Source organism: Lynx canadensis, chromosome A1, assembly GCF_007474595.2.
Source record: "Lynx canadensis isolate LIC74 chromosome A1, mLynCan4.pri.v2, whole genome shotgun sequence".
Taxonomy (NCBI): Eukaryota; Metazoa; Chordata; class Mammalia; order Carnivora; family Felidae; genus Lynx; species Lynx canadensis.
Window position 1 is genome coordinate 20,685,460 of NC_044303.2, and position 288,358 is coordinate 20,973,817.

A 288,358-nucleotide genomic window follows, 5' to 3' on the forward strand; every position below is an offset into this window, starting at 1 on the left:
AATACCATAGAGCTAGAAATAAATTAAAATATAGTTTCTGCGCTAAATAATCTCCAATATATACTAAATTAAAAAAAAAAGACATAACCCTTTGGGTACAAAAGGGGGGAAATATTAAGGAATATATGTACATGCTCATGTAGGCCAAAGATGGGTCTGAAAAGAGTACATCTGCTTCTGGAGAGAGGAGTAGGAGGAGTCTAGGAACTATGGTAGGAGCCAGACTTTCCACTGTATATGCTTGCATAGCTGTCCTATGTAAATATATTACCTATTCAGAAAAAATAATACACAATTACAGGTTTAATTGCTAAACAAAATGTGTGTATGGATTACCAGCCGTTGATCAGGCTTTATCCTCACATGTATGTTCTGAGAAACTCAGAGCACCTTTCAATGAATACCATCTACGGGCCAGGCGCTAAGCTGGGTGCACTGCTCAGATTATAGCTAGTCATGTGAGGTAGGCATTAGTATCCCCATTAAAATTTCTTTTTAATATTTATTTATTTTTGAAGGAGAGAGAGAAGAGTGTGAGTGGGGGCAGGGGATGCAGAGAGAGAGAGGGAGATACAGAATCCGAAGCAGGCTCCAGGCTCTGAGTTGTCAGCACAGAGACCCACGCGGGTCTCGAACCCACAAACTGCGAGATCATGACCTCAGTCAACTGACTGAGCCACCCAGGCACCCCAGTATCCCCATTTTAGAGATGAGGAAACCAAGGTTCAAGTCAAACCACACAGTAGTAAGTGGTAGATCTAGATTCATACCCAAGGTGCATGACCCTGAGTTCTACAGCACAAAAGAACATTGGAAAATGAGAATTAGGTGATTACCTACTGAGAACACGTGTGGAAGTTATGACCAGATGATGATTCTTTTCTTGAACACAATTCCTGGAACATTTAAGATTCTTCTCTGTTCTGATTCCTCTGAGCGTTGCTCATGATATAAAAACAACAAAGCCTGCAGACAAGGAGTCTGTGCCCTGATTAAGGGCTGGGGAGGTGAACTCTTCCATCATAAAGAGCTGAAGCCCTGTGGGGCCCATTATGGACATGTCTGCCCACAACAGACAAGCAGTCTGGTCCAAGAATGCTTTGTCTTCTTCCCCAGATTGCTCATGAGCACTGACTGGGGAGGGAGAGGCAGGAAAGTGTATTTTTGACTGAGTATTTTTGTCTCCTCAAAACTCACATGTTGGAATCCAAATCCCCAATGTGATGATATATGGAGAGGGAGTCTTTGAAAGGTAATTAGGTTTAGATTAGGTCATGAGGGTGAACCCCTCATGACGTGATTAGTGCCTTCTTAAGAAAAGACATGAGAGGGGCGCCTGGGTGGCTCAGTTGGTTAAGCGTCCAACTTCGGCTCAGGTCATGATCTCGCGGTCCGTGAGTTCAAGCCCCGCGTCGGGCTCTGTGCTGACAGCTCAGAGCCTGGAGCCTGTTTCCGATTCTATGTCTCCCTCTTTCTCTGACCCTCCCCTGTTCATGCTCTCTCTCTCTCTGTCTCAAAAATAAATAAACGTTAAAAAAAAAAAAGACAAAACATGAGAAAGCCTGGTTCCTCTCCCCGCTTTCCATCATGTGAGGATGTAAGTAGATGGCCTTCTGAAAACCAGGAAGCAGATCTCACCAGACACCAGTCCTCTGGGCACCTTGGTTTTGGACGTCCCAGCTTCCAGAACTGGGAGAAATAAATACGTGTTCGTTAAGCCACTCAGTCTACAGTAATTTGTTATGATAGCTTCATCTATCTCTAGCTCTGGAAAGACTCACCTTTTGGTCTCAAGTACTGTATATTTGAAAGTACAGTTTGAAATTCATCAAAATTGACAAATACTAATTAGATTTATCTTTTCAGTCATTAGTCCCTTTGTTCCATCGTTGAGAAAAACAAAGTAGGACAGTGCATACTGTTCTCAGGAGCAAACACACCAAACCCACTGATGTGGGACAGACTGATGGATTTGGGGTTGGCTCCAAAACATACAGAGTCTCTCCCTTCCCAGAACCCCCACAAGCTACACATCTCCCAGTCTTACGTCCCCACCTACCAGGGACAGGAGCTAGAGGGGAATCTCTGAATTAAGCTGACCTTTAGCCAAAGACTCCAGAAGAATTCAGAAAGAAGTGGTGGGTTCTAACAACTGACATGGACTTTGAAGCTGAACTTGTAGAGTGACCAACCGCCAGTGTTTTTGCCCTGGGACTGTCTTGTTTTTGCACTGAAGGTTCCACAGCCCATCAGGACTGGACGAATCGGGATGATTTGTCCCCCTGCCTAGGTTTCAAACCCAGCTCCACCGCTTTTTAGCTGTGAGACCTTGAGCAAATATCTGAACGACTCTTTGTGAGTTTCTCCATGCGTAAGACGGGGAGAATAATAGCACCCGATCCACAGGTTAGATGAGTATTTATAAGTGCTGGGAACAGTACTTGGTAAGAGCTGTATGAGTATTTGTCAAACAAAAGAAATTACGTCAAGCTTCATGGAGTCTTATTGTGGCTTTTTACAACCAATGTGCGCAGCAGGGCACTGAGTGCTCTTAAGCTGCATGACTACATTGGTGGAGACGGAAGCGTGAGGCTACAAGTATCTTTCACCAGGATAGCTATTCAGTGAGTCAACAGGCTACAAAACCAAAGCAAGAGACCAGCATTTCCTTTATCTCCACATCCTCTCCCGCCCTTGTCATTTCTCCGTTTTTCATGTCAGCCATTCTGACAGGTGTAAAGTGGTGTCCCATACGTCGTTGAGGCAAAGCTGGTGCCACGACTGTGAGAGACAGTATGGAGATTCCTCAAAAGTTCGAAAATAGGATTACCCTATGATCTAGTAATTCCACTACTGGGTATTTACCCAAAGAAAATAAAAAACGCTAATTCGAAAAGATATATGCACCCCTATGTTTACTTCAGCATTATTTATAATAGCCCAGATATGAAAGCAACCCAAGTGTCCATCAATAGATGAATAGGTAAAGATGTGGTATATATATATATATATATATATATATATATATATATATATACAATGGAATACTACTTGGCCATAAAAAAGAGAATGACATCTTGCCATTTGCAACAATATGGATGTATCTACAGGATATAATGTTATGTGAAATAAGCCAGACAGAGAAAGACAAACACCATGTGATTTCACTCACAAGCAGAATTTAAGAAACAAACAAACAAATGAAGAAAAAGAGACAAGCAAAAAAAAAATAAGACTCCTAAATACAGAGAATAAACTAGTGGTTGCTAGAGGAAAGATGGGGGAGGGGACCGGTGAAGGGGATTGATTATGTGATGAGCTCTGAGTAATAGATAGAATTGTTGAATCATTATATTGTACCCCTGAAACTAATGCAACACTGTTAAATATCAAACAGTGTTGCATTAGTTTCAGGTGTACAATATAATGATATATATATATATGTATATACATATGTATATATATGTATATATACGTATATATATATATATATATATATAGAGAGAGAGAGAGAGAGAGAGAGATAAAGATAGATAGATAGATAGATAGATAGATAGATAGATAGATACCAGCATTTCATTTGTCCCACCTCAGCCCACCCTTCTGATCCTTGCTGGTTCAAACCTCTTGCCCTAACTGATGGGCACACAATCAGCTCACGATAAATATTAAATGAAGGTGTAAATGTTTCTTACACAGGCCTATCCAGGGTGGCTCCAAGGAGTTTGTATCTTTGCTTTCTCCTGCTTATTTGCAAAGGAGTATAGCTAATGCTAAGGTTTCGGGCATACGGCTTACCTATGATGAGATTTCCTGATACTGTAAAATGAAGTAACTGCAGAGAAGAGAGAAGGGCCCTCTTCTTTGGCAGTTATTTACGGTTCTGATCTGTGGGTAGCCTGAACACAGAAATGCACGCATCAGTCATAAATCGGTCAGCGCTCCGGACACCTGAAGCCTTGAGAGCCTGTGGCGCGGCTTGGCAGGCTGCTTCTGCAGAGAAGTTTGCACAGTCGTCCACATGCACACACTCAGCCACTTCCATGCCCGCCTGGGCAAAACCGTCTGCATTCTGGAGACCCGCCAGGACACGTGGGTCTGCCTGCCTGCTGGGTTCCACCCCAGCTGAGTCCTGAGTCAATGGTGGGGCCGGTGGCAGAACCACAGACCTCAAGATGTGCAGGCAAGCTTTGCAGACGTCTCCACTCCTGCACTGCTTAACCAGCAGCATATGTTTTTTTGGCTAAAAGGTGTTTAAATGAAATCATTTTTTCCATATTACTTTGAAAAGTTTATTTCATCAGCATGAAAATGTTTAATAATATTATTGGGGGGGGTTAAAAAAATAAATCATCATTTTGAAGATGTTTCTTTTTTATTCACTCAGGGAAAAGAACACAGTGATATTTAATCCTTTCCTTAAATGATGCAAGTGACTCCGACTTTAGATGAACAGTACTTTGGGAATCAAACAGCACAAATGTCTGTGCCAAAACAGAGAAGGAAGATTTGTTCCCTACAGACCGGTACTGGTGTAAGGTGACTGCTTGGGTTTGGTTTGAGTGATGATTGTAATAAAATAGAGCAGGCCCCCTACCCAGTCAGCTTTGCAAGGTCACTCGTGTGTCACTAGGAGAGTACGTGCCAAGGCCAGTATCCCAAGGCTGGAAGATTCTGGAACTGTAACAGCTGTTTCCCCAGAGAGCCACATTCCATCGAGGGGGCAAACACTTCAATGGAGAAGCTCCAGGGATCTCTAGAAGGCTGGGCTGGGGGATTCAGCACCTAGCCTCCCCTTTCATTCAGCAGAAAGCACTCCTCTCTGATCATTCTCACCCTGAGCAATAAAATCAGACTGCCCCAAGCTGCTATCCCAAGCAGAATTACTCCTAGCATGTGCCCTAGTAAGCTGAGCACAAAGAATGCAAAGGAAGGCCTGCCTAGTATAATAGGTCTAGACACTTCAGTTATATAGCATGCTAACAAACGATTAAACGGGTCTACTCCTCTATCTTAATAGATAAACCTGGAAGGCTTCCCGCACATTTAGAATTTACTCCTCAGAGCTCAGCACTGGAACTTGGAGGCTTAGGGAAAGCTGGACCCTATCACCCAGCTCCTGGCCTGTGACACATCTTCCTGCCCTTTCCTCCCCTGGTTCTGTCCAACAACACAGAGGGCTGACATCCCAGCCCTAACCTCTAAGCTCTGTCCTCACTGCCCACACAGCCCCCCATTGGCCACTGCTCAATGCCAGACACGTTTGCACACAGACCCTGGAAGGAGGCTTGGGCTATTGAGTAGTAGTCATCCAGGGTCCTGGGTCGCAACTATCTAGAGCAACCTAGAAGAGGCAGTGTAAGTTCTGAGTGGTCATAGGGGCAGGGGCAGGCAGAGGGGAGCTGAGAGGAAGTCTCTAAAAAGCAGGACCCACATCTGGCCTCAAACCCAGGTAATCAGCACTGAAGAGAAAGAAGACAGACAGAAAACACCAGCAAAGGACACAACAGGGCGATGCCCGGTCAGGACTGCTGAGCTCTCAGATTCAGGGGCAACTTGTGTTTCCCTGAGCTGGAGGGAGGTAGCGAGAGGAGAGGAAAGGACACCAAAAGGTCTCAGTGATGCTTTGCTCAAGGGGTGTGAATGAAAGAAGACAAGCATTTAACTTTAACAGGATGAATCAGGGTCGACTATTTGGGACTTGGCATGGGCTGAAAATGGTGGATCAAATTTTTATCTCTGGAGATATGCCCTGTCTCTCACAAACGCGATGTCAAAGAAAGGTCAGACATTAAAGTAACCACAAGGAACCTAAAAATATGTTCTTCATAGCTGTAGAACTTTGAAGAGCTTTTCTTTTTAAATGAAGGGGAGGGGGGCGGGTCTTAATCAAGTCTCCTTTCGAAGTCCTAATGGTTTTCAGGTTTTCTCAAGACCTTTCTATAAAACCAAAAGACACAGATGAATTTAAAAAACAATTTTTTAAGCACATATGGGAGAAAAATAGGATCCAAAGCCTGAGGTTTGGTGAAAGAAAGAAATCAAGAACAGAGTAGCAGAACAGAAGTCTGTGTGTTGATGAGAGCAAATGAGGCACCGAATGAACATAAGGCAGAGAGGTGATCTCATGCATAGCCTTTTGAGACTGTATGTATGATGCAAGCACTGTATTTAGTCAACACTTTGTTCTAAGAGATTCAATCTTCCTCTACCTACATTAAATCCTATCCATATTCTATAAGGCAACTTGTATTTCTTCACACCCCTTCCCTTTCTGTGAGAATCACAAAACCCTATCTTCTCTTCTCTGTACCCTTAATCTTGTCCCCACAGCCCAAAGGGCCACATGGTGGGGACAGATTACTATGAGAATGAGGTACCTCCAGACTTGGGCGTAGGGATTACAGACTATGAAAAGAAACTCAATGGCCAAGAATTGAGAGAAGAGGCCAAAATTACTTTTGCCACCAGTGAGAAATTTTAGATTTCAAAAGATTTAATAACTTGTCCTAAAGCAAGAGTGGAAGGCAGAAGGAGACTGCAGACTCCCAGGTACTGATCCGTGCTCCAGGCATCGGGGTCCAAGCACAGCCCCATTACCATTATCCCTGCACAGGGTAGAGCCCCAAAGCATAAGAAGATGATAATACACAGAGGAAATTTGAAGAGCAGCATGAAAATAATTATGGGTTGGAAGGATTTACTCCAAAGGCTTAAATGTATATAACCTGGCCAAGCGATCACATCGCTATAAGGAAATACGATAGTGGTGGATAAAGAAACAAGCATCCAAAGGGCATAAACAAAGCCTTAGACTACTCCATGGGAGACATAAATTCAGTGATGTGATGGAAAATATAGGCTCACTATGGGAGGGGGGGGTAGAATTACTATATTGGGAAGATCTATTAATCTGTTGACAGTTTCTCAAAGAAAGTGATGGCAGCCTGCTAATTTGCCTCATTTGAAACCAGTCTGTATGAGGAACTGGAAAATCTATCTCAGGGAGCAGTACTGAGCAGTAGGCGAGGGATGAGTTGCCCTCATAAATCTTGTTCATTTTTCATCTTGACGATTTTTCTCTCCTGTTTCCTCTCATTCTCTTTTCCATTCTCTTGCCAAGCCCCCCTCAGATCTGCGAAATCCTCTTCTATGGAAAACTTTCTGGGCGAAGGGAAGCGGGGGCGGGGGGGGGGGTGTGCTAACCAATGGCTTGGGATTATGAGCAGGGTCAGCAGATGGTCTGCATAACCCAGACCCTTCAAAGCTAACAAAGGGGTTTTCATCTCAGGTTACCCTCTTCTGCAGACCTGAGTTGTCTGCACCTCTGCTGTTTGGTACCCCAGGAATAGACCTTAAAAATGTCGACTTTTAAATCAGGAGTTCAGATCCCAGTTCAAACGGCTGACACGTTCTGGGTGAGCTAAGAGACTTTTTCAGCTCTGGTCAGAAGACTGAGCAACAGTCTCTCACACCTTTACAGCAGGAGTGTGGCAATGTCCCTAATGCTTTTTCAAGGGCTTTCATTTTTATCCAAATAGCCTCCAGTGTTGCCAAGTCAAAGGAAAGGTGTCGCTATCGTCCAAACTATAAGTGAGCAGTATAGTCTTATGTGAATCCAATTGAAAGAGAATTTTGCTGGAAGGTCCAAATAGCAAACCACTTTTTTCCAGATGTCAGAAAGCTTGAGGTCTGTGTGAAGAGAAATGCAGCATTCTGGACTTTTTATCTGGTGTGTCTATGGAAGGACATGGATGAAAGGCTGGTAAAGCAAATGTGTGCTTCAACGGCTGCCGCTTTGTGCTGTGAGGGCGCCCCAACGGCCCCTGAGTTAGTATTTCAGAAATACATTCTGTGAGAGGCAAAACTGTCCTGGGAAAAACAGAACTTGGCCCCTCGCTTTTATTTACTAAAATAAAGATTGCAGAAATAGATAGGGATGGAGAAAATGGTCTTGAAATATGTTCCTTGTTATAACCCTGTTGCCAGCACTTAAATAAAAGGGGGGTTTCAAGAAGAAAAATCCCTTCTCAGAGTCCCAGGGGAGCAATCCGGTCTTTGGGATCCCTGCCGACGCAGCTGATGCAGACTCAAAACGTCGGCCGGGATGAAATGCTCTGTGGCTAAAAGGAGAACCAAATCCTTCAAGTGAGAAGGAGTCCCACTACGTGAAAGCAAACCACATGAGGCTCTGCTGGTGACGCCTCCCCAAGAACCTAGCCTAGCTCCCTACACTCAGGAAGCACCTAACAAATAATAAAACCCAAAGAATGAATTCGAGTTTTTAGAGCATAAAATATTAACCTACAAAAGCCACAAGCTGACACAAGGTTTGTTCTCTGGAGCACGTAAAGGGCGCAGCTGGCCTCCCCACCCTCCTTCACCTGCGTTCCTTACTCACTGCTCTTTCTTGAGTCCGTGTTCTCGGCTTGTCTCCTGTAATTCCTCCCCAACCTGTTTAGCAGGCCCAATGGGTGCCCTCCATCAGAGAGTAAGTTCTGCTCTGTTCCTTCCAAGTAGGCAGATGTGTTTGCCATCCTTCTGGGGTTCTAAGTCCTCTAACACCCGAGGGGTATGTTGTTCTTTGGTAAGTATACCGGCCTCCAGGAGACCCGGCGTACTCTGTGATTTGTCTGGAGTTTCATGGGGAGCTTGGGTGCTCAGTACCCCTTCTGGCTCTAAATTCTGCTCCTGAACTCCCTCTCTTTCTCAGCTGTTTCTCACCTCTGGAGTGGCTGCCCCTTTTCTGCATACATGACCCTATGCCGGGCATCCTCCCGATTCCATCTATCCTTGAAGCAGCAGACTTCTACCGAAGGCTGGGGTTTGTGAAGTCAGGCGAGCAATTACATATGCAGAACAGCACAGAGAACAATTTAAAATTAGACACCAGATTGCCTAGGTTGAAATTCCAGCACTGTTGTTTAACAGCTGTCTGACCTTGGGCACGTCACTTAACCTCTTCATGCCTCCGTTTCTCATTTGGAAATTGGGAATAAAAATAGTACCTATTTCAGAGGGCTGTGGTGAGGATTAAGCAGGTAAATACATGTAAAGTACTAGAATAGTGTCTGGCATATGGTTAATTTTCTATAAGTGTTGCTGTCATTTCGTTTATTTCACCTGGTACCTTCCTGACCACACGCCTACTGTTTAACTATTGAAGGGTCTGAACAAAAATAAAAGTTTATCCTCTGCGGAGAATTTGTCCACTAATCTTGAGACACATTTCTGCTTTCTAGATGGTTAGCCACAAACTTCTAGGAACTGGAAGAAGTGCACACTACTGGCAGAACGATCATGCTCGTTCAATATCCACTATTCAACAGGCATTTATTATGCACCATATTAATTTTCTAGGGCTGCTGTAATGAAGGACCTCAAACTAGGTGGTTTAGAATGACATAAATTTATTGTTCCACCGGTCAAGAAGCCAAAGTCTGAAATCAAGATGTAGACAAGGCCATGCTCCCTGTTGAAGATGCTAGGGAAGGATGTGTTCCAGGCCTTTCTCTCTGCTTCTGTCAGTTGCAAGCACTCGTTGGCTTGCAGATAGCTGTCTTTTTCCTGTGTCTCTTCACATCTTCCCTCTGTGCATGTCTCTTTGTGTCTAAATTTCCCCTTCGTGTACAGGCACATCTTGGATTAGGGCCCACCCTAGTGACCTCATCTTAACGTGATCATCTGAAAAGATCCTATCTCCAGATTAGGCCATGTTCATAGGTACTGAGGGTGAATACTCCAGCATCCATAGGGGGGACACAATTTAAGCCAGAACATGCATCTAGTATTTTCCAGAACATCTAGGTACTGCAAACATAACCATGAAAAAAAAAAAAAAAGAGTTTCTGCTCTCATGGAGTTTATACTCTGCTTGGAGGAAATAAGAAATATAAAAAGTGTCAGGTAATGAATGGTACCATGAAGAAGAATCAACAATGCTGAGGGACTGAGCATCATGGAGAGTGTGGTGTTGCTGTTTTATATTTGTGATCAGGAAAGACCACTCTGGTAAGCTGACCTCCAACAAGAACCTGAAAAGTGAGGGATGAGTTATGGGGACACATCAGGAAGAAAGCTCCAGGCAGAAGGACAAGAGGTTCAATGCCCTGAGGAAACAATGCCTGGCTTCTCAAGACATAGCCTGGAGGCTAGTGTGGCAGAAGAGAAGGTAGTGGGGACAGTGGCCAGAGGAAATGGGGTCAGGATAGGATGGGGGCTGAGGGCATGGCACACAGGGTCTGATCAAGAGCCATGGTAAGTTTCCCCTGGCTACTACACTGAGTTCTACAGTGTCGGAGTCCATTCGAGGTGGCATCATAAAATGCCACTGAGTAGGTGGCTTATAAACAACAGAAATTTATTTGTCACAGTTCTGGAAGGGTAATGTCCGAGATCAGGGCACCACTGTGGCTAGGTGAGGGTCCTCTTGTGGGTCACAGAACTGCTCATTGTGTCCTCACATTGTGGAAGGGGAGAGGAGCTCTCTATAGCTTCTTTTTTTTTTATGTTTATTAATTTCGGAGAGAGAGACAGAGCATGAGTGGAGGAGAAGCAGAGAGAGATGGAGACACAGAATCTGAAGCAGGCTTCAGGCTCTGAGCTCATGACCTGAGCCAAAGTCAGACACTTAACTGAATGAGCCACCCACGTGCCCCTCGATAGCTTCTTTTATAAGGGAATTAATCCCATACATGAGGGCTTCACCCTCATGACCTCATCACTTCCCAAAGACCCCACCCTCTTAACACTATCACTTTGGGGGTTAGGATTTCAACATAAGGATTTGGGGGTTGGACACACATATTCAGACCCAGCAGATGGGAAGTCTCGGGAGTGCTTAAGGCAGAGGAAGCAAATCTGACCTACATTTTAGAAGGCATCCTTCGAGCTTCTCAGTGAAGAGACTGGTAGCTGGTCAGGGGTAGGGGCAAGTGTACCAGCCATGACCTTTACACAGAGAACTGGGTATTCTTCAACCCCTCAGGCTCATGCAGGGAGGTAAGAACAGTTAAGCATCCCTTGCCTCTTCTAGAAACAGAATCCCTACTTCTTGTGGGACACCTACTCATGTGGGACACCTACTTCTTGTGGGACACCTGCTCCCCCCCACCCAGCCACATGGGTAGCCATGTTTCTAATCCTGACCAGTTAGAGGACTGCTTGGCCAGGGCTCCAATGTCCACAGATGAGTGAGTCTGGACCAAGGAGAAGCTGGACCAACCCCTACCTAGGATGATTGTCTGATCCATGGGCTTGCTGAGCTATAGGCAGAGAGCCTGGGGCATGTTTACCAGTTATAGCTGTCTAAGAGATAAGGAATCAAATAAGCCCTTCCCTTGAGCCTTCACTGTGAGCACCTTCTAAAAGCTACGTATAGAGAAATCATTAAACCCTCACAACCACTGTATGAAGTGTCTGATATTATTACATCATTTTAGAGATGAGGAATGAGGCATGAAGAAGTTATAAAAACCTCCCTAAGACTGTAATGCTAGGAAGTAGGACAGCCTCGATTCAAACCAATGACCTTTGGTTCTAAGAGCCTGAATTCCTAAACCCCACTCTAGATTAGGGAGGATCTCAGGACTGCAAGGGGAGAAAGGGCCTTAAAGATGATTTAGTCCAGTGGTTTTCAACTCTAGCAAACTCAATGTTCTTTTTGATGACAAATATTTCCTCACATCTCATCTAGTATTCTAAAATGAACTCCATAGACAATATAGTTTACCTGCACAAATAATTGTTAGAAAATTAACACCCTTCTGTAATTATAATATAGAGTAAAACTAAAAGAAAATAGTTTATAATTTAAAAAGACATGTATGGGGCGCCTGGGTGGCTGAGTCATATATACATATATACAGTCGTATGTAGGAATTGGTCACATGCACATGGAGGCCAAGAAATCCCACAATCTGCCAACCACAAGGTGGAGAATCAGAAAAGCTGGTGGTTAATTCAGTCCTGATTCAAAGGCCTGTGAATCCAGGACCGGGGTGTAAGTCACAGCCTGTGTCCAAAAGCCTAAGAACCAGTTGCACCAACATCCCAGGGCAGGAGAAAATGGATGTCTCAGCTCCAGCAGAGAAAGTGAACTTGCCCTCCTTCCACCTTCTGTTCAGGCCCTCAAGGTAAGATGATGCTCAGTAGCATTGGTGAGAGTGGTTTTCTTTACTCAGTTTACTCAATAAACTTTACTCAGGTTACTCAATTCAAATGCTAATCTCTCCCAGAAACATGTCTTACAAATGCATCCAGGAATAATGTTTCACCAGATATCCGGGCATCCTTTAGCCCAGTCAAGTTAACACATAAAACTAACCGTCACACAGGCTCACATTACAGCTGAATGAAAGCCATAATTGCAAGCACTTTCAAAAATTAGCTTTCAATATGTTATATGCAGAATTACTGCAAAATCAAACTAATGAAGACTTAAACACCAGGTTCATTATTACCATTGGTGATGCCATTTTCCAAAACAATGAACAATTCTTGGTAAAGGGCTGAATGAAACAAGGCACTATCTTCTCTCAGTATGCACAGTAGGACCAGTCTTGGTAAAGTCTTACATTTACTAAAACTCAAGGAAGTATTTGTGTGTGTTTGTGTACATACAGTCAGGTTTAGGTTCTACGTTTAGATAATTTAACATATTTGAGTTTGATTCTAAGCTTGGATAACTATAAACAGGGTTTTCCACCCACATGAATGTCCAAGCTATTAGCAAGTTGTGTGGGTATGAGATCATTCTTCGTCGTGCAGGACATCTCAGGGAATAGCAGGTCACTTAACATTGCCGGCCTCCACCGCAAGCCACTAGTTCACCCCAACTGCTGCAACAACCAAAAACACCCCCTAAACTTCCAAAACCCACCACAGAGGGTACTGCCCCATTTGGGAACCAATGGTCTAGTCCAAACACACACTTCTGGTTCTTAAACCTCCCCTATAACATCCTAAGCACACACTCAATATACTTGTTGAATGAATAAAAATATGAATGAAGGAAAGTGTGGAACTGTTGAATACTAAAAACTCTGGAGAGTAATTAATTATCAGTAAACAAATTCTTTTTATAGGCATAGAAAGTTTCCTTGAGGCAACCATGCACATATGATATTTGTTTGTCTGTCTTTTTATGGATTCTTAAACTACTCAACTATTTCTTGAATTTGGAGAAGTTTTAAGTTGCTTAGAGAACTACTAATGAGTTATAGTTACATAACTAAACTCTGAGGGAACCTTATATATTCTTGTCTTCTGCCTCTTTATTTTCAATCTTAAGGGCAAAGCCTTAAGTCCGTACCTTATATTATAGAAACGTGCTGGTCTCCAGAATTCACATCGTCCAACAGTAATGAAAATCACCTGTCCCTCTTCTAATGCTCTACAAGAGCTCTCAATTGCCTTCTGCACAATATTAAAACTCTAGTTAAAGGCTTTGATGCCTTCCACGGATGAATTCTTCTCACTATAAGCCCCGGCTTCTACTCTCTGCCCTACTCCAGCAACATTGGCCACTCCTCTGCGTCTCTGTCCTCATGGAAAAGTCTTACTCCTTCCCACTTGCAAATCACTGCTTTGAGAATAGCTCAGCTAATGCTATTCACACAGACAGTTCTCAAAACTGATCATGCATTAGAATCACCTGAAGATTTTCAAAAATCTTCTTAGCAGGATCCACCCAGGACCTACTACACCATAATCTTTCAGGGGTTGGAACCAAGACACGAATATTTTAAAACTTTCAGAGGTTCCCAGTATTCATCCAGGCTTGAGAACCACTACCCTGAGGTCGCACACTACACCTGTATTTTATTAAGCTTGGATTCTATCTGTTGCACCTGCAAATGGTTTCCTGGCATGGACTTATTCTCTCCCTCTTCAGAAAGACAGAAAGCTCTCAAGACCTCTGAACCTTAAATCACTTGGGTATCTTGTCCAAATGTGAATTTTGATTCAGGGGTCTGGTGTGGGTGCCTAAGATTCTGCATTCCCAATAAGCTCTGAAGTGTCCCAAAATATGCTCCCAGAATACAACCATATATGTGTAATATATGTGTCATTACATGTATGTGTGATAGGTGTGCAATTACCATATATATGTGGAATTACATATATGTGTTGTAGTCCTATCTATGTTATGTAACATAAGAATTACTCTCAAGATAAGAATTTTAAGGCATGAAGAAAGGGAGGCCTATTCCTTAATTGGTTCTCTGAGAAGATGATTGGAGCTGTTACTAGGGTAGGTGGCACCCGGGACAAATATTTTTTACTGTGCCTATATCTAAAAAAATAATTTGATTAAAAATACATTACACCAAACAGAAACCACAGTGAGATACCACTTCACACCCATTAGGATGGCTATAATCAGAATTAATGTAAAATAACAAGTGTTGGTGAGGGTATAAAAGAAGTTCGAACCCTCATACTCTGCTGGTATGAATACAAAATGATGCAGCTGCTTTGGAAAACTCCCCTCAAGTGATTCTACATCCAGTTACTATATGAGCCAGCAATTCCACTCCTAGGTATATACCCAAAAGAACTGAAAACAAAACCTATACACAAGTGTTTGTAGCAGCACTATTCACAGCAGCCAAAAGGTGGAAACGACCCAAATGTCAACTGATGAATGGATAAACCAAATGTGCTATAGCCATACCACAAAGTATTATTCAGCCACATGAAGGAATGAAGCACCGATCCATGATACAACATGGTGGAACCTCAAAAACATGCTAAGTAAAAGAAGCCAAATGCAAAAGACCATATATTGTATGCTTCCATTTATACGAAGTATCAAGAATAGGGAATCCATATAGAGAAAGAGTAATGGTTGCTAGAAACTGGGGGAAAAAAAAGCAAATGGGAGTCATTTCTTAGTGGATACAGGGCTTCCTTTCGGTGTGATAAAAGTATCTTGTAAGTAGATAGAGGTGGTGGTTGTACAACATTGTGAAAGTACTAAATGCCGCTGAATTGTACAGTTTATTCTCTTAATTTTTTATTTGAGTATAGTTGACACACAACATTACATTAGTTTCAGGTGCACAACTAGTGATTCAACAACTCTATATGTGATGCTGTGCTCACCACCAGTGCAACTACTGTCTGTCACCATCCATCACTATTACTCTGTCATTGACTGTGTTCCCTGTGCCGTGTCTTTCATCCCTGTGACTTACTCCTTCTGTAACTGAAAGCCTGTATCTCCCACTCGCCTTCACCCATTTTGCCCATCCTCCCACCCCTGAACTGTATACTTGAAAAGGATTAATTTTATGTTACATGAGTTTAACTTCAAAAAAATATTTACAAAATCAGAGATCGCATGTGAGATATAGTGATTTCTCAGTAAAGATTTAGAGTACTAGGTAGAGATGAGCTACTTACCTACTCTTTGTCTAATTGTCCAATCGGCACGTGTGCTTTCTGGGCACCACCGCTTCCAGCTGAGGTCCAGGAACTCTCTCTTTAGGCTCTTTATTGTCGATTGTGCCCTTGCTGGTCAATTTCATATCTGCCATCATGAAGCAAAAGTAGCCACACTGTTATTAGCCACGGTATCATGGCTCTTCAGAGCCTGTGTATATTAAAACATTTCAGATCTTGCCCCTGAATTTACTTGATAATGATTACATCATAACCATGTGAATATTGGCTTCTAATAACTCACTCCAAGGTTGTTACCGTGCCTGATTCACGAATGAGGACCACAAATACAAGTCATATCCAGAGAATGTAGGCAAAATTAGACAATAATTTCTTTTCTGATCATGTTAAGTTTACCGTTCAGAATTTTGTACAATAAACATAGAACAACACATCTTCCAACCGTGTCTGCTCCTGTACTTTTTAGGATGTAATCTCTGCATTCCTGCAACGTGACTTTTTCAGTGTTGGCCGCACCTCTGCTATTTTTAGACTGCCACCAAAAAAGACGACAAGAAGGGCCTGTAGGCAGACTGATAAAGGGTGGTCTCATTCACATAAGAAATGTCATTCCTGGGGCGCCTGGGTGGCGCAGTCGGTTAAGCGTCCGACTTCAGCCAGGTCACGATCTCGCGGTCCGTGAGTTCGAGCCCCGCGTCGGGCTCTGGGCTGATGGCTCAGAGCCTGGAGCCTGTTTCCCATTCTGTGTCTCCCTCTCTCTCTGCCCCTCCCCCGTTCATGCTCTGTCTCTCTCTGTCCCAAAAATAAATAAAAAACGTAGAAAAAAAAAACAAAAAAAAAAAAAAAAAAAAAAAAAAAAAAGAAATGTCATTCCTGTACCCTGGGTAGCTTAAGATTGACCTGGGAGAGTGTGATATCACCACGTCAAGTGGGCACTACAAGAGAGAACATATATTGGTAGGGCCATTTGTCACTGAGGAGTGATACTATCGAAAGCTCTTGGAGGAAAAGGGCACAGGTGTTTGCTTGGGTCTGAAAGTGGTACCAGTTCAGAGGCAAGTATGGCCCTCCTGCTCTGTGAAGCACAGTTGTCTGTTTGGTGTATAAAAGAAGGTATCTTCATACATCCACCTCTCTTGACTTAGGATTTAATAGCTTTCTTTCTCTCTCTTTAAATTGTAAGTCTACCAAGCAAGATCAAGTCATGAGTCTTCAAAAACACAATCTTGGGGCTCAACCAAATTTGAGTTTTGATTTTCAAATGAATGCAAATTGTTGCAAATAACAAAATGGATTATCACCAAAATGCAAGATCTTGATGGCTAAAATTCTGTCCCCCCACCTTTCACCAATATAACATCAGTATTTGCCTGTTGTTTTTCAAATAAAAAAAAAACACTATAACTTTCTGGACACTCCAGTGGGATGAATCCTATGGACAAAATGAACTTCAAAACATTCTAAAACTGGGGTGCCTGGGTGGCTCAGTCAGTTAAGTGGCAGACTTCAACTCAGGTCATGTTCTCGCACCCCGTGAGTTCGAGCCCCACGTCGGGCTCTGTGCTGACAGCTCAGAACCTAGAGCCTGCTTTGGATTCTGTGTCTCCTTTTCTCTGTGCCCCTCCACCTCTTGCACTCTCTCTCTCACTCTCAAAAATAAATAAACATTAAAACATTAAAAAAAAATAAAGCATTCTAAAACTATTTGTTGTTATCACAGTGTTAGTAGTAGAGTTTATATTGTAATTTAGAAACTGTTGTGTGCAAATGAATACTTCTTTTAAAAATCTAATAGAAAATATAGGCTAAGAGAAAATAGATTGGATATTGGAAAATATGTTTAAATGGTGAAATGTCTAGAATTATCAAAGTTGCTGAGAAGTGGTTAAATTGTCCAAGTAGTATAAAGCAGTACTATTTGAGGCACTCTAGCACAGACTATAAAAGGCAAATGTAAACACGCTGTACGCAATTTTGCATCCCCCAAATTTTTCCTCTCTTTATTTTTTGTCAATGTATAGTAAGAATGGGAACAGAGTGGGATAGAAGGTGAAAGGCCCTGACAACACACTAAACTCACCAGGCCTGGGCATGGGTAACCTCACATTCTTACCACATTAAGTAGGAACTTAATCATCCACTCACCTGACTATCATAGACTCACACAATGTAAGACTTCCACAGATCAGACGAGATGATCTATTCAGTCCACCCATTTCCCAGATAAGTAAACTAAGGCTTAACCAGATGATACTCAAACTCAGAAACAAGGAAGCCTGAGATGAAGTAGTGTCAAAACCAAAACAAGGACATGGGCCTAGTCCCTGGGCCAGTCTACTGTACCAAACCTCGCTCCATTACATCAACCACAAGGCATTTCAGTGCTGCGTGGAAGGAACCTGCACCCCTCCACCACGGGAGAGTGCAAGAACAACTTTCTATCTGGACAACTGGCATTTTAAAGTCAACCAGATAGAAACAGAAGTGAAAATATTGACTTTTTTTCACAGTAACATTCTGCTGTCGTCTCTGGTGTGGAAAAACACTTCACTGGAGTCTACATGGGATGAACATCGCCCTCCACAGTAGCACAGTGTGAGGCGACACAAGGCAAATGCTTCCACTTTGTGCAGTCCTAAGCATTTTCCTCTTGCCTACATTGGTTCCATGGAGTTCGAAATGCTTTTTGAGAAAACACAGACCTAGACTCAGACCAGATATGGAAGGTCCAAGTTTGCACCCACACCTGATTTTAACAACTTGCCTTCAAAACCTTGTTTTCAATGTCCTGAAAGAGAGCAGGGAGGGAAATCACATTTTTCTTCCCTTTATCAATTTATGACTTTCTTCTTTGTTGACTTATGGCTCTTTGATATTTATTTTGCAAATTTCCCCTAAATCAGTAGGGAAAAAAAGTCCAAAAGATTCCAAGAAAACTCTTCACTTGTATAGGTCTGGTATCCACATTAAGAACCAATAGCTTTGCTTACAAGCAGCCAGGGCCATGGAAATGACCTAACCCTTGAACTGCAGTGAAGGCTTTTTAGTCATGGCCCATAAGAGAGGCTCAATGACCATCATTATTTGGTTTCCATGACTCTGATAACCCTTCCCAATAGGATGTTCACAAATCTTGATTATAAGGAAATGATGAAGCTTGTCGACAAGTGAGAGATGAGCAATCTCATTTTGACATGGTAATTCCCCTTCAAAAATATAAACCCAATATAACTGAGTTGTTCTGTGTCAGTAGCTCTGTGTCAACTTATAGCTATAAATAAGCACTATCATCTGGAAACTGAGAATTTACTTCAGAAAAACATATCCTTAGTTTCAGCAGCCCGTCTAAAGAAATTTCTAGCTTTTGAAAGATAACTGAATTCATCAGACCAGTATCTCTCTGAACGCTTCCAACAAACTTAATGTACAAAGAATGCAGTTCTAACAACAAATTTAGTAGCCATTATGAAAGAGCTATTCATTCATTTATTCATTCACTCATTCATTCTACATTTTTATTAAGTTTCTACTTTGTGCCCAATAGGAGTTGGAAATATGTAGGTAAAGACAATAGACACCACCCCTGCCTTCATGATATCAAGAAAGATACTAAACAAAAACACAAGAGATTGTAGAATTACAGTTGCGATTAATATTGCAAAGAAAAATCCAGGGAGCTATGAAATTTTATAAGAGCAGGAACTAACATCTTATACAAGTCAAGGAAGTTCTGTTGGCAAGGAGAGTTGTAATTTATAGTTACTTAAGCTGAACCCTTGAAAGACGAGAAGGAGGTCACTGCTGTCCCCTTAGATATCTGTTGTTTTTTTTATTTTCTGAAAAATCTTCAGCATTTATTTTAGCGCTATTTTTCGTTATTCTCACCAAATAGTCACTCAATAAAAAAAAGGAGAGGGGGCTAAATTGGCACATAGATGAAGAAGGGGCACAACTCTTATTCAGGGCTACATTATCATCATTCTAAATTACCCAGATCCTAATTTAACGTCCTAAATCTAAGCTAGTCTCCATTCCTTGCTCATTAGCATCAAGGAAAAGAAATTGAACTCAGAACTCCCGCCTCTACTGTTGACTCTTGCATGCTCATTAATCACATAAAGTCGCTGGACTGTTTAGACACCTTTCCAGGCAACTTAGAGCAACACGTCCCTTATGTCTGTCAGTAATTTTTCAGCTCCACAGTAATTGCAGTGTTCTCTGTGAGACACAGTGTGAGAAATAATTTACTTGAGTGTGATTATTTTATTTGGATAGAGATCAACAGGGAATAGAAAGGGAAAGTATTTTAAAAGTCAATGATGCAGGTCTCAAGCTCCAGAGATGGCTCTCCTTTGGAATATTTTTAGCAGAAATGGATTTATTTTATTTTATTTTTTATTTTTAAAAATTTATATCCAAATTAGTTAGCATATACTGCAACAATGATTTCAGGAGTAGATTCCTTAGGGCCCCTTACCCATTTAGCCCATCCTCCCTCCCACAACCCCTCCAGTAACCCTCAGTTTGTTCTCCATATTTATGAGTCTCTTCTGTTTTGTCCCCCTCCCTGTTTTTATATTCTTTTTGTTTCCCTTACCTTATGTTCATCTGTTTTGTCTCCTAAAGTCCTCATGTGAGTGAAGTCATATGAGTTTTGTCTTTCTCTGACTAATTTCACTTAGCATAATACCCTCCAGTTCCATCCACGTAGTTGCAAATGGCAAGATTTCATTCTTTTTGATTGCCGAGTAATACTCCATTGTGTGTGTGTGTGTGTGTGTGTGTGTGTGTGTGTGTATCACATTTTCTTTATCCATCCCACCAATGGACATTTGGGCTCTTTCCATACTTTGGCTATTGTCTATAGTGCTTCTATAAATGTGGGGGTGCATGTGTCCCTTCAAAACAGCACACCTGTATCCTGTGGATAAATGCCTAGTAGTGCAATTGCTGGGTCGTAGCATAGTTGTATTTTTCGTTTTTTGAGGAACCTCCGTACTGTTTTCCAGAGTGGCTGTACCAGCTTGCATTCCCACCAACAATGCAAAAAGCTGAAATGGATTTCTATATACCAATCATAGATGGTCTTATCTTCGTTGTCTCTTGCTCTTCTTTCGTCTTCTTTGAAGACATACTGGCACTTGATTACCTTCAATCGCCAAATGCCTCATTCAATCAGACAAAGAAAAACTGATTTTATACACTCAAGAACACTCACTTTATCAAAGACATTTTTCTAGGTTAGTTTTTGGATCTCCTGTGAGTTTTCATATGTGTATAGATTAGATCTTTCTACGGACTAATGAAAAAATACTACAAAACAGTCCCTGATGTTCACACTCCAGCTTTAGAGTGAGTAATTCACAGCAGAGCATCCCCAACGTCCTCCATGTAACAGGCTGTCTTGGCACATTGGGAACACTCTGCCCACGTGTCTCCAACGTCCATGCAGCAGCATTCACAATCACCTGCCAGCTCCCACTATCCTGCACTTATCTCGGGCTCGTGGTCATGGCTTAATTGAATTAAACCTTTGTGAGATCCAAGTCAGAGCCAGGCAATGGACCCACAGCATCAACTCCCAAAGCCTCTATTCCAGTCTCTGAGGTGATAAAAGGAAACAACTCCGCTAATGGGCCAGTTCCAAGGGCTTCTGAGAATAGAAAACAAAGTGTTTCTTTAATCTGTGCCCAGCGTTGTGCATCCCTATCATTCTCCCAGGTATGAGGTTGTGAAGCAGCCTCTTCCATTTTGGCTGCCTTTAGTTTATTTTGTCCAGCATTTCAGAGGCGTCTCCTGCCTCTGTCCTCAGCCTGGAGAAGAGAAACTCAGCAGAAATAACAGGATTTGTTTGTCCTCAGTTGACCTCCAAGGAAACTAGGACAGTGAGAGGCTAAGAAGACAAGGTCTCTCAATAGCGCACCAGTGGTCGAAGCTGGCTCTCAGTGGCGCCTCTCCAAACAGTCCAGATCGGTGTCAAACCACCAGTCCATGCAGCCTTTCCAAGATGCTCTGAGTGTTTATTCAGCCACTAAGTGTTCTGCCCAAAGTGGACTCCACCCAATGGTGAGCTAAGGCAAATCAAACACTCATTCACACGGTTGGGAGGGGCGTGCCCACCCAGCCCCGCCTCTGAGGCCTGCAAAGTCTAGCTGCAGCTGGCTCCAAGATCACAGGTGCCAGGAATCTGGCCAAGCACGGCAGTGATCTCGGGGGCCGGGGAAGGAGATGTTTAACAGGGCACCACCCCCCCTCCCCCACCAGGAGCAACAGTGAAGGACACACCAGGTTGTAGAGAGAAGATATGTTCAAACCCCACCGACCAAGATTTGGATCCCAGCTCGGTCTCTTTCTACCTGTGCATCCTTGAGCAAGTTCCTTAATGGGGCTGGAACTCAATTTGCCCATCTGTATAGTGAGCACAATGATCATACTACCTCATGGTGTTGCTGTGAGGATGAAAGAAGAACCTGGAAGAGAGTATGGTCACAGTAGGGGGTCAAATAAATGATAGCTATGAGCAAAAGGGCTTACCCAAAGGAGTGACCAGGTTCCCAACTGGCAGGGGATCCCCTTTGTCCCAAGTCTGCTGATGAGACCCCTGTGGGCTGTGCAGGCAGTCAGGTATGGTAGAAAGACTCTCCTGGGAGACAGAGGCCTGGCCTCTCTCTCCTTTTAACCTGTTCTGTGGCTTTGCTCTGAATGATTTACCTCACTTCTCCCAGTCTCACCTTATTCACTTACAGGATGGGATTGTTTTGAGTTGTTAATCTTTAGGCTTGGGGTTTTATTAATTCCCTTGTCAATCATTATGTAGCTTTTACAAATGAATTCTCCATCTTTCTTCTCAAAATGCTTGTGGCTGAGCGTCCACAGAATAGGCACATACAGCTACCCAGAATCTTAACTATTAGCTCTCAAAAAGGCAGGATGTAAGCCTTTATGAGGGATTTAGTCCAAAATTCACCACCTATGGACAGTCCTGTGCTATATATTTAGGCCACAGTTAATGATCTCCACTGTACAAGTGCAGGGAATTTATGTCCAATGATGCAAGATTTTCAAACATGAGCAAAGGTTCCATTACAGCTTCTAAATAGTATTTACCGATAAAGGTAAGCAGACTTCTCAGAAATATTTTCAACTCCAAATATGGGAATAAATAAGTTTTCCTATTAGTGAAGTTCATCAGAAAATCAAATGTCCGAACTTCCCTTTCCCCAACCATTCCAGTTGTCCAGGGCCTCAATTGCATGGGTAGAAAGGGCCACCTAACCCTGTGCTCCCAGGAACTTTTCCAACAGCCCAAATGGGTAGCACAACCTATCAACGCATTTTATAACTTCCACATTCACAACTCTCATGAAATACACCAACAGAGTCCACTCTTGGAACTAATGGAGAGGCAAAGAAATCTCTTCCAAAAAAACAAGTATTCCTGCTTCTGGAACTGCTGCTCTAATCTTGGTTTCAAAGAATCTGGGAAATAGTGAATGCCATTAATTTTCCAAAGTACTATGGCTTCTTCCTACCCACTTTCTACCACAGAATTCAGCTAACAACAATACATGATGTCATCTCAATAATTTGCTGATTAAAACGTGCCTAAAAAAAGACACCCTTCATACCCAGGGGGCCACCGACTCAGCTAGTCTCTGAAACAGTGTTTATATTTCTATCTTTAGGCATGAAGCGAGGCTGAGAATTTTCTATACAATATTGGCATAACCTTCCCTGTATCTCTGGGTTAGGCATTTCAGCCCGATGAAAAAAGGATAATAAAATACATAAGCATGTTCCTGTGTGCTGTTTATGCATATGTCATGAAACATCTGGTCCTGGCTTCTTCTGAGACATTCTTCTCGAGTGTTAGAATTTGTAGTTATTTTGATAGAGAACCATTGGCATACATAACCTCCCTACACATCTTACAGTAAAGTTTTCCACCGAACACCAGGATTAAGTGTCTATCTTTTGCAAGAGAAAGGAACATCATTTGTTTACTTTTTCTCAACATATTTCTTGGATGGATCTTTCGACTGGTATCTTTAAAAGTTCTCTGAGAGCTTACTCAGATCATAGAAAGTGTTCAAAAGGCTTTATGGGTTGTTTTGCTAGTGCTTGGAACTAGTGGGCACTCAATAAAAATTTTCTGGATAAATGAAAATGCCTTACAATTATTTACTATAAAACAGAAAATAGCACAGCTGGGAAGCCATTAAGTTATAGATGGAGAAGAAATCGTGGACAGTGAGATTATGCTTTTGCTTTGAGTTGTAAGAAAAGAAGAAAGAAGAAGTGGTAACAAATGGGAATGAGGCAGAGCTGCGAAGGAACAAAATGAAATATCTCTTAATTGTTTCTGGAATACACTTGCCTGTGTGTGAATGTACACACACACACACACACACACACACACACACACACACCCCACAGGTCAGGCTGGTGAAAAGCCAAATTCACAGTCAGGGTTTCCCAGCGACACTCCCTCTCTCCAATATTTCTTCCTAACAGTGTGAAACCCACTGAATTACATAAATCTTTCCATGTCTGTGTCATTTGCTTGGGGCACAGTGAGGACCAGGGGCTTATGGGAGCTTATTTTTACATTGTGGTAAAATTTAACTGGACTCAAAATGTTGCCTCTCCCATTTTCTTCTCAGCTATCCTGTCAAAAGTTTCTTCAATTATTTCCCCTAATACTCTTGACAAAATTTTACTTCCAATGCAGAGCGCTGCAGGAAGTATGAGAATTCAGAAACAAAAAGCCATGAGATGTGTTATTTTCTACCTCTTCTTCCCCACACCCATAACTTTGTGGTTTTAGTATGACGTGAAATAAAAGTGCACAGTATACTAGTAGGGGAACTATATTGTCAGGTGTTAACGGAAAAACCACAAAACGCAGAATTTCAGCTGATCCAATTGAACTGTACGTCCTGAATCATGTGCATGCCACGGCTTCTTGAACTTGTAGAGATCATAGCCCATCAGGGTTCTTTATCCAATGTTCAGGTAATCAGACCCCGAGAACAGCTTCTCATGGCCAGGATACATCATGCAGATTTAAAACTTTATATTTACTTTAGGTGTAATGCACAATATATACAAGTCATACATGCAAAATTTCAGATAACATTTGAATATTCAAATTATATTACATTTTGGTTTTGGTTTGAGGAGGCAGGGCATGCCAGAGGCCCATTTACCCTGATCCCCATCCCTAGCACGCTCAGAAACCACAGGAACAGCTTTCTTCAACACATATTTGTTGAGTGCTGTTCTGGGCCAGGCACCATGGTGGGTGGTAGAGAAACCATGGTGAACAAAACAGACAGGGATCCTGCTCTCGTGAAGCATATGGTCCATCACGGGGGCATATATAATAAATAAGCAAACACATGGAGAATACGTAATGTTTCACATGGCAGTAAGTGCCACAAAGAATAGTAAAGGACCATAAAGGGATGAAATGAGTATGTCCTGTCGGGGAGGAAGGTCAGGAAGAACCTCTATTATGAGATGACCTTTAACCACAGGCTTCAGTGAATTGTGAGACTGAGCCAACAGGTACACAGAGGAAGAAGTTTCCAGACTAGAGGAGGAGGTTGGGAAGACGGTGGAATTAGAGGACCCTCAGCTCACCTCGTCTCATGAATACATCCTGATAAGACTCACATCCGCAGAAATACCCCCAGAACACAACCTGAAGACTGGCAGAATAAACTCCACAACCACAGGTGGAGAAGATGCCACACTGTAGAGGGCAGGAAGGGGGAAGATGCAGTGGGAAGAGAGAGGAACCGTGACTGCTGGAGGTGGTGGGGGCAGGTGGTGGAGGGGAGCCACAGACATGAAGAAGAGTGAGAAACAGACTGTCACACTGGGAGTCCATGGAGGGAAGGTGAATCCCCATAAAATTTGGCTTTGAAAGAGAGGGGCTGAATTTTGTGAGCTCTTATAGCCACAGGAACTTAACGCCTGGAATTTTAAAAATCAGCTACTTAGTTCTGGGGAACGCCAAGGGTGAAGGAAACTGAGTTCTGCCCTTAAAGAGACTGCACGACAAACAGCCCATAGAGATACACTGTAGAAGCTGTAGTTTGAAAAACCTCTGGGACATATAGAGGGAGAGCTATTTATTCATCTCAGAGCGTGTCTAGGAGGGAAAAGAGATCACAGGAAGACCCTTCCAGGAACAAAGGAGCTGGTAGGTATCATTTCCCCCTCCCACCCCTCAGTATAAACACATGGCCACCTGCAGGAACCAGCATGGCACCTACATTCACCACCTAACTTGCTTAACCAACTCCCCCAGACACCACCCTCCATGCTTTGGCCCATCCACTCTCCCCAGTCAAACTTGCCTAAGTCCCAGCTCTGTGAGTCTCCTCCCCCAGAAGACCAGCACAAACCTTCCAACGCCGCATCTCCTGACTAGCGCACCTTGTGGGACCTTGGTCATAGCGGTGGTGGCAGTGGCAGCAGGCCTGTGGAAGCCCAGGGCGCACCTTGTTAAAATTTCATGCTCCACCCACGCAGCCCCAGTCCCTGCACCTGCAACTGTAGTCTCATTTCACAAACAGGCTGGTATGCACACACCTTCTTAACCTGCATGCCGCACCCCACCAAATACTGCCCACAACAGGGAAACAGGATGACTGGATGGAAGGAAAAAGCAGCTAAGCGAAAACAGTAGGGCGCATGCAACACACATAGAAGACACCCCCTGAGACACCAGGTTCTGGGGAACGGAGGACACTGCCCTGCAGGGCACCACAGGACCTCTTCTTCATAAGGTCATTACTTTCAAGAGCAGGAGATGTAGCTGACTTTCCCAACACACAAAACAGACACAGAGAGTTTGACAAAATGAAGAGAGGGATATGTCCCAAATGAAAGAAGAGGACAAAATCACGGCAACAGGCGAAAGTAACACTGATATAAATTATATGCCTGTTAGAGAATTAAAAGTAGTGATCACAAAGATACTGTAACTGGACTTGAGAAAAGAGAGGAGGACATTAGTGAGACTCTTAACAAAGAGATAAAAAGAACCAATCAGAGGTGAAGAACACAAAAAATAAAATTTAAAAATTATCTAGTTGGAATAAATAGAGGCTAGAGGAAGTAGAGAAGCAAATTAGGAACCTGAAAGACAGGGTAATGGAAATTAATCCCCCTGAGCCCATGAGAGAAAATAAAATTCTGCAAAATGGGTGTAACTTAGAACTCAGTGACTCCATCAAGCATAATAACATCTGCATTATAAGGATGCCAAAAGAAGGAGAGGAAGGGGGGAAGAAAATTTATTTGAAGAAATAATAGCTGAAAACTTCCCAAATCTGGGGAAGGAAACAGATATGCAGATCCAGGAGGCACAGATATCCCCCCAACAAAATAACAACCCAAGGAAGCCCACACATAGTAATCAAAATGGCAAAAAGTAGTGATAAAGAATTTTCAAAGTAGCAAGAGAAAAGAAGACAGTTATATAAAAGGGAAACCCCATAAAGCTATCAGTGGAGTTTTCAGCAGAAACTTTGCAGGCCAGAAGAGAGTGGCATGATATAATCAAAGTGCTGAAAGGGAAAATTTTGCAGCCAAGAATACTCTATCCAATAAGGCAATCATACAGAGAAGAAGAGATAAAGACTTTCTTAGACAAACAAAGCCAAAGGTCATGACCACTGAACCAACCCTACAAGAAATATTAAAGAGTATAAAATATAGGAAACACAAGAGAAGTAAAAATAAGTGTATCTGCAAAAATCAGTCAGGGGATTCACAAACTAAAAGGATGTAAAAATATGACAATATATGCCTAAAACGTGGGGGGGAGAGGAGTAAGAATGGGTTCAATCTTAAGCAACCATCAACTTCATATAAACTGCTATATGCTGAAGATGTTATACACAATCCTAAATCAAAACTCAAAAACCAGTCATAGACTTGCAAAAAATAAAGAGAAAGCAATCCAAGTGTATCACCAAGGAAAGCCAGCAGACCATGAAAGAGAGCAAGAGAAGAAAGGATCAGAGAAAAACTACAAAACAATCACAAAACACATACCAAATGGCAACAAATACATATCTATCAATAATTATTTTGAATGTAAATGGACTAAATGCTCCAATCAAGACACATGGTGATGAAATGGATAAAAAAAACAAGACCCATCTATATGCAGCCTGGAAGAGACTCATTTCAGACCTAAAGATACATGCAGATTGAAAGTGAGGAGATGAATAAACACGTATTGTGCAAAAGGATGTCAAAAGAAAGTCAGAGTGGCAATACTTACATTGGACAAAACAGACTTTACAACAAAGTCTGTAACAATACACATAGAAGGACACTACCTAATCATAAAGGGAACGATCCAACAAGAAGATGTAACACATGTAAATATTTATGAACCCAACGTGGGTTCATCGCAAACATAAATGAACTAATTGATCATAATGCAACAACAGTAGGGGACTTTAACACCCCGTGTACATCAATGGACAAATCATCCAAATGGAAAATCAACAAGGAAACAGTGGATTTGAATGACACACTGGACCAGATGGATTTAACAAATATATTCAGGACATTCCACCCTAAAACAGCAGAATACACATTCTTTTCAAGCGTACATGGAATCTTCTCTAGAATAGATCCCATATTGGTCCACAAAATAAGTATCAACAATTTCAAAAAGATCTAAGTCATACCATGCAACTTTTCTGACCACCACGCTATGAAACTAGAAATAAAACACAAGAAAAAATCTGGAAAGAGCACAAATACATTCAGGTTAAGTAACATGCTACTAAACAATGAGTGGGTCAACCAAGAAATCAAAGAAGAAATACAATATTACAAGGAAACAAATGCAAATGAAAACATAGTCGTCCAATTTGGGATGCAGCAAAAGTGGTTCTAAGAAAGTTTATTGTAATACAAGTCTACATCAAAAAGCAAGAAAAATCTTGCAAATAAACAATCTAATACAAGTCTACATCAAAAAGCAAGAAAAATCTTGCAAACAATCTAACCTTATATCTAAAGGAGCTAGAAAAAGGAAAACAAAGAAAATCACAAAGCATCAGAAGGAAGCAAATACTAAAGATTAGGGCAGAAATAAATGATATATAACCTAAAAAAAAAAAATAGAACAGATCAATGAAACTAGGAGCTGTTTCTTTAAAAAAAATCAACAAAGCACACCTGGTGGCTCAGTCAGTTAAGCATCTGACTCTTGATTTTGCCTCAGGTCATGATCTTATGGTTTGTGAGTTTGAGCCTGCCATTGGGCTCTGTGCTGACAGCTCTGTCAGCACAGAGCCTGCTTAGGATCCTCTCTGTCTCTCTGTCTCTCTGTCTCTCTCTGTCTCTCTGTCTCTCTCTCTGTCTCTCTCTGTCTCTCTCTGTCTCTCTCTGTCTCTCTCTCTCCCCCTCCCCTGCTCATGCTTTCTCTCTCTCAAAATAAATAAATAATAAAAAACTTTTTAAAAAATCCATAAAACTGATAAACCTCTAGCCAGACTCATCAAAAAAAAAAAAAAAAAACAGAGAGAGACAGAGAAAGAGAGAGAAAGACAGAGAGAGAGGAAAAGAGAAAGATAGGACTTAAATAAACAAAATAACAAATGGAAGAAGAAAAAAACCCAACACCCCAGAAATACAAACAATTGTCAGAGGATGTTATGAAAAATTATATGCCAACAAACTGGACAACTTAGCAGGAATGGATACATTCTTAGAACATATAACCCACCAAAACTGATGCAGGAAGAAATAGAAAATTTCAATAGATCATTACTAGCAATTAAATTTAGTCAGTAATCAACTCCCAACGAACAAAAGTCCAGGACCAGACAGCTTCATAGGTGAATTCTACCAAATATGTATAGAAGAGTTAATACCTATTCTTTTCAAATATTCCAAAGAAATAGAAAAGGAAGGAAAACTTCCAAATTCATTCTATGAGGCCAACATTACCCTGATGCCAAAACCAGATAAAGATACCACCAAAAAAGAATCACAAGCCAATATCTCTGATGGGCATGGATGCAAAAATCCTCAACAAAGTATTAGCAAACCAAATCCAACAATACATTATAAAAATCATTCACCACGATCAAGTATCATTTATTCCCAGGATGCATGGGTGATACAATATTCACAAATCAACGTGATACATCACATCAATAAGAGGAAGGGTAAAAACTATATGATCATTTCAATAGATACAGAAAAAGCATTTGACAAAGTACAACATCCATTCATGATAAAAACCCTCAATAAAGTAGGGTTAGAGGGAACATACCTTAACACAATAAAAACCTTATATAAAAAGCCACAGCTAACATTGTACTCAATGGTGAAGAACTGAGAGCTTTTCCCGTAAAGTCAGGAACAAGACAAAGGTGTCCACTCTCACCACTTTTTTTTCAACATAGTACTGGAAGTTCTAGCCACAGCAATAAGAGAACAAAAAGAAATAAACGGTATCCAAGTTGGTAAGGAAAAAGTAAAACTTTCACTATTTGTAGATGACATATTATATAGAGAAAACCCTAAAGATTTCACCAAAACACTCTAGAACTGAAAAATGAATTCAGAAAGGTCATAGGATACAAATCAACACAGTAAAATCTTGGATTGTGAGTAACTTGTTTTACGAGTGTTCTGCAAGAAAAGCAAACATTTCTAATAAATTTTAACTTGATGAACGAGCGATGTCTTGCAATACAAGTAGTAGGTGATGCCAAACGTCACAGAATCAAAGCTGAGCCAAAGGTTCTTCTCTCTCTCTTTCACTGCGGGACTGTGTGTAATCATCAATGAAATGTCATATTTCCACAAAATTCCTAAAAGTAACCAAAAGCAAGTGACATTGGATAGATTCCTTGTGAAAGGTGCACAAAAAGAAATATTCCATTGCTCCAATAGATAGCAGTGATTGTGTTAGTGATAGAGAAAGTTGTCCTACACAGTAATCCTCCTGTCTCTTGTCTCCCTCACACCAGCCACGAAGGCTTTCAAAGGGAAGTGCAAGTTAATTTATTTATTTTTCTTTGTAATTTGTATTTTATTTTTTATTTTGCATTATACTACAGTATTATAATCATTTTTATATGAATATTTTTGGGTTGTGGAATAAGTCGTCTGAGTTTCCATTATTTATTATGGGGAAATTCACTTTGATATACAAGTGCTTTGGATTATAAACATGTTTCCAGAACGAATTATGCTCGCAAACCAAAGTTTTACTGCATACAGAAATCTGTTGCATTTCTATATACTGATATTGAAGCAACAGAAAGAGAAATTAAGAAAAAAAATCCCATTTACAATTGCACCAAAAATTATTAGAGACCTAGGAATAAACTTAACCAAAGAGGTGAAAGACCTGTGTTCTGAAAACTATAAAACATTGATGAAAGAAATTGAAGATGACACAAAGAACTGGAAAGATATTCCATGGTCATGACTGGAAGAATAAATATTGTTAAAATGCCTCTAATACCCAAAATAATCTACATATTTAATGCAATCCCTATCAAAATACCAACAACATTTTTCCCAGAACTAGAACAAACAATACTGAAATTTGTAGAGAACCACAAAAGACCCAAACAGCCAAAACAATCTCAAAAAGGAAAAACAAAACTGGGCATATCACAGTTCCAGACATCAGGTTATATTACAAAGATGTAGTAATCGAAACAGTATGATACTGGCACAAAAATAGACACATAGACCAATAACAGGATAGAAAACCAGAAATATACCCACAATTATATGGTCAATTAATCTTTGACAAAGGAGGAAAGAATATGCAATGGGAAAAAGACACTGTCTTGAACAAATGATACCAGGGAAACTGGATATCTACATGCAAAAGAATGAAATTGGACAACTTCCTTACACAAAAATAAATTCAAAATGTATTGATGACCTAAATTTGAGACCAGAAACCATAAAAGTCCTAGAAGAAAATACAGCAGTAATTTCTCTGACATTGGTTGTGGCAACATCCTTCTAGATATGTCTCCCGAGGCAAGGGAAACAGAAGCAAAAATAAACTTACGGGTCTACATCAAAATCAAAGTTTCTACACAGCAGATAACCAACAAAACCAAAAGGCAACCTTCTGAATGGGAGAAGACACTCACAAATGACATATCTGATAAATGGTTAGTATCCAAAATATAAATAACTTATATACCAGAACACCAAAAAATCTCCAAAGAACCCAATTTAAAAAATGGCGGAAGGGGTACCTGGTGGCTCAGTTGGTTAAGCATCTGACTTTTGATTTTGGCTCAGGTCATGACCTCATAGTTTTGTGAATTCGAGCCCTGCATTAGGCTCTGCATTGTCAGTGCTTGAGATTCTCCCTCTCTGCCTCTGCCCCTCCCCCACTCACACACTCTCTGGCTCTCTCAAGATAAATAAACTTAAAAAAATAGGTGGAATATATGAACAGATATTTACTCAAAGAAGAAATACAGAATGCCAAAAGACACATGAAAAGATGATCAACATCACTCATTATCAGAGAAATGCAATCAAAACCCCAATGAAATACCACCTCACACCTGTCAGAATGGCTAAAATCAAAAACTCAAGAAGCAAGTGTTGGTGAGGATGTGAAGGAAAAGGAACCCTTATGCACTGTTGGTTGGAATGCAAACTGGTGCAACTACTATGGAAAACAGTATGTAGGTTCCTCAAAAAATTAAAAATAGAACTACCCTAAGATCCAGGAATTACACTACTGGGTATTTACCCAAAGAATATGAAGACACTAATTTAAATGGATACATGCATCCCTTTGTTTATTGCAGCATTATTTTTTTTAATGTTTATTTATTTATATATTTATTGAGAGAGAGGGGCAAGGCAGAGAGAGAGAGAGAGAGAGAGAGAGAGAGAGTGAATCCCAAATAGGCTCCTTGCTCAGCATGGAGCCCAATATGGGGCTTGATCTCATGACTGCGAGATCACGACCTAAGCCAAAATCAAGAGTTGGATGCTTAACCAACTGAGCCACCAAGGTGCCCCTACTGCAGCATTATTTACAATAACCAAACTATGGAAGCAGCCAAAGTGTCCATCAATAGATGAAGAAGTTTGGGTGTATATATATATATATATATAGGAATATTATTCAGCCATAGAAAATAATCAAATCTTGCCATTTGCAACAACATGGATGGCGCTAGAGAGTATAATGCTAAGTCAAATAATCCACTAAGAAAGACAAATACAATATGATTTCACTCATGTGGAATTTAAGAAACAAAGCAAATGAAGAAAAGGGAAAAAAGAGAAAGGCAAATCAAGAAACAGACTCTTAATTATAGAGAACACACAGGTTGTTACTGAGGGAAGATGGCTGGGGAGGGTGGGGAACGAGTGAAACAGATAAAGCAATTTAAGAGCACACTTATCTTGATGAGTATTGAGTATTATATGGAACTGCTGAATCACTATATTATACACCTGAAATTATTATAATACTCTATGTTAACTACACTGGAATTAAAATGATTAAAAAAAAAAAAGGTTTCCAGACTACAGTTCAGTAGATGCAGAGGTTCTGAGGTAAGAACCAACCTGGGTGTTTCAGAAATGACAACCTGAATGGCTCAGTCAGTTAAGCATCTTTGACTCGACTTTGGCTCAGGTCATGATCTCACAGTTCCTGAGTTTGAGCCCCATGTCAGGGTCTACACGGACAGTGCAGAGCCTGCTTGAAATTCTCTTTCCCTCTCTCTGCCCCTCCCCCCCCAAAATACATAAGCTTTAAAAAGAAAAAATAAATGACAAGCAGAAGGGTGTGTGAAGTAGCACAGCCAATAGTCAACTTGAAAGCACTTGGCCTTTAGGGCAGGTAGGTTCCGTTCATCTCCAAATGACTGTCATGTACAAAAGCAGAACTGATGTTGGCAAATCTATAAATTTTTTCAAAACAAACTGGGAAATGTGGATGTTTGTATAAAATACAATGTTTACATGTTGGCTCAAAGTTTTAAAATATTCTGTGAGCCAAAACAAAAATGTATGCAAGCCAAATCCTGCCTACAGCCGCCAATTCATAAACTCTTCTCTAGATAAATAGAAGAATTATTGATGTGTTAAAATGTTAGGTGTGTTCATCCTTCTTTTGGTTACCAAATTAAAAAAAAAATACATTGATGTCCAATCCAAGCTAGAGCACTCTATTCTTTATATCACTGCAGTTAGCTCTTATCACATTCTATTCGAGCTGTGTGAACCTCCATTTTCCTGATTTGAATATAAAGTTGCCCGAAGACTACCTTATTTGACTTAGTATTATCAGTACCCACTGCTTACCTGTGCCTAAGTGCCACATAACCCATCTCCACAATAAAGTTATTAAGATAATTAATCTGAATGAATCTTCTGAATGATGACATTTGACTGAAATAATTGATATACTCATTGGCATTAATGACACATACAAAAATAAAATCAGAGAAGGAAAGATATTTTAAATGCTTTAAAAAAATTAGCATAAGAAATTGTGTTGTATTTGTAACAATTACAATTAAAATATAAAGAAGATGCACTACTATTTGAAAGAAAGTCAGAATCATGAGTAAGCATTTGGGAATCTAAAATATCACACTCTATGGAAACAAAAGTGAAAATCCAGAAAATGAACATGATGTAGCCATGATGATGCTATTCTCCACAGTATAAAAATAGGGCATGTCTCAACCTACCCAAATTAGACATCAGATGAAAAGCATTTCTTTAAAGAAAGGGGCCTATCTTTCACGAATTCTTTCCCTTCTCCCTTCTTAAACGGCCTGGTGGAGCTTTGCTTACACTCGGGCCTGAAGCACAGATGTATACACAAAGCTAACACAGTCACCACTTGGCATTGCTTTTGGCAGTTCCCAAAGCATCTTGCGTGTGTACTATCTCATATGATTCTCTCAATTACTCTTTAAGGTCAGGCAGATATTATTATTCCCATAAATACATGGGAAAACAAGCTCAGAGAATCAAGTGTCCAACCAAATATTTCACAGCTACATCATGCTAGAGCCCAGGCGAGAGCTAGAATCTTCTAAATCCAAAGCCAGTGATCTTTCTACTATACCATGTTGCTCTTTTCATACATATAAAGCTGAAGAAATATACATCTCTTCTAATAAAATAAAAATATAGAGTATGAAACAACTCTACATTACAGTTTTTATAAGTTTGTGACATTCCAAACATCAATCTTATGAGCCAGATAAAATGAAATACATTCTGATATTTCTGAGAAGAAAAATATCAGGACTTGTATAATAAAAAAGGAACTATTTCCAAGATTTGTTTTCATTAGGCTAAGGACCCTTTAAATAGAAAGCTAAATAATTATGGTCATGGTGTTAGACTAAAACATGAGCATCAAACCATGAATTTTTGTTTGTATGAATGGTTTGTACTTTTATGCCAACTGCAAAACACAGTTTCTCAAGCTACTCCACAGTATAAATTCCAACTACTATATATAACAATGTATCCAACCTCAGGAAATGAAATTAAGGCCAAAGAACAGAGTTAAAGCATCTATTCCCTAATGAAAAATTTCCTTATCACTGTAACATCAAAGTAAAAAAAATCAAGCATGTAACTTGCTTGAAAGTTTCAACTAAAAAAAAAAAACCTTGCCCCCACTTCATAGTGGACCTCTAGGGAGTCATAATTTTAAAGAATGAATACTGTTACCAGATTGTGAAATTACAGAAAGCACTGTTTTAGTAAACATGAATACAATCTTTATAACCTGGTTAAAAAGATAATAAAATTTTAAATCACTTAACCTAAAAATAGAGAAAAACACAAAATGAAATCTATAAACAATGCAAGAGAATTTTCAAATATGGTATTAAAAAGGACATCATATTATTTACTGACATCAGCCTAACCAGAATTATGAGGTTAAGACTATATGTAATTTACCCCTAAGAAAAAAGTAATCATAAGTGAAAATGATAGGGTTTTTTAGTAGCAATTCAAAATAGGGTAATTGGCACCAAAAATTATATGGCAATTTTAAAATGAGAAAAACTTGTTGGAGTATAGGTAAAGAAGACATATGGTGTTTGGTTGAATTTGCAGCTGGAAAGTGTGCCGCCTTGTCTAGTCCAAGGAAACGAAGTGCAGAACAACAGAGAAGTTATTCTATTTTTATAAGCCTCAGTTACCAATTCTGAAGCATAAGAAGAGTGATATAAATCTTAACTATTTCAAATGGACAGTACTAGGAAAAACTGAGTTTTAAAACTGAGTTAAAAGGCAAATATAAGATTGTGATTTTGTTCTTGATTTCTATGTCATTAGTAGGGTTTGCAAAGATAATGCAGCAGCCATTAACTTTTCATTATGATGTTCATAATAAAATAAGGAAGGAAAATGGATGTCTACTCTAGTGGGTATTTTTGGTTGTCATCTAGAATCCATTCCTCTTTTTCCCCATTCAAGCAACACTCTAGTCTATAGTATTTGGGGAACCACTTGTCCCCCATTATTAGTCACCTGTTTTATTTAAGGCCAGATTGCCTCATTTATCAACACCCTGACCATAATAATTAGCACAAATATGAGTACATAACTTGATACATAGATGAGCACAAACATAATCTGAATTAATGATATATGACAAGATATTTGCTGAGACTTCCAGAAAGAAAAACAAAAGCTTTTTAAAACCTTAGTAATTAGAAATTACAAAGCCTTCCCATTTTCTCTTTGACTTAAGAGTCAAACTATCATAACAAATAATTCAGAAGATAATTTAAGAAATAAGTTTATAAACTAAACTTGTGAGATACAGCCAAAACAGAAATAGAAGGCAAAGTAATCATTTCAATTTTTATTAAATGAAATAGAGTGAAAATTTAAAAATTAAGCAAACAAATAAATCAGTAAAATAAAAAGCAGAAAATAACAACTATAGAAGTTGGTTATTTGAAATCAACAACATGGGATATTAAATTATGGCAAGATTTACTACGAAAACAGAAAATTAACCAAATAAATATGAAGAAGATATACCACAGGAGAGATTCAAGTATTTATCGTGAAATGATAGAGAAAAAAATTTTTAAAATCTTAATAACCACTCTAGAACACAAGAAAATTTGGTCGGTAGAATAAACTTGTTCAGAAGCCCTTTACTGATAGATAGATAGATAGATGATAGATAGATAGATAGATAGATAGATAGATAGATAGATAGATAGAAACAAAACATTAATGAAGTATAAACCACTATGTAATGATACATGAGAACATTTTGCCTAAGTTGAAAGTGTATATAGGACACTCCAAACGCAGAAGTGATGTGTGTGAAAGGTAGAGTTTAGAGAATGAGTTAGCTGATTCCTACACCTGAAGCATTCAGGACAGTGGTTTTCTCTATGTACTCATTCATCCCTAATTTGGGACAAGATAAGTGGCTGACTTTTGCTTCTAAGAAGTATGAATGTGTAGGTCCAAAAGATAGGGAAGTTCCACAGAAGTTTAGCTATATTTTGGAGTAAGATATAACCCTACTCACCCAGAAGATGAGCTACCGTCACGTACTGCCCAGCTGAACAATTTACCTCTCCCCTACAATAACTCAAAGTAACTACAATATATAACAGCATCTGTATAAAAATAATAAGGCAATTTGAAAGAAGTATAAGCCCAGAATCAACCAACACCTGGAGAAAAGTACCAAACCCAACAAAAAAAGAGCTAACATTTGAGGATACACAGTTAATAGAATAAATAAAAAATTTTTACAAAAGGGTAATAATATTCTCAAAGGAATAAGAGAAGATATCATATCTATGGTATAAGAAAAAGCTATTATGTAAAATAACTAGTTAGAGATCTTAAAATGAAAAATGTACAATCTTTGAAGCAAACTCAAAAGATTAGCTGAATAGCAAAATAAGTACTGATGAACAGCAAATTAGTAACCTCACATTAAGCTAAGGAAATCTCCCAGAACTTAATGTAAACAAAAATGTCATGGAAAGTATGAAATAAAGGTTTAGAGCATGAAGACAAGATTTAAAGTTTCAACATTTTTCTAATAACAGTTGAAGAAAGAGAACAGAGAAAATAAGAGGGCTGGAAAATCAAAATTAACTTAAAAATAATAGAAGACAATTTTACAGTTTACTCAATATCTGCCTAAGCGAAGTTTAAAAACAGATTTCAACAGAAGCACATTGATCTGCAGCAGCTTTAAGTGCTTGCTAAAACAAAGCTCAACACTCTCTAGAGGAGGACAACAAAATCCACTTAATATGCACCACAATGTTCAACATTCAATAAAAAATTAGTAAACATGCCAAGAGGTAGGAAATGTGACAGATAATCAGGAGAGAAATCTGTGAATTGATATCAACCCAGAGATAACAAAGACGATGGAACTAGTAGATAAGAATCCTAAAGGAACTATTATGATTATGTGCAAATATTTACAGGAAAACATGAACAGAATAAGGAGAGAAAAGGAAGCTATTTAAATGAACCTAAGGAAATGGTTAGAGATAAAAAATATATATGAAATTTGAAATGAAATTTTACCGAATGAGTTGAACACCAGATTAGACACTGCAAAAGAAAAGGTAAGTAAACTTGAAAGCATAATAATAGAATTTATACAATACAAAACACTAAGAGATATGAGGCGAAAATAAAATTACCGTAGTGTCCTCTAGGGTGATATCAAGAAGTCTAATATTTATGTAATTACAGTCTTAGAAAAAAAGGAGAGTAATAATGGCTGATTTTTTCAAAATTTTACTAAAGCTCTAAACCTACTGACTGAAGAAACACAATAAATCCCAAGCATAATAAACACACACACACACACACACACACACACACTCCCACAAACACGGAGTCATATAATAATAAAATTGTTAAAAATCCCTGATAAAGAGAATATCTTAAATGCAGCCAATTCTCACAAGAAAGTATGCAAGCCAGAAGACAATGGAATTATGTTTTTAAAATGATTTTAAAAATCCTTAAGTCCCATAATGCAATGTGCAATTAAAAATAGCTTTCAAAATGAGGGTGATGTAAGAACTTCTGAGACCAAAAAGTTCAGAAAATTCATGAACAGTAGACGTACATTACAAAAAAAAATGTAAAAGGATATTCTTTAGGCAAAAGCCAAGTAATAACAAATGACAACAATAACAACAACAAAATGACAAAAGAGTTGATCCACCATGAAGTCATTACAATCCCAAATGTATGTGCACCCAAGAAAAGAATTTCAGTATATATGAGTCAAAAACTAACAGAACTGAAAGGAAAAATGGACAAAATGATGACTATAGTTACAAATTTCAACAATGCTCTCTTACTAATAGAAAAACAAGACTAAAAATTGGTAAGCACATGGAGGACTTGAGCAACACTAAAAATTTGACATGATTGACATTTTTGGAAGACTTTTCCCAATCACAGCAGAATACACATTTGTTTTTAAAAAAATTTTTTTAATGTGTATTTTTGAGAGAGAGAGAGAGAGAGAGAGAGTGCGAGTGGGGGAGGGGCAGAGAGAGGGGGAGACACAGAATCTCAAGTAGGCTCCAGGCTCTGAGCTGTCAGCACAGACCAGGACACGGGGGCTCGAACCCACGAACTGTGAGATCATGACCTGAGCCGAAGTCGGACGCTCAGTCGACTGAGCCACCCAAGCGCCCCTATACACATTTGTTTTTTAAAGACACATGGAAGGGTGCCTGGGTGGCTCAGTCGGTTAAGCATCTGACTTCAGCTTAGGTCACGATCCCACCGTTCGTGGGTTTGAGCCCTGCATCAGGCTCTGTGCTGACAGCTCAGAGCCTAGGGCCTGCTTGGATTCTGTGTCTCCCTCTCTCTCTGCCCCTCCCTGACTTTCTCTCTCTCTCTCTCAAAAATAAATAAGCATTTAAAATTTTAAAAAATCAAAGATAACAAAAGCAAAAATAAACAAGTGGGACTACACCAAACTAAAAGGCTTCTGGGAGCACCTGGGTGGCTCAATTGGTTAAGTGTCCAACTTAGGCTCAGGTCATGATCTCATAGTTTGTGAGTTTGAGCCCCACATTTGGCTCTCTGCTGTCAGCATGGAGCCAGCCTCAGAACCTCTGTCTCCCTTTCTTTCCCCTCTGCCACTTTCATGCATGCTCGCTCTCTCTCTCTCTCTCTCTCACTCAAAAATAAACATTAAAAACTTTTTAAGGCTTCTGTACAACAAAGGTAACTATCAACAAAAAGAAAAGACAAACTACAGAATGAGAGAAAATGTTGGCAAATTATATATCTAATAAAGGACTAACAGCTCAAATATATAAAGAACATACAACTCAATAGCAAAAATAAATAATCAAACTATAAATGGGCAGAGGATCCAAATAGACATTTTTCCAAAGAAGATGCACAGATAGCCAAAAGGTACATGAAAATGTGCTTAACATCACTAATCAAGAAGGAACTGCAAATCAAAACCATAGTGAGATACAATCTCACACTTGTTAGAATGGCTATTATCAAAAATTATAAGAAATAATGAGAAAATGGAACCCTTGTGCATTGTTGGTGGGAATGTAAATTTGAGCAACAACAATGAAAAACGGCATGAAGTTTCTTTTAAAAAATTAAAAAGAGAACTACCATATACTTCTGTGTAGTTGTCCAAAGAAAATGAAAACACTAACTTGAAAAGATATGTGCACCCTATGTTCACTGCAGAATTATTTACAATAACCAAGACATGGAAGAAACCTAATTGTTCATCACTGAATGAATGGATAAAGAAAATGTGGTGTGTATACACACATACACACACACACACACACAGGACATATATTTGAGATACATAAAATTTGAGATACGTTAATATTGTTCATCCAAAGGAAATTTGCCATTTTCAGCAACATGGATGGACCTTGAGAGCAGTATACTAAGTAAAATAAGTCAGAGAAAGACAAATACCATATGCTCTCACTTATATGTGAAATCTGAAAAACAAAACAAAATCAGACTCATAGATACAGAGGACAGATTGGCGGTTGCCAGAGGCAAGGGATGGGAAGTGGGTAAAATGGTTGAAGGTGACCAAAAAGTATAAACTTCCAAGTATAAAATAAGTAAGTCACGGAAATGTAATGTGCAGCATGGTTACTATGCTTAATAACTCGGAATCCTATATCTGAAAGTTGCCAAGAGTAAATCTTAAAAGTTTCTCATTGGAAGAAAAAAATTATAACTGTGTATGGTAATGAATGTTAACTAGACTTACTATGGTGATCATTTACCAACACATACAAATAATGAACCATGTTGTACACCCAAAACCAATATAATACTCCAATTAATAAATCTCAATTTTAAAAAAAAGTTGGTTCTTTGAAAACGGCAAATTTGATAAGATTCTAGTTAAAGTAGTCATCATCAGTAACAACAAAAACGATTGAAGTTACAAAATACCAATATCACAAATGAAACTAAAGGTGCTACTACAGACCATACAGACGTTAAAAGGGAAGTAAGCAAATATCACGACGAACATTAGAACAATAAATTGGACAGCTCTGGTGAAGTGGACAAATTCCTTGCAAATTCCATATTGCCAAAACAGCCTTATGAAGAAATTTAACATCATGAGACACCCACTACTAGTTAAAATTAAAAAGACTGGTTATACCAAATGTTGTCAGAATTTGCAACAACTGTAAATCTTATATACTGCTGGTAGGAAAATTGTACAGTCACTTCAGAAAACAAATGCACAGTTTCTTATAAAGTTGTACAGACTCCATTTCACCCAGAAACTCCATGTCTAAAGTATTTATACAGTAGAAATGAAAACACAGGTCCACACAAAGACTTACACACAAATATTCATAGCATCTACATTCATAATAGCCCCAAACTGGAACAAATATAAATATCCATCATAAAGTGAATGGACAAATTGTGGTATAGAAATACAAAAGAATACCACTTAGAAATAAAAAGAGTGAACTATGACAAGCTCAACAACATGGATGAATCTAAAAAAGATTATTATTGACTGAAAAAAATCCAGACACAAAAAACATATACTGTATGATTCCATTTAAATGAAACTCTATAGAAGGCAACTATAATCTATAGTGACAGAAAGCAAATTAGTGGTTGCCTGGGTCGGCAGTAGAGGGATTAACTGGAAAGGGGCACAGGGGAACTTTAGGGGATGACATAAATGTTGTCTATCCCAGTTATGGTGTGGTTTCATGGGCATATGAGTTTGTCAAAACTCATCAAAATGAACATTCAAAATGGGTACATTTTATTACATACAATTATACCTTAGTGGAGTTGATTTTTATGAAGGATTTTAGGATACCCTCTCTGGACTCCATTTCCCCTTTCAGCTACTTTTCTATTTCTTTAGCTAAACTTTTTGAAAGAATTATTCATACTCGCTTTCTCTAATTTCCCTCCTCTTCTCTCTTAAGCCTGCTCCAGTCTTTTGCTTTCACCTATCCCACCCTAATAAAATGACTCTGGTCAAAGTCACTAATGACTTGCTTTTTGCTAAATTCTTTTGCAGAACCCATTCTCATAGGACCTGTCTGTTGCACTCTATATCGTTGATTATTCTATCTTCTTGAGACACTTTATTTGTCTTCTAGTTTGTTACACTCCATGGTTTTCCTCCTATTACAAGCATTGCTTCTTCTTGTCTACTGGCTCTTCATCTTTCCCCCAAGCTTTAAATGTTGGAGTGCACCAGCACTCAGTCTTTGGACCTTTCCTCTACTCTGCTTATACTCATTCCTTTTGTGCAATTATCTATTGCCCTGGCTTACCACATGTTAACAACATCCATATTCATATCTTTAGGGCGACACTTTCCCGTGAACTCCAGATTCAAATCGAATTGTCTGTTCAGCATCTCTATTTGGATGCCTGTTAGATCATCTCAAGCTCAGTATCCCTCACATCCCCCCATAAATTTTTCCTCCCTCAGTGCCATATTCATAACGGCAATTCTGCTTGTTCAGGTTTTCGAACCAAAAACCATGAAGTCGCCGATTCTTTTCTCTATCTTACCCCCCACACACAATGTGGCCCTGTCTTTAACACATACTCAGAATCTGTTTATTTCCCACCACCTCTGTCGTCCTATTCCACGTTACCATGTCTTCTCGGTGTGATTGCAATAGTCCAACTACTCTGCCTGATTCCTTCCTTCTTTATAACCGGTTCTCAACACAGAGTGATTCTGTCAAGATACAATGGATCCTGCCAGGTCTCTGCTCAAAATTTTTTCCAGGGCTCATCATTTCACGTAGAAGAAAAGTCAATGGCCTGTGAGACTTTACACACCCTTTGTTTTCTCTCTGACATCATCTCCTGTCACAACTGCAACATTGGGGTCTTTGCCTTTTCCTCAAACATATCGGGCATGTTTCCACCCTAGGGCCTTTTCACTTGCTGTTCCCCCTGCCTCTGACACTTACTCCTCGATTTTCCACTTGTACTCAGTGTCACCATAGCCTTCCCTCGTCACTCACTGCAGTTTCAACCTACCTCAGCACTTCTTTTTTCCATTCTCTGCTTTTCCAACTCTGCAGCACTTAGCACCCTCTAACATACTATATGTCTTCCTTATTAATGTTTAGTGTCTATCTCTCCCAACTGAAATGAAAGCTCCATACAGGCCAGAATTTTTGTCCATTTTATTCATCTTGGTATCTTCAGCACCTACAGCAATACGTGAAATGTAATAGGAGTTCAATAAAGATTTGTTAAATTAATATTAATGGGGGGCTGCTAACATTAAAATCAGTTTTAAAATAAGATTCCCCCCCCCATGACCATTATTTATCATTGTTCTGAAAGCTCTGGCCAACATAAACAAAGTTTTGATTAAAGAGAAAATTTTCCCACTTTTTCAGATGGCATGACTTTATACCCAGAAAACTCAAAAGGAAAATAATTATATTATTTTAGAATTAGGAAGAGACTCAGTAAAGTAGCTGAATACTCCTTAAATATATACAAATAAATAGGTTTCCTATTTACAAGTGTTATGGGCTGAATTGTATCCCCACTCCAAGATTCATTTGAGTCCTAACCCCTAATACCTCAGAATGTGACAGTATTTGGAAATAGGGCCTATGAAGAAGTGGTTAAGTCAAACTGAAGCCATTAGGGTATGTCCTAATCCAATCTGATTGGTGTCCTTATTAAAGAGGAAATTTGGAAACAGGAGAGACACCTGACATGCATGTGTGCAAAGGAAAGACTATGTAAGGACAGCACAAGAAGATCATCAAGGAGAGAGGAGAGAGGTCAAGGAGAGAGGTCCCAAGAAACCAAACCCGCTGATACCTTGATCTTGGACTTCTAGCCTCCGAAATTATGAGAAAATAAACTGCTGTTGTTTAAGCCAGACAGTCTGTGCCATTTTGTTATGGTAGCCCTCGCAAACTATTACAACTAGCAAAAACCGATTAAAATATAAAACGGCAGAAGTAATTTCATTCACCTAAGCTACACAAGAACAAAATACCTAGGAATAATTCTAACCAGGAAAAATCAATGTCTTCTTTAATTATTATTAGCATCTATCATCCCCATAAGACTCTTGGCTACGGCAGGGACCAAGTTTGCCTTCTCCACCTTTGTATCCCAAGTGCCGAGCCCACACGGTAGTAGGATTGTCTGCTATTGGCCACTAGAGAGGTCTCTGTCCAATACCACCATCATAGCTGTTAGGGGTGTTAAAAGGTTAGACTGTGGTCTCAGTTTTGATTCATTCCCAGCCCTCCAGATCAAGTGGGTTTGTTTTTCTTCATAAGAATGTATGCAGAGCAAAAGTAATAATTTCAATCACATGTCCTTTAAACAAGTAAAGATTTGAGGCACCAATGCTTGTTATAGTGGAAATGCCATGCCAAATTGCAGTGCAACCTGGTCTCTGAGTGCCATGGTGACCGGTCAGAGACCTCTGTGCCACGGTGGCTGGTTCACAAGAACACAAGGTGTAGGTTCAGGGACTCTTTGAAGCTATTCCTGCCTTGGGGACTGAGATGCCGCCTCTTGCAGCCGCCTTCTCCTTCCAGGTCTTCGCCGTGCTGATTCTTTCGCCTCATCGTTGGAGCCTCAGCTCAACGTGACCTCCTCAGAGACTCATCCAAACTCAAGAACCACCCCCAATCCCTCATCCCTTCCCATCGTCCTGTTCTACTTTTAATGGCTTCTCACCACTTAACAGTTATCTTTATTTTGTTTGTGATCTGCATTTCCTCCTGCAGATAGCAAATTCCAAGAAAGCGGGGACTTTCTGTTTTGTCTTCAGTCTCCAGGGCTGATCCCCCGTTGCCTAGAACTATGCCTGCGGCAGGGTGGGCACAGAAGTATTTGCTGAGAAAATAAGTGATGAGACCAATAAAGAGAAGTCAAGCCTCTTTCTCTAGCTGAGATTACACAGAAATAAAGTCCCTGCCCTTGTCCTTGAGTTTTGAGAGGGAATGCCTCTTTTCCCTCCCGGTTTTCACAAGGATAGATTGTGCCTCTTTTCTCATCCCACCAAAGGGGAAGAGAGTTACTTGGGTTGAGAGTGATAGCCATTCTCCTACTTTGGAGTTGAGATAACCTATCAGAATTCTCAGAATAACAGACCTTCTTCCTCCTTCCTTCTGTAGCTCAACCAGTGGGAAGCTGTGGCTGAGGGGTTCATTTGGGCTCTCATGCTGAGCTCTACCCTCAAGCTAGTCTCTATCAGTAATAAAGTGCTCCACCTGCTGACTCATGTTTTATTTATCATTTGGCTCATAAATCAGGCGGAGAGCGGTATCGGGTACCTTCAAAGATCCCAGCAATGAATGCTTGTTCATTGTTCAGTCCATTATATGGTTTCTACTGAGTTAAAAGGCTGCCACTCATAAAATGGACACCTGACCATTTATTCCTTAGCTGAAAAGGTTGAAGTCAGCCCTTAGGAAAGTTTGAGATTCACTGTTGCCACTGCAAATGGTCAAGGATGTTGAGATTAAAATATCATCTACAAAGAGATACTAGAGGAATGTTCTCTGTAATTAGAGGGGAGTCATTTACAAAGGCCAAATCTTAAAAAGAGCGGCAGTTTATGCCAGATGCTGAGCTCCCTCTGTGTGATTGTGTGTGTGCACTCGCACACGTGCTTACACGTGCACCAAAGTGAAATAGTTTTGCAGGATCTTACAGTGGACAATGGTGAAATACTGGTGGACTGATGGTTCTCAAAATGTGCATGACCCATACAAAGAAAACAATAATAATATGTATCAGAAAGGATCGTGTCTTTATGTGAGAGATTTAATACTTTTAAAGTATTTCTTTTGTTCTAGTAGAAATTTCCTTAAGAAGAAAATGACCTAAAGTCAATTTATCAATATCAATGAGAGAAAAAAACAGGTAAGAAGATTTTGAGAAGATAAAGTAATCCAGCAGACTTACTAAAATATAGTACTACTGTAGTTAAAGTGGTATCGACAAGAATCATGAGGCTAAAAACAAACTACACTATATACTAATTTAACATCTGCTAAAGCAACAATAAATTATTCAACAAATAGTTTTGAGAAAATCAGCTGAACCATCAGATTAAAAAAAATCTACCTAGAACTTCACTTCATGTATAAAAATAGCTTTTAAGTGGATTACAAACTTCAATATAAGATGATACCATGAAGTTTACGTACAGGTGTGTCTGTTGGGATGAGAAAAGCTTTCTAAGCCAAAGCAATTTTATGAATCGAAAAGTAAAACGGGATTCACCTGGCCATACAAAGAATTAAAATGCCTATGTGTCAAAAATATCATTAGTAAATAACAAAATGACAGAAAATCCTGAAAAAGTATTTGCAGTCTTTCTGGAAGACAATATATTAGTAATCTTAACATACAAAAAATTTTCCCAAGTCAACTGGAAATAATCCAAAACCTATAAACGCATGCACACTCACATGCATATACACACGCACACACCCTTCAGCACAGGCAGTTGTGAAGAGAAGGAAACTGAGACCCAGAAAAGCTAATTAACTTACACAGGTCACACAGTTAATAAGTAGCAGACTCTAGGCAGTCTGTTCCAGAATCCATGCCATGCCATGCCATGCCTTCATAGACAAAAGATAGGTTATAACGGCAGGGAAACAGCAAAATGCCAACGGTGTTTCTTTCTCTCTGGCTTACAGACCTGTGGGTATTAACTTCCTTGGATGAGTTGGAGGTAGGTCTCTGACCACAAGAGATCGAATGCTGGCATCTATGCTCTTATAGACAAAGACATTCTATGATGAATCCAGAATGATGTTCTAAGCTAAGCATCCCAGGCCCAAGTCAATTCAGTCCTCGATTGGACAATTGTCCAAAACACAGGTATGGACACCACAAAGGCCCCACCGGAGCCCTATCTCCTTTTGAAATTATGCTCTGAATCTCTGTCTTTCCTAGAGAAATTGATTCATATGAGATATTCCTCTAAGAAACAGATCTCTTCACCTATTATTTTTGCAAGGGCGGAGAGTCCCAGAATGTCACATTTTTCTTGGGAAATGAGACTGTTCTGGAACTGTTATATTGGCACATTTAACTGCATTTTCTTCCCTTTCTTCCAACCCCCCGGCCCCCCAACCACTATGCAGATCTGGAGAGTTCCCTCTTCCCTAAGCAAGCAGGGTGACATCCTAGCATATGAAGTAAAACAGATGTCCACCTTTTATCATCTCTTCCTCCACCATTCCCCCGCGGCTTTCATTTACTGCAAACTTTCAGATAAATCACCTCCTGAATTAGTATCCCAGCCCCTGTATAGATGCTCTGTTTTTTCTATATTGGGCTTCTCATACCACATACCAATTACCCAGATTCATCCCATAATAGGCTACAAATGTCAGTGCTCTTTTTTTCTTCTTTGTTCCCTGTTGCATCTGCAACATCCCACACCAAGAAAAGCAAATACCAGAGAGAGATATGGCCAGATGATTTCATAATTACTCAGACTACGCCAAGATGTCCCAAAGTCATAGATCTGCTTGAGTTTTCAGTGTTTGTTCCATATTTTAACCTTGACCTCTCTCAGTGTCTTTCTGCGCTTCCATTGCACAAAGCACCATCTCCTTCCCAGAAGAAGAATTCTCTAGCTGTGACCAAGTCTCTCCTATGTTGGAGGCCTTCAACACCTACCTGTTGATTCCCCTGGGGGCCAGGCCTCCATCCATGCTACTGGGTGGTCTTGAAAGTTCTCACAACTCCACCTCACTGCTTCTCCGTTTTCTGCTCCCAGATCCTGGGAAAGCCCACACAATCTTGTGAGTGAGAAGGGGTTTAAAGCAGCCACATGGCAACCCCGAAGTTCCCAGTTGGAACTTTGTGGAGAGGACCCTTTTCCTCCCAAGGCTGCACTAGACCCCCATTTTGACCACCATGTCAGCACACAGCAGTCTTCCCTTTACCTAGAATATCATCTCTGTCCTCTCCAACTTTGTCCTCTTAACAATCTGCCATTCCTTCTTCAGGGTTCATTCGAGGATTTCCTTCTCTAAAGAAACTTTTCTGCCTCCCTGCCACAATGAGGTCCCTCTGCTCTGGACTCCCATATTACTTTATAGAAACCCCCCACTATATCCTGTATCTGTTAGCTTTTTAATTGGCTGCATAAATAGAAAACTCCAGAATAATAGTGGCTTTAACAAGATAGAAACTTATTTCTCATGTTAAAAATAAAACAAAACAAATGAGAAGTAAGCAGTCCAGGGTTGATAAAACTGCTTTGTGGTATCATCAGAGACCTGGGCTATATCTCCCACCACTCTAGCACTTGACCTCCACAGTCAAGTTCCCTTCATGTTTTAAGATAGCTGCTTGAGTTTCCGGCTAGAAAAAGGAGTAAAGGCAACTGTGAAAAAAAGCAGTCCTTTGTCCTAAGTTAGCTTCCTTTCAGCAATCCTCTTGGAAAATCCATTATGTCTCTATTTACATCTCCCCAGACCATACCTAAAGGCAGAGCAAGCTGGGAAATATAACTGGTTGTTCTTGGTGATCACGTAACCAGATATAAACTGGGATGCATTTCTAAGGAGAAATAGGTAAGCAGATATTGGGGTAGGTAACTGTAGCCTCTGACACACAGCCCGTATTATGAACTACAATTACTTGTTTCTATTTATCTACCTTCCCTCTACATTATAAGCTTCTTGAGGTCCAGGATGTACTTCATTATCTCTAAGTCCACAGCAGCTTAAACAACGATCAGCATAAAAACAGGAGCTTTTCTATATCATGCATCACGTCACCAGAACAGATACTCAAAAAATACAAGAATAAATGAGGTACATCATTCCAAAGTAAAAGTATGCCCTAATTATATGAAATCAATTCAATTCAACAAGCATTTATTAAGTACCATCTATTTTCAAGACTCTGGAAGAAAATAAGATCTAGCTTTAAGCAAAAGGCTCTGCACATACCTTATAAATTAAGTCAAAGTATTAACAGAAATTTAATCAAGCCAAGGTACTGTTAGAGAATCCAAACCAACATGAAAACTCTAGGAAGAACTTTATCTTGCCAGTGTCTGAGGCCCATGTCAAGTTGCCTCTTTTCTCTCTATTCTCCAGAACTTCATAGGGCATCCACAGATGAGGAGAAAAAAGCTAAATAATTTGCTCGCCACTGACATAGTTGGAGAGAAAATCAAAATCTTCTAGCTTTAAGCCCATCAAATTAGTCACCATCAAATTGCCAGCCACATTGCCAGCTCACAGCAAGTTTCAGTCAACAGGTTCTTACTGATAAGTGAATGTCTTTCAATGGACATGTCCTGCCTTTTGGTTTCCATTTAAACTTTACCACTGGTGAGTCAGAAACCCATCTCACTCTGGCGACTGGATTTATAAATGTCAACCAGAAGACATCCATACTGGTTAAACAGGAGCTTGTAAAGACAATGCCAGGGCAGCAAAATTTGATTAATAAGCACTAATCAACCCAGTTTGGTGGGAACCTCCTATGAATATAACCAAATCTAAGTTCTACAAATTATCTTGATGACTCATTTTACAGGAAAATATGTTGCAGTCCCAGAGCTCTCTGAGAACCTAAATATTCTCATAACTCTCCTGAAATAATTTCCCCCTTGTAAAGATAGACTCAGTTAAAAGTAACTGCAAAAATAAATTATTTGACAAGTTATTCCACTTTGACACTATGAAAAGTCTACTTTCTAAGATGTTTTCATTATTTGAATAATTTCTATGAAAATTCTACTTCATAAGATGTTCCCATTATTTAAATAATTTTTTAAGACTGTAAATGGTTTTGAAAATGTGTCATATAAAAAATTAGGACAGGCTTTTTCAGCTTTTGGTTACCAAATTTGAGACCCTGTGAAATGGAACGCAATATGATCCTTGTTTAAAATGTCCATATTTATTGTGTATTTTATCCTGGGAACAAGGCCTAATCCAGAGACATTTTGAGCTCATCAGATATGTAAATTGTTTTTCAAACACTTTGGGGTTACCACAAAACCTAAATTGCTTTTAGCCAACCAAGCACTTTCTCCCTTTAGTTGAAAAGCCAATTGTATTTTTTCTAGGAAAATCTAATTCAGATGTTACTGATTCACTTGCACTTAAATAATTAAAATACTGTTTTGTAAAAACTGATCAGTGTGCAAGAAAGCTCTTATGTCTCTGGTCTAAGCCTCTTCAAGTCTGTTTTCTGAAAAACAGGAAGCCTTGCTTTGCCAAGAGTAAGCCAACTGCAATGGCACACTTGGGTTGAAAGTCTAATTTCGGTGCAAATCCAAAACCATCATTTGAAGAGGGGTGAATCGTGTTAAGGCATCTCCTTCTGCCCTTTCCATCTCTACAGGATTGGCTATAAACCTGCTCCTGAGTGCAGGTAAATTCCCAGCTCAGGATGCTGAAAGGACCCACAGGCCTTTATCATGAACACATTTGGAAACTTCTGAGGCTTGCAATATTTCTTTCTAACAACAATCTTGCTCTGGTTGATTTCTAAGCATCAGTAAGATTGTTTTTCAAGCCTGGATCAATTAAATTATGGAAATGCACGTGCATATTCCCAGGAGTCTACAGTGCTCTATCAGGATTTACTTTTTTTGTGGGGCAGTGGAGGGGTGGGTAGAAGAGGGAGGAAGGGATTACGCCTATCAAAATCTTCTGAAAAGTAATATAAGGATATTCTGGATCAACTGGGAGATAATAATGGAGCAAATAACTTTCGTACACACATACTTTTGTTTGGGATCTCCTTCTGATTGCAGCAATTAATTCTATTTCAACCACCCCCTATTAATGAGTAAGGCACCGGCTGCCTCTTCCCCTGCACTGCACCTTCCAATCCTATACTCACATTGTGAGGATTCGCTGGAATAAACATGTAATGAAAACCTGACACATTGGAAGCACTCCATAAAAAGTAGGTAATATTACTTTGCAGACTTTCATACAACACATGAACACTCAACAGAGTATATTTGTTGCCACTTCTTAAAGCAAATCCATTAAAAATAGTCTGTATCAAGTTATTGCAGTTAAGTGCAACACAATAAGCCCAGACCATATCAGTTTCCTGAACTGCATTGACTATGGAATTCAGAAGGTATCCTGTGGCCCTTAGCAAATTCTCACCTCCATCCAGACATACAGCTGGTTTAAGGGAAATCCAAACCCAGCTGCTGGCAATGAATATTCTTGGTGTCCATGTGGAAGGGTTGTCATGACACATGTGTCATGATCCAGAATTCTTCACGTTAACAAAAGCCCTTCTTAAATTTCGGAAGTTGATAATGGGAGTTTCCCTGTCTTCGAGGAAAAAACAATCTTCCATCCTGTGAAAGGTTTCCTTCTGGCTGTTAGCTGAATACCTTAGCTTCAAAAAAGTCTGGGGACACCGCTGACAGAGGGCAGCTGGACACAGACAAGAAAAGGCCATTAATTAGGATTGTGGCAGTTGATGTGATCGCACAAATATGTAATTAGCGCCTACTGTATTAGTCACTGTGCTTGATGCCATTAGAGACAGAAAACAGTAAGATCCAATTCAGTACCTGTCTTCAAGTTTAAGGAGCTTGAAAAAAAAAAAAGGACATTAGATTGGAATACAATTAATAATGAAAAGAATACGAAAAAGACTATGAGTGATACATGAAACAGTCCAGCGTAGCATTAAAAAAAAACTGGAGGCATTTGGAGGAGATGACATTTAAAATGTGTCTAGAGGGGTGCCTGGGTGGCTCAGTCGTTTATGCGGCCGACTTCAGCTCAGGTCACGATCTCGTGGTTCACGAGTTCGAACCCCACATTGGGCTCTATGCTGACAGCTCAGAGTCTAGAGCCTGTTTCGGATTCTGTCTCCCTCTCTGTCCCTCCTCCACTCATGTTCTGTGTCAAAAATAATAAATAAATAAATAAATAAATAAATAAATAAATAAATAAATAAATAAATAAATAAAATGTGTCTAGAAATAGTGGTGATATTTAACAGGTAACTATGAAAGATAATACCATAAGTGAGAAATTCGTCTATACCAGTTTCTTCATTAGGGAAGTATTTTTATCTCCTTATATCTCAGTGCCTGGAGCATAATAAACACTGATTAATGTTGAAGTAAGTAATGGAGTGATTAACAGAGTGTTTACACTTAATTGATATTTGGAAGATGACAATAAATATTGAATCACTGAATGAGTCAATGGGTACAATACTCCAAATTAAGTAATTCTGGCGCAAAATCATACGATCTACTCTTATTCATTAGGTAGGAAAACTGAAGCCCGGAGAGCAGATTGATGGCATTAGCCTAGCTCACAGGACTAGAACTCGGACTGGAACCCATGTGTTTTCAATGTCAGTGATCTTTCCTCTCTTTCCAGCAGCTATTATTATTTATTTTAATTCAAATGCATTTCTGCTACATAATCTCTAATTCAGATTTCTGTGGTTCTCTCTGGAAAAATGGAGCTCACCTGTGTCAATCCCTTTATGCCCACAGTTGAAACCAGGTTGCTTTCTCCTCATCACCATGGCCATAACAACTACTCCCTTACAGAAACCCAAATCCAGACTTCCTAACCAGCTGTGGGTCCCACTGGATCAGGGCTGATTGAGAGAGGCTGGCATTCAGTTCCTGGGCATTGCCCTGCCCCCAAGCAGAGCCACAGCAGCAAGAGCTCAGAGATGGGGTAGTCAGGGAGCAGAGACTAAGCTTGGGTCACTGAAAGGATTGTTTTGTTTTCTTGTGTTGTATTTCATTTTTTAGAAGTGATACCCACTTTTCAAAACACAAGAATAGGACTTCTGGTAGATTTCCTCAAAGGCAACTACTGAGAGATTTGCCAAAGCCATTGCCCTAGGGGTTGGTTTAGATAAACAAGGGCACAGGGAAGCCGTGTAATCTAAACTTTCCCCTCTGGCCTATGCCAGCATTTAGCTGCCAATAAGTAGACATGCCTTCTGCTTCCAAAAATATAAAGTGATTATACTCTTGCTACCCAAACCTACCCCTGGCCACTGCACAGACCATCACAAAGAGATGATGAAGGACGCACTTTGTGGTATTGTTTTTGGAAAACTCTTGTTCAAAAAACTTTTGAGGGTGTGCTGTCATGAAGGGGCTGACTGCTGTGGCCAAGCCGTGGCCGCCTAATGGAGCCCGTGGAAGTGGCTCTCCCACCGGGACACATGGCTTCCATTAGTCAAGAGCCCACTGGTTTTGTGACCTCGAGTCCTCTCTCATTGCTGTATGTGTCTGATGCTTCTCTAGGCTGGACATAAAGGTAAGAAGGAAAAACTGGAAAACTGGGTAACTATGAGAGAGAAAGAACATCTTAGGTTACTATTATAAAGGACTTCGAAATGTCATCTCTCTTCCGAAAGCGCAGTAAATATAGAAAGATCTGCAATCCCATCTCATACCGTTATTCTTCACTCTTCACAGAAGTCCACAGCCTCCCTTACACTCAGGGTGACTAGGTCATCCCAGTTTGCCTGCAACTTCCCTGGTTTTAGTACTGGAAGTTCCTCAAAGGCCCACTACTAGTAATGACCTTGTGCTAGTGATACACATAGCAAGAACAGAATGGAAGAAAGAGGAATATTAGGCCACCCTCTACTGCTGCAGGCATTGTCCAAAATTCTCCAAGGAATAAAGGAAATCTTCTTCAAGACTATGCAGGGTAGAGGGGTGCCTGGGTGGCTTAGTCAGTTAAATATCTGACTTTGGCTCAGGTCATAATCTTGTGGTTCAAGAGTTCAATCCCTGTGTCAATGAAAATCCCTGTGTCTGTAGAGCCTGCTACAGATTGTGTGTGTGTGTGTGTGTGTGTGTGTGTGTGTGTGTCTGACCCTCCCCTGCTCATGCTCAGACTCTCTCAATAAATAAATATGTAAATAAACAAACACACAAACACACATACATTTTTTTTTAATTTTTAAAGACTATGCAGGGTAGAAAATAAGCATAGCATCAGGGGTCCTAAATAATAGCCTATTTTGAAAGATTTTGGGAATCTTGCACTTGACATGATGTGCAATAAATTATTAAATACTTGATTCTTTCTTCTCTTTTCATCATTACTTTCACATTTCCAAAGTTTATTTTCTTCTAAATTAGCAATACCGGTGAAATGCTACCTAGTCCAACATCAATTATCTGTTTTTTTTAAAAAATGTATTGGAATGAATAGATTATGTTCTGTTCTGGACCTCGTCTGTGGGCTCACAACTCTATCTTCTGTATGCCTCAGTGCAAGAGGTAGAAAACATTCAATAAATGTCTATTGAAGGGATGAATGGGTGAATAGATTAATGCACCAATAAAATGCTTTTGATATCCTTAAGGAACACATATTTATGAGAAGTCTTGAGGAAAAATGGCATATGCAATATGGAGTCTATTTTTTAATCAAAACACATTTTTAAAGGATTTACTATAAATGCTGGAAGCATATATTGTAGACCCCAAAGCATAAAAGCTGGGTTCCAAATACAATCAAATTTATCTCTTTATCATCATATACAATAATACAGGCTACATTAAAAAAGCTATTTATCTTTCTAACAACAGAAGCACCTTTATTATTGTGATTTCCATCAAAGAAAACTCATTGTGAAAATTCAAATGACAATGCAAGTAAAAAAGTAGAAAATAAAAGTATTTCCTTAATCCCACCCATTAGTGGTAACAACCGTTAACAGCTTTCATGTATTCACTGATTTCTCTGTGAACATATGAACATAATGTATATAAATCTATGCATTTGTTTAATATGAATGTCATAGACTATTATGTACATCTTCCCATGTCAAAACATAGATCTAACATATTCTTATTAATTGTTGCATGATATTCCATTGTAAAAAAGTGATTTTAATATACAGATCTTATTAAGAATGAAAATTTGCATAATTTGACCTCTAGGGAAATTACTAGCAACTTTAGATGATGATTTCTCAGCAAATGAGCTAAAACCTCATCACCTGTGATCAACAACATCACTCATTTCCAGAAGCCTAGTAAGGGTTGGGGAAAGTACTCTGAAAAGCTCAGCTTGTCACCTGTCCAACAGTATCCTGCTGGTTCTAGAATACTGAAAAGATCTCTTGGTCACGAGCCACACCCCACTAATGAGAGCTAGGGCCATATGAGCCTCCATACTGGTCATCTGCCGGGTAAGATCCCAGCACTCTCCCAGATCCTGCTTGCTAGATCTGTGGAATGAATCTACCTGGAAAACAAGCAACGGCTTTAGATTCGAATCATCTTTGTTAATAGGTATTTATTTAGTTATCACCTAATTATATTTCTGGGCATCAGCACAGTAAAAATAAACTGAACAAGCCAGGTCCTTCTCTTTTCAATTCAATGCAACTGCTATCTAGGGATTTAAAATGTTGCCATCAAGAATGACTCCGTTAATCGTGAATCAAAAATATATTTCATAGATGTTCATTGCAATGTTATTTAATACCCATCAGGAAAAACAGAATGGAAACAACCTAACTATTCAATAATATAGAATTGGTTAAGACCCCATCATGGAGTCATTAAAGAAAATATAGTTGCAAAAGAATACTTAGTACATCAGAGTTGTCCAAAACATATCAAGTAAGAAGAAGCAATTTTTACAAAACTGCATTTTCAAAGACCACTTGGAAGCAGAACATAATGAGTAAAAAATACGGAGCATAAAAGCATTATTTAGAAAATATCAAGTAAAAAAGCATTAGGAATAATATTAATACCAAAAGATTAACAGCAATTATCTTCTAAAATTATTAGTGATTTTAAAATTTTTCTTATGTTTCCTTACATTCTTTTCTAAAATCAGTACATATTACTTTTGTTATAAGAAAAAAAATTTTGTAATAAGAAAACAATTCAAGAAATAAAAACTAAACTCAGCACGGTTTATCAAAAGGCAGAACATAATCCTTTTCTTCAAAGTAAGCAGATGTCCACTACAGTCATGATTCCCCCAAAACACGTTGGTGAGAGGGTCACTTAGGTCGGAGAGGTGGGTATATCAACAGACTGGCAATCACAGGATAGGATTCTGACACCAAGTATTCAAATCACAATTTTCCGATGAGAGAACAGAAGTTGGGAGAGACTAAGAGACTTGCCCAAGGTCACAGGAGGGAGCCTAGGTCCAAACCCAAATCTACCTGACTCCAAGCTCATCCTTTTTCCACTTATGAATATTATGGCTTGAGAAAAGGGTATGTGGGGTCAGTCTGCCTGGATTCAAAGCCCTGTGCTGCCATTAATGAGCCACACAACTTCAGGTGCATTTTTAACCTCCTCATGCCTCAGGATTTCACATAAAGTTGTTGTGAAGCTTAAAGGAGTTAACATGTGTGGAGCGCTCAGAGCATTGTGTAACACAGAGTAAATACTACATAAATGTTAGCTAATTTTACTACCGTATAGGTGACCCATGCCCCAGTCAGTGCTAACTGCTCTAGAGGGGGGGACACTTGGCTCTAGGTAGACCAGTGGACTCAGGGACTGGGAAGGTTGTGCTGAGTGGGAGGTTCTCATAGATTCTATCTTCTCCAGACCACATCTTTAAAGAGTTTGCACAGTCACTGTTCAGGCCATTGGCTAGCAAATCCCCTGGGTCTGTGGATTTAAGGCCCCTGGCCACTGCATATCTATGATATATGAGTCAGATCTATCCGTGTGAGTTTCAAATACATATTCCAAGAAGCCAGGTGGGAAACTGCCACAGATACACAGGGCCTATTGGATTCGTTGATTTTATTGCACCTCTCATCTAATCCAGGACAAGTCCACAGAGCCCAACACCTGGTGGCTGAAAGCTGGCTTCCCTGTCACATCCAGAGGCCAAACGGGCATTTGCTTCAGGGCACAGGAGAAGGATATCAGTATCTCAAAGACCCCAGGTATATCCCATAGCAGCTTTTCCCCGAGCTGGTTCCCTGGAACACCACTTCTGAGATATGTTCACATCTGTTTTACAGGAAAAAAAAAAAAAAAAAGTGTTCTGTGGCCAAATAACTTTGGAAAACATTACATTAAACAAGATTATAGAGTTTCTCAGGATCATCAACATGCTAATACGGACTGTGAGTCTCCAAGAGGGGGATATGAAACACAGGGTGTGTCATCACTGTATACCCTTTGTTCACATATTCCTAGTCAAGGACCTTATGTGCCATGAAACACATTTTGGGAATGTTACTCTGGCTCTGTAACCGCAGGTCCTCTTTGAAGGGCAAAACTGGCAAATTTCTTGGCCATGCAAGTATCCTGGTTTGGAGGACGGTTAGTTTAAGGAAGGGTAGGCAAATCCGTGGCCAAAAGGATGGAGGCAGGAATAAGAAATGTGAGCGAAGGCAAAAATGAAGATGCAGACAAAGTCAGAGATTTTGAACAGAAGGTGAGAAGGGGATGGAAAGGTATGTTAATTTCCTAGGGCTGCTGTAACCAATTATCACAAACTCAGTGGCTGTATCCTACACAAATGCATTCTCTTACAATTCTGGAGGTCAGAAGTTCAGAATAAGTTCTAAGGGGCCAAAATCAAAGTGTCAGCAGGGCTGATTCCTTCTGGAGGCTCCAGGGAAGAATCTATTCATTGCCTCTTTCAGTTTCGGGAAATGGCCATGGTTTATGTCCCCATCATTCCAATCTCTGCTTCTACAGTCACACTGCCTTCTTCTGTCTCTTACCTTGCTGCCTTCCTCTTATAAGGACCCTGTGATTACGATGGACTGCCTGGAAAATCTAGCATAATATTCCCATCTCAAAATCCTTAACTAGGGCTGCCTGGGTGGCTCAGTCAGTTGAGTGTCTGACTCTTAATTTTGGCTCAGGTCACAATCTCATAGCTCATGAGTTTGAGCCCCACTGTTAGTGCAGAGCCTGCTTAGGATTCTCTTTCTCCCTCTGTCTCTGCCCCTCCCCCCATAAACATAAATAAATAAACTTTTTAAAAAAGATCCTTAATTAAATTACATCAGCAAAGCTGTTTTTGCCATGTTACGGGTTACAGGTTCATAGGTTTTGGGGACAGATTTTGCCATGCCAGGTTACAGACTCATAGGTTCTGGGGACTATTCTGGACATATGCAGGAGACCACTATTCAGCCTGCTATAAGGAAGAAGAGACTAGAGGTGGGAAGGGAGGTGGAGAATCAATCGATAAACCGTGGTAAATCAGGATGGCTTAGTATCCTCACCAGAAGCAGCCAAGATCTCCCCCTGCCACTCTCCTTTTATAACAGGAGGGATTACTGTTCCCCACAGGTACATTTCAGCACAGAATGCAAGACAACCCCTCCGTGCATTACAGGCGGGGTCAAAAGTTTCACCCAAACTGCCGCAGATGGCTACATTTTCTTTCTAATTTGGGTGCTAGAAACAAAACTACAAAATAAACTTGTGTAGGAAAGAGGAGAGTTAATTCAGGGGTTTAAAACCTGAGTTGCTGTTTCTCTCATTCACCAGTTGTTATACGTATGCTATGCATAGAATTTTAAAGCACATCTTTTATTCTGCTAAGGATACACCCTGAAGAAGAAAACACACATACATGTACACACAAATTATATAGTGAGATTGAACCAAGGGTGTGTTGAATGACATGGATAAATTTATACAGAGCTAGGTTATATCTTGGACAAATATTTTAAGGCGCAGGTTACTCAAAGCTGCCAGTGTGGGGGCTTTGTCCATGTCTTGCCAGGAAACTCAAGGATGCACTTAACCAGCCAGCCGGTTACAGTCTGCGGCTTCCTTACCCTCCACAATCCCCCATTACCTAAGCAAGAATGGACAACGTCTTCATTGGAGGAACACTATTCCCATTCTCACAAAGCTACAGCCTTCCCCGGGAAGCAAGGGATGCTCCAGGTCCTGTCTATAAAGATCTCCACACAGGACACGCGGTATGGAGACAAACGTAAGCCACACTTTCGTGTGACAGCATTGTTTTCCCTAATGTTACATTTTAGATCTCTTAAAAATCCAATTCCTGCAGCTCATGTGTCAACGTGAGAAGAGCTAGGCTGTCTATTTTCAATCTGCCAATTTCCCAAGGAGAAACAAAGATTTTTTTCATGTGTGCAAGAATTCCCAACTTTAGTCAAGACTGGAATTTCACTGTTTTTAGTTTTTATAGCAGCTGTGTTTTGCCCATAGAGGGGAAAAATAAAGAAACTGGGAAAAGAGACAATTTGCCATTGACCAGGAGACAGGACTGGGGCTGAGAGGTGGAAATCACAACAAATTTTCCATTTTCCTCCTGAGGGATTTGGTCAGTTATTTGGTCAAACCCATAGGAGGATGTCAAATAATGCTGATACAAGGACCTTGAAAAATCACCTTTTGTTTTTGTGGGGAAAAGGAGAAAGGAAATTGAGGTGAAACTGCAAAATGTTTCATTTTTTTTTTCATGAGGCCAGCAAAAGAGAAGGTCCTCTTTAGCCGCCAGTGCAAATGTTTTTGCAAAGTTCAACTGCCAAGTGTCCTTTCATGCCTGCCAGTTTTCATAATTGAAAGATACCTTTTTAAATGAACTTGTTGGTCTTCTATTGGGTGAGAGGAAGCCTTCCCACGTGTGAATCGCTCTCTTCCGTCAAGGACTTTGTTGAAGATCGGTGATGCTAGAAGGCACATCACCACAAGAACATACATAATACTCAGTGGCACTATTTTGGGCCAAACGGATGGCTTGAGACCTTATGCAACAAACGACATGATGACATGCAAATCAGTAATCTCTGAGCAGTGTCAGACAATCACTTTCCACAGGAGAGTCTTATTGGTCAATAGAGACAAATCTCATCTTCCTGTTGGAAAGCTTTGCAGAAAACTTTCCCTGGGAGAATAACCGACTAGAGTGAAGGCGAACACTAACGTCTATAAGAAGACTATTATTTTTGTAGAGGGAAAGCCTGCATGAAGACACCAAAAGCGTGTTTTCATTGCACTCCATCAAGACATTTAATAAAACTGCCATCCCTAACACACTACTAGCTACTTCAGGATTGTTTTCACAGTTACTCAGCAGGAAACTAACATTTGAACCCACCAATCTTTTGAGTTGCAAATTCAATTTTAAACTTTTTATTTAAAAGGCCTCGAGAATATCTATCACTCCAGGCCGAGGGATGATAATAACATTAAGCTTTATGAGTGATTACTTTCCGATCAAGGGTGACAGACTTGCTTATATGAACAGGGTGAGACTTTTCATAAGCAGCAGAGTCCCATCCAAGTTCTCCCTGATTCTATTTGCCAAAGAAAGGAAAAGGATATTACATTTTAAAATAAAATTCCTCCAAATAAAATCCTACCAAAGCTTAATGTCGGAGAGATCTTGCGGTGCCTTTATGTTGTAAATGCTGAGGTTTTATATTACTTATATAAGCTTTAGTCTCCAATAGAGCTGGCACACAAACCCCAAGAATGCTGAAGCAGCTGAAGTCCTGCATCTGAGTCACTTGGGCCAAAACAGGCACGGACGGGGACATGAAACAGAAGTGTTCTCTCAGCTCACTGCAACTCTTTGCTCTCCATTGCAGCTTTCACACAAAGAGCTAGTGATAGCTTCTAATCGCACGAAAACTCAGTGAGGCATACAAGTTGCATATTAAGGCTGATACTTGCTAATATTTTTAAAGGGTCGCTTCAAAGGAGGACTTCAGGTTCTTAGAACTAAATCCAATTCCTTAGAGGCTTTGACCGTATTACCATTACAAAGAACGAATCTCACAGATATCCAAACAGCCAGTCCCAGTCAACAAGACATGTATTTTAAATCAGAAAACCAAACAAGGATGGCTACAAATCCTCTACACAAAACTGCATTAGTCCATGCTCCCATTAATTTGGGCAGTTACTGGACGGGCCTGAAGTTTGCTAAGTAAATCAGGGATGTGAAGAATTACAATTTAAATAGCTTAAGACAAACTGTTTCTTAAAATCCTTTTAAAATAATCTACAAGTATTTCTTCAACTATAAATAACTGACATGTTAATTATAAATAATGCCTTAAGAATGACATGATAATTATACATAATGCTCATCTGTAGGTCCTCTAACAACCCCTAGGAGGCAAGGGTTCTCTTTCCTTACGTAGTTTAAGTTACTCAGTGTCTGAGAAGGTGGTAAACGCTTTACCTTTAAACATAGTTTATTAAAGCATGTGTCTCACAAATTCAGGTCGGAAATAGCACATTTGTACTGCAATTCCTTAGTGCACCTTTGTTCCTAGACCATTAACTCACTGAAGGACCTTAGACAAGTTACTTAACCTCTCTGAGCCTCAGTCTATTCCTCCAGGAAAATAATACAGTAGTACCTATTTGATCACTGGGTTAACGTACATAAAATGCTTAGAAAATACATGGAACAACGTAGCCACTCGGTAAAGAACAGCCGTTATTCATATTGGTTGTAGTCATATACACTATGGAAGGCTCACTTGCCATTTGAAGATACCAATTTATAATTTCTCAGATTTGGGGGCCAAAATCTGTAATAATTAAAGTGACTTTCACAAGAGCCCAAGAGGGAGTGCATAACCCATGTCGAGGGAGGAAGGGAAGTTCAGGACCCATTCAACAAGCATCATATCCAAATAATCCATCACTGTAACTAGTCAAGCAGGGTCCTTTAAGGTCAAGGAGACTTAGTAAATACTGGTTGGGTATCAGGAAGAGAAGCCACGTGAATGAAGACATCCACACACATAGACTCAGACTGATTACTGAGATTACATTACATTCCACTACGTCCCAGTCCACCTTCTTCTTCTCTGTAGGCTAAGTGTCAGTATCTTGACTTTAATATGATTGCTTTGAGAGGCCTCTACCCACTCACCTCAATTTTCTGGAAACCCTCATTTTCTCAACTCTCCAAGGCAGTTTTGCAGCCAAAGCATCTGTGAGCTCACTGGGGACTTAATCTACAACAATGTCAGGTTCTTCTGGTGGCATGGCAAAGAGGGAATTTGTGGTTGTTCTTATATGCAGAGCTGTCTTTCATATGGAAAAAGAAAGCTTTGGTGGTGGCAGAATGCAAGTGTGGCCCTGACTGAAAGGATCAGTGAATGTCCTTGACCCCTTCTTATACCCATAAATACTCCCTTTCATTCCCATTCAACTCAACACATCTTTCTACTTCCAGGTACTGTGCTGCAGTGTGTGGATGAAAGAGGAATAACAATAAGTGGCTTCTGTCCTCCAAGTGCAGGTACCATTTTAAGCCCTATTGCTATTTGCTGCTCCAAGTCTTACAAGTGCAGTGGTGCCCTTTCACATAGAAAGAGACACCCCCACAGCACAGATCTTTCTCTCTCTCTCTTTTTTTAATGTCTTTCTTTGTTTATGAGGAGCTGTATTATGTGAATTTCCTTTTGTAATAAAGGTATTTACCTGTCCCTTGAAAGTTAGAAGTGAATTCATTCCAGCTTCATTCAAGCCAGAGTATCTATATCACTCCTTTATAATGAATGGAGATCATCTTTGAAATATGACGCAATATAATTCTCCTTTTCTAGAAGTTCCTTTCTTTCTCGGCTCTGCCACTTGCTGGGAGAGATTGAATGAGCTGCCTAACCTCCTGCACCTAGTTTGCTCATCTGTAACATGGGATGGGCTTAGGCCTTGCCTCATAGGGCTGTGGTAAGGCTTAAATAACACGAGATAGAATCCTCAAGGAACAATGCCTGGTACGCAGTAAGCAACTAATAAAGGTTGGCCATCATTATCATTATCACTTTTCAAATACAGTAGTACTAATTGTAGTATTATCCTGCTAGCATGTCAGTGGACCCTTTCAAGGAGTATCACAGGAGCGTGAAATGGTTCAGTATATACCAAAGTATCTCAACGTACCAAAGTATATCAGAATGCCATTAAACCATCAACCATACCATGTACCTTAGAGAATAAAAGAACTGAATCGGAGTATGGAAACTTCAGTTCTCCTACTGAACTGCTAACAATTTTTTTAGTGTACAGTTAAATACTGTTATTTACATTGTTGTGCAACAGATCTCTAGAACTTTTTCATCTTGCAAATTGAAACTCTACACCCACTAAATGCTAATTCCCCTCCCCCCTCTCCCACTCTTGGTGACCACCTTTCTACTTTTTGTTGAAATGATTTTGACTATTTTAAGTACTTCACATTAGTATAATCATACGGTATTTGTCATTCTGTGTTTGGCTTATTTCACTCAGCGTAATGTCCTCAAGGTTTACAGATGTTGGAGCACGTGACAGAATGCCCTTCTTTTTTAAGGCTGCATAATATTCCACTATATGTGTATACCACATTTTCTTTATCCATCTACCTTTCAGCGGACATTTGAGTTGCTTCTAGCTCTTAGCTATTGTGAGTAATGCTGCCGTGAATATGGATGTGCAAATAGCTCTTTGAGATCCTGCTTTGAATTATTTTGTATATGTACCCAGAAGTGGGATTGCTGAATCGTTTGATAATTTTATGTTTAATTTCTTTGAAGACACTCCATACTGTTTTACATAGTGGCTACATAATTTTATATGCCCACCGATAGTGTAGAAGTGTTCCAATTTCTCCATATCCTTGTCAACACTTGTTATTTTCTGTTCTTTTGATAGTGGCCATCCTAACAGGTGTGAGGTGATATCTCATTTTGGTTTTGATTATGGTTAGTGATGTTAGCATCTTTTCACATACTTGTTGGCTGACAATCACAATCTTTTCTACTCCATCTATTCAGTGCCAGAACCTCCACTTAAAGACGCCCTTACTGGCTCCCTGGGGAATACTGTTTTGTTTCAACCTCACATTGTGCAAAAGTGAAGTAAAATATATCAAGCTTACATATTATTGAGCATTTTTTAACTGCAGTGTCCCAGTGATAATGCATTCAGTTAGTATCGTTTAGGGAATGACTAAGGCCTCAGATGACTGCTTTTTTTACCACTTTTGCCAGGAGAGTTAAACCAAACTCTACCTTTGTTAAGACAACAAAAGTTTAAAAAAAAAAATCTGTGGTCCATGTAGGCATGGTGAACAGAAATTTTGAGAATTCTCCAAAAAATTTATTAACATCTAGAATGTAAGGTGTCATCAACAAAAATGGGAGAGTAAAGGACTCCCCAAATCCTCTCCTATATAAAAGCAATGAGAAAACTGGCAAAAAGTGTCAATGGTAACTATAAGACTCTGGAAATGAACCAAAAGCTTGCAGTGATCTGAGGAATGTTTGTCCATAAAATGGTTGAATCTCAGTAAGATGGAGAGCTTTGTAGCATTTTTAACAGGTCCTCTTCCCATTATTCTCCCACTCAATCTTCGTCAGATCCACAGTAGCCTTGAAAACTAACAGCCCATGTTGAAACAGCAGCATTGTAGCCACTGGAAGGGGCAGAAAGAGGTTACGCTTTCTTCAAATATCCATTTCCAGAGAATTGTAACTATTTGTCTAGGGATACCCTGGAAAACCCCACTTGCAAGACTGCCTTTATTTGATCTGACTCACAGGTCGCCTAAACAAACAGACTTTTTCTCAGGGCTATTGGTTAAAAACCATCAGAAGTAAATGATGAATATTGCAGCTGTCTGAAGCAATGGAAAATGGTTGTTACAAACCACAGACTAACCAAAAGACTTGAAAGGAAAAGTTGAGATGCCCATAGATAACTTTGAAAAACTCCAACCTATTCCTGGAAATCAAAAGGTCATATGCATATGTGGAGTCCTGCACAAGTCCATGGCTATGCACATGCTCAGAGAATACCAGCGAACATGGTAACTTCTCAACTCCTGCTAAACTTGAGTTTCTGTACAAACAGGAAATGATGGCTAAGGCAGAGTTGTCAAGTTCTTGGCTGAGTGTAGAAGATGTAAATCAATATGTACACAGAGTCCCTCAGCAAAGATGGGGACATTTGCTGGTTCTAGACATCGAAAAAATCTCTTTCTGATCATTAACTGACCAGGGAAGAGGCTTCAGTAGCTACACCCAACAAAAAGGTGATGTTAGCAGAATGGACAAAAAATATGACTTAATATATGCTATCTACCCCAGGCACACTTTAGATTCAAAGACACACACACACACACACACACACACACACACACACGTTGAAGCTAAATAAGCTAAATACAGAGAGGGAGGCAAATATAAGAGACTCTTAAATACAGAGAACAAACTGAGGGTTGCTGGAGGGGAGGGGAGTGGGGGGGGCGCTAAATGGGTGATGGGCATTAAGGAGGGCATTTGTTGGGATGAGCACTGGGTGTTATATGGAAGTGATGAATCACTGGGTTCTACTCCTGTAACCAGTACTACACTGTATGTTAACTAACTTGAATTTAAATAAGTAACTTTTAAAAAAAGAAAAGGATGGAAAAATATGTACCACATGAATGTTAAACAAAAGGGGGCAGGACTGTCTATACCAATAGCAGACAAAATAGATTTTTAAGACAAAAATAGTTATTAGAGTGAAAGACCAATCCCTACAGTAAATACAGCATTTATAAGCAAGTATGCACCCACAAAGAGAGTCCTAAAATACATGAACCAAAAATCAAATGGAGGAATAAATGGACAGTTCAACATTAATAGTTGGAGGTTTCAGTACCCACTTTCAGTAATGCACAGATCAACTATACATAAGATAAAAAAGGAAATAGAAACTTGAACAACATTATAAACTAACTAAAACTAACAGTTGTCTACTGAACACTGCACACAACAACAGTAGAATACACATTCTTCTGAAATGCACATAGAAGGTTTTTCAAGATATACCATATGTTAGACCATAAAACAAGTCGCACTAAATTTACAAGGACTGAAATCATAGTGTGTTTTTCAATCATAATGGAATAAAGTTAGACATCAATTACTGAAAGATATGTAGGAAATTCACAAATATATGGAAATTAAGCAACATGTTCTTAAGTAATAAATAAATTAAATAAGACATCACAGGAGAAATTGGAAAACACTCTGACATGAATTAAAATGAAAAGATAATATATCAAAACTTATGTGATGCAGCTAAAGCAGCACTAAGAGGGAAACGTATAGCTATAAATATCTATTATGAAAAAGAAGAAAGATTTCAAATCAACAATCTTATACTTTAAGAAACCAAAAAAATAAGAGATAAATAACCATCCCTCCCCAAAAAAGGAAGGAAATAAATAAATATATTTGAGTGGAAATCAGTGAAATAGAAAAGAGAAAAATAGAGGAAATCAATGAAACTAAATGTCGTTCTTTGAAAAGATCAACAAAATTGAGAAACCTTTAGCTTAGAGTTACCTCAAAAAAAGAGAGAACTTTAATTTCAAAATCAGGAATGAAAAAGAAATCTTGCAGAAATAAAATAAGTGATTTTTATTTACATAAAAAATAAAAAGGGTTAAAATGAACTATTTTAGTAATTTTATTCCAACAAATTATACACAAGTTATTGTGTCCTAAGATACAAACTACTGAAACTGACTCAGGAAGAAATAGAAAACATAAATAAACATAAAGAAGCCAAAAAAAAAAAAATGTAGTAATAAAAAAACTTTCCATGAAAGTAAAGCCCAGGAACAGAGAGCTTCAGTGGTAAATTCCACCAAATGTTTAAAGAAAAATTAACACAAATACTTCACAAACTCTTCCAAAAACATAGAAGAAAAGGTAATATTTCCTAATTCATTCAATGAAATCAGTGTTACCCTGACACCAAATCCAAAGACATCACAAGGAAAGAAAAAACTATAAACCAGTATCCCTAATGAATATATATGCAAAAGTTCTCAACAAAGTACTGGCACAGATGATTTAGCAATATAAAAAGAAAAGGGGGCAATTACACAAAATAATGAACTGGAGTTTATCCCTGAAGTGCAAAGTTGGTTCAACATACCAAAATCAATCAATGTCATACTCTGCATTAATAAGAAGAAAAAACGATCACATGATCAATAGACACAGAAAAATCATTTGAACAAATCCAGGATGAAAAAAAATCACATAAAAATCGTATTAAAGGGGCGCCTGGGTGGCGCAGTCGGTTAAGCGTCCGACTTCAGCCAGGTCACGATCTCGCGGTCCGGGAGTTCGAGCCCCGCGTCGGGCTCTGGGCTGATGGCTCAGAGCCTGGAGCCTGTTTCCGATTCTGTGTCTCCCTCTCTCTCTGCCCCTCCCCCGTTCATGCTCTGTCTCTCTCTGTCCCAAAAAAAAATAAATAAACGTTGGAAAAAAAAATCGTATTAAAACACTCAATAAACTGGGATGGAAAGGAGTTTCCTCAACCTGATAAACAGCATCTAAGAAAAGCCCACAGTTAACATCATACTTAATGCTGAAAGTGTGAAAGCTTTCCTACTAAGACCAGGAAAAAGATGTTCTTTCTAACCACTTCTATTCAACATCAAACTGGGACGTTATCACCAGGTTGATTAGTGAAGAAAGAGAAATAAAAGGCATCCAGAGAGGAGAGGAAGAAGTAAATCTATCTCTATTTGCTGATGATATGATCTTGTAAACAAAAACTTCTAAGGAATCCATTAATATCTATTAGAGCTAATAAACCAGTTCATCAAGTTTGCAGGATAAAAGATCAATATAGAAAAATCAATGGTATTTCCATGCCCTAGTAATGAGCAATCAGGAAATAGAATTAAGAAAATTTCACCTACAATAGCATTAAAAAGAATAAAATTCTTAGGAATAAATTTAACAAAATAAGTGTAAGACTTGTACAGTAAAAAATACAAAACATCATTGAAACAAATTAAAGAAGACCTTAATTTCTGGAAAGACATCTAGGGGTCATGGATTAAAAAACTTAAAACTATTAAGATGGCAATACTCTCTGTTTTAATCTATAGATTTCAAAATCCCTATCTCTATCAAAATCCCAGCAACTTCTATTTGCAAAAATTAACAAGATAATCCTAAAGTTCATATGGAAATTCAAGGGACTCAGAATAACCAAAATAACCGGGAAAAGAACAAAGTTGGAAGACTCACATCCCAATTTTGAAAGCTTCATACTCTAGCCAGAAAACACGTGAAAAGATATTCAACATGGTTAGTCATGAGAGAAACGCAGATGTAAACCATAACACGGTAAAACTGAACACCCGCTAGGACAGCTTTAATTAGAAATACAGTATATATGTATTGGTGAGGATAAGGACAGATTGGGACCCTCATACAATGCTAGTGAAAATATAAAATGATAGTCCCTTCTAAAATGAGTTGGCAGTTCCCCAAAAAGTTTAGAGTTATAATATGACTCAGCAATTTCACATCTAGCTATATACCCAAGAGAACTGAAGAATACGTCCACAAAAATGTTTGTGTATATTCATAAAAGCATTAATTATGATAGCCAAAAAGTAGAAACAACCAAATGTCCATTACTGAGGAGTAGCTAAATGAAATGTGGAATATTCAAACAATGGAATATTATTCAGTCATATAAGGAATGAAGTTCTGACACATGCTACAACACGGATTGTAACCTTGTAAAAACATCATGCTAAGTGAAAGAAGCCAGACACAAAAGGCCATACATGATATGGCTCCATTTATATGAAAAATCCAAAATATGTAAATCCATAGACACAGAAAGGAGCTTAGTGATTACCAGGCACTGGACAAGGGGGTGACAGGAAGTCACTGCTAATGGGTATGAGGTTTCTTTTAGGAATGATGGAAATTTTCTGGAATTATATATTAATGACAGTTGCACAATTTTGTGACTATACTAAAAAACACTGAATCATGAATGACTTTAAATGAATGACTAGTGTATGTGAATTACATTGCAATTTTTACAAAAAGACTAGAACTTGACATATCATTCCAAGTATTCAAATTAGATTAGTTTGCTCCTAAGACAAGTAACAAGTAGACAGTAGTCATCAAGATCCAGCATGGAGCTTTTTAGAAGATGAGGAAAATCAGAAATAAGTGATAGGAGGCCAACCCACCATAATTTTTTAGGTGAGCAGCAGGGGGAGCCCTTGATAGCAAAGAAAACTGCAAAAAATAATATTTATATTTCTGATCATAAAGCTAATACATTCTTTCTGCAGAAAGTGTGGAAAAATAGCAAATAAAGATAATTTTTAAAACCGCTGTTAATCCCACTATCCTGATAACCACTATTAACACTTCATTTGTGCAAATCCTTCCAGTCTTTTTTCTGTTTGTACATATGTATACATATGTGTATATATATATATATATACACATATAACCAAACCCACCATTTTTTACAAAAGATAAAAAGCATGTTGTATGTGAAGCTTTGTATCCAATTTTGTCACTTCACATTAATTTTTTACTTTTTTTCCAAAGTCTTAAATATTTTTGAGAATATAATTCTTACTGCCTACAGATGTACTGTAATTATAAACTCATTTGTAGAATGTTTCCCTTTACAGTCAACATTGCAATAAACTTCCTTGTACCTAGATCTTTATATCCCTTGAAAATATTTTCTAAGGATAGATCCCTAGAAGAGGAATTATCAGGTAAAATATTACTCACAGCTTTAAGTCTTTGGATACATATTGCCACATTTCCAGCCAGAAACATTCAAAAATCTTCACACTTCCCTCGACCGTGTATGATACTTTTCTTTTCCTGAACTTTCTCCAAAATATGTAATCATCTGTTTCATTGTTCAAAACATTCATCAATTTAATAGACAAAAATGACTGTCTCCCTTCAATTGTTTTTAAATAGTTATCATTTACATTGGTAGAATTCCGTCTTTTTCGGACACAGGTCTACGAGTTTTGACAAACAGACACAGTCAAATAACCACCCTTCTACCAAACAGATGTTTCTGACACCCTGAGAAGTTCTGTAGCTCTCGTGATCAATCTCCTTCCTCTTACCCTCACCCCCTGGAAACCTCTGCTCTGTTTTCTGTCCCTATATATTCTCTGTAGTATTTTTATTTCTCAGGCTTCCAATTGGAACCAAAGCCAGCCATCAGCAACTAGCACAAAGTCCTCTGCTGCTCGTTTAACAGCCATGTTTTCTTTGCTGACGACCAACAGGTCAGTTCCCAAGTCAGCAAACCTGAACTCCAGCTCCAGACCCAGGCAGATTCCTCCCCTGAGACTTGGCCTGCCTTCAGTTGGGCCATCATGTGCAGACAAGCCTGACAAGGCGAGGAGCCGGCAGGAAGGGTGGCCCTCGTGGCATGAGTGCCAATGGCACATGCGTGTGCATGTACGTGCGCACGTATGCACGCGGCAGAGTCCCAGTATATTTTTACAGGTTTTGTACATCTCCAGTGTGAGTAACATACTGGAGAGGAGATGAGCCAGCGGGTTCTGAGAAATAACCCTCTTTGAACTTTTCCTCTCTGTCATCTGATTGCTGAATGGTGTGAGCGTGCGGTCTGTGGGTGAGGGCTGGACGGTCTGGGGAGGGTTGGCTTCTACTGAGTCAAAACGCAACATCAACACCTTGGGGTGATCCAAGGCCTGAGAACCAATTTCAGAAACATGTAAGTTGCCAAAGAAATGCGCCTTTAAGCATAACGTCTGGAGCAGTTAAGAAGGTTTCTCATTTTTGTCATTTAACGTCCATGGCCTCCCTTGATACCTCTTTTCCTGGTTCCACACACATGGCTTGGGCTGCTTTCCTAGTTCGCTTAAACACCATTGTAAAGAAACCTATCTGTGGTTTTATGTTACCCCATTGGAGTGTTGTCTGTGAATACAGGGCATAAAAGAGGATAAATTGCCTAACTCAATCTACCCTTGAGGCCTGCCACATTAAAAAGATATACCGTGGAACTTTAGTCTGCCCTGGAACTGCTGGGAAACGAAGAGATCGTGGTGTTTAAGGAAAACTCTGAGTCCCACTTGATGAAGCTAACTCTCTGATCTACTGTTGTGCCTATATATAACATTTTATATTTGTCAAGGCCTTTCAACATTTACAGTTAATAACTAGTCCTGGAAGAATATTTGTAGCTTATATTAACTCTTACCCTGGAGACACATGAGGACAAGAAACGTGGGAGAATAAGGCATTTGGTAGGCTTACATTCAAACCCACAGACACACAGACTTCATCATCCACCTAGGTCTGGAGTTGACCACTTAGGGCTACTTTACCTCAAGCACAAAATATCTGAATTATATGTCACACTAAGAAGGTGCCTTATTGATTTCATCTGTTTTCTTTTTCCTCTTACTATGTCCCGGTTAATTGTTTATATATTAGGCATTCATTTAGCAGTACGTACAGAGAGGGGCCATACATGTTTGTCTGTTTGTAGTTAATCGTGTGAGGGAAGTTAGAGAACCTTCTATTTGCTAACTTGGTCCTTTATTGAGAAGGACTCTTGCCACCTCGCTAAGTTCAGCTCACCCGAGGTCTGTGCCATGAGGACTCCTGGTTTGAGAATCACTGGTTTAAATGGTGTTTCACTGTACCCATGGCCAGTTCTGCTGCTCTGCTCGGCAGAGATGCTGATTGGCAGGGTCTATGGATGGCCACGCAGACTCTGGTGCATCAGTTGCCCTGCTTGTGGGAAGGAGCTGTAGTCTTGGAAGGCAAAGGTGAACATTTTCATCACCAGCCTTCTTTCAGGTACTTCACTGAGCCCTGGGCTACAAATTTTCACCAGCAGGAGAGAAAGGCTCTGGTTCATGGTGCCATGGGCGTCTAGTGATGCCTTGGGCATCACCTGCCAGTCCCGTCTGACCGTCTCCTGTGTGCAAAGTGACAACCCGGTGATGCCTGTGGTGAATAACCAAGTCCCCTCCCACGAGAGCTCTGTGGCCCTTGCTACTCTACCTTCTCCTGGGCTCCAGCTGAGGATGGCTCATGTGAAGGCAGCAGGGCAAGTTCTGGGCTGCCTTGGGCTGATGATGGTGATACGAGAGTTAAATGTGGCATTTGCTTCAAAGAGGCTCCCCTCTCTGCATTCTCCAAATCATCAGACCTCCCTCCCTACATACATAAACAGGTGTGCGCTAAGATCGGCTACGTTTTGGAGAAAACAAGGAAATGATAACAAATAGCAAAACTTGTATTAAAATAACATTTTCCCCTGTATCAGGCACTGTGCTAAGAACCTCACATTCATGATCTCATGCAAGTCTCACAAGAGCCCCGTACAGACTGATGTTGCTGCTTCCCCATTTTGTAGATGGGAAAACTGAGGCATAGAGGTTAAAAAAACTGACCCGTAGGAGCACATACTCAGTAAGTGACTGCATCAGAGTTCACACCTAGTTTTGACCCCCAAGTGTGTCCTCTGAACTAGCATCCTTCTGTGCACATTTCACGTCTAGGAGCCCCATCAAGCCTTGCGACTACCAAAACAGTCGCGCAAATGAGGGCATCTAGAGTTCTGACTAGGAGAAGACTCAAAGCGAGAGCCCAGCTCAGCAGGGATGGAGAACGTGGGTGTATCCCCGTGGCCTGCTGGGACCTTGTCTAGGTCCATTTGTTTTTATAACCACGGGTACTGCACAGTCATTTAAAAACATGTGCTGGCCAGGGCGGAACATCTGATGGTGGTAACCCGCCTGGTGCTGGCAGCGGGCGAGGAGGGAACAGATCGGGTGAATATGGGTCAGCCCTTCCAGGGCAGAAAGGAAGGGAACGTTAATTTTTAGTAGGAACGATGAGGAAAGCAGTCCTGAAATGTTTTTTTACAGAAATAGAAACCAGTGAAACAGAAGCCAGCACTCTACTACTTTAGAAAAAGAAAGAGCCCTGCAACAGACAGGCAAGCGATCGGCAGCTACTGCCAAGCTCAGAAACTTGTCATATTTAGTTTGTTCCCCCAAAGTAGCGCCTACCCAAACCACCAGAGGAAGGTAAGCGATAACAAACAGATCCAAAGTCGGGGCCCCAGTCACAGCAACAATCACCGCTGTAGCTCACAAATGCCACCCAAGTGCCAGGTCAGGGCTCACGGCGCACGTATAAACGACCCCTGCTCCATCCAGCCGACGGAGACCATCCCAGCTGCAGGCAATAACCAGGCACGCAGCTTCTAACCTGGCCTCCAGGACCCAGTAAGTATAGATAATGCTTGACTTTGCTCTAAAGCCCTCCTAATTCTCCAAGGATCTGTCCCAGAGGGAAGACGATGCTTTATGAGAAGCAGAACCTATCTCTGGCCCCAGTGTCTGTGCCCAGAGCTGGGGAGCCAGGCCTTATACGCAGAATAATTGCTACATCTCATGCTGTACTGCACAGACTTCCTTACCAGCTGTAACTTTCTATTTGCCTGACCCTGTTATTACTGGCTCCTGCTTGATTTTAGGGACATTAACCTGCCCATATGCGTCTGCTGGTGCCTTGCCTGTCAACTCCAGCTTAAAGCCTTCTTAAAAAGGTGCTTTGTGAGCTTTCCTTTCACACGTCTTTTGGGTTAGGGTTTCTTTCCAGGTTCCTCGCTTTTCTTCCGCTCACTCCTTCCCTCCACCTGGTTGAAGCAGAGGATTTGAGCTTTCCTTAGGATCACTTTACAAGCTGGCCAGTCACATTACTTGAGGATATGTGGTAAAAGCCTGTTTCCAGGTCACAGATTCAGATCTGTGGAAACTTCCCAGACAGTTCTGAAATTCTGAGCTGGGGTTCTGGTATCCAGACTCTAGCTAAGCTAGATCCTTGTGGGCTGCAAGCAGTCCTGATGACGTAGGCCATCTATCTAAGCCTCCCTGGGCTCCCAAACCCCAGGGAGTGGAGGAGAAGGGGGAGTATGGGAGACCTGCCCCCACTCACTATCAACAGGTCTTGTTAATTTCTCTGCTCTAAGAAGAAACAACATTTCTGTGCGGAAGCCAGAGTCCAGCTTATTTTAGTCATTCTTCTCTGTGCGGTTGGTTGTCCTTGCTGCCCTGCCGGGGGGGGGGGCTCCAGCTCCAACCTGAGCTCTTAAACATAACTAGTTCTGATATCCTCATCTGTTGCTATAAGGTGTCCGCCATGACAGGTGGATCCGAGCACAGAATACAGCATGAGCACGTGACTGGTCTTCAGCCAGTTCCCGTGGCCGGTCGGACCGCTGCATACAGACCCGCTGTAAGAAAAAGGGGTCACAATCTACCACAGAAACTGCAACATGACAGGGAAACTTGTTCTTAGATGTTGTCTCTACCGGAGACAGAATCAGGGATATGGTTTAAACGTGTTTTGGCTTAGAATCAAAAAACCAGGTTTTGTGTCCCGCCCTTTTGGTTCACAATTCTTGAAGACGGTTCTTGCACAATCACACCCCCACAGAACCTTGGTGAGACTCCTATCACATGAGGAAATGCGTGCGAGATTGCTTTGGAAAACACCACAAATAAAAGAGGCCATTGTTGTCAGGCCTTGGTTCTGAGGCAAGAGAACCAGGGCATAGAGAAGTAAGAGTTAGAAATCACCGAGTCTCAGCTGCTGGGGGGTAACTCAGGCCTTCGCAGACCCTCCCTCTGGGGTCCGTCCTGGAATGTGCTGCTGTAACAGCAGAGGGAACACAGACAGTGCTGCTCACAGTAGTGACGAAACGGCCAATTCCACTATCAGCTGTGATAGAACTCAGCCCAAATTATTTTCTTGAAGCTTGAATCTCATTGAATAGTCCTCAGCTCACTGGAGACAGAGATAAGTAGTGTCAAGACCATGGGCCATGGGACCAGACTGCCTGGGTGTGCGTCTATCTCTGCATCCCCTTAACTAGGCAACTTTAAACGAGTGACATGACCTATCTTTGCTTCAGTTTGCTCATCTGTAAAATGGTGATAAAAATACTATCCACTTCATACAGTTGAGAATAAAATGAATAATAAATGTAAAGTACTTTGAATAATTTCTGATGTGTGGTAAGCTCAGTGTGGCTATTATGCTTTTCCAATAAAATAATCTATTCTTTTTTTAAAGTTTATGAATTTATTTTGAGAGAGTGAGAGAGAGCACAAGCAGGAGAGGGGCAGAGAAAGGGGGAGAGAGACAATCCCAAGCAGGCTCCACACTATCAGCATGGAGCTCGGTCCCACGAACAATGAGATCAGAACCTGCGCGGAAATCAAGAGTTGGGCACTGAACCAACTGAGTCACCCAAGCACCCCTCAAATAATCTGTTCTTAAAAACTGAAGTGTGTGTTCTAAATTGCAAAAAGAGATGGGAAGAGATGGATTTTTTTTTTTTTAAGGCATAATAGAGACTGGGGTTTGACGTGGCTTCAAGAAATCCAATCTCTCTCCCCCGACTCCAATGTGTGGTGTCTAATGTGTCTGGGTGCCCGGGAAGGCAGTGATGACTTCTCCTCCCCCTGGTGGAGCCCAAGACTGGATGAAGACAGCTATGGCTAAACCCAGCCTCCTCCTCCACCAACCGCTGGACGACCATGGACACTTGGCTTATCTTCCCGTGCGTCACTTCCTAAACTTCGCAGTGAGAGAACAACAGTACCTTCCTCACGGGGTTGTTGCTCAGAGCAGTGCGCAGAGTAGATTCACAATAAATTTCAGCTATTTCTGTTATTACCGTACCATTTGCCACTCCCCAGCTTTGCGATTCAGAGTTTCAAGAAATTACAGCAGTTTCCCTTTTCAGGTTCAAGTAGAAGAGCTAAAACAGCAGACAACTGCAACCTGACATCGGATCGTCTACTGAAGACAAGGACAGGAAATGCCACATCATTACAATCAGGCTGTTTGTTCACACAATGTGACAATATCTACAGTCACTGACTCATGGCAAACTTTTTATGAATTACAGTGAGTTAGCTGTTCACATTTCAAAACCTCTCCATACGTGAAAACCCACCCCCCCCCCCTTAGACATTCCTTAAGGTTGCGTAACAAACTGGCCCAGAAGACATGGGAGACCCCTCGTCTCTGGTTTTAACATCAGGTATGGTGGATACCAGCTACCACACCAGTGTCGACTGATTCCAGGCACTTGAAGTGCCACTTTCAGTTTTGCTGTGGTTTGGCCCACCTTCCTATTTGGAGGCGATACATTTTTGAGAACTGCTCATCAGAATGTTCGAAAAAACTCGCAAATGGCAAGAACTGAAAATGCCAAGTGATTTCAATTTTTTTAAATAGCTGTGTGGGGCTGGTGACCTTAGTCAGGTCGGCCATCAAGTTTTGGATCTGGCAATAAAAGTCACAGAGTGAGTCAACTAACAGTGCGGAAGGGATGAGACAGCATGATTTTTTTTTTTCTTCTAGCTTCTCTAGCATCGGGGCTGACCCTGCAGACAGGGTGCTTGGTTTCTGACATGCTGGGAGGGTCCCCGGAGAATGCTAGAAATCAGAATAGGCTGCCAGAGTGAAAAGGCTGGTATCAGTAAGTTCACACAACATTCAATAGCACTGGAACATAGCCACCCATTCCATTTCTCCAGCCTGATAATCCAGGACCATCAAGGGAAAGAGCAGAAATTTTGGTGGCTTTTAGGATTTTTAAAGTTTCATCTGGGCAAACCCAGAAACATCAATGTTATCCAGACCTTTCCACTGTTCATTTTTGAGACTCCAAGACTAAACTTAAGACTGGCCTAGCACAGCAGATGTTTTGCCTTTGCCTGAGAGAAGACAAAAACTTGAGAAGAAAGAGGGTCTTTGGAAACACTGGCTTTCCTTGAGGATCCCCTGAAGGTTGTCAAGCACCAGACAAGAGGACCTGATCCCCGACATGCTAAACAGAGTTACCTCCTTCACAATGACATGCAAATTTGCAAACGTTTTATGCCTTATTAAGAAAATTATTCAAGCCCAGGAAATGTGAGGGTTAAATGCCTTGCTTTCATAAACACACTGCAATGAGAAAGAAGATTTCAGATATTATGTGGAAAAATGCAATAAAAAGTGCTGACTTAGCCCATTCCACTCCATTGAATTGTTCAGCAATTATGGTCATCCCCAATGCCCTAGAAAATTAAAGTGCATGATGAAATCCCAATCTAAGGATATCAACTGCTATGTTACTAAATAAACGACACATCCCATTTTAAAAGCATTTAAAACTGTATCAAAAGAGGTCGTGCTGAAGAGGGACTATAATTTTAACATCATCTGCTGCACACTTAAATTTTATCTTGAAGCTAAACGTTGCAAAGTTAAATCAATTTTATTTGATCTCACGGGGGAATTTACGCTCCTTCATTTGGGATGGATGGAACCCTTGGCACAGTCCAGAATTTATTAAGACTCCTGTCCCACAGGAACAGTTAACTCTTTGATCCTAGCACACTCCCTCCTCCTAGAAGAGTTATTTAAAAGTTACACGTCCCCCCCCCCTTTTTTTTAAACCCAAGCCCAGCAGGCACAGACATACAATTCCCCTTTCTCTCTTTTTCTGTCTCTCCTTCCCTGGAGTCTCTAAAGCAGTTCCTTCAGCTCTAGTTTTCTTTTTCTTTTTCCAAATTTAAAAATGTGGCTTGTGGCTATAAAAGTCTCCCGCACCTTGAGCAGCGCACCCCCCCACACACAGTCCCCTGGGGCTGTTATTGGCATGATGTGTAAATTAACTGGAGTCACTTAGAGCCCTCAGTTAGCTTTTAGTCAAACATTAGCAGCAGTGTTTACTCTTGTGTAATCTTCAGTTGTTACTTAATTTAATGCCCGTCAGCATTAAAAAAAAAAAAAATGTTCAGCAAATCCTTGGCACAGGCTGTTGAGTTTCGTTCCTCTTCCCCTCCCCCACCTTGACCCAAATCAAGCTCAACTGAATCTGAGTAAAGGCTTTCTAATATTTTTAATTCACTAATGCAGCTTGCTCTCTTTAAGACTTTGCTTTCTGAGGCAATCCAACCACATTCTACTCAGAACCCTTTGCTTGGCACCCCCCACCCCACCTTACATCAAAGCGGGGGAACTGTAAATTGTATAGTTTTTGTTTCTGGTTCCTCTAGCAGTTATTTGTGAGTGATGTAAGATGGGAAGCATCCTCAAACTCACATTTGGAAGAGGATGGTGTGGCCCCCTGAGAAAAGCCCATTGAAAACTAACTTTGAAGGTCTGCCCAGTGGCGAGCTAAAAGCTGAACATATCACATCATAATTCATGCACAACTTTGTCTCTTTTGAACCTTCTTCCTCAGCTGCCACCACCTCTAAAGTAAATAAATAGAGCCCTGGCCATTCTGTGGCCTTCTGGAGCGCTCTTTTCATAATGTGAAATGCATCTATGTCCAGCAGGAGAACTTCTCCAAGGCTATCATCAAGGCAAAAGGAATTAATGACTTCAAATGCAGCAGGGAGGCTCAGCTTCGAGAGCAAAGCACATTCTTAAGGGGAAAAGAATGCAGGGGAAATTACGAGACTACCTTTCAAAGACACAAAGTACAGTTCCTCCTCTGTTGCCCCTCTCGGTCTCGTTGGGCTCTGTGCAGGAGAATGCTTTCCTCAGTCCAGGGGCTCTGGTTAGTAGCACCATACTCTGTATTCTGGGCCAAGAAGAGAAATGTCACCTGGAAAGTCTCATGCTTGTTCGGGAGATGTGATCAAAAGAATGTGTTCACCTAAGAAGGAAAAAAAGATCCTGAGTCAGCCAGGTCTCAACTCAATGTTCCATCCTCTTCCTCAAAACCTTGACTTTCAAGTGTCACCATGTCTCAGCTGTACCTCTGTTTCTTGGTGACTAGAAATGGGGCTCTCTTCCATACATCACAAGGGAAAGTCCTACTGCTGAGAATCCTAACTATGGAAGGGTAGCCCCACTACGTCTCACAACCCTCTAAGAAGACCCTGGAGGGGTACGTGGGACAGGGAGAAAAAGAAAAGCAGAGACATGGGTCACTGAGGTTTCATCCAACGGCTGCAAATGAACAAATGCCAGAGGACGCACTTTTGCTCTCTCAGATAGGAAGGGAATTCCTGGACTGAATCCACGGAGAATTCGTTGTTGGATTTCTAGGAAAGCATCGCTGAGGGGCTGAATTATGTTCTATTAACTCGAGCTGCAGCTGTCCTGGGGGTCAACAGATCTGTCTGAGCTCATGTTACAAGTGCACACTGGTGGCCCACGGCCGGGGGCGGGTGGCACGGTGGGTGATCTTCAAAGCAGCCCAGGAGACACATGCGTCCCTGTCACCGACCACCGCCTCTCTCTTCTCCCTCATGCCCACCTCTGGGACATTGCCGACTAGGCTCCCAAATGCAGCTGTTAGGCTACACAAATGATGCAACTTCTACAATTTTCTTGAATTACCTGGACCGGGCTCATAGCACAGGGCTACACTGATAAGGGCTTTTAAGGCATAAGCACTTACTCCCAGATGACAGCTCCTCTCCTCTCAGCAAGGAGACTTGCCCAGGTCCCTCGGGGGTCCAAACCGGGAGCTCTCCTATAGAGAGAGCTCTCCTGTTGTTTTTCCTGCTGCTAAGCGACCCTATCGCTGGCACACAGGGTTCATTCTTCCATTTGCTTTCCACCACTTTTCTCAGCTCCCTCTTCAATATCTCTTTCTTGCCAATCCTTAACCCAACTTACTCATTTGATGACGAATTGCTCAGTTCTCATGGACTGGTATGTGCCTTTAAAGCTCCTCAGAGGAGATCACTTGACAAATATAAAAAGGAAGCTTTTTATTTATTTTTTATTTTTTTAATGTGTATTTATTTTTGACAGAGAGACAGAGCACTAGCAGGGGAGGGGCAGAGAGAGAGGGAGACGGTGAATCTGAAGCAGGCTCCAGGCTCCGAGCTGTCAGCAAAGAGCCAGACGCGGGGCTCGAAGTCACGAACCATGAGATCGTGACCTGAGCTGAAGTCGGATGCTTCACCGACTGAACCACCCAGGCGCCCTGAATGGAAGCTTTTTAGACAAATGTTCCATTAATTGAGGCGTCAGCCATAATGATCAACAACAATAAATCCATTTCTTTTCTAGCTAATCCTGTGTGTGTGTGTATGTGTGTGTGTGTGTGTGAGAGAGAGAGAGAGAGAGAGAGAGAGAGGGAGAGAGAAATAGAGAAGTGCTGTGTTGTGTGACACACTCTTCCTCTCTCTCTGCAGCATGGGCATGTGCATGTGTTTGTTTTGTTCACTGTGCAACGCCCAGCTTTCTAGGTTCCCCCAGGTCTGCTGCTCTAGTCAATGAGAAATCCAACAAATTGGCTGGGTTAAGCTGTTTCCACCAGTTCATAAAGGGAAAGCTTTGGGCGCATTCCCAAAAGGCCGGGCATGTGACTTAAGGCAGCAAAAGGAGGCTGGCTTGCAACGCCCCCACCCCCCATGCTCAGGGTTTACTCTGTTTATTCTGTCGACCCTGTTTATCCTTTCAAGTCTGGTTTCTCAGCAGGGCAACTCATCACACTACACCCAGATTGTGGGGACACATAGACAACATCCCAAAAGAACCATAGAGCACAGTCCTGCTGATTCATTCACTAAGCCATTTGTTAGCAAGCTGATTTGGGGTTTCTCTTTTCCAAATGTTCCAACGCTTAAGGAATTAAAACTGCTGGCTGTTCTCATCTTTAAACAAAATATCCTAGATAATTGGGAATTTCAAATAAGTTTCACTATTAAAGTCTCTGTCAGAAACATGTCTGACGGTTAATGAAATATTTGGAAATCCACACCACGCAAAAGGACATGTAAAATGTTAAGGATAGAGTTAGTCAACACTCGGCAAACATTCGCCGATGCAGGGCTGGTTTCCTCAGGTTTAAAATGTATAACCAAGTGATGCGTAAGTCCTGAAATATCATGGCACTGAATGAGAACTGGCAAGAGGCAATCAAAAAACAAAGGACATGATATAGCAGTGAGGCCATGGAATCAGACAGAACCGGACTCGGATTCGTTTCCGAGCTTGTTATGCGGCCTGGAACAAATGGCATGTTCTCACTGAGACTCAGTGTTCTCATCTCTAAAATGGGGATCATGAGGGTCGTCCCTCAACTCAGTGGGTTGGTGTGGGGATTAAAATTCGGAAATGCTTGTGAAACACTTGACTAACCACAGTTTCTAGCTCATGGTAAGCAGTTAATAAATGAAAACTGCTAAGTACTCAGGTCTTACAGAGAATGTCTTTAAAAATTGGGAATTAGGGCGCCTGGGTGGCGCAGTCGGTTAAGCGTCCGACTTCAGCCAGGTCACGATCTCACGGTCCGTGAGTTCGAGCCCCGCGTCAGGCTCTGGGCTGATGGCTCGGAGCCTGGAGCCTGTTTCCGATTCTGTGTCTCCCTCTCTCTCTGCCCCTCCCCCGTTCATGCTCTGTCTCTGTCTGTCCCAAAAATAAATAAAAACGTTGAAAAAAAATTTAAAAAAAATTGGGAATTTAATTTTAAAACTTAGGAAACAACGCAGATCTCTTTGGAAATCTCAGACTCCCAACCCAGGTAACGGAACATCTTGGAAATCCAAACCACTTGAAACAGACTTGTTCAGATGCCAGAGACAAGGCTCCTACCCAGCTGACACTCAATAAACATTTATTGATACTGACCATGGTTTGTTCAGGTTTAAACTAAAACGTCTGGAAGAATTACAGAATCACTTGTGGTTATTCCTGAAATATTATGATATCAGAGTAAGAATTAAAAACACCACCACCAAAAAACAAAACAAAACAAAACAAAACCCTAGGTCCTAATTTTGCTTAAAGACTGAAATGACCCTAAACACACGTTATCACAAGGAAAGTGGAGGTTCATAAAATTCTAAAACCAGGATTAAGAAAGAGTTCCCAGAAACAGACATTAGCCTCATGTGCTTCAGCAGAGAAATTTCTTCATTTGTCATCCCTTTGACTCCACAGAGTAAAGTCACAATGCAAGGGAGTTATCTTCGTAGTCCTTGGGTGAGACCATCAACCCTTTCCATCTAACCAAAGGGCCACCGAATTAGAGTGGAACACCAGCTGACTGAATAATTTAGAGTCACATTCAAACAGACCATCTCCCAGAGGGTAGCTCCCACACATAGACAGAGAAAACTGAGGAAGGCAGTAGTTTAAAGTTTTTCTTTTTGTCAAAGAAGAGTTTGCAATGTGACAATGATTAAGCTATATGGGAGACTTTTAACAAAGTTTACTATAGCCTTGAAAATACTCACTAAAAAGACCTAATTTGCTTTTCTAATCCTCCTTTTAGTCTCGAAATTACCACTTCGTATTCTCTCTTGCGTGGCGCAAAAGAAGAAACAAAACCTACAGAATTCAATAAAGCTCTGATTAATTCAGGCTGGTCTCTCTTCTAGGTATCAGATATTACAAAGGAAGTCAACTAAGATATTACCTCCGTCCTTGAGAGTAAGTCCCTGATCTTTAGGGACACATTCTTAAAATGAGCCACTTAATCCTCACTAAATGCCAAATAAACTGATCTCTGGAATACTTAAAATCCCACGCTCTGTGGCTATACCGTGCAACAATAACAACAACAACAACAACAACACACACACACACAGGTAGAAAGCAAAAGGGGTCGGTTGTGTCTCTGGCTTGCTTTCCACAGTGACTAGCACTTTGCCAGTGCAGAGTAAAGCCACAATAGTAAACCCTTTGCAAGAAAGGGGCACATCTCCAAAGGAGGGAGGTTTGGCTGCAGGTGGCTATGGGAATGCAGAGTTTATGGAAACTTAGCTTGTTATTTATTTTATAATCTTTCCTGCAACCTGTGAGCTTAGCCAGCCTTCCCACTCTGACTTTTGGGAAACCCACCTTGAGGCCTTCCCAGACTCGTGGCTCAGGTTACAGACTTCAGTTGTGATGGACAGAAGCCTAGCCGTTCTACATGTGTCAACATGGAAATGTACCTTGCCCTCATAGTAGATTAAAATGCTCGGACACACTTACAGGGTAAATGCATTGTTGCATTGTTGACCAGTTTTCTTAAAAAAAAAAAAAAGACGGAAGAGAAGCAAAGAAAAGAAAATCATGCTATACGTATATTTAGCAGGAAGCAGGATTTATTTAATTCATTAACGTGAAAGCAAGCAGAATGGTGGGGTTGATGCAAAGGGCATTTGAGGAACTGAATATATAAGAAAACTGAAGAAGACACATCCAAATGAGATTACTAGATTACATAGAACACTGGTTAATGTCACACACGGCAATAAAAGTACAACCTGTAGGGTCATCTCTTCAATTAGATCAAAAGCACCTGCATTGCATCACTACCCAACAAAGTTCTACCAATAAACACGTCACTTCACAGAGTCTGAGCCTTTATCAATAGCAAAGAGTTTGTTGGATAAGGCACCTTCCCTCCATGAATCTGTTGATCCTTGGGTGGGCCTGTTAGAAAATGTTCCAGTAAGACAGTGAAAGAACATACAGTTACGCTTTTGCCTTATTTCAAGTTGATACTTTCTTAATATCAGCAAAGGGCTTTGGGGGAAAAGATGTCTCATGTAGTAAGACAACTAAGGCCTTGGGACAGAGTTTTGTAGAAATTTAAATAGACCAGCATTGCCACTCAAACTGTTGAATCCTAAGAAATACAGAGTTGGAGGTGAAAGCAAGCCAAGTGTCCACTGAGAAACGAATGGAATAAAATGTGGCATACACACACAATGAAATATTATTCAGCCTTTAAAAGGAAAGAAATTCTGGGGCGCCTGGGTACCTCCGTTGGTTGAGCGTCCAACTTCAGCTCAGGTCATGATCTCACAGTTCGTGAGTTCAGGCCCCATGTCGGGCTCTGTGCTGACAGCTCAGAGCCTGGAGCCTGCTTCAGATTCTGTGTCTCCCTCTCTCTCTCTCTGCCCCTCCCCGCCCCTGCTCATGCTCTGCTTTCCCTGTCTCTCAAACATAAATAAACATTTGGGGCACCTGGGTGGCTCAGTTGGTTGAGCATCTGACTTCAGCTCAGGTCATGACCTCACCGCTTAGAGCTTGGAGTCTGCTTCGAATTCTGTGTCTCCCTCCCTTTCTCTTCCCCTCCTCCACTCATGCTGTCTTTCTCTGTCTCAAAAATAGGTAAACACTAAAAATCTAAAAAAAATTTAAAAAGGAAGGAAATTCTGACATATGCTATAGAATGGATGAACCTTGAGGATATGCTCCATGAAATAAGTCAGTCACAAAAGATAAATATTTTATGACTCCACTTGTATGAGTTATCTAGAATAGTCAAATTCCTAGAAATAGAAAGTAGAATGGTGGTTACCAGGGGCTGGAAGAAGGGGGGGATGGGGAGTTTAATGGGTATAGAGTTTTAGTTTTGCAAGATGGAAAAGTTCTGGCGATTGGTTATGCAACAATGAGAAGGTGCTTGACGTTACTGAACTATATACACTTAGAAATGGTCAGGAGGGTAAATTTTATGTTATGCGGTGTTTTTTTTACCACAATACAAAATAATTTTTAAACATTCCAGAGTTGGTCTCACCAAAAAAGATGTGTGTTATACGGCAAGGGATTGACTCCCACCAGAGCAAAGCCAAAAGGTGGAGTCTAGGGGACCATCAGACGTGCTAGACTGTGACTTAACCTACAATATGACACCAACCAGCAACCTAGCTATGCTGGACATAAGCCCACATCGTGGAAACAATCAAGTAACGGGGCAGAGGTGGCTGCCTGAGCGGCCCATCCTGTCATGCCCGGAAAACCCAGCAGGAGCTGAGGCTGCGGTGTGCTGGCCAAAGCCCAATGTAGAGAAACCCCCCACAGCTACAAAGAACTATCTGCCCTTTTTTTAAGGATTTGTCCTTCATTTAAAATCACACGTCTTCCCCCCCCCCCCCACATTTTATAAAAATGTATTCAAATGGATCATAGGCTTTAATGCAAGATGAAACAGTAGGACATTTTTAGAAGACAATATACGAGGAAATCTATGCAATTTTTAGGTCGGCAATGAGTTTTTTGTTTTTGTTTTGTTATATAAAATTTGTCTCTTGCTAAGGTGTACAACTTGATGTTCTGATATACGTGACACATTATGAAATGATCACCCTAATCTAGCTGGTAAATATTCCATCACCCTACATCGTGACCTTTCTTTTTCTTTTTCTTTTTTTTTTATGGTGAGGACACTTACATTCTGCCCTCTTAGCAAGTTTCAAGTGATAATACAGTATTATTAACCAGAGCCACCACGCTGCATGTGGTGAGAAGTTATTGAGTCTGCACAACTGAAATTTTTGAATAAAAACTAAGAGGGCTCCCTACCACCACCCCTTTTAACTTCCCTTACCCCCTACTTAAGAGTTAAATGAGAAAAGGTTCAACAATGTTCACTCAACACTGGAGCTAGCTTTCTGACGGCTGAATTTGCTGCTTTTCTCAACTGTCCAGTGTCAGGCCCTTGGAAAACTAGGCCTCCTGCAAAAAGTATGAAGACTCTTTTTCTTGTGACTTCCTCATGGCTGGTCTACACCCTCCAGCAGAACACGAGAGCCCTCGTGTAGCTTTGCCCCATACATACAACACATTTTTGCTCCCTCAAACTTGATTTAACTTCTCAGTAGAGCAATTCTGTCTTTACTTTTTTTCTTTCTTCCATTTTTCCTAACAGATACTTCTAATTTTTATGGTGGATTGACATGAGGCCACAGAAGGACGATTAAGACAGAATATGAAATCCAACTGCATTTTAAAATCCAAGTCTTGGGACGCCTGGGTGGCTCAGTCAGTTAAGCGACTGACTCTTGATTGTGGCTCAGTTCATGAACTCACGTTCCTGAGTTTGAGCCCTACATCGGGGCCTGGGATTCTCTGTCTCCCACTCTCTCTGCCCCTCCCCTGCTCATTCTCTCTCTTCCTCTCAAAATAAATAAACTTTTAAAAATCTCTACAAATAAATAAAATAAAATAAAATAAAGTCCAAGTCCTTCATCAAGTCAGAGGACAATGGTGCCTGCCTCTGGCGGGCAGTGTCCTTCAATGTCTTACCTAATGCCCACAGCCAGAGCACTGTACCATCTGCTCATTCAGTTTTCAGCATTATAAAAACTGAGAAAATTCATTCATTTGCAAAAAAACATTTGCCTAGCCCTAACACTCAACCCAATACTAAAACCAAAAACCAACAATGCCTAGAAACATTTTTTTTTTCTTCCATCATACCTTCCACTGTTAAAATGAGCATTTCCTTGGGGGAAAAAAAAGAGAGCACCCCCTTGAAACAAACTGCTGTTAAAATCAAATGCTCCTTAGAGTCAAAAGAGATCATTCTCTCTGACTTAGGAGCCCTTCTTGGTATGATTTGTTTCACCATAAACTAATTCATTGAGGATTATGGAGGCTGTAAATTGAGGTATCACTTCTAAAACCCAGACAAATCAAACACACACAAAAATGACAACTGTAGAGAGAAGGAGGCATGCAGCTTAGCAAGGCTGGCTGTTTACTATCTTGTATTTTATTTGTTTTTGTTTCTGTGTTCACAAAGACTGGCTTTTTAATAGCAGGTATAACCCAACTCAACCCACACAAAAATTCCTGTCTTTCCAGTTCCAACTGTCCCATGGCATGGAATGACTCTAGATGGTCAGCCAAGAAAATGATTATGGCAAGCTCAGAGAATTCTATAAAATGTTTAACAGTTACCTAACAAATTAACTATTGGAGGAAGCAGTCAGAATTAAATGCAAAAAGTTAATTTTGAGTGAGAGGGAAAAAAAAAAAAAAAAAAACATGGCAGAAAGAAAGCAAGCCAAAGGAACGGGAAGGGAGAGGAGAAGGGAGCCGGAGAGAGAAGGGCAGTTATCTGTTCAAGCAGTTACAATCTAAAACTGTGGGTGCTGTAAAATATTTACTCGTCCTGAGTGCTTTCTCCTCTCCTGCCACATTGTGCCAGCTCACGGCATCTTGTAAACTCTTCCAGTTTTTATGGTCCTTTAAGTACAGATGCTCATCAGCCCAACTGCAGTAAACTGCAACTATTTCACAGGAAATAAACTCGGGGTATTTTTATGTGATCATTGCTCTGAGACAGCAAGGGAAGAAAAAGAAAGATCAGGACACTGACCATTTTTAAGTTTTGATCCCGGCCAAACCTCAGACCAAATCTGAGTCTGAGACTGGTCACCTTAGACCCCTTTTGATTTCCTCTCCACCAGAACATAATAACCTGACACTTCGACAAGTCACGAGTCCAGAAGTCACTATTGGTGCAGCTTGGTGGGCTGCCTGAGATTCTCGACACCGCCCTGGGTCCCATCCAGGGAGCACAGGGGTCACTGAAAGGATTGTATTCAAACGTTATTTTGGACCTTTGGGTGTTGCAGCTATGAAGAAAAGTTTCAAAACCACACATGTACTGGGGTCCAAAAATCCCTTATGGGATACCTGAAAATAACTTTTGGAATAATGCAAATGTTGAAAGTAGCCCGAAGTGAAACTTCCATGTTTAATCAGCGGCCCAGCTGCCTGTGAAGCTGGCGCTGGGGCTGGGGGAGGAAGTAGTGGTTTCTCTTTGAAGCCTGGCTGCTCCCAGGACAGGAGTGGCCAAGTCCGGCGATGGCGGTGGAGGGTGCGGGGTGGGAGGCTGCCTCCCCAGTCCACCCAGCCTTCTCTGGAGTGATGGAGACAAGCGAGTTGTCCTCTTGCTTCTTTCCTGAAGGCAGAAAAGAAGCAGGAAAACACGAAACACAAAAGGATGCGTGGGAAAATGCAGGGCTCTGGACTGAAACATTTTGTGGCAATTAAGTCGTAAAGAAACCAAGCTGCCTGCAGCAGAAGGAACTATGTTAACACCCAGCACACAGAGGTGGTTGAGAGTGGGTCTTTTATTTTCTGCTTTGATAAAAAGAAATTGAGATCCAAGAAATAAAAGGGAGAAGATGACCAAGAGGGACAAGCTGTCCAGTGGGTTATTTCATTTATGTCTTTGGTAATGAAATACCAGTGAACCCAGAAAGTACACCATAATGTCCCTTCCTTCTCTTCTAAGCTAGTCTACAGCCAGGCACCTTGTGTCAAACTCTGCGGTCTATAGTGTGATTATAAAAGAGAACCTCCTCCCCCAAGCTGTTTCTCAGCCGAGGATTGGCTTCCTATGTCACTAAGAATGCAGAAGAGAAACTTCCATAAATACCCACCTCTCTGCTTCCAGACCATCACTTCCCTCCAGTTACTCTGTATGAATAATCCACTCCCCCCATGGTGTGGATTCCTCTTAACCCCACTTCACCAGCAACTACTACCCATTTATCTGTTTCCCCTTTACAATAAAACTACTTGAAAACATTGTCCATACCAGTGCTGTCCAGTAGAAATATAATGAGCCACATCTGTAACCTTGATTTCTCTAGTAGCTACCTTAAATTCTTTTACTAAAAAGGAACAAGTGAAATTAATTTTAATAATGTATTTTATTTAGGGGCACCTGGGTGGCTCAGTCGGTTAAGCATCTGACTTCAGCTCAGGTCATGATCTCGTGGTTCATGAGTTCGAGCCCTACGTCAGGCTCTGTGCTGACAGCTCAGAGCCTGGAGTCTGCTTCGGATTCTGTATCTCCCTCTCTCTCTCTGACCCTCCCCTGCTTGCACGCTGTCTCTCTCTCTCTCTCAAAAATAAATAAACACTAAAAAAATAATATATTTTATTTCACCCAACATATCCAAAAATAGTATCTTTTCAACATGTGATTGTTATCAAATTATTGAGATATTTTATATTCTCTTTGTAATTCTACTCTGATGCCTATGTTACCCTTATAGCACATTTCAACCCAGAGTACTCACGTTTCAAGTGCTCAATAGCCCCCTGTGTGTGCGGTGGCTCATACTGGACAGTGCAATTCTACTCTGTCCCAGTTTCTCCTCCCATCTTCCCTTGAACCCACTCCATTTAGGCTTTTGCCTTCACCACTCTTCTGAAATTGCTCTTGTCAAAGGCCCTAGTAATCCCCATTTTGCTCTACCTACAGATCAGCTCTTAGCTCCTATCTTGCCTGACCTGCCAGTGACATTCAACCCAGTCAATCACTCTTTCCTGCCTGATGAACTTCCTTCACTTGACTTCTAAGACACCAACTGTCCTGGCTTTCCTCTTGTTTCTCTGGTTGCTGCCCTCAGTCTCCTTTGTTAGTTTATCCTCATCTCTCTGCCCTCTAAATAACATCCCGGTGGCAGGTCCCAAGGCTCAGTCCTTCATCTTGTTCACTCTTCTAGATACCCTGACCTCTTGGTGATCTCACATATCTGTTTGTTAACAAGTCTCTAGCCTGTATCTCTTCTGAGGTGCAGCCCCATAATCTCCATTTGGACCTGTACATTTCTATTTGATATGTCTCACGGCATATCAAATTTAACACATCCAAAACCTGATCTCTTGATCTCTATCTCCGGAAACTTCTTTTTCTGCTGTTCATCCCATCTTAGTATATGGCAACTCCTTGCTCCAGGGGCTCCTGGCAAAAGTTTTGGGGCCTCTTTGCTTCTCTTTTGCTCATGGCCTACATCCAGTCCTTCAACAAATCCTGTCAGCTACACCTTTGAAACATACCCTGAATCTATGTCCTTCCACCTTTTTTGTTTTGCCCCTCATAGTACATAACGTGGTAGTCAATAATAAGTAAGTGACTGCTTCTTAAACCTATGAGAAACAGAAAGAGTCTGGTGTTCTTAGTGGCTTATTCCCAACCAGTGTTACAGACCCTACAGCAATACGACACAACTGAGGGTAGGAGCAAGACAGGCTCAGAGACATCCCTGGGTGAGAAAGAGAGACAAAATAGAATGGCCGAATTGTGATCACTTACAGCGTAACCAGGTGGAGTGCCATGGCTCAGTCACTGCACTTTGTCCACTCCTTATCCACCCAAAGCCACCAGCCTAGGTGTGCTCATCATTACCCCCCGAGCCTTCTAGGAATCACCATCACTCTCTCCTGCTCGGGTTGCTCTGATTGTAAAGGCCCCTATGCGAGTCCCGTGTGTCATCTTTCTTTCTCCCTCAACATGGTACAAGAGAAGGAAGACCTTCGTAGGCTCCTATTTTATCAATCAGCTTTTTACCCTAAGAATTTTTCCATGTCATTGAATCTAAAATACTTAAATCAGGGGGTAGAAATCACAAAGTAGGAAATTTGCAGATTTTACATATTAAAATGAAAATGTTCTGTATACATAAAAAAACTAATCGATACTAAAAATTACCCAACAAACCATGAAAAAATGTCACAGACACTAAGTTAAATGATTAATTTTTATACGACGCAGGACAGGAAACAAATAAATGTGTAAAAACTACAAATAGTCCTTGAGACCCAATACAGGTGGTTAGCAAACATGTTGAAAAATGTATTTGGGTATCCCTAAGAAAACAATTTGAAAAATGAAACCTGTATTCAAAAGGCTTCACATCAAACATTATTTTTCCAATAATGATAGAATAATTAAACTGTGATATATACATTTGGTATTACAGTCATTAAAAAAGATGTTTTGCAAGAATCTATAACGATATGAAAAAATTCTAACTTACATTAAGAGTGGGATATTAAATTATATATCTGACGGGATCACAAACTGTAAAATAAGTGATAACTATGCATTGAAAAGATTAGAAAAAAGTTGCCAAAATATAAGCTTCTTTGTCTAGTGACCCTTTGGACATGACTGATATTTCTTCTACAATGAACATATGTTATCTTTATAGTGAAAAGAACTGCCTTATTTTTGTAAATAAAATGGCAAAAATAAACTCATTCCACTGATCAAATTCTCACCTAAGCCCCCCCTTATTCATTAATAGGTTTGCATGGATGTAGTAAACACAAATCCTTTGTATTTATTTAATAACATCATTTTACTGTCTTTGTAGAATCTAAATTATTTGCAAACATGTTTCTAAAAAATGTGACATAGAATTCTGGTGAACAATAAGCAATCATAGTTTCTTGCTGACTTAAAAAAATAAGAAAGAATTTAAAAGAATATGCCCCCCATTCCTCTCTGTTCCCCAAGAGGCAAAACAAAACAAAGTTTTGGATCCCTGAGGTCTCTCTTCTCTTCAAGGGGATAGTTGAAACACAGAATCTCCTTCTTGAAATTCCAGAAGGAATTTCAGCAATCAAATTTTTGAGAAGATATGGGTCAGAGGCTTAACAAACAGAAACGTTGATGTGCCCCTTGATCCAACAAAGCCAATATAAAACAAAATAAAACTAATACTATTTTTTAAATCATTAAATGCCCAGTCCATATTAAAAATGTCCAAGTTATCTTATAAAAATCTTTTTACTTCTTGTTTCTTCCAATCAGATGTAAATAATATCTACTTACTGGATCCAGTTATGTTCTCTTAAATCTAAAATCAAAATATTCAAAGCAATATAAATTCCCAATTACAGAAGAATGTCTAAATATATCATGTCATAGTTATGAAAAGAAATAATACACAATCAGTAAAAAATAATTGTTTCAAAGACTCTTTACTGGTATGGGGAAATGTTCCTGAGATCAAATTAAGTGATGGAAAAAAGTCACCCTCTTTTTTCTATAAGTTCTTAGATGTGGGATTTCCGTGTCAGAGTAATATATTTAATCCCAGCAACAGTGTATGAAAGAACTCATTTCCCCTCATTCTCACCAGCTCTGGAGATTATAGGTTTCTGAACAAATTGATGAGCAGAAAATTTTATCAGCCCACGGAAACTGGGATGTTAAGTTGGGGTAAAGGTAAAAATTCTACATATATTTATTGGTCATTTTCATTTCTTCGTTGATGAAATACTTATTTCTAGACTTTATTACTCTGCCTCCTTTTTCTATATAAAAATATGTCTATGAATATAGAAGCTTTATGTGTGTGTTAAGAATATTAATTTCTTGTGTGTTACAAATATTTTCTTCACTCTGTTGTTTGCATTATAATGATAAAAATTTTAAAGTTAATGTAATATCATTTGGAAAACAGAAGTTTTAAATCTTTATGTAATCATATGCAGCTTTCTTTTGCCCCATGTCTTTCCTATTCTGAGCTTACTCTTAAAAAGTGTTTTTAAGTGTCTTCTATCTTTCTCTGTATGACTTATTTCACTCAGCATAACACTCTCCAGTTCCATCCATGTTGCTACAAAGGGCCATATTTCATTCTTTCTCATTGCCACGTAGTATTCCATTGTGTATATAAACCACAATATCTTTATCCATTCATCAGTTGGTGGACATTTAGGCTCTTTCCATAATTTGGCTACTGTTGAAAGTGATGCTATAAACATTGGGGTACAAGTGCCCCTATGCATCAGCACTCCTGCATCCCTTGGGTAAATTCCTAGCAGTGTTATTGCTGGGTCATAGGGTAGATCTATTTTTAATGTTTTGAGGAACCTCCACACTGTTTTCCAGAGTGGCTGCACCAGTTTGCATTCCCACCAACAGTGCAAGAGGGTTCCTGTTTCTCCACATCCTCTCCAGCATCTATAGTCTCCTGATTTGTTCACTTTGGTTACTCTGACTGGTGTGAGGTGGTATCTCAGTGTGGTTTTGATTTGAATTTCCCTGATGAGGAGTGACATTGATACCATATGTTTTCACTCTTATGTGGATCCTGAGAAACTTAACAGAAGACCATTGTCGGGGCGGGGAAGGAAAAAAAAAGTTAGAGAGGGAGAGAGCCAAACCATAAGAGACTCTTAAAAACTGAGAATAAACTGAGGGTTGATGGGGGGTGGGAGGGAGGGGAAAGTGGATGATGGGCATTGAGGAGGACACCTGTTGGGAGAAGCACTGGGTGTTGTATGGAAACCAATTGGACAATAAATTTCATATTAAAAAATAAAAATAAAAATAACTTTCATCTAATATTATACCTAGGCCTTTAGTTTATCTACAATGTGGTTTTATATGTGTTAGGAGAGGAAATCTAGTAATATTTTCTTCTAAAATATCAATATATTAATATATATTTCTCAATAATACATTATTATCCCACTGATTTGAAATACCATCAATATCAAATCTTAGACTTAAATATATATTTAGTCTGTTCTTAGGCTCTTCTCTGTTCCACTGATTTACTGGTCTTTTCCTCTGCAAGTTCTGTATGATTCTTATTATAGCAGCTATAGAGTACTCTGAAATGTTTGGACAAATGTCTTTTCACTATTCTTTTCCAAAAATCTATTGCCAAGTTTTATACACTTTCTCTTTCATAAATCTATAGAGTTCCTTCAAAATCTTCCTTTATTTTCAGTTAAAAAGTATTACATTTACATATGCATTTGAGAAGGACTGACAAAATCACATGAAAAGGAGGTTCTCTGCAGCAAAGTTAATAATAGCAACAAATTTAAGTAAACCATACTTATCATAATCAATAGAGGAATGGCTAAAGAAGTTATGGTTTATCTACATATAGTAACTATTCTACAAGGAAGACCCTCCAATGAACCACACCGCCTAGGATTCATGTTGCTGTCCAGGCCCTCCCCACATTGAATCAAGGCTGGCATGTGTGTCCAACAAAATGTGGCAAAAGTTGGTCTTAAGAAGTTTTAAGATATCACCTTGGTCCTTGGGAACACATACTCTGGGGAAAGCGAGCTGCCATGTAAGAAGTTCAGTCACCATTGAGACCTTCCTGCTATAAGGTATCCTAAGCCCTACATGAAGAGGCCAAATGGAAGCAATAGCATGCCCAGCCAGTCTCAGCTGTTCCAATTATCGTAGTTGAGGCATCAAAACAATGTTAATGAAGAAATCATCTTAGATATTCAATTCGGTCAAGCCTTGGATTCCTATCCCAGCTACTTTCTGACTATAATCTCATGAGTAACTTCAAATGACAGCCTCATAGCCAAATTTAGTCAACCCATAAAACTGTGAGGCACAAAATAATTGTGTTAAGTCACTAAGTTTTGGAGTGAATGCATTTTCAGCCACAGATAGCCACAACAGAGATTGGTACCTGGGACTGGAGTGTTACCATAACAAAATCTAAAACAGGTGACTTTGGCTTTGAATCAGGCAGTGGGCAGAGGCCAGAAGGTCTTGAGAAACTGTAAATGAAGGCTAAAAAGACATTGAGGATAATGTTATTGGAGACTGAAAGAAAGGACTGGTGTTATGTAGGGGTGACAAGTTTGCAATTTGTCATGCATGGTAACGTGAAAAACAAAAAATATTCCTAATGAATTGGTGACTTTGGCTAGAGAATTCCAGACATAGCATTAAAATTGTTAAATAGTTTCTTTTAGTAACATATAAGGTACAGATTTAAAAAAAATTAGTTATGAACAGAACTGCTCAGTTTTTTAATAGAATTTAAAGAAACTTCAAGATACCTAAGATCATCTTTCCTTACAGAAAAAGGGTCTCAAAGAAAGAAATGGCCTCAGGATAAAAATAAAAGATGTAGCTGTTAGACATTTTGTGACATGCAACACATATACATGTTTTATGTTTGCATATATCAAACATAGATGAAGCATGAATGTGTGTTACATTTGTATACATTCACGATAGTTTTAAAATTTAAATTTTAGGGGGAGAGGGAAGATGGCGGCGTAGGAGGACGCTGGGCTCACCGCGCGTCCTGCTGATCACTTAGATTCCACCTACACCTGCCTAAATAACCCAGAAAACCGCCAGAGGATTAGCAGAACGGAGTCTCCGGAGCCAAGCGCAGACGAGAGGCCCACGGAAGAGGGTGGGAAGGGCGGCGAGGGGGTGCGCGATCCACGGACTGGCGGGAGGGAGCCAGGGTGAAGGGGCGGCTCACCGGCCAAGCAGAGCCCCTGAGTCTGGCTTGCAAAAGCGGAGGGGCCGGACGGACAGAGTGTGTTCGGACAGCAAGCGCGACTTAGCGTCTGGGAGGTCATAAGTTAACAGCTCTGCTCAGAAAGTGGGAAGGCTGGAGGACAAAGGGAGGGAGAGCTGCTGAGCCCCAGGACGACAGAGCTCAGTTTGGTGGGGAACAAAGGCGCTCGCCAGCGCCATCTCCCCCGCCCATCCCCCAGCCAAAATCCCAAAGAGAACCAGTTCCTGCCAGGGAACTTGCTCGCTCCGCGCAAACACCCAACTCTGTGCTTCTGCGGAGCCAAACCTCCGGCAGCGGATCTGACTCCCTCCCGCTGCCACAGGGCCCCTCCTGAAGTGGATCACCTAAGGAGAAGCGAGCTAAGCCTGCCCCTCCTGCCCCCGTGAACCTTGCCTACCCACCCCAGCTAATACGCCAGATCCCCAGCACCACAAGCCTGGCAGTGTGCAAGTAGCCCAGACGGGCCACGCCACCCCACAGTGAATCCCGCCCCTAGGAGAGGGGAAGAGAAGGCACACACCAGTCTGACTGTGGCCCCAGTGGTGGGCTGGGGGCAGACATCAGGTCGGACTGCGGCCCCGCCCACCAACTCCAGTTATACACCACAGCACAGGGGAAGTGCCCTGCAGGTCCTCACCACTCCAGGGACTATCCAAAATGACCAAGCGGAAGAATTCCCCTCAGAAGAATCTCCAGGAAATAACAACAGCTAATGAGCTGATCAAAAAGGATTTAAATAATATAACAGAAAGTGAATTTAGAATAATAATCATAAAATTAATCGCTGGGCTTGAAAACAGTATAGAGGACAGCAGAGAATCTCTTGCTACAGAGATCAAGGGACTAAGGAACAGTCACGAGGAGCTGAAAAACGCTTTAAGTGAAATGCAAAACAAAATGGAAACCACCACGGCTCGGATGGAAGAGGCAGAGGAGAGAATAGGTGAACTAGAAGATAAAGTTATGGAAAAAGAGGAAGCTGAGAGAAAGAGAGATAAAAAAAATCCAGGAGTATGAGGGGAAAATTAGAGAACTAAGTGATACACTAAAAAGAAATAATATACGCATAATTGGTATCCCAGAGGAGGAAGAGAGAGGGAAAGGTGCTGAAGGGATACTTGAAGAAATAATAGCTGAGAACTTCCCTGAACTGGGGAAGGAAAAAGGCATTGAAATCCAAGAGGCACAGAGAACTCCCTTCAGATGTAACTTGATTTGATCTTCTGCACGACATATCATAGTGAAACTGGCAAAATACAAGGATAAAGAGAAAATTCTGAAAGCAGCAAGGGATAAACGTGCCCTCACATATAAAGGGAGACCTATAAGACTCGTGACTGATCTCTCTTTTGAAACTTGGCAGGCCAGAAAGAATTGGCACGATATCTTCAGTGTGCTAGACAGAAAAAAATATGCAGCCGAGAATCCTTTATCCAGCAAGTCTGTCATTTAGAATAGAAGGAGAGATAAAGGTCTTCCCAAACAAACAAAAACTGAAGGAATTTGTCACCACTAAACCAGCCCTACAAGAGATCCTAGGGGGGACCCTGTGAGACAAAGTACCAGAGACATCACTACAAGCATAAAACACACAGACATCACAATGACTCTAAACCCGTATCTTTCTATAATAACACTGAATGTAAACGGATTAAATGCACCAACCAAAAGACATAGGGTATCAGAATGGATAAAAAAACAAGACCCATCTATTTGCTGTCTACAAGAGGCTCATTTTAGATCTGAGGACACCTTTAGATTCAGAGTGAGGGGATGGAGAACTATTTATCATGCTACTGGAAGCCAAAAGAAAGCTGGAGTAGCCATACTTATATCAGACAAACTAGACTTTAAATTAAAGGCTGTAACAAGAGATGAAGAAGGGCATTATATAATAATTACAGGGTCTATCCATCAGGAAGAGCTAACAATTATAAATGTCTATGTGCTGAATACTGGAGCCCCCAAATATATAAAACAATTACTCATAAACATAAGCAACCTTATTGATAAGAATGTGGTAATTGCAGGGGACTTTAACACCCCACTTACAGAAATGGATAGATCATCTAGACACACAGTCAATAAAGAAACAAGGGCCCTGAATGAGACATTGGATCAGATGGACTTGACAGATATATTTAGAACTCTGCATCCCAAAGCAACAGAATATACTTTCTTCTCGAGTGCACATGGAACATTCTCCAAGATAGATCATATACTGGGTCACAAAACAGCCCTTCATAAGTTTACAAGAATTGAAATTATACCATGCATACTTTCAGACCACAATGCTATGAAGCTTGAAATCAACCACAGGAAAAACTCTGGAAAACCTCCAAAAGCATGGAGGTTAAAGAACACCCTACTAACGAATGAGTGGGTCAACCAGGCAATTAGAGAAGAAATTAAAAAATATATGGAAACAAATGAAAATGAAAATACAACAATCCAAAAGCTTTGGGACGCAGCGAAGGCAGTCCTGAGAGGAAAATACATTGCAATCCAGGCCTATCTCAAGAAACAAGAAAAATCCCAAATACAAAATCTAACAGCACACCTAAAGGAAATAGAAGCAGAACAGCAAAGGCAGCCTAAACCCAGCAGAAGAAGAGAAATAATAAAGATCAGAGCAGAAATAAACAATATAGAATCTAAAAAAACTGTAGAGCAGATCAACGAAACCAAGAGTTGGTTTTTTGAAAAAATAAACAAAATTGACAAACCTCTAGCCAGGCTTCTCAAAAAGAAAAGGGAGATGACCCAAATAGATAAAATCATGAATGAAAATGGAATTATTACAACCAATCCCTCAGAGATACAAACAATTATCAGGGAATACTATGAAAAATTATATGCCAACAAATTGGACAACCTGGAAGAAATGGACAAATTCCTGAACACCCACACTCTTCCAAAACTCAATCAGGAGGAAATAGAAAGGTTGAACAGACCCATAACCAGCGAAGAAATTGAATCGGTTATCAAAAATCTCCCAACAAATAAGAGTCCAGGACCAGATGGCTTCCCAGGGGAGTTCTACCAGACGTTTAAAGCAGAGATAATACCTATCCTTCTCAAGCTATTCCAAGAAATAGAAAGGGAAGGAAAAGTTCCAGACTCATTCTATGGAGCCAGTATTACTTTGATTCCTAAACCAGACAGAGACCCAGTAAAAAAAGAGAACTACAGGCCAATATCCCTGATGAATATGGATGCAAAAATTCTCAATAAGATACTAGCAAATCGAATTCAACAGCATATAAAAAGAATTATTCACCATGATCAAGTGGGATTCCTTCCTGGGATGCAGGGCTGGTTCAACATTCGCAAATCAATCAACGTGATACGTCACATTAACAAAAAAAAAAAGAGAAGAACCATATGATCCTGTCAATCGATGCAGAAAAGGCCTTTGACAAAATCCAGCACCCTTTCTTAATAAAAACCCTTGAGAAAGTCGGGATAGAAGGAAAATACTTAAAGATCATAAAAGCCATTTATGAAAAGCCCACAGCTAACATCATCCTCAATGGGGAAAAACTGAGAGCTTTTTCCCTGAGATCAGGAACACGACAGGGATGCCCACTCTCACCGCTGTTGTTTAACATAGTGCTGGAAGTTCTAGCATCAGCAATCAGACAACAAAAGGAAATCAAAGGCATCAAAATTGGCAAAGACGAAGTCAAGCTTTCACTTTTTGCAGATGACATGATATTATACATGGAAAATCCGATAGACTCCACCAAAAGACTGCTAGAACTGATACATGAATTCAGCAAAGTTGCAGGATACAAAATCAATGCACAGAAATCAGTTGCATTCTTATACACTAACAATGAAGCAACAGAAAGACAAATAAAGAAACTGATCCCATTCACAATTGCACCAAGAAGCATAAAATACCTAGGAATAAATCTAGCCAAAGATGTAAAAGATCTGTATGCTGAAAACTATAGAAAACTTATGAAGGTAATTGAAGAAGATTTAAAGAAATGGAAAGACATTCCCTGCTCATGGATTGGAAGAATAAATATTGTCAAAATGTCAATACTACCCAAAGCTATCTACACATTCAATGCAATCCCAATCAAAATTGCACCAGCATTCTTCTCGAAACTAGAACAAGCAATCCTAAAATTCATATGGAACCACAAAAGGCCCCGAATAGCCAAAGGAATTTTGAAGAAGAAGACCAAAGCGGGAGGCATCACAATCCCAGACTTTAGCCTCTACTACAAAGATGTAATCATCAAGACAGCATGGTACTGGCACAAAAACAGACACATAGACCAATGGAATAGAATAGAAACCCCAGAACTAGACCCACAAACATATGGCCAACTCATCTTTGACAAAGCAGGAAAGAATATCCAATGGAAAAAAGACAGTCTCTTTAACAAATGGTGCTGGGAGAACTGGACAGCAACATGCAGAAGGTTGAAACTAGACCACTTTCTCACACCATTTACAAAAATGAACTCAAAATGGATAAAGGACCTAAATGTGAGACAGGAAACCATCAAAACCTTAGAGGAGAAAGCAGGAAAAGACCTCTCTGACCTAAGCCGTAGGAATCTCTTACTCGACACATCCCCAAAGGCAAGGGAATTAAAAGCAAAAGTAAATTACTGGGACCTTATGAAGATAAAAAGCTTCTGCACAGCAAAGGAAACAACCAACAAAACTAAAAGGCAACCAACGGAATGGGAAAAGATATTTGCAAATGACATAGCGGACAAAGGGCTAGTATCCAAAATCTATAAAGAGCTCACCAAACTCCACACCCGAAAAACAAATAACCCAGTGAAGAAATGGGCAGAAAACATGAATAGACACTTCTCTAAAGAAGACATCCATGGGGCGCCTGGGTGGCGCAGTCGGTTAAGCGTCCGACTTCAGCCAGGTCACGATCTCGCGGTCCGTGAGTTCTAGCCCCGCGTCGGGCTCTGGGCTGATGGCTCAGAGCCTGGAGCCTGTTTCCGATTCTGTGTCTCCCTCTCTCTCTGCCCCTCCCCCATTCATGCTCTGTCTCTCGCTGTCCCAAAAATAAATAAACGTTGAAAAAAAAAATTTTAAAAAGAAGACATCCAGATGGCCAACAGGCACATGAAAAGATGTTCAGCATCGCTCCTTATCAGGGAAATACAAATCAAAACCACACTCAGGTATCACCTCACGCCAGTCAGAGTGGCCAAAATGAACAAATTAGGAGACTATAGATGCTGGAGAGGATGTGGAGAAACAGCAACCCTCTTGCACTGTTGGTGGGAATGCAAATTGGTGCAGCCGCTCTGGAAAGCAGTGTGGAGGTTCCTCAGAAAATTAAAAATAGACCTACCCTATGACCCAGCAATAGCACTGCTAGGAATTTATCCAAGGGATACAGGAGTACTGATGCATAGGGACACTTGTACCCCAATGTTTATAGCAGCACTCTCAACAATAGCCAAATTATGGAAAGAGCCTAAATGTCCATCAACTGATGAATGGATAAAGAAATTGTGGTTTATATACACAATGGAATACTACGTGGCAATGAGAAAAAATGAAATATAGCCTTTTGTAGCAACGTGGATGGAACTGGAGAGTGTGATGCTAAGTGAAATAAGCCATACAGAGAAAGACAGATACCATATGGTTTCACTCTTATGTGGATCCTGAGAAACTTAACAGAAACCCATGGGGGAGGGGAAGGAAAAAAAAAAAAAAGAGGTTAGAATGGGAGAGAGCCAAAGCATAGGAGACTGTTAAAAACTGAGAACAAACTGAGGGTTGATGGGGGGTGGGAGGGAGGGGAGGGTGGATGATGGGTATTGAGGAGGGCACCTTTTGGGATGAGCACTGGGTGTTGTATGGAAACCAATTTGACAATAAATTTCATATATTAAAAAAAAATCATAACATAGGCCTGAATAAATGGAGAGATTACTACAAAAAAAAAAAAATAAATAAAAATAAATAAAATTTAAATTTTATTTAATTTTTAAGACATTTATGAATGTTGCTTTCATCGAATTAAATGAACCCCAATAAGATTCATAGGCAATGCACAAAATTGTTAAGAGAATAGTACTCAGAGAAAACAGCTTTGATCAAAAGGAACAAAAACAGTTCAAAATGAAAAGAGATCCCAAAGCCCCGACATTCTACAGACTGAGATGGCCACTCAGTTGCAAATAAGGACTATTTCCAACAGATAAGGAAAAATGACTCAGAAAGCAGAGAAAAGAGTCATGGAGACTTAAATATATATTTAGTCTGTTCTTAGACTCTTCTCTTTACCAGTCTTTTCCTCTGCAAGTTCCATATGATTCTTATTAAAGTAGCTATAGAGTATGCTGAAATATCTGGACAAACGTCCAGGTAATAAGATTTGCCCCTAATATAGCAATTGGCATTATGTGCCTGACTGAGATGGAGACTTGCTATGGAACAGTAACTATATGCCTCCAGTACTCATCTTTTTCATGTCATCCTATGTCTGTTTTATTATTGTAGCTTAAGTATGGGGTACGCATAGCTTGTCTCACACAATGGAATACTATGACAAATTGAAAAGAATGTGATAGATCTGGAATAACGCTTGTAATACGACATGAAATGAGAAAGACTTTAATCTACTTGTTATTTAAATATTTAATATAGCGTGATTTCATTTTGATTAAAGTAAATATGTATTCATACATGTATCTTCTATGTGTATCAACAGAGAAATAGATCCATAGACAGGTATAGGGCAGGTACATGTATAAATATATCTCTATAAGCATAAGAAAAATTACTCAAGAGTACATACTACAAACTGCTAATAATGGTTATTTCTAAGGATTGAAATGGATGGAAGTGAGACTTTGTTTCTTTATATAAATTCAAAACATGTGCTGGGATTGTAGGTAATTTTTGCTTTTGGATATTTTAGAGGTAATTTTAACTACAATAAAAGTTTAAAACTATATATGTATATATATGTATATATACATATATATATATGCATATATATATGCATATGCATATATATGCATATATATGCATATATATACACATATACACACATACAAATGTGTGTGTTTAAATTTTAAAACCTACTCTATTTACATATAAACATGTATATACATAATACTTATATACATTATACTTATATACACTTATATGTGTATATATACATACACACTTATGTATACTTATACATGTATATATACATACATACATATGTATGTTATACTGAAAAGAGTACTGTTATGTGGAAGGCAGTATATTCCTTGTTACTTAGTTACAATACCAACCATACTTTAAAAGAAAAAAATCATTTAAAAAAATGACGTTTTTATGATCAAAAGAAAACTATGTATTCAATTAAAAAGACTGGAAGATACACAGGCAATATGCTATAAAGCTATAAACCCCCAAAATCCCAGAGTTTGGAAAAATCAAGCTCTGGCAATAATAAGGCTCAGTAAAAATAAAATCCAGGCAGCCCCCTCAAAACCTATAGAACTTTGTAATGAAAATAATCAAAACAATAGCACAGGTGAGTCTTCTCAGGCAATTGACCCAGCATCACAAACAGATGTGATGCTATTTTCAGCTTTCAATACTGGGACTCATGATTCCTACTTCAATGGTTAAGTCCTTTAGGGTATTTGCTCAAAATAGATACCAGTCTCATCAAAACTTAAAAATAAACTGCAGAAATTCATTAAAGAATGTATTCGCAGTGTGAATAATTTTTATTCTACTTCAGTTTTTTTTCCTTGAAGTATATTGATAAGGCCTTTTTATTATTTTAAGAAAGCTCACCCCGAATATCTTCAAAATGTTAAAATTCTGGGGGAAAAAAATCTCATATGAAGCTGCACGATTTCCACCTTACATGGACACATTTCCCTACTTATCAATCGCACATCAGTTAATTGGCATTAAAGTAACTCATGTTATTGTAGCACACACTGTGCAACAAAATGTTAACATTAGTTATTCCTGGAATGTGAAACTATAATTATAATTTCTTTTGATAAGTTACATTTATCTTTTAATTTTTAATAATATGTATTATTTTCATAATTAGGACAAAAAGGTTGTGTTGGGTTTTTTTTTTTTTTTAATTGGAACTGTCTCCTTCCTTTGTAGCTTCTCACACTTGTGGAATGAAGACCTTAGTTCTGTGGCCAGTTTCTCTCAAACAGTACCTTCAAATGGTTGGCCACTTTGGCCTCAGCGAACTTCTTGGTTTTTTTACAGAATTTAGAATTTGTTTGAATTTAGGAAATGGTGGGAAAATATTGATCTATATTAGCTATGAGATACAAAGTGAAGAACTAAGGGGCAGTCCCAGGTTTTCTGAGATTATTTTTACTACAGAAAACCACTGCTGATGGTCCAAGGAAATTTCATTTTTTGTGAGGGTGCCTAGCTACTCTAGAAGCATCAAAGTGTTTTGGCCAATTTACTCTTCTGAAGTTGGCTTCATTGATCAAAGTCTGGAAAATCAGGCCCTCTAGAAATGAAAACCTTCAATAAGCAAATGTACTCTGCTCCTTTTCCAGCTTTAACCTGGCCTTTTATGACTCCATAAGCAAAGCATAGAATTCTTTCACTGTCACAAGTTGGAAGCAGACAAGGAAGGAATGGTCTTGGGTAGAAGGGGAAATGGTTTTTAGTAAACGTAAGACAGTTGTCAAATTGCAAGAATTTTATAAGCTATCCAAGAAGTGGTTGTTTTTAACCTGCATCTTAGAATATTAATTTAACTCTTCTGAAGATGACTGCCCGATCTCAGCTCTAGTTTTCTGAAATAACAGATCCAACTTCTATCATAACTATGGACAAGTTTATTTTCTTGACCTGAGGTCACAGGATATCCCTTTTTGGAAGTTTATGTTGATACTTCAAGAAAAATCACCCCACACTGAGTGTGGTGCAAGGATTTTAGCCTATAAAATGCCAGGCTGTGCACTGGAAGTCCTGGAATGATGTCCACCACAGGAGTCCAGGTAGATGAGATTATAACTGCTGAAACAGATGAATGACGCCATGGGCATAGTCCCACCATCATCAAAACCACAAAGTATAAGCCCACCTTGCATCAATCTCATATCAGAACACCATCCAAATGATCCTTCCCTGTCTATTCCAACCTTAATATTTCATTTCCCAGAGCCTTTAACCAGGCCCACTAGAACTGTTTTTCATCGAACTTCCACTTGCCCTTGACCTACTTTCTACCCACATGTCTTTCTCTTGAAAGACTTATACTGCATGTGTCTGTAGGATCGGCATCTTCTTTGTTCCCCATTGTTGCTTCTAGTCTATTAGCTTCTTATAAAAAATGTTAATTGTATGAATTAATTAATTTTGGGGACTCAGTTATTTGTTTATGCCATTTTTTCTACCATCTTGATGCTATCTTCTACTGATCTCTCTAATGTTCCCTTTATTCATTAAAGACTTTGTGACCTTGATCATGGTTTTTTCTGCCAGGAAACACAAAGTCTCTGGATAAGAGAACATAATATTTATTACTCACAGAGCATCTTAGCACCAGCTCCCTGAGCCCCAGTCCCCATAAGGTGACTTAATAAGAACCAAAAAGAAGTATCCTGTGCATACAGCAAAGTTGTACACAGGAGAAGGTCCCTAAAATGATAACCTTACAGTGGGTGGCTGATACATCTGTCCCTCCTCCCTTCTGGAAGGAAAAAGAGAAGGAGACTTAATCTGGAATGTGAATAAATCCTCTCTGAGAATTTGGGAGAAGGTCCTTGGGTTTTTACTATTCAGAAATGTAAGTATGTGATTCCATGAAAAATAAGTCTCTAAGTCTCTCTGGAGTAATATACTACCTCTAGCTTCTAAGGTATATTTGTCATTCAATCATCATTCAACCAACCTTGCTAGTGTTGTTTTCTTGGAAAGCCCAGATAGAACAGAAAAACATAAAAATATGCATGGAGAATTATCTCCCAGAGTTACCCTAGAACTAGTCATCACCCAAAACTTCTGTATAACCAAAATCATTAAATCATGTTCCTACTAACTCCTTTCCATCCAGCTTGTTTCTTTGGCTCCTCAGATTACAAATGTTCTTTAACCTCTTTAGGATCTCCATTCTACTGACCCTTCTGTTTTCTCTCAATCTATCAGCCTCCTTTTCCAAATCCCTCCTTTCCAACCTGATTTTCATGTTACATAATTTTTTTAATTTTTTTTATTTATTTTTGAGACAGAGACAGAGCACGAGCAGGGGAGGGGCAGAGAGAGAGGGAGACACAGAATCTGAAGCAGGCTCCAGGCTCTGAGCTGTCAGCACAGAGCCTGACCTGGGGCTCAAACCCATGAACCATGAGATCATGACCTGAGCCAAAGTCAGACGACCAACCAACTGAGCCACCCAGGCGCCCCCATTTTACATCATTTGAATAACATATTTGCCAGTGTCCTATAATCCCTCCTTTTTATTTACATTTATATCAGCAGCTGCTAACAAAATGCCAATGTTACCTGAACCCAACTTTTTTCTTCCTCCATGCCCGAGGCCAAGTAGACAAGTATTGATGGAGAAAGTGACATATGGAGTTTATTGGCATGTGAAGTTATAAGCACCAAAACCAGTGTGTTCTCAACACATCTTAGCAAGATTCCTATATGCATCTAAATCAGTTTTTTCCCCACTTTCTAGTAAATATTTCAAAATTTCTCCACCCTCTTTGGATCTCTAATTTGCCCTTTTATCCCCCACCTTCCCTCTCACACTTAACAACTGGCCCCACTTCCTACTTCACAAATAAAATAAAAGCCATAAGACAGAAGCTCCTGTGGTGAACTCCTTACATGTATTCATCCCCCCTTTCTCCTCTTCTGTTAGAAAGTAGAATCAGTCCTTCTCCTTTTCTAAGATAAATTTCTCCAATTATTACATTGGCCTTTCAAGGTACCTTTCACTGTCTCTTCTCTTTGTTTATATTCAGCATTTCCTCCAACTTGTATCTTTCTAATTGACATTTATACCTATTCAAGTTTCTCCCATCTACAAAGGAAAAAAGAAACCATCCTCATACCTCCTAACTAGTCTTCCCACACTTACTCTTGCTGTCCTCACAATCTATTCTCCATCCTGCAGCCTTTGTGATCTTTTCAGATTAGACCATGGTCACCCCCTCCCTATCCTGCCCCACGTACCATTCTTCAGCAGTTTCCCTTGCCCTTTGAATGACAACCTAAACCCTGCAAATGCCTTATCAGGTCCTTCTGGCCTCACCTCTGCCCCCTTTCCAACTTTGTTTTGCACCACCCTCCTCCCTCATTCTCTATATTGCATTTTCACTGCTCTTCTTTCTGCTCACATTTGCTGTTTCCTTTATCCCCAGAACCCTTGCACATGCTGCTGCAATTACCTGCAGTTCACTTCTTTTTATATGCTTCACCCATCCCTGACCAGCTCATCTGGTTCAGAAATTACCTCATTTGGGGAAGACTTCCCAGAACCCCCAAATCAGATAACTCTTCCTCCGAGTAATTATCTCTGAAATATGTTTATCTTTGTGATTATGTGATTAGTAGCTATGTGCCTCCAAGAAACTCTATTAGAAAAGAAGAAAAATCCAGCATTATTCCTTGAAGTTCAGCCAGTCATAAACAAAGTATTGAATACATTTCAGCTGAAGGAATAAATGAATGAACAAAGACTGGCACAGAATTACCCCTCATCCACCCAGCTCCCATAATCTTAACCATAGCCTCCATTTGTGAGGACAAATCTTGGTTTTCTAAGGAAGAAGTTGTCGTGGCCATATCACTGGTGTTCAGGTCCTAAAACAAGCTATATTGTGTACTAAAGGAAGAAGCAGGGCAAAGAGAGCTAGTCTTGCCTACTGCTCATCTAACCATCTTGCTAATCCCCCAAAGGAGGGCATTCACCACAAGGCAAAGTAGTCATCTCTGCTTCTATTATTCTTAGCATGTTCGTTGAGTGACAGGCCAATTACAGCCCTCTTGCCCCTGATTGCAGGGGTCATTTGAGCCTAAGAGAACTCACTCTTAATCCTGTCCAGAAAACACCATATCATATTCCAGTTTGGTGGTTGAATGTACCAGATGGGTACACATGGTCAAAACATTGCAGGGTTATGAACTCTGTGGGGTCTATATACTCACAGGAAAAAATTCTGAGATTTAAGCTCTTGGAAGAGATGACCACAGGAGCTGAGTTTTTAAATACACTTTTACAGGATCTTATTTTTTTAATTTTTTAATGTTTTATTCATTTTAAGAGAGAGAGAGAAAGAGAAAGAGAGAAAGCAAGCAGGGGAGGGGAAGAGAGAGAGAGAGAGGGAGACACAGAATCCAAAGCAGGCTCCAAGCTCTGAGCTTCAGTACAGAGCCCAACATGGGGCTCAAACTCACAAACAGCAAGATCGTGACCTGAGCCAAAGTCAGATGCTCAACCAATCCAGCCACCCAGGTGCTCTGAAATCTTATCTTTTTAATGTCCATTGATTTTTGAGAGAGAGAGAGAGCCCGGGCAGAGAGCCCAATGCGAGGCTTGAACTCACAAACCCATGAGATCATGACCAGAGCACAAGTCAGATGCTCAACCAACTGAGCCACCCAAGTGCTCCTACAGGTTCTTATTTTTAAGCTGCTTCTTCACCATTAGTATAGAATCAGATGCTTGGGGAAGAACTTCTACAGAAAAAATGGATGCTTCTATTTCCAAGTGGACTCTTCAGAAGACCTTGGAGTGAGCTCATCATTAGTTACCTAAAGACTTAAAATATTTAAATTAGGGGCTGCAAATGACAATGACAGCAACAACAGATACTCATTATGGATCTTCTTTTTAGAAGCCAAGGGGCTTCATATAATGTTCACAGCAATCCTATGAAATAGGAACACTTTTACCATTTTATATATAAGAAAACTGAATCTTAGGAAGGTAGTTTTCCCCAAGGTCCTCGGGTTGTAGGAGAAAGGTGTAAGTGAGAAAGCCAGATTTCGAACCCAATTTGTCTGAATCAAAAAATCTTGATGTTTCCTGATGATGCCATGAAGATACCTGAAGTAACACAGAGACTATGAGTTCTGGAAAGTGCTATATTTCTCCATAGATCCTCATCTACCTCTTGAATCCTTCAGATTCTCATGTCTTTCCCTCTCTCATTGCAAATCCATTTTCACTTGCCTACGGGAACACACAATAAGATCTCCTAAAGAGACGGCGACTTGCCTGGTTTCCTCCAGGAAAATTCCCTGAACTTCACCATGAACTACATTGAGCTAAAAAAGGCCTCTGTTGTATTTCAAAACACCTAGAGTCTACTCCTAGCATTACATACACTAGGTTATAATGTTTACCAGTTTGTAGTTCCCTACTACCGAGCTTCTGAATAGAACAAGTCAAGTCATAGCTACATTTGCATCTCAAGCATTTAGCACTGTCTTGGCATAGAGTTGGTGCTCAGATACGTTTCTTTGGATTAAACTGCCTCAAGATACCTCCATACTTCTCCCAGATCCTTAAGAATGGACACCATACTTTTTAAAATTAAAAAATAAAAAACAAAACAAATTTGTAGAAAAAGGTCTTCAGGGACACAATGCCTGCCTAAAACAAGTTTAATGAGAATAACAGACAATGTAGTCCTGACTCCAAATCACCAGGCTAATAAGCGTCAAGTAACAAGCAACAGTGCAGAAGAATTATATGACTATGGAAACAGACTCCCTCTGAGGCATGGCTCAAAGGAAAAACCTAAAGCTGAAAATGAACATTGAGAAAAAGCCTCTGGCAAGCCAACCTCCACCCTAAACACAAAGTATCACTAGAGAAATTTGAAATCTATGATGTACTGTGGGTAATCGTAGCAACAACAATCCCCAGGACCAGCTCGATTCCTGACTAGGTTGACCAATAATCCACATTAAGGCCCATCAGGAAGAAGTGTATTTATTTCCAGGCACAAAAACCACACGTGTATGTACTGTCCTACACAAGATGTCCAGCTTTCAACAAAAAATTACGAACATACAAAAATAAAGCAAAAAGAAACAACACACTGTCTAGAGTAAATAATTACAATCAGACTCAGATATGACACAAAGGTTGAAACTGTAAGATAGGAAATTTAAAATAACTATAATTAATATGTTAAAGGGTAAGGGGGTAAGGGGGACACGCAATCTTGGACAAGTAATTTCAGCAGACAGATGAAAACAACAAAGGAAGCTCAAATAGAGATGCTAGAAATAAAAAACACAGATACAGAGATGAAGGTTGCCACTAACTGGTTCATTAGTAGATTTGACACAGTCAAGGAAAGAATCAGTAAACCTGAATATAGGTCAATATAAATTACCCACATTGAAACACAAAAAGAAAACAAGAGTGAAAAAGGCAGAATGGAACATCCAAAGAATATAGGACAATGACATATATCTAAGATATGTTTAAATGGAATCTTATAAGAAGGGAGAAGGAATAAAGCAGATAAAACATTTGACGATAAAATGGCCAAGAATTTTCCATAATTAATGACAGATACCAAGCTACAGGTCCAAGAAACACGGAGAACATCAAAAAGGATACACACAATACAATACAAAGCAAACAAACCCTAGACATACCTTAATCAAACTGCCAAAAAAGAAAAAAGAATAAACAAAGAAAACTGTCAAAAAACAAAAAAAAAAAGAGAAGAAAATTTTGAAGGCAGACAAAAGTAAATGATACATTAGCACTGATATATATAAATGACTGAATAAGTAAAAACTGGAGGAGAAAAGACAAATCTCCCTTGCAGATGAATTCCAAATAAATTATGCAAATACCCTATACCCAAGGAGAGAGAGCATAACTCCCCACTCCTTAAATATGGGCTTTTCATACTCACTTCCTTCCAAAAAGTTCAGAAGGAAGGGAACAACTTTATAGTGCAGAAACCTAACAAATGCTACCTCAGTCAGATGGTCAAGCCAACATTAACAGTGATAATTCATATTGATTACATGCACCCTTGATGTGATGTGACAAAAATATCACTTTGCCTCTGCAGTCTTCCTCTCAAAACTCCGTAACCCCAGCCTAATTATGAGAAAAACATCAGAAAAATCCAAATTAAGGGAAATTCTAAAAAATACCAGACCAATAACTCTTCAAAACTACCATGCTCATCAAAAACAAAGAAAGTCTGAAAAACAGACAAGAGGAGACTAAGGAAAAACGATGACTATATGTAACCTGGTATTTTAGATGGTATTCTAGAATACAAAAAGGACACAAGGTAAAAACTAAGAAAATCTGAATCAAGTATGGACTTTAGTTAATACTAATCTATCAATATTGTTTCATTAGTTGTAACAGATTTGTCATACTAATATAAGATATTAATAATAGAGGAAAATGGGTATGGTGTATATTGAAACTCTGTTCCACAAGTCACAATTTTTCTGTAAATCTAAAACTATTCTAAAAATAAATTTTATTAGAAACAACATAAAATTAAAGACAGATCACATGGAGAGGAGCAAAGATAAAAACATACTTCTCAAATTGTGAAAACCAGAGAAAAAAATGGAGTGACATCTTTAAAGTGAAGATTTTTTAAAAAAATCAACCCAGAATCTTGTACCCAGAAAAACATTTTTTTTAATGAAGGAACAGATTTTTTTTTTTTAACTGAGAGAATTTATTGCCAGTAGACCTGCACCTACAGGTCTTTTGAGCAGAAGGACTATAATATCAGCCAGAAAGTTCGATCTATGCAAACAAATGAAAAGGGCTACAAAGAGAATGAGTAAAGGTTTTTTTTTAATGCATTTTCATACTGGTAAGTGTTCTAAAAGATAACTATGTGAAACAAAAATAGTATCGGTGTGTTGTGTGCTTATAGCCTAGTAAAACTAAAATGTAGAGCACAAGCTATAGGATGGAGAAATTGGGAATATACTGTTGTAAGGCCCTCATACTATATGTGAAGAAATATAATATTATTTGAAGGTAAACTCAGGTTAATCAAAGACACGTGTTGTAACTTTTACAAAAAGTAAAAATAAGGAAGAGGCATAAATAATAAGCCAACACTGAAGATAAAATGAAACAATAAAAAATTTTAAATTATCCAAAAAATGGCTGAAAAGGGCAAAATAATAAAGAACAGATAGAGCAAATAGAAAACAGCAAGCAAGTGGGTAGATTTTAATCTGACCATATTAATAATGACATTAAATATAAACATTCTCAACAAAATAATTAAAACCAGAAATTGTCAGGTTGAGTAAAAAAGCAAGACCCAAATTATAGGCTCTCTACCAGAAACTCAATTTAAATATAAAGATCAATTGGGCACCTGGATGGCTCAGTCGGTTTAGCATGCGACTTCAGCTCAGGTCATGATCTCACGGTTCATGGGTTCGAGCCCTGCAGAGGGCTCTGTGCTGACAGCCCAGAGCCTGGAGCCTGCTTTGGATTCATTCTCTCTCTCTCTCTCTCTCTCTCTTTCTCTCTCTCTCTCTCTCTGTCCCTCCCCTGCTCATAGTCTGTCTCTGTCTCTCAAAAAGATAAAAATAAAATGTTAACAAATTAAAAAATATATATATATGAAGATCAATTAAAATAAAAGATAGAGAAATGTATACTATACCAAAAATAATCAAGGGAAAAGCTGGCATACTCAATTAATATAAAATGAAGTATACTACAAAAGGAATATTACCAAGGAAAAAGGAAAAAATAACCTCTGAACAAAAAGATAAATTCTCCAACAAGATATAACAATCCTAAATGTGTATTTGCTTAGCAACAGAGCTTCAAAATTCTTGAAGTAAAAATTTATGGAACATAAATGAGAAATAGGGAAATCCAAAATAACAGTGGAAATTTCAACATTCCTCTTTCTGTAGAACAAGTAGACAGAACAAGTAGACCAAAGTCCTCATCATTAGTATCAACCAATTTGACCTAAGTTGACATTTGTAGACTATTACATCCAATTATACATTATACATTACATTATACATATTCTCTTCAAGTGCACTTATAACATTCAGTTAGATCATATTCTATTCCACAAACTTTACCAAATGTAAAAGAAAGATATCATCCTAAGAGTGTTCTTTTACCATACTGAAGTTAACTTAAAAAATTAGTAACAGAAGGGCACCTGGGTGGCTCAGTCGGTTAAGCAGCTGACTTAGGCTCAGGTCATGATCTCACAGTTCGTGAGTTCGAGCCCTGTGTCGGGCTCTTTGCTCACAGCTCAGAGCCTGGAGCCTGCTTCGGATTCTGTGTCTCCCTTTCTCTCTTCCCCTCCCCCACTCACCCTCTGTGTCTCTCGAAAATAAATAAATGTTAAAAAAAAAAATTAGTAACAGAAAGATTATCTGTATATCCTCAAATATTTGGAAATTAAACAAGTCACTTTGAAGTAATGCATGGTCAAAGAGAAGGTCTCAAGGTCAATTTTAAAATATTTTGTAATGGGGCGCCTGGGTGGCGCAGTCGGTTAAGCGACCGACTTCAGCCAGGTCACGATCTCGCGGTCCGTGAGTTCCAGCCCCGCGTCGGGCTCTGGGCTGATGGCTCAGAGCCTGGAGCCTGTTTCCGATTCTGTGTCTCCCTCTCTCTCTGCCCCTCCCCCGTTCATGCTCTGTCTCTCTCTGTCCTGAAAATAAATAAACGTTGAAAAAAAAAATTTAAAAAAAAAAAAAATAATAAAATATTTTGTACTGAAAGAAAATTAAAAAGCAGCATGTAAAAATTTGTGGAATGCATCTAAAGCAGTGCTCAGAGAAAAATGTTAGCATTAAACCCTTATACAAACAGTCACAAAAATCCTGTATAAATATTAGTGAATGTAAGGTAGCAATCTATAAAAAGTATATTTTAAAAGATAGTACATCATGGCCAAGTAAGGCTGGTTCAACATTCAAATAACAATTGATATAATTCACCAAATTACAAAGTAGAGAAGAAAATAATATGATCATCTTAATAGATGAAAAGAATGGGAACAAGGTAAGGATGTTCTTTATTGCTACTTTTATTCAACATCACACTGTAAATTCTAGCAGATGCAGTAGGAAAGAAAAATAAATAAAAGAAGGGCATACAGATTGGAAAGGAAGAAATGAAACCCCCTATCTGCAGCTTAAATGTTTGTCTAAGGAGAAATATGGAATCTACAGAAATAAATCTTTCTGAAACTAAACTAAACTAGTTTAGCTAGGCTGTAGGATAAAAATCAATATACAAAAATCCATTGTATTTCTATATATCAGCAATGAACAACTGAAACTCAAAATATATAAAAGGACACCATTGATTTTTTTAATGTTTATTTATTTATTTTTGAAACAGAGAGCATGGGAGGGGCAGAAAGAGGGAGAGAATCTCAATATCAACACGCAGGGCTTGATCTCATGAACCATGAGATCATGACCTGAGCTGAAATCAAGAGTCAGATGCTTAACTGACTGAGCCACCCAGGTGCCCCAAAATGATTACATTTACAGCACCCCCCCACCAAATACTTAGTTATAAACTTAACAAAATACATGCAGAATAGATACGCTAAAAATTACAAAACACTGATGAAAAAGCAAAGTCCTAGGTAAGTGGAGAGATATATTCATAAATTGGAAGGTTCACTACTGTTAAGATGTCAATTCTCCCCCAAAGTGATCTATAGACACCATGCAAACTCAATCAATATCTCAAAAAGATTTTTATAAACATCAAATAGAATAGCCAAAACAGTTCTGAAAAACAAAAACACAAAGTTAAAGAGCCATTCTCTGTTCTCAAGTTTTATTATAAAACTTCAGTTAAAAAAAAAGCTTTGTATTTATAAAAGGATAGATATATAGATCAGTGAGACAGAATAGAATCCAGAGAAAAAATATGCACGTGCAAATATAGTCAACTAATTTTTGATAAAGGTGCAAAGGCAATTCCATGGGTAAAAAATAGTAGTTTCAAGAAATTGTATTAGAGCAATATATACATATATATGTATACATTATTATATATAATATATATACCATAATATGGTGAATATATATGATATACACATATATTCAAATGCATATATGTATGCAAAAAAATGAACCTCAATCCATACCTTGCACTCTATGCAAAAATAACTTGAAATTGATCATGGACCTAATGTAAAAGATAAAACTAGAAAGTTTCTAGAGGAAAACATAGGAGAAATCTATGTGATTTTGTGTTAACTGATGAATTCTTAGATATACCACAAAAAGGACAATCTGTAAAAGAATATATTTATATAGTGTACTATATCAAGATTAAGAACTTTTGCTCTGTAAAAGATACTGGAAGGGAATCAAAGGACAAGTCAAATCCTGAGAGAACATATTTACAAATAATATATCTGACAAAGGGCCCATATGAGGAATATATAAAGAATTCCCAAAACTTAATAAGAAAACAACTCAGTTTAAAAATTGATGAGATTTGAACAGACCACCAAAAAAGGTACACAGATGGCAAAAAAGCACATGAAACATACTCACATCATTAGTCATCAGAGAGATCTAAATTAAAACCACAATGAGATACCAGTACTTACCTACACAAATGATTTACATTAAAAAACAAACTGACAATACCAAGAGTTGATTAGGATACAGAGCATCTGGAACTCTCATATCTTGCTGGCATGAAAGCAAAATATTACAGCTCCTTCGGAAAACAATTTAGCCATTTCTTACAAAGTTAAACCTATACTGACCGTATGACTCAACAAGTTCATTCTCAAGATTCTACCCAAGGGAAGTACAAGCCTATGTTCACACAAAAACCTGTATGCAAATGCTTATAGCTGCTTCATTCACAATCACTAAAAACTGGAAACAGTGCAAATGGCTCATGAGTGAATGGCTAAACCAACTGTGGTACATCCACAAACGGCGTACTACTCAGCAATGAAAAGGAAGAATCTGCCGGTACATGAAACAACATGGATGAAGGTCAAATGGATTTTGCTGAAAGAATCATACCGAAAAGACTGCATACTATAGATTCCCTTCAAATGATTTTCAGCCAAAGGCAAATCTACAGGATGGAGAACAGCTCAGCAGTTGCCAGCAGCTGGAGGTGAGATGGAGAATTGACACAAACAAGCAGCATGAAGACAGTTTTTGAAGCAAAGTTACTCTCTGTATGTGGATCATGGTGGTAGATACATGATTCTACGTGTTTGTCAAATCTGGACATCACAAAGAGTGAATTTTACAGTTTGCAAATTTAAAAGTGAAACAGAATGAAAGGACTTCCATGCAAAGGAGAAGATAGAATTGAAGAAAACCAGTCCATTCTCTATAAATCTGGTCACCTTCCAGAAGGGGTCCTGCTCTCATGAAAAATCATGGCCCTGTCACACGGCCTCAGGCAAGCCATTTAGCACTGCGCTTCGCAAAAGCATTTCTGGGGGGAGGGGGGCAAGTGTACTTGGAGATAGCACAATCAAATCAGATATATCCTAATACTCCCTCTCCATGTATGAAAGGCCCTGATAACAGACCAGCACTGCAGAATGTTTGGGCAAACGTAACTCTTTTCCTCTTCAACAAACCAAGGACTGGAAAGCCTGTAAATGTGCTATTTCAGCTGTTTTAAGCAGCTTATCGTGATTTTCTGAGAGTCTGGCCTCAAGACTCTGGATCCCTTCTTAATAACATTTAATGCTACCATTATGTAATTGAATCCATTTTGTCAGTGTAGTGGGAATATCATTAAACTGTAATTCATTTCACTGTCTTCTAGCTTTCAGACCCTCAAATCCCAGAGTCCAGAACACCAGGAACTTGAAGCAGGGAGCGATCCTAATCCTCTCTCCTCCCACCGCCCTCCTGGGCCAGGCTGAGTTTTTCCACACTGCAGGGTAATCCATTTCATTATCGCCAACACTCTGGGATGCTTCAGGTTCTCTGAGCCATCTGCTGGGCCCCTCCTGACGTGTTAGTGCCTTAAACTCCCTGATACTGAATGACACCCCCAATTTGCTGAGTCTCAGTCTGGGCCCAGAGCATTTTTGGAAATGTAATCATATCAGGAGATGGTACTCTTTACATCAGTTGCCCCCTTGACGTTAAGAACCTGGCACCTTGCCCCCTAACGTGCAAGTAGCCACATGATTATTGAAACCACATGTTCATTAGCAAGGTTGGCACCAACTCAACCTCCACTGTCCGAAGTTAATGTTATATTCCATTATAGTCCAGACAAGGGGACAGTGTAGGATACAGTTTGGGCATGAGAACAAACAGTCTTCTTTGACGAAATCTGAGTCTTCAACTGTTAGAAATATGATCCGGTTTCTATCTTGACGTATGTCTGCACTGATGTTTCAGAGAGGGACATGTTTTGAAAGAAAATACCATTCTTTCACTGTTATCTTTGCAAAATTGTATTGATTCTTTCCACCACTTGCAGAGACAACCGGAGTCTGCCGGCTTCTTGCTGTGCTAATCACTTCATCCCTGGAGATTCATGCAAGAGTGTTTCACTTAATATAAAGGAGTGACTCAGAATCATTGCTTTCAATTAAGAAAGCCTGAGAGAGTTCTGAGAACAGTGTTCTCTTCTTTTGGAAGTAGAGAGGAGGAGGGGCACTTGGACAGGGAGGGAGGGAAGGAAAGAAGAGAAGAGAAAAAAATATAAGCAGAAAAATGACTTGTGCACTCAGAATGAAATCATCAATTCCATGCACTATTTTCATCAAATTTAATTCAGATTGCACAAGTTCTCAGCCTTTCAGACATGATTTATGTACAATGAATATTTACTTTTTCATTCCATCCTGATAGAAAGACATCCTGGGTTTTTAAAGCTTTTTTATCATTATTTATTCTTCATGTGCATCAGACACATAGGTCAGAGGGCTTTGATTTTCCAGTATCCCTTACTGGAGAAGCAAACCCCTTTATGCATGTGTGCTCAATAAAGCTGTCAAAAGCTTTTGTTTAACCCCACTAGTTGTGTTTTGGGGGGTTTTTGGGTTTTTTTTTTTTGCAAAAAAAAAAAGTCTTCTACAGCAAAGCATGCATTCAAGCCCCTTCTTGTTTATCCATGGCAATCATAACGCAAAATTTTACAAATTTAGCAACGTGCATTGTGGGAAATGGATTAAAGTGTTTTTATGTTCGCTTCTGGAAATAGTAGTATTGAAGGCCAGTTACTTCCCCCAGATGATCCATGAGATATTATAATCCTCCCATGTATGGCTAGGTCTATTATAATAAAATATTTTCCAGAAATCTGAGGGTGATCTAACCTTGCCAGTTTCTCCCCCAAAGCAGCTGTATTCCAACCAAAACTATACAGTGCTCTTAGATCACTATAAACGTATCAGTCAATAAACTACATCGGTGAGCAGACCATACTAACCAGTTTTTTCTTGACAAGTTATTACATTGGCTTCCTGAGACAATGGATCTGAGCTTTGGGCAATGGTGTGATATTGCCCAAAGCAAGGCAAGTATTCGGCTCTAATAAAGCAAAAACACTGAATTATGAGGGGGGGAAAAAAAGGAAACCTTTGAAAGAATTTGGTATTCACTGTTTCACAAAAATCACAGGTAAAAAGTCAGATAAAAGTCTACTTCTACTATCTTCTACTTATTTGTAGAGTACTACTATTTCTCTTTTGACTTGTGTTGGAGGGGCACAATCTTCATAGAGCTTTAAAGGTCTTCCTGTAGCTCTGGTCTGCTTATTGTCCTGAGACTAAGAGGAAAGATCCAACCAAACTAGTGAGTGAGTGCCTTCCCTCTCCCTGGATTCAGGCATTATCTCCACACTGGGTCTCTCCAGAGCTCCCAGCACTAACAGATCAAGTGAAAATTTCAACAATTCACTTCTGTTTTCTATTTCACACAAATTCAATTGAAAACCGCCTGAAGATAAGAAAACAATCTTCTTTCTTCTGTGTCAACAAAGGGTTAACACTGACAAACAATGTTCTAAATGTGTTCATTTATGCATGTGCTTGCATGTCTAGTTGGAACCACTCTGCACATGCTCATTTTCCATATGACCTTTTACAAGTAGCTAAGAAAGACGTCTATTGTTTCCTTGCATTTGGTGGGTTTAAAATCATAGTCCCCACAACTGAAAAGGCACGTCAGAGATGGAATGCCTAAAGCAAAGATAAAGCATTCTCCCCCAAGACAAGCCACGGAGCAAGCCAGTCACAAGATAGTGGTTAACTTAGAAATTGTACCCATATCGGGGCGCCTGGGTGGCTCAGTCGGCTAAGCGTCCGACTACAGCTCAGGTCACGATCTCACGGTCTGTGAGTTCGAGCCCCGCGTCGGGCTCTGGGCTGACGGCTCAGAGCCTGGAGCCTGCTTCCGACTCTGTGTCTCCCTCTCTCTCTCTGCCCCTCCCCCATTCATGCTCTGTCTCTCTCTGTCTCAAAACCAAATAAACGTTAAAAAAAATTTATTTTTAAAAAGAAATTGTACCCATATCTGTGAATTCTGTAGTGGATTGAATAGTTCTAAAATATAGCCTGTATGCACTCTTAAGCCCTCGTCCGGGTCCTTACACATTCTTTCTATGCCATGTAATTTTTATTTGCAAGCAAAACTGAGGCTATGTGACATTCATATGGGCTTACCTGGCTGAGCTGGCACTGAAGCATACTTCATTTCTTATATATGTATTGTATTCTAGTTATATTTACATGTATTATATAGAGGAATGATTATACACACACACACACACACACACACACACACGATGGGTGGTAGTCTCTGATAAGTAAGCATGTTCTGACTTTCGCATTAACTATTGTAGCAGCTAGTGCATCTCCAAAGATGGCCCCAAATACTCCCACAATCCCACTCTTCTTTCTACATACATGCTGCTCCTCTCATAAAGACACCGAGCATATTTCCCTGCCCCTGAATCTTGGCTGGCCCCAAGACTACTTTGACCAATAGAATGTGGAAGAACGTTCTGGGACTTCTGAGCCCAGGCATTAAGAAGATCTGGCAGCTTCTGCTTCCTTCCAGAAGTCTTGAGCTGCCGTGCTAGAAGTCTAGGACATGCTACTAGACAGAGTGGTCATGGGGCCAGACTCTGAAAACTGAGACACCCTTTAGGGAGAGAAGCAACATGGAGAACTCCAAGGCCTGAGACACCCGTGTCAGCCCAGCTGCAGCCCTCAATCCACGAGAAATTCCATGAGAAACGCCAAGCAAGAGCACAGCTACACAGTAGAGGAGCCACGAGATAAAATAAAATAGTTGTTTTAAGCCACGAAGTTTTGAGGTAGTTTCTTCTGCAGTAATCAATGAGACAGTATTTACTCAAGAGGCAGTTTTTGTCTATTTGGGCAAAATGACAACTTCAAATTTTAAATAGAAGACAACTTAAAAGATAAGCATTTATTGTTTGTCTTTTGGTTTGGGGATTTTTTTTTTTTTTTGGGATGAGTGGAAAACGAACATCGAGTAGTTCACATACAATAATATTTGAGCTAAGTAGAAACATCTAAATTAAATTACTTTTAAAATACAAATGATTTGTCAAATAAGAGGGAAAGTATTTGGCATGGTGTTTAGGACTTCAGTAATTCCAAAACGAGTTTTGAAGGAGTTCTCATGTGCTTGGTTACCACCACCTAGACCTAAAGCCTCACCAGTGTTTTAAGAGACACTCCCTCATTTTTCTAAAATTATTACAAAAAAATTTCAAACGTATTCAAACCACCATAGAAGAGTATAATAACCTCTCACACATCCAAAACTCAGTTTCAACAACTATCAACTTACTGCTACTTGTGTTTTATTTACACCCCAAGCCACTCCCTCCTCCCTTGATTATTTGAAGTACATACAAGAATATGTATCATTACACCCATAAATATTCCTGAGGATTCTTAAATAAAAGATAAAGATTCTTTTTTAAAAACAAAACCGCGGTACCATTATCATGCCTTAAAAATGTTCCATAGTGGGGGGCACCTAGGTGGCCCAGTCGGTAGAGTCTGACTCTAGATTGTAGCTCAGGTCGTCATCTCAGGGTTCATGGATTCAAGCCCCACATCAAGCTCTGTGCTGACAGTGCAGAGCCTGCTTGGTATTTTCTCTCTCTGTCCCTCTCCTGCTTGCATGCTTTCTCTCTCTCTCTCAAAATAAATAAACATTTTTTAAAAGAATCTCTTTAAAAAATGCTTAACAATGATTTCTTAATAGTATCAGATATCTTATTAGTGTTTGAAAGAGTTTTATTCTGTTTTTTTTTCTGAGATTCAAATAAGATCCATACATTTTTTAAAATTTATTTATTTAAATTCAGGTTAGTTAACATACAATGTAGTATTGGTTTCAGGAGTAGAACCTAATGATTCATCACTTCCATATAATACCCAGTGCTCATCCCAACAAGAGCTCTCCTTAATGCCCATCATCCATTTAACCCATCCCCATACCCAACACCCTTCCAGCAACCTTCAGCAACCCTCAGTTTGTTCTCTGTATTTAAGAGTCTTTTATGGTTTGCCTCCCTCTCTGTTTTTATCCTATTTTTCCTTCCCTTCCCCTATAGTTCATCTGTTTTGTTTCTTAGATTCCACATATGAGTGAAATAAAATATTTGTCTCTCTGATTGATTTATTTCGCTTAGCATTATACAGTCTATTTCCATCCACATTGTTGCAAATAGCAAGGTTTTATTCTTTTTCATGGCTGAGTAATATTCCAGTGTGTATGTATGTATGTATGCATGTATGTATGTATGTACGTATGTGTATGTATGTGTGTTATATAGGATGCATGTGCACCTTTGAATCAGAGTTTTTTTATCCTTTGGATAAATGCCTAGTAATGCAATTTCTGGGTCACATGGTAGTTCTATTTTTAATTTTTTGAGGAGCCTCCATACTGTGTTCCAGACTGGCTGCACTAGTTTGCATTCCCACCAACAATGCAAAGGGGTTCCTCTTTCTCCACATCTTCACCAACATCTGTTGTTGCCTGAGTTGTTAATTTTAGGCATTTTGACAGGTGCAAGGTGGTACCTCATTGTGGTTTTGATTTGTATTTCCCTGAAGATGAGTGACATTGAGCATCTTTTCATGTGTCTGTTGGCCATCTGGATGTCTTCTTTGGAAAAATGTCAATTCCTGAGTCTGTCCATTTCTTCACTGGATTATTTGTTTTTCTGGTGTCGAGTTTTGGAAGCTCTTCATAGATTCTGGATATTAACCCTTTATCAGATATGTTACTTGCAAATATCTTCTCCGGTTCCATCAGTTGCCTTTAAGTTTTGTTGATTGTTTCCTTTGCTGTGCAGAAGCTTTTTATCTTGATGAGGTCCCAATAGTTCATTTTTGTTTTTGTTTCCCTTGCCTTCAGAGTCATGTCTAGTAAGAAGCTGCTGCAGCTGAGGTCAAAGAGGTTGCTGCCTGTTTTCTCCCATAGGATAGCAATGGTTTCCTGTCTCACATGCAGATCTTTCATCCATTTTGAATTTATTTTTGTGTACGGTGTAAGAGTGGTCCAGTTTTCCCAGCACCATTTGAAGAGACTATCTTCTTTCCATTGGCGCTTCTTTCCTGCTTTGTCGAAGATTAACTGGCCATCCATTTGTTGGTCCATTTCTGTGTTCTTATTCTGTTCCATTGATCTATGTGTCTATTTTTGTTGCAATAGCATAATGTCTTGGTGATTCAGTTTTGTAACACAGCTTGAAGCACAGAACTGTGATGCCTCCAGCTTTGCTTTGCTTTTTCAACATTAGTTTGGCTACATTGGTTTTGGTTGACATGTTTCTTTATGCCATATCTCTTTCTCTCCTTTTCTTCCTTGCTATTTGTTATTTGTTGCTGCTGTCGTTTGTTGTTGTTGAGAATACTGGATTGCCTCCTCTACAGTTTTCCTCAATCTAGGTTTTGCTGACTGTATTCCCCGGGCCTCATAGAACATGTCCTGTTGTTCCTTGTGATCCTATTTTTAGGTAATTATTAGCCTTTTACCCCTCTGTTTGTAGAAGCTCATTTTATGTAATGATCTTTTGCCAACAACATAATTTTCAAACATTTTTAAAAATAAATTTGACATAAATTTCAAATATTTTCTATGTGTCATTTGTCTTCTTGCTTTTCTTACAGTAGGTTTTTTTCTGCCATGCAACATTTGCTTGTATTTATATTGTTTATCAATCTTTTCTAGTGTTGCTTCTGAGTTTTGAATCACAGAAAGGTTTTTCCACTATATTTCCTTCTTGTACTTGTAGAGTGTTGTGTTTTACATTTAAATCTCCAAAACACTTAAAGTTTATTTTGATGTGCAGTATGAAGAATGGACCCAATTTTATCTTTTTGCATAAGGTCATCCAGCTTTCACAACACTTTTTAAAAGTCCACCTCTTTCCCCACTGATGTGCATATGTAATTGAATCTATTTCTGGATGTTCTACTCTAGTGTATGAGTCTGACTGTTTATTCATGTACACAAACCACTCTCCTTGTAATGTGTTTTATTACCAGTTTGTGCTAGCTCCATTCTCTATCTTTGTTCTTTTCCTGGCTCTTCTTGTTTGTTATTCCAAGTGAACTTTTTATTCGACTTGTCTAACTGATTATAAAAAATTAAAAACCTGAATGGCATTAAATGTATAAACTAATTTAAGGAGAGTTGGCAACTTTATAATGTTGGATCATCCTATCCAAGAACATAGTATGCCTTACCATTTGTTCAAGTTTACTTTTGTATGTTGGCCAAAATGTTTATAGTTCTCTTTATATAGTTTTTTAATATGTCATTTTAAATATACACTTAGTTATTTTCTTTTACTTCATTTCATTTCTTTTCATTTCATTTTATTATTTTCTTTTATTGGCCACTATAAGTGGAGTCTTCTTTTATACTATATATATTTTTATATATATAGTATATAAACTATATAATATATAGTATAGTATATAATAAACTGCTTATTTTTGTATGCCTATTTTATAATCCATTACTCTATGAAATTATTTTATTATTTACACTAGTTTTTCAATTGATACCTTTGAGATTTCCAGACACTCAATCCAATATAATCTCTAAAGATAATCTTGCCTTTTCAGTTCCTTACTGTTAATTGCCTTGTTTTGCCTAATTGCGTTGGCTGATACCTACAACATAATATAAAATGGTGGTAAAGGTAATAAAAGTCATTGTTTCATACCAGACTCTGCCTTTATCAGTAAACACACTATATTTGTCCATCAAATAAGAGGTTTTAACAGTGAGGTATATTATCACGTTTTTAAAATATCCAAGATTGGGGTGCTTGGGTGGCTCACTCAGTTAAGCATCTGACTTCAGGTCAGGTCATGATCTCACAGTTTGTGAGTTCGGGCCCCACATCAGGCTCTGTGCTGTCAGCTCAGAACCTGGAGCCTGTTTCGGATTCTGTGTCTCCCTCTCTCTCTGCCCCTCCCCCCCTCACGCGCTGTCTCTGTCTCTCAAAAATGAATAAACGTTAAAAAATGTAAAATATCCAAGATTACTGTTTTGTAGAATGTTTTAAAACATTAAAGAAGGGTAAATTTTGTTGAATGCCTTTTCCACATTTGAGAAAATTTTTTCCTTGATTCTTTGGATTTCCTAATATTAAATAAACTTTGTGCTCTTGGAGTAAACCCAACATGGTAATGATGTATTATTTTTTAATATGGTGTTATATTGTTTGCTAATATTTTTTTTAGAAATTTTATAAATCACTATTCATATGTTACATTAATCTGTAATTCTCTCCTTTTGTGCAGTCCTTGGCCAAATTTAGAAATCAATATTATCTCATAAAACAAATTTGAAAATCTTCTTTCTTTTCTTATATCTTGGTTTAATTTTATTAGAATTGAGATTGTTTTATATTTGAAGGTGTAGAATTCTCCTGTGAACATTTAAGGGCCTGGTGCTTCTTTTGTAGGAGAGCTCTTTATCTACTTTTCTATTTCTCCTACAATAATAGACCAGTTTATTTTGTCGCTATTGGGGTTAATTCTGCTGTTATTTTCTTTAAAAATTATACTTTTCATCTAGATTTCTTTTCATGCTTATTTATTCTGAGACTAACACAGACAGAGTGCGAGTTGGGGAGGAGCAGAGAGAGAGCAGAACCCAAAACAGGCTCCAGGCTCTGAGCAGTCAGCACAGAGCCCAAAGCTGGGCTCTCAGGAGCTGTGAGATCATGACCTGAGTTGAAGTCCTATGCTCAACCAACTGAGGCACCCAGGTGCCCCTCGATTTTTAAATTTATATGCATAGAATATGCAAAATAGTCTATGGTTATTTTAATTTTCTCTATTTGGATGGTTCCTTTCACCTTTTCATTTCTAATTTTGTTTATTTGTGGGGTTTGTATTTCACTTCTTTCTTGATTACATTAGCTAGTGGTTTGTCCATCTTGTTGATTTAAAAAAAAAAAGTTGTTTGTTTGTTTTGGTTTTTTACTTAGTGAGCTGTTCTACAATTTTTTTTTTGTTTCTATCTAATTTCTGCCTTCATCTTATTATCTCCTTCTGCTTTTCATTGTTGATATTTTAAGTTGAATTTTTCGTTTATTTTCTTTTTTTTTCATTTTTTTTATCATTGTAGGTATTTTTAAAGTTACAAATTTCCTTTCATAACTGTATTGATTGTATGCCGTGGATGCTAAATCATGGTTCCCTTATCCTTATTTTCAAAAATTTCTCCAATTTAGTTTATTCCCCCTTTGACCTGAAAGTTAACCAGTAGAATTTTTATGGCTGTGTTAATTTCTATTTTATTGCTCCGTGATCAGAGAATTTTATTTGTAACTTTCTATTCTTTGAAATTGAATGAGGTTTTCTTTCTTGCTTAGACATAGTAAATTTTTGTGAATGTTTCACGTGCATTTATAAACATAGTGTATTCTCTATTAACTGGATTCAGAATTGAACATTTCTCTATAAACTGTATCTTGATGATTATGTCATTGATATCTTCTATATCTTTATTAATATTTTTATCACTTGATCTATATTCAATTGAGAGAAGTGTGTTAAAACCACCTACTATTGGCATATTTTTCTCTGCTTCCTTCTTGCTCTGTTTTATAAATTTCATTGCTATATTACTGCAAATATAAACATTAATGACTTATATTTTCATTGTGGATTGTAGCCTTTAGTATCATAAAATGTTCTTTCTCTTTCAATACTTTTGTGTTTGAACACTATCTTGTCAAACATCAACATAGCAAGCCCTACTTTCTTTTTATATCTTTGTTATCTTCTGAATGTCTTTTTTAGGTGCATTGCCCATATATAACATACAATATTAGATTTTGCTTTTAGACAACGTCAATTTTTATTTATTTTAAAAAGTGAGTTAAGCCCATTTACATTTACTGATGTATTCAGTGTATTTGGCTTCAGTTTATATTGGTGTATGTGCTATATATTCAGTCTTTCAACGTGTGGTTTCTTTTGTTGCTCTTATTTCTTTTATTTTCCCCCCTTTGGTGTATCGTTCAATATTTACAAAGCTTTATATTTTTGTTCTAACGATTACCTTTATAGTAATCTAATATAGTATACTAATCTAATATAGTAAACTAATATCCTTAGTTTTCTCTCAACTTTTTTTTTTTTACTATTGCCTGTTGGTTCCCTATTCTACACATGGTTGAATTCAACTAATAAAAACTTCTCCCATTCTTTCTACTTCTTTAGTATCTAACTTGAAAAGTTTTCCTTTAGTCCCAATTTTACCAAGAAGTTCGGTAAGTGAAATTATTTTACTTACATTAATAATTTCCTGATTATCTCCTAAATTCTTTATAATTACACTTATCTAGATTGTTAGAGGATATAGCCATTATGTATTATAAAATGTCTCCCTTATAAATATTATATAATCTTAATTAATCAAATAAATATACATTAAATGCTCTGAATTCATTCTCTCCAGTCATTTCAGTTGCTTAAAGCTTGTTTTTTTTAAACACATTTTTAAAGTTTATTTATTTATTTTTGAGAGAGAGAGACAGAGAGAGAGGAGGAGAGGGCCAGAGAGGAGAGAAGGAGACACAGAATCTGAAGCAGACTCCAGGTTCCGAGCTATCAGCACAGAGCCTGATGTGGGGCTCGAACTCACAGACTGCGAGATCATGACTTGAGCTGAAGTCGGACGCTCAACCGACTGAGCCACCCAGGCACCCCAAAGCTTGTTTTTTAGTAGAGCCTTCATGAAGTCTCAAAAAAAATATATTCTAAGAGTTTTTTCTATAGGCATAATAGTTTGTCTATGACATTTATAATTAAATGTCACTTTAACATGTTATAATATCTTTGGCTCAATTTCAATTACTGACTCTCTTAAATGTGTTATAATAAATGTTTTGCTTTGATGGCCAAATGATTGTTTCCTTTTCTTTAAAGTCCATAGTTTAGGTGAAATATATTTTGCATCAGTTTTCCCAGGTGTGCAATATTATCTTTCAATAAGTATATTCAAGTCAAGAAATGTTTTTTTGTTTTTTTGTTTTTTGAATCATGCTTTTGAGTACTTGTTCTATCCCATTGCCCTGGTTCTTTTCTTTCCTCGGGGACTCCTATTATATACTTGTTGGATTTCCTTGGCCTGTTTTTATAGTTGCCACCTTCTCTTCAGTTCTTTTAATTCCTTCATTTGTTTTTACAATTTTTTCCTTCTTTCCTTCACCTATTTATGTTAAGGTGTTTATTTGCTCTTGAGTTTCTTCTAGTTTAGATTTCATTGCTGAACTTGATTTTTTAATTTTATTACCAACTTTTTCTAAGTTCTGTCATCCCTCTTTCCAAATTTTATTTTTTCCAATCACCTCATCTCTGAAATGTGTATTATTCTTTCATTATTTGTTAGTGACTTCTCAATCTCCTTTGGCTCATTTTAAAATTAGGTTCAGTTTTTATCAACCTTGTAGGCCAGGCTTTCTGGAGTGATTTCATTGTCTTTAGATACAATACTCTACTCCTTCTTTTTTTTTCTTAAATAACTTCACACAAGATGGGACTGTAATCCTTTCCTGTTCCTCCTGTTAAAGTGAAATGAGTGTGCTTATACTTTTACAACAGTAATGAAGGCTTAAATTGATACTCTAGCACAACCTTTTCTCTTTTTTTTTCCATGAATGATCCCAAATTATAGCCTTTGAGATTTGCTTCTTCTACTCCTCCACCTCACTCTTGGTGGGACCTTCTCTTTCCATGCCCTTAAGGTCCTCATTCTGTTCAATTTGAGTCCCACTCCCAGCATGTCAATGCAGGGCTCTGTTCTGAAAGTAAGCTTCACTTGGTTAGTTTCAAGAGTTCATAGAGCCAGAGAGCCACAGCATTATCTGCTCTTACCATGGTCTCACTGCACTCACCAAGAATTGGGTCCTACAAAGTCCCCTCCCAGAATCCAGTTGTTCTTCTCAGTGTAGACCACTGAGCTCCCATGAGTAGCACTGGTGATTTGGAGATTCTCCAGTAGCCAGGTCCAGTGTGAGTCTCAATGCCTTCCCTCCGTTTCTTTTTTTTTTTTTTAATTTTAAGTTTATTTATTTATTTAGAGACACACAGAGAGAACGAGAGAGAGCACAAATAGGGTAGAGGGAGAGAGAGAGAAGGGGAAAGAATTCCAAGCAGGCTCTGTGCTTACAGCACTTTTTCCCCATAGGCACATGTATTAAGGCATGTGTTTTGTGGGTTTGTTGTAGGTTTCATCTTTGCACTCTTGGTTTCGCTGCACTGCCTATGTTTCCTGGAGAATTCGGGGATAGTCATCAACTATACTGCCACTGCTGTCATCTCCCCAGAATTCTTATTTCCTTAATTTCTTACATAACATAGCTTGAAAATATAGTCACTTTTCTCCTCTACAGATTATATCTCATCTCTACCTCTATGAGACAGCTAAGAAATAATGAAAGCTTGGAAGATGATAAAAATGTAAATAAAACGTGTTCTGAAGCAGTACCTGGAAAGGCCTGTGAGTTCAATTCTTCTAGGTATTTTTGAATATTCTAGGTATACAGACATACATTCTGCAGAGGTTCAATGAGTGCTAAAGATATTAAATTCCTTACTTCTCTATATGGCTATTCTTTTTAATTGTGTTAGGTTTTTTCTAACTTACTCTCTCACCCTTTTGTTATAGAACAGCAACTTTTTCCAGTATACAATGTGAGATAGTTTATTCGGCCATTGTTAATAGTTTCCTATAAATGCATGGTTTAGATTTGTTGTAGGATTAAGTGAGTAAATGTATATAATGTAGTTAGAACAGTTAACAAACGTTATACCTGGAACATGGTAAATACTACATAAATTTTAGTTGCTATTATTATGATAATTGTTAAATTATTGTTTTTATCAAGGGAACATGTGTTCCAGCTCTTCCCCACTTGGCCTTCTATTAACTTGGAAAAAGGAGTGGGCTATGTGTTACATAGAATATTACTTTTGTAGAATATTAAAAAACATTGTGTTCAAAACTAGTTCTGTTATTGACCAAAAAAAATTGGAAAACTCCAGATTAAAGGAATATAAGATTTCACTAGTTCATCTGACAGTAAGTCCAAAGCACTTCTTTGTCACTGTGTTCACCTACTTTCCCGTTCTCCTCTTCCCACCACACTGTCCCCAGAATTATCAACACTTGGAGCTCGCCCTCAAAGATACCATACTCATGCATAGTATTCACCTCAGATGCAAACTTAGCATAGTTCTCTTCACCTCGAAAGAAAGAATGGATAGAAAGGATACGGAAGAAGATTTGGGGGTTATGTTGTTTTTAAAGAATGGAATTTGCTTCCCCTGATGTCTATAATTACTTCAAACATTCCATACAATCAATGTAATATAATGTTTCATCAGTTAAAGCTTTAATTCTAAAGGTGGTTAGCTACTATGACATCCAGAATGCAGATTTCATGTGTAGTCACCTACATTACTTCAGAAAAGATCATGCTCTAGAGTATGATCCTTCAGCTACCATCATTTCAGTGAATAAGCTACTTTACTAGTTAGCATCCATAATGTCAAAAATGGGTTCTACTGGTTAAACCAGTGACTATTGAGCATAATAAATATCAGAAATGGGCTCTCACTGGTGACATTAAGAGTACCAAGATATGCAAATAGACCACAAATGTTCAAAGATACTTGTATGAATGGAGTTTGAAAATCCAATGAATCCTGCAACCTGGATGATAGGAATTATGCCTCGTTCCAGTCATTGGCTTAAGAGGATTTCTGATTCATGGTACCTACTGGAGGGCACAAAATCCTGACCCTGGAATATCATGCCTGCTTGGAGCACATCTTTCATCCAAGATGTGGTTAAAGTGCCAAAAGGAAAGTTTAGACTTCATCAAACTTCAGAACAAGTTATGTGAACTGTTGTGTGCTTGCTTGTTAATAAAAGATAGTGCAATAAATGTATGGAGGAAGAATCTCTCCAAAGACTTATTTTTACTAAAGCCATGTAGGAAATTTGTGGGGGAGTAGCTAATCCTAGCCACCTCAAATTTCTTTGGTAGCCAATACTACCTACCAAAAAACAAATAAACAAGCAAGACAAAGCCCTAAATGTTGTGAATTAATCAAAGTACCACTTTTGGTCATTAAGGAATGCAAGAAGAATTTTGACAGAATTTTAATTACTAGAAGGATATCAGTTGGACAGTTGTCAAAGTACCTTTTTTTTTAAAAAAAAAGACTTTTTAAGAGTAATTTTAGGTTTATAGAATAATCAAAATATAGTATAGACAATTCTCATATACCCCACATCAAATTTCCCCATATTATTAACATCTTACATTAGTATGATACATTTGTTACAATTAATGAACCAATACTGAAACAGTATTAATAATCAACAATTGATACATTATTGGTTTATTACTAATAACTGAAGCTAATTGTCCATACTGTAACTTTGGAAAGAAGTCATTGTGCAGATCATACCTAAGGAATGGGAGTTGTGATCCCCCTCCTTCAGGTGGTAGGAATATATATCTACATAAATTACTTGGGATTCTTCTCCATAGAGTCAAAGTATCTTTTAACTTGAGCTTTTATGATACTGTGAATGAGCTTTAGAAATCCCAACAACTTCACAAATGTTCTTCCTAGTTTTAAATGATTTGAAATATTTTCTAAGTCTCCTATGTATTTATTAGCAAACATATAGATTTAATACTTCATCAATTACTTGATTGTCAGACAAAATGTTAAAAAGTCAAAGAAATGGCTAGTAGTTTAACATAATGTAAACACCGCCCTATTACTGATTTCCTGGGTGTGAGAACAGCATCATTACTAAAAGATACACATGGATTACTCCCCAGAAAGCAATCAGATTCTGCGGAAAACAATTCTGTAACACTCTTCCTTGTTTACTGCAAGACAATATAAGCCATCCAAAGACATAAAAATAGACAGAGATCAGCAAGTGGTATTTTCCTCTGTTTATGTTTTAGGAACAAGAACTCAACTATGATAATTCCATAAATTTCCAGCAGTTAAGAAAACATACTAAACTACTAATTTGGAGGCAGAAACCCAGTATTTAACCATAGAGACACAAGCTTGTACAATAACTTGATGCTCTATAAATATCTCTCCCTTCTTGCTCCACGACTGTCAGATGAGGGCTCTCCATGAGAGCAGTATGGAGGAGATCAAAGGTCAAGAGTCCAATCATGAATTCCCAAGGGAGGAGACAAGCTCCTGGAAGGTTCGGAGTTTACAGCTATCTGTTTCATGCCAAAAAGACACCAGAAGCAAAAGGAGGAAGTCTGAATAAGCAGAAGAATGTTGTTTTCAGAGATAGGGTTATTTTCGAGCTGAACATTAAATATCCCCATTGCCCCGGAGAAGAGGCTAAAGTTAAAATAATTCTTTATGCTCTCAAAAGTATATTCATGCACAAATCATTCACCATCAAGCAAGGGTGGCTGGATAAACTTAGGACAAAAAAATGGTTGTTGTGCTTTCCTTCACCCATTTCAAAGTACTTCTTGTCCTTTTCTCTAAAGTGAGGATAGAAAAAAATGTTTTTGTTTTTTGTTTTTTTTTTTTTTTCTTTTTAAGAGAGAGAGAGAGAGAGCAGGGGAGAGAGGCAGAGGGAGAATCTTAAGACAATCTTAAGCAGGCTGCATGCTAAGCACAGAGCTCGACGTAGGACTCAATCCCACGATCATGACTTGACCTGAAATCAAGAGTCGTAAGTTCAACCAGCTGAGCCACACAGGCACCCTGAAAGAATATTTTTTTAAAAGACTATTTTAGCCCAAAATAGAAGAATTATGGTATATTTAACAATATGTGTGTATCTATATATTGACAATAAGTGGGTTTTTGTTGCCTACTTCAAGATAAGTTCAGGTACAGCAGTAGTGGTATTATAATAATAACATCTTCATTTTCAGCACTTTACAATTTAAAAAGCATTTTGACATTATATGTATATTTCAGCTTTACAGGCCATTAAAAGATGTTACTATTATTCCCATTTTACAGATAAGGAGGCAAGTTTGATTAGTTAAGTGACTGCTCAAAGTTTCAGAATTGGAACCCCAGTTCTACAGGAACCCAGTTCTTAAATTTCTGATCCTGGAATTTTTTCACCATCCTAGTTTTCCTTGTATGGGCATAAACAGATTGTCCCAGTCAAAAAGTTTGATCTTCCTTCTGCTAAGGTCTTGAACCTGGTTCATTAAAGATGAGTGAATATATATGTATCAATGTGTATCTATGTACACACACACACACACACACACACACACACACACACACAGAGTCTTCCCTCTAATATATTATGACATCCCTTCCTGAAAAACCCCTAAGAATCACTGCATCTTTTCTATAGCAGCCAAAATTTTGACAATCTTTACTTTAAGTAGCTTGTATTAGGAAAGTGAACGTTTTTATTATTTATTTTCAAAGGTAAATAATATAATATTGAAAATGCTTTTTTAAAGACCTACTGTGTCCCAATCCCCATATACTGTTGTGGCTTTGTGGGGAGTGCTAAACTTCCCCTCCATGACTTCTACCAATGAACCTAAGTTTCTTCCTTCTGGCAAAGGAAAAATAAAATTGAAAGTAGAGACCACTTATCTGACTATGACCTGTCATTTGTGTTTGGTTTGACACATTAAAAGATGCCAAGAAATATCAAAATACAGCAAACATCCGTTATTAAGGCATGTCAGAAAATGCTCAATCCACAAACTTGTTTTCCAAAATATCTAGAAGTCAGGAATGTTTGCAACATGCAAAATGATGGTAGAAATTAAAGTAATTTTCCAGATAATTTAAATTGAAAAACTTCCTTCCCCTCATTTTGCTGTGGCATTTTGGCCTGAATTAGCCAGGTGGTTGATTCCATTCTGCACCTAACTTTGGAACCTGAAAAGTCCCTACCTTTGTAAGTGATGATGGATGTCAACACTAAGCTCGGAACCACATTTCTGACCAAAGCAGCACAAACTTCCTTGGCATAAATGCTTAAAGTAGTTCCCTCCCTGGAAAGAACAATCTGTCAGTCTCTCCAGCTCTCTCACCAAGTAATCAGAGAAATTCACGGTGAAAAACACTTTATTAGGTCATCTTGTCCATAAACGTATGCACATAAGAACACTTCCTGTGGCTTACTCCCCCATACATTGCCTGAGCTTGCATGAGACTCCAACGACAGATATTCTACCTTGTCCTCAGGGACTCTTTTGCAGCTTAATATTCCTCACTGTCAGCATTTGCTGAATGCTGTTGACATTTTTCTCCATTTCTCATCATGACTCTTTGCCCTACTCTCCTGACACCTTTACTATGATTTATATGTCTTCATTGTCCTCAGCTAGATTGTAACAGCGGCTAATAATTAACGCGCATTTACTACGGAGCTAACATTTTCAAAGTACTTTAAATGTATTACTGCCTTTACTCCTCACGACAACTGTCTTGGGTGGCCGGGTACAATTATGATTCCCATTTTACAAATAGTGAAGCTGAGACTCAGGAGGATTAGGGCTGCACAGTTAGTACAAGGCAGATCAGATTCAGGATTTGGAGCTCTGCAGCCCGGCTTCAGAGACCATGCTGTAACCAACCACGCCTCCATGCTGAACCAACAAACTCCGTTGTCTGTTTGGCTCATCTGGACACCACACATGCAATTTTTCCTTGTCAGTGAATGCCTCTACCATTTTCTGTTGCAGAGTAGAAGGATCACTCTTAAGTTCATTCTACCGTCTAATGATTAAAAAGCAGGTCTTGTCAACTGAATCCTCTTTATCCATGCCCTAAGTATAAAATCTGGTCTTCCGAGCATAATTTTCAGAAAGCCTCCCTTAACGGAATAACAGCAACAAAACAACCAGGTTTCTTCTTTCTCCTCAAGAAAACTTGATAGGTCACTTGGCCACTGTGATTATTTCCCCAAAGTCTGTCAAGGCTTAAAGGTACTTCTATTTGTCCCATTAAGACTATTTCTAAGCCTTTATTCCAAGTGATGGTCTCTCTGTCTCTTAAGCCAAGTTTTCCATATTAATAATAATAATAATAATAGCTAGCAACAGCTTAAACTTAAAATGTTCCAGGCACTCCTCCAACTGCTTTAGAGGAATTATAAACTCTACAACCCTGTGAGATAGGCATTATTATTATCATTATTATCATATGCATGATATATACACATGAAAAGTGAGGCACAGAGAGTCCAACCACCTGCCAAAAGGCACACAGCTGGTAATAGGTAGGCCTCTAACTTCTGTTAATACTTGGGGCTCCACTAGCATACTTGTCGCTAACTATCTTCTGTGGAGAGATGGTAGTACTCACCAAATGTTCCATATGATCCTCTACCCTTCCCAGGTGCCTACATTCAGGCAGGGCCACGTGACTCGTTATAATCAACAGAGTATGAGAGAAAACAATGTGTAAAACTAAGACTCCTTGTGCTTATGCACCCATGCATTGAGATGGTGGCATCATATGATGAAAGAAATTCAGATCATCCACTTGAACAAGAAATGCTTTCAAGGATTCCTTGACCCGCATCAGACTTTTTGTGGCAAAAAAATGAGTTGTTATTCTGTTATATCATGGGATGCAGATGTCTATGTTATTAGTGCAATAGAGCATGGTAATATAATGTTACTCCAGTGCATTGATCATCTTCCTATTCTTCTGCTGGCTACGATCTTATATCTGGATTTTTCGTTGTAAGAATCTAATTTTATTGGGAAGGAAGGGATTCAAAGAATTTCTAATTCTACCAGCAATCAGTAGGACCACTGATTTAATGAAAATGGAAGAAATCTCTTAAAATGTTGGTCTCACATATGGATAGTAAGACTTCTATGAATACCTAATCCCTAACTCCTATTAATAGTATAATAGGGAGTACCTAATCCCTCCTATTGGCACTTAACTCCTGTTAATAGTATTTTAACTCCTTCATAAAAACCCCCAACAAATTAACTTTTCACATTCAAAACTCAAATATCCTGATTCAACAACTCATGTTGTGAGTACTGACCACAGACATTGAGTTCAAAGCAGAAAGAACAGTCAAGAAGATGAAAGCATGGATCAGAGTTCTGCCTTGCTAAATTACAGAGTATGCAAAGTTCCACGGAGCCAAAAGGAAAGGTTCTTGTATGCAAGGATAGGTAATTGGGAATGTCTTCTATAGGCAGTAAAAACCACTGAAGGTTTCTGAGCAGAAGGGTGTAAGAGCTGAGCTTCAAAAAGACCTAACCTGACAGCTACACATCAAATAAGTTCCTCAAAGAGACTGGAAGGGAAGAGCCCAGTGGAGAGGCTATTGTCTGAGATCAGGGAGAGGCAGTAGAGAGACGGGAGAGCTTGCAGAGATAAGAAAGTCACCAGGATTTTTGTATGCATTCAGATGTGGGTAATAGTGAAAGGGAATGAGCAAAGATCCCCTTGAGATTTACAACACGGAAGACAGACAGGATGTTGGTTCCATGAATACACAGAGGAACACAAAAAAGAAGCAAGTTTAGAGCGAAATATATATGTATATATATAAATTCAGCTTATCATCCTACCAAGTTATTCGATGTACATTTAAACAAACTACATCGCACTAAAATATTAGAAAGCTTCCTATAGAGATGTCTGTGTCCTCAGAAAAGTTATTTGTAAGTTATTTTTCTCTCTTCCTAGAACTTGCTTTGTCTTCTGCTCTAACAAGCTCTCTTATCAGGCAAGGGTTAATCCAGTGGAGACTCCTCCTTAGAGCCAAAACTAACCTCCCCACCCACATCCCTTCCCTCCAGGCCATTTACTGTCAGAATCCCTCCTATTGGCACTTAACCAGACTGCTCACCACATACCTGGATTACAAGTCTCCAGAAGACAGAAAAATGTATGCTTCTTATGATGCCTTAACTTCATCATAATTGTATCATGATTATGTGCACATACAGAGAGATAAGCTGCTGCTGAGACAAGGGGGAGGGGTTGGTTGTTATTCATATGTTTGAACCATGGCATTTTTTTTTTAAGTTGGTGTGTGTGTGCGTGCGTGCGTGTGTGTGTGCGTGTGTGTGTGTGTGTGTGTGTGTGTGTGTGAGAGAGAGAGAGAGAGAGAGAGAGAGAGAGAGAGACAGAGAATGCGAGCGAGCCCATGCTAGAGCTGAGAAGAGGCACAGAGAGAGGGAGAGAGAAAATCCCAAGTAGGCTCTATGCTCCTGTTAGTGCAAAGACCTGTGCGGGGCTGGAACTCACAAATGAGAAGTCAAAATCAAGAGTCCGACGCTTAATCAAATGAGCCACCCAGGCGCCCCCGAACCACAGCATTTTTATGCCCGATAAAATATGTATCCAATATTTGACAAATATTACAAAGTAAGCACTGTTAAAATATCTCTACCATATGTAATTTGTTACAATTATTGAGAAATACATTATGAAGTAATATATATGAGTGATGCAAAACAGGTGGTTTCTTCCTTACTGACCAAAATGTCACCATTAACCCCACTCATGTGTTCCAACAGTTAAGGATAAGGAATGGCCATCAAAGAATCGGTTTAAGAGATGGCAGTATGGACACAGAGAGAAGTTTTCCTAACTTCTTTGCAGTACCAAGAAGAAAGTTTCTGCTTCCTGTACCCAGACTCTCCATCCTTTTTTTTCTGAGCTCTCAGAAATGCTTGCATTGCCCAAGAGATCATATGAAGCATATCTCACACAATCTGAAACTTTGGGTAGATATATTTGTCTTCTCCTTGGCTATAAAAATGAAGTGCAAAAGTGAAGTAAGCAATCTGAATGACTATTAAAAGCAAAGTTGCTTTGGAAGCCAATGCCAACTTTCCTCCGAAACAGGACTCAGACTCACCACTTCTTCCCCAAACCATCTAAAATCAGGCTCAGAGCCCATTTCTAAATTCACTCAGAAGAGCCAAAGGGTTAAGAGATGATCCAGAAAGCATAACACACACAGTATTTCAAATTACTCTATTTCCAACTGAAATACAGCACATATTATTCAGACTTCTTTTCTCCCTTCTTACTCCCCTTCCCTCCATTCAAAAGGCATTCTCTTTTTTTTAATAAAAAGAAATAAATCCCTATCTTAATTTAATCACGCAACCAGCATGAAAATGAACTCAATGAATAAAATTGTCAAAAGTGGTAAATGATAGGATTCCCTCTTAGCCAACTTCTCTGCCTAAAATTAGACTGCCTTTTAGGATTTACTGCCGTTATTAAGCGAACATCCTTTTGACGATAAAGCAGTGCTTCTTGGATGTAGAGTGCTATGGAACGCAGGCTAAAGTGCTCGGTGATGTACGACTTTGACGGACTCCAGGGATCTTACTGTTTCAAAGCTATCGTCTGTTCTTTGTTCACCAGACCAAGACATTGCAGTGGAATACACAGTTCAAGACCGGCGCTTGGAGAAGGATGAGTGTAAGGACGCAGAATACCTTGTTTTTGTCATGCTAACTTGATGAATTACAGTGTATTAAGAAAGTGTTGACACAAGTGGGAATAAGCTTTTGACAGGCTTGCCAGTAATTAACGCACATTGTATGTAAAGTCACTACAAAACATTGCAGTCTGGTTCTTGGTTCAGGGTCTTCTGCCAAGGGGTGTTATTCATAAGCTTGATGGAAAATACTTGTATCTACAAAATCTCTGTGGTTCACTGGATGATGAAGGCAAGAAGGAAGAGAGATTGGGTTTTACGAAAGCTTGCAATGTTCCTGCAGCTAGGTATAGTGATGATCATCCTACTGCCCCAGAGGGCTGCAGATTTTAAAGATAAATCACCAAAAATAAACGGGGACTAACAGAATTTAGGAGATGTTTGGGAAAGGCAGCAAAGCTCCCCCTCTCCACTCCTTCCCCGACCAATTATCCTTACTGCCCCCGCCTTTAAAGGTTCAATCAAAAAAACCAAGAACTGTCTAATAGTGTTTCCCATTGCATTCCTTAAGCCCACCTGGCTCCTTATTCTTGGCTACTGCCAAGAAACTGGGCTTCCTATCTGTGATAATAACCAAGTGGATCTAGAGCTTACAAGCCCAAAGCCCATAGCCAGGCTTCTGACTGGAGCCAGCAACCTTTGTCCAGGCCCTTCACACTTGGCTTCCAATCATCTGCACAAGCTCATTCTCCAGCCCAGCACAGACCTCAGCACCTAGCTCCCAGCCAGCAGCCATAAGGAACGGCATATCTTAGTTACCTCTCTTGCTGTCCAACAAGATTTAGGACATTTATGACTTGCAAGGGCCGTATTGTATGTAGTCTGGCACTTTTAAACCTTATTTTCCTAATAAATTGTTTTATTGAGTGATAAGAAATAGAATTGACATCCAGGCCAGGTGTAATGGAAATTCTTGGAATTGCACATCACTAGGAACCAAACTAAACCTCTCATTCCCTAAGAAGGGTTGAACTGAAGAGTTCATGTAAACAATAGCCTCATACTGAGTAATTTTCACTAGAGAGCTATTATCCCAAATTGCAACTCCGTGAAGGACAGATATTCAAACTGGATACCTGACAACCACAGTGGTGAAGGAGAGGTTCTGCCCCGATACTCAAAGGGCCAGAAACACAGACCAGAGGTGGGGATGGGTTTGCACTTGCCTCAGTTTATCCTGCCAGAGACACCCTTGGCTTCTGCTCCCTTCCCTGACTGCTGAAATGGGCCAAAATGTCAGAACACTCTAACATATACTGTGAGCCTCTGACAACGGTTTGAACCTGGATGCACAGTAAAATCACCCGGGAATTCTATGGCTGGGAGACCACTGTTAAAGGCTCCTGGGTGATTCTAACTCGCAGCCGAGGGGGAGGGCCACCAGCCCAGGGGATTTGTTCAAGTCATAGTAACAATGGTGACAACTCTAAATACAAGGTGGACATTTGTCATAGGCTTTGCACACAGTGTTCAGAAGACCGGTCACTTACTGTGTTCACACCTACTTTCTTTCTTCAAAAAAGATGATGCATTAATTTTGAATTATGAAAGTATAAAGTTATTAAAATATTCCTTGCTTAATACAGACAATGTTTGGAAAATAAAGTGTAAAGAAAAATATAAAACCTCAAATCCGACCAACCAGATATAAATGCCTTTAATATTTTGAGGTCTTTGTTTCCAAAGCTTTTTTTTTTTTTTTTTTTTACAAATAATAGCATGCATATGCATTTTGTTTAAAAAATATTAGGATAGGGGCGCCTGGGTGGCGCAGTCGGTTAAGCGTCCGACTTCAGCCAGGTCACGATCTCGCGGTCCGTGAGTTCGAGCCCCGCGTCGGGCTCTGGGCTGATGGCTCGGAGCCTGGAGCCTGTTTCCGATTCTGTGTCTCCCTCTCTCTCTGCCCCTCCCCCGTTCATGCTCTGTCTCTCTCTGTCCCCAAAAAAATAAATAAACGTTGGAAAAAAAAAATTTAAAAAATATTAGGATAATTCATGGTTAGACAGAAACAATTTATTTATAGTATTGGAATTATTTGTTCCTTGAAAGTTTGAAATAACTTACCCATAGAATTCCAAGGCTCTAAAGCCTTGTGTTGGGGGGAGACTGGGTGGCTCGGTTGGTTAGGCATCCATCGTGGGCTCAGGTCATGATCTCATGGTTTGTGGGTTCTCAGGTCATGATCTCATGGTTTGTGGGTTCGAGCCCAGCGTCAGGCTCTGTGCTGACAGCTCGGAGCCTGGAGCCTGCTTCAGATTCTGTGTTTCCCTCTCCCTCTGCCCCTCCCCTGCTCACACTCTGTCTCTCCCTGCCTCTCAAAAATAAATAAACATTAAAAAAAATTCTTTTAAAGCCTTGTGTTGGATATAAATCTCTGGCATTAAAAATTTTTAATGATATTTGTCTATATGATATCTTTTTCTTTTAATATCAACCTTGATAATTCATAATTTTCCAAGAAAAGAGTACATTTATTTGGAACTTTCCATTTTATTGGGATAGAGTTTAGTGTTACATTTCTTTATACTCTTTGCTATGTTATTCTCAACAGGAGCAGGGACGGCGGCACTGGGGGGGAATAGTGGAACATAATCTCCTGAGGGGTATTTTTAGAGCATGTGCTCCAACATTTTGCTAATGTTCCTAGTGTGCGCTATGCCCCTACCCCCTCTGCCTCTGCCATTGTTGAATCACTGAAGAGAAAGGAGAACATCTACTGACAGGTGCACCTTACATATGCAAATAGCATGAAGTTATTTAAAAAAAAAAAAAACATTCTGAGAAGCACCAAGGTGCACTCTTACACCAGACCTCCTTTTAGTGGAAGTCCTGAAATATCACCAGGACAGTGTGACCGTCATCTGGTTTGCCAGCATGCTCTAGCAATAAGGAGCACAACTTAAAGTAATATAGTTTATTTATGTGGTTACTTGGGGCTAACACTACTTACATTTAGAGGGGAGTAGACCATCCAAACTCATAAATTCTACACATGTTCCTACTATAAACAACTGGGCTTCACAATTAGATCCAATTACTTTCCACTTCCAAGAACTCAATCACCTCTGTCATAAGATGTTCATTACATCTGAATTTTTATTTTTGCTTTCTTGGCAATTTATAATCCCTCTTAACATTGGCTCTGAGGAAGACGTGGAGAGCTTCCAGGCCTGTAAAAAGACTTAGGTGTCTTTCTGGACAGCTCAATGAAGATGTATTCTCAAAACACAGTGGTAATCAAAAAAAAAGTCAGAAATAGAATTTGAAAAAATACGGAATATATTATTATTCTATTTCATAAATCATCCATGATTTACCTTTATCACTCAGGGCCATCTTCTCTCAAAAGGGAAAACAATTCCACAAAAGAGCGATAAAAAGGAAGCAAGGCAGAATGAGGAGTTTCACATACAGAGGGATTAAAAAGCCTAGGACTTTCTTTTTGGAAAAGGACGATAATACTTAAGAATAATTAGAGAAACGTGAAATAATGTTCAGAGATGTAACAAAGTGAATTAAAACAAACAAAAGAATGAATGATTGCCATGCTATGCAAACACCAATTCACTTTAATCAAAACATACATAGGCACAATTACAATAATTCAGAATTTTTAACTCAATTTTTATCAACCTACCTGGGTTATTATAGTATTTATTTAAATGGAATTAAAAGCAATGATCTTTGGTATAAAATTCCAGGTCCTAAATGACTAGCAAAACAAATTGGTTTCTGACTTCTTCTGTCCTAGAAAACTATCAACCTCTAATTTAAATGTTATCAGCTATGCTTTAATACATGATACAAATAGATCAAATTAAGCAGTTTTAAGTGAAATATGGTCCCACATAAACAAAGGACCACCATGAAAATGTCATTTTCCTGGAGGACAACCCAGTACATAAAATGAAATCTGAAAATCATACGACAAAAAAAGAAGCTTTGTTAAAACAACACTCTCTGGGAAACACTTAATAAAGATGATTAACTCCCTACTTAGAACAACTGAAGGATGAAAGCTTTGGCACATTTATGAGAGCAATGATGAGTGGCCTCATATAAATGGAGTACACACAGCAGAGTGTATAATGTACCCTTCCCTATTTTTACATTCCACTTGGTCTATAAATGAGTTGAGAACAAACTACATGTGTTACAGACACAAAGATTAAAAAATTAAAACGGAGTCTCTACTAGAAATGCCCCAGCAACAGACAATCACCCTCACTTCTATGCTTTAAAAGCAAGCTGAAAATTTCTTGGAGGTGGAGAAGTATTGTGAAGTCTCCACAATGGTGAAGGCTCACCATTTAGCTCTGTAGAACTCTACAGAGCCAGCGGACGAGGGGAAAACCCGATTCCAGGGAATACTGGTTCCAGAAGTGCCATCCACATCCCACAAGCCTATGTCCTCTAAAATGCCAGCACTACTCAGACAGAAATTATTTTTCCTATTTCTACAATTCTCTTAATCCCTAGATTGCATGCCTAGCAACTGACAGGTAGTCTAATAAGCGCATAAGATAGTACAGTGGTTAGCACACTGGCTTTAGCATTAAATGAACCCGGTATGATCACGTCACTTGCCACTTGCCACTTTCCAGCATCAAACCTTGCACGGGTTCCTCAACTTCTCTGAGTTTGTTTCCTCATTCATACAGTGAAGGCAACGACGGGCCTATCCTCTAGGCCTTCCGGGGGCCGGGGGGTGGTTTCACATGAAGGCAAAGTGCTTAAAACAGTGCCTCACGAATGGCAAGGTGTTAATAATATTGGCTATTTTCATAGAAAACTATAGTCACGACCTACATTACCTGAGAACATAGGCACATACAAACTGCACAAATCTTCCTGAAAAGCAATTTGACAATGTGCCTCGAAAGTCTTAAAAGTGTCAGTACAATTTGTGGGAGAAATCTCACTTTTAGGAATACAGCCTAAGGAAACAGAGACTCACATGCATAGGAATGCTCGCTGCCGTGATGTTTTTCAATTTGAACTTCTAATTTACAGATTATTGTACATTCGCAGCAGTTGTATAAAATAATACAGGAGATCCTGTATACGTTTTATCCAATTTCCCCTGATGTTTACATTTTACAAAGTATAATACAGTATCACAACCAGGATATTAACATTGATACAGTCAAGATGCTGATTTTTTAAAAAAAATATAATAAGGACATTAACTCCATGCCATCATCACAAGGAACTCCAAGTTACCCTTTATGGCCATATCATGTCCTTCCTACTCTCTCCACCTCCTCCTCCTTAACTCCTGGCAATCACTAATATGTTCTCAATTTATATAATATTGTTATTTCAAGAATGATACATAAATGGAATCATATAGTATGAAATCTTTGAGATTGGCTTTTTCCACTCAGCGTAACTCCCTGGGGATTCATCCAAGTTGCATGTCTCAATAGTTCATTCCTTTCTATTCCTGAGTAGTATCCCCTGGCATAGATGTACCATGGTTTGTTTAACCATGTACCCATGGAAGGATATCTAGGTTGTTTCCACAGTTTATGTCTTTTAATGAATAAAGTTGCCAAGAACATTTATGTACAGGTTTTTCTGTGAATGTAAGTTTTTATTTCTCTGGGAGGAATACCCAAGAGTTCAATTGCAGAGTAGCTACATACTTAGTTTATTTAGAAGCTGCCAGGGGCGCCTGGGTGGTTCGGTTAAGCATCCAACTCTTGATTTCAGCTCAGGTCATGATCTCACAGTTTGTGAGTCTGAGCCCTGTGTTGGGTTCTGCACTGACAAGCACAGAGCGTGCTTGGGATTCTCTCACTCCCTCTCTCTCTCTCTCTCTCTCTCTCTCTCTCTCTGCCCCTCTCTGGCTCTCCCCTTCTCACAAAATAAATAAATAAACATTAAAAAAAAAAAGAAGAAGAAGCTGCCAAATGTTTTCCAGAGTGCCTGTACCATTTGGCACACCCACCACCAATGTATGGGTAATCCACTGCATTATTTTAAACACCGAAAACAGTAAACCACATCTAGCGGCAACAACAAATAATGCTACAGCCTCAGGATGGACTAATATTAAGGTATTTAAAAATACTATTTAAATACATTTAATACACTTATAAAATCCTGTTTAATGCAATTAAAAATTCAAATATAAGTAGGAATAAGTACAGTTTACTCTTACATGGTATGGGTGTAAAATATGCAGATTATTCCCATAAATACAGAGCAGCACTGTAAATGCAGTTTTTCTTCCTTATGATTTTCTAAATAACATTTTCTTCCCTCTAGCTTACTTTATTGTAACAATACAGTCTATAATACGTATAACATACAAAATATGTGTTAATCAACGGTTTATGTTATTGTTAAGGCTGCTAATCAGTGGTAGGGTATTAATAGCTAAGTTTTGGGGGAGTCAAAAGTTATATGCAGGTTTTCAATTGCACAGGAGTCAGCTCCCCTAACCCATTTTGTTCAAGGGTCAACTGTATAACCATATAAATATATATTACGTATATATGTACACATGTACACAGACACAGACATAATTGGGAAACTGGTGAAATAAAACTCTGAGAAACATAAATTAAAAATCTGGATTTTTTAATTCTTATTTTCTGAATTTTCTAAGTCAGCTATGCGCTTTTATAATTTAAAACTGTTTCTTTTAATTAATTAATGATCTTCCCACCAAATCAACATCTCTTTTTAAAAAAAAAATGATACATATGAATGTATCATTATTTATTCAACTTATGATCTAATTATACACATTGATGAGTTTTCCAGCTTTTTGACCCTCAAACAATGGTATAAGAATCCTTGATTATATAGCCTTATACTCTGACGACTTTATTTCTATGGGAGAAATGCTTAAAGGCAGAACTGATAGGTCAAAGAATATTATTTTTACTTTAATCTGCCAGATCACTTTCCCAAAAGAGAACATTTCATATTCTCGAGAGCAATTTATGAGAACTACTTCCCCACATACTTTTTCCTCTAGATGTTATAAATTTTGGACATTTTTGCCAAATGCAAAATGCAAAATGCCAGATGCATGAAAATGACATCTTGCTGTCGCTTTGATTGGTATTTCCCTCACGTGTGATCTTTGCATCTTTTCATTTGTTTGTTGCCCATCTGATTTCCTCTTCCATCTAACCTGTTGATATACTTTGTCCAGTTTAAAGCAGAGTTACTTAGTTTTTCCTTATCAGTTTGTAGGATGTTTTAATATAATACGGACATTAGCCCCTTGACCATTACATGTATCACACGTATTTTCTCCCTATATGATTTGTTTTCCACTTTGTCTATTGCCTTTATCCAAGCAAAAGTCTTTATTCTATAGTCAAATTTGTCAATCTTTTGGACTTCTGGATTTCTTATGTTGTTTAGAAGTCCTCCCAACCCACATGCACACACACCCAAGGTTATACAAAGGGTGTCCTAAGTTGCCTTCTAATATTGCAAATATTTTATAGTTAATTCCTTAAATTTACTTTTATTTTTATATAATAGTCTGTATACACAGTACATGGTAAGCATCTACATAGATGGGAGGGGAGGGGATTATTTTCTTACCAATTTAAAAGGTCAAATTCCCATATGAACTTAGAATTATTCCTGAATTCACTATTAGGGTTTATTTTATATATCTATTTTGTGATGCTGATACCACACAATTTTTAAAAACAGTTTTATAATAGATTTTAATATCTGATAAAGCAATTTTCAAAACTGCCTTCATGTTTCAAGCACACGTATTCTCTTACATGAAATTTAAATTTAGTTATATCCATGATATATTAGGTAAAAAAATGTCATGCTGCTGAACAGCATATATTGTATGATTTTATGGTCTAATAAACAGAAAACACTGGAGGCAGAGGAAAGGGAATGGAGGGATGGTGCGCATATGTGTGTTTGCATTAGTTTTTACCAACATAAAGAAAGGTCCAGAAAAAAGATCACAAAACCAAGCTGTCAACATTGGTTACCACAGAAGGATAGGATTAGGAGGTGTGGAGATTGGCCTTCTCATCCCCACTCCACCCAGTTGTTGGGTCGCCTTGTGGTTTGGCTTTTTGCAAGAATGCTAGTTTGAAAGAAAAACCCAATTAAATATTTCAAATAAATAAAATATAGTTACATTATTAGACCTGGAAGAGACCTCAGAGTTTATTTCTTCCAACTCTTACCCAAATAGGAGTCTCTCTGGCAGTATCTCTGCCAGATGGTCCTCCAGACTGTTTAAAAATGTCCAGAGATGCAGAGTTCTCTTATTTTTGCTCAGCTGCCTGCTCTATCATTGGAGAGCTGTAATTGTTGGAAGGCTCTTTCCTACCTTTATTCAAAATGTGTCAGTTCCTAATAACCACTCAGGTCTGTCTTCTGAAGCAAAATAGTATGAAGAAGACTTTTGCTTTGTTTAATTGTGTAACCCACTATGAACTTGGTCAATCCTTCAACTGTGTTGATAGGTGTTGCTATACATGTTTTTAAAGTGTATCATGTACTAAGAACTGTGTCATTAAGCATTTTACGTGGATTTACTTAATTCTCACAATAGCCTAATGATGTGAGCTAGTAAATGATGATACCAAGACTCAAACCTAAGTCTGGGGATCTAGGGAAGATGGAAGAGTAGGAGGACCCGAAACTCACCTTGCCCCATAGATACAACTAGATAATACTTATATCAGTGTACATAACCCAGAGAACAACCCACAGACTGGCAGAACAAACTCCACAACTAAATGCAGGGAAGAGGCCACATCAAGTAGGGTAGGAAGGGCAGAGACATGGTGAGGAGCTAAATCCTGCAGGTCTGCCCCCACCCCCACCCCCCATCAGAGGAAGAGAGGGAGCCAGGGATACAGAGAAGTAAGAGAAATAGAATCACACCAGGGAATTTGCACAGGGAGGCTTTGAAAATCAGAGGGACTGAATTTTATGAGTTCAGCAGGACTTAAAGCCTGGTACTTTAAAAATCAGCAGCTTGGCTCTGGGAGGGCAATAGGACGCTCAGCCCCCACCCTTAAAGAAACAGTACAAGAAACAACCAGGGAGATACAGCTTAAAAACAGTAGTTTGAAAAATTCCTGGGGCATACAGGAGATACAGTTAATTACTAATCTCAGAGTTCACTGAGGGACTAGTCTAGGAACAAAGGAGCTGGCAGTCACCACTTCCCTCCCCCAGCCCCCAGCATAATCACACAGGAACCTGCTCTAACAAGGGTGGCTCAGGCATTCACTACCTAACTTACATACACTGCACTCTGCCCCTCCAGCTTGGCCTCTTTGCTTGCCTCCCAGTGCTGCAGGCCTCCTCCCCCAGAAGACCCAGCACAAACTTTCCAATACTGTGACTCCTGACCCCTGTGGAAGACACGCACACCTTGTTAAAACTGCACCTCCTGGCTGCCTGTGCTGTGTACAACAGCCCCAACTGCCTGGGTCTCTACAGAGGCTGTGTGTCCCCTGTGGAAGAGGACAGGCACCGCCTTGTCAAAAGTGAAAGCCCATCCCACTACTTTTAAGAAGAGACTAGCTGAATTTCCTAACACAGAGAAACAGACACAGAGAGTTAGGCAAAATAAGGAGATGGAGGAATATGTTCCAAATCAAACAACAAGACAAAATCACAGCAAGAGACCTGACTGAAACAGAGATAAGCAATATGCCTGATGAAGATTTTAAAGTAATGATCATTAAGATACTTACTGGATTTGAGAAAAGAGTGGAGCACATCAGTGAGACCCTTAACACAGAGATAAAAAAAAAAAAGAACCAATCAGAAATGAAGAACATAATTATTAAAATTAAAAATATGTTTGATGGAATAAACAGCAGGCTAGAAGAAGAAGAGGAATAAAGCAATGACCTTGAAGACAGAGTAATGGAAAGTAATCAAGTTGAGCAAGCGAAAAAAAAAAGAAAAGGAATTACACAAAATGAAAACAGACTTACCGAATTCAAGCATAATAACATTCACATTATAGGGATCCCAGAAAGAAGAAGAGAGAGAAAATGAGTCCGAAAATTTATTTGAAGAAATAATAGCTGAAAACTCCCAAATCTGGGGAAAGAAACACATATCCAGATCCAGGAGGGACAGAGATCTCAGAACAAAATTGACCCAAAGACATCCATGCCAAGACACATAAAATTAAAAAGGCAAAAAGTAGTGATAAAGAAAATTTTTTTAAAGTAGCAAGGGAAAAGAAGACAATTGCATACAAGGGAAACCCCATAAGGCTCTCAGAAGAGTTTTCAGCAGAAACTTTGCAAGTCAGAAGGGATTAGCATGATATATCCAAAGTGCCAAAAGTGAAAAGTCTGCAGCCAAGAATACTCTATCCAAGAAGCCAATCATTTAGAGTAGAAGAAGTGATAAAGAGTTTCTCAAACAAACAAAAACTAAAGAAGTTCATGACCACTAAACTAGGCCTACAAGAAACATTAGAGACTCTTTGAGTGGAAGGGGAAGACCATAAATGAGAGTATGAAAAGTAAGAAACACAAAAGCAGTAAAAATAAGTATATTTGTGAAAATCAGTCAAGGGATTCACACACACAAAAAAAAGGATATAAAATATGACAACATATATCTAAAATATGGAGGGGAAAGAGGAGTAAGAATGGGTTCAAACTTAAGCAACCATCAACTTCATGTAGATGGCTATATGCAGAAGCTGTTACACACAAACCTAAGGGTAACCACAAGTCAAAAATGAGTAATAGGGGGCAATTTGGTGGCTCAGTCAGTTAAGCATCCAACTCCTGGTTCCAGCTCAGGTCATGATCTCATGATTCATGAGTTTGAGCCCTGCATCAGGCTCTGCAGGGTGGAACTTGCTTGGGATTCCCTCTCTCTCTCCCTCTCTCTCTTTGCCCCTCCCTGACTCATGCATGCCCTCTCTCTCTCTCTCTCTCTCAAAATAAATAAACTTTTAAAAAAATTGTCTGAAAAGAAAAACAAAAATGGTAATAGATACACAAAGAAGAAAGAGAAAGCAATCCAAGTATATCAGTAAAGAAAACCAGCAGACCATGAAAGAGAGCAGGAGAAGAAAAGATTGGAGAAAAACTACAAAAACAATCACAAAACTAGTAACAAAATGTCAATAAATACATGCCTATGAGTAATTTACAATTTCACCAAAAATAATAAAATACCTAAGAATAAACTTAATCGAGGAGGTGAAAGACCTGCACTCTGAAAACTATAAAACATTGACGAAAGAAATTGAAAATGACACAAATGGAAAGACATTCCATGCTCATGGATTTGAAGAACAAATTTTGTTAAAAAAATCTATGTTACCCAGAGCAAACAATCCTGAAATTTGCATAGAACCACAAAAGATACCCAATTGCCAAAGCAATCTTGAAAAAGGAAAACAAAACTGAAGTAATCACAATTCCAGACTTCAAGTTATGTTATAAAGCTGTAGTAATCCAAACGGTATGGTACTGGCACAAAAATAGACACATACATCAATAGAACAGAATGGAGAGCCCAGAAATAAACCCAGAAATAAACTCATAACAATAAGCGCAATTAAGGAGGAAAGAATATGCAATGAAAAAAAGTCTCTTCAACCAATGGTGCTGGGAAAACTGGACAGGTACATGCAAAAGAACAAAACTGGACCACTTTCTTACACTATACACAAAAACAAACTCAAAATGTGAGACTTGAAACCATAAAAATATTACAGGACAGCATAGGCAGTAATTTCTCTGACATCATCCTTAACTTTTCTAGGTATATCTCCTGGGGCAAGAGAAATAAAAGCAAAAATAAGCTATTGGGACTACATCAAAATAAAAAGCTTCTGCATACTGAAGGCAACAAGCAACAAAACTAAAATACAACCTACTTAATGGGAAAAGATATTTGCAAATGACATATCTGATAAGGGGTTAGTATCCAAAATATATAAAGAACTCAAAAAACTCAATACCCAAAAAAGAAATAATCCAATTATAAATGATCAGAAGACATGAGTAGACATTTCTCCAAAGAAGACATCCAGATGGCCAACAGACACACGAAAGGATGCTCAATATCACTCATCATCAGAGAAATGTAAACCAAAACTACAATGAGATATCACCTCACACCTGTCAGAATGGCTAAAATCAGAAACACAAGAAAGAACAACCATTGGCAAGGAGATAAAAGAACCCTTGAGCACTGTTGGTGGAAATGTAAACTGGTCCAGTCACTGTGGGAAACAGTATGAAGTTTCCTCACAAAGTTAAAAATACAGTAAAACCTTGGTTTGTCAGCATAATTCATTCTGGAAACATGCTTGTAATCCAAGCACTCGGTATATCAAGAACCATTGCTCAGTTGTGACATGTCACATGCTACTCATAGTGCAAGACATTGCTCATTTATCAAGTTAAAATCTATTAGAAATGTTTGTTCATCTTGCAGAACACTCACAGAACAAGTGACTCACAATCCCAGGTTTTACCCTATGACCCAGTAATTGCACTACTGGGTGTTTACCCAAAGAATATAAGAACACTAATTCAAATGGATACATTCACCCCTATGTTTATAACAGCATTATTTACAATAGCCAAGGTTAGGAGCAGCCCAATGTCCATCAATTGATGAATGGATAAAGAAGATGTGGTATATACATATGCAATAGACTGTTATTCAGTCATAAAAAAGAATGAAATCTTGCCATTTGCAACAACACGGATGGAGCTAGAGAATATAATGCTAAGCGAAATAAGTCAGAGAAAGACATTTCCCTCATGTGTGTAATTTAAGAAACAAAACAAATGAGCAAAGAAAAAAAGAGAGTGAAAGAGAGAGAGACAAATGAAGAAACAGACTCTGAACTGTAGAGAACAAACTGATGGTTACAGAGTGGGGAGGATGGAGGGACGGACACAATAGGTGATATGGACTAAGGAACGTACTGTGATGAGCACAAGGTGATTTATGGAAGTGTTGAATTACTATATTGTACACCTGAAACTAATAAAACACTGTATCTTAACTGAAATTAAAGTTTAAAAATTAATTAAAAAAATCTAAGTCTGGCTGGCTCCAAAGACTATAATCTAACTATTGCATTGCATTACAGTTCACTGACCCTCTGTTATAATATTATGAGATTTTTTTTTTCCTAGCACGAACAATGCCGCAATGAAAATCCCTGGGCGTGTGTCCTTGGTACATGTCCCTGAGGTGAAAATCCAGTTCACAAGATATGTATGCCATCAGTTCTATAAGATACTACAAAATTGGCCTTACAGTGTAGCTGGCCAACTTATACTTTTAATCTTAACTTTCTATGGATAGTTGAATAATAGCCACAAGGATATCCAGATTCTAATCCCTAGAACCTGTGAATATTAGTTTTATGGAAAAAGGGGCTTTGCAGAAGAGATTAAGGTACAGAGAGGTTGAAGGAAATTTGACTAAAGCAATTTAAAAAAAATCAATGTGATGATGGATGCAGAGAGAGAAGAGATGATTCAGTTTGAGGGAGTAGTCACAGGCAAGCAAGGAATACAGGCGATTTCCAAGAAGCTGGAAAAGGCACGGAAATAGATTGTCCTCTAGAGTCTCCAGAAGGAACCAGACCTGACAACACCTTGGTTTTAGCCCCTTAAAACTATTTTTGGATTTCTGACCTCCAGAACTATAGGAGATTAAATTTATTTTGATTTAGGCCACAAAGTTTGCAATAATTTGTTGTAGCAGCCACAGGAAACTGATATAATATCTAAGGCAGTTTTTAAAAAATCATAAATGTGCTGAATTGTATTTATTCATTTTTTTCTATGCATATTTCATCTTCTTGGTTAATATTCTGAATTACACTGATGACGCTGATGGATTTTCAATATCAAATAATCCTTACATCTCTGGGAAAAATCATACCTGGTCACGATGTATTTTTAAAATACATTGTTGAATTCCATTTGCTAATGTTTTGCTTAAAATTTTTGTACCCATGTAAAAATCTCTTCTCGTTTTCTTCTACATCTTTTTTTAAACTTACTTACTTTGAGAGTACAAGCAGAAGCAGGAGAGAGAGAGAGAGTCAGAGAATCCCAAGCAGGTTCCGCCCTGTCAGTGCAGAGCCCAACCTGGGGCTCAATCACCCCCAACTGTGAGATCATGACCTGAGCTGAAACCAAGAGTCAGATGCTTAAATGACTGAGCCACCCAGGCGCCCCTTGTTTTCTTACTTATACTAACATTTCTTATTATACTAACATTGTCTGGTTGCACTGAGATTACTGGCCCAGTAAACCCTCTAGCACGTCCTCTCACGACATTTCAACTTTTTTCTCCCAGAGTCTTTTCCTAATAAGTTGTTGTCATTTAAGTATCCCCTCCTCTTGTATTGAGATAATTAATTTTTTTTAATGCAGTGTGTCCATCCTTTCATTTAGTAAAAATTAATTAAGTACCAAGGTGCCTGGCTAACTCAATCAGAGGAACATGCAACCCTTTTTCTCTGGGTTGTGAGTTTGAGCACCATGTTAGATGTAGAGATTACTAAAATACTAATAATAAGTGAGTAAGTAAGTACCTTTTGAGTACTTAATTTAAAATGTAAACACATAGGGGCGCCTGGGTGGCGCAGTCGGTTAAGCGTCCGACTTCAGCCAGGTCACGATCTCGCGGTCCGTGAGTTCGAGCCCCGCGTCCGGGCTCTGGGCTGATGGCTCAGAGCCTGGAGCCTGTTTCCGATTCTGTGTCTCCCTCTCTCTCTGCCCCTCCCCCATTCATGCTCTGTCTCTCTCTGTCCCAAAAATAAATAAAACGTTGAAAAAAAAGAAAAAAAAAATTAAAATGTAAACACATAATCCACTCCCTCAAATAACGTGCTGTCTGATGAAGAGAAAGACATATAAGGAGAAACTAATGGAATAAAGCTATTTCTTTAACAAAATATAGAAGAAACATCAAGAACAAAGGATAACCGATAACCATGCAAGGTACATATCCTCTGCCTGGCCACAATTTCTGTCCCTTTCATAGTTCCAACTCACACTCCTCTGCAGAAATTGTCCTTGGTCCTCTTTAAGATTGATTCCATCAGCCACATTTCCACTAGACAATCCCCTAATTTCAGGCAGTCTGCTCCATCTTCCTTCATGACTACAGCACCTGGTCAGTTGTTCAGAAGGACTTCCCTGCCATCTTAAAAGATTTCATCTTCAGGGGCGCCTGGGTGGCGCAGTCGGTTAAGCGTCCGACTTCAGCTCAGGTCACGATCTCGCGGTCCGTGAGTTCGAGCCCCGCGTCGGGCTCTGGGCTGATGGCTCAGAGCCTGGAGCCTGTTTCCGATTCTGTGTCTCCCTCTCTCTCTGCCCCTCGCCCGTTCATGCTCTGTCTCTCTCTGTCCCAAAAATAAATAAACGTTGAAAAAAAAAAAAAAATTAAAAAAAAAATAAAAAAAAAAAAAGATTTCATCTTCAGAGGCACCTGGGTGTCTCAGTTGGTTAAGCGTCTGACTTCATTTCAGGTCATGAACTAGCGGTTCATGAGTTCAAGCCCTGCCTTGGGCTGTGTGCTGACAGATTCTGTGTCTTCGGATTCTGTGTCTCCCTCTCTCTCTGTTCCTCCCCTACTTGCTCTCCCTCTCTCTCTCAAAAATAAATAAAGACTAAAGAAGTTTTTGTTTTTTGTTAATAAAAAGTTTTCATCTTCATCTCCCTCTTTCCTTTCTAATCCCTAGAACTGGGTGTCTTCCCTCCTCATGGCCCTCAAACCCAGGTTCCTTCTACTATTCATCTTCTCAAATAAAAATGTCCTCAACTCACCATCTCCCCAAGAAAACTGCCCTCTACTTGTTCCCTCAAATACAAGCTGCAAAACTGTAAGAATCAAAGCTGTAAGTTCATAAACAAAGTTTTAAACTTTGTTGTAAGTTTATAGGACAGTAAATACACATAGCAAGGTCTCGGTAGTTGTTAATTGTTCAAGTGGTGTTTTCTGTTGTTATTCTTGTTGCTGTTGTTGTTACCATATCTTCCAGATTTATATTCCACCCTGCACAGAGATGACTCTGAACCTCCACTCCCCTCATCCTACCCCCACTCAGGCTACTCTTAGAAAGTCAACATGCTTGGTAGTTTCACTCATCCCACAGCCTTTTCTTTTCCCCATGACCACAACTTTTATTCTCTTGACCTTGTCATCTACAACACAAGTCCTGGCTCCTCCAGTACTAATGTGTTCAAAATTATGCTATAACTCTTTTAAGAAACTTAGACTTTTTGGAGGCAGTTTAGCATTATATAGGAACATTTTAAATATATTTACCCACTCAAACTATTTCTAGGAAATCATCCTAAGAAAATAATTGGAAAGATTTAGACAAAAGAGATGTTCATGATAGCATTGTCTGTAAACTAAAAAAATAAAAACAGCCTATATCAATAAAGAAATGGCTAAACAAATTTCAATATGGCTGCATTCTGGAATACTATACAGCCTTTAAAATTAGTGAAACAAATTCATATTTGTCAACATGGAGAAATGTCCATGACGTATTACCAATGAAAAAAGAAGGCTGCAGAGAAGTATGTGTAGTATGATTTAATATATGTAGAAACTGTGTGTATGTGATTATACATATACATACATGCAGAAAAATAACCTTTAACACACTCAGCAGAATCTTTTTTATTGGAATATAATTAACATACAATGTTATATTAGTTTTAGGTGTACAACATGCTCATTCCACAACTTTTTAAACTTTTTTTAAACGTTGATTTATTTTTGAGAGAGAGAGAGAGACAGAGCATGAGCAGGGAAGGGGCAGAGAGAGAGATGGAGACACAGAATTCAAAGCAGGCCGCAGGCTTCCGGTGTGGGGCTTGAATTCACAAGCTGTGAGATCATGACCTGAGCTGAAGTCGGATGCTTAAGCGACTGAGCCACCCAGGCACGCCAACAATTCTATACATTACTCTGTACTCACCACAGTAAGCATAGTCACCACCTGTTACCATACAACGTCATTACAATATTATTGACTATATTCCCTATTCTGTACTTTTCATCTCCATTACTTACTTTTTTTTGAGTATAGTTCACACATGATCTCACATTAGCTTCCGGTGTACAACATAGTGATTTAACAACTCTAGACATTATGCTGTGCTCACCACACATGTAGCTATTGTCAACATGTAATGCTATTACAATACCACTGACTATATCCCTGTGCTTTATTCATTACATATCTGGAAGCCTGTATCTCCCACTCCATTTCACCCATTTTTCCCCATTCCCTTACTCCACTTGCCTCTGGCAACCAACAGTTTGTTCTCTATATTTATAGGTCCAAGCAGAATCTTAATTTAGGTTGCTATCTCTGTGTGGTGAGATTCTCCGTTGTCTTTGTAGGTATGTATGCGTATATGTATGCATGTGGGGTTTGTGTGTGCGTGTACACAAAGTCGCTGTTGAGCCATGGTGGTGTTTAACAAAAATATTTTGGCAATCAAATGCTTATCTAATACCACCGTATTTTTTGCCTTTTTATATTAACTATGTTTACTTTTATAACCAGAATGAACACTAAAGCTACTTTCACTTTGAGAAAACGTAAGCTAGTATACTGGTTATCTACTACCAGGGCAATATTGTAGGACAACCAACCACAAAACGCAATGGCATAAAATAATAAGCATTTATCTATCTCACAAATATACTGGGCAGCTCTGTTCTCAGCTGAGCTCAACCGGTCTTGGCAAGTCTTACTCATGTACCTGCAGTCAACCAGTAGCACGGCCAGGAGCTTGCTGGTCTAGGTCGGCCGCAGCTGAGATGACCTGTCTCTGTTCTGAGTGATTTCTCACCCTCAGGCAGGTTAGCTTAGGCTTGTTCTCATGGTGGAGACAGGGTTCTAAAAGATGGGGTGCAAGTTCCCAAGGCCTCTTGAGGCCTCAGCTTGGAACTGGCCCACTATCACTTCCATTGCTTTCTTGTAGCTGCAGCAATTTACAGGCCAGCCGGATCCAAGAAGTGGGGAAACAGATTCTTTACTGGAGGGGCAACAAAGTCACAATGCAAAGGGTATGGGTACAGGAAGGGCACTCATTGGGGTCACTGACACAGTCAATCCACCAGAATCAGATTTACTCACAGTGGAAATGTATGGCAAAGGGAGACAAGGATAAGAAACCATTGGAAAGCATTTGACCACATACATTCATGGGAGAAAGATGAATCCATGGCCTCTGGAGTCAATGTGAAATAATGACATCATCCCTCCACCCCAAGGGGTATATCACCACTGTCACTTGGTAAATGGCTCTGCCATACTTTTTTTTTTTTTTTTAATTTTTTTTTCAACATTTATTTATTTTTGGGACAGAGACAGAGCATGAACGGGGGAGGGGCAGAGAGAGAGGGAGACACAGAATCGGAAACAGGCTCCAGGCTCTGAGCCATCAGCCCAGAGCCCGACACGGGGCTCGAACTCACGGACCGCGAGATCGTGACCTCTGCCATACTTTTTAATTCTGACATTTCTTATGGTGTGTGTGTGTGTGTGTGTGTGTGTGTGTGTATGTGTGTGCACGTGCGTGTGTGCGTGCGTATACAAGGTCTCATTTGACCCAGGGGCAAGGTGTGCTAAAAATATTTTAGCAACCAAAAGCTTTATCTAATACCACCATCTATAAAGCATAGGACTGGCCATATAAAGGGAAAACTGGCCTACATGAACATGAATAAAGCCCCAAGACTTCTAGACAGATCCACTGTTGAAAAATCTCTATTTTTCATGTGTTCTCTTTATATAAAATTTGTATGTTATCCAAGATTCAACTGGATGTGACTTTCACATGATCACTCCAGAAATAAAGATTTAGTGATTATGTCAAAGGATGCCACCTGTTAACTTATAAATGTGAACAGTGACAGTCGACAGGTAGATAGAAACTGTTTATAGCAACTGCAGGCATTTCTAAGTGTATATTTACTCAATCTTTTAGAAATTAAACTTAGAATTTCTATAATGTGTAATGCTAAACACACCATTTTGGACTTAACATGGTACATAAACATGCTTATAAGAATTGTATTCATTTCTGAAAGGTTTCTTCTTAACCCAAAGAATTTTTATGTATTTTGGAGCATGTATTTATTTCACCAAAGGCTTAAAAGTTTTAAAAAGTGTAAAAATGGGGGCGCCTGGGTGGCGCAGTCGGTTGGGCGTCCGACTTCAGCCAGGTCACGATCTCGCGGTCCGTGAGTTCGAGCCCCGCGTCAGACTCTGAGCTGATGGCTCGGAGCCTGGAGCCTGCTTCCGATTCTGTGTCTCCCTCTCTCTCTGCCCCTCCCCCGTTCATGCTCTGTCTCTCTCTGTCCCAAAGATAGATAGACGTTGAAAAAAAAAAAATTTAAAAAAAAAAAAAAAAAGTGTAAAAATGGCTGAAGCATATGAGGGAATCCTGAGAAGCCATGGATGAAATGCTAAGGAAACACTGGAGAAGAGGTCCAATAAATACCAGAATTAAAACAAAATTCTAGGATGGTAAAGACAGAGGAGAAAAAACTTTAAAGAAAGAGAATGGCACTTGGAAAAGAGAAGGGTGGGGGGAAGCATAGAAATACCAATAATTAAATTGGAAAAGTGCTTCAAGGAAAATGTATGGGCTGAAATAGGACACGGCAATACGGATATTGTCAACAAGTTAAACACAGAATAAATACAATCATGTTTTGTTAATAACTATTAAGGGCTGATAGACTAGATTACATTAAGTCAGGTATGGCTACAATACAGCAATGTGAGATGATCACGTACTACTCTTTATTAATCTGAGGGTTATAAATCGCCTTACATATGCTAGTAAATTCTTATACCATCTCAGCTGATATTGTGGTGTCTTCCATACAGCTAGGAAAATAGGACGAGGCACAGACCCAGTCACACAGCATATTAATAGCAAGCTGGAAGAAGACCAAAATCTTAACCCATGAACTTCATTCCCGCTCTTGGATCCACTGCACCAAACCATTCCCTTGAGATGTTAGATTGATTGCCTCTGAATTAAGTTGCCAAATTTTAACTGTTACTTTTATTCATGCAACCCTGCTGGGCTTCAGAAACTCAAGTTTAAAATCGTCCCTAGCTTTGCCTGCTAGCCCAACCATAGGAGAAATTAAGTGCTGGAAACCAACACCTTCATGCATTTCCTCATTTGATTTACTCGGCCTCGGAGGGAAACTCATGCGCCTGTCTCTATACTTGGAAAGCCAGTTTGATGACCAGAGCTGTATGAGGCAGGAGCCTTGATGCAGAAAGCTCCTGGCCATTCCCTCCTCTGGTGCCAGCCCACCTGGTCACATCACTGGGGGGGGGGTGGGAGGGGGCTTTTGAGTTGACTCTGCCAAAAGAAAATGCTCCAATGGGAAATTAATGCCTGGAAACATTCCTTGATTTTTTTTAACAAAATAAAGTGTATAAGTCATTCGAGACTAGCAGGATAACCACAAAGTGTACCAATCAACTGAGTCCAATCTTCAGCCCTAGAGGTACCATGTCATCTTCTGTGTGCACATGTGCACAAGACCATGGGATGTCACTTTCTAAGAGTTGAGAAAAGGGTAAGGTGTCCATAGACACCTTATTCAAAAGAGAAGATGTGCCCCCTTCTTATTCCATTATATATACATGTATACATGGAAAGAGAGAGAGAAATTTGAGGAAATGGAAAAAGCTTTGTCAACAGCCTTTTAAGCAAAGTTTAAAAAGGATTGAGGCAATGAGAAAAGACATTATGGGGAGAAGAACCACAGTACCCATTATTATTAATTCAAGGGAAATCGTTATAGCTAGCAGGACCTTATGTGATGAATACAGGAGGAAGACTGTAAGAATAATGAGGGAGCAAAGGTAGAGAAAATGTGGAATACATAAACAATAAACATGTATGTATGAGAGACTCAGAGTCCGAGACCCAGGGAGTGGAGTGTCACAAGAGAGCGAGGTTGACTCACACATGTACTTTTTTTTCTCTAGAGGTTTCCCTGGTTATAACAATGAAGTTATCGTCCAGTCCCACTTCTGAGTATGAGGAGCTGGAGACGACAACAGGGCCGAAAAACACAGGAGGAGAGAATGGAGGACAGCATTTACATTGGCAGTAGCTGCTGAGCTAACCAGCTAGAGCCCAGGAAGAGAGTGTTAGAGGGCACTGGACACACGTGGGGCAGAGGAGATCCCTCAGGTCAAGGCACAATGGACACCGTGGCGACTGACATTAGATCTGAAGGACGCGGATAACTGGGCCTTCCCATGAGGCCATTTTCTCCTCAGATGACCAGAGATCATCCTGGCTCGGCCTGACTGCAGGCTCAGCACAGGCATGTTCCCATTCATTTACAAACCCGTGGTGGTCTTCATTTCTGGCTCTGCCTGAGGAAAGGATCAGAGGACACGGTGGCTCTATCCACTTGTACAGCAGGACCACACTGACTCACCGTCTCATGGGTCCAAGCCACCTAAACTCCCCCTGTCACCCTCTGGGTGTTTCTTCCCCACCCGATCACACTGCTACGTTGTTCCCGGAATGGAGGGGGGCCATAACAGTGTCTGGGCACCACACACAACCTCACAATGCCACAGTGTGATTTGGAGAATGAGTTCAAGCTACAGTGATATCCAGCCAAGAGCAACACTTGATAAAGGAACTTCAGGGCAACATGAAGACAATTACCTAAGAGAAGGCAAAAGGAAAGGAGGCTTTCTCGGTAGAGTATTTTGTGTTGCCACTCTACTGGTTTTTAGTTTTCCTCTTTGGTTACCACAAAACGTTTAATTTACCCTCACAGTTGTGTTTTCTTAAAAATTATTCTGATACCCGTGAATTAGTTTCAGATTTGAATTTCAAGCTGTCCCTCCTGGTTAGCTTATGTCCCTGAGTTTTTGCTGTCCTTCGTGGCGTGTCTCTCTCACCTGAATAGTTTAACTGACACCAGAGGATTTTGCCACCCTTTCCTCTCACTGGCAACGCATTACAAAAAATTAGCAACCAGTTCTCTGGTTTGTAGCATTATTAATGCTTTGTTGTTTTTCTTTTGGCCTGGTTCCTGGTCTTGATTTGAACTGTGTGATTTTCAATCCATGGTCCATCACTGTTACAGTTAAAAATATCTATGCATATGGGGCGCCTGGGTGGCGCAGTCGGTTAAGCGTCCGACTTCAGCCAGGTCACGATCTCGCGGTCCGTGAGTTCGAGCCCCGCATCGGGCTCTGGGCTGATGGCTCAGAGCCTGGAACCTGTTTCCGATTCTGTGTCTCCCTCTCTCTCTGCCCCTCCCCCGTTCATGCTCTGTCTCTCTCTGTCCCAAAAATAAATAAACGTTGAAAAAAAATTAAAAAAAAAATCTATGCATATGCTATAGAGATAGATTATATGCAGATACTTACATATCTATCTATGTATATATTATTCAATAATGATGTGTTATATATACCATTTTTTAAAAACTTCATTTATCTTTTTTCTTTTTTAAAAAATAAGCCTAACAGGGTGCCTGGGTAGCTCAGTCAGTTAAGCGGGTGACTCTTGATTTTGGCTCAGGTAAAGATCTCATGGTTCTTGAGTTTGAGCCCCACATCAGGCTCTGTGCTAACAGCTTGGAGCCTGGGGTTCTTTCTCTCCTCTCCCTCTGCCCCTCCCTGCTCTCTCTCTCCCTCTTTCTCTCTCTGTCCCTCTCGAAAACAAACAAACAAACAAACAAACAAACAAACAAACAAACTAGGGGCACCTGCCTGGGTGGCTCAGTCGGTTAAGTGTCCAGCTTCGGCTCAGATCATGATCTCACGGCTCCTGAGTTTGAGCCCTGAGTTGGGCTCTGTGCTGACAGCTCAGAGCCTAGAGCCTGCTTTGGGTTCTGTGTCTCTTCTCTCTCTGCCCTCCCTCACTTGTGCTCTGTCTCTCTCTGTCTCAAAAATAAATAAATGTTAAAAAAATGTTTTTAATTAAATAGATAAACTAATAAAAAATATCTAACTCATATGAAAAGTATTGTTTGCCCCTATGAAGATGCACGAAAGTATATTTTGTTGGATTTTCTTGGCCACTTTGTAAACTCTTTCAGAAGACTCTCACCTGAATTCTCCAGTCTCTCCTGAAGACAGGCAACAATCCCAACATCAGGCAACATCGTCTAGAATTCTAATTCCTGCAACAATAATGCCACGCATCCCAGACAGGCCTCCTACTGAGAATGTTTCAATTGCTGAAAAGGCCCTTTTAAGCCAAAGCAATTTAAGTACAATCTAATGTTTTCACACAACAGAATAGAGGAGGTTAAATTCTTGATCAATTAACGAAAGAATTTACCACAATGTCACAGATCATAAACTATGAATCATTTTTCAGTGAATTGTACAGTAAAAGACTCTCTTTTGAAACAATAAAGATTTTTTTTAAAAAAATCATACATACTTATAGCAGAAAACTATAAACTAAAGAGAAGGAAGAAAATTTTCCATTATTTATAATATAACTGATTTGTTTGTTTCGTTAGAAGTGATCACTGACAAATGTTATGTGGTTGAACCGGATGACTCATTTAAGCAACTGAAGAAAGGACTCAGTTGGCCTCAGCCATTGATTTCCCACAGAAAGTCAGGGCCTTCAGTTTGTTCCAATCTCCCTAATAATAGTACTGACAATAACAACACTCACAATAATCGTTATTATCAGTTCAGCTAACATGTATTGTTCATCATATTAAGCCCTTAATTTAACACTGTACAGACATTACCTACTTTTAATGTTCAGAATTGTTTTATGAGAAAGGTATAATTATTCTCCCCATTTTGCAGATGAAGAAACTGAATTAAAAACCCCAATTCCCACAGCTGAAAGTGGTGGGGCCACGCTGGGTGATACCTGACTTCAAAGGCAGGTCTTTTGTTTTCTTTTCAATGTTTATTCATTTTTGAGAGAGAGGGAGAGAAGGCACGAGTGGGAAGGGAAGCAGAGGGAGAGAGAGAGAGAGAGAGAGAGAGAGAGAGAATCCCAAGCAGGCTCCGCACTGTCGGCACAGAGCCCCACGCGGGGCTTGAAATTCTGAACCGTAAGATCACGACCTGAGCCAAAATCAAGAGTCAGATGCTCACCCAACAAGCCACCCAGGCGCCCCCAAAGGCAGGTCTTATTACCGAACCAGTAGACTGTCAAACTTGAATAGCCGTAAAAATCACCTGGAAAATTCATTCAAATGCCAGAGTCTCCAGCTTCAGTTCTCGAGGCTCTGATTCTGTAGGTCTGAGCTGGGGCTGAGGAATCTGCAGTTTTGAAGCAGCCCAGGGGACTCTCGGGGAAGCAGCACCCTGGCAAGACACTGCTCTTCTGCCCGCATACATGCAGAAGCCAGAAACCGCCTTCATGTAGCTCCCTAGACTCGATGTCTGTAACCACAGTGGTCCGTAAGGTTTTGAGGGGATCCCAGGCCCCTCTGAGAACCCAGTGAAAGCTGTAGGCCTTCTCGCAATCAAAATGCACCCAAACATTTTTTTGCCTTCATTTTCTGGGAGTTAAAAGCCCGTACACTTCAAATTAAGGACTCCTGTTCTAGCCTCTCTCTACCCTTTCATTCTAGTGCCTCTTACCTCGTTCCCACCTCTAAGATAAAGACACTTATGCTCCTGGCTCCCTGCTTTGCCAGGCTATTAAGAGGATCTTTTTTTTTTTTTAATACAGGGCTTTTGAGATACAGAAATAGAAACACCACATGTAAACTGCATGCTTACAACAAACAGAGAATTAAGGAAGAACAGATTTGAGTAGAAGGGGCTTCTAAAAAGAAACTCAGAACTGGTTAAGGGAAAACCCAGCAAATAACCATGAGCATGATCAGAATGGTCATTTACCATTTGTGGAGTACCTACTATGTACTCAGAGTACCTAAGGCCATTTCTGCCTTAACAGCATTTTTTCTAGTGCTCACAAACTCCTTGATGGCATCATCCTCTTTATTTTACAGTTGAAGAAAACCAGGCTGAGAGAGATTAAGCAACTTGCCCAATAGCAAACAGCTAGTCAAGTGACTCAGACCCAGGTCCGTCTGCGTGCGAAGCCCATCCACTCTTTATGATACAGAGATACGACCCGGATTCCATACGCGGACCAGGTGGGGTCTGAGGCAAGTCCCAGAATGGGCAACTGGGAGCCTTAGTCTCCACTTCACCCTCTTCGCAACCATCAATTTACCTCCTGGGATAATAGTTTGCAACCCTGCAATAGACTTTAGTTACTACTACCAATCAGTTGCTTTGTCCTCCCGGTGGAAGCAAAACAGCAGAAGGTACCAGAAATGCTTGGGTTCCTAATGGCAGGGCCACCAAAGACAGATCTGTAGCTTTGCGAAAGTGAACGTCTTTCTGTTTGCTTTGTGGCAAGTTTCTACTCTCAAAGCTCTTGGGACCAGCTCCGTGAGTCATACTTGTAAGTGCTGTTCCAACTAGTAGGAAACAGCCTTCCCTCTAAATAAATTTCGCTTTCAGAAAAGGCTTTAAAGCCCATTACAGATAGGGCCATGAAACATTTGGCTACATGTAAATCCTTCCACAGCAAAAGGAAACTTCCTCATGTACCAGTAAAGCTAAAACTAAGTCCAGGAAAGTCTTAGCCAGGAGGGCCGAAAAGATATCTGGTAGAAAAGAATGCTTTACTTCCATTCTGTTTCAGGCCCACGGCATTCTTTTGAAGGACGCTTTAATAATAAGAATTAATAGTGAGAACACACACACACACAAAGTGTTAACTGAGGTACTAAGCCCAGCAGGTAGTCTGCTCTCCTTCTCCACAAGTCACCCTGCACTCCTCCCCTCCTGCCTCAGCCCATCCTAATGTCTTTTCCTTAAGGCTTTTTCTCACATCCTTGTTTTATGGAATAAAACTGTAACCCAAGCTTGCCTCAGCACTAACAGATGTCGTAAGGAATCACTTCGGCTTGAATTCTCACTCTGTCTCTTCACCCCACCAGTCCTGTCGATGCCACAGGCCTTTGCACAGAAATTCAGAGCTCTAAAGGTACCAGCCACTTCCTGCAGCATCCAATGAACCTTCTTCAGTTAATGTTTTCAAAAGGGGACCCAGATCCGTTAGATGTCTCAGACTATTCTTGCCTGGGTATTGGAGGAAATCTGTTACATCAAGCAGTTGCTTTTCTTGGTATTGAAGATAAGCTTTTCTGACCTAGAATTGGCCTGATTCTGTTATTTATTAATTCACCACATGCCTTGCAACAACTTATCTTACTTTTCTTTTCTTGCAATAACTTCCCTTAACTCTGACATAAGGGATCATGTTTTCAAAAACCATTAAAAAAAAAAAGGTCACAAACATAATGTTTCATTATAATGGTTATTGCTCTTGGCTTTTGTACTAACATCATCCAGAGGTTTCTGAGACACCCAGGAACAAAGGCTCATTAACAACAGACAAGGCAAAGCTAGGCTCAGGCCCTGGATGGAGAAGTTAGTAGGCTCAACACTTTTCTAAACATATCAGAATTTAATATGCAACAGATTCAATATTTTATTAAACATAATAAAACCTCTAACCTTGGATTTCTAATTGCTTACCACTTACTAGAATACAGTGGACAAATATACAATAGCTTGGAATTTAGGAACCAAAAGTAACACATCAGTGGTTTCACCAATAATTGTCTAAAGCCAAGGCAACAGCAATGAGGGAGGGCAACCCTTGATAATGCCTAACTCATAAAGCTTGGTTTAGTTCTTCATTCCTGAGTCATAGTGGTCAGGGTTACACTGCAGAGAATAGAATTCAATCTGGCTAGGTTAAGCAGAACCAGGTTTATTACGCTGTACTAAATAGCTTACAGAGCATTGGGAGCGCTAATGAAACAAACTCCAGGTTCTTCTAGGGACAACTCCCAAGCCACCCAGCAGGACTAGGCCACCGAGGTTGCTGCCTGCTGATTGGGAAGCTGGTCTACAAACACACTGCCTCTGGCTGCCGTGAAGAGGAGACCTTCACGAGCCCCACTGTCGCTGCTGGCTCCAGGACTCCGCCAGGCCTGAGACCATCTCCACTGGCATTGGGGGGGGGGGGGGGGGGGGGGGGGGCGAGCCCTGCCTCTCAGCATGCATGACGTTAATGGCCAGGCCCTGGGGCCTTTGCCTGTATGGCTACAGGGAAACCACCTGCCTCCCAGTCTTCCCAGCCTCTGCCTGCCTTCTGCCTTCCAAGTAAGAGAGCATCTAAATCCACCCACAACTCTGGGTGCAAGGGCACTGGGAAACATAGTTTTTAGCTTTTCAGCCCCGGCAGTATAGGAAAGCACAGCAGAAGGAGGCTGAAATGGATGTTGAGTGATAACCCCTCGCGCCCACCACAGAAGTCAATGCTAAAAGACTCACCTTCTCTTCCCCACCCACCCACCCACCAAGACTGCTGAGAGAGATATGGGAAAAGCGGGTGATAAATGTAGCGAGGATTTGGTTATACAAATGGATGGCTCACAGCACAACTGTTTACGTGAGGCTGCTTCCGGAGAGAAGTTACAACCAAGCTGAGGGAACTTTCTTTCCAGCGGCCAGCAAAATTTAAGAAAAGGCATTTTTCTTCTTCTTGGGACCCTCGGGAAATACGGGACTATTCTCCCCCTGTCACTCTACTATATGCCCTACCCAAGATTAATGGAGGGTAACATGGTATGTCTTAAGTCTTCTCTTCAGAATGAGGCCATCAGATTCCTTATTCTGAGATTCACTTAACACCACTAGGCAGGCATTCCAGACTTACCAAGAGCTCTACTAACAGAAAATTTTCCATTTCTTAATAAACCTGTAGCCAAAATAGCCTCTCTCTCTCTCTCTCTCTCTTTTTTTTTTTTTTGCAAGGAGAGTTGCTATCGTACTATTGATATTTGCTATGTGCATGTATTTCCCAGCAGAGTCTTTGCTCTCACCCATGATGATGCTCTGTCTGCTATATTTTAGCACCTTCTGTCAAGTGATTCCAAATTCCACATTCCCATCAGGCATGAACAAAATCCTGTCAAGTGCTATTATACGTCAAGTACAAGAGACACAGAGATAAATAAGACAGATGTGGACCCTGCCCTTGTAGAGTATGCGGTCTAGAGATGAGTTCTGAAAGGTGCTCAACATCATAAACAATATCAGTCCAGCCCTCAGATCTGTGTGGAATTTCTGAGTAATAAATGTTCCAGTTACTCTCCTTTGGACTTTGTTCACACACATGGAGGAGTTTTAGCTATACGATAACATTGCTTCAACGTTCAAATGTGGAGAGTCTTCTAGAAGAACACACTAGCTAAGGGTGATATATAAGCCAAATGTAGTATTCCAGGCCCCAGTGCTGATGCTGGACAGGTGTTTCTGTCATGAAAGAGAGAGTCTGGAGCTGATATGACCATAAGTGAGGTGTGGGGTTTCTGGTCGAGGGTCTGGTCTAGAATCACCAGTGGAGACGCCTCACAAAACTCGACCTCAGTGACAATTAACTGGCCACAGGTCACATTTCAATTATCATCCTGAGAAACAGGGATAAGAAGCAAGCCAAACTAACTTAGCCATGGTTTTCTTTACTGTCTGAACAGCACCTGCATCCATTTAGCTAGGGGGAAAAAAGCTTTAATTAAATTTCCCTCAAAATTCATGTGGGTTTAGATTAGGGAAAGGTGTTAAAAAAAGGGGGGGGGGGAATTTTGCCAAAAAGATTTAAAAATAGTTCTCTAGAGATGTTATGAAATCCCTCAGGCTATGAAACCCCACCTACCCCACCCCACCCCAGGTCAATTCCAGTTTGGTTTACATATAAGCTGAAATTTTAGATGACATTTCATTATATCAAAACAAGACCAACTAGTAGTCACATTGGGCTTTCTGGTTCCATAGTGGAAAAGAAAGGACCTAATTCTTGTCAGGGAGACCTCCTATCCCTCTTTTCAACAGTCTGTAGTATGAGTCAGGCAGTGCTGGGCACTAGAAATACTGAGATAAGTAAGATACGATCCCCGTCTTCCAGAGAAAGAGCCTGTACCTCACAAAAAGAGATCACGTAAAATTCCATCAAAGACAAAGGGCCCCGTCTGACAATGGTCACACACGAGCAGCCTGACTTGGTCATCAAACAAGTGTGGAAATAAGCGAAGACAAAGCAAATAAGAAAAACAAAGGCTGTTTGTTCAGAGCTCAGGACAGCAACATTGTCAGTCACCATCATTTGCGTTTTGACAGACTCAAAGGCAGTCAGAGGAATGGGAAAGTTCTGCGGTGAAACAAGGGAAGGCTGTGGGTGTGCCCTGAATGGAGGCTGGAAGCAGGAGGTGGTGCGACCAGCGGGGTATCCTATGTGACTAGTTGAGGGTGCACATTCTGCTCTCTTTAGTTAGTCCTAAGTTGGGAGTGGGGACTAAAAGAGGGACGCTGTCGGTTATTAACTAAGTCCTGGGCATTTGAGGCTCATGGTTACGGAAGTCATTGCTTAGCTTCCTGGATTGTTACCCGAGATGGCAATCTGGCTTCCTGAAACCTGGCTTCCTTCCTGTAGCAGGCTGCCTTCCAGGGATGTTTATTGTAGATAAGGGGGTTGCTTTCCTGGGCTGGGTGCTGCAGGTTGTGGGTCACAGTTCTATTTTAATATACGTCCAGGAACTGTCCCATTTGTATATTCACTCTGTCACAAGCCTAGGACTCTATTCTGTTCTGGCCCTAGGATTCCACTTGACATTAACTCCCCCTAGCAGTGCAGGCATCCCCAGAGCACCGCCCCCCCCCACCCCCAAACCTCCTTAGTGTCTCCCAACATGCTCAACTTCTGGCCTTCACAACAGTGCTGGGAGAATGTTTCTGCCAGACCTCCCCAGGCAAGCCTCTTCCTGCCTCATTGCCCTAACTCCATTCTGTGTAAGATAAGGAGAACGAGATTTGCCCACAAAAGACAAGCAAGTTATCTTACATAAAACAGCAAGTCTTTGAATCATACATGGCCCTGTGGCAAGGGCCTGGTTTATCTTTAATGGGATTAAACATCTATGAACATAAGCATCCATTTGCAAGCATAACAGCGAGACTATAGCAAAATAGAACATATAAACATTACTGAATGAAAAGGCATTTAAAGAACAGTATGGTATACCATCCCATTCTAAATAACATGTATGTGTGTGTATGCAGAGGAAAAATACAAACGATAGAAAAAATTAAGTTCTCAGTTGTAAGGTGATTTTTTAAAACTTTTGCTTGCTCGATTTCCTAATCCTTTTGTTTTTACAACCAACATGCATTACTTGTGAAGTAATAAATAACAATAAAAGTTTAAACTTATTAAAAAGCCATAGTATACTTTAAAAAGAGAGCCCTCTCATAGCAACACGTCTGACTCATTAAGAGCTGCCATTGTGAGCACTTACCACTTCAATGGCTATTACCCTCATAATTACAACGAATCTACAAGGTGAGTGTTTCTATCTATATTTTTTTTTGAGAGAGAGAGAGAGAGAACATGTGCAAGTGGGGGAGGGGCGGAGAGCGAGGATTCTGAAGTGGGCTCTGTGCTGACAGCAGGGAGCTCAATGCAGGGCTCAAACTCATGAACCACGAGATCATGACCTGAGCCGAAGTTGGCCACTTAACCAGGTGCTCCATCCTATTTTATAGAGGAGGAAACCAAAGTGCAGAGAGTAGAAGCAACCTGCCAGGGCTGTCAGACCCCTATGTTGGAGCTCTCAGCCACTATTCTGTTCTGCCTCCCTTCCAGGATGCATGGCCTTAAATTGTGACTCATACCAATTACATGACCACAGAAACTCACTTCCCACCTCCAAAATGGGAATGAGAATTGTACCTACCTCATATACAGTCATAAGGACAAGGAGATAATGCACATGCGAAGAGTTAACACAGGGCCCAAGGCCTAGGAAATGTTTAGTACATGATCATTGATATAAGGACCATTGTTTTCAGCATTTTATGAAATACTTTTAAATACAAATACTTTTATATTTAAGTTAAAAGAAACAGTAATGCATAATAAGAACCATTGTAATAGACACTTATGAAGAGATTTGGCTTTAGAAATAGCTAATATAATTAAGAATGAGTGTGAAGGATTTCTTTTTAACTCACTCTTGGAATTATCTTCTTCACTGTTTGACATTTATCTATTTCAGAAATGAGTTATGGTTTCCTTTGATAGAAAAATACAATAGAAAAAAGAAAAATTTGAAACTTCCTCAGGTAATCTCACCTGTGGCCAAAGTCAGGTTGCCTTAGGCCTAACAGTCAGGTCACCATAAGGCACTGGGAGGCCACACGCCCTGACTCTGACTCTGGCTGTCCAGCAAAGTAGTCAGGGAGCCTATAAGACATCCTGATGCCCAAACTCACCTCAGAGGTTTTGATCAAATTGGCAAGGGTGGGCCCTGGCTAAGGGAGGACTTAAAAGTATCCCAGGTAATTCAATGTGCAGCCAGCTGAGAACCACATGAACCTAAAACCACAGGGAAATAAACTTCTTTGGACTCAATTTGCAAACCTAAATATAGGTGACAACAGTAACAATGCCCAGAGGCAAGCGGTCTGGTTAAAAGCAATTAACACTTACCTTGCGTTGAACACATTTTCATTAATTTTATTTTTAAACTCTCCACTAATGGGGTGCCTGGGTAGCTCAGTCGGTTAAGTGTCCGACTTCAGCTCAGGTCATGATCTCATGGTTTGTGGGTTCGAGCCCCACATCGGGCTCTGTGCTGACAGCTCAGAGCCTGGAGCCTGCTTCGGATTCTGTGTCTCCCTCTCTCTCTGTTCGTCCCCTGCTCTCACTCTGTCTCTCACTCTCTCAAAAATAAATAAAGATTAAAAAAAATTTTTTTAACTCTCCACTGACAAAAATAATATCTAATATTTACTGAGCACTTATTGTGTGCCAGGCACAGTTGTATACACTTTTCAGAGTGAAGTGGATGGCACACAACTGAACCCAGGCAGTCTGGCCCAAGGCTCTGCGGGACCAATCCCTACTTTATGCTTTCACCAGTGCAAACATTCTTAAACTTTCAAAGTGGTTTGAGTGTTTAAATTTATTAACTTAAAATCTGTCAATAGATGAAACAATTTTTTTTCCCACTTGACCCAGGCTTTTTACAAACAGGCAGTTTCTGCTTATGGGCAATACTGCTTCATTTGTCTGCTTGAGCCAATTGTCCTAAAACCTCTGGACAAGCAGACGCATTTAACGATAACGAGAGGGGACAGGTCATTCTAACTCGGCAACTGTCATGGTTTTCACCCAGAAGCTGAATTACCATGAAGCTGGGCTCAGGGCCCCTCAGGTACCCCTTCTAAGGCCCAGGAAGAAATACACTGACTTTTTACTTGTAAATGTGTTGTATTTTTCCTAAGGAGGTCTCCCCCAAATTGGATAAGCTTTAAGCCCTGGCAAACCTGGGTCTGTCCCTTACCTAGAGACAGAGCTGCCATCTTCCTCGAGATAGGAAGACACGTGATCTGAGTCCCAGTTCGAGACTCTAACACCAGACTAATGCTAGAGCTTTCCAGCTGGACTCCGTGCCTGTAGACTGCTGACTCCACCATGGAAGTACCCTGCAGATACCACAGATAGTCACTGTGTTACTGCCCTGCCCCAAGTCAGTGATTCCCAAGGTCTACGAAGCCCAGTCACCAAAGACTCTTCATAATGTGACCTCCACCTGCATCCTCCTTCTTCTCCTTCTTCCGCATTTGTGCAGCCTCCCACCTTTACTCCCTTGATGACATCTGATACCCCTTTCTACCCAGCGTAACTGGCTTTCCCTGGTTTTGAGCGAGACTCATTCTTTTCTTACTTCCTTCATCTTGCTCATGCACTTTGTTTTACTTACAATCATGTTCCATTCAAAGTAGTGCTCATACCACTGAAACATGTTTGCCCTTTGATAATCCCTACCCATCCCTTAAGGCAACTTCCTCCATAAGGCTTCCTGGGTCAGAAAAGGTCAATTTGCCAATGCTGCTTGTTTGCAGTGTTCATAGGATTCTTATTCTGTACTGCTTGGAATTCTGGTTGCCAGTATATATGTTCATCTCTCCCACCAATTTGTAAAATGCAAACTATAGTTTTGCAACAACTTTTTGAATATTTATAGTATCTTTAAACCAAATAAAAATTTTTTTAGCCTCTGTTTTTTGTATAAATTTCTTGCTTTCAACTTTAATGTCTGTTGGGAAAGGAAGGGTGGTACCTATTATTCTTTTTGCGATTATAATGGACAGGGACTGCCTTTTAACTGGGCAACTTCTAGGCAAGTAAAGATGCCCACTGACAGTGTATGGCAGCTTTGGGGCTCTTTTATATTCTATTCAATAGGGAGAGAAACCAGCATGGCATTCACTAGTGAGTATATACAGACCAACCAACTAGTTAAGCAGGTCCACATTCTACCAACAGCGGCAGGGTAACTCGACCACCTTCAGCCAGGAAGAAGAAAAGCTGCTGATTATCAAAAAAAAAAAAAAAAAAAAGGCACACGAAGGGAATTTTAACAGCAAGATGGCCTAAAGCCCCAGCATTTTGGATCTACCTCGGAAGGGATTGGAGTTTAAAACGAATTCTGAGTAATTTAGCAAAGAGACTTATAATCAAAATTTGGACGCTATAGTTGGGTTAGATTATTCTGGAACTCATGTAATTAAGCATTAGTCCTAAAGTGAATTCCGTCTAACTGGAGTCTTGTTCTTGCCTCCTCCAAAAAATTAACTCTGACATTATCACATAATCTACTGCTAAATTTAGCAATTTTGACTCTATAGTGTTGAATTTAGAAAGGTGATGGAGGGGCGCCTGGGTGGCTCAGTTGGTTAAGCGTCTGACTCTTGATTTCGGCTCAGGTCATGACCTCACAGTCATGAGATTGAGCCCTGTGTGGGGCTCTGCGCTGACAGTTAGGAGCCTGCTTAGGATTCCCTCTCCCTCCCTATCTGTCCCTTTCCCACTTGCGTGTGTGTGAGCTCTCTCTCTCTTTCTCTCTCTCTCTCTAAACAAATAAATAAACATAAAAAAAAAAAAGAAAAGAAAACTAATGTCTATTCATGGAAGGGATCTGGTGTCACACCTACCCAGGTGGAATCTGGAGCAGTAGAATCTAGTAGCGTGAAACTGACCAAAGAGGAAAATGCTCAGGCTCAAGTGCAGAATTTGTAAAGCTTGTTACAAAGTTTTTGGAGACTGAAAATATCATATAGTCTTAGATATCGAGTTTGTATTAGGAAACCAAAATTTAAAATTGTGAAATTACGGATCATTTGGCACACCCTCTCCATCCCCCATGAGCCCTCACATTTGCATAAACTAAATAAAAGAGAAAACATGTTTGTATGAGTTGGGGAAGGGCAGAATCTTGAATCGTCTGGGTAATTGTCTGTTTTACTAAAATAAATCTCACCATAAACTTTGCCTGTTTTCTTCACCCCAAATTAAGAGACCTGAATGTAATAATGGAATGAGAGGAGAGGGGTTACGTTTCCCTTATGTTGATGAGAGAGCAGCATCTTTCACCGCAGAGAATGTCACTGCAGGGGCTGAAGAATAATTTTCATCATAAGCTCCCTTTTGTTGATTACTTATAACTATATGTACTTTAAAAAAAAATACAACTAGTTCCCTTTTAGTCTTGAATGTCTCAGACTCGGTCTCTACTCCCCAAGGTAAATTACTTTGGAGCAACTGAGCAAAGTAGCCTTCAGCAAAATGCTATTTTTCACATTCAGTGAAAAGCACCTTTACCTCTAGAGTTCCTCCAAGATGTCTGAGTCCAGGACCTCAGACTTGGCAAATGGATTTAGAAGCACCAATGAAGAGAAACAGAGCCAAACATGACCCCACTAGCTGAGTGTTTTATTTAAGATGCAAAGGTTTTCATCTACAGATAAACTGAGCGCTGTAATAGGAGTATTTCTGCTCCATGGTGAAGTCTACCAGAAACAAAATCTCAGAGGGAAAGGCTACCAGGTAAATTGAACTCACTAAAATTTCCTCCAGACAATAACAACCAGTTAAGTAAGACGATTGGAATAATTCATCCTCCTGGAACACAAAACACAAAGGGCAATATGAAATGTGATATTAAGATTTTAAAAAGAAGTATACAAAAGTCAGGAATTTCCTTCCAAAATAAAAGTGTGGGTGGGAACTGATCAAATGTTAGAAGTTTCTCTGATATGCTTCAGTCAACAAAAAGAATGCCTTCCTGCCAGGATTCAGTGTCAGGTAGCAACTTTCAATTCTAGCTACTTTTCAAACAAATACACAGGTATGGCAGCAGTTAGAAACAGTGGCTGCGAATTACATCCAACTGACTTCATCTTGGACCCCCTTCTTATGCTTTCGTTCTTCACCTAACACACAGATCCTAGTATGAGTCTGTTTCCCATGAGTTACTGGCAGACATAATCTGGCACTGCTTTTGTGACAACACTTGGCTTAAAGTTTGAGAAAAAGCTTTTCTTCTATGGCTCCTCTGGTTTTTGTCTGTGGTATTTGACATCTGCCAAATCATTATGCTATACTTCTATACCCATCCCTATAGACACTTGGCTACATTCACTTAACAAGATAACTTCAAAATATATAAATTGTAAATTTGTGAGTGAAGAGAATATGAACCATAATGAGAGTACCATAATGAGAGATTTTCACATTCTTAAAAGAGATTTAAAAAAATAAGATGTAGAAGATTCAAACAAAAGAATAAACAAGATTGATGTAGTAAGCATGTATCACATACAGAACGACATTCTTTTTGAGTACACATGAAATGATTCCAAAAATATCCTCGAAGTAACTTAAGGATGTCTCAGCAAATACCAAAGACATCATATCATATAGACCACATTCTCCTACCATGATACAGTAAAATAAGAAATCAATAAAAAATTAATTCATGTACTTTGAAACAAAACATCCACTTATAAATAATCTAAGGGTCAAAGATGAACTATAATGAAAGTTATTAAATATTTAGAATTAAACAATGCATTTGCGGTATGCAACTATGGTGATACATGAATAACCTTAAATTCAGATTCAGAAAGAAAGTTTGAAAATCAATAATTAATGCATTCAACTCATGACATTATTTAAAAAGCTATAAAATAAGCCAATAAAGGGGAGACAAGGAAGAAAGTATGAGTAAATAAGAAATTAATCAAATAGAAAAAAAAAACACTATCAACAAAATCAACTGCTCTTTCTTAGAATGGATAAATCTTTGGTGAGAAAGTAGAAGAGGAGAGAGTATATGCAGAATAAACAGTATTAGAAACGAAAAGAGAGTCAAAATAGAGATATTTTGTAAAGGTTTATGATACTGTAAGAGAATACCATGAACAAATTAACCAGTAAGTTTTAAAAACTTAAATATAATGGACAGTTTCCTGGAAAAAGATTGCAATTTCCCAAAATTAACTGAAAAAGAGGCAGAAACCTGGAAGAGACATTCATCGTTTAAGGAAAGTGAATCAGAGTAGTTAAAAATTTTAAAGTATCCCATATAGATGCACCAAAGCATCAGAGTCAGGTTTACAGTCATATTTTACCACGGCTTTAGTAATTTTATGATGTCTTCCTTATTCACACTATTCCAGGGGCTACAAGAAAGGAAAAGCTCTCTAATTCCTCTTATGAAGCTAGCAAAACCTTAATATCAAAACTAAATGAAAACAACATAAGAAAGTGAGATTACAGGCTTAATCACCTATATGGATATAGATCATATTTGTAAAACTTCAGCATATAATGCTAGCACCAAGCAAGCTTTAAATAGGAATGTAAGGATGATTTACATTTACTTAATACAAAATCTATTATGTGAACACTGTATTAATAAAGAAAAAAATCTCAGTAGTTACAGAAAATTACATAATGAAAAAGTCAACATCCTTTCATAATAAAGAGTTTTAATAAACTTGGAAGAAAAAAATATATTTCATCTAGAAAAACTACAAAAATTAAGTGTCATACTTTGTAATCAATGACAGAAGCACCTGCTATAAAGTTGGGAATATAATAAAGAGGCCTGCGATTAACACAACTATTCGACTTGTAACTGGAGGTCTTCATCAATTCCATAAAACAAGGAATAGAAAGAAGAAGAAAGTGAAGGGGTGCTCAAAATTGTCTTTAACTATAGAATATTATTATTGTCTACAGAAAAGCCAAAAGCATTCACAAACTTAGAACTAATAAGAGAGTTTAGTAGAGTCACTGAATACATCAATGAATTAACAAAAAATCAATGAGATTCCCATGCACAAAAACTACCTATTAAAAATGTAAAAAAAAAAAAAAATGTAAAAAAAAAAACTACCTTTTAAAAACTACCTATTAGGGGCGCCTGGGTGGCGCAGTCGGTTAAGCGTCCGACTTCATCCAGGTCACGATCTCACGGTCTGTGAGTTCGAGCCCCGCGTCAGGCTCTGGGCTGATGGCTCGGAGCCTGGAGCCTGTTTCCGATTCTGTGTCTCCCTCTCTCTCTGCCCCTCCCCCGTTCATGCTCTGTCTCTGTCTGTCCCAAAAATAAATAAAAACGTTGAAAAAAAAAATTAAAAAAAAAAAAACTACCTATTAAAAAATGTCCAATTTGGGGCGCCTGGGTGGTGCAGTCGGTTAAGCGTCCGACTTCAGCCAGGTCACGATCTCGTGGTCCATGAGTTCGAGCCCTGCGTCGGGCTCTGGGCTGATGGTTCAGAGCCTGGAGCCTGTTTCCGATTCTGTGTCTCCCTCTCTCTCTGCCCCTCCCCCGTTCATGCTCTGTCTCTCTCTGTCCCAAAAATAAATAAACGTTGAAAAAAAAAAATTAAAAAAAAAATGTCCAATTAAAACATCCATTCCATAATAAATGGAAAAATCTTTTAAAATCTGATAAGTTCCTAGGAATAAATCTAACAAAAGCAGTATATTAACTGAAAGGTTAGAATTTTAATGAAGGATATAACAGAATACTCGAGTAAATGGAAAGATATGTCATATTCATTTACCAGAAGGCTCTCAGCATAATAAAGATGTCAGTTCTTCTGAGATTAATCTGCAGATTCAAGGGAATCCCAACAAATATTACAGCTTGTCACGAAAACTGACAAGCTTTTCCTGAATTTTATTTAGGTGAGTAAAAGTCAAAAATAGCTAAGACCTCCTTAAAGGAGATTAAAAAGGGGATTTCCTCCATCAGATACCAAAGCCACTGTAAGGCTGCAATAATTAAAACAATGTGCAAAAAGACTGACAGATAGGCCAATGGAAAAGAATGGAGAGTTCAGAAATCAAAACTTGTTGAAGAAAATACCTTTATGACCTTGGGTAGGAGATAATCTCTTAAAGAAGACATAATAAGCCCAAACCTTAAAGGGGAAAACTGATCAATTCAACTACATTAAAAACAAACCTATATAATTAGAACACTATTTTTCAAAAGTCACAGACTAGGAGAAGAGAGTTACAATCACTACAAATAAACAAAATATTAGTAATTAAAATATATAAATAACTTTTACATAAAGAAAAAGAAGGGCGCCTGGATGGCTCACTCAGTTAAGCGTCCGATTTTGGCTCAGGTCATGATCTCACGGTTCATGGGTTTGAGCTCCATGTCAGGCTCTGCACTGAGAGCATTGGAGCCTGTTTGGGATTTCTCTCTCCCTCTCTCTCTGCCCCTCCCCCATTCACATTCTCCCACCCTCCCTCCCTCTCTCTCTCTCAAAGTAAACATTAAAAAAAAAAACAATAGAAAGTAGACAAAGACGTCAACAGTCAACTCACAAAAGAGCCATGTGACTCACAAATACACATATAAAGGATGCCTAACTTCATGAATAATCAAGGACATGTAAATTAAAACAACAATAAAATAGCATTTTATACTTTGAGATAAGAAAAAATTAAGAAGTCTGACAAGAGGTATGAGGGATGTGTAATAATGAAAATTCTACTGATGGAATTTAAAATTTGTGTAAACATTTATTACAAGAGTAAACTGGCAATATCTAATAAAACTGGTGATGAATATACCATACCAGCCAGGAATTCAAAGCCCAGACATGTATCCTAAAGCAACTCTAGCACATATCTGCAAGGAATCACACACAAGGAGGCTCAACCTTGTGGCCTCATTTGTAATAGTGAAAAAAATGGAACTCCTTTTTAATGTCTATTACTCTTTATATGAATAAACAAATTGCAACGCATTTATTCAATAGTACATCAATCAGAAGTTAAAATGAATTAACTAGATCTACAAGTATCAACATGGATACGTCAGAAACAAAAAAGAGAAAAAAGCAAGTACCATTTATGTCAAGGATGAAGCACATCACATGATGTAATATAGTGTTTACAGACATAAATATGTATATGCATATGTATGGTAAATTTAAGGAAAGGATGAACACATGCTAACTTCAAGAAAGTATACCTCTGGCGAGGAAGGAAGGGAAATGGGAGACAAGGTGATAAAATTAGACACATGGCTGCTATGGACTGAATTGTGTCTCCCCGGAATTCACAGGTTAAAGCCTTGATCCCCAGTGTGGCTATATTTGGAGACAGGGCTTCTAAGGAAGTAATCAAGATTTAACGAACCACAAGGGTGGGGCCCTATTAAATAGAATCAGTGTCCTTATAAGAAGAGACACGGAAGAACTCACACTCTCTCTCTATGTACACGCCATTGAAAAAAGACCAAATGAGGACACAGTGAGAAGTCTGTAAACCAAAAAGAGTTCTCACCACGAACGGAATCAGGTGGCAGGTTGATTGGGACTTGTAGCCTCCAGAACTGTGAGAAAGTAAATTTCTGTTGTCTAAGTCACATGGTCTATGGTATTCTGTTACAATACCCTGAGCCAATACAATGGAAAAACACTGAAGTAGGTTGGGGTGCCTGGGTGGCTCAGTCAGTTAAGAGTCTGACTTCAGCTCAGTTTGTGGGTTCTCTCAGTTTGTGATCTCTCAGTTTGTGGGTTCAAGCCCTCCACTGGGCTATGTGCAAACAGCTCAGATCCTGGAGCCTGCTTCGGATTCTGTGCCTCACTCGCTCTCTGCCCCTCCCCCATTCTCTCTCTCTCTCTCTCTCTCTCTCTCTCTTAAAAATAAATAAACATTAAAAAATTTTTTAAATAAAAAACATTTAAGCTATGTTAAATCTAAATAATGACCATGTGAGTGTGTTATAATATTCTGTATGCTTTTTTTATTCTAAATATTCCCTTCACATATACAGTCATTCTTTAATCTGACAGATGCCACAGGGAAAACATTAATTATTTTAATCACACTAGAAACAATGATACAGAACTAATTCATAATTCATAAAAGTTTTAGGTTTCAATAAATAAAGGTTTATTGAGGAGAAGGAGCACTTCTGCAAACTGGTGAGGTCATCCTGGATGCCACTGGAGTCAGGACTGATGGGCACTCAGGCCCCTCCCCCTGCACTGGGTCTCCTTGCCATCCAGCTGATAAATGCCCAACAGGATTGACACCATCATTAGGTTTTTGTTCCATGCCTTGAATTTTAGGACACCTGACAGTGCTGACCCCAAATACTGTCAATCGATCTCTTGACATGAGAGGAAGAAAGTCTAACCATGCTATTTTCCAAACAAGAAATAAACAAGGTGGTGCCTTGCTGTGTCTTACCTATTTGCCCACCGTGCCAAACGCAGTGACACTAAATGGACATCAGAGCACGTTAGCATGATGCCTTGCACCTCGTAAGCACTCAACACACATTTAATGAACCAGGAGTTTGTGTTTTTAATATTACCATTTGATTTTCGTTCAGTATTTACAGGCTGCTTAAAAGCGTCTACACAAAACAGGACACCAACTAAACCAAGTATGTTTTGGATTGAAAATCACTGACACAGCATGGAGACATGCTCTGTTCCAGTGGTTCTCAAACTTCACAGTCCATCAGGATTACCAGGAAGACTCACTGAAATAGATTTCTGAGTCCCATTCCCAAAATTTCTGGGATGTAACTAAAAAAATCAAATTTCGAATTTCTACCAAGTTCCCAGGTGATGTTGATGCCACTGGTCTGGAGACTACATTTGATTTTTAAAAATTTTTTTAGGGGAAGATGGCGGCGTAGGAGGACGCTGGGCTCACCGCGCGTCCTGCTGATCACTTAGATTCCACCTACACCTGCCTAAATAACCCAGAAAACCGCCAGAGGATTAGCAGAACGGAGTCACCGGACCCAAGTGCAGACGAGAGGCCCACGGAAAGGGTAGGAAGGGCGGCGAGGCGTGCGCGCTCCACGGACTGGCGGGAGGAGCCGGGGCAGAGGGGCGGCTCGTCAGCCAAGCAGAGCCCCCGAGTCCGGCTTGCAAAAGCGGAGGGGCCATGACGGACTGTGTTCCGACAGCAAGGCGACTTAGCGTCTGGGAGGTCATAAGTTAACAGCTCTGCTCGGAAAGCGGGAAGGGCCGGAGGACAAAGGGAGGGCTGAGCTGCGGAGCCCCGAGCAGAGCTTTTTGCCAGAGCTCAGTTTGGCGGGGAACAAAGGCGACTCGCCAGCGCCCATCTCCCTCCGCCCATCCCCCAGCCAAATCCCACAAAGGAACCGGTTCCAGGCAGGAAATTCGCCTCGCATACCCGCCGGCCAAACACCCAACTCTGTGCTTCTGCCGCGAGCCAAACCTCCGGCAGACGGATCTGGACTCCCTCCGGCTAGCACCAGCGGCCCCCTCTCCTGAAGTGGATCACCTAAGGAGAAGCAGAGCCTAAGCCTGCCCCCCCCTGCCTCCATGTGCCACCTTTGCCTTCCCACCCCAGCTAAATACGCCAGATCCCCAGCATCACCAAGACCTGGCAGTGCTCGCAAGTTGACCCAGACGGGCCACGCCACCCCACAGGAATCCCGCCCCTAGGAGAGGGGAAGAGACGGCACACACACAGTCCTGACTGTGGCCCCCAGCGGTGGGCTGGGGCAGACATCAGGTCGGACTGCAGCCCCGCCACCAACTCCAGTTATACACCACAGCACAGGGGAAGTGCCCTGCAGGCCCTCACCCACACCAGGGACTATCCAAAAGACCAAGCGGACGAATTCCCTCAGAAGAATCTCCAGGAAATAACAAAGCTAATAGAGCTGATCAAAAAGGATTTAAATAATATAACAGAAAGTGAATTTAGAATAATAGTCATAAAATTAATCGCTGCGGCTGAAAACAGCTAACAGGACAGCAGAGAAATCTCTTGCTACAGAGATCAAGGGACTAAGGAACAGTCACGAGGAGCTGAAAAACGCTTTAAAGGAAATGCAAAACAAATGCAAACACCACGGCTACGGATGGAAGAGGCAGAGGAGCGAATAGGTGAACTAGAAGATAAAGTATGGAAAACGAGGAAGCTGAGAAAAAGAGAGATAAAAAAATCCAGAGTATGAGGGGAAAATTAGAGAAATAAGTGATTACACTAAAAAGAAATAATATACGCATAATTGGTATCCAGAGGAGGAAGAGAGAGGGAAAGGTGCTGAAGGGGTACTTGAAGAAATCATAGCTGAGAACTTCCCTGAACTGGGGAAGGAAAAGGCATTGAATCCAAGAGGCACAGAGAACTCCCTTCAGACGTAACTTGAATCGATCTTCTGCACGACATATCATAGTGAAACTGGCAAAATACAAGGATAAAGAGAAAATTCTGAAAGCAGCAAGGGGGTAAACGTGCCCCCTCACATATAAAGGGAGACCTATAAGACTCGTGGACTGATCTCTCTTTTGAAACTTGGCAGGCCAGAAAGAATTGGCACGAGATTTTCAGGTGTGCTAGACAGAACAAAATATGCAGCCGAGAATCCTTTATCCAGCAAGTCTGTCATTTAGAATAGAAGGAGAGATAAAGGTCTTCCCAAACAAACAAACAACTGAAGGAAATTTGTCACCACTAAACCAGGCCCTACAAGAGATCCTAAGGGGGACCCTGTGAGACAAAGTACCAGAGAACATCACTACAAGCATAAACATACAGACAAACATGACTCTAACCCGTATCTTTCTATTAATAACACTGAATGTAAAGGATTAAATGCGCAACCAAAAGACATAGGGTATCAGAATGGATAAAAAAACAAGACCCACTATTTGCTGTCTACAGAGGACTCTTTTAGACCTGAGGACACCTTTAGATTCAGAGTGAGGGGATGGAGAACTATTATCACTGCTACTGGAAGCCAAAAGAAGCTGGAGTAGCCATACTTATATCAGACAAACTAGACTTTAAATTAAAGGCTGTAACAAGAGATGAAGAAGGACATTATAATAGTTACGGGTCTATCCATCAGGAAGAGCTAACAATTATAAATGTCTATGCGCCGAATACCGAGCCCCCAAATATATAAACAATTACTCATAAACAGAAGCAACCTTATTGATAAGAATGTGGTAATTGCGGGGACTTTAACACCTCCACTTACAGAAATGGATAGATCATCTAGACACACAGGTCAATAAAGAAACAAGGGCCCTGAATGAGACACTGGATCAGATGGACTTGACAGATGTATTTAGAACTCTGCATCCCAAAGCACAGAATATACTTTCTCTCGAGTGCACATGGAACATTCTCCAAGATAGATCATATACTTGGGTCACAAAACAGCCCTTCATAAGTTTACAAGAATTGAAATTATACCATGCATACTTTCAGACCACAATGCTATGAAGCTTGAAATCAACCACAGGAAAAGTCTGGAAAACCTCCAAAAGCTTGGAGGTTAAAGAACACCCTACTACGAATGAGTGGGTCAACCAGGCAATTAGAGAAGAAATCAAAAAATATATGGAAACAAACGAAAATGAAAATACAACAATCCAAACGCTTTGGGACGCAGCAAGGCAGTCCTGAGAGGAAAATACATTGCAATCCAGGCCTATCTCAAGAAACAAGAAAAATCCCAAATACAAAATCTAACAGCACACCTAAAGGAAATAGAAGCAGAACAGCAAAGGCAGCCTAAACCCAGCAGAAGAAGAGAAATAATAAAGATCAGAGCAGAAATAAACAATATAGAATCTAAAAAAACTGTAGAGCAGATCAACGCAACCAAGAGTTGGTTTTTTGAAAAAATAAACAAAATTGACAAACCTCTAGCCAGGCTTCTCAAAAAGAAAAGGAGATGACCAACTAGATAAAATCATGAATGAAAATGGAATTATTACAACCAATCCCTCAGAGATACAAACAATTATCAGGGAATACTATGAAAAATTATATGCCAACAAATTGGACAACCTGGAAGAAATGGACAAATTCCTAAACACCCACACTCTTCCAAAACTCAATCAGGAGGAAAGAGAAAGCTTGAACAGACCCATAACCAGCGAAGAAATTGAATCGGTTATCAAAAATCTCCCAACAAATAAGAGTCCAGGACCAGATGGCTTCCCAGGGGAGTTCTACCAGACGTTTAAAGCAGAGATAATACCTATCCTTCTCAAGCTATTCCAAGAAATAGAAAGGGAAGGAAAACTTCCAGACTCATTCTATGAAGCCAGTATTACTTTGATTCCTAAACCAGACAGGACCCAGTAAAAAAAGAGAACTACAGGCCAATATCCCTGATGAATATGGATGCAAAAATTCTCAATAAGATACTAGCAAATCGAATTCAACAGCATATAAAAAGAATTATTCACCATGATCAAGTTGGGATTCATTCCTGGGATGCAGGGCTGGTTCAACATTCGCAAATCAATCAACGTGATACATCACATTAACAAAAAAAAGAGAAGAACCAATATGATCCTGTCAATCGATGCAGAAAAGGCCTTTGACAAAATCCAGCACCCTTTCTTAATAAAAACCCTTGAGAAAGTCAGGGATAGAAGGAACATACTTAAAGATCATAAAAGCCATTTATGAAAAGCCCACAGCTAACATCATCCTCAACGGGGAAAACTGAGAGCTTTTTCCCTGAGATCAGGAACACGACAGGGATGCCCACTCTCACCGCTGTTGTTTAACATAGTGCTGGAAGTTCTAGCATCAGCAATCAGACAACAAAAGGAAATCAAAGGCATCAAAATTGGCAAAGATGAAGTCAAGCTTTCGCTTTTTTGCAGATGACATGATATTATACATGGAAAATCCGATAGACTCCACCAAAGTCTGCTAGAACTGATACATGAATTCAGCAAAGTTGCAGGCTACAAAATCAATGTACAGAAATCAGTTGCATTCTTATACACTAACAATGAAGCAACAGAAAGACAAATAAAGAAACTGATCCCATTCACAATTGCACCAAGAAGCATAAAATACCTAGGAATAAATCTAACCAAAGATGTAAAGGATCTGTATGCTGAAAACTATAGAAAGCTTATGAAGGTAATTGAAGAAGACTTAAAGAAATGGAAAGACATTCCCTGCTCATGGATTGGAAAAATAAATATTGTCAAAATGTCAATACTACCCAAAGCTATCTACACATTCAATGCAATCCCAATCAAAATTGCACCAGCATTCTTCTCGAAACTAGAACAAGCAATCCTAAAATTCATATGGAACCACAAAAGGCCCCGAATAGCCAAAGGAATTTGAAGAAGAAGACCAAAGCAGGAGGCATCACAATCCCAGACTTAGCCTCTACTACAAAGCTGTCATCATCAAGACAGCATGGTATTGGCACAAAAACAGACACAAAGACCAATGGAATAGAATAGAAACCCCAGAACTAGACCCACAAACGTATGGCCAACTCATCTTTGACAAAGCAGGAAAGAACATCCAATGGAAAAAAGACAGCCTCTTTAACAAATGGTGCTGGGAGAACTGGACAGCAACATGCAGAAGGTTGAAACTAGACCACTTTCTCACACCATTTACAAAATAAACTCAAAATAGATAAAGGACCTAATGTGAGACAGGAAACCATCAAAACCTTAGAGGAGAAGCAGGAAAAGACCTCTCTGACCTCAGCCGTAGCAATCTCTTACTCGACACATCCCCAAAGGCAAGGGAATTAAAGCAAAAGTGAATTACTGGGACCTTATGAAGATAAAAGCTTCTGCACAGCAAAGGAAACAACCAACAAAACTTAAAAGGCAACCAACGGAATGGGAAAAGATATTTGCAAATGACATAGCGGACAAAGGGCTAGTATCCAAAATCTATAAAGAGTCACCAAACTCCACACCCGAAAAAACAAATAACCCAGTGAAGAAATGGGCAGAAAACATGAATAGACACTTCTCTAAAGAAGACATCCCGATGGCAACAGGCACATGAAAAGATGTTCAGCGTCGCTCCTTATCAGGGAAATACAAATCAAAACCACACTCAGGTATCACGTCACGCCAGTCAGAGTGGCCAAAATGAACAAATCAGGAGACTATAGATGCTGGAGAGGATGTGGAGAAACGGGAACCCTCTTGCACTGTTGGTGGGAATGCAAATTGGTGCAGCCGCTCTGGAAAGCAGTGTGGAGGTTCCTCAGAAAATTAAAATAGACCTACCCTATGACCCAGCAATAGCACTGCTAGGAATTTACCCAAGGGATACAGGAGTACTGATGCATAGGGGCACTTGTACCCCAATGTTCATAGCAGCACTCTCAACAATAGCCAAATTATGGAAAGAGCCTAAATGTCCATCAACTGATGAATGGATAAAGAAATTGTGGTTTATATACACAATGGAATACTACGTGGCAATGAGAAAAAATGAAATATGGCCTTTTGTAGCAACGTGGATGGAACTGGAGAGTGTGATGCTAAGTGAAATAAGCCATACAGAGAAAGATAGATACCATATGGTTTCACTCTTATGTGGATCCTGAGAAACTTAACAGGAACCCATGGGGGAGGGGAAGGAAAAAAAAAAAAAAAGAGGTTAGAGTGGGAGAGAGCCAAAGCATAAGAGACTGTTAAAAACTGAGAACAAACTGAGGGTTGATGGGGGGTGGGAGGGAGGGGAGGGTGGGTGATGGGTATTGAGGAGGGCACCTTTTGGGATGAGCACTGGGTGTTGTATGGAAACCAATTTGTCAATAAATTTCATATATATAAAAAAAAAAAGAAAAATATCAAACAAAAAAAAAAAACATTTTTTTAAATGTTTATTTATTTTTGACAGGCAGTGGGGGAGGGGCAGAGAGAGAGGGAGACACAGAATCCGAAGCAGGCTCCAGGCTCCAAGCTGTCAGCACAGAGCCCGACGTGGGGCTCGAACCCACGAACCATGAGATCATGACCTGAGCTGAAGTCGGATGCTTAACCCACTGAGCCACCCAGGCGCCCCTGGAGACTGCATTTTAATAACTACTGGTCTAGGCCTTCAGAGGTGCCTGGAGAAAGTAAAGTACAGTTGACCCTTGGAAAATGTAGGAATTAGAGGTGCTGACCCCTGCCTCATGCAGTTGGAAATCTACATATAACTTGTGGCTTCCCAAAACTTAACTATTAATAGCCTATCATTAGCCAGAAGCCTCATCAATAACATAGTCAGTTAACATGTTTGGTATTTACATGTATTATACGCTGTATTCTTAATAAAGTAAGCTAAAGCAGCTACAATAAGCTAAAGAAAATGTTAGTAAGAAAATCATAAGGAAGAGAAAATACATTTATAGTGCTGTACTATAGTTACCAAAAAAATCTGCATGTAAGTGACCCCATGCAGTTCAAACCCATATTGTTCAAGGGTCAACTGTACCATTTTTAAAATATAAATCTTACTTTATTCATATACATGCATACATACATATACATTCATTATGCACACGTATATGTACATATAATATTTATATAACATACGGTAAGATATAAAATAATATTAACTACAACAATCTTATTTTACCATACCCCTTAATTTCTTTTTATTTATTTATTTTTTAATATATGAAATTTATTGTCAAATTGGTTTCCATACAACACCCAGTGCTCATCCCAAAAGATGCCCTCTTCAACACCCATCACCCACCCTCCTCTCCCTCCCACCCCCCACCAACCCTCAGTTTGTTCTCAGTTTTTAAGAGTCTCTTATGCTTTTTTACTATACCCCTTAAATTACAAATTAATAAACCAAAAAGTAATTGAGTTTTTTTATTATATACAGGGCACTATGGTAATTGTATAAGATACGTTACTTCCTTAACCTTCACAGCAACTCTATAAGGTAAATACTATTATCCCTATTTTTACATATGAGTAAGTTGAGTCGCCGAGAGGTTAAGTGACCTGGGCAGCTAGAGTGGTGACACTAGGATCCGTACCTGAGTGGAACTCCAGAGCCCAAGCTCTCAACATTGTTTTTACCCCTGAGATAACAGGTGGGCTTCTGGACCTGGCATGAATCCACAAACTGGACACCATGTGCACGCTAAAGCACCAACAATGGGAGCCATCACATTCATGTTGAGAGCCTGAGTACGGGAAAAAGCACTCCAGCACTTGCCTCCTTCCACCTGAAATTAACCATTCGCCCGACCAAGAAGAAAGAAGACAAGAAGAAACAAACCAAAGACATTAATAGAAGATCCAGGTGCCATATTCCTCTTGATCTCCCCAAACCACAAAACAAAGATTCCTATACAATACATCCATTTCCCGCCTCAGTCCCAGTGGCATCATTTGAAAACACAATATGACTAAATTGCATTTTGGGGGGAAATATGTTAGCATCCTCTTGTTCTATTTTTTCCGGTTAGTGAACTGCTTTGGGAACTTTTGAAGTCTTTCCACTTAAGGGGACAGAAGTGAACACAATTGTTCCTTAGTAGTCCATAAGTGTGCTGATGAAAAAGAAATGAAGTAGCCTGCAGGTATGAAATGAGACTGACCCGGTCAGAAAGCTAGTAAAATTTCAAGAACAGAAAGACGGCGAAAATTGAGACAGGCTGCTCTTTAAAAGGGAGGAGCGAAGTGTCATCTTTCTTTGTAAAGTTGATGGCGCATTCATTTTTCAGACTTTTATAGTTTTACTTAAGTTTTAAAGAAGGAAAAAGTGAAAACATTAAAATACTAAATGGACAGAGCAGAGCTTCCCATTAAAATAAACACACTCTGTTTTATTGTTTGGAAAACTCTAATGAGCTCCAGACTATTAACTGAATTCTGTCCTTTTTTCTTTAAAAAGAAGACATTGCTAGCACTTTTCTAGAAGTTAGGTTAAATTACTATCTACTTAATTAATCTTGAAATTACAAAATTAAAAGAAAACTAATCTGCTTCCTTTTTTTCTGAAATATGAGGCTTTTAGCAATGTTAACCTACATGGGACTATTGCCTCCGTCTACAGGGAGATCATTTTGCCTTTTGGCTGAGGATGTCAGCATAGTTGGTGTTGATCTTGCATATGTATTGGAGGCTGAGAAACCTGATATGTAATTGGCACTAACATTCACGCACTGCTCAGGATTAAACTTTAACTTCATCCTTGACGCCTTTTTCACACACTCTACTTGTAATTGGTAAATCCTGTCAGCTATGCCTTCAAAATCCAACCCCTTCTCACCTCCTTGGCCACTTCCACCTTAGTTCAAGCCACTAGCATGTTTCACTTAAACTACTGAATGAGGCTTCTTGCTTCTGTGGAATATTCTGTACATGAATGGTTAAAGTGACATAGCATCACCACACGGCGTGAAGCCTCCAATGGCTGCCCATCTCACTTGGGCAAAAAATCCAAAGTCTTTACCAGAGCCTGTAAGGCTCTCCTAGATCTGCCCCCACTTATCTCTCAGATGCTAATTCTTACATCTTTTTAAGTCCTTTGGGTCTGTTATACCAAAAGTTACCCAGCAATAACGGTACCATTCCTTGCTCCATTCATTCTCCTTCTCTCATAGACAATTACATCACACCTTGTCTCTCCTCAAAACTCCAACAGTCCTCTCCCTTCCCACTCCCAGCTGATGGCCTTGCCCCCTCTTGTACTGAGAAAAGAATAGCAACTAGAAGAGAATTCCAGATGCTCCCACCTCTACTTTCACCCACTTACCAGCACGGGTGCCCATTTATTCTGCCCTCCCCATGGATGCACCGGCCAGGCTTCCATTTAAGAACGAGATTTCTACTCATGCACTAGGCACCCTCCCACTCACCTCCGTTAATTCTCTCCTCTCATTTTGGCATCTATTTCCCCTTTCCTAGATTATTCTCATCAGCATACAAGCATGCTGTAACTTCTACCTTCTTAAAAATTTTTTTAAAAATGCTCTTAACTCTTCTTCCCACATCTACCACCCACTGCAGCAAAACTCCTCTAGAAAGATATCTGTACTTCCATTCCTCCCCTTCAGTATTGATCCCATTACAACTACTCAACACAAGTGTAAATCCAATGGTCATTTCTCACGCTGTTATCTTATATCACCTATTAGCATCTGTTGGCACAATGTATCACTCCCTCCTTCACTTACTACACTTGACTGACTATACACATTCTTCACTTGGCATCAAGGGTGCCACACAATCCAAGTTCTGCTCCTGGCTAGTGCCTCCTTTCCTCGGCTCCCTCGTGCCTAGCTCACCCCTGAGCTAGGATTCTCTGACCTCATCTCCTACCATGGCTCCCTCATTCACTTTTACCGGCCACACAAGTTGACTTCTTTGCTAACTGAAATATACCAGTTTAGAACCCTTCTCCTTACTCTTCTCTCTGCCTGCAGTGCTCCTCCTTCAGTTCCTTCAAGCTTTTGTTCAAATATCCTATAATTAATGTTACTGTCACTGATCGCCCTATTTAAGTCTGTAATATCCACCATTCTGAAACTTCCCATTTCCTTTTCTTTCTCTCCAGGGCGCTTACCAAATTTAAACATACTACAAAATTTATTCAATTTATTTTAAGTCCTCCCTTTAGTCTGAATATGGTCACCTTGTCATTCACTTGATAGATACCTTTGATTCTAGATACCTGCCCACAGTAGGCATTCAGCAAATCATTGTCAAATTAATAAAGCTACAAGCCTTGGCTCCTAACATACAAGTTCAGACAGCTATCACTGCCAAAGACTGTATATTAAGCAACTGAGACCAACTTGGGACCCCAAATTCATGAACAAAATATCCAATACCAAAACAAGCATGATATTAAGTTCCCAACAGGTTGCTGAGAGCTGATTTGGCCAACAGAACCATTTCCATGGTCATGTTGGGAAAGACTTAGCATTTTTGGAAAGGGATGCCACTCAAATCATTAAATGGGTTAGTACCTAAGATAACTAAATGGGTAGAGACAGTTGGCCCTTGAAATAAAGGATCATATAGTAACTGGCCCTCGAAGGCTGTCGTCCCCACAAGTAGTTTGTCTTAAATTCTTCAGGTCTTAAAATAGACATGGTCATTTTACAGAAGCCCAACTCAGAAATAACTTTAACATAACACAAGCAGCAGGACCATTTCATGCCAAACTAATGACTCGAGGACATGCGAGGCATGACTCCTCTGTACAAATCCACTTCAGAGCAGGGGTCAGAATCATTAAACTAATGTTAGACTGGAGTCCCTGGGCCCAGAGTACCCCATGACTCCAGAGGATTGGGATTTGTAAGAAAAATACTAAACACAGAGACATGTATAAACACTTTAAAAGATTCTTTATACAAATGCCTTTTTGTCTGAAATCAAAACTCCAGAAAACAGAACTTTGGGTTCCTACTTTTAAAAGAAAACTAACCTTAGAAAGACATTTAAGAGTTAATTTTAAAAGAGAAAGAAAAAAAAAAAACAACCTTTCAAGATGAAGTTTGAGACACCACTGCTTGACTTTAACGAATGTTAATATTTAAATGTTCATTGTTAAGGTTTGGTCCCATTAAGACATTTTCTTAAAAATTCAAGTTTAGCAACTTCTGAGAGCTTTGATATTTGTGTGATGAGTAATCTACCCCCCCCCCAACCCAGCCCAAAAAATGTCCCTTATTGAGGGCTGAGTTAGAGGTGAGTGACTATATCACCTGGTCATATGATGTCAAGATACAGCCACAGAAAAGGGGATGACAGCCATATTCACTGAGGTTTAGTTTCTAATTTAAATACATGGCATGCTTGCAATAAGGAAGCTTATCCTACACAGAAATTAGCCAGCTCTTTACCAAATTGTTTCTGTCCTCCTTTGGCATACAACTATACTATATGTCTAGCGACCTTTGCAGGTAAGTATAACTGAGCTCTAGCCCCTGAAATGTGGGCAGGAGTGACGTATGTCACCCCTAGGCCGTAGCCTATAAAAGTATCTCCCCAAGAAATTCCAGCTTGATGTAGATGACTGTGGCAACCTTAAAGGGTATATGTCAAAGGTCGCAGAGCCACAGACGGAAGGAGCCCAGGAAGGAGTCCTTAATCACTACTTAGAAGAGAGCTGTCTTTTGAAAGGGAACCAATTTTAGATACTACATGGGTGACATAATAACACTTTTAAATTTTTTTAAAAATATAGTAGCTCACATTACCTCAACAAATATCCTATCTTAGTTCACAATAAGACTTGATGAATTAATTATTCATTAACTTAATAAGTTACTAATGACCAGTCGATTTTAAGTAAACAACTGTATGTCAATTTTTAACATCCATTGCCTCTAGCATTCAAATCCAACAGGCTTGTAAAAGTTGTAAATAGCCTGATACCAGGATCCGCTTTTCAATATTAAAGGCCTTCAATGAGCTAAATACATGAGACTTCCACAAATAAACTAAAACAAAGATTTTTGCTTGCTGTTGCTGCTGTTGAATGAAAAAATGCATAGTCTTTTTTTACTCTAATCTAGCTTCCCCTTACCTTGATGCTGGAGACGCCAAAAGCAACAAAAAACAATTGAGAAAGAGAAGTAAACGAGTTTTCAGGAACAGGAAGGGGTCCTTGAGCAATGGGTCAAAACTGGGCAGGGTGAGGGAAGAAGTTTTAAATTCAAAATAAAATTGAAGTTCTAATTTTGCCAGGACAGGACTTGTAATGCCTGAAATTTTCTTAATGATCAAAATGAGGGAAAAGGGAAGAAAAAAAGATGGGACAAGCAGGAAACAAATAGCAACGGGATAGATACAAATCTAACCATATCCATAATCACATTACGAGCAATGTGATACTTTATGACACAGCATAAGGAATAAAGACAGTAATATCATAACAGCATCGTATGGTGCAAATGGTAGCCACACTTGTGGTGAACATAGGATAATGTATAAGCTTATTGAATCACTATGTTGTGCACCTGAAACTAATGTAATATTGTGTATCAACTATACTGAAATAAAAAAGAAACAAGAAAACAAAATAAGAAAAAATATAAATGGACGAAGAAAGAAATCAAAGAAGACACAAATAAATGCAAAGGTATCCCATATTCATGTATTAGAAGAATTAATATTGCTAAAATGTCAATACTCTCAAAAGCCATCTACAGATGCAATAGAATCTCCATTAAGATTTCAATGGCATTTTTTACAGAAGTAGAAAAAAAACCAAACACTGCTAAAATTTAAATGAACCCTAAAAGACCCCAAATAGCCAAAGGATTGCTAAGAAAGTAGAACAAAGCAAGAAGTATCACAATGCCTGATTTCAAGCTATACTATAAAGCTATCGTCATCAAAACAGTATGGCACTGGCATAAAAATGGACACATAAACAAATGGAACACAAGAATCAAGAGGCCAGAAATAAACCCAAGCATATAAGGTCAACTAATATTTGACAAGAGAGCCAAAATATTCCACGGAGAAAAAACAGTCTCTTCAATAAAGGGTACTGAAATAATTGGATATTCACATGTAAAGAATAAAAATGGACCCATGTCTTACACTACTTATAGAAATTAAATTGAAATGGAGTAAAGACTTAAATATAAGACCTGAAACCATGAAATACCTAGAAAAAACATAGGAACAAAGTTTCTTGACATGGGTCTTAATAATGATTTTTTTAATATGACACATAAAGCATAAGCAATAAAATAGAAAATGAACAAGTAGGACTACATCAAGCTAAAATGCTTCTGCACAGCAAAATAAACAATCAATAAAATGAAAAGACAACTATGGAATGTGAAAAACTATTTGTAAACCATATATAAGATGGAGTTAATATCCAAAATATAGAAAGAACTCATAGAACTCAATAGCACGACAACAAAATAAAATAAATAAACAAAACACCCAACTAAAAGATGGGCAAAGGACCTGGATAAACATTGCTATAAAGAATATATACAAAAGGTCAACAGGTACATGAAAAGGTGCTCAATATCACTAGTCATTATGGAAATGCAAATTAAAACCACAATCAGATATCAACTCATACCTGTTCATATGGCCACCCTCAGAAAGACAAGAGAGAACAAATGCTGGTGTGGATATGGAGAAAGGGGAACCTTTGTTCACTGTTGATGGGATTATAAATTGGTTCAAGTACTATGGAAAATCATTTTAAAATGTAAAGTTAAAAAAATGTAAATTGGTACAACCACTATGGAAAACCATTAAAACTACCATATTACCCAGCAATTCCACGTCTGGATATATATCTAAAGGAAACAAAAACACTAATACAAAAAGATTTGTACCCCCTTGTTCACAGCAGCATTATTTATAATAGCCAAGAAAATAAGAAAAGTGTCTATCTGTGGATGAATGGATATAGAAGATGTAGCATACATATATGCAATGTTATCCAGCCATAACAATAACTAAAAGTTGCCATTCATAACAACATGGGTGAACCTTGAGGGCATTATGATAAGTGAAATAAGTCGGAGAGAGCAAAACAAATACCGTCTGGTCTCACTTATATGTGGAATCTGAAAACAAAAACAAAAACAAACAAACTAATAAAAAAAAAAAGCTCAGATATATAGAGAACAGACTGGTGGTTGCCAAAGGTCAGGGGTGAGCAAAATAGGTGAAGGGAATCAAAAGTTACAAACTTCCATTTATAGAATACATTAGGGGTATTTAATGTAAAGCATGGTGATTATAGTTAATAATACTGTACTCCACTTTTGAAAATTGCTAAGACAGTATATCTTAAAAGTTTTCATCACAAGAAACAAAAATGTGTAACTATGTATGGTGATGGATGTTAAATAGACCTATTGTAGTGATCATTTTATAATATACATAAATACTGAATCATTATGCTATACATATGAAACTATTATAATGTATGTCAACTGTACCTCAATTTTACAAAATTAAAACAAAGAAGTAAAACAAAAAATATAAAGAATAAATAATTGACAGGTAATCAAAAATATTTACTAAGAAATGAAGAAATACATACCAATAGAAAATCATTGGAGGCAATAAAAAAGAGAACATTTTATAACAAAACCAATAGGACACAAATAAAAGGTATCGTCAACACAAAATACATAGCTTTAAATGCCTTAATCTGTTTTAAAAGGCAGTAAACAAAGAAAATTTGTGTTAATACACAAGAAAAAATGAAAAAATTAACAAAAATAAGCTGGGAAATAGCATTTATAAAGAGTAAAGATAAAATTCACAAAATGAGAAATAACAGCAAAAATAATAGAAAAGATAATCGAATCCAAAAGCTGATATACCTTAAAAAAAAAAACAGTAAAATGTAAAAGACCTTGAAAACTTGATAAAATAAATAATAAAAAGTACAAAGTAAGCACAATTTAGGAACGAGAAAGGAAACGTAACCATTGATTCACGAGACATGAAAGAGGAACATAAGAATATTAAAAGCAATTCTCTGATAAAAGATTTGAAAACCCAGAGGAATAAAGTATTTCTTAGCAAAATATCAATTACAAAACCAGCCCAGTAATAACTGTACAATTTTAATAAATCAATTACCAAATAATCCACAATATGATCAATATCTACCATTCAAAAAGATGATGTCAACATAACTTTCCTGATCAAATTTGATAAAAACAGAAGCAAAAGAGAAAACTGTAAACCAATTTGACTTATTACTATCAAAGCAAAAACTCTAAAGAAGATATTAGCGAAAAGAACCTATAATATATCAAAAGACTAAGTGGAACATATTTCAGGAATACTAGAGAGCTTTCATATCAGGAAATGAACGTATCCACTTAATTCAGTCCAGCAAAAAACTAGAAGATAAAAGCACATGTCTTATCAGTAGATACCTAATAGGCATTTGGCAAAAGCCAATAGCCAAACCTAATTAAAAATAGCACCAGAAAAAAAGTATTCAAATTCAATAAAGATAATTTTCTAAAAACTAGTACCAAATTCTAAAATCAGAAGCAGACAAAGATGACCTATTATGTTGAACATTGTTATAGGCAGTGTAGTAAATACTAAAAGACAACGAGATAATTAGCAAAGAGCATTGAAAAAAGAAAAAACCTATCTTTCGCTGATTACATGACAGTATACTTGTATAGATAGAAAACTCAAGGGGTGCCTGGGTGGCTCAGTCAGTTAACCATCTGACTTTGGCTTAGGTCATGATCTCCTGGTTCTGAGTTTGAGCCCCGCATCGGGTTCTCTGCTGTCAGCACACAGACTGCTTTGGATCCTCTGTCTCCTTCTCTCTCTGCTCCTCCCCTAATCATGTTCTCTCGCTCTCTCTCTCTCTTTCAAAAACAAATAAATAAAAATTTAAAAAAAAAAAGAAAACTCAAGGAATTCTAGTACAAAAAAAAATTCTAAAATTAATAAAATGATTTATTCTAATTTCTGGATTAAAAACAAACTTTTTAAAATTGACAGCTTTTCTCTGGCAATTAGGATCAAAAAATGAAAATTCAAATCTTTTTACAATAGTGACAGAAACCATAAATTCTTTATAAGTAATTTAATAAACAAGACATAGGATGTCCGAATCTCATAAAAATATATAATGTATGGGGGCGCTTGGGTGGCTCAGTCAGTTAAGCATCTGACTCTTGACTTTGGCTCAGGTCACCATCTCACAGTTCAGGGGATCAAACCCCGCGTCAGGATCATGCTGTCAGCGTGTGCAAATACTATCTCTTCTCTCTCTGCCCCTCCCCCTGCTCTTTCCCTCTTTCAAAATGAATAAATCCAAATTTAAATAAATAAAATACATATGTATAATGTATGATCTAAAAAATATATAAATGTATTCCATATTCTTAGAAGGAAAGAATACATAGAAAAAAATGTCAATTCTCTAAAACTTAATGTATAGTTGCTACATTTCAGTTGGTATTCCAATATGTTTTAATTGGGTATATTATTTTTAAATTGTTAGGAAAAAAACATACCATCCAAAAAACATGCAAAAAATTAACATAGGAAGACTTGCCTTACCAAATATCAGAATATATCATAAAGCCACTGTAATCAAATAGGAACAAGTAAATGGAGCCTTGAAATAAGATAAATACTCCAGAGTTTAGAATTTATTTGGATTATAAAATGGCATAATTTCAATAGGAAAAAGTTGTGGCATACTTAATAATTGATACTAATACCCTAGATACATATCTGGAAGATAAATATGGACTGTTTCTTATAACAAATACAGAAATAAAGTCCAGATAGATTAAAATTCTATGTAACAAAATTAAGCAACTGTAAGAAAATCTGTGACCTCGCAGTCTATGAGTGTCTACAATTCATGACTTCTTAATTATGACTAGAGACCCAGGAGTTAAGTCTAAATGCATTTGGCTAAATAAGAACTAAAAGCATTTCAGGGCACCTGGGTGGCTCAGTCAGTTAAGCATCGGACTCTTGATTTCAGCTCAGGTCATGAAACTCCGTTGCAGGCTATGTACTTACAGGGCTGTCTGCTTGGGATTCTTTCTTTCCCTCTCTCTCTCTGCCCCTCCCTTGCTTGCATTCTCTCTCTCTCTCTCTCTCTCTCTCTCTCTCTCTCTCAAAATAAATAAATAAATATTAAAAGAAAAAAAAAAAAAAAACCTGAAAGCTTTTTAATCCAGAAAAAGAAAAGCAAAGCTGAAGGCATCACGATTCTGGACTTCAAGCTATACTACAAAGCTATAGTCATCAAGACAGTATGGTACTAGCACAAAAACAGACACAGATCATTGGAACAGAATGGAAAACCCAGAAATAGACCCAGAACTACATAGTCAACTCATGTTTGACAAAGCAGGAAAGAAAAATCAACGGAAAAAAAGACAGTCTCTTCAACAAATGGTGTTGGGAAAACTGGACAGCTATATGCAGAAGAATGAAACTGGACCATTTCCTTACACCATACACAAAAATAAATTCAAAATAGATGAAAGACCTAAACATGAGACAGGAAACCATCAAAATTCTCTAAGAGAAACAGACAGAAACCTCTTTAACCTTGGCCAGAGCAACTTCTTACTAGACATGTTGCCGGAGGCAAGGGAAACAAAAGCAAAAATGAACTATTGAGACCTCATCAAGATAAAAACCTTCCTGCACGGTGAAGGAAACAATCAACAAACTAAAAGGCAGCCTATGGAACAGAAGAAGATATTTGCAAATGACATTTATCAAGGGTTAGTATCCAAAATCTATAAAGCACTTATCAAACTCAATACCCAAAAATCAAATAATCCAGTTAAGAAATGGGCAGATTCAACCAAAGATGTAAAATATCTGTATGCTGAAAACTATAGAAAGCTTATGAAAGAAACTGAAGAAGATATAAAGAAATGGAAAAACATTCTGTGCTCATGGGTTGGAAGAATAAATATTGTCAAAATGTCAATACTACCCAAAGCTATCTACACATTCAATGCAATCCCAATCAAAATTGCACCAGCATTCTTCTCAAAGCTAGAACAAGCAATCCTAAAATTCATATGGAACCTCAAAAGGCCCCGAATAGCCAAAGTAATTTTGAAGAAGAAGACCAAAGCGGGAGGCATCACAATCCCAGACTTTAGCCTCTACTACAAAGCTGTAATCATCAAGACAGCATGGTACTGGCACAAAAACAGACACATAGACCAATGGAATAAAATAGAAACCCCAGAACTAGACCCACAAAAGTATGGCCAACTCATCTTTGACAAAGCAGGAAAGAACATCCAATGGAAAAAAGACAGTCTCTTTAACAAATGGTGCTGGGAGAACTGGACAGCAACATGCAGAAGGTTGAAACCAGACCACTTTCTCACACCATTCACAAAAATAAACTCAAAATGGATAAAGGACCTGAATGTGACACAGGAAACCATCAAAACCCTAGAGGAGAAAGCAGGAAAAGACCTCTCTGACCTCAGACACAGCAATTTCTTACTTGACACATCCCCAAAGGCAAGGGAATTAAAAGCAAAAATGAATTACTGGGACCTTATGAAGATAAAAAGCTTCTGCACAGCAAAGGAAACAACCAACAAAACTAAAAGGCAACCAACGGAATGGGAAAAGATATTTGCAAAGGATATATCAGACAAAGGGCTAGAATCCAAAATCTATAAAGAGTTCACCAAACTCCACACCCGAAAAACAAATAACCCAGTGAAGAAATGGGCAGAAAACATGAATAGACACTTCTCTAAAGAAGACATCCGGATGGCCAACAGGCACATGAAAAGATGCTCAACGTCGCTCCTCATCAGGGAAATACGAATCAAAACCACACTCAGATATCACCTCACGCCAGTCAGAGTGGCTAAAATGAACAAATCAGGAGACTATAGATGCTGGAGAGGATGTGGAGAAATGGGAACTCTCTTGCACTGTTGGTGGGAATGCAAACTGGTGCAGCCACTCTGGAAAACAGTGTGGAGGTTCCTCAAAAAGTTAATAATAGACCTACCCTATTACCCAGCAGTAACACTGCTAGGGATTTACCCAAGGGATACAGGAGTACTGATGCATAGGGGCACTTGTACCCCAATGTTTATAGCAGCACTCTCAACAATAGCCAAATTATGGGAAGAGCCTAAATGTCCATCAACTGATGAATGGATAAAGAAATTGTGGTTTATATACACAATGGAGTACTATGTGGCAATGAGAAAGAATGAAATATGGCCCTTTGTAGCAACGTGGATGGAACTGGAGAGTGTAATGCTAAGTGAAATAAGCCATACAGAGAAAGACAGATACCATATGTTTTCACTCTCATGTGGATCCTGAGAAACTTAACAGAAACCCATGGGGGAGGGGAAGGGAAAAAAAAAAAAGAGGTTAGAGTGGGAGAGAGCCAAAGCATAAGAGACTGTTAAAAACTGAGAACAAACTGAGGGTTGATGGGGGGTGGGAGGGAGGGGAGGGTGTGTGATGGGTATTGAGGAGGGCACCTTTTGGGATGAGCACTGGCTGTTGTATGGAAACCAATTTGACAATAAATTTCATACGTTGAAAAAAAATTTTTAAAAAGAAATGGGCAGACTCAGAAATAGACACTTTTCCAATGAAGACATCCAGATAGTTAACAGACACAAGAAAAGATGCTCAATATCACTCAACATTAGGGAAATACAAATCAAAGTCATGATGAGATGCTACCTCACACCTGCCAGAATGTCTAAAATTAACAACACAAGAAACAACAGGTGTTGGCGAGGAACACTCTTGCACTGTTGTGGGAATGCAAACTGGTACAGCCACTCTGGAAGACAGTATGGAGGTTCCTCAAAAAGTTAAAAATAGAACTACCCTATGACCCAGCAATTGCACTACTAGGTATTTACCCAAAGGATACAAAAATACTAATTTGAAGGGATACATACACCCCAATGTTTATAGCAGCATTTTTACAATAGGGAAATTATGGAAGCCACCCAAATGTCTATTGGTAGATGAATGGATAAAGAAGTTGGGTATATATGTATATATATGGATATATAATGGAATATTATTCTACCATTAAAAAGAATAAAATCTTGCTATTTGCAAAAACATAGGTGGATCTAGAAAGTATAATGCTAAGTAAAATAGGCCAGTTAGAGAAAGACAAATACCATATGATTTCATTCATATCTGTAATTTAAGAAACGAAACAAAGGGGAAAAAGAGAAACCAAGAAACAGACTCTTAACTATAGAGAACAAACAGATGGTTTACCAGAGGGGAGGTGTTTGGGGGAATGGGTGAAATAGGTGAAGGGGATTAAGGCTACAATCGTCTTGATCAGCACTGAGGAATATATGGAATTGTTGAATCGCTATATTGTACACCTGAGACTAAAACAACAGTGTATATTAAATACAATGGAATAAATAAAATAACATAAAATAAAATAAAACAAAAACTAAAAGCTTTTGTATGGCAATAGATCTCATAAATAAAGATAATAGACAAAAAATAGATGTGGGAAAAAAAGTATTTGTAACAAATACAAAAGTTTAAATTAATACACAAAAATCACTTACAAACACACAAGGAAGGGGGCACCTGGGTGGCTCAGTCGGTTGAGCGTCCGATTTCGGCTCAGGTCACGATCTCGTGGTCCGTGAGTTCAAGCTCTGAGTAGGGCTCTGTGCTGACAGCTCAGAGCCTGGAGCCTGCTTCAGATTCTGTGTCTCCCTCTCTCTCCGCCCCTCCCCTGCTCATGCTCTGTCTCTCTCTCTCTCTCTCTCTCACTGTCAAAAATAAATAAACATTAAAAAAATAGACAAGAAAGAACAAATAACCCAATAAAATGATGAGCAAAGACAATTCACAGATGAACAAATCTGTGGTAAGCAAAAGATGTACAAATTTATAAGTAGTAACCATGAATATGCAAAATACAATAATAGGATTACCACTTTATATCCATTGAACAATGTACAATGTATATGGTACATTATATGAGGATTGTATGAGAACACAGAAATATTCAAACAAAGATGTATTCGGCGCTGGGTTTTTTTAAGTGTATTCATTTAGAGAGAGAGTGTGTGTGTGTGCACAAAGGGAGGCAGAGAGAGAGGGAATGAGAGAATCCCAAGCAGGCCCCACATTGTCAGCACAGAGCCTGATGCAGGGCTGGAACCCACGAACCATGAGATCATGACCTGAGACAAAACCAAGAGTCGGACACTCAACTGACTGAGCCACCCAGGTGTCCTTCAGTGCTGTTTTAAAGGCTACTTGGGAGCCAGAGAGGCTGAGGTGAAAGGAAGGAAGAGGGTGAAGCAAACAAAAAAGAAAAAGAAAAATTTCAGTAAAAGGAGCATTTTATAGTTTTACAAGTATGCATTTGACAAAATTATGTATGTGTCGGTACATATAGTTAAAATATGGATTCTTTCAAAATATATATTAGATTTAAAATATTTTTAAGGAAAAAAATAAACACACCAATAGAAAAATATTTTTCTCCTTTAGCAATCAGAGAAATTCAAGTTAAAATAATGAGATATCACTTTTCTATAAAAGATTAGAGAAAATTTTAAAAACTGATAACACCTACCAGTTGTGTGGATGTGAAGAATTAAACACTTTTGCTGCTTTGTGAGTACAAATTGTTAGAAACTTTCTGAGAGGTACTATGGCCATATTTAAGAGAAGCCTTTAAACAACCACTGCATAATCATACAGAAAGGTACATACAGATTAAGCATTGTCAGTAATGGCAAGAAGTTGTAAGCAAGTTAAAGAAATGAAAGCACATATGTAAAGTGCTCACCATGAGCCTGGAATATCATTAGCACTCAATAAAGGTCCAAAAACAAGGGGATTGGGTAATCAAGTGGTAGTCCAATGCAGAAAAAAAAAAAAAATAATGAAGCATTTAATAAGTCATTCCAGCATCCTGGAACGGAAAACAATGCAAGTTTAAAAATGACAATGCTGGGGACGCCTGCCTGGTGTAGTCAGTAGAGCATGAAATTCCTGATCTCAGGGTTGTGAGTTTGAGCCCCATGTTGGGCATAGAGATTACTTTAAAAAACAAAAGAAGGGGCGCCTGGGTGGCTCAGTCGGTTAAGCGTCTGACTTCGGCTCAGGTCATGATCTCATGGTCCGTGAGTTCGAGCCCCACATCAGGCTCTGTGCTGACAGCTCAGAGCCTGGAGCCTGCTTCAGATTCTGTGTCCCTCTCTCTCTGCCCCTCCCCCATTCATGCTCTGTCTCTCTCTGTCTCAAAAATAAATGAAACATTAAAAAAAATTTTTTTAAAAAGCAATAAAGGTCATGGTCTATATTCATGATATAGAAAGACATTAACAAAACACAGGATATCATTAAAGGTGAAATGAAGTTGAAAGTAGTATCCACTTTTGAAAAAGCATTTGTATTTATATTTGTATAAAAAAATATCTGGAGGGGCGCCTGGGTGGCTCAGTCGGTTAAGTGTCCGACTTCGGCTCGGGTCATGATCTCGTGGTTCGTGAGTTCAAGCCCCGCATCAGGCTCTGTGCTGATGGCTCAGAGCCTGGAGCCTGTTTCAGATTCTGTGTCTCCCTCTCTCTCTGACCCTCCCCCGTTCATGCTCTGTCTCTCTCTGTCTCAAAAATAAATAAACGTTAAAAAAAATTTAAAAAAAAATATCTGGAAAGAAGTGAACCAAAACGTTAACCGTGGTTATCTCTGAATGGTGAACTTTTTGGTTTTTTGAGGTTCATTTTTTTATCCACCTGTGTTTTCTAATTTTTCCACAATAAGAATGCATTTTTGCATAATTTTTAAACTTAGCAAGGTAAACGAGTATTTAGAATGTAGAATCAGAATCCCAGCTCCTTAACTTAATAGCAATGTGACATTAGGGATTTTCTTGCAAAAAATGTGTTTTTTAATCTGCTGGTTAATTACATGGAGCCAAAATAACCAATCCCCCGGTCATTCCAAATCAATAGACATTTACTGTACTTGAATCCATGGGAGGGATAGAAAAGGGGGGCATGCTGACATTTGCTCACACTAGCAAAACTTTTATGTTGCCCTAGTAGGTATTCAAAAGGCTGGATCAGACACAGGAACTTATGTGGTTATTTTCAAACATCTCATGACTTGAAAGAACAGGTGTTGGAGGAAACTGTGTCTACATATTTGCTAGGAAAGCATTCTCAGGTTTCTTTTCTAATCATGGAAAAGATGATACATTAATGTGACTATTACCCCTACTTTCTGAAAACAGCCAAGTAACCAGATGCATGAAACCCACATTCAGGAGAAATGAAGTCATGAGTAAGAGTCCCAAGCATTCTAGCAATGAAGCTATTAGAGTTACATAACCTACAAGTTCCAAGACATTTTTCCAGTTCCACCACGTACCTAATAAAACTTTTCCAAGGACTACTGAAAGACAATTCCAAATTCATATATCATGACCTTTGGGCTGACTCCAATGAAATACAGAATGTCCCTGATGGGACTATTTATGAATGCAATTGATGCATGCTCAAAATTACTTTGGAAGACTAATGGAAATTTTTGGTTCACAATGGAAAGTGAGAAAGAGGAGAGGACATTGAGTTCTGAAACCAGAAGACTATCAGAAATAAAGAGCAAGTAGAGAGATTGATACCTCCTTGGGAAGAAGGGAGGAGAGAAGACCTGAAACATTGCAGGAGGCATCTGCCTTCATCCACAAGCCCAGCACCATCCTTGGAAGAGAGACGATGAGAATCACTGATCTTTCTGATTTTCTTTAATATTGAGAGCAAATAATTCTGCCTCGTGAATGAAAAAGAGGGCTAAAAACTCAGGATGAGTTCAGTGTGGAGTCAAATTAGAATGATGGAAGTCAACCCTACTTAAAGATAAGCTGTCATCTCCCATCTGGGCTTTTGCAGTGGCCTCCTAACTGGTCTCTCTGTTTCTAGTCTTACCTTCCTATGGTCTACCTTCCATATGGCAGCCAGTATGATCTTTTTAAAACAAAAATCAGATCCTATCTCTCCCTGATGGCTTCCCTTCATACCTAGAATAAAATCTGAAGTCCTCACCAGGTCCTACAGGGTAACTATAGGTTTTAGTTTTCCTGGACAATCCTGGTTTGTGGCTAAAGAGGTCCTTCCGCCGATACCCTTTTGGCTCTTTTCCTCACTTGATCCCGGTGTCTGATCAAACATTATCTACTCACAGAGGTCTTCCTTGATCTCCCTGTTGAGTTGTTTTCAACAACTCTATCCCCTTTCCCTGCTTTACTCTGTTTCAAATACTTTGTATTTGACTTAACATTATGTCACATTTTAATTTCTTAATTTGTTGGTCTGTCTGACTGGAATTGTGCTGCCTGAGGACAGCAAATTGTTGTCATCACTAACATATCCCCAGTATTGGTCCTGGGGAGGGGCTCAGGAAATAATAGATGGATGGATGAGTGAGTGAGTGAGTGAATGAGAGAATGAGTGAGGGAAGGAAGGAAGGAAGAAGGAAGAAGTCTTCAGCTCTGCTTGGCCAAGTATTTACTCATTCCAAGTTTGTATTAAACACTGCTAGAGCTAGTGATTTGTAGACAATGATAAGTATGTACCATGACAAGTACTTCTTATACACTGTCAAACCAAATGTACATTTTACCTCTGATTGCTATTCTAGGTGTTATGCAGATTATCTGTGGACAATATCTCCAGGGCAAACCCTGACTTATGGATTCCCAACGGTCAAGGTTCTGTAGTGGGCCAGATTCCTCCAGCCCCATGGCACAGGCTCAAGGGTTCTTGCTGACCCTTGAACTTTACCTCTCTATGTGCAAGCAGAACTAAAAAGAACCTGATTTGTTTTTTTGCTTTTTATAAAAGTATCCTGAAATGCACACACACACAAAAAGAAGTCACCAAAGTCACAACACATATGATTTCTGCCAGAGCAAGGCAATTATTCCCATCATAAGGGTAAGGTAATTGAGTCTCCATGAGTTTAAGGGACATGAACATGTTCATATAACTTAAAACTGGCAATGCCCAAACTTACAGATAATCACGTCTGATACCAAAATCTACACTACTTTTCAAAAAAAAAGAAAAAAAAAAAGGAGGAAATGGGCCTTTCTATAAACTTTTTTTAAAATGTTTATTTTGAGGGGCGCCTGGGTGGCTCTGTCGGTTAAGCGTCCGACTTCAGCTCAGGTCATGATCTCGCGGTCCGTGAGTTCGAGCCTCGCGTCAGGCTCTGGGCTGATGGCTCAGAGCCTGGAGCCTGTTTCAGATTCTGTGTCCCCCTCTCTCTCTGACCCTCCCCCGTTCATGCTCTGTCTCTCTCTGTCCCAAAAATAAATAAACGTTAAAAATTTTTTTTTTAAATAAAATGTTTATTTTGAGAGAGAAAGAGCACACATGGGGGGAGGGGCATAGAGAGAGAGAGAGAGAGAGAGAGGGAGAGGGAGAGAGAGAGAGAGGGAGAGGGAGAGAGAGAGAGAGAGAGAGAGAGAGAGAGAGAATCCCAAGCAGGCTCCACACTGTCAGCACAGAGCCCAACATGGGGCTCGACCCCACAACCCCGAGACCATGACCTGAGCTGAAACCAAGAATCCAAAACTCAACATGATTGAGCCACCCAGGAACAACCCCCCCATAAACTTTTAAAGTAGTCCATGCACCAAGGGGGATCCACAGAGTTGAACAAATAACCTGAAAACATATTCTTTTTTTTTTTTAACATTTATTTATTTCTGAGGGAGAGAGAGACAGAGAGAGAGAGAGAAAGAGAGAGAGAGAGACTGAATGTGAGCAGGGGAGGGACAGAGAGAGAGGAAGACACAGAATCTGAAGCAGGCTCCAGGCTCTGAGCTGTCAGCACAGAGCCCAACATGGGGCCCAAATTCACCGCAAGATCATGACCTGAGCCGAAGTCGGACGCCCAACCAACTGAGCCACCCAGGCACCCAAACATATTCTTGACTGGACAGCAAATAGTTGTCAACCATGGCCCCCCAGTGACCCAAACTCCAGTGAGCCTATCAACCAGTTGAGTTTTCCCAAACTTTAAAAATAGGCTATAGATGATATGCTCCAACCACACTGAAGCCCTGGGCTTCTCTGTCTGGAAGGAGTACGAGGCAGGGTCTGCCCTTTATACTTCTTTTGCCAACACATGGTTGCCCTTGAATAATTACACTAGAGAGAAAAGTCGGCCTTCAGTGCAGCTCTCAGTGAACTTATAGTTACCACTTAAATTACTCAAAAACTAGAATGTCTGTTTGCAGGCCTGAGAATCTGACTGCAAGGCTTCTATGGGAGAAACTCCATCCCCCATGGGAGGGTCAGTGAGAGGCTCCCCAAAGTTCCTGTTTCTTTGCTCTCTCTCAAAGCAGGCACTTGGGATCCCAGCCAGCAGCCCCACAGCACCCAAAATTGTTTAAGCCCTGGACTCTCTCTGGTATTGTCAGACTTTCAGCAATGGGAGGGGGCGTGCTCCATTGTACTGTCTTTCTCTTGAAAAGTATTCACCTGCTGATTATTAGCCTTGCATGAGGATGGCTGTGCAAACACACTGGCTTATAGAGCTCTCCTCGCCCTCACCCTTTTGTCTGTCTTGTGGCTCCATTGTACCTCCAGTTTTATGCATGCTACATTTCGTGGGTCTGAAAAACTACCTCAGAAGGTGGTTTTCTGGAGGCCCTTGGTGGTATCCACCTGACCCCAGAGTGGGTGGAGGGGACTGTTCCTGTGAGAAGGAAACATAGGATAACTGGGAGCCCAGGAGCCAACCCCTGCAGAAAGCCCACCCTCTCAGAGTGAGTCTCCGAGGCTTTGCACACTGCCCTCAAGGATCACAAAGTGCATGCTAAGCTCCAGGGGCGTTATATGACAACTCTTTCCTAAGGCTGAGGAGGGTGTGGCTGAAATCCAGAGCTAAGCAAGCAGGAATGTTCACAGGTGAGGAGAACAACAGAGGGGAAGGAAATCTCACCAAGGTCTCATCAAGGGCGCAGGGCCAAGACCACACTGCATCCAGATGACTTTTACAGGACCACGACAACATGTTTGCACGTTCAAAACACTCTGTGATGCATTCATACATCGACCCATCCAGTGTGACCTAACAATGATGGGAATCCCCTCTTTCGAGTGCCCGGAATGGTGTGCAGCCCAGAGAAGACATTGAATGGATATTTGTTGAATAAATTGTATAACGAGTGAAAGGAAAGTGAGTTGGGGACAGAAATTTGAGGGTGTCATCTGTAGGTATATGTGTGAGGGGATCGCAATTCCAACAACTCATCTCTTGACAACCTGATGCCTTGTCTACCACCCTGCAAGGCGATTAAACCGAAAGTCTGCAATTACTGAAATGTTTACAAAATAAAAGGTAGCTGAAACAGCAGCTCCTTGTCACTGCCCTCGTTTTCAGATTCCCCTTTGTTTTGTATCTCTAAGTCGTTCTACACTTGGAAATGGAACTACATTTTCTTAATGTATTTTTCAAGAATAAAGGAATTCTACTCCGTGTATTTTCCCTAATTTTACTCAGTTAGGGTTACCTAGCTTGAAAGAAAATTCAAGATAATGTAACAGGGTACCTAGCACAGTCATTGATTCTGCACAGACAATAAATGTTGTGTCACTGACTGAAAAAAGAAATGAGTGAAGGAGGCACCTGGGTGGCTCAGTCAGTTAAGTATCCAACTCTTGGTTTCAGCTCAGGTCATGATCTCATCAAGGTCATCAGATCAAGCACTGCATCAGGCTCTGCGCTAATCATCTGCGCTGATATCTCCCTCTCCCTCTGCCCCTCTCCCACTCACACTCTCAAATAATAACAATAATAATAGTAATAAATAATGTTTTTTAAAGAAATTAATGAATAAACAGAAATTTGGGGGAGTAAGGGCTTATATGGGAAGAGGCCAGAGGTAGAAAAGGGAAAGTGAGAAGAGTGTGTTTATCAAATGTTGTTTCCTGGAATTAAAGAAGAGGAGAAGGTGATATAGGAAGTTTATGATACCAGGTTTTAAAACCCAATGGGCATTGAAGTAATGAACGGCCCATGGACTTTGGAATAGGGAAATACTCAAATTGTGCAAAAGTATCATAGACATTACAAAGTACTTTCCAGGGGTGCCTGGGCAGCGCATTTGGTTGGGCGTCTGACTTCGGCTCAGGTGGTGATCTCATGGCTTGTGAGTTCAAACCCCGCATCAGGCTCTGCACTGACAGCTCGGAGCCTGGAGCCTGCTTCAGATGCCATGTGTCCCTCTCTCTCTCTGCCCCTCCTCTACTCATGCTCTGTCTCTCTCTGTCTCTCAAAAATAAATAAACATTAAAAAAAAAATAAAGTACTTTCCAAACATGAATATTAGTATTACTGAGTGATGGAAAGCATCAATGTTCTTTAAACTATTTACTCTTTTACTGTTCATTTATTGATCACCTAGAGATTGCAACATTTGCATTTTTAACAAGCTCTGCAATCAATTCTGATACACATTAATGTTTAAGAACTACGTCTACTTTGAAGGAAGTGCCCCAAAATAAGCAATCCAACAAATGTGGGGAAGAGAGTTTGCTCTGAGGAAGGTACAGAAAGAACTAAATGAGGAGTAACACGAGCAATGGGAAATTATAGCGAATGGGAAGGGGGAGCCCCCCCCCCATCACAGTATTCTCTTTTGGACTTGTTGCATGGTGCCCCAAGTTATAAAGATGCATAGTCTTCTAGGATGTATTTGAAACTCATGAGGCAAGACTGTCTATTCTGAAGCACTGCCACGGGCTAAACTTTACCCAGAGCTGGGCATCCTTTATCTTTAATCAGTGACCTATGAGGTACAGTGTTGTCTGGACCACAGAGGAGATAAGAGCTAGGCAATGTTTTCCCTAATAGAACCATTTGGTCATCCCAAATACAGCATGTATACGAACACTGTCTTTTTGATAATTCTCAATATTTTTAAAGGACAAAAAGAAAAGTTTTACTTAAAAAAAAAAAGCTCTCACCTAAAACTAGTTTTTAGAGCATTACCATTTTTCTTCTACCTACCACCAAGGTTCCATGACTCAAACGTGGCCGCAGATGATCAGCACCCAGATTCCATGTAGATGGAGATGATCGGGAGAAGCTGGACACTGTGTTGGCCCCCAGACCAACAACCTGGTCTCAGTCTACTGCATTCTCTACTGGTGGATGACAGGTCAATGGATATACTACTGAACTCCTTTTAAATCTGTAATATTTTTAGGGGTGCCTGGGTGGCTCAGTCGGTTGAACGTCCAACTTCAGCTTAGGTCATGATCTCACAGCTCGTGAGTTCGAGCCCCATGTCGGGCTCTGTGCTGACAGCTCAGAGCCTGAAGCCTGCTTCTGCTTCTGTGTCTCCCTCTCTCTCTGCCCCTAATCCACTCGCATTCTGTCTCTGTCTCTCTCAAAAATAAGTAAACATTCAAAAAATAAAAAATAAATAAATCTATAATATTTTTAAATATTTCCAGCAAAGGAGATTATATGATTGTTTTAAATTTTTAAAAAAATCTTTTAATGACTAAGTGGTCTAAGAATGGAAAAGAGAAGCCCCGCATTTTCTGACAAATAGACTATTTCTCCGGAGGAATTCCTGCATCATTTTATTCTCTGTAAACTTTAGACACAAGCCTGATTTATGTCTATTTTGCATTAGCCATTATGATAGAATCTCCTTACATGTTTGCTATCAAATACCTGCTGTTTTGTTTTGTTTTGTTTTGTTTTTCTTTGTGTAGGGGGCCATTTTTAGTTTTCTCTGCAACAATATTGATAAGTAGGGATGGGGATGGGGGGATGAGTCTCAAGAAATCACAGGCAAATGCCTGAGACCAAGGACATAAGCTAAAAAATAGTGACCTTAACCATGCATTTGAAAACCTAGATAGCAAACAAGTATAGATACCTTATCTGGAATATTTATCTTCAAAGATATACTTACTACTCTTTAAAAATGTATTATCACAGGACCATCCAAACTGTATTTTCTAAAACACTGTCTCCAAAAAAATGTGCTCTGGCAAACACCAGACCTACGAGATGCTTTGTGAAGAAAAAAGCAGTTTGTGAACAAATCGATTTGCAAAAGCTGTGTTTTCTGACAATGAGGATAAAAATAGTAATTATAGCATTTAACAGAGACTCAGAGCCCTAGCAACATTATTATTCGCGAGTAAAAAAAAAACAGCAATAGCGATCACTTTGCTCATTCCAGTTGCACAACCCAAGAGAAAAGACATAGCTGGTATCAACATTTAAGGACGAAGAATCTTCCCATAGTCTTTACCATAGAGGAACTAACTAGAATATCATCTCCAACCTTATTTGTTGCAGAAGGACAAGCTTCCTCTTGGAGCAGTACACAGAGGTCAAGGTTCTCACACAAACGCTGCCTAGCATATGTTTTTCCCTCATAGCATTTAATACATGAAATTATTTTCTTTCTTTGTTTCACTTGTTTCTATCTCTTCAACTTAGAATGTAAGCTCCAGGGGAGGGGAACCATGTCATTTGTGTTTGCAGCTGACCTAGCCACATGCTTGACACACCACAGACATAGATATTTGTTAAGCGAATGGTGAAGTTCCCTAATAAAGGTCTGGCTCCTACGATCTACAGCTTTACTAAGAGCCATCAGAGGGATTGATTTCTAAGAGTAGCTAGAAAATCCCTTCATGCAAGTGTCTAAAAATTCTACCTAAAATGTATCAGTTTCTCTCTATAACTTGTCTGCAAGCCCACCCAACTTCTGTCCACATTGGTCTCATGGAGTCCCATGGAGTCAAACAAACTCAGGCCACTGACAAGGGGTCACAGGGAGGCACCTGACTTCCACATTCTGCCAGTCAAGACAGGATCTCTTTGTGCTTTATTTTATTTTTCCAACCGTACTGAGTTAAAATTGGAAAATAAAAATTATATGTATTTAGGGTATACAATATGATGATTTAACATATGTATAAATTGTAAAACGATTACCACAAATTAATAGATACATCCACCATTTCACATAGTTACCTGTGTGTGTGTGTGTGTGTGTGTGTGTGTGTGTGTGTGTGATGAGAATTCCTAAGATCTACTCTCTCAGAAAGTTCAAGTACATATACAGTATTATTAACTACAGTCACCCTGGTGTGCAATGGAGCCTCAGAATTTACTCATCTTATAACTGAAAGATTATACCCTTTGACCAGTATCTTCCTATGTCCCCAACCTCCAGTCCCTGAACCACTGTTCTACTCTATGGTTCCATGAGCTTGACTGTTTTATATTCCTCATATCTTTATATTTTAGATACTGATTGAGGTTCAACCACTGGGGTATAAGGAGCAGGTTCTCCACCTAAGCTTTGCCCTTAGTTCTGAGAGCCTGTCCAGATAAGCCTGTGCTCAAAACAAGATGCCCCATGGCTCTCAGATATGAATGAGTTGAGTTTCATGGAGCCCTCGGGTAGAGATGGAGGGGTAGTACTCCCCCACATACTGACATATCCTCACCAGCTCAAACTGATTTCTTGCCCTCTCATGTGGAAATTTCATTTGCTGCTCAGTCTTACTTAGTTTTGCACAATTCCCTTGAGAGCAAAGGAATTTAATCCAAAGGCCAAAGTACTAATCTAAAAACGAAAGTTAAAAAGAGTAATTACAACAGTCAACACTTATTTGGTGTTATGTTAAGAGGCTGCATTTTGCTAAGCACTATGCCTACATCATTATTGCTTTTAATCCCCTCAAACACCCTATGATGCAAATTCTGCTACTGTTCCCATTTTACAGATGAGGAAAGAGACGCATGATACTTACTAAATCAAACAATAGCAACTCAAGGCAACAATCATAAAGCATGGCAGTCCCCTTTCTGCCTTCCACAGATCCAAAACACAACTTAAAGTGACAGAGGAGGTGGAAAAATCGGGATCTAAGCAATGTTCCTGCCTCTTCTGGCCACCCAGTGGCCACCCCGAAAGACTTTATTGTATTGCTTTAGCTCATCTCAGATGCACATACCATAGGTCCAAATAGACTCGTATAACTGCATTAGTCATTCTAGATACTTTAATCCATTACTTAATGCATTACTCAGATGCTGGTACCAGGAGGGAATGGCAGGAAGTCAAGGTTGGTTATACATGGATGAAACAATAATAGTCTCAAAAACACCTGCACCTGTGAAGAAACAGACAGAATTTTAAAACATCTGACCGCCTAAAGTTTTAGAACTTGTCATTTAAAATGCTTGCCATGGATCTTACTTTTAAGCACGTAGTATCTTTGTGTTACTGATCAACTTCTAAATTTCATCCTCTAATTAGAGGAACCCCCAATCAAAAATGAGTCACTGACCTTTTCCTCAGCATTTTGTTTCAGTAAGCCAGAATAAACACATGGAATTGTTACTATGGAGACCGAAGGTACTGAAGGGACCCAGCCTCTCATTAAAAAATTGACACACCAGCAGGAAAAAAAAATGATGGATGTTGTGGTTATTTTAGGGAAAATCATGTCCCAAATGTTGAGGTTAAGTCAGCCACCCCTTTTCCTCCAGAAAAGAAAAAAAAAAAAAGAAGAAGTTTCCGATGCAAATGGTTTGAATTAATGCCATGGATATTTATAACAACAGTCTGGTTAAGGGAACTTATTTGCTATTCATCAAGCAAATGTCCCCTAGGATTAAAGGAGCCCAAAGAAAATATTTTTAAAATAATAAATAAAATGCCTTTTGGGGTGGGAAGCAGTTATATTCGTATTCAACAGCATGACTGCTGGGTTGAGTCCTCAAAGCCCAAGGCCACTGGGACTGGACAATTCTGCGGAGCTTTTGGAAGAGATCAGCAAGACACATGTGTCCCAGCTGACGTGCCAGCAGAAGGTCCAGTGTTTTCTTAAGTTGACACCCCAAGCAGTGAATAGGAAAAGAGAAACCAAGAGTAGCCCAATACACAGACCTAAAATTGGAAAGACACTGACAGCCTCTTTGTTCAACAACTCCCTTGTTTGTGTTTTGGAGAGAAAAGGTAGAAGGGAAAACGCTTAACTTTTTTAGCGTATCACTGGAAAATGCCATTCTCACTCCTTAAAAATAGCACCAGATGAAGAAATAGCACTTGGGTGATGCCTACAGAAGCACTTCCATACAGGCTCCTCTCCTTCATGGTGACTCTGGGAGGGAGACCTGTGCGCGCACTGGTGCGGAGAGCCGACACAGGGCCCAAAATGTGAATGAAGGGTCCACCAAGGACCTGTGAGGGTAAAGATGGCAGTGGTGGCCGTGAGCAGAGGCCCACCGTCGGACTCACAGTCCTGTCTGATCTCCATCCAGAGGCCTGGCACCCAGTGACCCAGGACCATACTGGCCCTGCCTTTATTTTAACTGTTGATATTATGTTCAAGTATGGATTTTTTAAAGATGTTTTTATTGTAAATATTTAATATATATAAATAATATATAAATAATATATAAATAATAATATTTATATTAATATATAATAAATAATATATAATAAATAATATATAAATAATAATATTTTATTTTTATTATTTTAACTGTTGATATTATGTTCAAGTATGGATTTTTTAAGATGTTTTTATTTTAAATATTTAATATATATTATATTTAAATATATATATAATTTATAAATAAATATATATTTATATATATAAATAATAATATTTTATTTTTATTATTTTAACTGTTGATATTACGTTCAAGTATGGATTTTTAAGATGTTTTTATTTTAAATATTTAATATGTATTATATATAAAAATATACATAATTTATAAATAAATATATATATATTTATATATATAAATAATAATATTTAAAATATTCCGTTCAAATAGTATTGATCTGATTTATTGAATTTTTGATGTTCCCTTAAATTTCGTGCCTGAGGCAAGCGCCTCACTCCTCTTACCCTACCATTCTACCTCCTCCTGTGGAGGCCCTTCAAAGGAAGAGCACCTTCTTTCCAGGGCAAGCACTGAGGCATCGAGTGCTGCCTCAGGACAGCCGCTTCTGCTTCAAGGACTTCCCTTCTCTCAACAAATCAGTCCAAGCCGAACCTACCGGACACACTTCTAAACCCCAAGCTGAAAGGCAAGATCGCAGTTGTGGCTTCCGACCCCTGGACTCAGTCCCTCGTCTGCCATTTGATTAGTCAGGCCTCCAAACTCCAGCTTCCTCCTGCGTTCACCTGGCATAAATAAAGAGGCCTACTTCTGGGATCACCGGAAGAATTCAACGGGATGATGCCTGTCAATAGCTGAGAAGCGTGTAACATGGTGTCCGTCGTTGTTCTTATTCTTCAAATGGTGGTTCCCCAATGGTTACTTCGCCCCTCGCAGCCTTTGTTTCCTCTTCTGTAAGAAGGAAATAACAGTGCTACCTCTCAAGTTTGCTGTACAGATTGCACGTTGCTGTATAGGAAGTGCCTAGAACACCGTCTGCACACAGCGTTAACGATGGCTACAGCGGCTACTAGTACAGCTACTACCGCTGTTGTTACCATAGCAGCTTATCCTTCTTCCTCTTCCTCCAATTCCTCCTCCTATGAACGACTGCTGCCTCAGCCGCTGGCCCCTATTCTGGGGCTTAGGTAGTTAATACAGTTGCAACGACATCTAGAAACAACTCCCTCCACTGTGTGAGGGATCCTTAGGCTGTATATAAACATTAAAATCAATTTACTATATGCTGTGCTTTTAGAAATGTTTTAAGCTATTCAAACATTATTATTTTCTGCATCCAATGCCAAATAACCTGCTGAATTGATTTTGTCATTTTTTTTAAGCTTAGTTGTTTGGGTATGCTGTAGACAGAACCCCAGACAACAGAAGAGTTAGTGTACTTTGATTGTTTATAAAGGAGCGGCATAAAAATAATCTTTAAAGCTAAGGGAATGTTAATATTTAGATCCATCTAAGGGAAAACAATAACAGTTTGTGATTTCCTCCCTCCTCGCTCCTAGGGCAAACATTTTTAAGGGAGGATTTTATTTTGTAACATAAATTGTTTTCTATATCACCCTAAAGACAAGAGTGATTAATAGTGAGCTATAGAAAGAGTTGCCCATAATTAGCAGCTTGGGTACAGTCAGATATAAACATATATTTTGTTTATGAAACATGCAGCTCGAAAAAAAATCTCATCTTGCTAGATGTCAAAACAGGGTCAAGATGCTAAGGAAAAAGCCATTAAGACAAAGATTTGTAAATAAAGTTAAAATGGGATCGAATACATATGTGCATACCTGCACCACACAAGCCTGAGACAAAAGTTTACCCAGGTTTACTTCTTCATCATCATCAATATCGTTGGAATTGTTTCTAATTATTATTTGTGTCAACATTGGTACAACATTGTGATTTTGATTTCAATTGTAACTATATAGACCTTTACCAAATACATAGCAATTCCCTTGGATGCAGATTTAAAAAATGGGTCAAGATTTCATGACTGTTTAGTTTATATGGTTTATTATCACGATAATAGAACTGGCACTTAGTGGGCACCGGACACTGGCCCAAGTTCCTTAAATGTATTAAATCATTTAATCCTTGTAAGAATCCCTGTAGGAAAGAAATTATCATCCCCACTTTACTGATGAAGACACTGAGATTTAGAGAAACCAAGTAACCTGACCACCATCACATTTTATAAGCAGAGCTGGGATTTGAACACAGTTCTGTTGAACATCAAAGCCTGTCTCTAAACCACTGTACTAACCAGAGAACCACCCAAGTTGACAAGGTAGCTAACTTCTTTCTGTTCACATGAACATTCACCTATGCTGATCCTCCTACTCCTCGTCCTACTCCGTGCATTCATATGGCCACATGGCACGTTAGGAAGACTTTCACTCAAGTCAAACAACAGTTAAGTTCCGCCATTTTACTGCATTCGTGAAAAGAAGGATAGCAGGGCTCTTGGGCAGGACTGCTGCTTCTGGTTGTGCGGAATGCGCACTATACAAATCCAGGCAGAGCCATTCACAAAACAATATTTGACCAGCACCCCCCTGAAGTTGTTCAACTTGGCAGCCCTGCCCTTGCTGCTCTAAACCTGGTTTGTGACTCCTCACCAACAACAGTGATTGGACCAGAAGACACCTGACCAAAAAGAGCCAATCAGATGCTTGCTGTGTGGACGCGGAACTGAGAGGCACACAGGAACCTCCCCAGGCGGGCAAGTGAAGAGGCGGGAGACCTGGCGCCCCGCCGTCACAGACTGCCCAGGCGGAGGAAGCCAAAAATGAAGGCACACAGGAAGAGATGAAAGAGTTCATGGAGCCCTTAGAGACAGTGAAAAAAGCCCCATTTTCGCCTTTCCAAGAATCTCCTCAGACCCAGTTATACTTTTCTGCCCTTGATTTCTAAGAGACTTTTGTGTATCCTTTCCACAAACCCCTCTTTGTATTTGCCTAAGTTTAAGGGCATCCTGATCTTTTCAGGACAGAGAAGTGCCCGTTCTTGCCCAGACATCATCAAATGGAATTTTTCATTATTATACAAAAACCAGGCCTGAATCTCAATCCCCAGACTCATGTGTGTCAGAAATGCAACTTTATTTCTCTATAACGCAATGGAATTTCTATCCTGAGACCGTGCTGAAGGAGTGGCACACTTAGTGCAATCATCTCAGGATCTAGAGAGTCAGGGTAGTACCAAGGCAGCGGGGATGAGGACGGCAGACGTTGAGTTCCCCATCATCCACAGGGGCATCTGCTTCGATGCCCCTGGGCTGCCCGGTCCTGCTTATCGACCAACAGATTCACTGCTGTCTGGCCCAGCTTCCCATCTGGGCCTTTGCTTTCGCTGCTCCTGTGCTCCTCTCTGGTACCCAGGAATTCACTTGCTGCTCTACACCATGCTAGGCTGTGAGAAACTGGGGCCATTCAGAAACCCATCCACTTAGCTCAGAGAGAATGTTCTTTCCACCAGCCGAGCCATGGGAACCTGATGTTGTCCAAGGCCCCTCTTCCCCATACAGTCATACATCCCCGAGGCTTGACCTGGGTGAGGATTGGGCACCAGTCCTCCTTCTCAGGGATTATCCATACAGAAGCTTCTAAATGTGCCCCCACGACAGCCTGATGCTTCCTGCTCTATGGACATTCGTCTCCCTCTGGGGTAGGCAGCTGGCCCCCAGGCTTATGGCATCCTAGGCTCATCTACTATTAATGTCCAAGAGTTATTTTCTCTCCTTGGGGTCAGATTTTGGAGCCCAAGAGCCAAGATATGACTTCGTTTCCTGGGCTTGTTCCACCTTCCCCAAGGCAAGGAACCCAGACTGGCCTAATTAACTGACTGGAAGCCAGAACCAAGTGACCCAAGAAAAAACTAAAGAAATCTTCAAGTTGAGATTTTAAAATATTGCCACACCACACTGCGTTGGGACCCTTTAGGCTCACAGAGCTTCGTTCTGGTCATAGGCCTTGATTTCCCCGGGCATTTCCTCTAGGTGATGTTGGCCAAGCTGAAGTGGGGCAACTCTGATCTTCAGTTAGGCTAATGCGTCTATGATTCTGCCCTTTCAAATGTGATGGTGGTGGCAATGTGTGCTGAACCATTTATCTAGTTTTCCTTAAGATTCACCTGTAGAGCAAGTCTCACACTGAGAAATCTGGGAGCAAAGTAAATTGTAAACAGAGATTTGTCCTTTTTCCTGGCTTCACCTTTTCTATGAAAGTTGTGATGAAGAGAACTTTTCCTTTACCTGTGAAAATAACTGTCACTCCACACCGAAAGGACCATAATTTATCATGCCTAATGTGCTTCCCCATCTTTGTGACTATATCAAATAATACTTTCCTTTATATATTTTATTATCTCATAAGAATAAGACACATATTTCAAGGTGGACAAAATAATTTATTGGTGATTTACAGAAAACATGTCCACATGAAATACGACACTTTATAATTTTTTTTTAATTTTTTTTTAACGTTTATTTATTTTTGAGACAGAGAGAGACAAAGCATGAACGGGGGAGGGTCAGAGAGAGGGAGACACAGAATCTGAAACAGGCTGCAGGCTCTGAGCGGTCAGCACAGAGCCCGACGTGGGGCTCGAACTCACGGACCATGAGATCATGACCTGAGCCGAAGTCGGACGCTTAACCGACCAAGCCACCCAGGCGCCCCTAATTTTTTTACTGTTTATTCATTTTTGAACGACAGAGAGAGACAGAGCATGAGTGGGGGAGGGGCAGAGCGAGAGGGAGACACAGAATCTGAAGCAGGCTCCAGGCTCTGAGATGTCAGCCCAGAGCCTGACGCGGGGCTTCAACTCACGGATGGTGAGAGCATGACCTGAGCCAAAGTCAGACGCTTAACCTACTAAGCTACCCAGGCGCCTCTACACTTTATAATATTTTTAAAAAATTAGTCATACTGCTTATTAAAAGTCCGTATCAAAAGTGAGAGCTGTAGCTACATCTGATTCAGACATTCACTTTTTTTCTTTTCTAGCCCCCAAAGAATGCCCCTAAATGAGCCTCTAAGAGGCCCATATCTTCATTAGGATTTCTGAACCAAACAGCCATAGTAGGCTCATTCTTCCCTTGATTCATCCAACATAGATGTAATCACAAACTACTATGTGTTGGTCTTGGGATGCCCAGATGAGTGGAGGAAATGGAAGTTATAGCACCGAGTAAGTTCTGTAACAAAGAACTTGCCAGCATCAGGTTCAGTCTTCTGTGATGTTCTAGCGCCAGGCCCATCACCCTTCCTGCCTCCACAGGTTCCCTTCCCCCAGTACATTCCAGACTAAATCCCCCTCCTACTAAAAAACTCAATGGCTCCCCTAGAGGCATTTCCCAATCTAGGTTAAGGAAGAGTAATTTCAGGAAATCTGAGCAGGTATTGCCTGGAAAGGAGGGCTCCAGTAACAAGTTTGGGAAGCAGTGAGTAAAACAAAGTTGGACTATTTGGTTGTGTTACGTTTTCAGGAATTCTCAGAGCTTTTACAATGTTGACATGCATTAGGGCAGTGATACACTTATGCATATCCAAGAGGAAGAATGCATCTTTACAGTATCTCCCCAGCTTATGGCTATAGAACCCTTTTCTTCCAGGGCATATTACTGGACTAGTCTTGAAAACAAAACAAAACAGAACACCTGAGAAACACTAGCCTAGAGAAAAAAGTTCAAATTTCTTAACAAGGTATTTAAGGCTGTTGCTGTCTGCCTCTAGTAGATTCTTACAACCCCACTTCTTATTCCTTCGTTCCCATACATCACGCACTACCCTTGTTAGGCTATTAGTTCCCTAAGCAGACGGCACACCTTCACATGCTTGAGGTGTTACTGATACGTTCCTCTGTTTACAATGCCTCTCACCATTCTCCTTTGTCTCACTTCTCTCTTCTCCATCTGAACTCCTATCTATACTGCAAAAACCACTCCATATTAACTCATCTACCCAGTCTGTGAGTCACTGTTCTATAAGCACTTGTGCATCAGAGCACCAATCGCTATGTATCATATATTTCTCTGCTGCCTTCAATAGATTATGAGTTCCTGGGACTTCCTCTTTGTATCCCCAGCATCTAGTGCACTGTCGGCCACATAAACGATTATGAACACACTGAAAATTTCATATCAATTTTTCAAACGTTTCACAAAATTCCCTTACTTCCTTTCAAACCAAAAAAATGCAGGTGTGAATTTGGTGTGCACCTTTCTCTTAAATGTAGGTCTCATGTTTGAAACAGGACTCGTACCAGTAGAGAAGCATCCACGATCACTAAAGAAGGGATTCTTAAGTCACTCATTAAATCCTAGATTTTTCTTTTGCCCAATTATAAAACCACAAGTCACAATCACTTTAAAACCTGTGTAAAAAATTGCACAGTATCTCCCTATAAACAAAAGGGGAGCGGAAATTTTACTTTATGCCTTCACGCTTTATGCCGTAGTGCCTGGCCCAAGAAAGACTTGGTGCAAACATTTAAAAAGTTATACTGTGCTGGCTTCAGCCGCACATATACTAAAATTGGAACAATACAGAGAAGATTGGCGTGGACCCTGCTCAAGGATGACACTCAAAAACTTATACTCTCTGGGAGTGAGGCTAAGCCCCTGCCACAGATCAGTTCTTCCCCCCACCCCTCCCCATCATCCCAAGAGCTGGTCTGCACGCTCCCTGCTCTTCCCTGGGCTCATCAGGATGTCCCCCTGGATCTTCTTTCTTTCATATTTTCCTCTGCCTCCTAGTGCCCAGGCATCTCCTGAAAATCAGAGAAACTGCCGGAATGGTGGTCTGCGTGCATGTCTTCCTTTACTTGCCCCACTGCCCCTCTGCCATTTCCCCCGCCCACCAAGAGGCAAAGGGAATTTGTTTATTTTGCCAAGAACTCTCAGACACTTTCAGTTCAGCAGAGAGGTTGACTTAACTCTATTCCCTGATGGGAAAAGAAACGTGACATTCTCCTCATGATTAAAGCACCACTTTTTCTTGCTACGAAGGGAAAATTCAACATCATACAGCCCCCAAATGTTGCAACTTTCAGTTCAATGGCACTTTTTCTCCACATTTTAAAACCTTCTCTGACACACACATGGGGGCTGCAGGGAGGAGTTTCTCACAAGGCTCTAAACACCTCCATTCTGCATCCAGGGTCTTTCACCGTCTGCCCCTGCCCTACACCTTCCCCTGCTTCCCACTGCTCCCCAGCCCTACAGTCCTGCCCCTGGCAATCAGGTTTCCTGTCCATTCTAGAAGCTTATGCCCTCGATGCCCTCGTGCCTGTGATGTCTGCCCTCATCCTTCCAGGCTTCCAAACACAGCCCAGGTGCTCCTCCAGAAACCCTTCAGTGAGCACAGGGTACACAGAGATCCCTCTCTAATCCACGTGGTGTTTTAATGCTATAGTGCCTAAGTTTGCATTTATTCACATTTTTTCCAGCCTTGTGTTCATTGTTATGTCTTGCTCTCCAACCAGCCAGACAGTGAGCTGGAGAGAGGGTGTGGGCTCTGAAGTCAAGCAGCTGTTGGCTCTGGAGCCTAATTTCTGAGCTACGTGAGGCCCAGTTTCATTATTTGTAAAATGAAGAAGTAAACACCCACCCCTGCGAAGCTGAGTTGCCATGAGCACTGAATGAGGTCTAGCATGTGAAACTCCTGGCCTTCTTGCCCTCCGTGAACTGTCTCACTGCTTTCCTGAGGGCAGGATCACATCGCTCACTGGTTCCCGGGTTCGTAGAACGCCGAGCACAGTAAAGCGGGACACGATCGGCAGCAACTGTTAAAAGTGCACGGAATTAACAAAGAGCTGGGAACATAATCTCGGTTGGCAAGGAAATGAGACAGACCTTTAACCACTCAAAACCAATGTGCCACTAGAATTGAAACGTGAAATGAGATGGCATAAAAAAGCAGACCAGTCACGACACACAGACCACTTCGATGCTTAGAAGGATATTTTGCTGAACACACATAGAAAAACAAATGTCCTGTTTCTAATACCTTTAGCAAAGTCTGCCTTGAATCTTGCGGGGGATATGCAATAAAAAGATGCCTCCTTCAGCCTTTTCAATTAAATGCGTTCTGATACCATACCATATACTGGTATGAGCTCATACCATATATTAAATCACAAGTCAGGGACTTAAAATACCGCCATCAGATATGAAGCACATTTCTTTAGTTTCTATGTAAGCACAGAAGGGCTGCACAGTCAAGCAATGGTCATTTTCCAGCTGTCTCACTCTTAACTCTAGGAGTGGGACAAAACAGGCCCTTAGTTGGAGCCCTATCAGCTACACAATGCGTGTGAAGAGAGTGAATAGCTCCAATTTGCACAATTCTGATAATTTCCTATCACTGACTGGGGGGTGGGTGGGGGTGGGTGGGGGGGGGAATGCCATCCGCTCACTTAAGAGGCTTCATTGGAAAGCAAAACACTTCTTTCTATTTACTTAAGCACCAGGCTAGAATATGAGGAAGCACAATACATTCTAAACATGGTGCACATCTGGTCTAAAAACCACAATCAATTTATTGCCGCGTCTGAAACATTTTCAGCGACTGTCATATAATATATTATCACACATTTCTAACAAGACGTTTTCTTGGAACCAAAATAGACAGGTAGATCTGTCCGTTCAATTTCTCACAAATGAAAGAGAAAATTGTTTGGCTCAGATGTCTGTACTGTCTTTGGAGTAGTGTAACTATCATATGAGAAGGGTATTAGTCAAAGATGCCAGGAGCTCAGCAATTACTTCCAAAGAGTGAAATTACTGGCTACACAGAAAGAAAAAAAAAAAAAGATGTATGCATGTATGTATGCATCTTCTCTTTTTTCCCATTCCAACAGAACCATTTATTGCATTTACTTGAAAGAGATGTACCACAGTCTTGTTAAGCCCATCTATCTCCCAGTGCTATAACCCTGGACTCCCTATTAAATGGAATCTTTTGATCTCTGTGGCTCCTAAAGCAGAACTTTATTAAAAGTTTTATTAAAAATTAAAATGCAATCGAAATCACGTTAAAATGCTTAAAAGCTCTATATTTTCACCCTAACCCCTCATGGGCATTCACAAGGAGAGTCACAATGGTATTGAATAGCCAGAGAGCCCCACGCCCAATAAAGAGGGCTGCCAAAATATCCCAGGATTGGCCCCAGTGAAACCATTTACTGGCTCACCGTTGGCTGCATAATCCGCCTTTAAGCACTTTCTCCTCTGTAAAAACCCCAGAGCTCCTTTAAGAGCCTTGTCTCAGCACACAAAACTTTCAAGTGACTAACCCTTCCCTACCCAGCCCCTGAGCCCCTCACACCAGCCATGCAGGCTTTGACCTTTCCTGATAACCCACTCAAAGCACGTTCTGCTTACAGGGCCAGCAAAAAAATGCATAAAGCCTAGATTATCCGATCTTTGGCAAGGTTCATAAACAGACTGGACATTGTCAGCCCTCTTTCATACGTCTGAGCCTTTGACAGTGTTGCTCCCTGAATGAATGCTGTGGCTGACTTTGCCTGGTGAAGAGCTCATCATACTTCAGAACTCAGTTCAACCAGGACTTTGTAGTGACAGTTTTCCTGACAGCCCTCCTTTGCTGAAATAGGTGGTCTACTCTTTCGTATGGGATGGAGCGTCCCACACACCCCTCCTCCAACTGTACCCCACCATACCCCAGTAGAGCGTAGGATGCGTCATTATGTCTATCTTCCCACCAGCCTGCAAGCTCTTCTGGAAAGAACCTGTGTCTTCTTCTCTGTACCTCTAGTGCCCACGATACTGTCTTGCATGAAGAAGGGACCCCTCAAATATTTACTGGATGAAAAAACAATAGCCGTAAGCCAGAAAAATCCTGACTCTGTCAGAATGGTTAAGAGCTTCACTTGCTTCTCTATGAGCAAAAAAGAGAATCTTGGGAAAGGGCAAAGTCAGAGTTTTCGGGTCTTTCAACCACAGGAGCTGTTAGTAAGGAAAATTCAACTGATCATACAGAGATAAAAGAGGGGAATGTATGCTTTTGCAACTTGGGCCTGCAGTCCTCCTGTTAGAATTAGAGAAATACAAAAGGAGCACCCAAGAGGAGAGGACTTAAGGGATTGTAGTGAATGGCAGACAAAATGGTGGGCACTCGAAACAGGGGGCACTCAAAAGCTAAAAGGACAGCATCAAGATGAAGAAACCAGGAAGGGGGGTAAGTCAGATGAGGAAGGATGGGGAGGCACTTTAGGCTCATTAGTCATATTATAGGACCTAGAACAGCAAAGGGTTTCTTGAATATAAAAGGACGTACATCCAGGAGAAACTTAGGAAGGCTCTCCCTGTGTCAGCAGATAAGAAAAGGAGGAAACCAGTGGGCAGACTGCTTGTAGCCCATTAAATGAAGTAACCTCATTTGTGCTGAGTCGAACTGAACAAAGAAAACTGCCCCAATGAATAAATATGAGGCTGATTCTGTATTTCAGTTCAGTCTAGAAGCGAATTCTCACAGAACCCAGAAAACTTCCAGAGAGCTCGGTGAGTTGAGGCAGAGGCACAGGTGGGATCACAGGAGCCCACAGCCCACAGTGCGTAGGACCCCATCGCCTTCCGCCTGCTATGGTGCTGTCTGGAAAGCAGTGCAGGTGTGTTTGAAGGAGAATGTCTAACAGCAGCTGAAATAACCAAAAACAAAGTGGTGAATGGCTGCCCTGGGCCAATACGGGGACAAATTGGCAGAGTGGAGCGTTCCTCCACAGACCTGTCCAACTGTTTGAGAATGCCACCATCTCTCCAGAGGTGCCCTTGAAAAGGCTAAGTGGAAAGGTAGAGCCTTTTAAAATTTTATGTGGTTTCTAAAGCATCTTAATTTTTAATAAAAAGTTCTTAATAGCATTCTGGATAAAAGACTATGGTACTTACAAGATCCTTTTTATAATGCCAAACTCTTTGTGCAGTATATGTATATATTTTTAAAAAGACCATGGTTTGGCAAATGCTGACGGCCTTTAACACTTACGATTATTCTCCTTCCGTTTACTCTACTGCTTGATGCTGTGGCCAAGAGCAAATCCATCCAATTCTCTGCCCTGACTTTGCTTCGTTTCGAGGTAAGGAATTTAAAGGAAAATGTAACATAGAGGTAATTTCCAACAGCCTTAGCCTCTGAAAGTGTTCATCCGGCCGATGCTATCTGACCCTGGCTTCCGATGCATGTTCCCAAGGCCCAAGCATGTCCAGAAACATGTAAGTAAGGCACGTTTCTGGGGATGATGGCCCTCTAGGTGTCAACAATTACAACTAAATAAGACACCCATCCCTAAGTGTAGAATAGAATCCTGGCGCTCTCCTGGCGCTCTCCTGTCGTTTGGTTAATGCTTTACAACTTACAAAGTGCCTTCTTTGAGTCTCAGAGAAGTTACATGATTCACCCAGTCTGTGGCTTGGTGCCAGAGCCAGAAGCTTCGCGGACTTCCTTCCTGCAGGTCCAGGCTCTGGGAGCATCCTGACTAGAACACCTGTGGCCAGAATTAACGTAGCAATAAAGCGTAGTGATTAACAGCTCACTTCAAGAGTCATTCGGAGAAGCAGACCACAAGCTAGATGGGAGGAGGACACCGGGAAAACGGCCCAAGCTAAGACATCGGCTGAAGACGGACACCGCATTCAAAGGACATCCCAGAAACCCTCCTCGACCCGGGAGACAGGTGGTACCAGATCATCTGCCAGGAATGAGTGGTCGGAAGCCATTTTGGAGAAGGCCAAGCATTTCAGGAAGAAAAAAGTAAATTTCATGCGTCCTAAGCATTAGCAAATTGCTAGAAGCTCAGATTTGCAAGAGTAGGTGAATGTGTCATTCACTTAGAAAATGAGTCAGTTGGTTGCATCTTGTTACCTTTGATCTGAAAAGGAAATATAAGGGGTGCTTGGAAAGAAAGACAAAGCCCTCCCACCCCCACCCCAAGAACAAACCCTGTGAAAATAAAATTTCCCAAGCTGTTAGTATCCTATTTGCAAAATCAGATTTTCTTTTAACTTATTGAGTTCATGCTGTGAATTTCAAAACTCTCTTGTGAATTCAAATTTTTACTTTTCATTCAGGGACTAAGAAGTTATCAATATTCTCACCACACTTGAGAGAGAAAACTAAACAACAAGGAAGTAGGAATGCTCACATTTATTCACATGTATGGAGCTTGACTCATTTTCTTTTTTTTGTTTGTTTGTTTCTTTATTTTTGAGAGAGAAAGAGAGAGCAAATGAGGAGCAGAGAGAGAAGGAAAGAGAGAGAGAAGGAGGGAGGGAGGAAGGGAGGGAAGGGGAGGTAGAGAGAGGGAGAGAGAGAGAGAGAGAGAGAGAGAGAGAGAGAGAATCCCAAGCAGTCTCTGCACTGTCAGCGCAGAGCCTGATGCGGGGCTTGAACTCATGAACCATGAGATCATGACCTGAGGCATGAATCAAGAATGAGACAGGTAATCGACTGAGCCCCCCAGGCACTCCTGAGCTTGACTCATTTTCTAAGTGAAAGACAGACACATTGATCTATTCTGTAATTCAGCCTTTTTGTGCCTCAATGTTCTCATCTGCAAAGTAGGAAAAATAACAGTACCTGCTCACGGTTTGTCATTAGGATTAAATAAGTCAATGTACATAAAGTACTTGGCATAGTGGCCAGCATAATAAATGACAAGTAAATGTTAGCTATTATTCATATTCCAATGAGTGCTTTGGTTTCTATAAATCATAAAAAGTGATCCTTGAACACACGCAGGCAAGAAGTTTCCAGTGGTTTGTTAGGTCTATGAAATTTGATCTTCCTTGCCTTTCTTGGCAGGGATCTTAACTAGCTAAAGTTATTGATCCAGGTAGCAAGATCCACACCTCTACATGACTGTTTCCACTCACTGAAAATTTCCAGAAAGTAATCATTTCAGGCTGAAGTTGTCCATGCTTGGTCTCAACCCAATGGAAACTCACTTGCATTGAAAGATGGGAGCACAGTCCATCCCCTGATTTGCAATGGCTGGAGATGAGGGACAACCAGAATTTTTCTACCCCAAAATAATATCTTTTAGCTGAACTTTTAAAAAAATCACTAAACATTGTGAGTTTAATCTTCCCTTAGCCGTGAATACAATAAATGACCACCTGCTTTAAAGCTCCTATTATTTTTAAGATCTTTTTTAAGCTCCTTTGAGACAAAGAGGTCCCAAGTAGAAATTTTTTTCTTTTATATCCAAGTTTCTCAGCTGAAATATCTACATTTTAATAGCTGCTTCTCTGATTTTTCTCTTTTAACTTCATAACATATTTTACAGCTCCAAGGTGCTGGTAAAACGAGTTTGGAAGGTTTTTTTTAACATAGATTAAATGCCAAGAGTCCTCCACTCTACCCACCAGACATACACAGCCTCAAGTCCTTCTCTTCACAATGCCGAGATAGTCAGACCCAGTGTTTGGAAACATCAGTTTCTCAATCACAGACTGAGAAGGGCCTGCAGCTTATGTGCAACCCAGCTCCTTCTCCAGTGCCCACTACAACGGATGGGTGAATGAGCAAATGAACAATTGGGCATTGTGTGGACCAGCCTAGCAGATGGTCCTCTGAATAGTTTCCTTATCTGGATATTTCTTAGAAATGTTATAACGTTTCTTTCATTATAAATACTTCATTTCTCTAACATGAAGGTTTCTTCTCTCTTTGTCCTTATCACCACCAGCTACCAGTAGCCAAGTTACAGAAGCAATGCCTATATATCCTCAAACCCATGACCACTCAGAATCAGAGTTGCTTTGACTGCACAGCAATCATAGTGCAACATGCCCGAAGAAAAGGGACCCTGAAATGGGACCTCTCTGGACTTCCTCCCCAGACCAGGAATCAGTTCTGATCTAAATTGGAAATGCTTGGATAGAGAGGAAAGATGGATTTGATGCAGGAAATACAGGACACAGGAAACAGGAGAGCAGCACTTAAGCACCTTCTCTCACTTGATTCTTCATCAAAACAGTCACCAGGCTCTATAATCTGTAAACCTTCCAGGGTCAGGGATGCAAAAATGATGGTCCAGAAGGCGTGCACTCCATTCACAGCTCCATGTTGACAAATTATGAGCTTTAGTGAGCCTTATGCTCCTAAAAGGCAAAAATCATGTCATTTGCTACTTTGTATTCTCAGGGGCCTACTGCAATGTGGGGAATATAGGGAGGGGGGAGCTTAAGAAGTATTTGTAGGAGGAAGAAAAGAAGGCCTGAGAGAGATGGGAAGGAAGGAAGGTAGGTAGATAAAAAAAGGAAGGAGGGAAGGAAGGAAGGAGGGAGGGAGGGAGCGAGGGAGGGAGGGAAGGGAAGGAGAGGCATAGGAGAGAGGGAGGGAAGGAAGGAAGGAAGGAAGGAAGGAAGGAAGGAAGGAAGGAAGGAAGGAAGGAAGCAGATGAGTCTCCTCTGGGAGAGCATGGCACAAATTCACTCATTTGTGCCTGGACCATTTTCAGTCGTCTGGATAACATGGGCCAAAAGGAGGATCTGAAATTCATATAAATGATACCATTCTGAATATCAGGTTGGTGAGTTAGCTTGTCTCCTCTACATATGTGGTTTACTTTAAATGTAGTGTATAGCTGGAGGCAGGGAACAGGCATGGAATTCTATAAAAGATGGAACTGCATTATTGAAAATCATCAGAGGCCTTCACTTGAGCTTTCGAGGTTTGTAGGCATGGGAAATTAGAGCCCTGGAACATGTGATACTATCTTCGAACCAGAGACCAGATTCTTTGATTAAACTTCAGACTCTTGGAATCTCCTGATTGTTCATCTCATACTAATGATCTGGGAGAAATACTAGAAGGCAAGTTAATGATCCTGCTGAGTCTGAATTGGGAGGCAGCCACCTGAAATATTAGTAATCGACCAAAGTAAAGAAATAATTACAGGCTGACTAGATTAGAAATATAATCTCCACAGTACTTTCCCATAAGTAAATAAGGTTCAACTTATAAAACATCATGAAGAAAAAAGGCACTACACAACTCATCACTGTGTACCTTAGAACACTGGCTGCATCCGGACTCAGCTATGCCCTTCTCAGAGCTACATGCCAGAGGGATGGTCCCCAAAACAGTGTAGTCTCCAAACAGGAGATACTTAAAAACATAAACCCTCAGTCCTAACCCACCAGGACTGAACACCAGCATGTCCACCGCCCTTCATGACCCAGTGAACACTGAGCACCCACCATGCGCCAGCCATTTGTGCTGGATGCTGGGATACAGACAAGGAATATCCATCTCTGGGCAGCTTAGCCTATGCTGGCAAATGGGCCTTTCCATAGAAGAAAATAACAGGGAATTACTTTCCTAACTTGGTCCAGAAGAACTTTGGATTTCCATGCTGGGAAGCCTTGCCTAGGTGCAAGTTTCTCTAGCCTAACTCGTGAAGAACTACCTCTTTTGAGTCAGGACACCAGACAGGTCTAGAGAGGCTGTGAGCCTCTGAAGAGTGGCTGGCCTCCCTCCAAACTGTCAAATAGGGAACTCTGACCTCTGTATCACTGCCCTTTTCTTGTTTTCCCTCCTGTGTTTCCCAACAAGCTGTACATCAGAATCACTGAGGGCACTTTTTAAAAATATAGATGCCTGACCCCTACCTCAGTCTTGCTGAATTAGAATCTTTGCATTGGGTGAAATCTGCTTGTTGGACAATTTTGCAAGAAATTTTAATGTCAAGTTAGAGAACCACTGGGTAGTAGAAAGAACACAGGTTTTGGAGCCAGATAAACCAAGATTTGAAATCCAGCACTGACAATTAATTGACATAATTAACTCTAGGGGACCTGGTTTAATTACTTAACATCTTTGTGACCCAGTTCCCTGTGCAGTAAAGTGGAATAATGCCCAGAGTTATTACAAACTTGGAATAAAATACGAAAAATATTCAGCACTGCAGCCACTATCATAATTTGCTCCCACCTCCACTAAATGCCTGCTTCCCAGAAAACATCTTATACCAATATTTTATGATTTGGTTCAAATTTAAGTCAAACTTCTCCAGGATTATCCTATGGGTTTATCTCTAGCTGTGGAAAGAAGAGTTTTGCTCACTAATTTTACAACTCCAAGAAGCATATTGTAAATAGGAAAGATTCAGGGGATTGAGTTGATTTTAGCCATAGGGACGAGTTATAGGTACCCTTCCCTAGAGAGACAAAGTCAATTATATACTAAATTACTGGGAGCAAGAGGTACAAATCTAGTGAGAATTATGGGAAAGGACAGAGGCCACCGTTTTGTCTCCTTACATTTCTATAACAAGTTACCCTTCATTGCATGATGAAGATGAAATATACAAAGAACACTGGACTAGGAACTCAAAGACCTGTGTTCAAATCCTAGCCATGCAACTTTGGACAACTCAATTCTCTCTGAACCTCAGTCACTTACCCCATAAAATGAGGAATCGAGGCTGCTAAAATCTTACTACATTGACTTATGGATTTCATATCTTTTCAAAGTACAGAATATTCAGCTAACAGTCACATAAGTGAAGCAGGAAGGTTCTGGCAGGCACCAGTGTACTGAAGAACAACGAAGACCTTTCAGAGAAGTGAGCCCCTAAGAAGCACAAATCTTGAATGTCTCACGGGAGTCTAATCTTAGAGTTTACCCTGAATTTGCCAACCCTTGACCACTCTGACATTCAAACGAGTCGTCTGCAGCCCAAGTTCCTGGTAAAAATAGGAGTGGGCTAAGTGTCCACATGCCACCTGTCCCTGGATACTCCTGGCAGGAGGCAGCCAGAAAATAACTGAACCTAAACTTGGATAGAAATGAGCTCTCTCTGGGGTGCCAGGGTGGCTCAGTTGGTTCAGTGTCCAAATTTGGCTCAGGTCATGATCTCATGGTTCGTGGGTTCAAGCCCTTGGTCAGGCTCTGTGCTGACAGCTCAGACCCTGGAGCCTGCGTTTAATTGTGTGTCTCCCTCTCTCCCTGCCTCTCCCCTACGTGCGTTCTCTCTCTCTCTCTCTCTCTCTCTCTCTCTCTCTCTCTCAAATATAAATAAACATTAAAATTTTTAAATAAAAAAGAAAAAGAAAAAGAAATAAGCTCCTTCCAAGATAAATAGACAAAAGGTAAAACTGTCCAGTTGGTTTTCCAAGAAAGTCTGAAGAAGATCATCAGGGGGTGAAAACCACCCAACAGGGCCACCTAAGAGCTGTAACCACAATCTCTACCACCAGTGACCTAGCAGAGGCTCAAACATGCCTCTCCCTGTCATGATTTGGGCAGGGTCCACAGCTAGTTTACTCTTGGGTACAGGTATTCCTGCTGAAGCACCAAGTGAGAGGAGCTATTAACAGGATACTTTGGGAAAGAGAATTGAACCAGAAAACCCCAAAGAATATTCTACTTCATTAATAATATACAGGCCTTGAAATAACCTTCCCTAACTTTTTCCCTACTTTCTAATGTATCTGAATTTCTTTCCATCTTTCCTTTCTTCTCTTCTTTCTTAAGGACAAGATGTCACCTAACCTGGCAGCTTTGTATCATTTCACCCCAATGACTCCTCTCTCCTGGATGACCACACCCCAACATCTTCTGGATGACCACATAACCCTATCCTGGATGACCACATCCCACCCTTTCCTGGATGATCACACACCATCCTGTCCTGGATTACCACACCCCACCCTCTCCCGGATGACCACATAACCCTTTCCTGGATGACTACATCCCATCCTCTTCTGGACGAACACACCCCATCCTGTCCTGGATAATCACAGTAATACTGACTCTTCTCCTGGACCTTCCTATTGGCTCATCTTCCTCTACACCTCCCTTAAATGTGCTTTCCAGGAATCCAGCCTGAATCCTTTGATTTCTTGGTTACACCTTCTCTCCTCAGGCCATTGTATCCACACCCAGGGCCTCTGACCACCACCTTTACACCACAGATTCCCAAATAAAGGTCAGAGTTCCAAATCCAGTATGGAGGTTTTGACTCTTAGATCTTAATTGTCCCCTTAGTCTCTCCTTTTAGGACTAGAAGAAAATGGCCTGAGCTACAGTAGGATGTCCCTCAGAAGGTCTTCCCTGAAAGGAAGCCAGTCTGAGCACATTTTCTGTTTTCCTATTCCAACCACTCCCCTGTCCTGATCCCGTGGCTACTGAAGCAGTATAGAAAGTGGTGCAAAAGTATTAGCACCTAAATTTGAATCCCATCTCCACACATAGGCAACTTACCTAACATCTCCAAGTTTTATTGCATCATCTGTGTTGAGCGGTTTATAATAATATCCACCTTATGGAATCATTATGAACATAAAATGAGATGATACTTATAAAGTGCTTAGCACAGCGCTCAGCACTTAGAAAGAGCTCAATGCTAGCTATTATTATATGCCTGTAGTCATTATGCAAAAATGGTGGTTTGCATTCAAACTTCTACTATCTCAATAGGAAAAAGAAATCCATTTCAATGCTTCTAAGTCTTTTAACCCTTTCCTACCTCCATAGCTAAATATAATCCAAATGGTGGCAGTCAAGTTCTGAGGCTGCTAGTGGAAAAGGCTCATGAAGGAAAGGGCTTTCTTTCTTTGGAGTTTCTTTGCCAAGTACAAGATTCTCCTATCAATTAGAGTGAGCTAATTCATGCCAAGCATTCTTCACCATCCAAGGTGAAGTTGAAGGGAAAGACACACTAGTGAATTCAAACACAATAAACAAAAGAAACATACATCAGGCAAAGCCAGGGAAACAAGGTGCTGAGCACAGGAACCATGTTTTTTGTCTAAGAATTTACTTTTGACAAATTTGCTTTACTCCAGAATTCCATCTTTTGCCCTGTAACTGAAATTCCCGTGTCCCCAGCCCCAATCAAAATGGGTAGGAAAAAGGAAGCTTGACATCCCATAAGAGACAAGTGACAGGAGAGACAAACTCTTGACCAATTAAAATAATTCTCTCACTTGCCTCACTTTCCCCTGTAAAAAAAAAAAAAAAATACAAGAATCTTCCTGCAGCTTCATTCTATGTGGCTTCCCTGGGGTTATGTGTTTGTGTGCACTCATCATTGTTGAATTTCCAGCTTTCATTTTTCTTTAGAAAGCAACACTTAGTTCACTGAAGCCTGCTGATTATGAGGGTACACAGACCCAAATGAATCATAGAAGCAGCCAGATTGCACAAATACAAATCCTCCGCATTGTGTCTTCCGCCCGCCCTAACCTTCTCATACGGCCTCTCTTCCCAGCATCCCTTTCTCTGATTACCTCATCCACACCCAAAGTACAATTAGTGCATTCAAGCACTAGAGACAGCTAATAAGGCAAGGAAGAGTGCAGCAAACAACCCCATGGTTCCTAGAATCTAGGCACAACACAAAAGCAAAAGAAATTTAAAAAGTAATAATATCTACAGCTAGTACTGTGGGGTACCATCCAGATCTCCCCATCAACTCATTCCGTCAGCTACCAGGAGTGCTGGCTGCTGATGGGACAACTGAGTCCCCTTCTAGGTTATGTACTTAAGCTTAAAGAGCCACCTCTCCCGAGTTTACACTTTCTTCCTAAAGACAGACAGCATCCAATACCTGGTCAACGTGGAGGGTTCAAAGCTGAATCTCTCTGCCTAAATTCAGAGCAATTCTGAATGGCTGTCTCAGGTCCAGCACTCCCATAGGTTGATGAGGGTCTTTGTTTGGACTGCACTACACTTCAACTTCTCTACCCAATGCCATTCCCCTCACTCCCAGTAAACTCCTGTGTGCAAATCTATCTCACTCTTTGTTTGCCATTGAACATGACCTAAAACAACAGCCCAGAAGGCTAGTATTTCAAAGATCAGTGAAACTGATATTTCAGAAACTTCCACCGAGTCCTGAAGCATTCCTTAAGGTCCAAGGAAATAGTCATGGGTAGTCTTTGGTATCACACAGCCAGCCATCAACTTGCTCCACAATGAGAGGATATTGGGCTCTGGGGAGTAAGAAAGTTAGTTGGCTTAGAGCTAACATGTCTAGGGCTCCGTCCCAGAGCTTCTTGGGTGTGCCCTTAAGCAAGTTTTTTTAGAGCAGTGTTTTCAAATGACCTTTCTCATTTTCAGTCTATCACAAACCAACAATATTTTTATATCCAAATATATATATACATATATTTAATATACTTATAAACTATATTTTATAAAGTACAATAAAATGGATGATAATTCCCTACTTAAGTAGAGGCTGCACATAGTGATTTCCTTCAAAGGGGTACACGGTAGGAGGGGGATGTGGGAAGATAATATTACAGCAAAGGGGCGCCTGGGTGGATCAGTCAGTTGAGCCTCCGATTTCGGCTCAGGTCATGATCTCACGGTCTGTGAGTTCGAGCCCCGCGTCGGGCTCTGTGCTTACAGCTCGGAGCCTAGAGCCTGCTTTGGACTCTGTGTCTCCCTCTCTCTGACCCTCCCCCATTCATGCTCTGTCCCTGTCTGTCTCAAAAATAAATAAACATTAAAAAAATTTTTTTAAATATTACAGCAGAGAAACCTGATAAACATGACCTTATCCAAATGATCAAGGTCAACAACAGTAATAAGTCACGTTGGCAATATGTTGCCTTGATTTGATGAGATGAAAATGGCCCTATGCCTTTCTGGTCTTCCTGCCAAAAACTCATAAGCCCAATTTCATCATGAGGAAACATCATACAAATCTCAACTGAAAGACATCCTATGAAACTCTTGACCAGTATTCCTCAGAACTGTCAAAGTCATCAAAACCAACAAAAGTCTGAGAGATTGTCACAAGAGGAAGCTAAGAAGACATGACAACGAATGATAATGTGGCATTTTGGAAGAGAACCTAGAATAGAAAAATGATATTAGGTTAAAAACTAAGGAAATATCAATGAAGTATGAATTTTAGTTAATAATAATGTATCAATATGAGTCCATTAATTACAACAAATATACCATACTAATGCAATATATTCATAATAGGGGAAACTTGGTGCAGAGGATATGAAAACTCTCTGTATTATCTTCTCAATGTTTCTGTAAATCTAAACTTGTTCTAAAAAATAAAGCTTGTTCTAAAAAATAAATCAAATATAAATGAATTTATTTTTGAGACAGATAGCACAAGTGCACCTGTGTGAATGGAGGAGGGGCAGAGGGAGAGGGAGAGAGAGAATCTCAAGCAGGCTCCTTGCTCAGCTCAGAACTCGATATGGGGCTCAATCTCACAACAGTCAGATCATGACCCAAGCCAAAATCAAGAGTCAGACACTTAACCGACTGGGCAATCCAGGCACCCCGAATATAAATGAATTTTTTTATTTTTTTAAAGGTTCATTTTATTTTGAGAGAGAGAGAACATGAGTGGGGGAGAGGGACAGGGACAGGGAGTGAGGTGGGAGAGAGAGAGAGAGAGAGAGAGAGAGAGAGGGAGAGAGAGAGAGAGAGAGAGAGAGAGAGAGTCCCAAGCAGGCTCATGCTTAGCATCAAAAGTCAGATGCTCAAGCGACTGAGCCACTCAGGCACCCCAATAAATGAATTTTTAAAAAATATATATACATAAGCCCTGTCTTTTTATTAGTGTCAATCAACAAAATGTCTCTGTCAAATTTTTACAAACGTTTCTAGATGCTTACTCTCACATTCTGTACCTACACTGCCACCAACCAGTAATAAGTGGTTCCCAGAGAGACACCAGTCTGAAGACCACAGTCTGAGGAGCTGAGGGCTCATTTTCCTCGTCAGTGAAACGAAAGCAGGGAACCAGAGGATCGGAACTTTCATGTTTCCTCATATTTAACCTCGGGAATGCTGTAAGTGATCACCTTTTGCAAAACAATAGGTACTCAGAACCAGATGCCTAGAACCAAGCCCCTTCTCCATGACGAATGGCATAAGGTAAACACTGTCCAGCTGTATAGACACCTATTTTCTCCAAAATTTCTTTAACTCGAGCAGCACAAAGGGTACTATCTCTGGGTGCTTTTTTTTTCAATCCAGAACTAAAAAAGGAAGAAATGAAACATAAAAGTAATAACTACGTGTTCAGGCTGTCACAGATGGTCCTCAAGCCAGGGTGCGTGTTCCTTTTCTCTCACTCAGAAGCCCTAGAAAACCAGGAGAAGCCTCTTGTGCCAGGAGATTGTTGGAGTCATAAGCCAGCTGTGATTGGCCAGGAACCAAAGGTCTGTCAGCAAACCATGAATTGTCAGAGTTGAGACAGGGCACAGCATGAGAGAAGACATACCACAGTTTGGGAAGTTGGTAAAATGAGTGGAAAGCACACCTTCCGATGAGCAAGAAGGAGGGGGAAAATTGTAGTTGAAAAACAGATGGTATCAACCTGTCCCACCGAATAGGTTTTTGAGATGTGAATGGAGGGTTTCAAAACGACCCAGGGAAACAATTATACGTCTGAGAGGGCCAGAGATGATTCAGTTTCTTGTGGGTCTTGGAAAGCCTAAAGTTGATGCCCACAACTGAAGCCCCAAGAAACAGGAAGCAGACATAGCAAAAGCCAGTAGGGAATATGAACCATGAGCACATGCCAGGATTCAACCACCATGAGTGAGATTAAGGATATTTAAATATTGGAACTTTGGAAAGAATTTAAATATTAAAAACCTTAGGTTCCATGTACTATTCATATATTATCTCCTATTAATTACATATTACTTCTTTTTTTTTAATTTTTTTAATGTGTATTTATTTTTGACAGAGAGAGAGAGAGAGCATGAGCAGGGGAGGGGCAGAGAGAGAGGGGGAGACACAGAATCTGAAGGAGGCTCCAGGCTCTGAGCTGTCAGCACAGAGCCCAATAAGGGGCTCGAACTCACAGACCCCGAATCATGACCTGAGCCGAAGTCAGACGCTTAACCACCTGAGGCACCCAGGCTCCCCATTAGACATTACTTCTTAATTAAATTTCTATTCTAACTCCTCTGTGGTCCATCTCCTAGCAATAGAGTTCATCTAGATATCTGACCTATATTTCAGAAATTTCTAGAGATGGGATATGTCAGCAAGGTAACATTCCACAAGAATAATTCATTAGTTAGAGTATGTTCATACCTACAAGAAACAACCTCGTATCTCAAAATTCTAGTAGCTTAATACATCAAAGGTCGTTCAATGCAGTCAGCAATAAGAGCTCTGCTCCAGGTAGTCATTCAGGAACCAGGTTCCTCCCAACGTTGTGGCTCCCCTGTCTTAAACACAAACCAGTATGGGAGTGGAGAATGGAGAAAGCCCACCCATTCCCACCTACCTTAATGTACAAAGGATACAACCACTTTTGCTCATATTCCATTGGCAAGAACGAGCCACATGACCTCACTAGATACAGGAGCTGGAAAATATAGTTTGACTATGTGCCCGGGAAGAAGAAACAGGTTTGGTAAGCACTGAGCCAGATGCCAGGAGTAATTACAAGAGGAACTCCCAGAAAGCCGCCCAAACACGTTGGTCTTCAGTATTTTCATGTATCTCAGATAATAACATCCTAGAAAACATGGGCACTGTCTGGACAATTTTCTTACTAGCACTTGAGTCAGTGCCTCATCTGTTAACACTTATTCATAGGATGAAAAATGTGTGGAGTTTGACTGCCTTTATGTCTAGATTCTGCTACTTGCATCCTGTGCAACCAACCTGGGATAGGTCATACATCCTCTTGGCACCCCAGTTTTCTCCTTTGTAATACAAGGGTATTGGTACCTATTTTACAGGATTATGAAGTTTAAGTAAGGTAATTCTTATAAAACACTCAGCATAGTGCCCAATACATTTGTTTAATGCTCATTTATTTATTTGGAGAGAGAGAATCCCAAGCAGGCTCTGCACTGTCAGCACACAGAGCCCCATGCAGGGCTGGATCTCACGAACTGCAAGATCACGACCTGAGCCGAAATCAAGAGTCAGATGCTTAACTGCCTGAGCCACCCAGGTGCCCCAGCACAAGACTTTTTAACATTTGTTGAATCCTTCCTATATGCCACAGAATACCAAAAGGGTATTAATAAGCTAACAATACTTATAACAACTACATTTTACATACAGAAAAACAGGTCCAGAAGAGTTAAACCATCACAAGTCATACAAAGAGTAAGTAGAAAAGCTGGATTCGGAGCTCAACCTCTATACTATCATCTCCTGCCTCTCAATAAATATTCCTGGTTGATTATTGCTATTTTACCATCTTTACTGAAGTATAATTGACATACAATAAACTGCACTTATTTAAGATGTACAGTCTAAGGTTTGACATGTTATACATCTGTGAAACTGTCAACACAAGTCATGAACATATCCATCACCCCCCAAGAATTTCGTCAAGCACCAAACTGCTGGAAAGACTACCCTCTCTCCACTGAATTGCCTTTGCATCTTTATCAAAAATCAATCGACCCTATATATATGGATTTATTTTTCCACTATATCCATTGACATTTGTCCATCTTATCATTGTTACCCTTATATTTGATTATTATAGCTTTATAATAAGTCTTGAAATTAGGTAATATGAGTCCTCCAACTTTGCTCTTTTTCAAAGTTGTTTGGCTATTTTAAAGCCTTTGCATTCTATATGAATTTTAGATCAGCCTCTTAATTTGTACCAAAAAAAGTATATTTTTCATCTATAGATCACAATGAACATTGTGAATATTTTATTGGGAGGACTCTGGGTTCTATTATACTTCTCCCAAAGGGTATGATATTTTTGTTTTGGCAAAGCTGCAAAAAAAAAAAAATTTTAAGTACTTCATGTTTCAGGCAATAGTTCATATTTCAGTTCAGTTTACTTACCTTTTACTGAGTGGCTTGTAGTGTGCCACATGCATCTATGGTTCAGGGGCCAGACAGAAATTTGTGAAGTTTATAAACAGAATTCGGGACTCCCCTCTCTGGCTCTTTCCTTGTAGAGATTTCCTCCTCACTTTGTAATGGCCGTGGTTGCTCTCAACTCTCTCCTCTTATTCTTCATGCCGAAAAGGCTATCGACATTTCTTATGAACTACTCTTCAGCTAAAAACCATAACTGAGGAATGAATTCTTTGTCTTATTCTCTCATCCAATTACCCTCCATAATCTGTTTGTATGTATCCACTTTCCAGTGCCTCCAAGTAGTTTTTCTTTGTATTTTTTTCGTCTGCAATTGGTCCGGTAGCAAACTTAGCCATCCCAGGGGTGAAAATCAGTATGCATTTTTAAAATAACAATTAGGCATAAGACATTTAAGTGTGAAAATGAGCATCTTGTATTAATTTCGTTTCATAACAAGAAGACTTAGAGAACCAAAAGAGCACAAGGCAGCTTAGAAATAAAGAGTGAATATTTCTAGAAGTGGAGAAAATCCACAAGGGGAGGAAGAGTCACCAAAGAGAACGCAATGCTGAATTAGGGTTGACTAGGCCAAGTCTGACCAAAGTGATAAAGATTATTAGTTAACATATTTGGAAGGCCACGTGGCTGTGCTCAGTACCTTCTACTTGCCCAGTGCTGCTTTCCACTCTTCTCCACCTGCCCTCTGCCCCAGGAACCGACCTATACGGGCTGCAGGCTGCATCAGGAGCTCCCTTCCCCTGTGGCTTCCATTTGAATTCAACCAGTGGTGAGTATCTGCAGAAGATCAAAGGGAGGGAAGAAAGTGAAGTCAGAAAGAAATGTTTCCCAGGATCTTTCCCAGGTAAGTTTTTGTGGGTGGACCGCATCCCTCCACCAAAGGCCACAGTTCTTGTCAGGAGGACCTCTCCAAAAACTCTGGGTTCTCGTAAACCCTCCCTCCCCTCGTCCCTTCAGGCTTACTGGTAATGGCTTCCCACCAGGATACTACAACATCCTCTGTTGCTTTTCCTAAACCCAGCACACACCTAAGTAAATAGGCCCTTTATTAAACTCTTCCCGGTGTGAGTGCACCATCTGTTTCCAGCCAGGTCCCATTAGAGCGAGCACTCTCAGAAAAAAAGTGACTTTAACAGATCCTTAGAAACAGAGGATGGTAAAGTACCAGCCCACATGTTATCAAGACAGTGGAGGAGAACTTCAATGTCTCCAAAAACAGTAACTCATAAATTTCATTGACGCGTCTTGTCTAATTTAATGCTAACACTCCAGTTGAATAGATATTGACATCATCTCTATTAAAGGTAAGAAAACTGAGATTTTTAAGGCAGAGTTGAGCCACTGGGATTCCTGACCTTCTTTAGACTACAAATCCTATCAAGTCTTCACTACACCTGACTCTTCCCATTCAGACAACACATGCCACCAATGCTAAAATTAAGAGCTCTCCACCCGTAGAGGCAAGACATTAAATTCTTTGAAGCCCAGGGAAGGGAGTGGTCATTCCAGCTTTGCCATTTGTTAGAAGCCGAATTCTGGGGAAATAACATATGGCAAATTCAGCCAGTTTGGAGATCTGAGTTTATTGGTCAGAGACCCCTCTTAGAGTTATTTTAAAGAAACTTTAAAAGGAACTGCAATATGGGGGTTGTCACATGTACAGCTCATCAACCCATGGCTCCCCAGTTCTCAAGTTTATGACATTGAATGAAAGTCAGCAGAATAGATTAAGATCTCAGGCTCTGGAGACAGGCAGATCTGAGTTCCTGGTACAAAGCTTGCTAGTAGCTGGGAGCTTGCTAGCAAGCAGTACAACTTTTCTCATCATCCTCAGTTTCCTCATCTATACTATGGAGATAATAATAATCCCTGCATCATAATGTTAAATAAGTTAAATAAACTAGTGCATTTTAGTGCTTAATACAGGACCTGGCTCACTGTAATCACTCAATAAAATGTGGCCAATAATAATACCCAGATTCTAATACACAGCAAAGGTTCATTTTACCGTAAGATGGCCTGTAAATATTAAAAGAAAAAAATCCTCTTAGACACACATTAAAGACACAATTTGAAATTTACAGAGAAATAAAAACCTAAGCCTTAAGTGTATCCAACACCGCTCCCACTTCCATTTCAATAAAAAAGAGAGAGACTCCAGAAGTTGCTGGCCCTCCAAGTAAGCCTGTCATTTCCTAAAGTAAAAGCTTTAGGTATATATATCCTGGGTATAAAATGTAACAGAAAGCTGTGTGCTCAATTTATTTTATAGTTTCTTACTTATTGTTTTCCATTTCCTGTTTTAAAGCTGTAAACTTCCCTTAAGCTGCAGCTAAAAATATTATTGTCATTGAATTACCTAATTTCTTAGTATAGAGTCTGGATTGGAGGCTGTCCCCAGACCCACACCCCTACTGAGCTGCAAACCAGTGCATTGCTGTTTGGACAGCGCAGTTTGCCCTTGTACGTGGTTATAACGCTGCCATTTAATGTTCGTGAGTGAGTTCTTTCTGCAGATGAAGTTACTCTAATGAGCAATTCTGGATCAAGACTTTGACCATGGAAGGCATTCTGTAAGTATTTGGAAATTGATTTATTTACCAGAAATGGGAATATTTTAATAGTATTTGATCATCTTCCACAGGGAGACCAGAGATTACCCCCTTTTAAAGGCTTTTTAACCTTTAACATATTTTATCCCAGAATTACACAAAGTGTGAGGGGTGGCTCAGGTCTATCCTCTTCCTCTTGGTAAGCACAGGAACAAGGCCAGGGTCACTGAGTCTGCCCTCCCAGACCTGCTTGTGGAAAGCTTTGGGATAGCCTACTCCCCAGGCATTGACTGTCAAGACACAAGTAGGGCTTTCTTGGGGATGCCATCCTGCAGGGTTCAAGGTCAAAGTCTTGTCTGTTGCAGAATCAGAACCCAATTAATGTCACTCACACACTCACAAATGGAAATGGTCACAAAAATTAATGTTATAATCCAGTATTTGGTTGGATTTTTTGTTTGTTTGACTCCTTCATACTCAATTTCTGTTCTGAAAAACTAGAGGTAGGCTGAGGCAGTTGGGATTTGCTCTTCCAAGTATAGCGGGTATGCGCTCTGCACTCCACCCATCCGAATCTGAATCCCCACCATCCTCCTCCATCCTCCTCTTGGACACTCCAGATAAACACACATTTCTGTTGTGTGCAGATGGTCTCTCAAATGGACTGCAAGACCCCATAACTCAAGGTTTTGCACAGTTGTTACTATTTCTGTCAATCATAAACAGATATCATCTAAACCACAATGGCTTTAGGACTCCCAAAACTTGGATCAAAGAAGTTTAGATATCTCTACGGATTTTAACTTTAAAATGTTACAAGAACTTCCATGACTCTGAAAACTTTATATTTCTTTAAATTTGTTTAAAAATTTCTTTATCTATTTTGAGAGGGAGGAGGGGCAGAGAGGGAGAGGGAGAGATAAAGAATCCCAAGCAGGCTCTGCACTTTCGGCACAGAGCCTGACACGGGGACTGGACCCACAAACTGTGAGATCATGACCTGAGCTGAAACCAGGAGTTGGATGCTAAACTGACTGAGCCACCCAGGTGCCCCTGAAGACTTTATATGTAATTTTTCCTTCATAGTATAACTCCTGATAAAACAGAATTCCTTTTTTTTAATATATATAGTTTATTTTGAGAGAGAGAAAGAGAGAGCACAAGTGGGGGAGGAACAGAGAGAGAGGGAGAGAGGGAGAAAGAGAGAGAGAGAACCCCAAGCAGGCTCCACATTGTCAGGGCAGAGCCTGAATCAGGGCTCAGACTCACCAACCATGAGATCATGACCTGAGTCGAAATCAAGAGTCAGTTGTTCAACCAACTAAGCCACCCAGGCGCCCCACAGAACTCCTAATATTACTGAAATACAAGTTACTACACTGATAAACAGTCTTCAGCAAAAAACAAATTTCCATTTTCAGTAACCCAGAATAGCACATCATTGTGGCCACTATCATCTTAGGTCTTGCAACCACTGGTTAGGGTATCATTAAAAAATGGAAGCAACTGAGCTCAGTGGTGCCGCATCTGGGAACTGCCAAGACTTACTGCCAGGAAGTCCGGATATCATACAAAATAGCTGGAAAGCAGGTTACCTGTTACATAGCGGTGAATTGATGGTATCATTAGGCACTCTGCCCCACCCACCACAATCTACATCTCAATGGATGTAAAAACATGGCGCCAGCTTCCATTGCTGAAGTGGCTCCAATTGTCTCCATCATCAGACACACCCGCCAGCCCCAGCTTCTGGGAGGTAGCCTGGCAGACCAGGTGGGGCTCCTTCCAACCTGAGGAGAGCCTCCTGCTCTCTGCAAACAGAAGGCTCTCTCAGCTCCTGCTCTAATTTGCCTTGAAAACCAGCACAGGTCAGACATTGGAAAAATCAAAACCTCACAGCAACGATAAGAGCACTGAGAAGCAGCCGACTTCCTGAATCTTGAAAAGACATGTCATTGGAAGATATTTTTCTCGCTGCCGCCTGTGTTTTCTTAGGCACAGCTAAATTCAAGGCCCGCCTCTCCCAGTCTTACGTACTCAGGCTCTCCGGTGAAGGGAGGGCAGACAGCTGCTGAAAAAGTGTGGCTGTGAGTCCAAGGAAAGGATACGAAACCCTCAGGAAGAAGGTGTGTAATATTTTTGTTGAATCAAATCATGATTTTGTAAGGGGAAAAAAAAGACACACATAAAAGTCCATTTAATGTTTGGCAAAAAGGGAGAAAAAAAAAGCTTTCTGTGTTCAATGCAGACTCACTTCAAGGGAGCTGTAGGTCAAATTACCAGCCTGTGACATGTGGAGATTGGCTGAGCGGGCTAACGGTAACTCAAATTCCAATGCTCCTGGCCTGTTCCCGAGCCCATAAACTACACAGAAAATGATCCTGTTTGCTGAATTATTTTCAATTGCAACAGCTGCTGTAACAACTCAGAAAAATTTAATATGTATATACAGGCCTGGTGAGTAACCACTTCAATATATAAATTTGGGGGGTACGCAATTTTATATATATGTATTATATATATAAATAAAATATTGATACATAATATATATGAAAATATTGAAATATATATTAGTCCACAATATTAGTCCACAAAAACTTTCTCCCTATAAAACCTTCTTTAACCAAACATACCCATAACAAATCATAATACAGAGCTTCACAGACCCTTCCACTAAGACTCCTGGGAATCTTAACGGCTATCTCAAAAACAGTCTTCAATAAGCATGAAATTCCTTTGGAGCCACCATTGTGCAAGCTAGTCTACAATATACCCATGTTTCATTTATTTTCTCTCATTTTTTATTTAGGTATAACTGACATTAGTTTCAGATGTAGAACGTTTGATATTTGTATATATTGCAAAATGATCACCACAGTAAGTCTAGATGACTTAACTATGATGCATAGTTAGAACTTTGTTTCTTGTGATGAGACCTTTTAAGATCTACTCTCTTAGACTCATGTTTGTTTTTGTTTTTGTTTTGTAAGTTTATTTTAAGAGAGAACGAAAGCACTAGTAGCGAGTGGCGGGGAGAGAACCCCAAGCAGGCTCTACACTGTCAACGTGGTGCCCGATGCAAACCTGAGCCAAAGTTGGAGGCTTAACCAACTGAGCCACCCAGGTACCCCCTAGACTTGTGTTTATTCTAATATAAAAGCAACTTCCCTCAAATCTTAAAGTGAAATTCATGCTTTAGGAAATTGCATTGCGTTCTGCCTTTGGCTTTGCGTTCCCTTTGACAAGGCGCACGTCCGCCTGGGCAAGCTTTGAGCCTGGTTGCCCTCTTAGCAGCAGGAGCGTGTGAGGGAGATGTGCTGCTGTCTTCCAGCATCAGAGCCACCCCCACACCCAGGTCGTTGGACACCGTCCTGCACTTGTCCTGCTCTTGCACTTTGCATTTCTGTTATTGTTGTTTTCACGAGTCTTTCAATGGGAACACGGAATTCCTAAAATGAAACTTCTCCACTTGGGGCTCTCTGGTAATGTAGGAGAGAGATGTTAACCTGTGGCTTCCCTGGTTATACATGAGTTTTTGGGAAAACCAACAACGAAGGGTGGGTGGTCTGACAAGGAGGCCAGAGAAAGCACCGGATCCCCAAACTTCATCTGATTATCTTGGTCAATATATGCATGCTGTTCCTTTCCCCCAGCCACCACCTAGAACCAAAGCCTTACCTGACTTGATAAAACAGACCCTAAGGACAATGTAAAATAAGACAATGACAATTGAAAATGTTAAATTAAAAATACAGAAAAACATAATATAAATAAAAATATGCAAGTTATGAACAAAAATTAAGAGATAATAAAGGTAGATTTTGTTGTTGTTTGTGCTTCGTTTTGTTTGTATTTTCTAACCTTTATCATGAAAACGTTCAAATCTACAGAAAAGTTGAGGAATAGTTAAAGTCAATACCTATGTATTTTTTGTTTAGATTCAACAATCATTGGCATTTGTGAAATTTGCTTTATCCATCTCTCTCATGCATGACCTAAGACTAAGGATATTCTCCTCCGTAACCCTCATACCATTATTGCAACTAAGAAATGAACAATTATTCCAGTCCATATTCAAAAACTGTTTTGTTTTAGAACCAGCATCTAATCAAGGCTCACAAGTGATATATGGTCAATTCTCTTTGATCTCTTTTATTTAGGATGACACAGTCACATCCCCACCTTTTTCCCTCCATAATGTTGGCTCTTTCCTGCGTTTGCCTGAATATACCCTCTTGCGATTGTTCATTTTTTTTCTCAATCTCCTATGTGAAAGGAAGCATTTATAAAAGACGGATTAAAATATACAAATAATATTAAACCTAAGGCACCAAAAAAAATACTAAATGTAATTAGGCAAGTAAAATACAAAAATAAGAGAAAATACTGGTGAGTAGAGCTTAAGACAAAAGAATATTTTAGCAACAAAAATTTAAGAATGATAAATTTGAAACTTGAGGTGCAAAACTGGATAACAACCAGAATTAAAATCTATTTTAATCAAAAGAAAATGTTTGAGTACACATCCATTTATAACTGAGCAGTAGCAATAGGCCCCCATGTGTTATATACATAGTCATTGCTATGTGACTGTTTTCTATCATTGTCATCATCATCATCATCATCACCACCACATAAAGTAGATATTGACGAGTAAAAGTTATAACAGGAAACCTGAAATAGAAGCAAGAAAACAAAGGGAAGATAACACTATACTGGGAAAGGATTCTTAAAAAAAAAAAAGAAGAAGAAGAAGAACTTAAATCATTATAACAAAATAGTCTTAATGGAAAAACACACACTAAAAATGTCTTAATTATACAAAAATTTAGATATCATAGGATATCATAGGGAAAAAGCAACAGAGAGGAGAAAGGACATTCTCAAAAGGGTCGCCTGGGCAAAGAACTTGGATCAGCTCTGGAGAGAGAAACATCTTTAATGATGCCAAGTGAAAATGTCCCCAAGGCAAGAGCACAAAGCTGAAGGCCCTTAAATAAACCCCACATCTCTTAGAGTCAGAGGTCCTAGGTTCAAGGCCAGTTTCCCAGACTGTCTAGCAATGTTCCTGAACCTAGAAAACAGGTATTTGTCATGAAATATCTTCATTCTATTTTCTCATCTATAAGACAGTAAGATAAAATTAATTCTAAGACAATTTTCAATTCCAGAAGCCACTAATATTCTGATTCAAATTGTATTATTTATTCATTTTTTTAATTTTTTTAATGTTTATTCATTTTTGAGAGACAGACAGAATGCAAGTTGGGGAGGGGCAGAGAGAGAGACACAGAATTTGAAGCAGGCTCCAGGCTCTGAGCTGTTAGCACAGAGTCTGATGCAGGGCTCAAACCCACAAACCATGAGATCATGACCTGAGCTGAAGTTGGACGCTTAACCAAATGAGCCACCCAGGCGCCCCTCATTTCTTTAATTAAGCCTCCAGGTGTTCCATTGGTTGTGTCTCAGTCAGACTTGGCGAAATAGCTGACATTTTAGGAATTTGTATGCCCTCTTTAAGTTCCAAAGACTGCTTGCCTCTGTTTTTTTTTTCACCCACATATGTTTATAACACCAAGCAAAAGAAAAGACCTCCACAATCCCCATTTCCAAATAGAGAAACTAAATTAAAACCCCCTAAGTCACTAAGACAGCTCAATTGGACCCCACACAATTCAAAAGTTTGTTGCCCAAAATGAGACAAGGCAAGTGCCTTGGAAAAGCTCTTAGGAATGTCAACTATACTTCAATTTATGAAGAAAGAAAAGAAGAGTTTACCAGGAAGAGTTAGAAAGGTCTAGGACTTTGAGCCTGTATAGATATATACCACTACTGACAAATGACAGCAGCCATTTTACAGCAAAGGACACGTCTGTGTGAACATTTTAGAAATGACAGAGATTAGATCACTCCTGAAGGCCTCCCAGGCTGGCACAAACCCTGCACCACTCACCCACACTTGCAGACATGCCCATGCTCAGGGCGAGTTCCAGCCCCCGGAGAAGAAAGACATACATCCACATTTCTGCAGACCCAGAGGCTGCTTACCATACCCAAATAGGCATTCTGGGAGAAAACGAAACTTGGAGGTCTAAGGCATTCAACTTTTTGAGGTTTTTCCCAGTTATGTCCATGCACAGCAAAAGAAAATCTCTACACAGAGATTTTGAAATTTCTGTCAAATATAAAATATGGCAACCATTCTCTTCTCTCCTACACTTGGTCATCTTTCTCCAGCAATGCCCACCCACCCCACCACACACACACACACACACACACATCAATCTCCCAACACCCCTATGGCTATTCCTTCCTAAAGTGTGGCCTTCGAAAGAGCAGTCACAGAGTACAAGGCTTGGACACCAATCCATAAACTTTGCAAGGCTGACCACTTGTTTAAAAACGACAATAACAATCTTTTTTTTTTTAATTTTTCTAATGTTTATTCATTTTTTGAGAGACAGCATGAGCAGGGGAGGGACAGAGAGAGAGAGGGAGACACAGAATCCAAAGGAGGCTCCAGGCTTTGTGGGTCTTAAACTCATGAACCATGAGATCATGACCTGAGCCGAAGTCGGACGTTTAACCAACTGAGCCACCCAGGCGCCCCTAAAAACAACAATAACAATCTTAAGTGAATTTGTCCTGGCTTCAAATTTTCCTGAATGCTTTTGCCCAGATACAATGGTTACCTGATCACAAAACTTCCCAAATGAACAAAGTATTGTTATTGGAATGAAAATAGCGGCACAGCTGTAACTGGCAGCCATACGAAATGAATTGAAATCAAAGAGGCTTTCACAAAAGTTCCCCAGTGGAAGAGCACAGGTTGGGGAAGCATAGCCAGCTTTGCCAGCTTGAAATGCTCTGCAGTCCTCTGCTCATCAGAGCTCTAGAATGGCCCCATCTCTTTGTCAGATCACAACTTGTCTGTTGTACTATCCTTATTCTCTATTTTTTTCTACCTGGGACAGAAAAGCTCCAAGTGCCCTTCCAGCTCTAAAACACTAAATTCCAGATAGAGCCTATCTCTGTGTTTTTGTTTGCTCATTTACTAAACTACACTATGTAGAGCAGTTTACCATTCTTACTAGTTCTCTTAAACTTCAAATTTAAGCAGTCATACTAAGAACCACTGGCTAACAATATTTAACAGAACGTCCCAGTTGGATATTTAACAGAATGCCCCAGAGGATTTTGTAACTCACTTCTTTTCAACATGAATAATCTCTGGTTTGCACTGTTCCGTCATTGCTATGAAATCCATAAATGATCTGTTACTCTTCTTAGTTGAAAAATAAAAAAATAGTTTGATTTGATAACTAAAGTAAGATGGTTGGATTCTTTGAAAATGTTTCTAAAGGTAAAGTGACTTACTTTGTTGGGCAATAACAAGAAAAGGTCACCAATGATTATAAAAGTAATATAATTATAAAAGTAGCTCATGCAATGGGGGAAAAATCCTTATTTTAAACAAAACCAATTGCAGTTACAATTTTTAAAATATTTGCCCACATATTTACCTTCTTGTTCATTGTTTAGTTGTTCACTCCACTTTTCTCATGTATCTCAGACTTTCCTTTCAGTAGGGGACTATGGGGAAAGGTTCTATTTACATAAATGGATTAGAAAAAAAGCTTACAGAAAGCCAACACCACAGAGCAAAAGTGCCCAAGGTTAGCTAGTGAGATATTGTAATGGAATCACGAATAACTTGTTATATCACCTGCAGGAAATTACTTTGCATCTGATGCCAATATACTATTGCACTTTGATCACCAACTCCACTTGCCCCCCAGACTCTTTGCTTCTTACACACACAAGTTAATGATTACTATCTGATTGTTTTCTTCACGTTCACCATGTGGGTAATATCTTGTGAGCTCAATAAATACAGAGATGAAAGCCTTGTTTAGGGCTCTTGTCTCCTCCTGGACATTAGCCTCTCTCATATTCAATTCTGTGTCCACTCTCTTGCTGGACAAGAGAGAACTCCAGACTCATAGTCTGCAAAAAGGGACTTTTGATAGTGGAAGTCTTTCAGCTTTTGTTTGAAACTGTCTTTATTTTATCTTCATTTGTGCAAATGGTTTCACTAGGTATAGAAATCTATGGTTGATGGCTACTCTCATTCAGTATATGCCATCTAAAGGAGTGGTCTGACTTAGTAACAGATGATTCTTTAATTGAGGAAAATACCTTATGGGTTTTGGTGGGCCTTTAGGACAAGAAAAGGGAGGCCTCCAGGCTCAATCTGGTTGTACTAAGGCAAGTCCAAGAAAGATGAATTGCTCTGTTTAGTAAAGTGAGAACTGTGCATTTCTAAGGGTAACCTAACAAAGAAAACCTATGCATCCAGAAATTAGGTAAAAGGGAGACAATAAGAAAGTATAAAGAAAGAAACTCAAAAAACACAATAGAAAAGGAGTGTGACCCAGCCAGTGAGATTAAGAACGACTAATAAGTTTCTAGAAATTTCCCATTAGTGTAATTTATGTAGTTAAGAATTAACCTTAACCAAAAAGAGGTCTGTCTTTTGCCCCTTGGCTACTTGGAGATGATCTCCACACCCCTGAATTGTCTTACATGATGGAATCTCTTTGTTTGCCTGAGGCATTTGGCTACTGACTAATGATGTGACTTATAATGGAGGCTTTGGGCCATGTTGCATAAACCCTCATATCCAGAGAAAATGAAGACTAAAGGTGTTAGCCCTAGAGGACTGGACACTAACAGTCAGTCACATAGGCATTGTGTGATAGAGCATCTAAAAAAAAAAAAAAAAATCTGGACACTAAAGACTCTGGTGAGGTTTCCTGGTCGGCAATACTCTGAACACTGTCACACATCGTGGTCTGGAGGAGGTAATGCCACCCAGGACCCTAAGAGGGAAGGGCAATTGGAAGCTCCACATCTGGACCCCTCCTTGACTCTGCTTGTTAATGTTAACTTGTATCCTCTCCCTGTAATAAACCACGAGTATACTTCTCAGTGAGTTCTGTGACTCCTTCTAGCAAATTGTCCAACCTGAGGGTAGTTTTGGGAAGCCCCTGAACTTACTGTTGGTGTTAGAATTGAGGGAAGTCTTGTGAGGACAGTTCCCTCAGACCTTGCAGTTCAGCAAACTCCACTGTAATTACCCTGCACTACCCCCAAAACCCTCAGAAAAATCTACTTCATGCAACAGTCTTATATTAGCAGCGCTTTGGGGGAATCGAGGGGAGACCCAATATGGGAGAAAGCAGTTTAAACAAAAGAACTCTGCCTCAGGAAGTAAGAGAGACTATGGCAGCTAAGTGACGGCAGGTCCCAGATCATAGCGTGAGTCCCCACCCCCAAACCCACAGAAAAACCTTGGAAATACATTGGGTAAAGCTCTGATCTTTCTGTCATGACTCATTCCTTTTTATTTAAAGAGCAATCCCCCAGCCCTCCCATCCCACCAATAAGAGTAGAGGATCTGAAGGGTTCTGAAGGGTAGATTATAAGGTTGTAATGAAACCAGGCATAATAATATCTAAGAACCTAAAACCCTTGTTTTTGATGGACCTTAAATTCTGAAATGAAATTCATACAAATATTTTTTTATTTAATTTTGAGAGAAAGAGATAAAATGCGAGAGGGGGAGGGGCAGAGAGGGAGGGAGACACCGAATCCAAAGCAGGCTTCAGGCTCTGAGCTGTCAGCACAGAGCCCTACAGGGGCTGGAACTCATGAACCACGAGATCATGACCTGAGCCTTAGTCGGACCCTTAACCAACTGAGCCACCCAGGCACCCAACATACAAATATTTCTTAAAACCATGTGCAAAACATGCACCATAGTGGAGACTCAATAGATGTCTTTTGAGCAAGAGAAGTGAGTGAAAAGGTAAATGCATGAAAAACAGTTTATTCTCAATGGCACAGACTAATTTGGTTAGGGAGAATATAAATAACTAAAATAGGTAATTCACAAAATTAATGAGTAACCTCAAACTTCTCAGACTTTTCAGAAGTTCTCATAAGAGAGGCAAACAGGCAGTAAAAATAACTGTTTTTCCAGCTGGCCTTTGCTTGCTGCACCAGAACTTCCAAGTAACGGTAAAATTCCCCAAATGCCCTTTTGACCACCAAGGGCAAAAGAAAGAGTCTTATAGCCCATAAATAGGATTCTCGGGCCCTGCTCCCCTAAACATATAAGATGAAAAGTTATGCAATAAAAAACAGGACTGATGTTTTTATTCCTCTCTAAGCTATTGTCATGCAACATTTGTCACAACCATCTTTGACTGTTGACTAGGGCCACAGGTGGTTGGCCCTAGCTAGTATATCAGGAATATAACTGAAGTTTCATTGTCTTTTATACACATTTCAGCAACGAGAGCAACCATGTAATACCAAGCTGCAAGCTGCAGACATTCCTTATGTTTATGCTCTTAATTTACTTGCCACTAATGGACTCCTTGAACCTTATGAGTCTTTCATTTCCCAATAGAAGCAAATCTTGAGAGTTTCTAGTTTAAATTGCCGCTACTACTGCCTTCCCAAGACTGGATGGGGTACAAATAAAACTGGGTACGCTTTTCTCCTCCACTGCTCAGTAACCAAATCGACAGAGGGAGATCCAGTGGCAGAAAAAGAGAAGATTGTGGTAGATTCTGAGACGAAGTGGCCAGAGCCAGAGCTGAAAAGTTTAGCACAAGCAATTTGGTTCGAAAAGCAGTGAAAAGCTTGGAAAGAGAACCCACAGAAAATAAAGCTTGACTGTCAGAGACTGCTTGATTGTTGTGTAAATTAGTACAGACTTTCGGGAGGGCAATTTGTCCATTAAGAATCAAAATCCTTAAAATTGTGCATACACTTTGATCTCATAACTCTGCTTCTAGAACTTTATCCTGAGAGATAATCACATATGTGTGCAAACATTTAGTTACAAAGTTATTTATCACAGAAGTGTTTACATGAGCAAAAAAATAAACAACCAAAATGTTCAACATTGGGGATTAAATAAACTATGTACACAGCAAAATAAGACTTAACCATTAAATATGTTGTGATAAAAAGGAAAAGATATTTATAATAGTTAAGTAAAAAAATACAAAATAGGATATATAGTGTGCTCCCATTTTGTAATTAGAGAAAAAAAAGATGCTACACAGATCAAAATTTAACAGCAATTATCCAAGTGGGGAGAATTGTAGTAATTTTTGTTGTCTGCTTTGCATTTAGTTGGGCTTTTAATTTCTCTATGCATCAGTTTTGCAGGAAGAAAAAAGTTTTTCTAATTTCTAATAGGAAAAAATAGTCTTTACAACAAACCAGAAGTGTTCATTGGACTTTTTAAAGTTGCAAGGTGCTGAGTTGTCAGGTTATCTCAAATTATGATGGAATAAATTATAAGAATGCAGTGGATAAGGAGGGAGTTTATAATAAGAAGTCACTGGAAATAAGAATAGGAACATCATGAGGAGCCCAGGAAGTTGCACAGCCCAGCCTGGCAAAAGCAGTTGGAAGGTTTGAGAGCTGATCTAGGAATGGGGTTACCTCTTTGCCCCTCCAGGTCAAGTAGTCAAAATTAATCTCCTCTTTGGTGACTCACATGCTCTATCTCTGCTTCCATGGCCCTTGACATAGCTCATCAGCCACCTCACCCTCTACTCTGCTTGTCTTTCCTGCCTTGTTCTCAAAATGTCTGCCTCCTCATGACCATGATTTAGTCAGAGACCCTCAAGGAGCCGACTGCCTCATGGCAGCTTCTTTATGTGTCAGCTAATTGACCCTTTCCACATATCTCAGTTCTGTCTAGTTCATGGGCTTGGTCACCTGGGACTTGGGTGCCCACTTCTGCTCCAAACAGCCATGAGGAAGGGAAAGGTCAAATTATGGCTGCCTGTGATCAGTGGCTTCTTAATTGACCAGTTTTCCTTGTAAGAAAACTATGAATGTCAAGGCATCACAACTGACCTACCAGTATGGGCCAGAGCCAATATTTCAAACACCATATTGCCTGCAACTTTGGTGTCCATGAAATATTGTTTTGGCAAAAGGAAAGTTTTCATGTTCAAATAGTCTTAGGAGTTCCTACAAACTCAGTCCCCTCTTATAGTCATAATACAAATTAGTATATTAAAAGCTATTGAGGGTTTCTATAGGAAAGATACCCACTTCATTTTGTTCAAAGCAAAGTTTCCCAAAGTTATTTGAGCATAGCACCCTTTTTCTTTTTTCTGAAATACCTACCGAATACCAATTAACCATGGGACCCAGTTTAAGAGTTACTGCTATAGATCATGCAATCTTTCAGAAGGAAAGAACAATTAACAATGATATTTGTTCCATTTTTCTATGCCTTTATTATCACCATAAATTATTTGGTTAATCAAAATCTTCCATGTTCAGCAGAAGAATTACCTTGAAAATATTTGACAAGCCTAGATTCATTCCTACTAAAAAAAATCAGGAGTTAATAAACATATTAGTGAAATAAAAGCAGCTTTCAATTACTAAGGTCCTCTCAGGGATATAGAACTTCTTAATTAAACAAATAAATAATTGGCCTGGGAAATGAACTTGTAAACAGAATGTAGTTTATGAGTTTGTTGGGTTTTCGGCCACTGTAGATAGTCCATAACATTAAAATCTAGAATGATCTGAGAGAATGGCTGAAAGGTCTGCAGTCAGAAAGAGATTTAGAGAAATGGGGCCCAGGAAATGGAGTTACAAGCAACAGCTTATTTAAATAGGTGCGATTCTGAAGTGGTTAGCAGCTGGCTGGCTGCTGTATGTTGTGTGTGTGTGTGTGTGTGTGTGTGTGTGTGTGTGTGTGTGTGCCAGTTCACCATGACTTTGGCCTGGATTCTGTGCTGATCCAACTCAGATCCCTCTGACTCAGTCCAGACTGCCAGGGCTGGAATCCCAGGTCACCAGAATCAGAAGTGGTTAAAACACTCAGGTCTTGCTGTGAAAGAAGGGCATGGAACTACAAGACAAGTAAAATGCTTGCTGCCTATTTTGCTATTTTTGTTTTTGTTTTGCTTTTTATCTTTTTTAAGCAAAGCCCTCCTGCCCATACATAAGTAGATGAAGCTTTAAAAGCCTGTTCAAGGGGCGCCTGGGTGGCGCAGTCGGTTAAGCGTCCGACTTCAGCCAGGTCACGATCTCGCGGTCCGTGGGTTCGAGCCCCGCGTCAGGCTCTGGGCTGATGGCTCGGAGCCTGGAGCCTGTTTCCGATTCTGTGTCTCCCTCTCTCTCTGCCCCTCCCCCGTTCATGTTCTGTCTCTCGCTGTCCCAAAAATAAATAAACGTTGAAAAAAAAAATTAAAAAAAAAATTAAAAAAAAAAAAAAAAAAGCCTGTTCAGTATCCAAACCAGGTCAAAGATGACCATTCACATTACTTTTTTTTTAGAAGCAGGGATTTTAAGGTGGAAGCCCTCAAGGAGAGAGGGAAGGAGGAAGGAGGGAAAGAAAAGAAATAGAATAGAAACGGAGCCAAAATATGTATCAACCCAAAGAATCCCAATAGTGATAATAATTTTTAATTAAAGTATCTGATTATTTTTTATCTACAAAACAAAAATGTCTTATGTCTCAACCTAATAATAATAGCTACTGTTATCACACATTTATTATATGCCAGCACTATACACAGTTTATCCATTGTAGCATTTTATTCTTATTATACCTCTTCGGGACAGATACAGATACACAATCCCTCATTTATAATTCCTAAATCCCAAAGCTCTGAAAACTCAAAGTTTTTTAACAAGTCTATAGCAAACTCACTTGGCAGCAAAACCTGACTTGACCTGATATGAAGCTACTTGTATTATTTATGTAACCCATTTAGTGTACATTTCGCTACAGAGATATTAATATGTGTCATTAGAGGATAATGTCCCAAACCCCTCTTAAGGTTCTATACAATAAATGATACATGAGCTTTATTACTTTTCTAAAATACTAAAAATCCCAAATTGTGAAACTCATTTGGCTCCAAGAGTTTCACAGAAGGAATTGTTTCTCCCTGTTTTACAGATAAGGAAACAGGTCTTTGCTGATAATATTATCCTGGTATTTTAGTTTGGGTCCTTGAGACTTTAATTTTTAATTAATGTTTTAAAATTTTTTTCTCTACACTATTTCAGTTCACATATCATGTATCACTGACGCGATTTTAGCAAATTCTCCTAGAGAAACATTTTAAAAGACATCTTTTTTCCCCAAAATGGAAAACGCTGACATCCTCAGAAAATTTCCTTGAACCCAACTGAACTCATTTTTAATTCCCCACCCTTCATTTTCAGATTACTCAGTGTATTTAATGCTACCCTTCCTCAATTCCACCCAAAGCCCGCACAGCGATGTTAAGGGTATTGGTTAAGAACCCGTCGAGGAGTCTGCATGGGCCTGAGGCACTGCTAAGCATTCTGACATCTGTGGTTAGAGTGTCTACGTGAAGATTACCCATACTAGGCTCCAGTGTTTCAATCACAGCCCCAGAATGAGCGCCTGGTCACTCTGTGGTCTAAACTCTGAGAGAGGAGAGCATTTCATACTACACTGTATTTCGTAAACAATGATTTGATACATTGAAGAAACCATAAATATTATTTATCTTACCATAGGCCTCAGAATGTCCAAACACCACAGCCAATTAGGGTTCAATAATAGATTCAATAAGCTGAAGCCTGTTTTTCTGGTTTATCGTAACAAGTAAAGCAATGGTCATTACTTTCTAATTTGTAAGCGTTCTGTTCGACAGCTCTGAGTGGGACGTGTGTAGCATTGCTCGTCCAATAGGAGGCCTTGCCACCTTCTAAAGTCAGCACTAAGCTACATCTGTTGCCATTTGTGGTACTTTTTCCATTTGTTGAAGCACATTATTTGTTAAAACCAAAAGACCATATTCGAATACAGATGGTGCTTTTGCTAAAATAGAGAAGGCCATTTTTTTCTAACCAGCAAAAAGAAGAATTTGGTAAAAGGAAATTAGTGAGAATTTCTCGTTTGATTAGTCTTTCCCCAGCAGCTGGCACTTAGAAAGATCTTAGTTCACATGCTACGGATGAAAATAAAGTTGATGCTATGAAGCACTGGTAACACACACTGGAACATCTCGCAGTAGCACAGGTGAAACCTTTTAATCAAGGCCCCCTACGCCAAGGTTTCTCAATCTCAGTACTGTTGACTTTTTGGGGTAGAAAAGTCCTTGTCATGAGGGTTGTCCTTGTGCCTTGCAGGATATCAGCAGCATCCCTGGCCTCTACCCACTAGATGCCAGTAGCATCCTCCTCACCAGTCATGACCACCAAAAATGTCTCCAGAGAAGGGAGACTTCTGGCAAAGACGGCAGAATAGGAGGGCTCTGGGCTCACCCTGTCCCCACAAATACAACTAGATAACACTCAGATAAGCGTGAATAACCCACAGAATGACCTGAAGACTGGCAGAACAAATTCCACAGCTAAATGTAGAGAAGAGACCACATGCAAAAACAGAGGGGCTGAATTTTGTGAGTTCGTACAACCTGAGGGACTTAAAGCACTAGAACTTTCAAAATCAGTGGGGTTGGCTCTGGGAGAGTCTGGAAGGCAATCAGAAGCTGAGCCCCTGCCCTTAAGAAGACAGGACAACAAACAGCCACAAAGATACAGCATAGAAGCAGCAGTTGGAAAAACACCCGGGGCATTTAGGAAGGAGAGTTACTGATCTCAGAGTTCACTGAAGGACACTCGGGGAACAAAGGAGCTGACAGGCCTCATCTTCCTCCCCTGTCCCACATAAACACACAGCCACCTGTGGGAACCAGCATGGCACCCAGCATTCATTACCTAACTTGCTTGCACCACAACCTGTTACCTTCAGCTGGGCCTGCCTCAGATCCAAGGCTGTGGGTCCCCTCTACCAGGGAACCTGCAAATGCCTTGCTGGCACGTCTTCAACCTCAAATTCTGCGGGGCTGCAGTCACAGCAGCGGTGGCTGGAGGATGCACACACCTTGTTGGAATTACGGCCCCCATCAGCATGCTCTATGGAGTGGCCCCAGCTGCCCTGGTCTCAGCACCACCTAGGCACCCTTGTAGAAGAGAACCAGCACCACCTTGTTACAAGTGCACACCCTTGAACACTACTTTCAAAAGCAAGAGACTAGCTGACTTTACTAACACATGGAAACAGACACAAAGAGGCAAAATGAGGAGACAGAGGAATATGTCCCATACAGCAAGAGACATGAGCAAAATGGAGATAAGTAATATGCCTTCTAGAGAATTTAAAGTAATGATCATAAAGATACTCACTGTACTTGAGAAAAGAGTTTAGGACATCAAAACCTTAACAGAGACAGAAAAAAGAACCAATCACAGATGAAGAAAACACTAATTGCAATTAAAAATACACTAAATGCAATAAATAGCAGGCTAAAGTAAAAGAATGAGTCAGTGATATAGAGGACAGAGTAATGGAAAGTAATCAAGCTCAGCAGGTGAGAGAAAAAAAATTATGCAAAAGGAGAACAGACTTAAGGAACTCAGTAATTCCATCAAGCATAACACATTATAGGGATCCCAGAGGGAGAAGAGAGAGAAAAAGGAACAGTAAATTTATTTAAAGAAACAATAGCTGAAAACTTCCTGAATTTGGGGAAAGAAACAGAAATTCAGATTCAGGAGGCACAAAGATCCCCTAACAAAATCAACCCAAGGACATCCACACAAGACACATAGTAATTAAGATGGCAAAAAAGCAGTAATAAAATAAAAACAATTTTAAAAGCAACAAGAGAAAAGAAAATAGTTACTACAAAGAAACCCCATAAGGCTATCAGTGGATTTTTCAACAGAAACTTTGCAGGCCAGAAAGGAGTATGATATCTTAAAAGTGTTGAAAGGAAAAAATCTGCAGCCAAGAATATTCTACCCAGTGAGATTGTCATTCAGAATAGAAGTAGAGATAAAGAGTTTCTCAGACAAACAAAAGTTAAAGGAGTTGGGGTGTCTGGGTGGCTCAGTCAATTGAACGTCCAAATTTGGCTCAGGTCATGAACCACATGGTTCACAGTTCGTGGGTTCGAGCCCCATATCAGGCTCACAGCTGTCAGTGAGGAGCCCACTTCAGATCCCCTGCCCCCTCTCTCTCTCTGCCCCTCTCCTGCTCGCACTCCCTCTCTCTAGAATAAATGAACATTTAAAAAAAAGTTAAAGGACTTCACGACCACTAAACCAGCCCTACAAGAAATGTTAAAGAGGACTCTGTGAGTGGAAAGGAAGACCATAAGTAAGAGTAAGAAAAGTAGGAAGCACAAAAGCAGTAAAACTGAGTGTATCTATAAAAATGAGTCAAAGGACTCACAAAATAATAGGAATAAAGTATGACACTGTATGCCTAAAACATGGGGAGAAGAGGAGTAAAGAATGGGTTCAAACTTAAGGATTCATCAGCTTAAGATAGACCGCTATGTGCAGAAGATGTTACACACAAATTTAATGGTGACCACAAATCAAAAACCGGTAATATAGATGCAAAATATAAAGAGAAAGGAATCCAAGTATATCACTAAAGAAAGCCAACTTACGGTGAGAGGAGAGCTAGGCAAGAAAGGAACAGAGAAGATCTACAAACACAAACTTAAAACATAACAAAATTGCAATAAATGCATACCTATCAATAATTATTTTGAATGTCAAATGACTAAATTCTCCTCTCAGAAGACACAGGTTGAGGTACCTGGCTGGCTCAGTCTATAGAGCGTGTGACACTTGATCTCCAGGTTGTGAGTCTGAGCCCCATGTTGGGTGTAGAGCTTACTTTAAAAAATAAAAATAAAATGTATATAAGAAAAGTAAAAAAAAAAAAAAGACATAGGGTGACAGAATGGATAACAAAACAAGACCCATCTATATGCTGCCTACAAGAGACTCACTTCAGATCTAAAGACACATGCAGATAGAAAGTGAGGGGATGGAGAAACATTTATCATGCAAATGAATGGCAAAAGAAAGCCAGAGTAGCAATACTTGTATCAGACAAAAACTAACTTTAAAACAAAGACTAACAAGAAACAAAGAAAGACACCATATAATAATAAAGGGGACAATCCAACAAGAAGACATAACAATTGTAAATATTTATGCACTCAACATGAAAGCACTCAAATACATACAGCAATTAATAACAAATATAAAGGAACTAATCAATAATAATACAAGAATAGTCGGGGACTTTAACACCCTACTTACATCAATGGACATATCATCTAAACAGAAAATCAACAAGGAAACAGTGGCTTTAAACAACACACTGGACCAGATGGATTTAATAGATATTTTCCAAACATTCCATCCTGAAACAGCAGAATACACATTCTTTTCAAGTGCACACAGAACATTCTCCGGAATAGATCACATATTAAGCCACAAAACAAGTCTCAATAATTGCAAAAAGACTGAAGTTTATACCGTGCATCTTTTCTGACAACAATGCTAGGAAACCAGAGATCAACCAAAAGAAAAAATCTGGAAGGAGCACAAATACATCAAGGTTAAATAACATGCTACTACACCATGAATGGGTCAACCAAGAAATCAAAGAGGAAATCAGAAAATACATAAAGACAAATGAACATGAAAACACATGGCTACCTCAAAAAGCAAGAAAAAAATCTCAAATAAACAACCTAACCTTACACCTGAAGGAGCAAAAAAAAGAACAAACAAAACCCCAAACCAACAGAAGGAAGGAAATAATAAAGATTAGAGCAGAAATAAATGATATAGAAACTAAGCAACAACAAAAAAACAATAGAACAGATCAAGAGTTGATTTATTGAAAAGATCAACAAAACTGATAAAACTCTAGCCAGACTTATTAAAAAGGAGAGACTGGGGCACCTGGGTGGCTCAGTCGGCTGAGCGTCTGACTGCGGCTCAGGTCATGATCTCACAACTTGTGAGTTCGAGCCCCATGTCATGCTCTGTGCTGACAGCTTGCTCAGAGCCTGGAGCCTGCTTCAGAGTCTGTGTCTCCCTCTCTCTCAACTCTACCCCTGCTCACACTCTGTCTCTCTCTCTCTCTCTCAAAAATAAATAAACATTTAAAAAAATTTTTTTAAAGGAGAGAGGTAGAGTCCTCCAATAAACAAATTATAAATGAAAGAGGAGAAATAACCAACACCAAGAAATGAAAAGGATTAAAAGAATATTATGAAAGATTATATGCCAACAAACTGGACAACCTGGAAGAAATGGATAAATTCCTAGAAACATATAACCCACCAAGATTGAAACAGGAAGAGATAGAAAATTTGAACAGACAAATTATAACAATGAAATTAATTCTGTAACCAAAAAATCCAACAAACAAAATTCCAGGACCAGATGGTTTCATAGGGTGAATCCTACCAAACATTTAAAGGGGTGTTAACAACTACTCTTCTCAAATTTTTCCAAAAAGTAGAAGAGGAAGGAAAATTTCCAGTTTCATCTATGAGGCCAGCATTACCCTGATGCCAAAACCAGATAAAGATACAACAAAAAAAGAGAACTACAAGCCAATATCCTTGATGAACATAGATGCAAAAATCCTCAACAAAATGTTATCAAACAAATCCAAAATTACATTTGAAAAATCAGTCATTACAATCAAGTGGGATATATTCCCAGGATGCAACAGTGGTGCTGGGAAAACTGGACACCTACATGCAAAAGGATGAGACTGGACCACTTATCTTACACCATATACAAAAATAAACTCAAAATGGATTAAGGACCTAAATGTGAGACCTGAAACCATAAAAATCCTGCAAGAGAAGACAGGCTGTAACTTCTCTGAAATCTGTCGTAACATCTGTCTACATATGTCTCCTGAGGCAAGGGAAACAAAAGCAAAAATGAACTATTGGGATTACATCAAAATAAAAGCTTCTGCACAGCAAAGGAAACAACTAATAAAACGAAAAGGCCACCTTGAATGTGATCAGATATTTGCAAATGACATATCATATAAAGGGGTAGTATCTAAAATATATAAAGAAGTTACACCTCAACACACGAAAAAACATAATCCAATTTAAAAAAATAGAAGACATGAAAAGACATTTCCCCAAAGAAGACATATAAATGGCCAAAAGACACATGAAAAGATGCTTTAACATGACTTATCATCAGGGAAATACAAATCAAAACCACAGTGAGATATCACCTCAAACCTCTCAGAATAGCTAAAATCAAAAATACAAGAAACAAGTGTTGGCAAGGATGTGGAGAAATAGGAAACTTCATGCATTGTTGGTGGGAAAGCAAACTGGTGTATCCACTGTGGAAGACAGTATGGAGGTACCTCAAAAAGTAGAACTACCCTAAGATCCAATAATCACACTACTGGGTGTTTACCCAGAGTACAAAAATATTAATTCAAAGGGATACATGCACCCCTATGCTTATAGCAGCATTATTTACAATAGCCAAAGTGTGGAAGCAACCTGTTTCCATCGACTGATGAACAGATAAAGAAGATGTGGTATATATACATGCAGTGGGATATTATTCGGCCATAAAAAGAATGAAATCTTGCCCTTTGCAACAACATGGATGGAACAGATTGTGATGATAACATACAATTATCTTAAAATTAAAAGTTTAATTTTAAAAACGGTGACTTTAAACACTTAAATATCTCATACTATCATATAGGAACAAAATAAAAACGCTTTGTCTAGGTCATATGTTGCGAATATGCTTTCCAGTTTGTCTTTTGACTTTGTTTATGGTTTTTTAATGATAATAAAATATTTTTATGTTGTTCATTTCATTAAACTTTCCTTTGACAGCTACAGAAGTTTGTTCCAGGCTTAGAAACACCTTTCTATAGTGAATTATTTCAAATGCTACCATGTTTTCCTATAGAATGTTTGTGACATTGTCTCCTATTTAAATCTTTGATGCATTTGGTGCACAAAGTAGAGTTGTGATTGTATTGTGTGTGTGTGTGTGTGTGTGTGTGTGTGTGTGTGTGCGTGTTTACAAATGACTACCCAATTATCTCATTGCTTCTAACAGAATAAGCAACTTTTCCCATCAAATATAATGTGCAGCCTTATCATATGCCACATTCCTATCATAGGGGTGTCAAAATTTTCCACACGTACTCTCTATTCTGCATCATTAATATCCTATTCATTGAACCAGCACTCTAACATCTAAACTATTATAGTTTCTTGGAATGCTTTAACATCTGGGGGCTCTAGTCCATTCTTATTGCTCTACCTTTTCAGAATATTTTAGTATGAACTTTAAAAATCTAGTTCCTAGTGTCCAAATTTATTTTTCAGGGAAGGGAATGCAAGGAGTATCAGCAGCTTAAATTTATAGCTTACTAATAATTAATAATCCTGGAATTTGCTGGGATCATGTCAAATTTAGAGAACACCTGCTGTACCACCTACAACCTTAGGCAAGTTACTTGCTCTGCTAAGAAGTCTGTTTCTTTACCTGTAAAAATGGAGATGATGAGAACGGCCATCGTAGAGTTGTTGGAATAATACATACAAAGCACCTAGCACTGTGTCTGGCACAAAAGTGTTCAATGGGTGTTCATGGTTATTATTCCTCCTTGTTCTGAGTTTTTGTAAATTACTTCAACTAAAAACCTTCTGCACAAATTATTCGTTGGCTTGCCTATTTCTCTGTCTCTGAAACTCTGAGGAGAGGAACCATGTTTTTTATTCCTCTTTTATACTCAGTACCTAGTATAAGGTACCTGCTTTGTCTTTAGTGGCCCCTCACCTCTCCATCATGGCATGTGTCAATCTCTGCTTCTCCCCAGTTGCCTCACACCCATCCTGACATTCAATGCTACCCTCTCACTGTTCAGAAACCCCCCCACCTGCCTACATCTGGCCTGCTTCAATTGCTCTTTGTAGCTCACAACTTCAAAAGCCCTCCCCTCGTCTCACCCTCCTATTCCCACCTTTTCTGCCCAAGGTCTATTCCCTGAGAGTTGTTGATCCCAGTTGACTTACTTGACTATATTGTAAGTCATAATAAAATGTTATGGATCTTAGGTTGAACACTAGAATCCAGAAGCACATTAACACAAATGTATTTCTGACTAATATAATGTACCCAATGGTGTTTGTGAAGTTATCTTGGCTAAAACTCCTGAGCTCCAACTAGCCCGCTACTGCATTAACTTCCTTTTAGTCCTCATCTCCTTTAAGTAGTTTTTCTGCAAGTTGAAATGCATTCAGGGGTGCCTGAGTGGCTCAGTCTGTCAGACATCTGACTCTTGGGTTCAGCTCAGGTCATCATCTCACAGTTCGTGAGTTTGAGCCTCACATCAGGCTCACGCTGACAGCACGGAGTTGGCCTGGGACTGACTCTCTCTCTCTCTCTCTCTCTCTCCCCTCCTCCGCTCTGTCTCTCAAAATGAATAAACTTAAAAAAAAATTTTTTTTAAGAAATTCATTCAGTCATATATCTTCCCCTTCCTCTTTTTAAAGAGATCTGTACAAACATTACCACTTGCCTGAAGAATTTTTGATTAGCACCCAAATTAAAACTTTAAAACTGTAAAAGGGAAACCTTACAACTCTTAGAGCCTCCTTAATTCTGTCTAAAGCTTGCCTAGACGGAGAACTAAGAACTACATGCCCAAAGTACAGTTTTAACAAGATGATAAGCTTGGGTTTACTGGAAGAGCAGGTCAGGAAACTTCCCTTGGTTCTGGATTCCCAGATATAGCCCTAAGATGAGACTTCCCAGGATAGCATTTCCAGGGCTTGAGAGCTTCAAAAAATTTATACTATTCTTCCAGATCCAAACTAAGGCTGAGTTTGAGATGCCCACTTATGTGTCCTCTAATACTGCAGACCCTGGAGTAATTCCTGCTGACGAGGCTACTCCTGTAGGGGCCTAGCTCAATTCTGCAAGCCATCTCCACAAATATTCTTTTCCAACTCCCTCACTGGGTCCTAAGAGAGGAATTTCAGAGAAGGGAATGGGGGCACTGTCAGCAGCTTAAGTTCACACCTTTTTATGTTTTTATTATACTTCCTAATGACATCTAAACAATTCATGGTAAGAAAGAAATGCCTTGGCCCTTCGTAGTATGAGGTGGAGTCACCTAGTCTCCACCCTCAGCTGTCCCTTTCTCTCCAACAGCACGTCCTCCACTCTCCACCTCACACTTCAGTTCCTATTACAGCCTCACCAATTTTCCTCTCCTTCCTCCAGTTCCCCTCTGTCCCACACACAACTGTCAGAATAATCTTCCAAGAATTCCACTTAATTCATGAAACAAACGTAATTACTCCTGGTCCTCTCTCCCTTCTCACCCTTCAGGCTCAGTCTGAGCTCCCTCACCTCCCTGAAATGTCTTGCAGTGGCCCCTGTCCCCAGGGCTCTTCTCTCCTCAAAGCTCCTGAAACCAGAACTGATATTCTTGGTCATGGTGGACTGACTCTTCACTCCGAGAGTATGTTCTGACCAAGTCACATCCATTCTAATCCCGCCAAATGCCTGTGCAATATACACCTTGTTAAATACAGCATTCATTTTCTCTATCACTCATCTGGATATTTTATCAAAAACTATATGCCATTGTTATTTAAGTATTTGCAAGGGGCATATGTTTTGGGTTTCCTACTAGATTATGCCACTCCCTGGGGACAGCTTCTATTTCTATTCTGAGCCCCAGGAACTAACCCAGAGGCACATGCAGAGATGACCTTCAGAACACTTGCAGGAGTCATTGGATGGCGTAAAAAGTAGTTAACAATAAGGATCCTGTGCTTACTCACCATCACCTAGCTTACCAGTTTTAGAGCCTGCTGCTCTGCCTAAAGCTACTCACCCTGCCGAGTTACTTCGCTTCTGTTCCCACCTCTCCCACTTCACTGTTTGTTATTTCCTAATGTGCACACCCCTCCTGTCTCCCTCACACATTTGAAAAGAAACCCCTCTGAGTGTTTCCATATGAAAATCCACTGGCCTCATGATGGTGTCTGAAAGTTATTCCTGAGAGACTTGAAATTCCCATGTGAGACTCCACCAAGCCAGAAATTTCTAGGCAAAACATGGATCCCAAGGAAGATATCACAATTTCAGGGCTGACATACTTCATTGACAGCATATTGAATTCAGCTGAAGAAGACCACAGACCTAACCACCTTTTTTAAAAACCGAAGATACTCTCTCCCTGCTCCCAGCCCTCTTTAACCTTCTCTGTTTTCCTCTATATAGCTCATCTCCTTCTGACAAAAGTTTATGGTATACATTTTAATCTGTTTATTGTTCATTGTCTATCTCCCCCAATTAGAACATGAGCCCCATAAGGGCAGGGATATTTTTAATTATAGTAAAATACACACAACATAAAACTTACTGCTTTAAAGTCCATTTTCAACTGGACCATGCAGTGTATTAAATACATTCACATTGTTGTGCAGCTATCACCACCATGTCTCCACAGTGCTCTTTTCATCTCTGCCACTGAACACCAACTCTCCATTCTCCCTCCCTCCAGCCCCTGACAACAACCGTCCTACTTTCTATCTCTATGGATTTGACTACTCTATGCACCTCCTCCAAGTGGAATCACACAGTATTGTCTTTTTGTGACTGGCTTATTTCGGTTAGCATAATGTTCTCACAGTTCATCCATGTTTCAGAATCTCCTTCCTTCTTAAGGCTGGACCGTGCTCACACTTTGTGTATCCACTCATCTGTCAGTGGACACTCAGGTGGCTTCCATCTTTTAGCTGTTGTGAATAACACTGCTCTGAACGTGGGTGTACAAGTATCTCTGCAAGACTCTGCTTTCAATTCTTTTAGGTATATATCCATAAATAGAATTGCTGGATCATATAGTAACTTTATTTTTAATCTTTGAGGAATTGCTGTATTGTTTTTCATAGTGGCTGCACCATTTTACATTCCTACCAGTACTACACAAGAATTTCAATTTCTCCACACCCTCACCAACACTTGTTATTTTCTGTAAAGGCAGAAATATTTATCTGGTATATTCACTGATGAATGCCAAGCACTTAGAACAGGGTGTGGCACAAACTCAGCACTTCACTGTATTTACTCATTGAACTCAACTGGAGAAATGGTGTTAAGTAGGTGGCTGGCATTACTTGAATTTGAATCTTCGCTCACACCCTCAAACACTACACTATGGACACATTATTTGACATCCCTGAAGTTCAGGTTAACACTCATCTAAAAAGCACCTATCTCAAGGATGTTATAACAATCCAGTAAGACAATGTAGGTAAAGCTGCCAGCCCAGTTTGTCTCATTAATCCCCTTCCTTTCACCCTGATTCCAATAGCGCATTATGCTGACTTGAATAAGAAGGCTATCAGTAATCGAGGTTGACTGGACAGAAGTCTCTGCCCTTTTGGCAAGTTTCATTTGACTACCTCTTGACTTGTGAACCTGAGAGAATCTCTATCAACTATCTACCTCTTACATTCTTTTGTTTTTCTTTATACCAATATTATTATCAAAACTATATACCATATCTATCTGTTTACTTGTTTATCCATCTTCTCTACCAGAATGTGAGCTCTATGTAGGAAAGATCTTTATCTGTCTTGTTTATGGCTTTATTTGCAAGGCCCAGAACAGCTGGCAGATTAAAAGCCTCAATAAATATTTGTTGGGGGAATAAATGCATTTAAATAGTTGCTAATCACCTGCTATAGGCACTGTGCTTACTACTGGGTATGCTGATATTAATAAGACATACTTCCTTCCCATAAGAAGCTCACACAGCTTAATTAGGAGATGATTTATAAATAAATCATTAAATATAATGTGAGACACACAGTAGAAAAACGGGGTGCCTGGGTGGCTCACTCGTTTAAGTGTCCAACTTCAGCTCAGGTCATGATCTCGTGGTTGGTGAGTTTGAGCCCCATGTTGGGCTCTGTGCTGACAGCTCAGAGCCTGGAGCCTTCTTCATATTCTGTGTCTCCCTCTCTCTCTGCCCCTCCTCTACTCATGCTCTGTCTCTCTCAAGAATAAACATTAAAAAAAATTATTTTAAATAATAAGCAAAAAAAGAAATTATTAAATCTATTTGGAGGCCTAAATGCTCCATTCAAAAGACATAGGGTGGTGGAATGGATTTCTAAAAAGCGAGACCAATTTATATGCTTCCTGCAAGAGACTTACCTCAGACCTAAAGATGCATACAGGGGCGCCTGGGTGGCGCAGTCGGTTAAGCGTCCGACTTCAGCCAGGTCAAGATCTTGCGGTCCGTGAGTTCGAGCCCTGCGTCGGGCTCTGGGCTGATGGCTCGGAGCCTGGAGCCTGTTTCCGATTCTGTGTCTCCCTCTCTCTCTGCCCCTCGCCCGTTCATGCTCTGTCTCTCTCTGTCCCAAAAATAAATAAACATTGAAAAAAAAATTAAAAAAAAAAATAAAATAAAATAAAAAAATAAAGATGCATACAGACTGAAAATGAAGGGATGTAAAAACATTTACCATGGAAATGGAAGAAGAAGAAAAAAAAAGCCAGGACAGCCATACTTATATCAGACAAAATAAACTTTAAAACAAAGACTATAACAAGAGACAAAGAAAGGTAGTACAAAATGATAAAGGGATCAATCCAAAAAGTTGATAGAACAATTTTAAATATCTACACATGCAATACTGGAGCACCTAAATACATAAAGCAAATAATAATGGACATGAAGGTAGAAATTTATGGTAATACAATAATAGTAGGGACTTTAACACATCATGTACATCAATGGATAGACCATCCAGGCAGAAAATCAATAAGGAAACAATGTCTTTGAATGACACATTGGACCAGATGGACGTAACAGATATATACAGAACATTCTATTCAAAAGCATCCAGGAACAGCACTCATTTCAAGTGCATGGAACATTCTCCAGAATAGATCACATATGAGGCCACAAAACAAGCTTCAAAAAATTTAAGATCAAAATCATACCAGGAATCTTTTCTGGTCACAGTGGACTAAAACTAGAAATAAATCCCAAGAAAAAAACTGTAAAGAACACAAAAATGTGCAAACTAAACAACATAATACTAAACAACCAATGGGTCAATGAAGCAACCAAAGAAGAAATTTAAAAAAAAATACATGAAGAAAAATAAAAAGAAAAACACAATGGTCCAAAATCTTTGGGACATAGCAAAAGCAGTTGTGAGAGGGAAATATATTGCAATACAGGCCTACCTCAAGAAACAAGAAAAAGCTCAAATAACCCTGCACCTAAAGGAACTAGAAACAGAATAACAAATAAAACCCAAGGTGAGTAGAAGAAAGGAAATAATAAATATCAGAACAGAAATAAATGACATAGGGACTAAAAAAGAAAAAAAGGAAAAGGAAAAAGGAAAAAATTAACAAAATGAAGAACTAGTTCTTTGAAAAAATAAACAAAATTGATTAACCCTTAGCCAGAATCATCATGAAAAAATAAAGGACTCAAATAAATAAAATCAAAAAAGAGGAGAATTAACAAGTGACATCACAGAAATATAAGAATTATAGGAGAATATTAGGAAAATCTATATGTCAACAAATTTAACAACCTAGAACAAATGGATAAATTCACAGAAACATAACAATCTTCTAAAACTGAACCAGGAAGAAATAGAAAATCTGAACAGACCAATTACAAGTAAAGAAACTGAATCAGTAATCAAAAAACTTCCAAGAAACAAAAATCCAGGTGGATTCACAGGTGAATTCTAATAAACATTTAAAGAGGAGTTAATATTTATTTTTCTCGGGGCGCCTGGGTGGCGCAGTCGGTTAAGCGTCCGACTTCAGCCAGGTCACGATCTCGCGGTCCGTGAGTTCGAGCCCCGTCGGGCTCTGGGCTGATGGCTCAGAGCCTGGAGCCTGTTTCCGATTCTGTGTCTCCCTCTCTCTCTGCCCCTCCCCCGTTCATGCTCTGTCTCTCTCTGTCCCAAAAATAAATAAACGTTGGAAAAAAAAAAAATTTAAATATTTATTTTTCTCAAACTACTCCAGAAAATAGAAGAGGAAGGAAGGCTCCCAAATACATTCTATGAAGCTAGCATTACCCAGATACCAAAACCAGATAAAGACACCACAAAAAAGAAAAAGAAAAAGAAAAAGAAAAAGAAAAAGAAAGACAGAAAAAAAGAAAGAAAGAAAACTACAGACCAATATACCTTATGAAGATAGATGCAAAAATCCTCAAAAAAATTAGCAAACTGCACATAACAATACATTAAAAAGATCATTCATCACAACCAAATAGTATTTATTCCAGGGATGCAAGGATGGCTCAATATTCACAAATCAATCAATGTGAAACACCACAGCCACCAAATGAAGAACAAAAATCATATAATCATCTCAATAGATGCAGAAAGGCATTTGAAAAAATTCAATATCCATTCATGATAAAAATTTTCAACAAAGTGGGTGTGGAGAAAACATACTTCAACATAATAAAGGCAATATATGACAACCCACAGCTAACATCATATTAAATGGGAAAAAACTGAGAGCTTTTCCTCTAAGATCTGGAACAAAACAAGGATGCCCACTTTTGCCACTCTTATTCAACATAGTACTGAAAACTCCTAGCCACAGCAATTAGACAAAAAAAAAAAAGAAACAAGAGGCATCCATATTGGTAAGAAAGAAGTTAAACTGTCACAATTTGCAGATGGAATGATACTACACATAAAAAATCCTAAAGACTCAACCAAAAACTACTAGGAGGAATACGTGAATTCAGTAAAGTTGAAGGATCCAAAATTAATACCTAGATATCAGTAATATTTCTATACACCATTAATGAAGTTGCAGAAAAAGAAATTAAGAAAACAACACCATTTACAATTGCACCAAAAAGAATAAAATACCTAGGAATAAACTTAACCAAGGAGGTGAAAGACGTGTGCTCTGAAAACTATAAAATACTGATAAAGGAAACTGAAGATGACATAAACAAATGGAAAGATATATCATGCTCATGGATTGGGAGAATTAATATTGTTAAAATGTCCATATCACACAAAGAAATCTACAGATTCAATGAAATCCCTATTAAAACACCAACAGCATTTTCCACAAAACCAGAATAATGCTAAAATTTGTATGGAAGCACAAAAGATCCCAAATAGTCAAAGCAATCTTGAGAAAGAACAAAGCTGGAGGTATCACAGTTCCAGATTTCAAGATATACTACAAAGTTGTAGTAATTAAAACACTATGGTACTGGCACAAAAATAGATACATAGATGAAAAGAAAAGAATAGAGAGCCCAAAAAGAAAAGAATAGAGAGCCCAGAAATAAACCAAAAATTATATGATCAATTAATTTATGACAAAGGAGACAAGATTATACAGTAGGGAATAAATAAATACAATGGAAAAGTAACTAGACAACTACATATAAAAGAATGAAACTGGACCACCTGTTTTTAATGTTTATTTATTTATTTTGAGAGGGGGGAGGGGCAGAGAGAGAGGACAGAGAGAATCTCAAGCAGGGGCTCCATTCTACAAACTGTGAGATCATGACCTGAGCCTCAATCAAGAGTTGGATGCTCAACTGACTGAGCCACCCAGGTACCCCTAAAGCAGACCACCTTTTAACACCATACACAAAATTAAACTCAAAATGGATTAAAGGGCTAAATGTGAGACCTGAAACCATAAAAATCCTACAAAAGAACACAGGTAGTATTTTCTCTAACATCAGCCACAACAATGTTTTTCTAGATGTGTCTCCTCAGGCCAGGGAAACAAAGCAAAAATAATCTGTTAAAACTATACCAAAATCAAAAGCTTTCACATAGCAAAGGAACCCATCAACAAAACAAAAAGACAATCTACTGAATGGGAGAAGATATTTGCAAGCGATATGTCTAATAAAGGATTAATATCCAAAATATACAAAGAACTTACAAAACTCACACCAAAAAAACAAACAATCTGATTAAAAATGGGTAGAGGACTTGAATAGACATATTTCCAAAGGAAACACAGATGGCCAACATACACATGATGTCAACATCACTAATCATCAGGGAAATGCAAATAGAAACCACAATGAAATTTCACCTCACACCTGTTAGAATGGTTAAAGTCAAAAAGACAAGAAATAATAAGTCTTGGCAAGGATGCGGAGAAAAAGGAACCCTCATACATTGAAGGTGGGCATGTAAATTGGTATAGCCACTGTGGAACACAGTATGGAGTTCCCTCAAAAAATAAAAAAATTCAGGGAGAAATCACAGCCAACAAATTGCTCAAAACAAGTATAAACAATATATCTAAACAAAAATTTACAATAACAGTCATAAGACAAATTGCTGGGCTTGAAAAAAGCATAGAAGACAGCAGAGAATATCTAGCTGCAGAGATCAAACCTAAGAACTAGCCATGATGAATTAAAAAATGCTATAACTGAGATGCAAAATAAATCAGATACAGTGACAGAGAGGATGAAAGAAGCAGAGGAGAGAATAGGTGATATAGGAGATAAAATTATGGAAAATAATGAACCTGGAAAAAGGAGGGAAAGGAAATTACTAGATCACAAGGGAAGAATTAGAGAACTAAGTGATTTCATGAAATGAAACAATAGCTGTATCATAAGAATTCCAGAAGAAGAAGAGTGAAAGAAAGGGGCAGAAGGTTTATTTGAACAACTTATAGCTGAGAACTTCCCTAATCTGGAGAAGGAAACAGGCATCCAAGTCCAAGAGGCACAGAGAACTCCCTTTAAAAGCAGCAAAAACAGGTCAACCCCGTGACATATCATAGTGAAATTGCCAAAATACAAAGATAAAGAGATAATTATGAAAGCAGCTAGGGGCAAAATGTCCTTAACCTACAAGGGTAGACATATAAGGTTAGCAACAGACCAGTCCACTGAAATGTGGCAGGACAGAAGGGAGTGGCAGGAAATATTCAATGTGCTGAATAGGAAAAATATGCATCCAAAAATCCTTTATCCAAAAAGGCTATCATTCAGAATAGGAGAGATAAAGACTTTCCCAGACAAACAAAAACTGAAGGAGTTCATGACCACTAAACCAACTCTGCAAGAGATCCTAAGGGGGTCTCTGTGAGTGGAAAGCAGCAAAGACTTCAAAAAACCAGAGACATCTCAACAAACATGAAATCTACAGATAACACATTGGCACTAAATTCATAGCTTTCAATAATCACTCTGAATGTAAATGGACTAAATGCCCCAATCAAAAGACTTAGGGCATCAGAATGGATTAAAAAAAAAAGATCTATCTATATGCTGCCTACATGAGACTCATTTTAGACCAGAGGACACCTGCAGATTGAAAGTGAGAGGATGGAAAACCATCTATCATGCTAACGGACGTCAAAAGAAAGCTGGAGTAGCCATACTTATTTCAGACAAACTCGGTTTTAAAATAAAGACTGTAAAAGGAGATGAAGAAGGGCATTATATCATAATTAAGGGGTCTATCTATAAAGAGCTAACAATTGTAAATATTTATGCCCCCAACATGGCATACCCAAATATATAAATCAGTTAATCACAAACATGAACAAACTTTTGGATAATAATACTGTAATTGTAGGAGACTTTAATACTCCACTTATAGCAATGGACAGATCACCTAGGCAGAAAATCAATAAGGAAACAATGGCACTGAATGACACATTGGACCAGATGGATTTGACAGATATATTCAGAACATATCACCCTAAAGCACCAGAATATACATTCTTCTCAAGTGAACATGGAACATTCTCCAGAATAGATCACATTTTGGGTCACAAAACAGCCCTCAACAGTTACAAAAAGACTGAGATCATGCCATGCATATTTTCAGATCATAACACTGTGAAACTTGAAATCAATCACAGGAAAAAATTTGGAAAGCCCCTAAATACATGGAGGTTAAAGAACATCCTACTAAAGAATGAATGGATTAACCAGGAAATTAAAAAATACTGGAAGCAAATGAAAACAGAACAGTCCAAACCCTTTGGGATGCAGCAAAGGAATTCCTAAGAGGAAAATACATGGCAATTCAGACCTATCTCAAGAAGCAAGAAAGGTCCCAAGTACACGACCTAACCTTTCACCTAAAGGAGCTAAAAAATGAGCAGTAAATAAAGCCCAAAGCCAGTAGAAGAAAGGATAAAATAAAGATAAGAGCAGAAATAAACAATATAGAATTAAAAAAAAAGCACAGTAGAACAGCTCAATTAAACTAAAAGCTAGTTTTTTGAAAGAATAAACAAAATTGGTAAACACCCAGTCAGATTTCTCAAAAAGAAAAGAGGACCCAAATAGATAAAGTCACAAATGAAAGAGGAAAGATCACAACCAACACTGTAGAAATATAAATAATTATAAGAGAATACTATGAAAAACTATATGCCAACAAACTGGACAATCTGGAAGAAATGGACAAATTCCTAGACATTCACACACTACCAAAACTTAAATGGGAAGAAATAGAAAATTTGAACAGAATGGAATAGAATAGAAACCCCAGAACTAGACCCACAAAAGTATGGCCAACTAATCTTGGACAAAGCAGGAAAGAATATCCAATGGAAAAAAGACAGTCTCTTTAACAAATGGTGCTGGGACAACTGGACAGCAACATGCAGAAGGTTGAAACTAGACCACTTTCTTACACCATTCACAAAAACAAACTCAAAATGGATAAAGGACCTGAATGTGAGACAGGAAACCATCAAAACCCTAGAAGAGAAAGCAGGAAAAAACCTCTCAGACCTCAGCCACAGCAATTTCTTACTTGACACATCCCCAAAGGCAAGGGAATTAAAAGCAAAAATGAACTATTGGGACCTCATGAAGATAAAAAGCTTCTGCACAGCTAAGGAAACAATCAACAAAACTAAAAGGCAACCAACGGAATGGGAAAAGATATTTGCAAATGACATAGCGGACAAAGGGCTAATATCCAAAATCTATAAAGAGTTCACCAAACTCCACACCCGAAAAATAAATAACCCAGTGAAGAAATGGGCAGAAAACATGAATAGACACTTCTCTAAAGAAGACATCCGGATGGCCAACAGGCACATGAAAAGATGCTCAACGTCGCTCCTCATCAGGGAAATACAAATCAAAACCACACTCCAATATCACCTCACGCCAATCAGAGTGGCTAAAATGAACAAATCAGGAGACTATAGATGCTGGCGAGGATGTGGAGAAACGGGAACCCTCTTGGAAAACACTCTGGAAAACAGTGTGGAGGTTCCTCAAAAAGTTAAAAATAGAACTACCCTACGACCCAGCAATTGCTCTACTAGGCATTTATCCAAGGGATACAGGTGTGATGTTTCGAAGGGACACATGCACCCCCATGTTTATAGCAGCACTATCAACAATAGCCAAAGTATGGAAAGAGCCTAAATGTCCATCAACTGATGAATGGATAAAGAAATTGTGGTTTATATACACAATGGAATACTACACGGCAATGAGGAAGAATGAAATATGGCCTTTTGTAGCAATGTGGATGGAACTGGAGTGTTATGCTAAGTGAAATAAGTCAGGCACAGAAAGACAGATACCATATGTTTTCACTCTCATGTGGATCCTGAGAAACTTAACAGAGGTCCATGGGGGAGGGGAAGAAAAAAAAAAAAAAGAGGTTAGAGAGGGAGAGAACCAAAGCATAAGAGACTCTTAAAAACTGAGGACAAACTGAGGGTTGATGGGGGGTGGGAGGGAGGGGAGGGTGGGTGATGGGTATTGAGGAGGGCACCTTTTGGGATGAGCACTGGGTGTTGTATGGAAACCAATTTGACAATGAATTTCATATTTAAAAAATTTTACAAATTTTTAAATTTTTAAAAATTAAAAAAAAAAAGAAAATTTGAACAGACCCATAGCCAGTAAAGAAATGGAATCCGTAGGGCGCCTGGGTGGCTCAGTCAGTTGAGCATCCGACTTCGGCTCATGTCATGATCTCACAGTTTGTGAGTTCAAGCCCCACGTTGTGCTCTGTGCTGACAGCTCAGAGCCTGGAGCCTGCTTCAGATTCTGTGTCTCCCTCCCTCTGCCCTTTCCTCGCTCATGCTCTCTCTCTGTCTCTCAACAATGAATAAAGTTTAAAAAAAAATTTTTTTTAAAAAAGAAATGGAATCCATTATCAAAAATCTCCCAACAGGGGCGCCTGGGTGGCGCAGTCGGTTAAGCGTCCGACTTCAGCCAGGTCACGATCTCGCGGTCCGTGAGTTCGAGCCCCGCGTCAGGCTCTGGGCTGATGGCTCGGAGCCTGGAGCCTGTTTCCGACTCTGTGTCTCCCTCTCTCTCTGCCCCTCCCCTGTTCATGCTCTGTCTCTCTCTGTCCCAAAAATAAAATAAAAAAAAAAAAAATCTCCCAACAAATAAGAGTCCCAGGGAAATTCTACCAGATATTTAAAGCAGAGTTAATACTAATTCTTCTCAAACTGTTCCAAAAACTAGAAACGGAAGGAAAGCTTCCAAACTCATTCTATGAAGCCAGCATTACCTTGATTCCAAAACAAAAGATCCCACTAAAAAGGAGAATTACAGGCCAATATCCTTGATGAACCTGGATGCAAAAATTCTCAAGTTACTAGTAAATCAAGGGGTGCCTGTGTGGCTCAGTCAATTAAGTGTCCAACTTTGGCTCAGGTCATGATCTTGTGGTCTGTGATTTCAAGCCCCACATTGGGTTCTGTGCTGACAGCTCAGAGCCTGGAGTCTGCTTCAGACTCTGTGTCTCCCTCTCTCTCTGCACTCCCCTGCCCCATCACACTCTGTCTCTCTCAAAAATAAATAAACACTAAAAAAATTTTTTAAGATACTAGCAATTGAATTCAACAGTACATTAAAAGAATTATTCACCATGACCAAGTAGGATTCATTCCTGGGATGCAGGGCTAGTTCAATATTCACAAATCAATCAATGTGACACTCCACATTAATAGAAGAAAAGATAAGAACCATATGATCCTGTCAATAGATGCAGAAAAAGTATTTGACAAGATGCTTGATAAAAACCCTCAAGAAAGTTGGGATAGAAGAAACATACCTTAACATCATAAAAGTCATATATGAAAGGCCCACAGCTAATATCACCCTCAATAGGGAAAAACTGAGAACTTCCCTCTTAAGATCAGGAATGACAGGGATGTCCACACTCACCGCTGTTGTTTAACAACAGAAATAGTGTTGGAAGTCCTAGTGTCAGCAGACATTAAAATGAAATAAAAGGCAGTGGAAGAGCATTTGACTGCAAAATGAAAAAAGGCATCCAAGTTGGCAAAGAAGTCAAACTTTCACTCTTCACAGGTGACATGATACTCCACATAAAAAACACAAAAGACTCCACCAAAAAACTGCTAGAACTTATCCATGAATTCAGCAAAGTCACAGGATGTAAAATCAGTGTACAGAAATTGGCTCCATTTCTGTATACCAATAATGAAGCAAAGGAAAGAGATATCAAGGAATCGATCCAATTTACAACTATACCAAAAACCATAAAATACCTAGGAATTAATGTAACCAAAGAGGTAAAAGATCTGTACGCTGAAAACTATAGAAAGCTTATGAAAGAAATTGAAGAGGACAGAAAGAAATGAAAGGACATTCCATGCTCATGGATTGGAAAAACAAATATTGTTAAAATGTCAATATTACCCAAAGCAACCTATACATTCAGTGTAATCTCTATCAAAATAACACCAGCATTCTTCACTGAGCTAGAAAAAAAATCCTAAAATTTGTATGGAACCACAAAAGACCCTGAAGAGCCAAAGTAATGTTGAAAAAGAAAACCAAAGCTAGAGGCATCAAAATCCCAGACTTTAACCTGTATTAATTACAAAGCTGTAATCATCAATACAGTATGGTATTGACACAAAAACAGACACATAGACCAATGGAATAGAATAGAAACCCCAGAACTAGACCCACAAAAGTATGGCCAACTAATCTTGGACAAAGCAGGAAAGAATATCCAATGGAAAAAAAGAGACAGTCTCTTTAGCAAATGGTGCGGGGAGAATGGGACAGCAACATGCAGAAGAATGAACCTGGACCACTTTCTTACACCATACACAAAAATAAATTCAAAATGAAGGAAAGATCTAAATGTGAGACCAAGAACCATCAAAATCCTACAGGAGAAAACAGATAGCAACCCCTTTGACTTAGGCCATAGCAACTTCATACTTGACATGTTTCTGGAGGCAAGGGAAATAAAAGCCAAAATGAGATATTGGGACCTCATCAAGATAAAAAGCTTCTGCACAGCAAAGGAAATAGCCAACAAAACTAAAAGGTAACCGACAGAATGGGAGAAGATATTGGCAAATGACATATCAGATAAAGTTAGTATCCAAAATCTATGAAGAACTTACCAAACTCAACGCCCAAAAAAAACCAAATAATCCAGTGAATAAATGGTCAGAAGGCATGAATAGACACTTTTCCAAAGAAGACATCCAGATGGCCAGCAGACACATGAATAGATGATCAACATCATTCATCATCAGGGAAATACAAATCAAAACCACAATGAGATACCACCTCACACCAGTCAAAAGGGCTAAAATTAACAACTCGGGCAACAATAGATATTGGCAAGGAGGTGGAGAAAGAGGAACCCTTTTGCACTGTTGGTGGGAATGTAAACTGGTGCAGCCACTCTGGAAAACAGTATGGAAGTTTTTTAAAAAATTAAAAATAGAACTACCCTCTAACCCAGCAGTTGCACTACTAGGAATTTATCCAATGGATACAAAAAAGCTGATTCGAAAGGGCACATGCACACCAATGTTTATAGCAGCACTATTAACAATAGCCAAATTATGGGAAGAGCACAAATGTCCATCAACTGCTGAATGCATAAAGAAGATTATATATATATATATATATATATATATATATATATATATATATATATATATAATGGAATACTACTGGGTGATCAAAATGAATGAAATCTTTTGCAAAAATGTGGATAGAACTGGAGGGTATTATGGTAAGTGAAATAAGTTGGTCAGAGAAAGACAGATATCATATGATTTCACTCATATGTGGAATTTGAGAAACTCAACAGATGACCATAGGGGAAGGGAAGGAAAAATAAGATAAAAGCACAGAGGAGGCAAACCATAATAGACTCTTAAAAACAGAGAACAAACTGAGGGGTGCTGGAGTGGGGGCTTGGGGTGGGTTAAATGGGTGATGGGCATTAAGGAGGGCACTTTTTGAGATGAGCACTGGGTGTCATATGTAAGAGATGAATCACTGGGTTCTACTCCTGAAGCCAAGACAACACCGTATGTCAACTAACATGAAAATAAATTAATTAAAAAAAAAGTTTTGAAGATTAACTAGGGTTTTCCCAATAGAAAAAGAAGTAAAGGCATTTTATGTTTGGGAGATAGTAAATTAAAGTTACAGGGGCAGGACATGTAAGGTTGTATTGTGTAAACAAGTAATTTTGTGTAGCTAGATACAAAATTAAAGGGAGAGTATGGCAGGAGAGGAACCCAGAGAAGGAATGGATCATGGAGGCTTGTTATTACATCATGCTAAGATTTGATCTGTAGGCAGCCAGAGCCACCAAAAGGTTGTATAGAAGAAGTTATGTGGCGAGATATTCATTTTAGAGAGCTGATGTGGCCCTTGTATGGTGGGTAACCAACCAGGAGAACCAGAGCTTTGTGGAGCACCCTACCATAGGCATGGAACCAAGCATTCTGCTTTCACGCTATGAGGGCTGGAATGGGCTGTTAGACTGGCACTGGACCCACATTTGCACTAAATCACCAAATCCAGAGAAGTGGAATTTCTGTTCATCACATTAATTTTTTTAATGTTTATTTATCTTTGAGAGAGAGAGAGAGAGAGAGAGAGTGCAAGCAGGGGAGGGGCAGAGAGAGGCAGGGGGACATAAAATCTGAAGCAGGCCCCAGGCTCTAAGCTGTCAGCACAGAGCCCAACGTGGCGCTCAAACTCGCGAGCCGTGAGATCATGACCTGAACCGAAGTAGGATGCTTAACTGACTGAGCTACCCAGGTGCCCCCTCTGTTCAGTGCTTTAAAAGAAAGTTTTCTCAGGGTTCTAGCCATTTAGGTTTTAGAACAGCTACTAGGGTTAGGATAGTTACATTGAATGCGGGATAATTAGCTACTGGATCCTTGGCTCTAACATTCCACATTTCAAATTCCTTTTTATCTATGTAATTAAGCTAGTCTATACTTTTGTTGGCTCACTAGTAATAAAGAGGGTGTCTGTCAAGCTAGGGCTAGTTTGTATCATTTGAATCTGTATTGTGGGAAGAGAAAGATCTGGACATTTCATCCGTTTTACAGATAGCCTTCTCTTGGTTCCAGACTTCACAAGGGGAAAAAAGTCACTTCCAATGTCTTTGAGGACTCTCCTCATGACACTTTGAAATCAGATTAAAGTTGACCTCCTCTAGTATCTTTGTCTTGACTGACCCTCCCTACATTCCACATTTCATTCTCACTACACCCTGTGTATGTATCACATCCATCCCAGATTCCATGTGTCCTGAAGACAAGAGGCATTCCGAATTATATTAGTTTCTAGGGATGTCAGAACCAAGTACTACAAACTGAGTGGCTTAAAGCAACCGAAATTAATTGTCTCACAGTTCAGGATATTAGAAGTCCAAAATCAAGATGTCAGCAGGGCCACATTGTCATTAAAACCTATAGGTGACAATCTTTCCTTATTTCTCTACTAGCTTCCAGTGGTTTGCTGTCAATCTACGGCAGTGGTTGGCTTGCAAATGCCTAACTCCAATCTCTGCCTTCATTCATGCATAGAGTTCTCCCTGTGTCTGCGTCTTCACATGGCCATTCTTATAAAGACACCAGCCATATTGGATTCGGAGCCCACTCTACTCCAGTATGACTTCCTCTTAATGAATTACAATGATCTTATTTCCAAATAAGATCATACAACAGTATAGAGTATTAATTTCAATCACAACATCACTATAATTAGTAATGGCAATATTTTCTTCAAGTTGCCCTTAAGGGCCATAGAATCTCAGGCTGCACCCATGGCAATTAGACCAACAGTGGGCAAAGAGCCAAATTAGGGAATGAGGGGAGAGTTATGCTACCAAATCAAATATGGGTTTGTTTTGAGTTAAGCACTCAAACTTGTGGTAGGGAAATCTGCTCTGATTGCACCCTGTCATTTATACATGTAAAATATGTTAAAAAATATGTATATATATTACATCCCCTTTTAGCCATTGACAGTTTTCAGAGTTCTTTCCATTAGGCTCTTTCCAGTGGGACCCACAGGACTTCAGTTAATGATTGAGGGAGCTGCCCTTATGCCAGAGAAGTGTCCCTGAGAGCAACCAGGAAGACATGGTTTGTGTGCCCCTCATTTACTTTATTTTGTCCAAGCAAACAGTTGGCAAGAGGAGGCATTTCCTATTGCCTGGGCAATGTTTTAATCACTGTTTAAATATTTGCCATCCTGTCTTTGTTTTAGTTAAAACGGTAGAGTTAATGCGATACAGATTTGTACCTTCTGCTGAGTGAAATATAGATTTCATCTTGGGAACTAGAGCTATGTGCACTGCAGATAGCTTCCCCACTCCTCACCTCCACTATTTGTCTTTCATTTTATGCATCGTATTAATGTTTTTATATCTTCCCAGTGCCTACAGGTTACCAACAAATTGCCTCCAGGCAGTTTCAGCACATTAAGTTTTAGCAAACCTGACCTTATGTGTGACTCATTTCCAAAATTTAAGAACTCTTAAGTCAATCTCTCTGCATATCAGCCCAGAACAATATCAGTCCCAGGAGAGAACCTTGCCATCTGGTGGATATTCTGGGGTCAAGGTAAAATGAGTTTCTGGCATCAGGCTAGTTTCTAACGGATAATGGGTCTGTGCCAAGGACTACTATTCCTTCTAACTACTATTTCTTCTAACGAAGCTCTGTCAAGTTTCAGCTGCACCCAGGCTAACTTGGCTTCTTATAACCTGATTTCTCCAAGCCTCACCAGCTGGGGTGTGAGTAAAGAGTCATATGAACAGTAAAAGCTCAAATTACACTAATTCCCACTCCTACACGCTGATGAATGGACTTTGCCTCCCTTAAAAAAAAAAAGTTTAGTAAATGTGCCCTTTCTGTTTTAACATACAGTGAACTCTCTCTATGTATACAGTCCTCATAAACCAATGGGAGCTGGACAGAAATGTGAATGACTGACATCATTCTCAAGCCTCCTCCTCGCTGATAACTAAGATTTCATTCTTTTTTTTTTTTTTTTTTTTTCCCTAGAGAGAGAGAGAGAGGGAGACCACGCACAGCAGCAGAGGAAAGGGGCAGAGGCTGAGAGAGACAGAATCTTAAGCAGGCTCCATGCTCAGCACAGGGCTAGGTGCAGGCCTCGATCCCATGACCTTGGGATCACGACCTGAGTCGAAATCAAGAGTCAGTCACTCAACTGACTGAGCCACCCAGGGGCCCCAAGATTTCGTTATTTAGTCAACCTTACCCGGCTGGCTCTGGGTGCCACCCGGGATGAGCACCCTCTCAAGCATCTCCTCAGTCCTCATCAGAAGAGAGGTTTCCAGTTGGCTTTTCCACCAAAACTGCCAGACATGTCAGACGACCAGTTCTAAATCCCACTTAGATTCTACCCGAGGACCCCTCCATACCTGAAACAACTGCTCTCTTATCTGAAAAATACTTGGTTGAAACGAAAAGGTTTGGGGCTCTTATTCTAACAATTGCAGACAGTAATTACTGCCAAACCTTTTACAAAAGAATACTAGAGTAACAGGATAAACTATTTTAAAAATGTTTGATGCTGTGAGAAAGTTAACGTGATAGTGAATAATTACCAGAACAGAACCTAAGAGAAGACAGAGGACAGAAAAAGAATGAGGAGAGCCCTACAACAGCCCCAGCCCACTGCCATGAAATAGTTTCCAGGCCATGGCACAGGAAGGGAAAACTGAGATGCAGTCTGCAGACTCCCTGTGGTGTTTAACATGCACCTGAGTTTGGAAAGACCAGTGTGGCTAAAGTTATCAGGATACATGGGGCGCCTGGGTGGCTCAGTCAGTTAAGTCTCTGTCTTCAGCTCAGGTCATGATCTTGAGCTCAAGCCCCGCATCAGGGTCTGTGTTGATAGCTCAGAGCCTGGAGCCTGCTTTAGATTCTGTGTCTCCCTCTCTGCCCCTCCCCTACTTGCACTCTGTCCCTCTCTCAAAAAATAAATAAACATTAAAAAAAATTTTTTTTGACGTTATCAGGATACAGGGAGAAGCAAGAGCTGTATAGGGAAAGAGAACTGGACATTTGTAGAGGGTCTCCGCTTACTCAAAGTACTGACCAGTGCACACATGGGAGGAAACTGGCAGAGGCCAGGGAAGAACTATACAAAAGAATTACAAAGAATAGTAATCCTCTCGCTCCTCCAGGATGGGTCCCATTGAGTGAAGATGAAAGGGGTGTGGAGAAATAGTATTCATCTGTCTTTACTATTTCATAACACTCATGAGCCCACCCTGCCCTGGAGATGCCGTGGTGGATGAGACCCAATGTCCATGCTACAGAGCCCATAGTTCAGTGGGGGACTTACATGCATCACCATCACCAGGAAGAGAAAAGGCCTACAGGTTCAGGCAGGTGCTGGAATCCCATGAGCTATCACTGAGGGAGAGAAGACATATCTGAGAACATGGGGATGTCCCTATGGACCAGAAGAGGATGGAGGGAGATTATTTAAAAGTGGAATACAGGGTGTTCAGTGTTGAAGATCCTCAGTACTAACAGGAAAAGATCATCAAGACCTTGTGTGATATCACACGAAAAAAGTGTGATATCAATGTGTGTGGACATATATGTACATGAAGATGCATAGAAGGGAAACTAAAAAGAGTTACAACAAAATGTTAACAGCAATTACCTTTTAGAGTGGAAAATGATACCATGAGTAGCCATAAAATGAACTCCTCTTCTCCTCCGTAGTCTTTGTATTACTTGATTCTTTATGAGAATGTATTTGTGTGAACATTATGTAAATAAAAAATCCCAAGTAAATAAGTAAACAGGTTGAAAGATTTTTAAAAAGGTGGGGGGCACCTGGGTGGCTCAGCCAGTTAAGCGTCTGACTTCGGCTCAGGTCATGATTTCATGGTTCATGAGTTCGAGTCCCACGTTGGGCTCTGTGCTGACAGCTCAGAGCCTGAAGCCTGCTTTGGATTTGGTGTTTCTCTCTCTTTTTCTCTCTCTCTCTGCTCCTCTCCTGCTCACGCTCTCTCTCTCTCTCTCAAAAATAAACATTAAAAAAAATGTAAAGCCCTTGTTAGCATTTAATGAACCTCCCTCTACATAGCTTCAAGTTTCTAGGACTCAGCACCGCCCCCTCCCCTTACACCCTTAATCTTCTCCTCAGCTCTTCTACTAAAGAATTTGGCCTTCATGTTGACAGGCTGTTTTGGGAGCTGTCCCAAACACACATGCAAAGCAAACAGGAAAGTATTGAGGAAAAAAATCAAACAATCCAAAACTGAAAGAGATGTTAAAATTAATGGACAAGGGCATTTAAAAGAACATTATAAGTATATTACATAAATTCAAAAAGTTAAGTAGAGACAGAAAAGATATTTTAAAAAATCAGACTACTAGAGATGAAAGCTACACAAGAAGAAATTCAGAAGCCAGGACACTGAGAAGAAAATATCACTGAAATAAAACACAAAAAAAGACTTTAAAAATAACTACAAGTGAACTATAGTACAACTTCACACAGGCTAATATACAGGTAATTGGAGTCCCCAATGAAAGAGAGAGAAAGGAAGCAAGAAAAATAATGCTAAAATACTGCAAAAGAAATAATGGTCAAAAGTTTTCCAGATACGATGAAAATCATAAATCCACATATCCAAGAAGCTCAAGAAACCCCAAGGACAAGAAATGTAAAGAAAACTACACCAAAACCCATCATAATCAAATTGCTCAAAACCCCTGGTAGATTTGAAAGAAAGAAAGAAAGAAAGAAAGAAAGAAAGAAAGAAAGAAAGAGAGAGAGAGAAAGAAAGAAAGAAAGAAAATCTTAAAAAATAGCCACAGGAACAAAGATCAGACTGACAGAAAATTTCCTGTTAGAAATCATGAAAACAAGAAGATAGAGGATCAACAACTTTAAAATAAAAAAAAATAAAATTAGGACAAGGAAAATCTCTTCAATAAATGGTGCTGAGAAAACTGGTTTTCCACATGCAGAAGAATGAAATTAGGCCCTTATCTCACTCTGTATACAAAAACCATAAAACTGTTAGCAGAAAACAGAGGAAAAAGCTGCTTTGCAATGATCTGGACAACTATTTTTGGGGTATGATCCCAAAAGCATAAGCAACAAAAGCAAAAATAGACAAATGGAATTGCATCAAACTAAAAAGCTTCTTCACAGCAAAGGAAACAATTAACAAGGTAAAGAAGCAACCTGTGAAATGAGAGAAAATATTTGCAAACCATATATCTGTCAAGGGGTTAATATCCAAAATATATAAGGAACTCAACTCAATAACAAGAAAACAAATAACCAGATTAAAGAATGGGTAAAGGACCTGAACTGACATTTCTCAAGAGAAAACATACAAATGGCCAACAAATATATGAAAAGAAACTGAATATCACTAATTATCAGGGAAACGCAAAACAAAACCATGATTAAGTATCACCTCACACCTATTAAAATGATTATAATCAAAAAGACAAAAGATAACAAGTTTTGATGAGGCTATGTAGGAAAGGGAGTCCTTGTGCACTGTCAGTGGGAATGTAATTGTTACAACTCTTATGGAAAACAGTTTAGAAGTTCCTTAAAAAATTAAAAATAGAACTACCATATGATTCAGCAATCTCACTTGTGGGTATATATTCAAAGGAAATGAAAGCAATATCTCAAAGAAATACCTGCATTCATGTTCATTAGAGCATTATTCATAATAGCCAATATATAGAAACAACCCAAGTGTCCACTGATAGACGAATGGATAAAAGATGTGTGAAATATGTATATATGCATGTGATATGATATTTTTATACATATGCATACTTCTGTTAATACATGAAACATTGTATTAGATTTTTTTGTTTCTAATTTTTTTTTTTGTTAGATTCTGTCCATATCCTTCTTTGAATCATTATTTCTCTTTGAGTTATTCTTTCAATCCTACTCTTTTTCTTTTATGAAATTGTGAAATCCTTGAAGTCAAGGGCCTTTGTATAACTAGTGCCAAACAGAGGATTAAACATGTAGCAGGGCCTCAGTAAAGACATAAGTGAACCTGATAATCTTAGAATAGAAGGGAGATGTGGAAAATAGGAACCTGAGAAACTTGAACAGCCACTGTGGACTATGGAAAAAGCTGTTAACTAGGACAAAGTAAAATGGTACCTGAGTGATACTGAAGTTCAGCTGAGACTGAGAACCTTCAGTATGGGTCTAATCAGCAAGTGCTTCCTGGAGGTAAGGGTGGCAGAACAATGAGGAAGAAAAGAGAATTTAAGTTTTGGTAACAATGATTAGCCAGTGGGTCCCAGAGAGTAGTCAGATAAATGACTCAAGATGGACTAATTGATTAAAGTGAGCCTGAGAAACACTACGAGTAGTCTCCACTTGCCTGACTTTCTAGAGAAGCAACACCATCAAAAAAATCCAAGCAAAATCTAGTCATCATGTAAAGTGTGGGATAAAGTTAATGTTCTAAGAAAAATTAAATTTGTGGTTAAAACTCTTCCTACAAAAACAACCCCAGGCCCAAATGGCTTTCCTGGTACATTCAACTAAACATTTAAGGAATAAATAAGACCATTTCTACACAGACTCTTCCAGAAAGTTAAAGAAGAGGGGATATTTCCCAATTCATTCTGCAAATCATCAATACACTGATAGCAAAACCAAAGGCATTATGTGAAAACTACAGTCAATATTCCTCATAAAAATAAATACAAAAGTTCTAAACACAGTTTTGGTGAATCAGATTCAACAACAGTTAACAAGGATAAAATTTCATAACCAAGTGGAGTTCATCCCAGGAATTCAAGGCTGATTTAACATTCAAAAATATCAATGTAATTCGCCATATTACCAAACTAAAAAAGAAAAAACATGTATCATTTCAATACATCTATAGAAAGTATATGACCATGGGGCGCCTGGGTGGCTCAGTCGGTTAAGCGTCCGACTTCGGCTCAGGTCATGATCTCGCGGTCCGTGAGTTCGAGCCCCGCGTCGGGCTCTGGGCTGATGGCTCAGAGCCTGGAGCCTGCTTCCGATTCTGTGTCTCCCTCTCTCTCTGCCCCTCCCCTATTCATGCTCTGTCTCTCTCTGTCTCAAAAATAAATAAAAAACGTTAAAAAAAAAAAATTTAAAAAAAAAAAAAAAAAAAAAAGAAAGTATATGACCAAATCCAAACTTTATTCTTATTAAAAAAAAAAAAAAAAAAACTCCCGGAGCGCCTGGGTGGTTCAGTCGGTTAAGCGTCCGACTTCGGCTCAGGTCATGATCCGGCGGTCTGTGAGTTCGAGCCCCACGTCGGGCTCTGTGCTGACAGCTCAGAGCCTGGAACCTGTTTCAGATTCTGTGTCTCCCTCTCTCTGACCCTCCCCCATTCATGCTCTGTCTCTCTCTGTCTCAAAAATAAATAAACATTAAAAAAAAAAAAAAACTCCCAGAAAATTAGGAATAGAAAGGAACTTCCTCAAATGGACACAGAATATCTATAAAAAAAAACCTAGAGTCAACATCACACTTCGTAGGGTGGATTCCTTCTCTCTAAGATCAGGAACAAGACAAGAACGTCTACTCTCACTGCTTTTAGTCAACATTACACTGAAGGTTATAACAAGTATAAAAAGACAAAAAACAAATCAAAGGCATAAAGATTGGAAAGGGAAAAGTAAAAAGAAGATCACATGATCATCTGGATGAAAATTTGATGGAATGTAGAAAGAAGGTACTAGAAGTAATAATGAGCTAACTAATACAGCAAGGTCACAGCATTATCATATCAACAAATAAGAATTAATCATATTTCTACATACAATGAGCAATCAGAATATGAAATTTTAAAAATATTCACAATAACAACAAAAAAATAAGAAAATCTTAGAAAAATAACAACACTGCTGAGAAAATTTAAGATCAAATGAATGGAGAGCTATATCTTGCTTATGGATTAGAGTACTCAATATTTTTAAGATGTAAAATTTTGCTAAACTGATCTGTAGATGCAACACACAATCTTAATCAAAATATCAGTGGGCATTTTTGTAGAAATTAACAAATTAATTCTAAAAAAAAATCATATGGAAATGCAAAGGACCTGGTGTAGCCGGAACAATTTCAAAAAGTAAGAACAAAGTTGGAGGATTTACGCTACTTGATTTTAAGACTTATAAATTACAGTAACCAACACAGTGTGGTATGGGCATAAGGATGACAGATCACTGGAATTGGACAAAAAGTCCAGAAATAGATGCAAACATTTGTGGACAACTGATTTTCAACAAAAGTACAAAGTCAATTCAATGGAGAAATAATAGCCTTTTTAACAAATGGTGCAGGAACAATAGGATGTCTACATGCAAAAATTAACTTTGATACGTAACTTACACCATACATAAAAAATAACTCAGAAAATCCAAACATTATTGAAAAAATAAAGGTCTAAAAAAATAGAGAGGACTTGTTCTTAGATCTAAAGACTTGATATAGTAAAGACATAAGTTCTGTGTAAATTAATCTATAGAGTCTACAAAATCCCCATGAATATCTCAACTTTGAAGATGAAGAGTTAAGATTTGATAAGCTGATTCCAATACTTACATATAAATGCAAAAGCCTATAATAGTTAAGATATGGTTTAAAAAGAATAATTTTGGAAGACTCCATCTACTCAACATCAAGACTAACTAAAAAGCACAGTAAATAAAACAGTGTAATATTAACCTAAAAATGGAGAAATAGAATGAAATAAAATAGTCCAGAAAGATAGGTTTATGACAAAGATGACACAATAGAATATCAATATGGAAAAAAAGTTGAAATTCAACTTCCTTTCTCACACTATACACAAACATCAATTCAGGTGGACAAATGAAAAAGATAAAACAATAACCTGTTAGAATATAACATTGGCAGGGCACCTAGGTGGCTCAGTCTTTTAAGTGATCAACTCTTTATTTCGGCTCAGAATCTCACAGTTCATGAGTTCATGAGTTCAAGCCCCATACTGGGCTCTGTACTGACAGTGTAGAACCTGCTTGGGATTCTCTCTCTCTCTCTCTCTCTCTCTCTCTCTCTCTCTTTTTCTCTCCCTCTCTCTCTCTCTCTACACCTCCCCTGCTCTCTCTCTCTCTCTCTCTCAAAAATATATAAACAAAAAAGTATAAAATATTGGCAAATATATTCATAATCTCTGGGGAGAGAAAGACATCTTAAACAGAACACAAAAAATATTAACTGTAAAGGAAAACATAGATCAAATTGACTCCATTAAAATTAAGAATTTCTATCCATCAGAAGATACCATTAAGAAATCACAGAGCATGAGAACATATTTGCATATATATCTCACAAAAGGCTCATATCTAGGATATTTAAACAGCTCCTACAAATCAATAAGAAAAAGACAAACAACTCAGTAGAAAAAAAAAAAAAGGAATAAGACACTTGAAAAGATACCTCCAGAAGTTAATATCCAAATGCTAACTTACATAAGAAAAGATACTCCACTGCACAGGTACTAGGTAATCAGAGAGTGGAAAATAAAAACCACAGTGAAATACCAGAATGACTAAACTTAAAAAGATTGACGACACCAATACTGGCAAAGATGTAGGCCAATGGGAACTCTCTATATGTCTGATGGGGAAAGGGGGAAAAAATTTAGTACAACCATTTTGGAAAACACTTTAGCATTATCTACTAACACTGAAGATACTCCTGTCCTCTGGCTCATCAATTTCACCAAAATATACATGCAAAGATGCTAAGAAGAATGTTATAGAAATATTATTTTTCATAGGAAAAAATGAGAAAAAGTCCAACAGTAGATAAATAAATTGTGGTATATTTATATTATAATGGAATACAACACAGTAATAAAAAAATAAGCTATAGCTATTCATAACAACATGGATTACTCCCAAAAAGTAACAGTGTAACGAAGAAGGCAGACAAAATAAAGACATACACTAAATGGCTTCACTTTAATATAGTGTCCAAAAAATAATAATAATAAACCAAACTAAATCTTTGCATCTGGGGACACAAACATTTTCAGGTGGTAAAACATAAAGAAAAACAAAGATGTTATTATAATAAAAGTTGGGGTAGTGGTTACCTTTGGAGGGAGAAAGGAATTGATGATTGGGAAAGGTCATGAAAGGGGTCTCCTAGAAGCTGGTGATGCTCTATTTCTTGGTAGTAGTTCAACAACTATTTGGTTTATGATACATTATTAAGCTGTACATACTTGTTATATGCAGTTTTTGTGTATGTAATATTCCACAACTTTTATGATACTAAATTAACAACAACAGCAACAAAACCAGACTTCTCTGGGCAGACTTCTATGGCTTATGTATGAGTAACGCCTACAGTGAGAAGCTGTTGGCCAAACACCAATCACCCACTGCCAAAACTAGATTCACCAGAGAAATGACTCTCAATTGTTTTTTCACATGTGCTGATAGTTGTCAGGATCTAGTGCAATAAACCAAGCCAGGGCAGGAACCCCTGTGTTTTTACTAGTCCTCATTCATTCCTATCAATTCATTCATTAAACACAATAATATTAAACATCGTCTACAGCCCAGGTGTTGGGCAAGGTGCTGAGGTTGAACCTCAGTGTTGAACAAGTCAGGCATGATCACTGTCCTCATGGAGCAATCCCAATCCAGGGCAGGGTGATAGGGGTGGCCAAGAGGGAGTAAGGGGGTTAGGGGAGAAAATAAGCAATATTAAAAATTGTGTGGAATGAATGAACAATGAAAAAGCTACCGCTTTTTTTGTCAAAAAACTGAGTGAAGATATTATAAGAACATCGTCATCTGAGAAGCCACCTCCATGGAAGGTACCTCCTTGAATTCCTTAACTAAAGATTAAACAGCAGACCAGAAAGATACCATATTAAGCTTCCCCCATTTTGGAGAAAATTGTGGATCCCCACTCATAGATTTAGTCCATTTTGGAAGCTGTCTCCACGACCACACTATTAAAACGTCAAATGGAAGAAAAGTAGGTACACTTGAGTAAGAATATCAGGATGGGTCCTTTCAAAGAACCATATGTTTGGGGCACCTGCGTGGCTCAGTTGGTTAAGCGTCCAACTTCGGCTCAGGTCATGATCTCACAGTTTGTGGGTTCAAGCCCTGTGTCGGGCTCTGTGCTGACAGCTCAGAGCCTGGAGCCTGCTTCAGATTCTGTGTCTCCCTCTCTCTCTGTCCCTCCCCGCTTGCACTTTCTCTCTCTCTAAAAAAATAAATAAACATTAAAAAACAAAAACTATGTTTTACATCCCTGGGATCATTGAAACATTAGGATGTATCTATAGCTTCCGTTTTCATGTTCAGGGTTTATTTTAGATAGCAAATTTTAGTTGATTTCAACAATTCAACCCATCAAGTAGTTCCTGAGTGCCTGTGTATTGCCCAGGCTCTACTCTAGGCACAGGATACAAATTGAAGGTACCACAGTGTGTTTTCACTAGTCATCATTCATTTGGTCACCACTGGGGTTAACACGAGGTCCTCTTGAGGTGGCTGGTCCTGTGGGAATGTCACATCAGATAACGTGCCTAGTCTCAGACCAGATCACAAACTCAAAAGAACTTAGTGGGGTGGGGCAGGTCAGGTAGTGCCTGTGCGCTCATTATCTGGAGCCCCTCACCTGGCCTTCTAGATAGGGAAGATTACCCAAAACACTTGTTCACCAAATTAGTTCTTTTACTAATTAAACCAATACTTGGTGAGCACAACTGTATCAGTGCTTATTGTCCCATTGGCGGCAGGTACTGATGGCTCCAGCGAGAACTCCTCTTCGGAGCCAGAATTCCAGGA

General features: G+C 39.6%; 1 long non-coding RNA gene and 1 pseudogene across 1 annotated transcript; one reads left to right on the top strand and one right to left on the bottom strand.

Moving 5' to 3' along the window:
• Positions 1–15,414: 15,414 nt before the first annotated feature.
• On the bottom strand, positions 15,415–236,458 carry LOC115510343. Its single transcript, XR_004344101.1, has 3 exons — positions 236,332–236,458; positions 78,296–78,490; positions 15,415–15,535 (listed from the first exon to the last, which is right to left on the bottom strand). It is a non-coding gene; the product is annotated as an uncharacterized LOC115510343 (long non-coding RNA).
• On the top strand, positions 217,371–217,468 carry LOC115526500 (annotated as a pseudogene).
• Positions 236,459–288,358: the final 51,900 nt, after the last annotated feature.